The sequence below is a fragment of the Triturus cristatus genome, chromosome 1_1 (genome assembly GCF_964204655.1).
Source record: "Triturus cristatus chromosome 1_1, aTriCri1.1, whole genome shotgun sequence".
NCBI classification, from domain to species: domain Eukaryota; kingdom Metazoa; phylum Chordata; class Amphibia; order Caudata; family Salamandridae; genus Triturus; species Triturus cristatus.
Window position 1 is genome coordinate 711,595,789 of NC_140579.1, and position 275,723 is coordinate 711,871,511.

Here is a 275,723-nt window from a genome sequence, read left to right on the forward strand (position 1 = left end):
GCAGCTCTGCTGGCCTTGTTCTCTGGCTGTACAGCAGCTCTGCTGATCTGGTTCTCTGCCTCTATAGTGGCTCTGCTGACCTGGTTCTCTGGCTCTACAGCGGCTCTGCTGACCTTGTTCTCTGGCTGTACAGCGCCTCTGCTGGCCTGGTTCTCTGGCTCTACAGGGACTCTGCTGGCCTGGTTCTCTGGCTCTACAGGGACTCTGCTGGCCTAGTTCTCTGGCTCTAGAGCAGCTCTGCTGACCTGGTTCTCTGGCTCTACAACTGCTTTGCTGACCTGGTTCTCTGGCTCTACAATGGCTCTGCTGACCTGTTTCTCTGGCTCTAAAGCAGCTTTGCTGACCTGGTTCTTTGGCTCTAAAGCAGCTCTGCTGACCTGGTTCTTCGGCTCCACAGCAGCTCAGTTGACCTGGTTCTCTTGCTCTAGAGCATCTCTGCTGCCCTGGTTCTTAGGCTCTACAACGGCTCTGCAGACCTGTTTCTCTGGCTCTAAAGCAGCTTTGCTGACCTGGTTCTCTTGCTCTAGAGCAGCTCTGCTGCACTGCTTCTCTGGCTCTACAACTGCTTTGCTGACCTGGTTCTCTGGCTCTACAACGGCTCTGCAGACCTGTTTTTCTGGCTCTAAAGCAGCTTTGCTGACCTGGTTCTCTGGCTCTAAAGCAGCTCTGCTGACCTGTTTTCTCTGGCTCTACAGCAGCTCTGCTGACCTGGTTCTCTTGCTCTAGAGCAGCTCTGCTAACCTGGTTCTCAGGCTCTTGAGCAGCTCTGCTGACCTGGTTCTTTGGCTCTACGGCAGCTCTGCTGACCTAGTTCTTTGGCTCTACGGCAGCTCTACTGACCTGCTTCTCTGGCTCTACAACAGCTTTGCTGACCTGGTTCTCTGGCTCTACAGCAGCTCTGCTGACCTGGTTCTCTGCCTCTACAATGGCTCTGCTGGCCTGGTTCTGTGGCTCTAAAGCAGCTCTGCTGACCTAGTTCTCTGGCTCTACAACGGCTCCGTTGACCTGGTTCTCTGGCTCTAAAGCAGCTCTGCTGACCTGGTTCTAAGGCTCTAGAGCAGCCCTGCTGACCTGGTTCTAAAGCGCTAGAGCAGCCCTGCTGACCTGGTTCTCTCGCTTTGAAGCAGCTCTGCTGAACTTGTTCTCTGGCTCTAGAGCAGCTTTGCTGACCTGGTTCTAAGGCTGTACAACAGCTCTTCTGACCTGGTTCTTTGGCTGTAGAGCAGCTCTGCTGACCTTGTTCTCTCGCTGTACAGCAGCTCTGCTGACCTGGTTCTTTGGCTCTATAGCGGCTCTGCTGACCTGGTTCTCTGGCTCTACAGCGGCTCTGCTGACCTGGTTCTCTGGGTCTACAGCTGCTCTGCTGACCTGGTTCTCTGGGTCTACAACTCTGCTGACCTGGTTCTCTGGCTCTAGAGCAGCTCTGCTGACCTGGTTTTCTGGCTCTACAACGGCTCTTCTGACCTGGTTCTTTGGCTGTAGTGCATCTCTGCTGACCTTGTTCTCTCGCTGTACAGCAGCTCTGCTGACCTGGTTCTTTGGCTCTATAGGGGCTCTGCTGACCTTGTTCTCTGGCTCTACAGCAGCTCAGTTGACCTGGTTCTCTTGCTCTAGAGCAGCTCTGCTGACCTGGTTCTTAGGCTCTAGAGCAGCTCTGCTGACCTGGTTCTCTGGCTGTAGAGCAGCTTTGCTGACCTGGTTCTCAGGCTGTACAACGGCTCTGCTGACCTGGTTCTTTGGTTGTAGAGCAGCTCTGCTGACCTTGTTCTCTCGCTGTACAGTAGCTCTGCTGACCTGGTTCTCTAGCTCTATAGCGGCTCTGCTGACCTGGTTCTTTGGCTCTACAAGGGCTCTGCTGACCTCGTTCTCAGGCTCTAGAGCAGCTCTGCTGACCTGGTTCTTTGGCTCTACGGCATCTCTGCTGGCCTAGTTCTCAGGCTCTAGAGCAGCTCTGCTGACCTGGTTCTCTGACTCTACAGCAGCCCTGCTGACCTGGTTCTCTGGCTCTACCAAGGCTCTGCTGACCTGGTTCTCTGGCTCTAAAGCAGCTCTGCTGACCTAGTTCTCTGGCTCTACAGCGGCTTTGTTGACCTGGTTCTCTGGCTCTAAAGCAGCTCTGCTGACCTGGTTCTAAAGCTCTAGAGCAGCCCCGCTGACCTGGTTCTCTGGCTTTGAAGCAGCTCTGCTGACCTTGTTCTCTGGCTCTACAGCAGCTTTGAAGACCTGGTTCTCAGGCTGTACAACGGCTCTTCTGACCTGGTTTTTTGGCTGTAGAGCTGCTCTGCTGACCTTGTTCTCTAGCTGTACAGCAGCTCTGCTGACCTGGCTCTCTGGCTCTATAACGGCTCTGCTGACTTGGTTTTCTGGCTCTACAACGGCTCTGCTGACCTTGTTCTCAGGCTCTAGAGCAGCTCTGCTGACCTAGTTCTCTGGCTGTACAACGGCTTTGCTGACCTGGTTCTCTGGCTCTAAAGCAGCTCTTCTGACCTAGTTCTTTGGCTCTAGAGCAGCTCTGCTGACCTGGTTCTCTGGCTCTACAGCAGCTCTGCTGACCTGGTTCTCTGGCTCTACAATTGCTCTGCTGGCCTGGTTCTTTGGCTCTACGGCATCTCTGCTGGCATAGTTCTCAGGCTCTAGAGCAGCTCTGCTGACCTGGTTCTCTGACTCTACAGCAGCTCTGCTGACCTAGTTCTCTGGCTCTACAGCGGCTCTGTTGACCTGGTTCTCTGGCTCTAAAGCAGCTCTGCTGACCTGGTTCTAAAGCTCTAGAGCAGCCCCGCTGACCCGGTTCTCTGGCTTTGAAGCAGCTCTGCTGACCTTGTTCTCTGGCTCTACAGCAGCTTTGAAGACCTGGTTCTCAGGCTGTACAACGGCTCTTCTGATCTGGTTTTTTGGCTGTAGAGCAGCTCTGCTGACCTTGTTCTCTCGCTGTACAGCAGCTCTGCTGACCTGGCTCTCTGGCTCTAAAGCAGCTCTGCTGACCTGGTTCTCTGGCTCTAGAGCGGCTCTGTTGACCTGGGTCTCTGGCTCCACAGCAGCTCTGCTGACCTGGTTCTCTGGCTCTAGAGCAGCTCTGCTGACCTGGTTCTCTGGCTCTACAACAGCTCTGCTGACCTGGTTCTCTGGCTCTAGAGCAGCTCTGCTGACCTGGTTCTCTGGCTCTAAAGCAGCTCTGCTGACCTGGTTCTCTGGCTGTAGAGCAGCTTTGCTGACCTGGTTCTCTGGCTCTAAAGCAGCTCTGCTGACCTGATTTCTCTGGCTCTACAACAGCTCTGCTGACCTGGTTCTCAGGCTCTTGAGCAGCTCTGCTGACCTGGTTCTTTGGCTCTACGGCAGCTCTGCTGACCTAGTTCTCTGGCTCTAGAGCAGCTCTACTGACCTGCTTCTCTGGCTCTACAACAGGTTTGCTGACCTGGTTCTATGGCTCTACTGCAGCTCTGCTGACCTTGTTCTCTGGCTCTACAATGGCTCTGCTGGCCTGGTTCTGTGGCTCTAAAGCACCTCTGCTGACCTAGTTCTCTGGCTCTACAGCTCCTCTGTTGCCCTGGTTCTCTGGCTCTAAAGTAGCTCTGCTGACCTGGTTCTAAAGCTCTAGAGCAGCCCTTCTGACCTGGTTCTAAAGCGCTAGAGTAGCCCTGCTGATCTGGTACTCTGGCTTTGAAGCAGCTCTGCTGACCTTGTTCTCTGGCTCTAGAGCAGCTTTGCTGACCTTGTTCTCTGGCTCTACAACAGCCCTGCTGACCTGTTTCTCTGGCTCTAAAGCAGCTTTGCTGACCTGGTTCTCTGGCTCTAAAGCAGCTCTGCGGACCTGGTTTCTCTGGCTCTACAGCAGCTCTGCTGACCTGGTTCTCCTGCTCTAGAGCAGCTCTGCTGACCTGGTTCTCAGGCTCTTGAGCAGCTCTGCTGACCTGGTTCTTTGGCTCTACGGCAGCTCTGCTGACCTAGTTCTCTGGCTCTAGAGTAGCTCTACTGACCTGCTTCTCTGGCTCTACAACAGCTTTGCTGACCTGGTTCTCTGGCACTAAAGCAGCTCTGCTGACCTGGTTCTCTGGCTCTAGACCGGCTCTGCTGACCTGATTCTAGGGCTCTACAGCAGCACTGCTGACCTAGTTCTCTGGCTCTAGAGGATCTCTACTGACATGGTTCTCTGGCACTACAACGGCTTTGATGACCTGGTTCTCTGGCTCTAAAGCAGCTCTGCTGACTGGTTCTCTGGCTCTACAACGGCTCTGCTGACCTGTTTCTCTAGCTCTACAACGGCTCTGCTGACCTGGTTCTCTGGCTCTAAAGCAGCTCTGCTGACCTGGTTCTCTGGCTCTAAAGCAGCTTTGCTGATCTGATTCTCTGGCTCTACAACGGCTCACCTGGCCTGGTTCTGTGGCTCTAAAGCAGCTCCGCTGACCTGGTTCTCTGGCTCTACAGCGGCTCTGTTGACCTGGTTCTCTGGCTCTAAAGCAGCTCTGCTGACCTGGTTCTCTGGCTCTACAGCAGCTCTGCTGACCTGGTTCTCTGGCTCTAGAGCAGCTCTGCTGACCTGGTTTTCTGGCTCTACAACAACTCTGCTGACCTGGTTCTCTGGCTCTAAAGCAGCTCTGCTGACCTGGTTCTCTGGCTCTAGAGCAGCTTTGCTGACCTGGTTCTCAGGCTGTACAACTGCTCTGCTGACCTGGTTCTCTGGCTCTAGAGCGGCTCTGCTGTCTTGGTTCTCTGGCTCTACAGCAGCTCTGCTGACCTGATTCTCTGGCTCTAGAACAGCTCTGCTGACCTGGTTCTCTGGCTGTACAGCAGCTCTGCTGACCTGGTTCTCTGGCTGTACAGCGGCTCTGCTGACCTGGTTCTCTGGCTGTACAGCAGCTCTGCTGACCTGGTTCTCTGGGTCTACAGCAGCTCTGCTGACCTGGTTCTCAGGCTGTACAACGGATCTGCTGACCTGGTTCTCTGGCTCTAGAGCAGCTTTGCTGACCTCGTTCTCAGGCTGTACAACGGCTATGTTGACCTGGTTCTTTGGCTGCACAGCAGCTCTGCTGACCTTTTTCTCTGGCTGTACAGCAGCTCTGATGATCTGGTTCTCTGGCTCTACAAACGGCTCTGCTGACAAGGTTCTCAGGCTCTAGAGCAGCTCTGCTGACCTGGTTCTCTGGCTCTAAAGCAGCTCTGCTGACCTGGTTCTCTGGCTGTACAGCGGCTCTGCTGACCTGGTTCTCTGGCTGTACAGCAGCTCTGCTGACCTGGTTCTCTGGGTCTACAGCAGCTCTGCTGACCTGGTTCTCAGGCTGTACAACGGATCTGCTGACCTGGTTCTCTGGCTCTAGAGCAGCTTTGCTGACCTCGTTCTCAGGCTGTACAACGGCTATGTTGACCTGGTTCTTTGGCTGCACAGCAGCTCTGCTGACCTTTTTCTCTGGCTGTACAGCAGCTCTGATGATCTGGTTCTCTGGCTCTACAAACGGCTCTGCTGACAAGGTTCTCAGGCTCTAGAGCAGCTCTGCTGACCTGGTTCTCTGGCTCTAAAGCAGCTCTGCTGACCTGGTTCTCTGGCTGTACAGTGGCTCTGCAGACCTGGTTCTTTGGCTCTAGAGCAGCTCTGCTGACCTTGCTCTCTGGCTGTACAGCAGCTCTGCTGACCTGGTTCTCTGGCTCTATAGCGCTCTGCTGACCTGGTTCTCTGGCTGTACAGCGGCTCTGCTGACCTGGTTCTCTGGGTCTACAGCAGCTCTGCTGACCTGGTTCTCAGGCTGTACAACTGATCTGCTGACCTTGTTCTCTGGCTCTAGAGCAGGTTTGCTGACCTAGTTCTCTGGCTCTAGAGCAGCTTTGCTGACCTGGTTCTCTGACTCTAGAACAGTTCTGCTGACCTGGTTCTCTGGCTCTAGAGCTGCTCTGCTGACCTGGGTCTCTGGCTCTACAGCAGCTCTGCTGACCTGTTTCTTTGGCTGTAGAGCAGCTCTGCTGGCCTTGTTCTCTGGCTGTACAGCAGCTCTGCTGATCTGGTTCTCTGCCTCTATAGTGGCTCTGCTGACCTGGTTCTCTGGCTCTACAGCGGCTCTGCTGACCTTGTTCTCTGGCTGTACAGCGCCTCTGCTGGCCTGGTTCTCTGGCTCTACAGGGACTCTGCTGGCCTGGTTCTCTGGCTCTAAAGCAGCTCTGCTGACCTAGTTCTCTGGCTCTAGAGCAGCTCTGCTGACCTGGTTCTCTGGCTCTACAACTGCTTTGCTGACCTGGTTCTCTGGCTCTACAATGGCTCTGCTGACCTGTTTCTCTGGCTCTAAAGCAGCTTTGCTGACCTGGTTCTTTGGCTCTAAAGCAGCTCTGCTGACCTGGTTCTTCGGCTCCACAGCAGCTCAGTTGACCTGGTTCTCTTGCTCTAGAGCATCTCTGCTGCCCTGGTTCTTAGGCTCTACAACGGCTCTGCAGACCTGTTTCTCTGGCTCTAAAGCAGCTTTGCTGACCTGGTTCTCTTGCTCTAGAGCAGCTCTGCTGCACTGCTTCTCTGGCTCTACAACTGCTTTGCTGACCTGGTTCTCTGGCTCTACAACGGCTCTGCAGACCTGTTTTTCTGGCTCTAAAGCAGCTTTGCTGACCTGGTTCTCTGGCTCTAAAGCAGCTCTGCTGACCTGTTTTCTCTGGCTCTACAGCAGCTCTGCTGACCTGGTTCTCTTGCTCTAGAGCAGCTCTGCTAACCTGGTTCTCAGGCTCTTGAGCAGCTCTGCTGACCTGGTTCTTTGGCTCTACGGCAGCTCTGCTGACCTAGTTCTTTGGCTCTACGGCAGCTCTACTGACCTGCTTCTCTGGCTCTACAACAGCTTTGCTGACCTGGTTCTCTGGCTCTACAGCAGCTCTGCTGACCTGGTTCTCTGCCTCTACAATGGCTCTGCTGGCCTGGTTCTGTGGCTCTAAAGCAGCTCTGCTGACCTAGTTCTCTGGCTCTACAACGGCTCCGTTGACCTGGTTCTCTGGCTCTAAAGCAGCTCTGCTGACCTGGTTCTAAGGCTCTAGAGCAGCCCTGCTGACCTGGTTCTAAAGCGCTAGAGCAGCCCTGCTGACCTGGTTCTCTCGCTTTGAAGCAGCTCTGCTGAACTTGTTCTCTGGCTCTAGAGCAGCTTTGCTGACCTGGTTCTAAGGCTGTACAACAGCTCTTCTGACCTGGTTCTTTGGCTGTAGAGCAGCTCTGCTGACCTTGTTCTCTCGCTGTACAGCAGCTCTGCTGACCTGGTTCTTTGGCTCTATAGCGGCTCTGCTGACCTGGTTCTCTGGCTCTACAGCGGCTCTGCTGACCTGGTTCTCTGGGTCTACAGCTGCTCTGCTGACCTGGTTCTCTGGGTCTACAACTCTGCTGACCTGGTTCTCTGGCTCTAGAGCAGCTCTGCTGACCTGGTTTTCTGGCTCTACAACGGCTCTTCTGACCTGGTTCTTTGGCTGTAGTGCATCTCTGCTGACCTTGTTCTCTCGCTGTACAGCAGCTCTGCTGACCTGGTTCTTTGGCTCTATAGGGGCTCTGCTGACCTTGTTCTCTGGCTCTACAGCAGCTCAGTTGACCTGGTTCTCTTGCTCTAGAGCAGCTCTGCTGACCTGGTTCTTAGGCTCTAGAGCAGCTCTGCTGACCTGGTTCTCTGGCTGTAGAGCAGCTTTGCTGACCTGGTTCTCAGGCTGTACAACGGCTCTGCTGACCTGGTTCTTTGGTTGTAGAGCAGCTCTGCAGACCTTGTTCTCTCGCTGTACAGTAGCTCTGCTGACCTGGTTCTCTAGCTCTATAGCGGCTCTGCTGACCTGGTTCTTTGGCTCTACAAGGGCTCTGCTGACCTCGTTCTCAGGCTCTAGGGCAGCTCTGCTGACCTGGTTCTTTGGCTCTACGGCATCTCTGCTGGCCTAGTTCTCAGGCTCTAGAGCAGCTCTGCTGACCTGGTTCTCTGACTCTACAGCAGCCCTGCTGACCTGGTTCTCTGGCTCTACCAAGGCTCTGCTGACCTGGTTCTCTGGCTCTAAAGCAGCTCTGCTGACCTAGTTCTCTGGCTCTACAGCGGCTTTGTTGACCTGGTTCTCTGGCTCTAAAGCAGCTCTGCTGACCTGGTTCTAAAGCTCTAGAGCAGCCCCGCTGACCTGGTTCTCTGGCTTTGAAGCAGCTCTGCTGACCTTGTTCTCTGGCTCTACAGCAGCTTTGAAGACCTGGTTCTCAGGCTGTACAACGGCTCTTCTGACCTGGTTTTTTGGCTGTAGAGCTGCTCTGCTGACCTTGTTCTCTCGCTGTACAGCAGCTCTGCTGACCTGGCTCTCTGGCTCTAGAGCAGCTCTGCTGACCTGGTTCTCTGGCTCTAAAGCAGCTCTGCTGACCTGGTTCTCTGGCTGTAGAGCAGCTTTGCTGACCTGGTTCTCTGGCTCTAAAGCAGCTCTGCTGACCTGATTTCTCTGGCTCTACAACAGCTCTGCTGATGTGGTTCTCTTTCTCTAGAACAGCTCTGCTGACCTGGTTCTCAGGCTCTTGAGCAGCTCTGCTGACCTGGTTCTTTGGCTCTAGGGCAGCTCTGCTGACCTACTTCTCTGGCTCTAGAGCAGCTCTACTGACCTGCTTCTCTGGCTCTACAACAGGTTTGCTGACCTGGTTCTATGGCTCTACAGCAGCTCTGCTGACCTGGTTCTCTGGCTCTACAATGGCTCTGCTGGCCTGGTTCTGTGGCTCTAAAGCACCTCTGCTGACCTAGTTCTCTGGCTCTACAGCTGCCCTGTTGCCCTGGTTCTCTGGCTCTAAAGTAGCTCTGCTGACCTGGTTCTAAAGCTCTAGAGCAGCCCTGCTGACCTGGTTCTAAAGCGCTAGAGCAGCCCTGCTGACCTGGTACTCTGGCTTTGAAGCAGCTCTGCTGACCTTGTTCTCTGGCTCTACAACGGCCCTGCTGACCTGTTTCTCTGGCTCTAAAGTAGCTTTGCTGACCTGGTTCTCTGGCTCTAAAGCAGCTCTGCTGACCTGGTTTCTCTGGCTCTACAGCAGCTCTGCTGACCTGGTTCTTTTGCTCTAGAGCAGCTCTGCTGACCTGGTTCTCAAGCTCTTGAGCAGCTCTGCTGACCTGGTTCTTTGGCTCTACGGCAGCTCTACTGACCTGCTTCTCTGGCTCTACAACAGGTTTGCTGACCTGGTTCTATGGCTCTACAGCAGCTCTGCTGACCTGGTTCTCTGGCTCTACAATGGCTCTGCTGGCCTGGTTCTGTGGCTCTAAAGCACCTCTGCTGACCTAGTTCTCTGGCTCTACAGCTGCCCTGTTGCCCTGGTTCTCTGGCTCTAAAGTAGCTCTGCTGACCTGGTTCTAAAGCTCTAGAGCAGCCCTGCTGACCTGGTTCTAAAGCGCTAGAGCAGCCCTGCTGACCTGGTACTCTGGCTTTGAAGCAGCTCTGCTGACCTTGTTCTCTGGCTCTAGAGCAGCTTTGCTGACCTTGTTCTCTGGCTCTACAACGGCTCTGCTGACCTGTTTCTCTGGCTCTAAAGCAGCTTTGCTGACCTGGTTCTCTGGCTCTAAAGCAGCTCTGCTGACCTGGTTTCTCTGGCTCTACAGCAGCTCTGCTGACCTGGTTCTCTTGCTCTAGAGCAGCTCTGCTGACCTGGTTCTCAAGCTCTTGAGCAGCTCTGCTGACCTGGTTCTTTGGCTCTACGGCAGCTCTGCTGACCTAGTTCTCTGGCTCTAGAGTAGCTCTACTGACCTGCTTTTCTGGCTCTACAACAGCTTTGCTGACCTGGTTCTCTGGCTCTAAAGCAGCTCTGCTGACCTGGTTCTCTGGCTCTAGAGTGGCTCTGCTGACCAGATTCTAGGGCTCTACAGCAGCTCTGCTGACCTAGTTCTCTGGCTCTAGAGGATCTCTACTGACGTGGTTCTCTGGCTCTACAACGGCTTTGATGACCTGGTTCTCTGGCTCTAAAGCAGCTCTGCTGACTGCTTCTCTGGCTCTACAACGGCTCTGCTGACCTGTTTCTCTGGCTCTACAACGGCTCTGCTGACCTGGTTCTCTGGCTCTAAAGCAGCTCTGCTGACCTGGTTCTCTGGCTCTAAAGCAGCTTTGCTGACCTGGTTCTCTGGCCATACAACGGCTCACCTGGCCTGGTTCTGTGGCTCTAAAGAAGCTCCGCTGACCTGCTTCTCTGGCTCTACAGCGGCTCTGTTGACCTGGTTCTCTGGCTCTAAAGCAGCTCTGCTGACCTGGTTCTCTGGCTCTACAGCAGCTCTGCTGACCTGGTTCTCTGGCGCTAGAGCAGCTCTGCTGACCTGGTTTTCTGGCTCTACAACAGCTCTGATGAACTGGTTCTCTGGCTCTACAACAACTCTGCTGACCTGGTTCTCTGGCTCTAAAGCAGCTCTGCTGACCTGGTTCTCTGGCTCTAGAGCAGCTTTGCTGACCTGGTTCTCAGGCTGTACAACCGCTCTGCTGACCTGGTTCTCTGGCTCTAGAGCGGCTCTGCTGTCCTGGTTCTCTGGCTCTACAGCAGCTCTGCTGACCGGATTCTCTGGCTCTAGAACAGCTCTGCTGATCTGGTTCTCTGGCTGTACAGCGGCTCTGCTGACCTGGTTCTCTGGCTGTACAGCGGCTCTGCTGACCTGGTTCTCTGGCTGTACAGCGGCTCTGCTGACCTGGTTCTCTGGGTCTACAGCAGCTCTGCTGACCTGGTTCTCAGGCTGTACAACGGATCTGCTGACCTGGTTCTCTGGCTCTAGAGCAGCTTTGCTGACCTGGTTCTCAGGCTGTACAACGGCTCTGTTGACCTGGTTCTTTGGCTGTACAGCAGCTCTGCTGACCTTGTTCTCTGGCTGTACAGCAGCTCTGCTGATCTGGTTCTCTGGCTCTACAAACGGCTCTGCTGACAAGGTTCTCAGGCTCTAGAGCAGCTCTGCTGACCTGGTTCTCTGGCTCTAAAGCAGCTCTGCTGACCTGGTTCTCTGGCTCTATAGCGCTCTGCTGACCTGGTTCTCTGGCTGTACAGCGGCTCTGCTGACCTGGTTCTCTGGGTCTACAGCAGCTCTGCTGACCTGGTTCTCAGGCTGTACAACTGATCTGCTGACCTTGTTCTCTGGCTCTAGAGCAGCTTTGCTGACCTGGTTCTTAGGCTGCACAATGGTTCTGTTGACCTGGTTCTTTGGCTGTGAAGCAGCTTTGCTGACCTGGTTCTCTGACTCTAGAACAGTTCTGCTGACCTGGTTCTCTGGCTCTGGAGCGGTTCTGCTGACCTGGGTCTCTGGCTCTACAGAGGCTCTGCTGACCTGGTTCTTTGGCTGTAGAGCAGCTCTGCTGGCCTTGTTCTCTGGCTGTACAGCAGCTCTGCTGGCCTGGTTCTCTGCCTCTATAGTGGCTCTGCTGACCTGGTTCTCTGGCTCTACAGCGGCTCTGCTGACCTGGTTCTCTGGCTCTACAGCCGCTCTGCAGACCTGGCTCTCTGGCTCTACAGCGGCTCTGCTCACCTGGTTCTCTGGCTCTACAGCGACTCTGCTGGCCTGGTTCTCTGGCTCTACAGCGACTCTGCTGGCCTGGTTCTCTGGCTCTAAAGCAGCTCTGCTGACCTAGTTCTCTGGCTCTAGAGCAGCTCTGCTGACCTGGTTCTCTGGCTCTACAACTGCTTTGCTGACCTGGTTCTCTGGCTCTACAATGGCTCTGCTGACCTGTTTCTCTGGCTCTAAAGCAGCTTTGCTGACCTGGTTTTCTGGCTCTAAAGCAGCTCTGCTGACCTGGTTCTCTGGCTCTACAGCAGCTCAGTTGCCCTGGTTCTCTTGCTCTAGAGCATCTCTGCTGCCCTGGTTCTTAGGCTTTAGAGCAGCTCTGCTGACCTTGTTCTCTCGCTGTACAGTAGCTCTGCTGACCTGGTTCTCTGGCTCTATAGCGGCTCTGCTGACCTGGTTCTCTGGCTCTACTACCGCTCTGCTGACCTCGTTCTCAGGCTCTAGAGCAGCTCTGCTGACCTGGTTCGTTGGCTCTACGGCAGCTCTGCTGGCCTAGTTCTCAGGCACTAGAGCAGCTCTGCTGACCTGGTTCTCTGGCTCTACCATGGCTCTGCTGGCCTGGTTCTGTGGCTCTAAAGCAGCTCTGCTGACCTAGTTCTCTGGCTCTACAGCGGCTCTGTTGACCTGGTTCTCTGGCTCTAAAGAAGCTCTGCTGACCTGGTTCTAAAGCTCTAGAGCAGCCCTGCTGACCTGGTTCTCTGGCTTTGAAGCAGCTCTGCTGACCTTGTTCTCTGGCTCTAGAGCAGCTTTGATGACCTAGTTCTCAGGCTGTACAACGGCTCTTCTGACCTGGTTCTTTGGCTGTAGAGCAGCTCTGCTGACCTTGTTCTCTCGCTGTACAGCAGCTCTGCTGACCTGGTTCTCTGGCTCTAGAGCGGCTTTGCTGACCTGGTTCTCTGGCTCTACAACGGCTCTGCTGACCTTGTTCTCAGGCTCTAGAGCAGCTCTGCTGACCTGGTTCTCTGGCTGTACAGCAGCTTTGCTGACCTGGTTCTCTGGCTCTAAAGCAGCTCTGCTGACTGGTTCTCTGGCTCTACAACGGATCTGCTGACCTGTTTCTCTGGCTGTGAAGCAGCTCTGCTGACCTGGTTCTCTGGCTCTACAGCTGCTCTGTTGACCTGGTTCTCTGGCTCTAAAGCAGCTCTGCTGACCTGGTTCTCTGGCTCTAGAGCGGCTCTGCTGACCTGGGTCTCTGGCTCTACAGCAGCTCTGCAGACCTGGTTCACTGGCACTAGAGCGGCTTTGCTGACCTGGTTCTCAGGCTGTACAACGGCTCTGCTGACCTGGTTCTATGGCTGTAGAGCAGCTCTGCTGACCTTGTCCTCTGGCTGTACAGCAGCTCTGCTGACCTTGTTCTCTGGCTGCACAGCAGCTCTGCTGACCTGGTTCTCTGACTCTACAGCAGCTCTGCGGACCTGGTTCTCTGGCTCTACAGCGGCTCTGCTGACCTGGTTCTCTGGGTCTAAAGCAGTTCTGCTGACCTGGTTCTCTGGGTCTACAGCGGCTCTGCTGACCTGGTTCTCTGGCTCTACAGTGACTCTGCTGGCCTGGTACTCTGGCTCTAGAGCGACTCTGCTGGCCTGGTTCTCTGGCTCTAAAGCAGCTTTGCTGACCTAGCTCTCTGGCTCTCGAGCAGCTCTGCTGAACTGCTTCTCTGGCTCTACAACTGCTTTGCTGACCTGGTTCTCTGGCTCTACAACGGCTCTGCAGACCTGTTTCTCTGACTCTAAAGCAGCTTTGCTGACCTGGTTCTCTTGCTCTAAAGCAGCTCTGCTGACATGGTTTCTCTGGCTCTACAGCAGCTCTGCTGACCTGGTTCTCTTGCTCTAGAGCAGCTCTGCTGACCTGGTTCTCAGGCTCTTGAGCAGCTCTGCTGACCTGGTTCTTTGGCTCTACGGCAGCTCTGCTGACCTAGTTCTTTGGCTCTAGAGCAGCTCTGCTGACCTGGTTCTCTGGCTCTAAAGCAGCTTTGCTGACCTGGTTCTCTGGCTCTAAAGCAGCTCTGCTGACCTGGTTTCTCTGGCTCTACAGCAGCTCTGCTGACCTGGTTCTCTTGCTCTAGAGCAGCTCTGCTGACCTGGTTCTCAAGCTCTTGAGCAGCTCTGCTGACCTGGTTCTTTGGCTCTACGGCAGCTCTGCTGACCTAGTTCTCTGGCTCTAGAGTAGCTCTACTGACCTGCTTTTCTGGCTCTACAACAGCTTTGCTGACCTGGTTCTCTGGCTCTAAAGCAGCTCTGCTGACCTGGTTCTCTGGCTCTAGAGTGGCTCTGCTGACCAGATTCTAGGGCTCTACAGCAGCTCTGCTGACCTAGTTCTCTGGCTCTAGAGGATCTCTACTGACGTGGTTCTCTGGCTCTACAACGGCTTTGATGACCTGGTTCTCTGGCTCTAAAGCAGCTCTGCTGACTGCTTCTCTGGCTCTACAACGGCTCTGCTGACCTGTTTCTCTGGCTCTACAACGGCTCTGCTGACCTGGTTCTCTGGCTCTAAAGCAGCTCTGCTGACCTGGTTCTCTGGCTCTAAAGCAGCTTTGCTGACCTGGTTCTCTGGCCATACAACGGCTCACCTGGCCTGGTTCTGTGGCTCTAAAGAAGCTCCGCTGACCTGCTTCTCTGGCTCTACAGCGGCTCTGTTGACCTGGTTCTCTGGCTCTAAAGCAGCTCTGCTGACCTGGTTCTCTGGCTCTACAGCAGCTCTGCTGACCTGGTTCTCTGGTGCTAGAGCAGCTCTGCTGACCTGGTTTTCTGGCTCTACAACAGCTCTGATGAACTGGTTCTCTGGCTCTACAACAACTCTGCTGACCTGGTTCTCTGGCTCTAAAGCAGCTCTGCTGACCTGGTTCTCTGGCTCTAGAGCAGCTTTGCTGACCTGGTTCTCAGGCTGTACAACCGCTCTGCTGACCTGGTTCTCTGGCTCTAGAGCGGCTCTGCTGTCCTGGTTCTCTGGCTCTACAGCAGCTCTGCTGACCGGATTCTCTGGCTCTAGAACAGCTCTGCTGATCTGGTTCTCTGGCTGTACAGCGGCTCTGCTGACCTGGTTCTCTGGCTGTACAGCGGCTCTGCTGACCTGGTTCTCTGGCTGTACAGCGGCTCTGCTGACCTGGTTCTCTGGGTCTACAGCAGCTCTGCTGACCTGGTTCTCAGGCTGTACAACGGATCTGCTGACCTGGTTCTCTGGCTCTAGAGCAGCTTTGCTGACCTGGTTCTCAGGCTGTACAACGGCTCTGTTGACCTGGTTCTTTGGCTGTACAGCAGCTCTGCTGACCTTGTTCTCTGGCTGTACAGCAGCTCTGCTGATCTGGTTCTCTGGCTCTACAAACGGCTCTGCTGACAAGGTTCTCAGGCTCTAGAGCAGCTCTGCTGACCTGGTTCTCTGGCTCTAAAGCAGCTCTGCTGACCTGGTTCTCTGGCTGTACAGTGGCTCTGCAGACCTGGTTCTTTGGCTGTAGAGCAGCTCTGCTGACCTTGTTCTCCGGCTGTACAGCAGCTCTGCTGACCTGGTTCTCTGGCTCTATAGCGCTCTGCTGACCTGGTTCTCTGGCTGTACAGCGGCTCTGCTGACCTGGTTCTCTGGGTCTACAGCAGCTCTGCTGACCTGGTTCTCAGGCTGTACAACTGATCTGCTGACCTTGTTCTCTGGCTCTAGAGCAGCTTTGCTGACCTGGTTCTTAGGCTGCACAATGGTTCTGTTGACCTGGTTCTTTGGCTGTGAAGCAGCTTTGCTGACCTGGTTCTCTGACTCTAGAACAGTTCTGCTGACCTGGTTCTCTGGCTCTAGAGCGGTTCTGCTGACCTGGGTCTCTGGCTCTACAGAGGCTCTGCTGACCTGGTTCTTTGGCTGTAGAGCAGCTCTGCTGGCCTTGTTCTCTGGCTGTACAGCAGCTCTGCTGGCCTGGTTCTCTGCCTCTATAGTGGCTCTGCTGACCTGGTTCTCTGGCTCTACAGCGGCTCTGCTGACCTGGTTCTCTGGCTCTACAGCCGCTCTGCAGACCTGGCTCTCTGGCTCTACAGCGGCTCTGCTCACCTGGTTCTCTGGCTCTACAGCGACTCTGCTGGCCTGGTTCTCTGGCTCTACAGCGACTCTGCTGGCCTGGTTCTCTGGCTCTAAAGCAGCTCTGCTGACCTAGTTCTCTGGCTCTAGAGCAGCTCTGCTGACCTGGTTCTCTGGCTCTACAACTGCTTTGCTGACCTGGTTCTCTGGCTCTACAATGGCTCTGCTGACCTGTTTCTCTGGCTCTAAAGCAGCTTTGCTGACCTGGTTTTCTGGCTCTAAAGCAGCTCTGCTGACCTGGTTCTCTGGCTCTACAGCAGCTCAGTTGCCCTGGTTCTCTTGCTCTAGAGCATCTCTGCTGCCCTGGTTCTTAGGCTTTAGAGCAGCTCTGCTGACCTTGTTCTCTCGCTGTACAGTAGCTCTGCTGACCTGGTTCTCTGGCTCTATAGCGGCTCTGCTGACCTGGTTCTCTGGCTCTACTACGGCTCTGCTGACCTCGTTCTCAGGCTCTAGAGCAGCTCTGCTGACCTGGTTCGTTGGCTCTACGGCAGCTCTGCTGGCCTAGTTCTCAGGCACTAGAGCAGCTCTGCTGACCTGGTTCTCTGGCTCTACCATGGCTCTGCTGGCCTGGTTCTGTGGCTCTAAAGCAGCTCTGCTGACCTAGTTCTCTGGCTCTACAGCGGCTCTGTTGACCTGGTTCTCTGGCTCTAAAGAAGCTCTGCTGACCTGGTTCTAAAGCTCTAGAGCAGCCCTGCTGACCTGGTTCTCTGGCTTTGAAGCAGCTCTGCTGACCTTGTTCTCTGGCTCTAGAGCAGCTTTGATGACCTAGTTCTCAGGCTGTACAACGGCTCTTCTGACCTGGTTCTTTGGCTGTAGAGCAGCTCTGCTGACCTTGTTCTCTCGCTGTACAGCAGCTCTGCTGACCTGGTTCTCTGGCTCTAGAGCGGCTTTGCTGACCTGGTTCTCTGGCTCTACAACGGCTCTGCTGACCTTGTTCTCAGGCTCTAGAGCAGCTCTGCTGACCTGGTTCTCTGGCTGTACAGCAGCTTTGCTGACCTGGTTCTCTGGCTCTAAAGCAGCTCTGCTGACTGGTTCTCTGGCTCTACAACGGATCTGCTGACCTGTTTCTCTGGCTGTGAAGCAGCTCTGCTGACCTGGTTCTCTGGCTCTACAGCTGCTCTGTTGACCTGGTTCTCTGGCTCTAAAGCAGCTCTGCTGACCTGGTTCTCTGGCTCTAGAGCGGCTCTGCTGACCTGGGTCTCTGGCTCTACAGCAGCTCTGCAGACCTGGTTCTCTGGCACTAGAGCGGCTTTGCTGACCTGGTTCTCAGGCTGTACAACGGCTCTGCTGACCTGGTTCTATGGCTGTAGAGCAGCTCTGCTGACCTTGTCCTCTGGCTGTACAGCAGCTCTGCTGACCTTGTCCTCTGGCTGTACAGCAGCTCTGCTGACCTTGTTCTCTGGCTGCACAGCAGCTCTGCTGACCTGGTTCTCTGACTCTACAGCAGCTCTGCGGACCTGGTTCTCTGGCTCTACAGCGGCTCTGCTGACCTGGTTCTCTGGGTCTACAGCAGTTCTGCTGACCTGGTTCTCTGGGTCTACAGCGGCTCTGCTGACCTGGTTCTCTGGCTCTACAGTGACTCTGCTGGCCTGGTACTCTGGCTCTAGAGCGACTCTGCTGGCCTGGTTCTCTGGCTCTAAAGCAGCTTTGCTGACCTAGCTCTCTGGCTCTCGAGCAGCTCTGCTGAACTGCTTCTCTGGCTCTACAACTGCTTTGCTGACCTGGTTCTCTGGCTCTACAACGGCTCTGCAGACCTGTTTCTCTGACTCTAAAGCAGCTTTGCTGACCTGGTTCTCTTGCTCTAAAGCAGCTCTGCTGACATGGTTTCTCTGGCTCTACAGCAGCTCTGCTGACCTGGTTCTCTTGCTCTAGAGCAGCTCTGCTGACCTGGTTCTCAGGCTCTTGAGCAGCTCTGCTGACCTGGTTCTTTGGCTCTACGGCAGCTCTGCTGACCTAGTTCTTTGGCTCTAGAGCAGCTCTGCTGACCTGGTTCTCTGGCTCTACAGCAGCTCTGCTGACCTGGTTCTCTGGCTCTACAATTGCTCTGCTGGCCTGGTTCTGTGGCTCTAAAGCAGCTCTGCTGACCTAGTTCTCTGGCTCTACAGCTGTTCTGTTGACCTGGTTCTCTGGCTCTAAAGCAGCTCTGCTGACCTGGTTCTAAGGCTCTAGAGCAGCCTGCTGACCTGGTTCTAAAGCGCTAGAGCAGCCCTGCTGACCTGGTTCTCTCGCTTTGAAGCAGCTATGCTGAACTTGTTCTCTGGCTCTAAAGCAGCTTTGCTGACCTGGTTCTCAGGCTGTACAACGGCTCTTCTGGCCCTGTTCTTTGGCTGTAGAGCAGCTCTGCTGACCGTGTTCTCTCGCTGTACAGCAGCTCTGCTGACCTGGTTCTTTGGCTCTATAGCGGCTCTGCTGACCTGGTTCTCTGGCTCTACAGCAGCTCTGCTGACCTGGTTCTCTGGGTCTACAGCTTCTCTGCTGACCTGGTTCTCTGGGTCTACAACTCGGCTGACCTGGTTCTCTGGCTCTAGAGCAGCTCTGCTGACCTGGTTTTCTGGCTCTAAAGCAGCTCTGCTGACTGGTTCTCTGGCTCTACAACGGATCTGCTGACCTGTTTCTCTGGCTGTGAAGCAGCTCTGCTGACCTGGTTCTCTGGCTCTACAGCTGCTCTGTTGACCTGGTTCTCTGGCTCTAAAGCAGCTCTGCTGACCTGGTTCTCTGGCTCTAGAGCGGCTCTGCTGACCTGGGTCTCTGGCTCTACAGCAGCTCTGCAGACCTGGTTCTCTGGCACTAGAGCGGCTTTGCTGACCTGGTTCTCAGGCTGTACAACGGCTCTGCTGACCTGGTTCTATGGCTGTAGAGCAGCTCTGCTGACCTTGTCCTCTGGCTGTACAGCAGCTCTGCTGACCTTGTTCTCTGGCTGCACAGCAGCTCTGCTGACCTGGTTCTCTGACTCTACAGCAGCTCTGCGGACCTGGTTCTCTGGCTCTACAGCGGCTCTGCTGACCTGGTTCTCTGGGTCTACAGCAGTTCTGCTGACCTGGTTCTCTGGGTCTACAGCGGCTCTGCTGACCTGGTTCTCTGGCTCTACAGTGACTCTGCTGGCCTGGTACTCTGGCTCTAGAGCGACTCTGCTGGCCTGGTTCTCTGGCTCTAAAGCAGCTTTGCTGACCTAGCTCTCTGGCTCTCGAGCAGCTCTGCTGAACTGCTTCTCTGGCTCTACAACTGCTTTGCTGACCTGGTTCTCTGGCTCTACAACGGCTCTGCAGACCTGTTTCTCTGACTCTAAAGCAGCTTTGCTGACCTGGTTCTCTTGCTCTAAAGCAGCTCTGCTGACATGGTTTCTCTGGCTCTACAGCAGCTCTGCTGACCTGGTTCTCTTGCTCTAGAGCAGCTCTGCTGACCTGGTTCTCAGGCTCTTGAGCAGCTCTGCTGACCTGGTTCTTTGGCTCTACGGCAGCTCTGCTGACCTAGTTCTTTGGCTCTACGGCAGCTCTGCTGACCTGGTTCTCTGGCTCTACAGCAGCTCTGCTGACCTGGTTCTCTGGCTCTACAATTGCTCTGCTGGCCTGGTTCTGTGGCTCTAAAGCAGCTCTGCTGACCTAGTTCTCTGGCTCTACAGCTGTTCTGTTGACCTGGTTCTCTGGCTCTAAAGCAGCTCTGCTGACCTGGTTCTAAGGCTCTAGAGCAGCCTGCTGACCTGGTTCTAAAGCGCTAGAGCAGCCCTGCTGACCTGGTTCTCTCGCTTTGAAGCAGCTATGCTGAACTTGTTCTCTGGCTCTAAAGCAGCTTTGCTGACCTGGTTCTCAGGCTGTACAACGGCTCTTCTGGCCCTGTTCTTTGGCTGTAGAGCAGCTCTGCTGACCGTGTTCTCTCGCTGTACAGCAGCTCTGCTGACCTGGTTCTTTGGCTCTATAGCGGCTCTGCTGACCTGGTTCTCTGGCTCTACAGCAGCTCTGCTGACCTGGTTCTCTGGGTCTACAGCTTCTCTGCTGACCTGGTTCTCTGGGTCTACAACTCGGCTGACCTGGTTCTCTGGCTCTAGAGCAGCTCTGCTGACCTGGTTTTCTGGCTCTAAAACGGCTCTTCTGATCTGGTTCTTTGGCTGTAGAGCAGCTCTGCTGACCTTGTTCTCTCGCTGTACAGCAGCTCTGCTGACCTGGTTCTTTAGCTCTATAGCGGCTCTGCTGACCTGGTTCTCTGGCTCTACAGCAGCTCAGTTGACCTGGTTCTCTTGCTCTAGAGCAGCTCTGCTGACCTGGTTCTTAGGCTCTAGAGCAGCTCTGCTGACCTGGTTCTCTGGCTCTAGAGCAGCTCTGCTGACCTGGTTCTCTGGCTCTAAAGCATCTCTGCTGACCTGGTTCTTTTGTTGTAGAGCAGCTCTGCTGACCTTGTTCTCTCACTTTACAGTAGCTCTGCTGACCTGGTTCTCTGGCTCTATAGCGGCTCTGCTGACCTGGTTCTTTGGCTCTACAATGGCTCTGCTGACCTCGTTCTCAGGTTCTAGAGCAGCTCTGCTGACCTGGTTTTTTGGCTCTACGGCATCTCTGCTGGCCTAGTTCTCAGGCTCTAGAGCAGCTCTGCTGACCTGGTTCTCTGGCTCTACAGCAGCTCTGCTGACCTGGTTCTCTGGCTCTACCATGGCTCTGCTGGCCTGGTTCTCTGGCTCTAAAGCAGCTCTGCTGACCTAGTTCTCTGGCTCTACAGCGGCTCTGTTGACCTGGTTCTCTGGCTCTAAAGCAGCTCTGCTGACCTGGTTCTAAAGCTCTAGAGCAGCCCCGCTGACCTGGTTGTCTGGCTTTGAAGCAGCTCTGCTGACCTTGTTCTCTGGCTCTACAGCAGCTTTGAAGACCTGGTTCTCAGGCTGAACAACGGCTCTTCTGACCTGGTTCTTTGGCTGTAGAGCCGCTCTGCTGACCTTGTTCTCTCGCTGTACAGCAGCTCTGCTGACCTGGCTCTCTGGCTCTATAACGGCTCTGCTGACTTGGTTCTCTGGCTCTACAACGGCTCTGCTGACCTGGTTCTCTGGCTCTAGAGCAGCTCTGCTGACCTGGTTCTCTGGCTCTAAAGCAGCTCTGCTGACCTGGTTCTCTGGCTGTAGAGCAGCTTTGCTGACCTGGTTCTCCGGCTCTAAAGCAGCTCTGCTGACCTGATTTCTCTGGCTCTACAACAGCTCTGCTGATGTGGTTCTCTTGCTCTAGAGCAGCTCTGCTGACCTGGTTCTCAGGCTCTTGAACAGCTCTGCTGACCTGGTTCTTTGGCTCTACGGCAGCTCTGCTGACCTAGTTCTCTGGCTCTAGAGCAGCTCTACTGACCTGCTTCTCTGGCTCTACAACAGCTTTGCTGACCTGGTTCTATGGCTCTACAGCAGCTCTGCTGACCTGGTTCTCTGGCTCTACAATGGCTCTGCTGACCCAGTTCTCTGGCTCTACAGCTGCTCTGTTGCCCTGGTTCTCTGGCTCTAAAGTAGCTCTGCTGACCAGGTTCTAAAGCTCTAGAGCAGCCCTGCTGACCTGGTACTCTGGCTTTGAAGCAGCTCTGCTGACCTTGTTCTCTGGCTCTAGAGCTGCTTTGTTGACCTTGTTCTCTGGTTCTAAAGCAGCTCTGCTGTCCTGGTTTCTCTGGCTCTACAGCAGCTCTGCTGACCTTGTTCTCTCGCTGTACAGCAGCTCTGCTGACCTGGTTCTATGGCTCTATAGCGGCTCTGATGACCTGGTTCTCTGGCTCTACAACGGCTCTGCTGACCTTGTTCTCAGGCTCTAGAGCAGCTCTGCTGACCTGGTTCTCTGGCTCTAAAGCAGCTCTGCTGACCTGGTTCTCTGGCTGTAGAGCAGCTTTGCTGACCTGGTTCTCCGGCTCTAAAGCAGCTCTGCTGACCTGATTTCTCTGGCTCTACAACAGCTCTGCTGATGTGGTTCTCTTGCTCTAGAGCAGCTCTGCTGACCTGGTTCTCAGGCTCTTGAACAGCTCTGCTGACCTGGTTCTTTGCCTCTACGGCAGCTCTGCTGACCTAGTTCTCTGGCTCTAGAGGAGCTCTACTAACCTGCTTCTCTGGCTCTATGTTAGAAATGGCGATTTCTGGTTGGCTAGGGCTTGCGCCAAAGCCAGACAGAAACCACCACTCTAGTCAGGGCTGGGGAGTTACACGCCAAAGATAACCCCTGCTCACCCCCTTGGTAGCTTGGCACGAGCAGTCAGGCTTATCTCTGAGGCGATGTGTAAAGCGTTTGCGCGCGCACCCAGCAACAACACCCAAGGCCCACCACAAAGGAAACTCCACACAAGGTATTCTATAAAAATAACCTTTGTATTATACACAACACATTAGATAAAAATACACACTTTACAATGTGCCGACAGGCACGGGCAGAATTTACAAGGGATTATATATACAGGGGACAGGGCCACATGGACCACTGTCAGGAATTAGCACTTTGTAGGAATAGCACTTAGAACGTAGGAATAATATTTGAGAACATAGCACACAATCACTGTAGCACTAAAAATAGGACATGTAGCACACAACCAGTAACGACTGGTATCAGAACGTACCACCTACGCAACCCTAACCACCTTTAGGAATACCACGCAGGGAACTAGGACCTCACTAGTACCACCTGTACTAGGGGAAAAACAACCACCTAAGTATCACAATACCTGTAGGGGTCTAAGCACATAGACACAGGATGCATAAAATACATTCAGAGGTGTAGGGCAAAGCACATGACGCATAAACACATTCAGAGGTGCAGGAAAGGTACAAGGCGCAAAAACTCACATTAGCCACTATCTGTGGCAATCCCTGGGCCAACTGGCCCTGAAGGGGCAAGGACGCCCTGCGTCCAGCAAGACAGGGCGCGCCGGCGCAGGCTGCGCAAACCAGCGCGCACAAAGCACAACCTACACGTAGCAGTTGCCCACTAAGTGCTGGGCAACTGGAGAAAGGCTGGGGCCAACGTTGGAGCCTCCCAGGGCTCTGAAACAAATGAAATGACCCCTAGAGCCTCGCAGGCTCTAAATAACAATGTGCTCCTTCGTTGGAGCGGCCCACTGCCTTCCGGGGCCGCTCGTAACTGAAAAGGAATGCCCCCGTAAGGTGGAGCCTCGATGGGCTCAAAGAGAAATGCCCCCGTTCGTTGGAGCGCTCTGGGCGCTCTGAGCACAAGGATGCCCTGTACACGTGGGAGCCACGGGGCTCTGAACACAAGAGTGCCCCCAACGTTGCAGTTGCCCGCTACGGCGGCGCAACTGAAGGTCAGCAGAGTACGGAGGCGTTGGAGTCCCCTCCAGGACTCAGAACGAAGAGAACTGCCGAAACGTTGCAGCGGCCCGCGACTGCGGAGCCGCTGTGACGCCCCCCTCCTCTGGGACTTCTACAAAGCGGCGGTTGGGCGCTTAAGCCAATGGCAGCGTAGCCATTGTGTCGAGCCTCCCGGGTCAGAGGCGCTTCAGCCAATGGCAGTGCGGCCTTCGTGTCGAGCCTCCCGGGTCAGAGGCGCTTCAGCCAATGGCAGCGCGGCCCTCGTGTCGAGCCTCCAGGCTCAGGGGCGCTTCGTCCAATGGTAGCGCGACACTCTCCCGGAAGCCCCCGGCCGGCGGCGGTGATTCTCTCGGGGCACAGCGCTTCAGCAAACACAACAGCGGGGTGGGCTCCCGCTATTGCAGATCTCAGCAAAGCGACAACTAGGCGGGGTGGGCACCCGCCCTGTGGTTAGGACAAAAATACCGGCAAAGGTGCGGGGTGGGCACCCGCGATGTAAATAAGCGGACTTGCGGGGGAATCTCCACGCCGGGGATTCCCCTTTTCTAATGATCGCAGCTCCGAGCTGCCAGTTCAGCAATCCGAAGCGTTGCTCCTTTTGAATGGGGGATCGAGCGCTCACCAGGGCATAAGTCCCGCGCTCTGCCCAGAATTAAGTGAAGCTTTTCCTCCACTGCAGAGATAAAGCGCTCCCAGGCGCTGTAGAGCCCAGAAAGCGCTCCCAGGCGCTATAACAAGGGAAAGTCCAGCAAAGTCCTTAGTAAGGTGGGCAGGGGGCAAGCCTGGGCCAGGGGCCAGCTCACTGGGCCCTCCAGGCAGGAAGGCAGTCCAAAGTGGCGGTTCCTCCTGGCCTCCAGCAGCAGCAGCCCCCCTCAGGATCCTGGAAGAGAACCCTTTCTGTGGGGACACAGCCCCATTTTTATACAGTCAAACCCTTTGTTCTGGGTTCAGGGTGAGGGGGAAAACCAGTCGCAGCTGGTTGGGGAGCACCCTTCATGTGCTCAGCCCCTCACTCTATTCACTGGCAGGGCTAGGGTCGTCAGTCGCACCACAGGGGGCGGGGCCAGCATTGTGTGTGGAAAACCCTGTCCTATTCAGGACCCAGGTGTACTCCTCCCACCCATCTAGCTGCTGATCTCCCCATTCACCACTGGGTGACTCATCCTGACTCTGGGGAATCCCTAGCCCGTCACATGACATGACCAGCCAATCACGCGACAGACACACTGCACACAGAAGTGCCCACTTCTAGAAGTGGCACTTCCACACTAGGTACATGCACGCCGCACACATCATCGCGCAGCATTCACTCCCACGAGTCCGCACATACCAAACTCGGGCCTGCACACCCCACGCATCAGGAACTACTAGGGACACATACATTCCCCATGCATTCCTATGGGAGGGCAGGCCTATCTCACCACATGCACTCAGAGCACGCACGCACTTTACCCTGGGACACAGGGAAAGTGCGCAGAGACCAAACAATTACCACACCAAGTCACCAATAAAAAGCAAAAAAAGTTCAGGGGTGAACCTGCCAGAAGGGCCAAGTCAACACAACCCCCTTCCAGCCAAAACGCAGGGCAGACCAATCACCATCGTGATGGACTTCCCTGCTTGGGGCGATAGAACACGGACGCGGGCCCGCAACTGCAGGGACACCCTCCGGTTCTACGCCACGGTGAACCCATGGAATTCTTTCTAACACCACTGTCTGGACCAACTGGGCTACCCCACTGGTACTCCCAAGCTGTCCGCGGCCAAGACCAGGCCCTAGGCCACCCAGGTGCCACCGGTCTTTGCCTAACCATAGAGTGGGGGGTAGTAACCCCTGGCACATAGCGGCCATTCTCCACTCTACCCCTCATCAGGGCAGTTCTAAACTGCCACTGATCCTCCAGCCTAGGGTCTGTACCCTCAAGCTGACCAAAAGTCATGGGTGAGGCTCTCCTCCCCCTACCTCTTCTTCTGGGGTTCCGCCCTCTCTTCCTCTGAGAGGCGACCCCATAACGCAATTCACCTACCAGCTCAGGACCCCTCCCTGAGAACTGGTCTCCCAACCTAGGGTTTAACCCCTCAGGTTGCCCTGGGGTCAGAGGTGGGCTCTCCCACCCTCTGCACCCCCTTCCAGAGTCCTGCTCCCTACCAACTGGGGCGGTACCTCTGGAAGAAGAACCGGTCAGGACACTGGTTACAGTCGTCCTACCCTTCAGGTCAGGCTGATCCTGAACCTGGCCTCCCAACCTCGGGTCTAGAACCTTTGGTGGAATACTTGCCTGGCACTCCAGGACTTCGGGGGACTTACACACCATCCCCCCAAGAGGAACATATGCCTCATATGTTGCATGACAGTCTGCCTGGCGCAGATCTCCCGTCCCCTGTCCACCTGACAGTGCGCGAAGATCCCCCAGGACAGACGTGTGGTCACCATGGTCACCTCGAGGAGACTCAGCCCTCCCGGCTGGTCCCTGACCCACTGGCTCCTCCACCGGGGAACACCGCCCCATGCCACTCCTCTCGCTGGACTTCTGTACCCTCCCTACTGGAGCGGTACTGCCAGACATCAGAACCACTGGAGCTTTATTTACAGACGCTCCAGGTCCTCCATACACTAGGTGATCCTCCTCAAATGGACTAACAGGACAGCCTAGGTCCCAGACTTGGTGTTCCCTCATGAAACCATCCAAGTCATGAGGCAGGGTTTCGTGCGTCTGGGGACCCTCGGTCACCCACTTACTCCCGCTCCACTGAGCCAGGCCGTAAGCCCCTACACCCTCCTCGCTATCCGGGGACCTAGCTGGGCTACACTGAGCCTCCTCCACCACGCTGGGTTGGAGGATCTCTGAACCACTACTGTTGGAATCACTCTCCCATTCCTCATCAGAACTTGGGACCCCTTCCCATCGGTCTGCTCTTTTTGCAAGGTCCCAAGCATCCAAATCGTAATATCCCAACAGGTGTTGGCGCAACCCGGGGTAAAAACTACTGAGTAGCTGCTCTTTGATAACCAGAGCATACAGTCCTTCAAAATCCCGTTTCGTGTTTACTCTTACCCAATCATCCAGTGCATCCTCGCATTCACCCACAAACGTGTCCCAAGACTGGTGAGACAGCTTCCTACTGCCCCTGAATTTCAACCTATACTCCTCTTCTTGGGAAACAGGTACCAGACTGGGTAAACTGGGAATGGGACTTCCTGCACTGGACTTTATCTCGCTGTCACCACTGGACTCAACCCTCCCTGGGGAGCCCAGACAACTACAACTGCGCTCAGGGGACAACTTACCCTCCAGAGCTAATTTCTCTGTGGCAAAGGCCCGCTCAGCCTCCGCCATCTGTTTCTGAGCTAAGACCCTCTCGGTCTCCAGCTTGGCATGCTCTATCCTGAGCTTCTCCATGGCCAGCTGATGCTCCCTTTCTTCCCTCCTATCTACCCACTCCTCTGGGGACAGGGAAAGGGATGGGGTGCTGCTCCTGACACTGGACCCAGCAAGGGACTCCCTATCTATGGGGTCTCCACTATCTACTGGCGTCCCTGTCAGGCTACTTTCTTCCTCCTCTTCTAAATCTTCAGGGCTCCCTACAGACCCACCACCCTCCTGGTGTGAGGCCCGGGCCCTTATCCTACTGCGCTCAAGACCCCACTGACCCTTTTGCCATAGGATCAGGCTGCTTCTAAGTTCGGACTGAGAGTCTGACTCATCCACCCCTATGTCTCTCTCTTCACAGAACCTTACCAACTCCAACATACTGTACCCAAACAGATCACCGAAATCAAAGGCTGGCTCCATTTTGGCGGACGTTCTTGAGAAAAGATCACACAGGGAACCTAGGGGTCTGAGCCTAACAGGAGCACACAATTCACAAAAAGATTCAGCAAGCTCTCTAACCCAGAGAACTCACACTCACTTGCCTAGTGCCACACACCACTCATCCACACCCAACCCTCCCCTCGGACTGGTAAGGCAGTTTCTACCACCCCTGATTCCTCAACCTGACCACCACGTGACACAGGTACCAACTCTGGGCGCAGGGCGGGGGACAAATGTACTGGACACTATTACGCTGCCACCACTGGATCCCACCCTCTGGTGAATCCAGAAACAATGCACTAAGGGGGATGATCTACCCTCCCAAGCTAGGGACACCTAACTCACAGTGCACAAAACCACATTTCCAAAGAAATGACAATTAAAAACAAACTTAGAACAATAATCCCTATACCATGTGATTTATCTAAATGCAGAGTTTTGTAGTGCGGCCAGTTGCTGCTGCGGTACAGCGCAAACGCAAGTCCAAATCCCACCGCTGATCACCAATGTTAGAAATGGCGATTTCTGGTTGGCTAGGGCTTGCGCCAAAGCCAGACAGAAACCACCACTCTAGTCAGGGCTGGGGAGTTACACGCCAAAGATAACCCCTGCTCACCCCCTTGGTAGCTTGGCACGAGCAGTCAGGCTTATCTCTGAGGCGATGTGTAAAGCGTTTGCGCGCGCACCCAGCAACAACACCCAAGGCCCACTACAAAGGAAACTCCACACAAGGTATTCTATAAAAATAACCTTTGTATTATACACAACACATTAGATAAAAATACACACTTTACAATGTGCCGACAGGCACGGGCAGAATTTACAAGGGATTATATATACAGGGGACAGGGCCACATGGACCACTGTCAGGAATTAGCACTTTGTAGGAATAGCACTTAGAACGTAGGAATAATATTTGAGAACATAGCACACAATCACTGTAGCACTAAAAATAGGACATGTAGCACACAACCAGTAACTACTGGTATCAGAACGTACCACCTACGCAACCCTAACCACCTTTAGGAATACCACGCAGGGAACTAGGACCTCACTAGTACCACCTGTACTAGGGGAAAAACAACCACCTAAGTATCACAATACCTGTAGGGGTCTAAGCACATAGACACAGGATGCATAAAATACATTCAGAGGTGTAGGGCAAAGCACATGACGCATAAACACATTCAGAGGTGCAGGAAAGGTACAAGGCGCAAAAACTCACATTAGCCACTATCTGTGGCAATCCCTGGGCCAACTGGCCCTGAAGGGGCAAGGACGCCCTGCGTCCAGCAAGACAGGGCGCGCCTGCGCAGGCTGCGCAAACCAGCGCGCACAAAGCACAACCTACACGTAGCAGTTGCCCACTAAGTGCTGGGCAACTGGAGAAAGGCTGGGGCCAACGTTGGAGCCTCCCAGGGCTCTGAAACAAATGAAATGACCCCTAGAGCCTCGCAGGCTCTAAATAACAATGTGCTCCTTCGTTGGAGCGGCCCACTGCCTTCCGGGGCCGCTCGTAACTGAAAAGGAATGCCCCCGTAAGGTGGAGCCTCGATGGGCTCAAAGAGAAATGCCCCCGTTCGTTGGAGCGCTCTGGGCGCTCTGAGCACAAGGATGCCCTGTACACGTGGGAGCCACGGGGCTCTGAACACAAGAGTGCCCCCAACGTTGCAGTTGCCCGCTACGGCGGCGCAACTGAAGGTCAGCAGAGTACGGAGGCGTTGGAGTCCCCTCCGGGACTCAGAACGAAGAGAACTGCCGAAACGTTGCAGCGGCCCGCGACTGCGGAGCCGCTGTGACGCCCCCCTCCTCTGGGACTTCTACAAAGCGGCGGTTGGGCGCTTAAGCCAATGGCAGCGTAGCCATTGTGTCGAGCCTCCCGGGTCAGAGGCGCTTCAGCCAATGGCAGTGCGGCCTTCGTGTCGAGCCTCCCGGGTCAGAGGCGCTTCAGCCAATGGCAGCGCGGCCCTCGTGTCGAGCCTCCAGGCTCAGGGGCGCTTCGTCCAATGGTAGCGCGACACTCTCCCGGAAGCCCCCGGCCGGCGGCGGTGATTCTCTCGGGGCACAGCGCTTCAGCAAACACAACAGCGGGGTGGGCTCCCGCTATTGCAGATCTCAGCAAAGCGACAACTAGGCGGGGTGGGCACCCGCCCTGTGGTTAGGACAAAAATACCGGCAAAGGTGCGGGGTGGGCACCCGCGATGTAAATAAGCGGACTTGCGGGGGAATCTCCACGCCGGGGATTCCCCTTTTCTAATGATCGCAGCTCCGAGCTGCCAGTTCAGCAATCCGAAGCGTTGCTCCTTTTGAAGGGGGGATCGAGCGCTCACCAGGGCATAAGTCCCGCGCTCTGCCCAGAATTAAGTGAAGCTTTTCCTCCACTGCAGAGATAAAGCGCTCCCAGGCGCTGTAGAGCCCAGAAAGCGCTCCCAGGCGCTATAACAAGGGAAAGTCCAGCAAAGTCCTTAGTAAGGTGGGCAGGGGGCAAGGCTGGGCCAGGGGCCAGCTCACTGGGCCCTCCAGGCAGGAAGGCAGTCCAAAGTGGCGGTTCCTCCTGGCCTCCAGCAGCAGCAGCCCCCCTCAGGATCCTGGAAGAGAACCCTTTCTGTGGGGACACAGCCCCATTTTTATACAGTCAAACCCTTTGTTCTGGGTTCAGGGTGAGGGGGAAAACCAGTCGCAGCTGGTTGGGGAGCACCCTTCATGTGCTCAGCCCCTCACTCTATTCACTGGCAGGGCTAGGGTCGTCAGTCGCACCACAGGGGGCGGGGCCAGCATTGTGTGTGGAAAACCCTGTCCTATTCAGGACCCAGGTGTACTCCTCCCACCCATCTAGCTGCTGATCTCCCCATTCACCACTGGGTGACTCATCCTGACTCTGGGGAATCCCTAGCCCGTCACATGACATGACCAGCCAATCACGCGACAGACACACTGCACACAGAAGTGCCCACTTCTAGAAGTGGCACTTCCACACTAGGTACATGCACGCCGCACACATCATCGCGCAGCATTCACTCCCACGAGTCCGCACATACCAAACTCGGGCCTGCACACCCCACGCATCAGGAACTACTAGGGACACATACATTCCCCATGCATTCCTATGGGAGGGCAGCCTATCTCACCACATGCACTCAGAGCACGCACGCACTTTACCCTGGGACACAGGGAAAGTGCGCAGAGACCAAACAATTACCACACCAAGTCACCAATAAAAAGCCAAAAAGTCCAGGGGTGAACCTGCCAGAAGGGCCAAGTCCAACACTCTACAACAGCTTTGCTGACCTGGTTCTATGGCTCTACAGCAGCTCTGCTGACCCAGTTCTCTGGCTCTACAGCTGCTCTGTTGCCCTCGTTCTCTGGTTCTAAAGCAGCTCTGCTGTCCTGGTTTCTCTGGCTCTACAGTAGCTCTGCTGACCTTGTTCTCTCGCTGTACAGCAGCTCTGCTGACCTGGTTCTATGGCTCTATAGCGGCTCTGATGACCTGGTTCTCTGGCTCTACAACGGCTCTGCTGACCTTGTTCTCAGGCTCTAGAGCAGCTCTGCTGACCTGGTTCTCTGGCTGTACAGCAGCTTTGCTGACCTGGTTCTCTGGCTCTAAAGCAGATCTGCTGACTGGTTCTCTGGCTCTACAACGGATCTGCTGACCTGTTTCTCTGGCTGTGAAGCAGCTTTGCTGACCTGGTTCTCTGGCTCTACAACGGCTCTTCTGACCTGGTTCTCAGTCTCGAGAGCAGCTCTGCTGACCTGGTTCTCTGGCTCTACTGCTGCTCTGTTGACCTGGTTCTCTGGCTCTAAAGCAGCTCTGCTGACCTGGTTCTCTGGCTCTAGAGCGGCTCTGCTGATCTGGGTCTCTGGCTCTACAGCAGCTCTGCAGACCTGGTTCTCTGGCACTAGAGCGGATTTGCTGACCTGGTTCTCAGGCTGTACAACGGCTCTGCTGACCTGGTTCTATGGCTGTAGAGCAGCTCTGCTGACCTTGTCCTCTGGCTGTACAGCAGCTCTGCTGACCTTGTTCTCTGGCTGTACAGCAGCTCTGCTGACCTGGTTCTCTGACTCTACAGCGGCTCTACGGACCTGGTTCTCTGGCTCTACAGCGGCTCTGCTGACCTGGTTCTCTGGGTCTACAGCAGTTCTGCTGACCTGGTTCTCTGGGTCTAGAGCGGCTCTGCTGGCCTGGTTCTCTGGCTCTAGAGCGACTCTGCTGGCCTGGTTCTCTGGCTCTAAAGCAGCTCTGCTGACCTAGTTCTCTGGCTCTAGAGCAGCTCTGCTGAACTGCTTCTCTGGCTCTACAACTGCTTTGCTGACCTGGTTCTCTGGCTCTACAACGGCTCTGCAGACCTGTTTCTCTGGCTCTAAAGCAGCTTTGCTGACCTGGTTCTCTGGCTCTAAAGCAGCTCTGCTGACCTGGTTTCTCTGGCTCTACAGCAGCTCTGCTGACCTGGTTCTCTTGCTCTAGAGCAGCTCTGCTGACCTGGTTCTCAGGCTCTTGAGCAGCTCCGCTGACCTGGTTCTTTGGCTCTACGGCAGCTCTGCTGACCTAGTTCTTTGGCTCTAGAGCAGCTCTACTGACCTGCTTCTCTGGCTCTACAACAGCTTTGCTGACCTGGTTCTCTGGCTCTACAGCAGCTCTGCTGACCTGGTTCTCTGGCTCTACAATGGCTCTGCTGGCCTGGTTCTGTGGCTCTAAAGCAGCTCTGCTGACCTAGTTCTCTGGCTCTACAGCTGCTCTGTTGACCTGGTTCTCTGGCTCTAAAGCAGCTCTGCTGACCTGGTTCTAAGGCTCTAGAGCAGCTTTGCTGACCTGGTTCTAAGGCTGTACAACGGCTCTTCTGACCTGGTTCTTTGGCTGTGGAGCAGCTGTGCTGACCTTGTTCTCTCGCTGTACAGCAGCTCTGCTGACCTGGTTCTTTGGCTCTATAGCGGCTCTGCTGACCTGGTTCTCTGGCTCTACAGCGGCTCTGCTGACCTGGTTCTCTGGGTCTACAGCTGCTCTGCTGACCTGGTTCTCTGGGTCTACAACTCTGCTGACCTGGTTCTCTGGCTCTAGAGCAGATCTGCTGACCTGGTTTTCTGGCTCTACAACGGCTCTTCTGACCTGGTTCTTTGGCTGTAGAGCATCTCTGCTGACCTTGTTCTCTCGCTGTACAGCAGCTCTGCTGACCTGGTTCTTTGGCTCTATAGCGGCTCTGCTGACCTGGTTCTCTGGCTCTACAGCAGCTCAGTTGACCTGGTTCTCTTGCTCTAAAGCAGCTCTGCTGACCTGGTTCTTAGGCTCTAGAGCAGCTCTGCTGACCTGGTTCTCTGGCTGTAGAGCAGCTTTGCTGACCTGGTTCTCAGGCTGTACAACGGCTCTGCTGACCTGGTTCTTTGGTTGTAGAGCAGCTCTGCTGATCTTGTTCTCTCGATGTACAGTAGCTCTGCTGACCTGGTTCTCTGGCTCTATAGCGGCTCTGCTGACCTGGTTCTTTGGCTCTACAAGGGCTCTGCTGACCTCGTTCTCAGGCTCTAGAGCAGCTCTGCTGACCTGGTTCTTTGGCTCTACGGCATCTCTGCTGGCCTAGTTCTCTGGCTCTACCATGGCTCTGCTGGCCTGGTTCTCTGGCTCTAAAGCGACCTAGTTCTCTGGCTCTACAGCGGCTCTGTTGACCTGGTTCTCTGGCTCTAAAGCACCTCTGCTGACCTGGTTCTAAAGCTCTAGAGCAGCCCCGCTGACCTGGTTCTCTGGCTTTGAAGCAGCTCTGCTGACCTTGTTCTCTGGCTCTACAGCAGCTTTGAAGACCTGGTTCTCAGGCTGTACAACGGCTCTTCTGATCTGGTTTTTTGGCTGTAGAGCAGCTCTGCTGACCTTGTTCTCTCGCTGTACAGCAGCTCTGCTGACCTGGCTCTCTGGCTCTATAACGGCTCTGCTGACTTGGTTTTCTGGCTCTACAACGGCTCTGCTGACCTTGTTCTCAGGCTCTAGAGCAGCTCTGCTGACCTAGTTCTCTGGCTGTACAGTGGCTTTGCTGACCTGGTTCTCTGGCTCTAAAGCATCTCTGCTGACCTGGTTCTCTGGCTCTAGAGCGGCTCTGTTGACCTGGGTCTCTGGCTCCACAGCAGCTCTGCTGACCTGGTTCTCTGGCTCTAGAGCAGCTCTGCTGACCTGGTTCTCTGGCTCTACAACAGCTCTGCTGACCTGGTTCTCTGGCTCTAGAGCAGCTCTGCTGACCTGGTTCTCTGGCTGTAGAGCAGCTTTGCTGACCTGATTCTCTGGCTCTAAAGCAGCTCTGTTGACCTGATTTCTCTGGCTCTACAACAGCTCTGCTGATGTGGTTCTCTTGCTCTAGAACAGCTCTGCTGACCTGGTTCTCAGGCTCTTGAGCAGCTCTGCTGACCTGGTTCTTTGGCTCTACGGCAGCTCTGCTGACCTAGTTCTCTGGCTCTAGAGCAGCTCTACTGACCTGCTTCTCTGGCTCTACAACAGCTTTGCTGACCTGGTTCTATGGCTCTACAGCAGCTCTGCTGACCTGGTTCTCTGGCTCTACAATGGCTCTGCTGGCCTGGTTCTGTGGCTCTAAAGCACCTCTGCTGACCTAGTTCTCTGGCTCTACAGCTGCTCTGTTGCCCTGGTTCTCTGGCTCTAAAGTAGATCTGCTGACCTGGTTCTAAAGCTCTAGAGCAGCCCTGCTGACCTGGTTCTAAAGCGCTAGAGCAGCCCTGCTGATCTGGTACTCTGGCTTTGAAGCAGCTCTGCTGACCTTGTTCTCTGGCTCTAGAGCAGCTTTGCTGACCTTGTTCTCTGGCTCTACAAAGGTCCTGCTGACCTGTTTCTCTGGCTCTAAAGCAGCTTTGCTGACCTGGTTCTCTGGCTCTAAAGCAGCTCTGCTGACCTGGTTTCTCTGGCTCTACAGCAGCTCTGCTGACCTGGTTCTCCTGCTCTAGAGCAGTTCTGCTGACCTGGTTCTCAGGCTCTTGAGCAGCTCTGCTGACCTGGTTCTTTGGCTCTACGGCAGCTCCGCTGACCTGGTTCTCTGGCTCTAAAGCAGCTCTGCTGATCTGGTTCTCTGGCTCTAGACCGGCTCTGCTGACCTGATTCTAGGGCTCTACAGCAGCTCTGCTGACCTAGTTCTCTGGCTCTAGAGGATCTCTACTGACGTTGTTCTCTGGCACTACAACGGCTTTGATGACCTGGTTCTCTGGCTCTACAACGGCTCTGCTGACCTGTTTCTCTGGCTCTACAACAGCTCTGCTGACCTGGTTCTCTGGCTCTAAAGCAGCTCTGCTGACCTGGTTCTCTGGCTCTAAAGCAGCTTTGCTGATCTAATTCTCTGGCTCTACAACGGCTCACCTGGCCTGGTTCTGTGGCTCTAAAGCAGCTCCGCTGACCTGGTTCTCTGGCTCTACAGCGGCTCTGTTGACCTGGTTCTCTGGCTCTAAAGCAGCTCTGCTGACCTGGTTCTCTGGCTCTACAGCAGCTCTGCTGACCTGGTTCTCTGGCTCTAGAGCAGCTCTGCTGACCTGGTTCTCTGGCTCTACAACAACTCTGCTGACCTGGTTCTCTGGCTCTAAAGCAGCTCTGCTGACCTGGTTCTCTGGCTCTAGAGCAGCTTTGCTGACCTGGTTCTCAGGCTGTACAACCGCTCTGCTGACCTGGTTCTCTGGCTCTAGAGCGGCTCTGCTGTCCTGGTTCTCTGGCTCTACAGCAGCTCTGCTGACCTGATTCTCCGGCTCTAGAACAGCTCTGCTGACCTGGTTCTCTGGCTGTACAGCGGCTCTGCTGACCTGGTTCTCTGGCGGTACAGCGGCTCTGCTGACCTGGTTCTCTGGCTGTACAGCAGCTCTGCTGACCTGGTTCTCTGCGTCTACAGCAGCTCTGCTGACCTGGTTCTCAGGCTTTACAACGGATCTGCTGACCTGGTTCTCTGGCTCTAGAGCAGCTTTGCTGACCTGGTTCTCAGGCTGTACAACGGCTCTGTTGACCTGGTTCTTTGGCTGTACAGCAGCTCTGCTGACCTTGTTCTCTGGCTGTACAGCAGCTCTGCTGATCTGGTTCTCTGGCTCTACAAACGGCTCTGCTGACAAGGTTCTCAGGCTCTAGAGCAGCTCTGCTGACCTGGTTCTCTGGCTCTAAAGCAGCTCTGCTGACCTGGTTCTCTGGCTGTACAGTGGCTCTGCAGACCTGGTTCTTTGGCTGTAGAGCAGCTCTGCTGACCTTGCTCTCTGGCTGTACAGCAGCTCTGCTGACCTGGTTCTCTGGCTCTATAGCGCTCTGCTGACCTGGTTCTCTGGCTGTACAGCGGCTCTGCTGACCTGGTTCTCTGGGTCTACAGCAGCTCTGCTGACCTGGTTCTCAGGCTGTACAACTGATCTGCTGACCTTGTTCTCTGGCTCTAGAGCAGCTTTGCTGACCTAGTTCTCTGGCTCTAGAGCAGCTTTGCTGACCTGGTTCTCTGACTCTAGAACAGTTCTGCTGACCTGGTTCTCTGGCTCTAGAGCGGCTCTGCTGACCTGGGTCTCTGGCTCTACAGCAGCTCTGCTGACCTGGTTCTTTGGCTGTAGAGCAGCTCTGCTGGCCTGGTTCTCTGGCTCTACAGCGACTCTGCTGGCCTGGTTCTCTGGCTCTAAAGCAGCTCTGCTGACCTAGTTCTCTGGCTCTAGAGCAGCTCTGCTGACCTGGTTCTCTGGCTCTACAACTGCTTTGCTGACCTGGTTCTCTGGCTCTACAATGGCTCTGCTGACCTGTTTCTCTGGCTCTAAAGCAGCTTTGCTGACCTGGTTCTCTGGCTCTAAAGCAGCTCTGCTGACCTGGTTCTCTGGCTCCACAGCAGCTCAGTTGACCTGGTTCTCTTGCTCTAGAGCATCTCTGCTGCCCTGGTTCTTAGGCTCTAGAGCAGCTCTGCTGACCTGGTTCTCAGGCTGTACAACGGATCTGCTGACCTGGTTCTTTGGTTGTAGAGCAGCTCTGCTGACCTTGTTCTCTCGCTGTACAGTACTTCAGCTGACCTGGTTCTCTGGCTCTTTAGCGGCTCTGCTGACATGGTTCTCGGGCTCTACAACGGCTCTGCTGACCTTGTTCTCAGGCTCTACCATGGCTCTGCTGGCCTGGTTCGGTAGCTCTACGGCAGCTCTGCTAGCCTAGTTCTCAGGCTCTACAGCAGCTCTGCTGACCTGGTTCTCTGGCTCTACCATGGCTCTGCTGGCCTGGTTCTGTGGCTCTAAAGCAGCTCTGCTGACCTAGTTCTCTGGCTCTACAGCCGCTCTGTTGACCTGGTTCTCTGGCTCTAAAGCAGCTCTGCTGACCTGGTTCTAAAGCTCTAGAGCAGCCCCGCTGACCTGGTTCTCTGGCTTTGAAGCAGCTCTGCTGACCTTGTTCTCTGGCTCTTAAGCAGCTTTGATGACCTAGTTCTCAGGCTGTACAACGGCTCTTCTGACCTGGTTCTTTGGCTCTAGAGCAGCTCTGCTGACCTGGTTCTCTGGCTCTATAGCGGCTCTGCTGACCTGGTTCTCTGGCTCTACAACGGCTCTGCTGACCTTGTTCTCAGGCTCTAGAGCAGCTCTGCTGACCTGGTTCTCTGGCTGTACAGCAGCTTTGCTGACCTGGTTCTCTGGCTCTAAAGCAGCTCTGCTGACTGGTTCTCGGGCTCTACCACGGCTCTTCTGACCTGGTTCTCAGTCTCGAGAGCAGCTCTGCTGACCTGGTTCTCTGGCTCTACAACTGCTCTGTTGACCTGGTTCTCTGGCTCTAAAGCAGCTCTGCTGACCTGGTTCTCTGGCTCTAGAGCGGCTCTGCTGACCTGGGTCTCTGGCTCTACAGCAGCTCTGCAGACCTGGTTCTCTGGCACTAGAGCGGCTTTGCTGACCTGGTTCTCAGGCTGTACAACGGCTCTGCTGACCTGGTTCTATGGCTGTTAGCAGCTCTGCTGACCTTGTCCTCTGGCTGTACAGCAGCTCTGCTGACCTTGTTCTATGGCTGTACAACAGCTCTGCTGACCTGGTTCTCTGACTCTACAGCGGCTCTGCGGACCTGGATCTCTGGCTCTACAGCGGCTCTGCTGACCTGGTTCTCTGGGTCTACAGCAGTTCTGCTGACCTGGTTCTCTGGGTCTACAGCGGCTCTGCTGACCTGGTTCTCTGGCTCTACAGTGACTCTGCTGGCCTGGTTCTCTGGCTCTAGAGCGACTCTGCTGGCCTGGTTCTCTGGCTCTAAAGCAGCTCTGCTGACCTATTTCTCTGGCTCTAGAGCAGCTCTGCTGAACTGCTTCTCTGGCTCTACAACTGCTTTGCTGACCTGGTTCTCTGGCTCTACAACGGCTCTGCAGACCTGTTTCTCTGGCTCTAAAGCAGCTTTGCTGACCTGGCTCTCTGGCTCTAAAGCAGATCTGCTGACCTGGTTTCTATGGCTCTACAGCACCTCTGCTGACCTGGTTCTCTTGCTCTAGAGCAGCTCTGCTGACCTGGTTCTTTGGCTCTACAGTAGCTCTGCTGACCTAGTTCTCTGGCTCTAGAGCAGCTCTACTGACCTGCTTCTCTGGCTCTACAACAGCTTTGCTGACCTGGTTCTCTGGCTCTACAGAAGCTCTGCTGACCTGGTTCTCTGGTTCTATAATGGCTCTGCTGGCCTGGTTCTCTGGCTCTAAAGCAGCTCTGCTGACCTGGTTCTAAAGCTCCAGAGCAGCCCTGCTGACCTGGTTCTCTGGCTTTGAAGCAGCTCTGCTGACCTTGGTCTCTGGCTCTACAGCGGCTCTGCCGACCTGGTTCTCTGGGTCTACAGCAGCTCTGCTGACCTGGTTCTCTGACTCTACAGCGGCTCTGCTGACCTGGTTCTCTGGCTCTACAGCGGCTCTGCTGACCTGGTTCTCTGGGTCTACAGCAGCTCTGCTGAACTGGTTCTCTGGGTCTACAGCGGCTCTGCTGGTCTAGTTCTCTGGCTCTAGAGCACCTCTGCTGAACTGCTTCTCTGGCTCTACAACTGCTTTGCTGACCTGGTTCTCTGGCTCTACAACGGCTCTGCTGACCTGTTTCTCTGGCTCTGAAGCAGCTTTGCTGACCTGGTTCTCTGGCTCTAAAGCAGCTCTGCTGACCTGATTTCTCTGGCTCTACAACAGCTCTGCTGATGTGGTTCTCTTGCTCTAGAGCAGCTCTGCTGACATGGCTCTCAGGCTCTTGAGCAGCTCTGCTGACCTGGTTCTTTGGCTCTACGGCAGCTCTGCTGACCTAGTTCTCTGCCTCTAGAGCAGCTCTACTGACCTGCTTCTCTGGCTCTACAACAGCTTTGCTGACCTGGTTCTATGGCTCTACAGCAGCTCTGCTGACCTGGTTCTCTGGCTCTACAATGGCTCTGCTGGCCTGGTTCTGTGGCTCTAAAGCACCTCTGCTGACCTAGTTCTCTGGCTCTACAGCTGCTCTGTTGCCCTGGTTCTCTGGCTCTAAAGTAGCTCTGCTGACCTGGTTCTAAAGCTCTAGAGCAGCCCTGCTGACCTGGTTCTAAAGCGCTAGAGCAGCCCTGCTGACCTGGCACTCTGGCTTTGAAGCAGCTCTGCTGACCTTGTTCTCTGGCTCTAGAGCAGCTTTGCTGACCTTGTTCTCTGGCTCTACAACGGCTCTGCTGACCTGTTTCTCTGGCTCTAAAGCAGCTTTGCTGACTTGGTTCTCTGGCTCTAAAGCAGCTCTGCTGACCTGGTTTCTCTGGCTCTACAGCAGCTCTGCTGACCTGGTTCTCTTGCTCTAGAGCAGCTCTGCTGACCTGGTTCTCAGGCTCTTGAGCAGCTCTGCTGACCTGGTTCTTTGGCTCTACGGCAGCTCTGCTGACCTAGTTCTCTGGCTCTAGAGTATTTCTACTGACCTGCTTCACTGGCTCTAAAACAGCTTTGCTGACCTGGTTCTCTGGCTCTAAAGCAGCTCTGCTGACCTGGTTCTCTGGCTCTAGAGCGGCTCTGCTGACCTGATTCTAGGGCTCTACAGCAGCTCTGCTGACCTAGTTCTCTGGCTCTAGAGGATCTCTACTGACGTGGTTCTCTGGCTCTACAACGGCTTTGATGACCTGGTTCTCTGGCTCTAAAGCAGCTCTGCTGACTGCTTCTCTGGCTCTACAACGGCTCTGCTGACCTGTTTCTCTGGCTCTACAATGGCTCTGCTGACCTGGTTCTCTGGCTCTAAAGCAGCTCTGCTGACCTGGTTCTCTGGCTCTAAAGCAGCTTTGCTGACCTGGTTCTCTGGCCATACAACGGCTCACCTGGCCTGGTTCTGTGGCTCTAAAGCAGCTCCGCTGACCTGGTTCTCTGGCTCTACAGCGGCTCTGTTGACCTGGTTCTCTGGCTCTAAAGCAGCTCTGCTGACCTGGTTCTCTGGCTCTACAGCAGCTCTGCTGACCTGGTTCTCTGGCTCTAGAGCAGCTCTGCTGACCTGGTTCTCTGGCTCTACAACAGCTCTGATGAACTGGTTCTCTGGCTCTACAACAACTCTGCTGACCTGGTTCTCTGGCTCTAAAGCAGCTCTGCTGACCTGGTTCTCTGGCTCTAGAGCAGCTTTGCTGACCTGGTTCTCAGGCTGTACAACCGCTCTGCTGACCTGGTTCTCTGGCTCTAGAGCGGCTCTGCTGTCCTGGTTCTCTGGCTCTACAGCAGCTCTGCTGACCTGATTCTCTGGCTCTAGAACAGCTCTGCTGACCTGGTTCTCTGGCTGTACAGCGGCTCTGCTGACCTGGTTCTCTGGCTGTACAGCGGCTCTGCTGACCTGGTTCTCTGGCTGTACAGCGGCTCTGCTGACCTGGTTCTCCGGGTCTACAGCAGCTCTGCTGACCTGGTTCTCAGGCTGTACAACGGATCTGCTGACCTGGTTCTCTGGCTCTAGAGCAGCTTTGCTGACCTGGTTCTCAGGCAGTACAACGGCTCTGTTGACATGGTTCTTTTGCTGTACAGCAGCTCTGCTGACCTTGTTCTCTTGCTGTACAGCAGCTCTGCTGATCGGGTTCTCTGGCTCTACAAACGGCTCTGCTGACAAGGTTCTCAGGCTCTAGAGCAGCTCTGCTGACCTGGTTCTCTGGCTCTAAAGCAGCTCTGCTGACCTGGTTCTCTGGCTGTACAGTGGCTCTGCAGACCTGGTTCTTTGGCTGTAGAGCAGCTCTGCTGACCTTGTTCTCCGGCTGTACAGCAGCTCTGCTGACCTGGTTCTCTGGCTCTATAGCGCTCTGCTGACCTGGTTCTCTGGCTGTACAGCGGCTCTGCTGACCTGGTTCTCTAGGTCCACAGCAGCTCTGCTGACCTGGTTCTCAGGCTGTACAACTGATCTGCTGACCTTGTTCTCTGGCTCTAGAGCAGCTTTGCTGACCTGGTTCTCAGGCTGCACAATGGTTCTGTTGACCTGGTTCTTTGGCTGTGAAGCAGCTTTGCTGACCTGGTTCTCTGACTCTAGAACAGTTCTGCTGACCTGGTTCTCTGGCTCTAGAGCGGCTCAGCTGACCTGGGTCTCTGGCTCTACAGCAGCTCTGCTGACCTGGTTCTTTGACTGTAGAGCACCTCTGCTGGCCTTGTTCTCTGGCTGTACAGCAGCTCTGCTGGCCTGGTTCTCTGCCTCTATAGTGGCTCTGCTGACCTGGTTCTCTGGCTCTACAGCGACTCTGCTGGCCTGGTTCTCTGGCTCTGCAGCGACTCTGCTGGCCTGGTTCTCTGGCTCTGCAGCGTCTCTGCTGGCCTGGTTCTCTGGCTCTAAAGCAGCTCTGCTGACCTAGTTCTCTGGCTCTAGAGCAGCTCTGCTGACCTGGTTCTCTGGCTCTACAACTGCTTTGCTGACCTGGTTCTCTGGCTCTACAATGGTTCTGCTGACCTGTTTCTCTGGCTCTAAAGCAGCTTTGCTGACCTGGTTCTCTGGCTCTAAAGCAGCTCTGCTGACCTGGTTCTCTGGCTCCACAGCAGCTCAGTTGACCTGGTTCTTTTGCTCTAGAGCATCTCTGCTGCCCTGGTTCTTAGGCTCTAGAGCAGCTCTGCTGACCTGGTTCTCAGGCTGTACAACGGATCTGCTGACCTGGTTCTTTGGTTGTAGAGCAGCTCTGCTGACCTTGTTCTCTCGCTGTACAGTAGCTCAGCTGACCTGGTTCTCTGGCTCTATAGCGGCTCTGCTGACATGGTTCTCGGGCTCTACAACGGCTCTGCTGACCTCGTTCTCAGGCTCTACCATGGCTCTGCTGGCCTGGTTCGGTAGCTCTACGGCAGCTCTGCTGGCCTAGTTCTCAGGCTCTAGAGCAGCTCTGCTGACCTGGTTCTCTGGCTCTACAGCAGCTCTGCTGACCTGGTTCTCTGGCTCTACCATGGCTCTGCTGGCCTGGTTCTGTGGCTCTAAAGCAGCTCTGCTGACCTAGTTCTCTGGCTCTACAGCGGCTCTGTTGACCTGGTTCTCTGGCTCTAAATCAGCTCTGCTGACCTGGTTCTAAAGCTCTAGAGCAGCCCCGCTGACCTGGTTCTCTGGCTTTGAAGCAGCTCTGCTGACCTTGTTCTCTGGCTCTTAAGCAGCTTTGATGACCTAGTTCTCAGGCTGTACAACGGCTCTTCTGACCTGGTTCTTTGGCTCTAGAGCAGCTCTGCTGACCTGGTTCTCTGGCTCTATAGCGGCTCTGCTGACCTGGTTCTCTGGCTCTACAACGGCTCTGCTGACCTGGTTCTCAGGCTCTAGAGCAGCTCTGCTGACCTGGTTCTCTGCCTGTACAGCAGCTTTGCTGACCTGGTTCTCTGGCTCTAAAGCAGCTCTGCTGACTGGTTCTCTGGCTCTACCACGGCTCTTCTGACCTGGTTCTCAGTCTCGAGAGCAGCTCTGCTGACCTGGTTCTCTGGCTCTACAGCTGCACTGTTGACCTGGTCCTCTGGCTCTAAAGCAGCTCTGCTGACCTGGTTCTCTGGCTCTAGAGCGGCTCTGCTGACCTGGGTCTCTGGCTCTACAGCAGCTCTGCAGACCTGGTTCTCTGGCACTAGAGCGGCTTTGCTAACCTGGTTCTCAGGCTGTACAACGGCTCTGCTGACCTGGTTCTATGGCTGTAGAGCAGCTCTGCTGACCTTGTCATCTGGCTGTACAGCAGCTCTGCTGACCTTGTTCTCTGGCTGTACAACAGCTCTGCTGACCTGGTTCTCTGACTCTACAGCGGCTCTGCGGACCTGGATCTCTGGCTCTACAGCGGCTCTGCTGACCTGGTTCTCTGGGTCTACAGCAGTTCTGCTGACCTGGTTCTCTGGGTCTACAGCGGCTCTGCTGACCTGGTTCTCTGGCTCTACAGTGACTCTGCTGGCCTGGTTCTCTGGCTCTAGAGCGACTCTGCTGACCTGGTTCTCTGGCTCTACAGCAGCTCTGCTGACCTGGTTCTCTGGCTCTACAGCAGCTCTGCTGACCTGGTTCTCTGGCTCTACCATGGCTCTGCTGGCCTGGTTCTGTGGCTCTAAAGCAGCTCTGCTGACCTAGTTCTCTGGCTCTACAGCGGCTCTGTTGACCTGGTTCTCTGGCTCTAAAGCAGCTCTGCTGACCTGGTTCTAAAGCTCTAGAGCAGCCCCGCTGACCTGGTTCTCTGGCTTTGAAGCAGCTCTGCTGACCTTGTTCTCTGGCTCTTAAGCAGCTTTGATGACCTCGTTCTCAGGCTGTACAACGGCTCTTCTGACCTGGTTCTTTGGCTCTAGAGCTGCTCTGCTGACCTGGTTCTCTGGCTCTATAGCGGCTCTGCTGACCTGGTTCTCTGGCTCTACAACGGCTCTGCTGACCTTGTTCTCAGGCTCTAGAGCAGCTCTGCTGACCTGGTTCTCGGCCTGTACAGCAGCTTTGCTGACCTGGTTCTCTGGCTCTAAAGCAGCTCTGCTGACTGGTTCTCTGGCTCTACCACGGCTCTTCTGACCTGGTTCTCAGTCTCGAGAGCAGCTCTGCTGACCTGGTTCTCTGGCTCTACAGCTGCTCTGTTTACCTGGTTCTCTGGCTCTAAAGCAGCTCTGCTGACCTGGTTCTCTGGCTCTAGAGCGGCTCTGCTGACCTGGGTCTCTGGCTCTACAGCAGCTCTGCAGACCTGGTTCTCTGGCACTAGAGCAGCTTTGCTGACCTGGTTCTCAGGCTGTACAACGGCTCTGCTGACCTGGTTCTATGGCTGTAGAGCAGCTCTGCTGACCTTGTCCTCTGGCTGTACAGCAGCTCTGCTGACCTTGTTCTCTGGCTGTACAACAGCTCTGCTGACCTGGTTCTCTGACTCTACAGCGGCTCTGCGGACCTGGATCTCTGGCTCTACAGCGGCTCTGCTGACCTGGTTCTCTGGGTCTACAGCAGTTCTGCTGACCTGGTTCTCTGAGTCTACAGCGGCTCTGCTGACCTGGTTCTCTGGCTCTACAGTGACTCTGCTGGCCTGGTTCTCTGGCTCTAGAGCGACTCTGCTGGCCTGGTTCTCTGGCTCTAAAGCAGCTCTGCTGACCTAGTTCTCTGGCTCTAGAGCAGCTCTGCTGAACTGCTTCTCTGGCTCTACAACTGCTTTGCTGACCTGGTTCTCTGGCTCTACAACGGCTCTGCAGACCTGTTTCTCTGGCTCTAAAGCAGCTTTGCTGACCTGGCTCTCTGGCTCTAAAGCAGATCTGCTGACCTGGTTTCTATGGCTCTACAGCACCTCTGCTGACCTGGTTCTCTTGCTCTAGAGCAGCTCTGCTGACCTGGTTCTTTGGCTCTACAGTAGCTCTGCTGACCTAGTTCTCTGGCTCTAGAGCAGCTCTACTGACCTGCTTCTCTGGCTCTACAACAGCTTTGCTGACCTGGTTCTCTGGCTCTACAGAAGCTCTGCTGACCTGGTTCTCTGGTTCTATAATGGCTCTGCTGGCCTGGTTCTCTGGCTCTAAAGCAGCTCTGCTGACCTGGTTCTAAAGCTCTAGAGCAGCCCTGCTGACCTGGTTCTCTGGCTTTGAAGCAGCTCTGCTGACCTTGGTCTCTGGCTCTACAGCGGCTCTGCCGACCTGGTTCTCTGGGTCTACAGCAGCTCTGCTGACCTGGTTCTCTGACTCTACAGCGGCTCTGCTGATCTGGTTCTCTGGCTCTACAACGGCTCTGCTGACCTGTTTCTCTGGCTCTAAAGCAGCTTTGCTGACCTGGTTCTCTGGCTCTAAAGCTGCTCTGCTGACCTGGTTCTCTGGCTTTGAAGCAGCTCTGCTGACCTTGTTCTCTGGCTCTTAAGCAGCTTTGATGACCTAGTTCTCAGGCTGTACAACGGCTCTTCTGACCTGGTTCTTTGGCTCTAGAGCAGCTCTGCTGACCTGGTTCTCTGGCTCTATAGCGGCTCTGCTGACCTGGTTGTCTGGCTCTACAACGGCTCTGCTGACCTTGTTCTCAGGCTCTAGAGCAGCTCTGCTGACCTGGTTCTCTGCCTGTACAGCAGCTTTGCTGACCTGGTTCTCTGGCTCTAAAGCAGCTCTGCTGACTGGTTCTCTGGCTCTACCACGGCTCTTCTGACCTGGTTCTCAGTCTCGAGAGCAGCTCTGCTGACCTGGTTCTCTGGCTCTACAGCTGCTCTGTTGACCTGGTCCTCTGGCTCTAAAGCAGCTCTGCTGACCTGGTTCTCTGGCTCTAGAGCGGCTCTGCTGACCTGGGTCTCTGGCTCTACAGCAGCTCTGCAGACCTGGTTCTCTGGCACTAGAGCGGCTTTGCTGACCTGGTTCTCAGGCTGTACAACGGCTCTGCTGACCTGGTTCTATGGCTGTAGAGCAGCTCTGCTGACCTTGTCCTCTGGCTGTACAGCAGCTCTGCTGACCTTGTTCTCTGGCTGTATAACAGCTCTGCTGACCTGGTTCTCTGACTCTACAGCGGCTCTGCGGACCTGGATCTCTGGCTCTACAGCGGCTCGGCTGACCTGGTTCTCTGGGTCTACAGCAGTTCTGCTGACCTGGTTCTCTGGGTCTACAGCGGCTCTGCTGACCTGGTTCTCTGGCTCTACAGTGACTCTGCTGGCCTGGTTCTCTGGCTCTAGAGTGACTCTGCTGACCTGGTTTTCTGGCTCTACAGCAGCTCTGCTGACCTGGTTCTCTGGCTCTACAATGGCTCTGCTGGCATGGTTCTGTGGCTCTAAAGCAGCTCTGCTGACCTAGTTCTTTGGCTCTACAGCGGCTCTGTTGACCTGGTTCTCTGGCTCTAAAGCAGCTCTGCTGACCTGGTTCTAAAGCTCTAGAGCAGCCCCGCTGACCTGGTTCTCTGGCTTTGAAGCAGCTCTGCTGACCTTGTTCTCTGGCTCTTAAGCAGCTTTGATGACCTCGTTCTCAGGCTGTACAACGGCTCTTCTGACCTGGTTCTTTGGCTCTAGAGCAGCTCTGCTGACCTGGTTCTCTGGCTCTATAGCGGCTCTGCTGACCTGGTTCTCTGGCTCTACAACGGCTCTGCTGACCTTGTTCTCAGGCTCTAGAGCAGCTCTGCTGACCTGGTTCTCTGCCTGTACAGCAGCTTTGCTGACCTGGTTCTCTGGCTCTAAAGCAGCTCTGCTGACTGGTTCTATGGCTCTACCACGGCTCTTCTGACCTGGTTCTCAGTCTCGAGAGCAGCTCTGCTGACCTGGTTCTCTGGCTCTACAGCTGTTCTGTTTACCTGGTTCTCTGGCTCTAAAGCAGCTCTGCTGACCTGGTTCTCTGGCTCTAGAGCGGCTCTGCTGACCTGGGTCTCTGGCTCTACAGCAGCTCTGCAGACCTGGTTCTCTGGCACTAGAGCGGCTTTGCTGACCTGGTTCTCAGGCTGTACAACGGCTCTGCTGACCTGGTTCTATGGCTGTAGAGCAGCTCTGCTGACCTTGTCCTCTGGCTGTACAGCAGCTCTGATGACCTTGTTCTCTGGCTGTACAACAGCTCTGCTGACCTGGTTCTCTGACTCTACAGTGGCTCTGCGGACCTGGATCTCTGGCTCTACAGCGGCTCTGCTGACCTGGTTCTCTGGGTCTACAGCAGTTCTGCTGACCTGGTTCTCTGGGTCCACAGCGGCTCTGCTGACCTGGTTCTCTGGCTCTACAGTGACTCTGCTGGTCTGGTTCTCTGGCTCTAGAGCGACTCTGCTGGCCTGGTTCTCTGGCTCTAAAGCAGCTCTTGTTAGAAATGGGATTTCTGGTTGGCTAAGGCTTGCGCCAAAGTCAGGCAGAAACCACCACTCTAGTCAGGGCAAGGAAGTTACACGCCAAAGATAACCCCTGCTCACCCCCTTGGTAGCTTGGCACGAGCAGACAGGCTTATCCCTGAGGCGATGTGTAAAGCGTTTGCGCGCGCACCCAGCAACAACACCCAAGGCCCACCACAAAGGAAACTCCACACAAGGTATTCTATAAAAATAGCCTTTGTATTATACACAACACATTAGATAAAAACACACACTCTACAATGTGCCAACAGGCACGGGCAGAATTTACAAGGGATTATATATACAGGGGACAGGGCCACCTCGACCGCTGTCCGGAATTAGCACTCTTAGAACATAGGAATAATATTTTAGAACATAGCACATACAATTACTGTAGCACTAAAAATAGAACATATAGCACACAACCAGTACCTACTGGCGCAATAATGACCTCAGCGTCATCACACTAGCATCAGGTAAGTACCACCTACGCAACCCTAACCACCTTTAGAAAAATATTGCGCAGGGAATCAGGACCTCACTAGCACCACCTGTGTTAGGGAGAAAACAACCACCTAAGTATCACAATACCTGTAGGGGTAAACGCACATTACACATGATGCATCACATTCAGAGGTGTAGGGAAGGAAAACACATGATGCCTAAAATACATTCAGCGGTGTAAGGACAAGGCACATGACGCATAAAAACACATTCAGAGGGGCAGGTAGGAACAACTGCGCAAAAACTCACATTAGCCACCACCTGTGGCAGTCCCTAGACCAACTGGCCTCTCATGGGCTCAAGCGCCCGTTGTCCACAGAGTCAGGGCAAGATTGCGCAGGATGCACAGTCTAGAACGTAAAGCAACAGGGCACAACCTAAACGTTGCAGCTGCCCACTAAGTGCTGGGCAGCTGGGAAAAAGAACCTGGCACCGGTGTGCCTCTTGAGCCCTCTCTGGGCTCTGGACGATCAAGCAATGCCCCCGTTAGAGCCTCACAGGCTCAATAAACAAATGTGCCCCTCTGAATAACGTCGGAGCGGCCCACTGCCTTCCGGGGCCGCTCTGGTCATGGACGAAATGCCCCCGTAGGTTTAGAGCCTCCCTGGGCTCTTCTAAAACCAAGGAGTGCCTCGTTGGAGCCTCTCGGGGCTCGGGAGCACTGCTTTCCTCGGAGTCCCACTCGGGGGACTCTCTAAAGACACCGCTGCTCCCCTGAGCCTTGCAGGCTCTGAAATAGCTGGGGGGGGGGGCGCGTTGGAGCCTCGCAGGCTCCTTGAATCGGGTGGGCCCCGCTCGTGGGAGCGCTCGAGCCAAGCACCCCAAGCTCCCGCTGGTCAGAGCCTTTGCCGGCTCGTGACCGGAACACTCCTCCCCCTCACTCACCGGGTTGATCCAGACCGGCGAGGATCCTCCTCGGACTCGATCCGACGCTCGGCCCAGTGCGGGGTAGGCTCCCACCTGGGTCGCGGGGGTGCTGCTTCTTTTCCGGGCTGGCCCAGCGCGGGGTAGGCTCCCGCCTGGGTCTCGAGGGGGATTGGGATACCAGACCAGCCACGGGTCTTGGAAGGAGGCGGGGTAGGCTCCCGCCCTCCTACTTCCGGTTGTCCCGGAGTCCCGCCTGCAGCCTGCCTGACTTCCTCTGGGAGCCCGGCTGCGGCGGTGATTTTCAATCTTGGCAATGAGAGGGGTAGGCTCCCTCGTAGATGCGGTATACGGCGGGGTGGGCACCCGCCGTAAGAATAAGCAACTTAGCGGCGTGGGCACCCGCGAGCACACCACAATGCGGGGTGGGCTCCTGCTCGATCAAATAATTAAATAAGCGGGGTCAACGCCGGGTGGGCACCGGCTGGCATCAATAAAGCGCTCCTGAGCGCTAGAGGCAAATCCAAGCGCGTTGGGGGAAAGAAAAGCGCTTCCAGGCGCTTAGGGGACCCAAACAAAGCGCTCCCAGCGCTATGAAGCCAAGAAAAGCGCTCCCAGCGCTATGAGGGAAAGGAAAGCACTTCCTGGTGCTTTAGGATAAAAAGAACCACAAAGTCCAGCAAAGTTCTTCCCTGCACGCAGCAGGGCAGGGGTGGGGGCAAGGCTGGACCCAGAGCCAGCTCACTGGGCCTCCAGGCAGGGAGGTAGTCCAAGTGGCGGTCCTCTGGTCCAGCAGCAGCAGCAGCCCCCCCTCAGGTAGGATCCTGGCAGAGAACAGTTTCTGTGGGGACACAGCCCCATTTTTATACAGGCAAACCCTTTGTTCTGGGTTCAGGGTGAGGGGGAAAACCAGTCGCAGCTGGTTGGGGAGCACCCTTGATGTGCTCAGCCCCTCACTCTATTCACTGGCAGGGCTAGGGTCGTCAGTCGCACCACAGGGGGCGGGGCCAGCATTGTGTGTGGAAAACCCTGTCCTATTCAGGACCCAGGTGTACTCCTCCCACCCATCTAGCTGCTGATCTCCCCATTCACCACTGGGTGACTCATCCTGACTCCGGGGAATCCCTAGCCCGTCACATGACACGACCAGCCAATCACGCGACAGACACACTGCACACAGAAGTGCCCACTTCTAGAAGTGGCACTTCCACACTAGGTACATGCACGCCACACACATCATCGCGCAGCATTCACTCCCACGAGTCCGCACATACCAAACTCGGGCCTGCACACCCCACGCATCAGGAACTACTAGGGACACATACACTCCCCATGCATTCCTATGGGAGGGCAGGCCTATCTCACCACATGCACTCAGAGCACGCACGCACTTTACCCTGGGACACAGGGAAAGTGCGCAGAGACCAAACAATTACCACACCAAGTCACCAATAAAAAGCCAAAAAGTCCAGGGGTGAACCTGCCAGAAGGGCCAAGTCCAACAGCTCTGCTGACCTAGTTCTCTGGCTCTAGAGCAGCTCTGCTGAACTGCTTCTCTGGCTCTACAACTGCTTTGCTGACCTGGTTCTCTGGCTCTACAACGGCTCTGCAGACCTGTTTCTCTGGCTCTAAAGCAGCTTTGCTGACCTGGCTCTCTGGCTCTAAAGCAGATCTGCTGACCTGGTTTCTATGGCTCTACAGCACCTCTGCTGACCTGGTTCTCTTGCTCTAGAGCAGCTCTGCTGACCTGGTTCTTTGGCTCTACAGTAGCTCTGCTGACCTAGTTCTCTGGCTCTAGAGCAGCTCTACTGACCTGCTTCTCTGGCTCTACAACAGCTTTGCTGACCTGGTTCTCTGGCTCTACAGAAGCTCTGCTGACCTGGTTCTCTGGTTCTATAATGGCTCTGCTGGCCTGGTTCTCTGGCTCTAAAGCAGCTCTGCTGACCTGGTTCTAAAGCTCTAGAGCAGCCCTGCTGACCTGGTTCTCTGGCTTTGAAGCAGCTCTGCTGACCTTGGTCTCTGGCTCTACAGCGGCTCTGCCGACCTGGTTCTCTGGGTCTACAGCAGCTCTGCTGACCTGGTTCTCTGACTCTACAGCGGCTCTGCTGACCTGGTTCTCTGGCTCTACAGCGGCTCTGCTGACCTGGTTCTCTGGGTCTACAGCAGCTCTGCTGAACTGGTTCTCTGGGTCTACAGCGGCTCTGCTGGTCTAGTTCTCTGGCTCTAGAGCACCTCTGCTGAACTGCTTCTCTGGCTCTACAACTGCTTTGCTGACCTGGTTCTCTGGCTCTACAATGGCTCTGCTGACCTGTTTCTCTGGCTCTAAAGCAGCTTTGCTGACCTGGTTCTCTGGCTCTAAAGCAGCTCTGCTGACCTGGTTCTCTGGCTTTGAAGCAGCTCTGCTGACCTTGTTCTCTGGCTCTTAAGCAGCTTTGATGACCTAGTTCTCAGGCTGTACAACGGCTCTTCTGACCTGGTTCTTTGGCTCTAGAGCAGCTCTGCTGACCTGGTTCTCTGGCTCTATAGTGGCTCTGCTGACCTGGTTGTCTGGCTCTACAACGGCTCTGCTGACCTTGTTCTCAGGCTCTAGAGCAGCTCTGCTGACCTGGTTCTCTGCCTGTACAGCAGCTTTGCTGACCTGGTTCTCTGGCTCTAAAGCAGCTCTGCTGACTGGTTCTCTGGCTCTACCACGGCTCTTCTGACCTGGTTCTCAGTCTCGAGAGCAGCTCTGCTGACCTGGTTCTCTGGCTCTACAGCTGCTCTGTTGACCTGGTCCTCTGGCTCTAAAGCAGCTCTGCTGACCTGGTTCTCTGGCTCTAGAGCGGCTCTGCTGACCTGGGTCTCTGGCTCTACAGCAGCTCTGCAGACCTGGTTCTCTGGCACTAGAGCGGCTTTGCTGACCTGGTTCTCAGGCTGTACAACGGCTCTGCTGACCTGGTTCTATGGCTGTAGAGCAGCTCTGCTGACCTTGTCCTCTGGCTGTACAGCAGCTCTGCTGACCTTGTTCTCTGGCTGTACAACAGCTCTGCTGACCTGGTTCTCTGACTCTACAGCGGCTCTGCGGACCTGGATCTCTGGCTCTACAGCGGCTCTGCTGACCTGGTTTTCTGGGTCTACAGCAGTTCTGCTGACCTGGTTCTCTGGGTCTACAGCGGCTCTGCTGACCTGGTTCTCTGGCTCTACAGTGACTCTGCTGGCCTGGTTCTCTGGCTCTAGAGCGACTCTGCTGACCTGGTTCTCTGGCTCTACAGCAGCTCTGCTGACCTGGTTCTCTGGCTCTACCATGGCTCTGCTGGCCTGGTTCTGTGGCTCTAAAGCAGCTCTGCTGACCTAGTTCTCTGGCTCTACAGCGGCTCTGTTGACCTGGTTCTCTGGCTCTAAAGCAGCTCTGCTGACCTGGTTCTAAAGCTCTAGAGCAGCCCCGCTGACCTGGTTCTCTGGCTTTGAAGCAGCTCTGCTGACCTTGTTCTCTGGCTCTTAAGCAGCTTTGATGACCTCGTTCTCAGGCTGTACAACGGCTCTTCTGACCTGGTTCTTTGGCTCTAGAGCAGCTCTGCTGACCTGGTTCTCTGGCTCTATAGCGGCTCTGCTGACCTGGTTCTCTGGCTCTACAACGGCTCTGCTGACCTTGTTCTCAGGCTCTAGAGCAGCTCTGCTGACCTGGTTCTCTGCCTGTACAGCAGCTTTGCTGACCTGGTTCTCTGGCTCTAAAGCAGCTCTGCTGACTGGTTCTCTGGCTCTACCATGGCTCTTCTGACCTGGTTCTCAGTCTCGAGAGCAGCTCTGCTGACCTGGTTCTCTGGCTCTACAGCTGCTCTGTTTACCTGGTTCTCTGGCTCTAAAGCAGATCTGCTGACCTGGTTCTCTGGCTCTAGAGCGGCTCTGCTGACCTGGGTCTCTGGATCTACAGCAGCTCTGCAGACCTGGTTCTCTGGCACTAGAGCGGCTTTGCTGACCTGGTTCTCAGGCTGTACAACGGCTCTGCTGACCTGGATCTATGGCTGTAGAGCAGCTCTGCTGACCTTGTCCTCTGGCTGTACAGCAGCTCTGCTGACCTTGTTCTCTGGCTGTACAACAGCTCTGCTGACCTGGTTCTCTGACTCTACAGCGGCTCTGCGGACCTGGATCTCTGGCTCTACAGCGGCTCTGCTGACCTGGTTCTCTGGGTCTACAGCAGTTCTGCTGACCTGGTTCTCTGGGTCTACAGCGGCTCTGCTGACCTGGTTCTCTGGCTCTACAGTGACTCTGCTGGCCTGGTTCTCTGGCTCTAGAGCGACTCTGCTGGCCTGGTTCTCTGGCTCTAAAGCAGCTCTGCTGACCTAGTTCTCTGGCTCTAGAGCAGCTCTGCTGAAGTGCTTCTCTGGCTCTACAACTGCTTTGCTGACCTGGTTCTCTGGCTCTACAACGGCTCTGCAGACCTGTTTCTCTGGCTCTAAAGCAGCTTTGCTGACCTGGCTCTCTGGCTCTAAAGCAGATCTGCTGACCTCGTTTCTATGGCTCTACAGCACCTCTGCTGACCTGGTTCGCTTGCTCTAGAGCAGCTCTGCTGACCTGGTTCTTTGGCTCTACAGTAGCTCTGCTGACCTAGTTCTCTGGCTCTAGAGCAGCTCTACTGACCTGCTTCTCTGGCTCTACAACAGCTTTGCTGACCTGGTTCTCTGGCTCTACAGAAGCTCTGCTGACCTGGTTCTCTGGTTCTATAATGGCTCTGCTGGCCTGGTTCTCTGGCTCTAAAGCAGCTCTGCTGACCTGGTTCTAAAGCTCTAGAGCAGCCCTGCTGACCTGGTTCTCTGGCTTTGAAGCAGCTCTGCTGACCTTGGTCTCTGGCTCTACAGCGGCTCTGCCGACCTGGTTCTCTGGGTCTACAGCAGCTCTGCTGACCTGGTTCTCTGACTCTACAGCGGCTCTGCTGACCTGGTTCTCTGGCTCTACAGCGGCTCTGCTGACCTGGTTCTCTGGGTCTACAGCAGCTCTGCTGAACTGGTTCTCTGGGTCTACAGCGGCTCTGCTGGTCTAGTTCTCTGGCTCTAGAGCACCTCTGCTGAACTGCTTCTCTGGCTCTACAACTGCTTTGCTGACCTGGTTCTCTGGCTCTACAACGGCTCTGCTGACCTGTTTCTCTGGCTCTAAAGCAGCTTTGCTGACCTGGTTCTCTGGCTCTAAAGCAGCTCTGCTGACCTGATTTCTCTGGCTATACAACAGCTCTGCTGATGTGGTTCTCTTGCTCTAGAGCAGCTCTGCTGACCTGGCTCTCAGGCTCTTGAGCAGCTCTGCTGACCTGGTTCTTTGGCTCTACGGCAGCTCTGCTGACCTAGTTCTCTGGCTCTAGAGCAGCTCTACTGACCTGCTTCTCTGGCTCTACAACAGCTTTGCTGACCTGGTTCTATGGCTCTACAGCAGCTCTGCTGACCTGGTTCTCTGGCTCTACAATGGCTCTGCTGGCCTGGTTCTGTGGCTCTAAAGCACCTCTGCTGACCTAGTTCTCTGGCTCTACAGCTGCTCTGTTGCCCTGGTTCTCTGGCTCTAAAGTAGCCCTGCTGACCTGGTTCTAAAGCTCTAGAGCAGCCCTGCTGACCTGGTTCTAAAGCGCTAGAGCAGCCCTGCTGACCTGGTACTCTGGCTTTGAAGCAGCTCTGCTGACCTTGTTCTCTGGCTCTAGAGCAGCTTTGCTGAACTTTTTCTCTGGCTCTACAACGGCTCTGCTGACCTGTTTCTCTGGCTCTAAAAGCAGCTTTGCTGACCTGGTTCTCTGGCTCTAAAGCAGCTCTGCTGACCTGGTTTCTCTGGCTCTACAGCAGCTCTGCTGACCTGGTTCTCTTGCTCTAGAGCAGCTCTGCTGACCTGGTTCTCAGGCTCTTGAGCAGCTCTGCTGACCTGGTTCTTTGGCTCTACGGCAGCTCTGCTGACCTAGTTCTCTGGCTCTAGAGTAGCTCTACTGACCTGCTTCACTGGCTCTAAAACAGCTTTGCTGACCTGGTTCTCTGGCTCTAAAGCAGGTCTTCTGACCTGCTTCTCTGGCTCTAGAGCGGCTCTGCTGACCTGATTCTAGGGCTCTACAGCAGCTCTGCTGACCTAGTTCTCTGGCTCTAAAGGATCTCTACTGACGTGGTTCTCTGGCTCTACAACGGCTTTGATGACCTGGTTCTCTGGCTCTAAAGCAGCTCTGCTGACTGCTTCTCTGGCTCTACAACGGCTCTGCTGACCTGTTTCTCTGGCTCTACAACGGCTCTGCTGACCTGGTTCTCTGGCTCTAAAGCAGCTCTGCTGACCTGGTTCTCTGGCTCTAAAGCAGCTTTGCTGACCTGGTTCTCTGGCCATACAACGGCTCACCTGGCCTGGTTCTGTGGCTCTAAAGCAGCTCCGCTGACCTGGTTCTCTGGCTCTACAGTGGCTTTGTTGACCTGGTTCTCTGGCTCTAAAGCAGCTCTGCTGACCTGGTTCTCTGGCTCTACAGCAGCTCTGCTGACCTGGTTCTCTGGCTCTAGAGCAGCTCTGCCGACCTGGTTTTCTGGCTCTACAACAGCTCTGATGAACTGGTTCTCTGGCTCTACAACAACTCTGCTGACCTGGTTCTCTGGCTCTAAAGCAGCTCTGCTGACCTGGTTCTCTGGCTCTAGAGCAGCTTTGCTGACCTGGTTCTCAGGCTGTACAACCGCTCTGCTGACCTGGTTCTCTGGCTCTAGAGCGGCTCTGCTGTCCTGGTTCTCTGGCTCTACAGCAGCTCTGCTGACCTGATTCTCTGGCTCTAGAACAGCTCTGCTGACTTGGTTCTCTGGCTGTACAGCGGCTCTGCTGACCTGGTTCTCTGGCTGTACAGCGGCTCTGCTGACCTGGTTCTCTGGCTGTACAGCGGCTCTGCTGACCTGGTTCTCTGGGTCTACAGCAGCTCTGCTGACCTGGTTCTCAGGCTGTACAACGGATCTGCTGACCTGGTTCTCTGGCTCTAGAGCAGCTTTGCTGACCTGGTTCTCAGGCAGTACAACGGCTCTGTTGACCTGGTTCTTTTGCTGTACAGCAGCTCTGCTGACCTTATTCTCTTGCTGTACAGCAGCTCTGCTGATCTGGTTCTCTGGCTCAACAAACGGCTCGGCTGAGAAGGTTCTCAGGCTCTAGAGCAGCTCTGCTGACCTGGTTCTCTGGCTCTAAAGCAGCTCTGCTGACCTGGTTCTCTGGCTGTACAGTGGCTCTGCAGACCTGGTTCTTTGGCTGTAGAGCAGCTCTGCTGACCTTGTTCTCCGGCTGTACAGCAGCTCTGCTGACCTGGTTCTCTGGCTCTATAGCGCTCTGCTGACCTGGTTCTCTGGCTGTACAGCGGCTCTGCTGACCTGGTTCTCTGGGTCTACAGCAGCTCTGCTGACCTGGTTCTCTGGCTCTAAAGCAGCTTTGCTGACCTGGTTCTCTGGCCATACAACGGCTCACCTGGCCTGGTTCTGTGGCTCTAAAGCAGCTCCGCTGACCTGGTTCTCTGGCTCTAGAGCAGCTTTGCTGACCTGGTTCTCTGGCCATACAACGGCTCACCTGGCCTGGTTCTGTGGCTCTAAAGCAGCTCCGCTGACCTGGTTCTCTGGCTCTACAGCGGCTCTGTTGACCTGGTTATCTGGCTCTAAAGCAGCTCATAGACCTGGTTCTCTGGCTCTACAGCAGCTCTGCTGACCTGGTTCTCTGGCTCTAGAGCAGCTCTGCTGACCTGGTTTTCTGGCTCTACAACAGCTCTGATGAACTGGTTCTCTGGCTCTACAACAACTCTGCTGACCTGGTTCTCTGGCTCTAAAGCAGCTCTGCTGACCTGGTTCTCTGGCTCTAGAGCAGCTTTGCTGACCTGGTTCTCAGGCTGTACAACCGCTCTGCTGACCTGGTTCTCTGGCTCTAGAGCGGCTCTGCTGTCCTGGTTCTCTGGCTCTACAGCAGCTCTGCTGACCTGATTCTCTGGCTCTAGAACAGCTCTGCTGACCTGGTTCTCTGGCTGTACAGCGGCTCTGCTGACCTGGTTCTCTGGCTGTACAGCGGCTCTGCTGACCTGGTTCTCTGGCTGTACAGCGGCTCTGCTGACCTGGTTCTCTGGGTCTACAGCAGCTCTGCTGACCTGGTTCTCAGGCTGTACAACGGATCTGCTGACCTGGTTCTCTGGCTCTAGAGCAGCTTTGCTGACCTGGTTCTCAGGCAGTACAACGGCTCTGTTGACCTGGTTCTTTTGCTGTACAGCAGCTCTGCTGACCTTGTTCTCTTGCTGTACAGCAGCTCTGCTGATCTGGTTCTCTGGCTCAACAAACGGCTCGGCTGACAAGGTTCTCAGGCTCTAGAGCAGCTCTGCTGACCTGGTTCTCTGGCTCTAAAGCAGCTCTGCTGACCTGGTTCTCTGGCTGTACAGTGGCTCTGCAGACCTGGTTCTTTGGCTGTAGAGCAGCTCTGCTGACCTTGTTCTCTGGCTCTACAGCGACTCTGCTGGCCTGGTTCTCTGGCTCTGCAGCGTCTCTGCTGGCCTGGTTCTCTGGCTCTAAAGCAGCTCTGCTGACCTGGGTCTCTGGCTCTACAGCAGCTCTGCAGACCTGGTTCTCTGGCACTAGAGCGGCTTTGCTGACCTGGTTCTCAGGCTGTACAACGGCTCTGCTGACCTGGTTCTATGGCTGTAGAGCAGCTCTGCTGACCTTGTCCTCTGGCTGTACAGCAGCTCTGCTGACCTTGTTCTCTGGCTGCACAGCAGCTCTGCTGACCTGGTTCTCTGACTCTACAGCAGCTCTGCGGACCTGGTTCTCTGGCTCTACAGCGGCTCTGCTGACCTGGTTCTCTGGGTCTACAGCAGTTTTGCTGACCTGGTTCTCTGGGTCTACAGCGGCTCTGCTGACCTGGTTCTCTGGGTCTACAGCAGTTCTGCTGACCTGGTTCTCTGGGTCTACAGCGGCTCTGCTGACCTGGTTCTCTGGCTCTACAGTGACTCTGCAGACCTGGTTCTCTGGCACTAGAGTGGCTCTGCTGTCCTGGTTCTCTGGCTTTACAGCAGCTCTGCTGACCTGGTTCTCTGGCTCTAGAGCAGCTCTGCTGACCTGGTTCTCAGGCTCTTGAGCAGCTCTGCTGACCTGGTTCTTTGGCTCTACGGCAGCTCTGCTGACCTAGTTCTTTGACTCTAGAGCAGCTCTACTGACCTGCTTCTCTGGCTCTACAACAGCTTTGCTGACCTGGTTCTCTGGCTCTACAGCAGCTCTGCTGACCTGGTTCTCTGGCTCTACAATGGGTCTGCTGGCCTGGTTCTGTGGCTCTAAAGCAGCTCTGCTGACCTAGTTCTCTGGCTCTACAGCTGTTCTGTTGACCTGGTTCTCTGGCTCTAAAGCAGCTCTGCTGACCTGGTTCTAAGGCTCTAGAGCAGCCCTGCTGACCTGGTTCTCTGGCTCTAAAGCAGCTCTGCTGACCTGGTTCTCTGGCTCTATAGCGCTCTGCTGACCTGGTTCTCTGGCTGTACAGCGGCTCTGCTGACCTGGTTCTCTGGCTGTACAGCGGCTCTGCTGACCTGGTTCTCTGGGTCTATAGCAGCTCTGCTGACCTGGTTCTCAGGCTGTACAACTGATCTGCTGACCTTGTTCTCTGGCTCTAGAGCAGCTTTGCTGACCTGGTTCTCAGGCTGCACAATGGTTCTGTTGACCTGGTTCTTTGGCTGTGAAGCAGCTTTGCTGACCTGGTTCTCTGACTCTAGAACAGTTCTGCTGACCTGGTTCTCTGGCTCTAGAGCGGCTCAGCTGACCTGGGTCTCTGGCTCTACAGCAGTTCTGCTGACCTGGTTCTTTGGCTGTAGAGCACCTCTGCTGGCCTTGTTCTCTGGCTGTACAGCAGCTCTGCTGGCCTGGTTCTCTGCCTCTATAGTGGCTCTGCTGACCTGGTTCTCTGGCTCTACAGCGGCTCTGCTGACCTGGTTCTCTGGCTCTACAGCCGCTCTGCAGACCTGGCTCTCTGGCTCTACAGCGGCTCTGCTGACCTGGTTCTCTGGCTCTACAGTGCTCTGCTGACCTGGTTCTCTGGCTGTACAGCGGCTCTGCTGACCTGGTTCTTTGGCTGTAGAGCAGCTCTGCTGACCTTGTTCTCTCGCTGTACAGCAGCTCTGCTGACCTGGTTCTCTGGCTCTAGAGCGGCTCTGCTGACCTGGTTCTCTGGCTCTACAACGGCTCTGCTAACCTTGTTCTCAGGCTCTAGAGCAGCTCTGCTGACCTGGTTCTCTGGCTGTACAACGGATCTGCTGACCTGTTTCTCTGGCTGTGAAGCAGCTTTGCTGACCTGGTTCTCTGGCTCTACAACGGCTCTTCTGACCTGGTTCTCAGTCTCGAGAGCAGCTCTGCTGACCTGGTTCTCTGGCTCTACAGTTGCTCTGTTGACCTGGTTCTCTGGCTCTAAAGCAGCTCTGCTGACCTGGTTCTCTAGAGCGGCTCTGCTGACCTGGGTCTCTGGCTCTACAGCAGCTCTGCAGACCTGGTTCTCTGGCACTAGAGCGGCTTTGCTGACCTGGTTCTCAGGCTGTACAACGGCTCTGCTGACCTGGTTCTATGGCTGTAGAGCAGCTCTGCTGACCTTGTCCTCTGGCTGTACAGCAGCTCTGCTGACCTTGTTCTCTGGCTGTACAGCAGCTCTGCTGACCTGGTTCTCTGACTCTACAGCAGCTCTGCGGACCTGGTTCTCTGGCTCTACAGCGGCTCTGCTGACCTGGTTCTCTGGGTCTACAGCAGTTCTGCTGACCTGGTTCTCTGGGTCTACAGCGGCTCTGCTGACCTGGTTCTCTGGGTCTACAGCAGTTCTGCTGACCTGGTTCTCTGGGTCTACAGCGGCTCTGCTGACCTGGTTCTCTGGCTCTACAGTGACTCTGCAGACCTGGTTCTCTGGCACTAGAGTGGCTCTGCTGTCCTGGTTCTCTGGCTTTACAGCAGCTCTGCTGACCTGGTTCTCTGGCTCTAGAGCAGCTCTTCTGACCTGGTTCTCAGGCTCTTGAGCAGCTCTGCTGACCTGGTTCTTTGGCTCTACGGCAGCTCTGCTGACCTAGTTCTTTGACTCTAGAGCAGCTCTACTGACCTGCTTCTCTGGCTCTACAACAGCTTTGCTGACCTGGTTCTCTGGCTCTACAGCAGCTCTGCTGACCTGGTTCTCTGGCTCTACAATGGGTCTGCTGGCCTGGTTCTGTGGCTCTAAAGCAGCTCTGCTGACCTAGTTCTCTGGCTCTACAGCTGTTCTGTTGACCTGGTTCTCTGGCTCTAAAGCAGCTCTGCTGACCTGGTTCTAAGGCTCTAGAGCAGCCCCGCTGACCTGGTTCTCTGGCTCTAAAGCAGCTCTGCTGACCTGGTTCTCTGGCTCTATAGCGCTCTGCTGACCTGGTTCTCTGGCTGTACAGCGGCTCTGCTGACCTGGTTCTCTGGCTGTACAGCGGCTCTGCTGACCTGGTTCTCTGGGTCTACAGCAGCTCTGCTGACCTGGTTCTCAGGCTGTACAACTGATCTGCTGACCTTGTTCTCTGGCTCTAGAGCAGCTTTGCTGACCTGGTTCTCAGGCTGCACAATGGTTCTGTTGACCTGGTTCTTTGGCTGTGAAGCAGCTTTGCTGACCTGGTTCTCTGACTCTAGAACAGTTCTGCTGACCTGGTTCTCTGGCTCTAGAGCGGCTCAGCTGACCTGGGTCTCTGGCTCTACAGCAGCTCTGCTGACCTGGTTCTTTGACTGTAGAGCACCTCTGCTGGCCTTGTTCTCTGGCTGTACAGCAGCTCTGCTGGCCTGGTTCTCTGCCTCTATAGTGGCTCTGCTGACCTGGTTCTCTGGCTCTACAGCGGCTCTGCTGACCTGGTTCTCTGGCTCTACAGCCGCTCTGCAGACCTGGCTCTCTGGCTCTACAGCGGCTCTGCTGACCTGGTTCTCTGGCTCTACAGTGCTCTGCTGACCTGGTTCTCTGGCTGTACAGCGGCTCTGCTGACCTGGTTCTCTGGGTCTACAGCAGCTCTGCTGACCTGGTTCTCAGGCTGTACAACTGATCTGCTGACCTTGTTCTCTGGCTCTAGAGCAGCTTTGCTGACCTGGTTCTCAGGCTGCACAATGGTTCTGTTGACCTGGTTCTTTGGCTGTGAAGCAGCTTTGCTGACCTGGTTCTCTGACTCTAGAACAGTTCTGCTGACCTGGTTCTCTGGCTCTAGAGCTGCTCAGCTGACCTGGATCTCTGGCTCTACAGCAGCTCTGCTGACCTGGTTTTTTGGCTGTAGAGCACCTCTGCTGGCCTTGTTCTCTGGCTGTACAGCAGCTCTGCTGGCCTGGTTCTCTGCCTCTATAGTGGCTCTGCTGACCTGGTTCTCTGGCTCTACAGCGGCTCTGCTGACCTGGTTCTCTGGCTCTACAGCCGCTCTGCAGACCTGGCTCTCTGGCTCTACAGCGGCTCTGCTGACCTGGTTCTCTGGCTCTACAGCGACTCTGCTGGCCTGGTTCTCTGGCTCTACAGCGACTCTGCTGGCCTGGTTCTCTGGCTCTAAAGCAGCTCTGCTGACCTAGTTCTCTGGCTCTAGAGCAGCTCTGCTGACCTGGTTCTCTGGCTCTACAACTGCTTTGCTGACCTGGTTCTCTGGCTCTACAATGGCTCTGCTGACCTGTTTCTCTGGCTCTAAAGCAGCTTTGCTGACCTGGTTTTCTGGCTCTAAAGCAGCTCTGCTGACCTGGTTCTCTGGCTCTACAGCAGCTCAGTTGACCTGGTTCTCTTGCTCTAGAGCATCTCTGCTTCCCTGGTTCTTAGGCTCTAGAGCAGCTCTGCTGACCTGGTTCTCAGGCTGTACAACGGATCTGCTGACCTGGTTCTTTGGTTGTAGAGCAGCTCTGCTGTTGGACTTGGCCCTTCTGGCCGGTTCACCCCGAAACTTTTTGCTTAATATTGTGAATTGGTTTAGTGATTTTATTGACTTCTGCGCTCTTTACCGCTGTGTTCCAGGGTAAAGTGCGTGCGTGTTGTGAGGTTGGCCTGCCCTCCCGTAGGAATGCATGGGGGAATGTATGTGTCCTGGTAGTTCCTGATGCGTGGGGTGTGCAGGCCCGTGTTTGGTATGTGCGGACTCGTGTGAGTGAATGCTGCGCGTTGATGTGTGCGGCGTGCATGTACCTAGTGTGGAAGTGCCACTTCTAGAAGTGGGCACTTCAGTGTGCAGTATGAAATGTGTGGCTTGTCTGGCGATTGGCTGGTGAGGTCATGTGACGGACTAGGGAAATCCCCAGAGTCAGGAGGAGTCACCCAGTGGTAAATGGGGAGTTAGCATGTTGATGGCTGGGGAGGAGTGTACCTGGGTCCTGAATAGGACAGGGCTTTCCCCACACAATGCTGGCGCCGGCCCCTGTGGTGCGTCTAATGATCCTAGCCCTGCCAGTGAATAGGGAGAGGGGCTGAACAAAACAAAGTGCTCAGGAACCTGTTGGAACTGGTTCGCCCCTTCCCGGCACCTTAGACAAAGCCTTGTACTGTATAAAAAGGGGCTGTGTCCCCTTACAGGGTGTTCTCTTGCAGGATCCACTTGAGGGGGGCCTGCTGCTGCTGGGCGCCAGGAGAGACCGCCACTGGGGACTGCCTCCCTGCTGGAGGGCCCTGTGAGCTGGCTCTGGGCCCAGCCTTTGCCCCCCTGCTCTTTAAGGACTCTCTGCTGGACCTTCTTGACCTGCAGCGCCTGGGAGCGCTTTTATGGGCTCTAGAGCGCTGGGAGCGCTGTTTTGCTGTGTAGCGCTGTGAGCGCTTTCATCCTGATAGCGGGTGCCCACCCCGCTCCTTTAATTATTTAATTTGCGGGTGCCCACCCCGCTTATTTGGTTATACTGACGGCGGGTGCCCACCCCGCCGTATATCATCTCTACCGAGGGAGCCTACCCCTCTGTGGGCCGCCGTTTGGAAATCACCGCCGCGGCCGAGGAACAAGGAAGTCAGGCAGCGCTGACCGGGACACCCAGAACAGGAAGTAGGAGGGCGGGAGCCTACCCCGCCTCCTTCCAGAGACTTGCGCTGATCTGGAAGCCCCGGAGCCGGCAGGAGCCTACCCTGCACCCCGGGGCCCTGAGGAGAAGTGACGCCGCGAGTGAAGTGCCCCCATCGAGAGGAGGACCGGGAGCCCACCCCGCCTCCGTGTGCTGTCTGCCTCTGAGCCGGTGAGTACGGCTCAGCTGGGGTGGCTGGGGGTGTGGTGGGACGCATCGTCCGGGGCCGTCCTCGTGTGGACATCGAGCACTGCGGGCGCAGTGCTCCTTCATCCCTCCCGCTGCCCCGCCTGACAGGGGGCAGCGGCAACGCTTGAGGGACCGAGTTGCTGAGCGCATGGCGCTCCAACGGGCCAACAGTGTGTCCTGAGCCCCGTGTGGCTCCAACGAAGGGGAGCATTATTGTTTAGAGCCTAGAGAGGCTCCCAGGGCAGCAGATTGGCTTCAAGGGGCACAGTGGTGCCCACGCTCCTTGTTCACAGTTGCCCAGCACTTAGTGGGCAACTGCTACGTTTAGGTTGTGACCCCCTGAGTTTGGGACTGTGACTCCTGCGCAGTCTTGCCCCTGACTTTGCGGAACACAGGGCGTCCTAGCCCCTACCAGGCCAGTTGGCCCAGGGACGGCCACAGGTGGTGGCGCATGTGAAGTTTGGCGCTGTTGTTCCTACCTGCACCTCTGAATGTGTGTTGATGCATCATGTGCCTTGTTCTTACACCGCTGAATGTATTTTGTGCATCATGTGTTTTCCTTCCCTACACCTCTGAATGTGTTGCGATGCATCATGTGTTATGTGCTTGAACCCCTACAGGTATTGTGATACTTAGGTGGTTGCTTTTCTCCCTAGTACAGGTGGTGCTAGTGAGGTCCTAGTTCCCTGCGTGATATTTTCCTAAGGTGGTTAGGGTTGCGTAGGTGAGACTTACCTGTTACCAGTGGTTACTGGTTGTGTGCTACATTTTCCATTTAGTGCTACAGTGATTGTAGGCGCTATGTTCTAAAGTATCATTCCTAAAGTATTATTTCTACAAAAAGTGCTTATTCCTGACAGTGGTCCAGGTGGCCCTGTCTTGTACATATCCCTTGTAAATTCTGCCCGTGCCTGTTGGCACATTGTAAAGTGTGTGTTTTTATCTAATGTGTTGTGTATAATACAAAGGCTATTTTTATAGAATACCTTGTGTGGAGTTTCCTTTGTGGTGGGCCTTGGGTGTTGTTGCTGGGTGCGCGCGCAAACGCTTTACACATCGCCTCAGGGATAAGCCTGACTGCTCGTGCCAAGCTACCAAGGGGGTGAGCAGGGGTTATCTTTGGCGTGTAACTTCCTTGCCCTGACTAGAGTGGTGGTTTCTGCCTGACTTTGGCGCAAGCCTTAGCCAACCAGAAATCGCCAGGTCTAACATTGGTGATCAGCGGTGGGATTTGGACTTGCGTTTGCGCTGTACCGCAGCAGCGACTGGCTACACCACAAAACTCTGCATTAGATAACCACATTTTAGGGATTATTGTTTTGAAGTTCCTTTATTTCTTCTCCTGAAGGTATCATTGTGTAATTGTGTCCAGTACATTTGTCCCCCGCCCTGCGCCCAGAATTGGTACCTGTGTCACGTGGTGGTCAGGTTGAGGGATCAGGGGTGGTAGAAACTGCCTTACCAGTCCGAGGGGAGGGTTGTGTGTGGATGGTGTGTGTGGCACTAGACAGTGAGTGTGAGTTCTCCAGGATAGAGAGCTCACTGAAACCTTTTGTGAATTGTGTACTCCTGTGTAGCTCCGACCCCCAGGTTCCTTGTGTTAAACTCTTCTCAGGAACGTCCGCCAAAATGGAGCCTGCTTTTAACTTCTGTAGTCTGTTTAGGTACAGTAGGTTGGAGCTGGTAAGGTTCTGTGAGGAGAGGGACATAGAGGTGGGTGAGTTAGATACCCAGTCCAAACTGAGGGACAACCTGATCCTTTGGCAAAAGGAGGAGTGGGAGCGAGAGCGCAGCGAGGAAGATAGGGCCCGGGCCGCACGCCGAGAGGGTGGTGGGTCTGAGGGGAGCCCTGAGGAATCTGAAGAGGAGGAGGATTACCTGACAGGGACGCCAGTAGAGAGTGAAGACCCCATAGATAGGGAGTCCCTTGCTGGGTCCAGTGTCAGGAGCAGCACCCCATCCCTTTCCCTGTCCCCAGAGGAGTGGAGAGATAGGAGGGAAGAGAGGGAGCATCAGCTGGCCATGGAGAAGCTCCGGTTAGAGCATGCCCGGGGGATGGCGCAGCTGACTATAGAAGAGAAAAAGCTGGAGACCGAGAGGGTCTTACCGCAGGAGAGGATGGCGGAGGCTGAGAGGGCCTTCGCCAGGGAGAGATTAGCTCTGGAGGGTAAGTTGTCCCCAGAGCGCAGTGGTAGTTTTCTGGGCTCCCCAGGGAGGGTTGAGTCCAGTGGTGGCAGCAATAGAGAGACCAGTGCAGAGAGTCCCATTCCCAGTTCCCCCAGTCTGGTACCTGTTTCCCAAGAGGAGGAATGTAGGTTGAAATTCAGGGGCAGGAAGAAGCTGCCTCACCAGTCTTGGGAGAAGTTTGTGGAGGAATGCGATGATGCACTGTTTGATTGGGTAAGGGTTAACACGAAGGAGGATTTTGACGAACTGTATGACCTGGTCATCAGAGAGCAGCTATCCAGTAGTTTTTATCCCGAGTTGTGCCAACACCTGTTAGCATGGGGGTGCACTGATCCATGGAAACTGGCAAAGGAAGCAGACCGATGGGAAGGGGCCCCAAGTTATGATGAGGAATGGGATAGTTCTTCCCACACTAGTGACTCAAGTAGCTCCCAGTCCAGTGTGGTGGAAGAGGCTCAGTGTAGCCCAGCTAGGTCCCAGGATAGCGAGGAAGGTGTAGGGGCTTACGGCCTGGCTCAGTGGAGCGGGAGTAAGTGGGTGACCGAGGGTCCCCAGACGTACGAAACCCTGCCTCAGGACTTGGGTGGTTTCATGAGAGAACACCAAGTTGGGGACCTAGGCTGTCCTGTTAGCCCATTTGAGGAGGATCACCTAGTGAGTAGAGGACCTGGAGCGCCTGTAAGCAGGGCTCCTGTGGTTCTAGAGTCTGGCAGTACCGCTCCGGTAGGGAGGGTACAGGAGTCCAGCGTGAGGAGTGGTTGGGGGATGAGTTTCCCAGTGGATACACCAGTGGACCAGGGACTAGCCAGTTGGGCTAGATCTTCTTGGGGGGACCCGGGTGGCGCCACTTCTGTTCTGGGGGATCTTCGCGCACTGTCAGGTGGACAGGGGACGGGAGATCTGCGCCAGACAGACAGTCACACGACACATGGGTCATGTGTCAACCTCAGGGGGATGGTGTGTAAGTCCCCAGAAGTCCTGGAGTGCCAGGCAAGTATTCCACCGAAGGTTTTAGACCAGAGGTTGGGAGGCCAGGTTCAGGAGCAGCCTGACCTGAAGGGTGGGACTACTGTAACAAGTGTCCTGACGGGTTCTTCTTCCAGAGTTACCGCCCCAGTTGGTAGGGAGCAGGACTCTGGAAGGGGGTGCAGAGGGTGGGAGAGCCCACCTCTGACCCCGGTGCAACCTGAGGGGTTAAACCCTAGGTTGAGAGACCAGTTCTCAGGGAGGGGTCCTGAGCTGGTTGGTGAGTTATGTTACGAGGGTGCCTCTCAGAGGAGGAGAGGACGGAACCCTAGAAGAAGAGGTAGGGGGAGGAGAGCCTCTCCCATGACGTTTGGTCAGCTTGAGGGTACAGACCCTAGGCTGGAAGATCAGTGGCAGTTTAGAACTGCCCTGATGAGGGGTAGAGTGGAGAATGGCTGCTATGTGCCAGGGGTTACTACCCCCCACTCTGTGGTTAGGCAAGGACCAGTGGCACCTGGGTGGCCTAGGGCCTGGTCTTGGCCGCGGACAGCTTGGGAGTACCAGTGGGGTAGCCCAGTTGGTCCGGAGAGTGGTTTGAGAAGAAACCCCATGGGTTCACCGTGGCGTAGAACAGGAGGGTGTCCCGGCAGTTGCGGGCCCACGTCCGTGTTCTATCGCCCCAAGCAGGGAAGTCCATCACGGTGGTGATTGGTCTACCCTGCGTTTTGGCTGGAAGGGGGTTGTGTTGGACTTGGCCCTTCTGGCCGGTTCACCCCGAAACTTTTTGCTTAATATTGCGACTTGGTTTAGTGATTTTATTGACTTCTGCGCACTTTACCGCTGTGTCCCAGGGTAAAGTGCGTGCGTGTTGTGAGGTTGGCCTGGCCTCCCATAGGAATGCATGGGGGAATGTATGTGTCCTGGTAGTTCCTGATGCGTGGGGTGTGCAGGCCCGTGTTTGGTATGTGCGGACTCGTGTGAGTGAATGCTGCGCGTTGATGTGTGCGGCATGCATGTACCTAGTGTGGAAGTGCCACTTCTAGAAGTGGGCACTTCAGTGTGCAGTATGAAATGTGTGGCTTGTCTGGCGATTGGCTGGTGAGGTCATGTGACGGACTAGGGAAATCCCCAGAGTCAGGAGGAGTCACCCAGTGGTGAATGGGGAGTTAGCATGTTGATGGCTGGGGAGGAGTGTACCTGGGTCCTGAATAGGACAGGGCTTTCCCCACACAATGCTGGCGCCGGCCCCTGTGGTGCGTCTAATGACCCTAGCCCTGCCAGTGAATAGGGAGAGGGGCTGAGCAAAACAAAGTGCTCAGGAACCTGTTGGAACTGGTTCGCCCCTTCCCTGCACCTTAGACAAAGCCTTGTACTGTATAAAAAGGGGCTGTGTCCCCTTACAGGGTGTTCTCTTGCAGGATCCACTTGAGGGGGGCCTGCTGCTGCTGGGCGCCAGGAGAGACCGCCACTGGGGACTGCCTCCCTGCTGGAGGGCCCTGTGAGCTGGCTCTGGGCCCAGCCTTTGCCCCCCTGCTCTTTAAGGACTCTCTGCTGGACCTTCTTGACCTGCAGCGCCTGGGAGCGCTTTTATGGGCTCTAGAGCGCTGGGAGCGCTGTTTTGCTGTGTAGCGCTGTGAGCGCTTTCATCCTGATAGCGGGTGCCCACCCCGCTCCTTTAATTATTTAATTTGCGGGTGCCCACCCCGCTTATTTGGTTATACTGACGGTGGGTGCCCACCCCGCCGTATATCATCTCTACCGAGGGAGCCTACCCCTCTGTGGGCCGCCGTTTGGAAATCACCGCCGCGGCCGAGGAACAAGGAAGCCAGGCAGCGCTGACCGGGACACCCAGAACAGGAAGTAGGAGGGCGGGAGCCTACCCCGCCTCCTTCCAGAGACTTGCGCTGATCTGGAAGCCCCGGAGCCGGCAGGAGCCTACCCTGCGCCCCGGGGCCCTGAGGAGAAGTGACGCCGCGAATGAAGTGCCCCCATCGAGAGGAGGACCGGGAGCCCACCCCGCCTCCGTGTGCTGTCTGCCTCTGAGCCGGTGAGTACGGCTCAGCTGGGGTGGCTGGGGGTGTGGTGGGACGCATCGTCCGGGGCCGTCCTCGTGTGGACATCGAGCACTGCGGGCGCAGTGCTCCTTCATTCCTCCCGCTGCCCCGCCTGACAGGGGGCAGCGGCAACGCTTGAGGGACCGAGTTGCTGAGCGCGTGGCGCTCCAACGGGCCAACAGTGTGTCCTGAGCCCCGTGTGGCCCCAACGAAGGGGAGCATTATTGTTTAGAGCCTAGAGAGGCTCCCAGGGCAGCAGATTGGCTTCAAGGGGCACAGTGGTGCCCACGCTCCTTGTTCACAGTTGCCCAGCACTTAGTGGGCAACTGCTACGTTTAGGTTGTGACCCCCTGAGTTTGGGACTGTGCCTCCTGCGCAGTCTTGCCCCTGACTTTGCGGAACACAGGGCGTCCTAGCCCCTACCAGGCCAGTTGGCCCAGGGACGGCCACAGGTGGTGGAGCATGTGAAGTTTGGCGCTGTTGTTCCTAACTGCACCTCTGAATGTGTGTTGATGCATCATGTGCCTTGTTCTTACACCGCTGAATGTATTTTGTGCATCATGTGTTTTCCTTCCCTACACCTCTGAATGTGTTGCGATGCATCATGTGTTATGTGCTTGAACCCCTACAGGTATTGTGATACTTAGGTGGTTGCTTTTCTCCCTAGTACAGGTGGTGCTAGTGAGGTCCTAGTTCCCTGCGTGATATTTTCCTAAGGTGGTTAGGGTTGCGTAGGTGAGACTTACCTGTTACCAGTGGTTACTGGTTGTGTGCTACATTTTCCATTTAGTGCTACAGTGATTGTAGGCGCTATGTTCTAAAGTATCATTCCTAAAGTATTATTTCTACAAAAAGTGCTTATTCCTGACAGTGGTCCAGGTGGCCCTGTCTTGTACATATCCCTTGTAAATTCTGCCCGTGCCTGTTGGCACATTGTAAAGTGTGTGTTTTTATCTAATGTGTTGTGTATAATACAAAGGCTATTTTTATAGAATACCTTGTGTGGAGTTTCCTTTGTGGTGGGCCTTGGGTGTTGTTGCTGGGTGCGCGCGCAAACGCTTTACACATCGCCTCAGGGATAAGCCTGTCTGCTCGTGCCAAGCTACCAAGGGGGTGAGCAGGGGTTATCTTTGGCGTGTAACTTCCTTGACCTGACTAGAGTGGTGGTTTCTGCCTGACTTTGGCGCAAGCCTTAGCCAACCAGAAATCGCCAGGTCTAACATCTGCTGACCTTGTTCTCTCGCTGTACAGTAGCTCTGCTGACCTGGTTCTCTGGCTCTATAGCGGCTCTGCTGACCTGGTTCTCTGGCTCTACAACGGCTCTGCTGACCTCGTTCTCAGGCTCTAGAGCAGCTCTGCTGACCTGGTTCGTTGGCTCTATGGCAGCTCTGCTGGCCTAGTTCTCAGGCACTAGAGCAGCTCTGCTGACCTGGTTCTCTGGCTCTACAGCAGCTCTGCTGACCTGGTTCTCTGGCTCTACCATGGCTCTGCTGGCCTGGTTCTGTGGCTCTAAAGCAGCTCTGCTGACCTAGTTCTCTGGCTCTACAGCGGCTCTGTTGACCTGGTTCTCTGGCTCTAAAGCAGCTCTGCTAACCTGGTTCTAAATCTCTAGAGCAGCCCCGCTGACCTGGTTCTCTGGCTTTGAAGCAGCTCTGCTGACCTTGTTCTCTGGCTCTAGAGCAGCTTTGATGACCTAGTTCTCAGGCTGTACAACGGCTCTTCTGACCTGGTTCTTTGGCTGTAGAGCAGCTCTGCTGACCTTGTTCTCTCGCTGTACAGCAGCTCTGCTGACCTGGTTCCCTGGCTCTAGAGCGGCTCTGCTGACCTGGTTCTCTGGCTCTACAACGGCTCTGCTGACCTTGTTCTCAGGCTCTAGAGCAGCTCTGCTGACCTGGTTCTCTGGCTGTACAACGGATCTGCTGACCTGTTTCTCTGGCTGTGAAGCAGCTTTGCTGACCTGGTTCTCTGGCTCTACAACGGCTCTTCTGACCTGGTTCTCAGTCTCGAGAGCAGCTCTGCTGACCTGGTTCTCTGGCTCTACAGTTGCTCTGTTGACCTGGTTCTCTGGCTCTAAAGCAGCTCTGCTGACCTGGTTCTCTAGAGCGGCTCTGCTGACCTGTGTCTCTGGCTCTACAGCAGCTCTGCAGACCTGGTCCTCTGGCACTAGAGCGGCTTTGCTGACCTGGTTCTCAGGCTGTACAACGGCTCTGCTGACCTGGTTCTATGGCTGTAGAGCAGCTCTGCTGACCTTGTCCTCTGGCTGTACAGCAGCTCTGCTGACCTTGTTATCTGGCTGTACAGCAGCTCTGCTGACCTGTGTCTCTGGCTCTACAGCAGCTCTGCAGACCTGGTCCTCTGGCACTAGAGCGGCTTTGCTGACCTGGTTCTCAGGCTGTACAACGGCTCTGCTGACCTGGTTCTATGGCTGTAGAGCAGCTCTGCTGACCTTGTCCTCTGGCTGTACAGCAGCTCTGCTGACCTTGTTATCTGGCTGTACAGCAGCTCTGCTGACCTGGTTCTCTGACTCTACAGCGGCTCTGCTGACCTGGTTCTCTGGGTCTACAGCAGTTCTGCTGACCTGGTTCTCTGGGTCTACAGCGGCTCTGCTGACCTGGTTCTCTGGCTCTACAGTGACTCTGCTGGCCTGGTTCTCTGGCTCTAGAGCGACTCTGCTGGCCTGGTTCTCTGGCTCTAAAGCATGTCTGCTGACCTAGTTCTCTGGCTCTAGAGCAGCTCCGCTGAACTGCTTCTCTGGCTCTACAACTGCTTTGCTGACCTGGTTCTCTGGCTCTACATCGGCTCTGCAGACCTGTTTCTCTGGCTCTAAAGCAGCTTTGCTGACCTGGTTCTCTGGCTCTAAAGCAGCTCTGCTGACCTGTTTTCTCTGGCTCTACAGCAGCTCTGCTGACCTGGTTCTCTTGCTCTAGAGCAGCTCTGCTGACCTGGTTCTCAGGCTCTTGAGCAGCTCTGCTGACCTGGTTCTTTGGCTCTACGGCAGCTCTGCTGACCTAGTTCTTTGGCTCTAGAGAAGCTCTACTGACCTGCTTCTCTGGCTCTACAACAGCTTTGCTGACCTGGTTCTCTGGCTCTACAGCAGCTCTGCTGACCTGGTTCTCTGGCTCTACAATGGCTCTGCTTGCCTGGTTCTGTGGCTCTAAAGCAGCTCTGCTGACCTAGTTCTCTGGCTCTACTACTGTTCTGTTGACCTGGTTCTCTGGCTCTAAAGCAGCTCTGCTGACCTGGTTCTGAGGCTCTAGAGCAGCCCTGCTGACCTGGTTCTAAAGCGCTAGAGCAGCCCTGCTGACCTGGTTCTCTCGCTTTGAAGCAGCTCTGCTGAACTTGTTCTCTGGCTCTAGGGCAGCTTTGCTGACCTGGTTCTCAGGCTGTACAACGGCTCTTCTGGCCTGGTTCTTTGGCTGTAGAGCAGCTCTGCTGACCTTGTTCTCTCGCTGTACAGCAGCTCTGCTGAACTGGTTCTTTGGCTCTATAGCGGCTCTGCTGACCTGGTTCTCTGGCTCTACAGCGGCTCTGCTGACCTGGTTCTCTGGGTCTACAGCTGCTCTGCTGACCTGGTTCTCTGGGTCTACAAATCTGCTGACCTGGTTCTCTGGCTCTAGAGCAGCTCTGCTGACCTGGTTTTCTGGCTCTACAACGGCTCTTCTGACCTGGTTCTTTGGCTGTAGAGCAGCTCTGCTGACCTTGTTCTCTCGCTGTACAGCAGCTCTGCTGACCTGGTTCTTTGGTTCTATAGCGGCTCTGCTGACCTGGTTCTCTGGCTCTACAGCAGCTCAGTTGACCTGGTTCTCTTGCTCTAGAGCAGCTCTGCTGACCTGGTTCTTAGGCTCTAGAGCAGCTCTGCTGACCTGGTTCTCTGGCTCTAGAGCAGCTCTGCTGACCTGGTTCTCTGGCTCTATAGCGGCTCTGCTGACCTGGTTTTTTGGCTCTACAACGGCTCTGCTGACCTCGTTCTCAGGTTCTAGAGCAGCTCTGCTGACCTGGTTCTTTGGCTCTACGGCATCTCTGCTGGCCTAGTTCTCAGGCTCTAGAGCAGCTCTGCTGACCTAGTTCTCTGGCTCTACAGCAGCTCTGCTGACCTGGTTCTCTGGCTCTACCATGGCTCTGCTGGCCTGGTTCTCTGGCTCTAAAGCAGCTCTGCTGACCTAGTTCTCTGGCTCTACAGCGGCTCTGTTGACCTGGTTCTCTGGCTCTAAAGCAGCTCTGCTGACCTGGTTCTAAAGCTCTAGAGCAGCCCCGATGACCTGGTTCTCTGGCTTTGAAGCAGCTCTGCTGACCTTGTTCTCTGGCTCTACAGCAGCTTTGAAGACCTAGTTCTCAGGCTGAACAACGGCTCTTCTGACCTGGTTCTTTGGCTGTAGAGCCGCTCTGCTGACCTTGTTCTCTCGCTGTACAGCAGCTCTGCTGACCTGGCTCTCTGGCTCTATAACGGCTCTGCTGAATTGGTTCTCTGGCTCTACAACGGCTCTGCTGACCTTGTTCTCAGGCTCTAGAGCAGCTCTGCTGACCTGGTTCTCTGGCTGTACAGAGGCTTTGCTGACCTGGTTCTCTGTCTCTAAAGCAGCTCTGCTGACCTGGTTCTCTGGCTCTAGAGCGGCTCTGTTGACCTGGGTCTCTGGCTCCACAGCAGCTCTGCAGACCTGGTTCTCTGGCACTAGAGTGGCTCTGCTGTCCTGGTTCTCTGGCTTTACAGCAGCTCTGCTGACCTGGTTCTCTGGCTCTAGAGCAGCTCTGCTAACCTGGTTCTCTGGCTCTACAACAGCTCTGCTGACCTGGTTCTCTGGCTCTAGAGCAGCTCTGCTGGCCTGGTTCTCTGGCTCTAAAGCAGCTCTGCTGACCTGGTTCTCTGGCTGTAGAGCAGCTTTGCTGACCTGGTTCTCCGGCTCTAAAGCAGCTCTGCTGACCTGATTTCTCTGGCTCTACAACAGCTCTGCTGATGTGGTTCTCTTGCTCTAGAGCAGCTCTGCTGACCTGGTTCTCAGGCCCTTGAACAGCTCTGCAGACCTGGTTCTTTGGCTCTACGGCAGCTCTGCTGACCTAGTTCTCTGGCTCTAGAGCAGCTCTACTGACCTGCTTCTCTGGCTCTACAACAGCTTTGCTGACCTGGTTCTATGGCTCTACAGCAGCTCTGCTGACCTGGTTCTCTGGCTCTGCAATGGCTCTGCTGGCCTGGTTCTGTGGCTCTAAAGCACCTCTGCTGACCCAGTTCTCTGGCTCTACAGCTGCTCTGTTGCCCTGGTTCTCTGGCTCTAAAGTAGCTCTGCTGACCAGGTTCTAAAGCTCTAGAGCAGCCCTGCTGACCTGGTTCTAAAGTGCTAGAGCAGCCCTGCTGACCTGGTACTCTGGCTTTGAAGCAGCTCTGCTGACCTTGTTCTCTGGCTCTAGAGCAGCTTTGTTGACCTTGTTCTCTGGCTCTACAACGGCTCTGCTGACCTGTTTCTCTGGCTCTAAAGCAGCTTTGCTGACCTGTTTCTCTGGCTCTAAAGCAGCTCTGCTGTCCTGGTTTCTCTGGCTCTACAGCAGCTCTGCTGACCTGGTTCTCTTGCTCTATAGCAGCTCTGCTGACCTGGTTCTCAGGCTCTTGAGCCGCTCTGCTGACCTGGTTCTTTGGCTCTACGGCAGCTCTGCTGACCTAGTTCTCTGGCTCTAGAGTAGCTCTACTGACCTGCTTCTCTAGCTCTACAACAGCTTTGCTGACCTGGTTCTCTGGCTCTAAAGCAGCTCTGCTGACCTGGTTCTCTGGCTCTAGAGCGGCTCTGCTGACCTGATTCTAGGGCTCTACAGCAGATCTGCTGACCTAGTTCTCTGGCTCTAGAGGATCTCTACTGACGTGGTTCTCTGGCTCTACAACGGCTTTGATGACCTGGTTCTCTGGCTCTAAAGCAGCTCTGCTGACTGGTTCTCTCGCTCTACAACGGCTCTGCTGACCTATTTCTCTGGCTCTACAACGGCTCTGCTGACCTGGTTCTCTGGCTCTAAAGCAGCTCTGCTGACCTGGTTCTCTGGCTCTAAAGCAGCTTTGCTGACCTGGTTCTCTGGCTCTACAACGCCTCACCTGGCCTGGTTCTGTGGCTCTAAAGCAGCTCCGCTGACCTGGTTCTCTGGCTCTACAGCGGCTCTGTTGACCTGGTTCTCTGGCTCTAAAGCAGCTCTGCTGACCTGGTTCTCTGGCTCTACAGCAGCTCTGCTGACCTGGTTCTCTGGCTCTAGAGCAGCTCTGCTGACCTGGTTTTCTGGCTCTACAACAGCTCGGATTAACTGGTTCTCAGGCTCTACAACAACTCTGCTGACCTGGTTCTCTGGCTCTAAAGCAGCTCTGCTGACCTGGTTCTCTGGCTCTAGAGCGGCTCTGCTGTCCTGGTTCTCTGGCTCTACAGCAGCTCTGCTGACCTGGTTCTAAGGCTCTAGAGCAGCCCTGCTGACCTGGTTCTAAAGCGCTAGAGCAGCCCTGCTGACCTGGTTCTCTCGCTATGAAGCAGCTCTGCTGAACTTGTTCTCTGGCTCTAGAGCAGCTTTGCTGACCTGGTTCTCAGGCTGTACAACGGCTCTTCTGACCTGGTTCTTTGGCTGTAGAGCAGCTCTTCTGACCTGGTTCTCTGGCTCTACAACTGCTTTGCTGACCTGGTTCTCTGGCTCTACAATGGCTCTGCTGTCCTGTTTCTCTGGCTCTAAAGCAGCTTTGCTGACCTGGTTTTCTGGCTCTAAAGCAGCTCTGCTGACCTGGTTCTCTGGCTCTACAGCAGCTCAGTTGACCTGGTTCTCTTGCTCTAGAGCATCTCTGCTTCCCTGGTTCTTAGGCTCTAGAGCAGCTTTGCTGACCTGGTTCTCAGGCTGTACAACGGATCTGCTGACCTGGTTCTTTGGTTGTAGAGCAGCTCTGCTGACCTTGTTCTCTCGCTGTACAGTAGCTCTGCTGACCTGGTTCTCTGGCTCTATAGCGGCTCTGCTGACCTGGTTCTCTGGCTCTACAACGGCTCTGCTGACCTCGTTCTCAGGCTCTAGAGCAGCTCTGCTGACCTGGTTCATTGGCTCTACGGCAGCTCTGCTGGCCTAGTTCTCAGGCACTAGAGCAGCTCTGCTGACCTGGTTCTCTGGCTCTACAGCAGCTCTGCTGACCTGGTTCTCTGGCTCTACCATGGCTCTGCTGGCCTGGTTCTGTGGCTCTAAAGCAGCTCTGCTGACCTAGTTCTCTGGCTCTACAGCGGCTCTGTTGACCTGGTTCTCTGGCTCTAAAGCAGCTCTGCTGACCTGGTTCTAAATCTCTAGAGCAGCCCCGCTGACCTGGTTCTCTGGCTTTGAAGCAGCTCTGCTGGCCTTGTTCTCTGGCTCTAGAGCAGCTTTGATGACCTAGTTCTCAGGCTGTACAACGTCTCTTCTGACCTGGTTCTTTGGCTGTAGAGCAGCTCTGCTGACCTTGTTCTCTGGCTCTAGAGCGGCTCTGCTGACCTGGTTCTCTGGCGCTACAACGGCTCTGCTGACCTCGTTCTCAGGCTCTAGAGCAGCTCTGCTGACCTGGTTCATTGGCTCTACGGCAGCTCTGCTGGCTTAGTTCTCAGACAATAGAGCAGCTCTGCTGACCTGGTTCTCTGGCTCTACAGCAGCTCTGCTGCCCTGGTTCTCTGGCTCTACCATGGCTCTGCTGGCCTGGTTCTGTGGCTCTAAAGCAGCTCTGCTGACCTAGTTCTCTGGCTCTACAGCGGCTCTGTTGACCTGGTTCTCTGGCTCTAAAGCAGCTCTGATGACCTGGTTCTAAATCTCTAGAGCAGCCCCGCTGACCTGGTTCTCTGGCTTTGAAGCAGCTCTGCTGGCCATGTTCTCTGGCTCTAGAGCTGCTTTGATGACCTAGTTCTCAGGCTGTACAACGGCTCTTCTGACCTGGTTCTTTGGCTGTAGAGCAGCTCTGCTGACCTGGTTCTCTGGCTCTAGAGCGGCTCTGCTGACCTGGTTCTCTGGCTCTACAACGGCTCTGCTGACCTTGTTTTCAGGCTCTAGAGCAGCTCTGCTGACCTGGTTCTCTGGCTGTACAACAGATCTGCTGACCTGTTTCTCTGGCCGTGAAGCAGCTTTGCTGATCTGGTTCTCTTGCTCTACAACGGCTCTTCTGACCTGGTTCTCAGTCTCGAGAGCAGCTCTGCTGACCTGGTTCTCTGGCTCTACAGTTGCTCTGTTGACCTGGTTCTCTGGCTCTAAAGTAGCTCTGCTGACCTGGTTCTCTGGCTCTAGAGCGGCTCTGCTGACCTGGGTCTCTGGCTCTACAGCAGCTCTGCAGACCTGGTTCTCTGGCACTAGAGCGGCTTTGCTGACCTGGTTCTCAGGCTGTACAACGGCTCTGCTGACCTGGTTCTATGGCTGTAGAGCAGCTCTGCTGACCTTGTCCTCTGGCTGTACAGCAGCTCTGCTGACCTTGTTCTCTGGCTGTACAGCAGCTCTGCTGACCTGGTTCTCTGACTCTACAGCAGCTCTGCGGACCTGGTTCTCTGGCTCTACAGCGGCTCTGCTGACCTGGTTCTCTGGGTCTACAGCAGTTCTGCTGACCTGGTTCTCTGGGTCTACAGCGGCTCTGCTGACCTGGTTCTCTGGCTCTACAGTGACTCTGCTGGCCTGGTTCTCTGGCTCTAGAGCGACTCTGCTGGCCTGGTTCTCTGGCTCTAAAGCAGCTCTGCTGACCTAGTTCTCTGGCTCTAGAGCAGCTCTACTGAACTGCTTCTCTGGCTCTACAACTGCTTTGCTGACCTGGTTCTCTGGCTCTACATCGGCTCTGCAGACCTGTTTCTCTGGCTCTAAAGCAGCTTTGCTGACCTGGTTCTCTGGCTCTAAAGCAGCTCTGCTGACCTGGTTTCTCTGGCTCTACAGCAGCTCTGCTGACCTGGTTCTCTTGCTCTAGAGCAGCTCTGCTGACCTGGTTCTCAGGCTCTTGAGCAGCTCTGCTGACCTGGTTCTTTGGCTCTACGGCAGCTCTGCTGCCCTAGTTCTTTGGCTCTAGAGAAGCTCTACTGACCTGCTTCTCTGGCTCTACAACAGCTTTGCTGACCTGGTTCTCTGGCTCTACAGCAGCTCTGCTGACCTGGTTCTCTGGCTCTACAATGGCTCTGCTGGCCTGGTTCTGTGGCTCTAAAGCAGCTCTGCTGACCTAGTTCTCTGGCTCTACAGCTGTTCTGTTGACCTGGTTCTCTGGCTCTAAAGCAGCTCTGCTGACCTGGTTCTAAGGCTCTAGAGCAGCCCTGCTGACCTGGTTCTAAAGTGCTAGAGCAGCCCTGCTGACCTGGTTCTCTCGCTTTGAAGCAGCTCTGCTGAACTTGTTCTCTGGCTCTAGGGCAGCTTTGCTGACCTGGTTCTCAGGCTGTACAACGGCTCTTCTGGCCTGGTTCTTTGGCTGTAGAGCAGCTCTGCTGACCTTGTTCTCTCGCTGTACAGCAGCTCTGCTGACCTGGTTCTTTGGCTCTATAGCGGCTCTGCTGACCTGGTTCTCTTGCTCTACAGCGGCTCTGCTGACCTGGTTCTCTGAGTCTACAGCTGCTCTGCTGACCTGGTTCTCTGGGTCTACAAATCTGCTGACCTGGTTCTCTGGCTCTAGAGCAGCTCTGCTGACCTGGTTTTCTGGCTCTACAACGGCTCTTCTGACCTGGTTCTTTGGCTGTAGAGCAGCTCTGCTGACATTGTTCTCTCGCTGTACAGCAGCTCTGCTGACCTGGTTCTTTGGCTCTATAGCGGCTCTGCTGACCTGGTTCTCTGGCTCTACAGCAGCTCAGTTGACCTGGTTCTCTTGCTCTAGAGCAGCTCTGCTGACCTGGTTCTTAGGCTCTAGAGCAGCTCTGCTGACCTGGTTCTCTGGCTCTAGAGCAGCTCTGCTGACCTGGTTCTCTGGCTCTAGAGCAGCTCTGCTGACCTGGTTCTCTTGCTCTAAAGCATCTCTGCTGACCTGGTTCTTTGGTTGTAGAGCAGCTCTGCTGACCTTGTACTCTCGCTTTACAGTAGCTCTGCTGACTTGGTTCTCTGGCTCTATAGCGGCTCTGCTGACCTGGTTCTTTGGCTCTACAACGGCTGTGCTGACCTCGTTCTCAGGTTCTAGAGCAGCTCTGCTGACCTGGTTCTTTGGCTCTACGGCATCTCTGCTGGCCTAGTTCTCAGGCTCTAGAGCAGCTCTGCTGACCTGGTTCTCTGGCTCTACAGCAGCTCTGCTGACCTGGTTCTCTGGCTCTACCATGGCTCTGCTGGCCTGGTTCTCTGGCTCTAAAGCAGCTCTGCTGACCTAGTTCTCTGGCTCTACAGCGGCTCTGTTGACCTGGTTCTCTGGCTCTAAAGCAGCTCTGCTGACCTGGTTCTAAAGCTCTAGAGCAGCCCCTCTGACCTGGTTCTCTGGCTTTGAAGCAGCTCTGCTGACCTTGTTCTCTGGCTCTACAGCAGCTTTGAAGACCTGGTTCTCAGGCTGAACAACGGCTCTTCTGACCTGGTTCTTTGGCTGTAGAGCCGCTCTGCTGACCTTGATCTCTCGCTGTACAGCAGCTCTGCTGACCTGGCTCTCTGGCTCTATAACAGCTCTGCTGAATTGGTTCTCTGGCTCTACAACGGCTCTGCTGACCTTGTTCTCAGGCTCTAGAGCAGCTCTGCTGACCTGGTTCTCTGGCTCTAGAGTGGCTCTGTTGACCTGGGTCTCTGGCTCCACAGCAGCCCAGCAGACCTGGTTCTCTGGCACTAGAGTGGCTCTGCTGTCCTGGTTCTCTGGCTTTACAGCAGCTCTGCTGACCTGGTTCTCTGGCTCTAGAGCAGCTCTGCTGACCTGGTTCTCTGGCTCTACAACAGCTCTGCTGACCTGGTTCTCTGGCTCTAGAGCAGCTCTGCTGACCTGGTTCTCTGGCTCTAAAGCAGCTCTGCTGACCTGGTTCTCTGGCTGTAGAGCAGCTTTGCTGACCTGGTTCTCCGGCTCTAAAGCAGCTCTGCTGACCTGATTTCTCTGGCTCTACAACAGGTCTGCTGATGTGGTTCTCTTGCTCTAGAGCAGCTCTGCTGACCTGGTTCTCAGGCTCTTGAACAGCTCTGCAGACCTGGTTCTTTGGCTCTACGGCAGCTCTGCTGACCTAGTTCTCTGGCTCTAGAGCAGCTCTACTGACCTGGTTCTCTGGCTCTACAATGGCTCTGCTGGCCTGGTTCTGTGGCTCTAAAGCACCTCTGCTGACCCAGTTCTCTGGCTCTACAGCTGCTCTGTTGCCCTTGTTCTCTGGCTCTAAAGTAGCTCTGCTGACCAGGTTCTAAAGCTCTAGAGCAGCCCTGCTGACCTGGTTCTAAAGTGCTAGAGCAGCCCTGCTGACCTGGTACTCTGGCTTTGAAGCAGCTCTGCTCTAGAGCAGCTTTGATGACCTTGTTCTCTGGCTCTACAACGGCTCTGCTGACCTGTTTCTCTGGCTCTAAAGCAGCTCTGCTGACTGGTTCTCTCGCTCTACAACGGCTCTGCTGACCTATTTCTCTGGCTCTACAACGGCTCTGCTGACCTGGTTCTCTGGCTCTAAAGCAGATCTGCTGACCTGGTTCTCTGGCTCTAAAGCAGCTTTGCTGACCTGGTTCTCTGGCTCTACAACGGCTCACCTGGCCTGGTTCTGTGGCTCTAAAGCAGCTCCGCTGACCTGGTTCTCTGGCTCTACAGCGGCTCTGTTGGCCTGGTTCTCTGGCTCTAAAGCAGCTCTGCTGACCTGGTTCTCTGGCTCTACATCGGCTCTGCAGATCTGTTTCTCTGGCTCTAAAGCAGCTTTGCTGACCTGGTTCTCTGGCTCTAAAGCAGCTCTGCTGACCTGGTTTCTCTGGCTCTACAGCAGCTCTGCTGACCTGGTTCTCTTGCTCTAGAGCAGCTCTGCTGACCTGGTTCTCAGGCTCTTGAGCAGCTCTGCTGACCTGGTTCTTTGGCTCTACGGCAGCTCTGCTGCCCTAGTTCTTTGGCTCTAGAGAAGCTCTACTGACCTGCTTCTCTGGCTCTACAACAGCTTTGCTGACCTGGTTCTCTGGCTCTACAGCAGCTCTGCTGACCTGGTTCTCTGGCTCTACAATGGCTCTGCTGGCCTGGTTCTGTGGCTCTAAAGCAGCTCTGCTGACCTAGTTCTCTGGCTCTACAGCTGTTCTGTTGACCTGGTTCTCTGGCTCTAAAGCAGCTCTGCTGACCTGGTTCTAAGGCTCTAGATCAGCCCTGCTGACCTGGTTCTAAAGTGCTAGAGCAGCCCTGCTGACCTGGTTCTCTCGCTTTGAAGCTGAAGCAGCTCTGCTGAACTTGTTCTCTGGCTCTAGGGCAGCTTTGCTGACCTGGTTCTCAGGCTGTACAACGGCTCTTCTGGCCTGGTTCTTTGGCTGTAGAGCAGCTCTGCTTACCTTGTTCTCTCGCTGTACAGCAGCTCTGCTGACCTGGTTCTTTGGCTCTATAGCGGCTCTGCTGACCTGGTTCTCTGGCTCTACAGCGGCTCTGCTGACCTGGTTCTCTGAGTCTACAGCTGCTCTGCCGACCTGGTTCTCTGGGTCTACAAATCTGCTGACCTGGTTCTCTGGCTCTAGAGCAGCTCTGCTGACCTGGTTTTCTGGCTCTACAACGGCTCTTCTGACCTGGTTCTTTGGCTGTAGAGCAGCTCTGCTGACATTGTTCTCTCGCTGTACAGCAGCTCTGCTGACCTGGTTCTTTGGCTCTATAGCGGCTCTGCTGACCTGGTTCTCTGGCTCTACAGCAGCTCAGTTGACCTGGTTCTCTTGCTCTAGAGCAGCTCTGCTGACCTGGTTCTTAGGCTCTAGAGCAGCTCTGCTGACCTGGTTCTCTGGCTCTAGAGCAGCTCTGCTGACCTGGTTCTCTTGCTCTAGAGCAGCTCTGCTGACCTGGTTCTCTTGCTCTAAAGCATCTCTGCTGACCTGGTTCTTTGGTTGTAGAGCAGCTCTGCTGACCTTGTACTCTCGCTTTACAGTAGCTCTGCTGACTTGGTTCTCTGGCTCTATAGTGGCTCTGCTGACCAGGTTCTTTGGCTCTACAACGGCTCTGCTGACCTCGTTCTCAGGTTCTAGAGCAGCTTTGCTGACCTGGTTCTCTGGCTCTACAACGGCTCACCTGGCCTGGTTCTGTGGCTCTAAAGCAGCTCCGCTGACCTGGTTCTCTGGCTCTACAGCGGCTCTGTTGGCATGGTTCTCTGGCTCTACAACTGCTTTGCTGACCTGGTTCTCTGGCTCTACATCGGCTCTGCAGACCTGTTTCTCTGGCTCTAAAGCAGCTTTGCTGACCTGGTTCTCTGGCTCTAAAGCAGCTCTGCTGACCTGGTTTCTCTGGCTCTACAGCAGCTCTGCTGACCTGGTTCTCTTGCTCTAGAGCAGCTCTGCTGACCTGGTTCTCAGGCTCTTGAGCAGCTCTGCTGACCTGGTTCTTTGGCTCTACGGCAGCTCTGCTGCCCTAGTTCTTTGGCTCTAGAGAAGCTCTACTGACCTGCTTCTCTGGCTCTACAACAGCTTTGCTGACCTGGTTCTCTGGCTCTACAGCAGCTCTGCTGACCTGGTTCTCTGGCTCTACAATGGCTCTGCTGGCCTGGTTCTGTGGCTCTAAAGCAGCTCTGCTGACCTAGTTCTCTGGCTCTACAGCTGTTCTGTTGACCTGGTTCTCTGGCTCTAAAGCAGCTCTGCTGACCTGGTTCTAAGGCTCTAGAGCAGCCCTGCTGACCTGGTTCTAAAGTGCTAGAGCAGCCCTGCTGACCTGGTTCTCTCGCTTTGAAGCAGCTCTGCTGAACTTGTTCTCTGGCTCTAGGGCAGCTTTGCTGACCTGGTTCTCAGGCTGTACAACGGCTCTTCTGGCCTGGTTCTTTGGCTGTAGAGCAGCTCTGCTGACCTTGTTCTCTCGCTGTACAGCAGCTCTGCTGACCTGGTTCTTTGGCTCTATAGCGGCTCTGCTGACCTGGTTCTCTGGCTCTACAGCGGCTCTGCTGACCTGGTTCTCTGAGTCTACAGCTGCTCTGCTGACCTGGTTCTCTGGGTCTACAAATCTGCTGACCTGGTTCTCTGGCTCTAGAGCAGCTCTGCTGACCTGGTTTTCTGGCTCTACAACGGCTCTTCTGACCTGGTTCTTTGGCTGTAGAGCAGCTCTGCTGACATTGTTCTCTCGCTGTACAGCAGCTCTGCTGACCTGGTTCTTTGGCTCTATAGCGGCTCTGCTGACCTGGTTCTCTGGCTCTACAGCAGCTCAGTTGACCTGGTTCTCTTGCTCTAGAGCAGCTCTGCTGACCTGGTTCTTAGGCTCTAGAGCAGCTCTGCTGACCTGGTTCTCTGGCTCTAGAGCAGCTCTGCTGACCTGGTTCTCTGGCTCTAGAGCAGCTCTGCTGACCTGGTTCTCTTGCTCTAAAGCATCTCTGCTGACCTGGTTCTTTGGTTGTAGAGCAGCTCTGCTGACCTTGTACTCTCGCTTTACAGTAGCTCTGCTGACTTGGTTCTCTGGCTCTATAGCGGCTCTGCTGACCTGGTTCTTTGGCTCTACAACGGCTGTGCTGACCTCGTTCTCAGGTTCTAGAGCAGCTCTGCTGACCTGGTTCTTTGGCTCTACGGCATCTCTGCTGGCCTAGTTCTCAGGCTCTAGAGCAGCTCTGCTGACCTGGTTCTCTGGCTCTACAGCAGCTCTGCTGACCTGGTTCTCTGGCTCTACCATGGCTCTGCTGGCCTGGTTCTCTGGCTCTAAAGCAGCTCTGCTGACCTAGTTCTCTGGCTCTACAGCGGCTCTGCTGACCTGGCTCTCTGGCTCTATAACAGCTCTGCTGAATTGGTTCTCTGGCTCTACAACGGCTCTGCTGACCTTGTTCTCAGGCTCTAGAGCAGCTCTGCTGACCTGGTTCTCTGGCTGTACAGAGGCTTTGCTGACCTGGTTCTCTGGCTCTAAAGCAGCTCTGCTGACCTGGTTCTCTGGCTCTAGAGCGGCTCTGTTGACCTGGGTCTCTGGCTCCACAGCAGCTCTGCAGACCTGGTTCTCTGGCACTAGAGTGGCTCTGCTGTCCTGGTTCTCTGGCTTTACAGCAGCTCTGCTGACCTGGTTCTCTGGCTCTAGAGCAGCTCTGCTGACCTGGTTCTCTGGCTCTACAACAGCTCTGCTGACCTGGTTCTCTGGCTCTAGAGCAGCGCTGCTGACCTGGTTCTCTGGCTCTAAAGCAGCTCTGCTGACCTGGTTCTCTGGCTGTAGAGCAGCTTTGCTGACCTGGTTCTCCGGCTCTAAAGCAGCTCTGCTGACCTGATTTCTCTGGCTCTACAACAGCTCTGCTGATGTGGTTCTCTTGCTCTAGAGCAGCTCTGCTGACCTGGTTCTCATGCTCTTGAACAGCTCTGCAGACCTGGTTCTTTGGCTCTACGGCAGCTCTGCTGACCTAGTTCTCTGGCTCTAAAGCACCTCTGCTGACCCAGTTCTCTGGCTCTACAGCTGCTCTGTTGCCCTGGTTCTCTGGCTCTAAAGTAGCTCTGCTGACCAGGTTCTAAAGCTCTAGAGCAGCCCTGCTGACCTGGTTCTAAAGTGCTAGAGCAGCCCTGCTGACGTGGTACTCTGGCTTTGAAGCAGCTCTGCTCTAGAGCAGCTTTGATGACCTTGTTCTCTGGCTCTACAACGGCTCTGCTGACCTGTTTCTCTGGCTCTAAAGCAGCTTTGCTGACCTGTTTCTCTGGCTCTAAAGCAGCTCTGCTGTCCTGGTTTCTCTGGCTCTACAGCAGCTCTGCTGACCTGGTTCTCTTGCTCTATAGCAGCTCTGCTGACCTGGTTCTCAGGCTCTTGAGCAGCTCTGCTGACCTGGTTCTTTGGCTCTACGGCAGCTCTGCTGACCTAGTTCTCTGGCTCTAGAGTAGCTCTACTGACCTGCTTCTCTGGCTCTACAACAGCTTTGCTGACCTGGTTCTCTGGCTCTAAAGCAGCTCTGCTGACCTGGTTCTCTGGCTCTAGAGCGGCTCTGCTGACCTGATTCTAGGGCTCTACAGCAGCTCTGCTGACCTAGTTCTCTGGCTCTAGAGGATCTCTACTGACGTGGTTCTCTGGCTCTACAACGGCTTTGATGACCTGGTTCTCTGGCTCTAAAGCAGCTCTGCTGACTGGTTCTCTCGCTCTACAACGGCTCTGCTGACCTATTTCTCTGGCTCTACAACGGCTCTGCTGACCTGGTTCTCTGGCTCTAAAGCAGCTCTGCTGACCTGGTTCTCTGGCTCTAAAGCAGCTTTGCTGACCTGGTTCTCTGGCTCTACAACGGCTCACCTGGCCTGGTTCTGTGGCTCTAAAGCAGCTCCGCTGACCTGGTTCTCTGGCTCTACAGCAGCTCAGTTGACCTGGTTCTCTTGCTCTAGAGCAGCTCTGCTGACCTGGTTCTTAGGCTCTAGAGCAGCTCTGCTGACCTGGTTCTCTGGCTCTAGAGCAGCTCTGCTGACCTGGTTATCTGGCTCTAGAGCAGCTCTGCTGACCTGGTTCTCTTGCTCTAAAGCATCTCTGCTGACCTGGTTCTTTGGTTGTAGAGCAGCTCTGCTGACCTTGTGCTCTCGCTTTACAGTAGCTCTTCTGACTTGGTTCTCTGGCTCTATAGCGGCTCTGCTGACCTGGTTCTTTGGCTCTACAACGGCTCTGCTGACCTCGTTCTCAGGTTCTAGAGCAGCTCTGCTGACCTGGTTCTCTGGCTCTACGGCATCTCTGCTGGCCTAGTTCTCAGGCTCTAGAGCAGCTCTGCTGACCTGGTTCTCTGGCTCTACAGCAGCTCTGCTGACCTGGTTCTCTGGCTCTACCATGGCTCTGCTGGCCTGGTTCTCTGGCTCTAAAGCAGCTCTGCTGACCTAGTTCTCTGGCTCTACAGCGGCTCTGTTGACCTGGTTCTCTGGCTCTAAAGCAGCTCTGCTGACCTGGTTCTAAAGCTCTAGAGCAGCCCCTCTGACCTGGTTCTCTGGCTTTGAAGCAGCTCTGCTGACCTTGTTCTCTGGCTCTACAGCAGCTTTGAAGACCTGGTTCTCAGGCTGAACAACGGCTCTTCTGACCTGGTTCTTTGGCTGTAGAGCCGCTCTGCTGACCTTGATCTCTCGCTGTACAGCAGCTCTGCTGACCTGGCTCTCTGGCTCTATAACGGCTCTGCTGAATTGGTTCTCTGGCTCTACAACGGCTCTGCTGACCTTGTTCTCAGGCTTTAGAGCAGCTCTGCTGACCTGGTTCTCTGGCTGTACAGAGGCTTTGCTGACCTGGTTCTCTGGCTCTAAAGCAGCTCTGCTGACCTGGTTCTCTGGCTCTAGAGCGGCTCTGTTGACCTGGGTCTCTGGCTCCACAGCAGCTCTGCAGACCTGGTTCTCTGGCACTAGAGTGGCTCTGCTGTCCTGGTTCTCTGGCTTTACAGCAGCTCTGCTGACCTGGTTCTCTGGCTCTAGAGCAGCTCTGCTGACCTGGTTCTCTGGCTCTACAACAGCTCTGCTGACCTGGTTCTCTGGCTCTAGAGCAGCTCTGCTGACCTGGTTCTCTGGCTCTAAAGCAGCTTTGCTGACCTGGTTCTCTGGCTGTAGAGCAGCTTTGCTGACCTGGTTCTCCGGCTCTAAAGCAGCTCTGCTGACCTGATTTCTCTGGCTCTACAACAGCTCTGCTGATGTGGTTCTCTTGCTCTAGAGCAGCTCTGCTGACCTGGTTCTCAGGCTCTTGAACAGCTCTGCAGACCTGGTTCTTTGGCTCTACGGCAGCTCTGCTGACCTAGTTCTCTGGCTCTAGAGCAGCTCTACTGACCTGGTTCTCTGGCTCTACAATGGCTCTGCTGGCCTGGTTCTGTGGCTCTAAAGCACCTCTGCTGACCCAGTTCTCTGGCTCTACAGCTGCTCTGTTGCCCTGGTTCTCTGGCTCTAAAGTAGCTCTGCTGACCAGGTTCTAAAGCTCTAGAGCAGCCCTGCTGACCTGGTTCTAAAGTGCTAGAGCAGCCCTGCTGACGTGGTACTCTGGCTTTGAAGCAGCTCTGCTCTAGAGCAGCTTTGATGACCTTGTTCTCTGGCTCTACAACGGCTCTGCTGACCTGTTTCTCTGGCTCTAAAGCAGCTTTGCTGACCTGTTTCTCTGGCTCTAAAGCAGCTCTGCTGTCCTGGTTTCTCTGGCTCTACAGCAGCTCTGCTGACCTGGTTCTCTTTCTCTATAGCAGCTCTGCTGACCTGGTTCTCAGGCTCTTGAGCAGCTCTGCTGACCTGGTTCTTTGGCTCTACGGCAGCTCTGCTGACCTAGTTCTCTGGCTCTAGAGTAGCTCTACTGACCTGCTTCTCTGGCTCTACAACAGCTTTGCTGACCTGGTTCTCTGGCTCTAAAGCAGCTCTGCTGACCTGGTTCTCTGGCTCTAGAGCGGCTCTGCTGACCTGATTCTAGGGCTCTACAGCAGCTCTGCTGACCTAGATCTCTGGCTCTAGAGGATCTCTACTGACGTGGTTCTCTGGCTCTACAACGGCTTTGATGACCTGGTTCTCTGGCTCTAAAGCAGCTCTGCTGACTGGTTCTCTCGCTCTACAACGGCTCTGCTGACCTATTTCTCTGGCTCTACAACGGCTCTGCTGACCTGGTTCTCTGGCTCTAAAGCAGCTCTGCTGACCTGGTTCTCTGGCTCTAAAGCAGCTTTGCTGACCTGGTTCTCTGGCTCTACAACGGCTCACCTGGCCTGGTTCTGTGGCTCTAAAGCAGCTCCGCTGACCTGGTTCTCTGGCTCTACAGCAGCTCAGTTGACCTGGTTCTCTTGCTCTAGAGCAGCTCTGCTGACCTGGTTCTTAGGCTCTAGAGCAGCTCTGCTGACCTGGTTCTCTGGCTCTAGAGCAGCTCTGCTGACCTGGTTCTCTGGCTCTAGAGTAGCTCTGCTGACCTGGTTCTCTGGCTCTACAACGGCTCTGCTGACCTGGTTCTCTGGCTCTAAAGCAGATCTGCTGACCTGGTTCTCTGGCTCTAAAGCAGCTTTGCTGACCTGGTTCTCTGGCTCTACAACGGCTCACCTGGCCTGGTTCTGTGGCTCTAAAGCAGCTCCGCTGACCTGGTTCTCTGGCTCTACAGCGGCTCTGTTGGCCTGGTTCTCTGGCTCTAAAGCAGCTCTGCTGACCTGGTTCTCTGGCTCTACATCGGCTCTGCAGACCTGTTTCTCTGGCTCTAAAGCAGCTTTGCTGACCTGGTTCTCTGGCTCTAAAGCAGCTCTGCTGACCTGGTTTCTCTGGCTCTACAGCAGCTCTGCTGACCTGGTTCTCTTGCTCTAGAGCAGCTCTGCTGACCTGGTTCTCAGGCTCTTGAGCAGCTCTGCTGACCTGGTTCTTTGGCTCTACGGCAGCTCTGCTGCCCTAGTTCTTTGGCTCTAGAGAAGCTCTACTGACCTGCTTCTCTGGCTCTACAACAGCTTTGCTGACCTGGTTCTCTGGCTCTACAGCAGCTCTGCTGACCTGGTTCTCTGGCTCTACAATGGCTCTGCTGGCCTGGTTCTGTGGCTCTACAGCAGCTCTGCTGACCTAGTTCTCTGGCTCTACAGCTGTTCTGTTGACCTGGTTCTCTGGCTCTAAAGCAGCTCTGCTGACCTGGTTCTAAGGCTCTAGAGCAGCCCTGCTGACCTGGTTCTAAAGTGCTAGAGCAGCCCTGCTGACCTGGTTCTCTCGCTTTGAAGCAGCTCTGCTGAACTTGTTCTCTGGCTCTAGGGCAGCTTTGCTGACCTGGTTCTCAGGCTGTACAACGGCTCTTCTGGCCTGGTTCTTTGGCTGTAGAGCAGCTCTGCTGACCTTGTTCTCTCGCTGTACAGCAGCTCTGCTGACCTGGTTCTTTGGCTCTATAGCGGCTCTGCTGACCTGGTTCTCTGGCTCTACAGCGGCTCTGCTGACCTGGTTCTCTGAGTCTACAGCTGCTCTGCTGACCTGGTTCTCTGGGTCTACAAATCTGCTGACCTGGTTCTCTGGCTCTAGAGCAGCTCTGCTGACCTGGTTTTCTGGCTCTACAACGGCTCTTCTGACCTGGTTCTTTGGCTGTAGAGCAGCTCTGCTGACATTGTTCTCTCGCTGTACAGCAGCTCTGCTGACCTGGTTCTTTGGCTCTATAGCGGCTCTGCTGACCTGGTTCTCTGGCTCTACAGCAGCTCAGTTGACCTGGTTCTCTTGCTCTAGAGCAGCTCTGCTGACCTGGTTCTTAGGCTCTAGAGCAGCTCTGCTGACCTGGTTCTCTGGCTCTAGAGCAGCTCTGCTGACCTGGTTCTCTGGCTCTAGAGCAGCTCTGCTGACCTGGTTCTCTTGCTCTAAAGCATCTCTGCTGACCTGGTTCTTTGGTTGTAGAGCAGCTCTGCTGACCTTGTACTCTCGCTTTACAGTAGCTCTGCTGACTTGGTTCTCTGGCTCTATAGCGGCTCTGCTGACCTGGTTCTTTGGCTCTACAACGGCTCTGCTGACCTCGTTCTCAGGTTCTAGAGCAGCTCTGCTGACCTGGTTCTTTGGCTCTACGGCATCTCTGCTGGCCTAGTTCTCAGGCTCTAGAGCAGCTCTGCTGACCTGGTTCTCTGGCTCTACAGCAGCTCTGCTGACCTGGTTCTCTGGCTCTACCATGGCTCTGCTGGCCTGGTTCTCTGGCTCTAAAGCAGCTCTGCTGACCTAGTTCTCTGGCTCTACAGCGGCTCTGTTGACCTGGTTCTCTGGCTCTAAAGCAGCTCTGCTGACCTGGTTCTAAAGCTCTAGAGCAGCCCCTCTGACCTGGTTCTCTGGCTTTGAAGCAGCTCTGCTGACCTTGTTCTCTGGCTCTACAGCAGCTTTGAAGACCTGGTTCTCAGGCTGAACAACGGCTGTTCTGACCTGGTTCTTTGGCTGTAGAGCCGCTCTGCTGACCTTGATCTCTCGCTGTACAGCAGCTCTGCTGACCTGGCTCTCTGGCTCTATAACAGCTCTGCTGAATTGGTTCTCTGGCTCTACAACGGCTCTGCTGACCTTGTTCTCAGGCTCTAGAGCAGCTCTGCTGACCTGGTTCTCTGGGCGTACAGAGGCTTTGCTGACCTGGTTCTCTGGCTCTAAGCAGCTCTGCTGACCTGGTTCTCTGGCTCTAGAGCGGCTCTGTTGACCTGGGTCTCTGGCTCCACAGCAGCTCTGCAGACCTGGTTCTCTGGCACTAGAGTGGCTCTGCTGTCCTGGTTCTCTGGCTTTACAGCAGCTCTGCTGACCTGGTTCTCTGGCTCTAGAGCAGCTCTGCTGACCTGGTTCTCTGGCTCTAAAGCAGCTTTGCTGACCTGGTTCTCTGGCTCTACAACGGCTCACCTGGCCTGGTTCTGTGGCTCTAAAGCAGCTCCGCTGACCTGGTTCTCTGGCTCTACAGCGGCTCTGTTGGCCTGGTTCTCTGGCTCTACAACTGCTTTGCTGACCTGGTTCTCTGGCTCTACATCGGCTCTGCAGACCTGTTTCTCTGGCTCTAAAGCAGCTTTGCTGACCTGGTTCTCTGGCTCTAAAGCAGCTCTGCTGACCTGGTTTCTCTGGCTCTACAGCAGCTCTGCTGACCTGGTTCTCTTGCTCTAGAGCAGCTCTGCTGACCTGGTTCTCAGGCTCTTGAGCAGCTCTGCTGACCTGGTTCTTTGGCTCTACGGCAGCTCTGCTGCCCTAGTTCTTTGGCTCTAGAGAAGCTCTACTGACCTGCTTCTCTGGCTCTACAACAGCTTTGCTGACCTGGTTCTCTGGCTCTACACCAGCTCTGCTGACCTGGTTCTCTGGCTCTACAATGGCTCTGCTGGCCTGGTTCTGTGGCTCTAAAGCAGCTCTGCTGACCTAGTTCTCTGGCTCTACAGCTGTTCTGTTGACCTGGTTCTCTGGCTCTAAAGCAGCTCTGCTGACCTGGTTCTAAGGCTCTAGAGCAGCCCTGCTGACCTGGTTCTAAAGTGCTAGAGCAGCCCTGCTGACCTGGTTCTCTCGCTTTGAAGCAGCTCTGCTGAACTTGTTCTCTGGCTCTAGGGCAGCTTTGCTGACCTGGTTCTCAGGCTGTACAACGGCTCTTCTGGCCTGGTTCTTTGGCTGTAGAGCAGCTCTGCTGACCTTGTTCTCTTGCTGTACAGCAGCTCTGCTGACCTGGTTCTTTGGCTCTATAGCGGCTCTGCTGACCTGGTTCTCTGGCTCTACAGCGGCTCTGCTGACCTGGTTCTCTGAGTCTACAGCTGCTCTGCTGACCTGGTTCTCTGGGTCTACAAATCTGCTGACCTGGTTCTCTGGCTCTAGAGCAGCTCTGCTGACCTGGTTTTCTGGCTCTACAACGGCTCTTCTGACCTGGTTCTTTGGCTGTAGAGCAGCTCTGCTGACATTGTTCTCTCGCTGTACAGCAGCTCTGCTGACCTGGTTCTTTGGCTCTATAGCGGCTCTGCTGACCTGGTTCTCTGGCTCTACAGCAGCTCAGTTGACCTGGTTCTCTTGCTCTAGAGCAGCTCTGCTGACCTGGTTCTTAGGCTCTAGAGCAGCTCTGCTGACCTGGTTCTCTGGCTCTAGAGCAGCTCTGCTGACCTGGTTCTCTGGCTCTAGAGCAGCTCTGCTGACCTGGTTCTCTTGCTCTAAAGCATCTCTGCTGACCTGGTTCTTTGGTTGTAGAGCAGCTCTGCTGACCTTGTACTCTCGCTTTACAGTAGCTCTGCTGACTTGGTTCTCTGGCTCTATAGCGGCTCTGCTGACCTGGTTCTTTGGCTCTACAACGGCTCTGCTGACCTCGTTCTCAGGTTCTAGAGCAGCTCTGCTGACCTGGTTCTTTGGCTCTACGGCATCTCTGCTGGCCTAGTTCTCAGGCTCTAGAGCAGCTCTGCTGACCTGGTTCTCTGGCTCTACAGCAGCTCTGCTGACCTGGTTCTCTGGCTCTACCATGGCTCTGCTGGCCTGGTTCTCTGGCTCTAAAGCAGCTCTGCTGACCTAGTTCTCTGGCTCTACAGCGGCTCTGTTGACCTGGTTCTCTGGCTCTAAAGCAGCTCTGCTGACCTGGTTCTAAAGCTCTAGAGCAGCCCCTCTGACCTGGTTCTCTGGCTTTGAAGCAGCTCTGCTGACCTTGTTCTCTGGCTCTACAGCAGCTTTGAAGACCTGGTTCTCAGGCTGTACAACGGCTCTTCTGACCTGGTTCTTTGGCTGTAGAGCCGCTCTGCTGACCTTGATCTCTCGCTGTACAGAAGCTCTGCTGACCTGGCTCTCTGGCTCTATAACAGCTCTGCTGAATTGGTTCTCTGGCTCTACAACGGCTCTGCTGACCTTGTTCTCAGGCTCTTGAGCAGCTCTGCTGACCTGGTTCTCTGGCTGTACAGAGGCTTTGCTGACCTGGTTCTCTGGCTCTAAAGCAGCTCTGCTGACCTGGTTCTCTGGCTCTAGAGCGGCTCTGTTGACCTGGGTCTCTGGCTCCACAGCAGCTCTGCAGACCTGGTTCTCTGGCACTAGAGTGGCTCTGCTGTCCTGGTTCTCTGGCTTTACAGCAGCTCTGTTGACCTGGTTCTCTGGCTCTACAACAGCTCTGCTGACCTGGTTCTCTCGCTCTAGAGCAGCTCTGCTGACCTGGTTCTCTGGCTCTAAAGCAGCTCTGCTGACCTGGTTCTCCGGCTCTAAAGCAGCTCTGCTGACCTGATTTCTCTGGCTCTACAACAGCTCTGCTGATGTGGTTCTCTTGCTCTAGAGCAGCTCTGCTGACCTGGTTCTCAGGCTCTACGGCAGCTCTGCTGACCTAGTTCTCTGGCTCTAGAGCAGCTCTACTGACCTGGTTCTCTGGCTCTACAATGGCTCTGCTGGCCTGGTTCTGTGGCTCTAAAGCACCTCTGCTGACCCAGTTCTCTGGCTCTACAGCTGCTCTGTTGCCCTGGTTCTCTGGCTCTAAAGTAGCTCTGCTGACCAGGTTCTAAAGCTCTAGAGCAGCCCTGCTGACCTGGTTCTAAAGTGCTAGAGCAGCCCTGCTGACGTGGTACTCTGGCTTTGAAGCAGCTCTGCTCTAGAGCAGCTTTGATGACCTTGTTCTCTGGCTCTACAACGGCTCTGCTGACCTGTTTCTCTGGCTCTAAAGCAGCTTTGCTGACCTGTTTCTCTGGCTCTAAAGCAGCTCTGCTGTCCTGGTTTCTCTGGCTCTACAGCAGCTCTGCTGACCTGGTTCTCTTGCTCTATAGCAGCTCTGCTGACCTGGTTCTCAGGCTCTTGAGCAGCTCTGCTGACCTGGTTCTTTGGCTCTACGGCAGCTCTGCTGACCTAGTTCTCTGGCTCTAGAGTAGCTCTACTGACCTGCTTCTCTGGCTCTACAACAGCTTTGCTGACCTGGTTCTCTGGCTCTAAAGCAGCTCTGCTGACCTGGTTCTCTGGCTCTAGAGCGGCTCTGCTGACCTGATTCTAGGGCTCTACAGCAGCTCTGCTGACCTAGTTCTCTGGCTCTAGAGGATCTCTACTGACGTGGTTCTCTGGCTCTACAACGGCTTTGATGACCTGGTTCTCTGGCTCTAAAGCAGCTCTGCTGACTGGTTCTCTCGCTCTACAACGGCTCTGCTGACCTATTTCTCTGGCTCTACAACGGCTCTGCTGACCTGGTTCTCTGGCTCTAAAGCAGCTCTGCTGACCTGGTTCTCTGGCTCTAAAGCAGCTTTGCTGACCTGGTTCTCTGGCTCTACAACGGCTCACCTGGCCTGGTTCTGTGGCTCTAAAGCAGCTCCGCTGACCTGGTTCTCTGGCTCTACAGCAGCTCAGTTGACCTGGTTCTCTTGCTCTAGAGCAGCTCTGCTGACCTGGTTCTTAGGCTCTAGAGCAGCTCTGCTGACCTGGTTCTCTGGCTCTAGAGCAGCTCTGCTGACCTGGTTCTCTGGCTCTAGAGCAGCTCTGCTGACCTGGTTCTCTTGCTCTAAAGCATCTCTGCTGACCTGGTTCTTTGGTTGTAGAGCAGCTCTGCTGACCTTGTGCTCTCGCTTTACAGTAGCTCTTCTGACTTGGTTCTCTGGCTCTATAGCGGCTCTGCTGACCTGGTTCTTTGGCTCTACAACGGCTCTGCTGACCTCGTTCTCAGGTTCTAGAGCAGCTCTGCTGACCTGGTTCTCTGGCTCTACGGCATCTCTGCTGGCCTAGTTCTCAGGCTCTAGAGCAGCTCTGCTGACCTGGTTCTCTGGCTCTACAGCAGCTCTGCTGACCTGGTTCTCTGGCTCTACCATGGCTCTGCTGGCCTGGTTCTCTGTCTCTAAAGCAGCTCTGCTGACCTAGTTCTCTGGCTCTACAGCAGCTCTGTTGACCTGGTTCTCTGGCTCTAAAGCAGCTCTGCTGACCTGGTTCTAAAGCTCTAGAGCAGCCCCTCTGACCTGGTTCTCTGGCTTTGAAGCAGCTCTGCTGACTTTGTTCTCTGGCTCTACAGCAGCTTTGAAGACCTGGTTCTCAGGCTGAACAACGGCTCTTCTGACCTGGTTCTTTGGCTGTAGAGCCGCTCTGCTGACCTTGATCTCTCGCTGTACAGCAGCTCTGCTGACCTGGCTCTCTGGCTCTATAACGGCTCTGCTGAATTGGTTCTCTGGCTCTACAACGGCTCTGCTGACCTTGTTCTCAGGCTCTAGAGCAGCTCTGCTGACCTGGTTCTCTGGCTGTACAGAGGCTTTGCTGACCTGGTTCTCTGGCTCTAAAGCAGCTCTGCTGACCTGGTTCTCTGGCTCTAGAGCGGCTCTGTTGACCTGGGTCTCTGGCTCCACAGCAGCTCTGCAGACCTGGTTCTCTGGCACTAGAGTGGCTCTGCTGTCCTGGTTCTCTGGCTTTACAGCAGCTCTGCTGACCTGGTTCTCTGGCTCTAGAGCAGCTCTGCTGACCTGGTTCTCTGGCTCTACAACAGCTCTGCTGACCTGGTTCTCTGGCTCTAGAGCAGCTCTGCTGACCTGGTTCTCTGGCTCTAAAGCAGCTCTGCTGACCTGGTTCTCTGGCTGTAGAGCAGCTTTGCTGACCTGGTTCTCCGGCTCTAAAGCAGCTCTGCTGACCTGATTTCTCTGGCTCTACAACAGCTCTGCTGATGTGGTTCTCTTGCTCTAGAGCAGCTCTGCTGACCTGGTTCTCAGGCTCTTGAACAGCTCTGCAGACCTGGTTCTTTGGCTCTACTGCAGCTCTGCTGACCTAGTTCTCTGGCTCTAGAGCAGCTCTACTGACCTGGTTCTCTGGCTCTACAATGGCTCTGCTGGCCTGGTTCTGTGGCTCTAAAGCACCTCTGCTGACCCAGTTCTCTGGCTCTACAGCTGCTCTGTTGCCCTGGTTCTCTGGCTCTAAAGTAGCTCTGCTGACCAGGTTCTAAAGCTCTAGAGCAGCCCTGCTGACCTGGTTCTAAAGTGCTAGAGCAGCCCTGCTGACCTGGTACTCTGGCTTTGAAGCAGCTCTGCTCTAGAGCAGCTTTGATGACCTTGTTCTCTGGCTCTACAACGGCTCTGCTGACCTGTTTCTCTGGCTCTAAAGCAGCTTTGCTGACCTGTTTCTCTGGCTCTAAAGCAGCTCTGCTGTCCTGGTTTCTCTGGCTTTACAGCAGCTCTGCTGACCTGGTTCTCTTGCTCTATAGCAGCTCTGCTGACCTGGTTCTCAGGCTCTTGAGCAGCTCTGCTGACCTGGTTCTTTGGCTCTACGGCAGCTCTGCTGACCTAGTTCTCTGGCTCTAGAGTAGCTCTACTGACCTGCTTCTCTGGCTCTACAACAGCTCTGCTGACCTGGTTCTCTGGCTCTAAAGCAGCTCTGCTGACCTGGTTCTCTGGCTCTAGAGCAGCTCTGCTGACCTGATTCTAGGGCTCTACAGCAGCTCTGCTGACCTAGTTCTCTGGCTCTAGAGGATCTCTACTGACGTGGTTCTCTGGCTCTACAACGGCTTTGATGACCTGGTTCTCTGGCTCTAAAGCAGCTCTGCTGACTGGTTCTCTCGCTCTACAACGGCTCTGCTGACCTATTTCTCTGGCTCTACAACGGCTCTGCTGACCTGGTTCTCTGGCTCTAAAGCAGATCTGCTGACCTGGTTCTCTGGCTCTAAAGCAGCTTTGCTGACCTGGTTCTCTGGCTCTACAACGGCTCACCTGGCCTGGTTCTGTGGCTCTAAAGCAGCTCCGCTGACCTGGTTCTCTGGCTCTACAGCGGCTCTGTTGGCCTGGTTCTCTGGCTCTAAAGCAGCTCTGCTGACTTGGTTCTCTGGCTCTACAGCAGCTCTGCTGACCTGGTTCTCTGGCTCTAGAGCGGCTCTGCTGACCTGGTTTTCTGGCTCTACAACAGCTCTGATGAACTGGTTCTCAGGCTCTACAACAACTCTGCTGACCTGGTTCTCTGGCTCTAGAGCGGCTCTGCTGTCCTGGTTCTCTGGCTCTAGAGCGGCTCTGCTGTCCTGGTTCTCTGGCTCTACAGCAGCTCTGCTGACCTGGTTCTAAGGCTCTAGAGCAGCCCTGCTGACCTGGTTCTAAAGCGCTAGAGCAGCCCTGCTGACCTGGTTCTCTCGCTTTGAAGCAGCTCTGCTGAACTTGTTCTCTGGCTCTAGAGCAGCTTTGCTGACCTGGTTCTCAGGCTGTACAACGGCTCTTCTGACCTGGTTCTTTGGCTGTAGAGCAGCTCTGCTGACCTTGTTCTCTCGCTGTACAGCAGCTCTGCTGACCTGGTTCTTTGGCTCTATAGCGGCTCTGCTGACGTGGTTCTCTGGCTCTAGAGCAGCTCTGCTGACCTGGTTTTCTGGCTCTACAACGGCTCTTCTGACCTGGTTCTTTGGCTGTAGAGCAGCTCTGCTGACCTTGTTCTCTCGCTGTACAGCAGCTCTGCTGACCTGGTTCTTTGGCTCTATAGCGGCTCTGCTGACCTGGTTCTCTGGATCTACAGCAGCTCAGTTGACCTGGTTCTCTTGCTCTAGAGCAGCTCTGCTGACCTGGTTCTTAGGCTCTAGAGCAGCTCTGCTGACCTGGTTCTCTGGCTGTAGAGCAGCTTTGCTGACCTGGTTCTCAGGCTGTACAACGGCTCTGCTGACCTGGTTCTTTGGTTGTAGAGCAGCTCTGCTGACCTTGTTCTCTCGCTGTACAGTAGCTCTGCTGACCTGGTTCTCTGGCTCTATAGCGGCTCTGCTGACCTCGTTCTCAGGCTCTAGAGCAGCTCTGCTGACCTGGTTCTTTGGCTCTACGGCATCTCTGCTGGCCTAGTTCTCAGGCTCTAGAGCAGCTCTGCTGACCTGGTTCTCTGGCTCTACAGCAGCTCTGCTGACCTGGTTCTCTGGCTCTACCATGGCTCTGCTGGCCTGGTTCTCTGGCTCTAAAGCAGCTCTGTTGACCTAGTTCTCTGGCTCTACAGCGGCTCTGTTGCCCTGGTTCTCTGGCTCTAAAGTAGCTCTGCTGACCTGGTTCTAAAGCTCTAGAGCAGCCCTGCTGACCTGGTTCTAAAGCGCTAGAGCAGCTCTGCTGACCTGGTTCTCTGGCTCTAAAGCAGCTCTGCTGACCTGGTTCTCTGGCTGTAGAGCAGCTTTGCTGACCTGGTTCTCCGGCTCTAAAGCAGCTCTGCTGACCTGATTTCTCTGGCTCTACAACAGCTCTGCTGATGTGGTTCTCTTGCTCTAGAGCAGCTCTGCTGACCTGGTTCTCAGGCTCTTGAACAGCTCTGCAGACCTGGTTCTTTGGCTCTACTGCAGCTCTGCTGACCTAGTTCTCTGGCTCTAGAGCAGCTCTACTGACCTGGTTCTCTGGCTCTACAATGGCTCTGCTGGCCTGGTTCTGTGGCTCTAAAGCACCTCTGCTGACCCAGTTCTCTGGCTCTACAGCTGCTCTGTTGCCCTGGTTCTCTGGCTCTAAAGTAGCTCTGCTGACCAGGTTCTAAAGCTCTAGAGCAGCCCTGCTGACCTGGTTCTAAAGTGCTAGAGCAGCCCTGCTGACCTGGTACTCTGGCTTTGAAGCAGCTCTGCTCTAGAGCAGCTTTGATGACCTTGTTCTCTGGCTCTACAACGGCTCTGCTGACCTGTTTCTCTGGCTCTAAAGCAGCTTTGCTGACCTGTTTCTCTGGCTCTAAAGCAGCTCTGCTGTCCTGGTTTCTCTGGCTTTACAGCAGCTCTGCTGACCTGGTTCTCTTGCTCTATAGCAGCTCTGCTGACCTGGTTCTCAGGCTCTTGAGCAGCTCTGCTGACCTGGTTCTTTGGCTCTACGGCAGCTCTGCTGACCTAGTTCTCTGGCTCTAGAGTAGCTCTACTGACCTGCTTCTCTGGCTCTACAACAGCTCTGCTGACCTGGTTCTCTGGCTCTAAAGCAGCTCTGCTGACCTGGTTCTCTGGCTCTAGAGCAGCTCTGCTGACCTGATTCTAGGGCTCTACAGCAGCTCTGCTGACCTAGTTCTCTGGCTCTAGAGGATCTCTACTGACGTGGTTCTCTGGCTCTACAACGGCTTTGATGACCTGGTTCTCTGGCTCTAAAGCAGCTCTGCTGACTGGTTCTCTCGCTCTACAACGGCTCTGCTGACCTATTTCTCTGGCTCTACAACGGCTCTGCTGACCTGGTTCTCTGGCTCTAAAGCAGATCTGCTGACCTGGTTCTCTGGCTCTAAAGCAGCTTTGCTGACCTGGTTCTCTGGCTCTACAACGGCTCACCTGGCCTGGTTCTGTGGCTCTAAAGCAGCTCCGCTGACCTGGTTCTCTGGCTCTACAGCGGCTCTGTTGGCCTGGTTCTCTGGCTCTAAAGCAGCTCTGCTGACTTGGTTCTCTGGCTCTACAGCAGCTCTGCTGACCTGGTTCTCTGGCTCTAGAGCGGCTCTGCTGACCTGGTTTTCTGGCTCTACAACAGCTCTGATGAACTGGTTCTCAGGCTCTACAACAACTCTGCTGACCTGGTTCTCTGGCTCTAGAGCGGCTCTGCTGTCCTGGTTCTCTGGCTCTAGAGCGGCTCTGCTGTCCTGGTTCTCTGGCTCTACAGCAGCTCTGCTGACCTGGTTCTAAGGCTCTAGAGCAGCCCTGCTGACCTGGTTCTAAAGCGCTAGAGCAGCCCTGCTGACCTGGTTCTCTCGCTTTGAAGCAGCTCTGCTGAACTTGTTCTCTGGCTCTAGAGCAGCTTTGCTGACCTGGTTCTCAGGCTGTACAACGGCTCTTCTGACCTGGTTCTTTGGCTGTAGAGCAGCTCTGCTGACCTTGTTCTCTCGCTGTACAGCAGCTCTGCTGACCTGGTTCTTTGGCTCTATAGCGGCTCTGCTGACGTGGTTCTCTGGCTCTAGAGCAGCTCTGCTGACCTGGTTTTCTGGCTCTACAACGGCTCTTCTGACCTGGTTCTTTGGCTGTAGAGCAGCTCTGCTGACCTTGTTCTCTCGCTGTACAGCAGCTCTGCTGACCTGGTTCTTTGGCTCTATAGCGGCTCTGCTGACCTGGTTCTCTGGATCTACAGCAGCTCAGTTGACCTGGTTCTCTTGCTCTAGAGCAGCTCTGCTGACCTGGTTCTTAGGCTCTAGAGCAGCTCTGCTGACCTGGTTCTCTGGCTGTAGAGCAGCTTTGCTGACCTGGTTCTCAGGCTGTACAACGGCTCTGCTGACCTGGTTCTTTGGTTGTAGAGCAGCTCTGCTGACCTTGTTCTCTCGCTGTACAGTAGCTCTGCTGACCTGGTTCTCTGGCTCTATAGCGGCTCTGCTGACCTCGTTCTCAGGCTCTAGAGCAGCTCTGCTGACCTGGTTCTTTGGCTCTACGGCATCTCTGCTGGCCTAGTTCTCAGGCTCTAGAGCAGCTCTGCTGACCTGGTTCTCTGGCTCTACAGCAGCTCTGCTGACCTGGTTCTCTGGCTCTACCATGGCTCTGCTGGCCTGGTTCTCTGGCTCTAAAGCAGCTCTGTTGACCTAGTTCTCTGGCTCTACAGCGGCTCTGTTGACCTGGTTCTCTGGCTCTAAAGCAGCTCTGCTGACCTGGTTCTAAAGCTCTAGAGAAGCCCCGCTGACCTGGTTCTCTGGCTTTGAAGCAGCTCTGCTGACCTTGTTCTCTGGCTCTACAGCAGCTTTGAAGACCTGGTTCTCAGGCTGTACAACGGCTCTTCTGAACTGGTTCTTTGGCTGTAGAGCAGCTCTGCTGACCTTGTTCTCTCACTGTACAGCAGCTCTGCTGACCTGGCTCTCTGGCTCTATAACGGCTCTGCTGACTTGGTTCTCTGGCTCTACAACGTCTCTGCTGACCTTGTTCTCAGGCTCTAGAGCAGCTCTGCTGACCTGGTTCTCTGGCTGTACAGAGGCTTTGCTGACCTGGTTCTCTGGCTCTAAAGCAGCTCTGCTGACCTGGTTCTCTGGCTCTAGAGCGGCTCTGTTGACCTGGGTCTCTGGCTCCACAGCAGCTCTGCAGACCTGGTTCTCTGGCACTAGAGCGGCTCTGCTGTCCTGGTTCTCTGGCTTTACAGCAGCTCTGCTGACCTGGTTCTCTGGCTCTAGAGCAGCTCTGCTGACCTGGTTCTCTGGCTCTACAACAGCTCTGCTGACCTGGCTCTCTGGCTCTAGAGCAGCTCTGCTGACCTGGTTCTCTGGCTCTAAAGCAGCTCTGCTGCCCTGGTTCTCTGGCTGTAGAGCAGCTTTGCTGACCTGGTTCTCTGGCTCTAAAGCAGCTCTGCTGACCTGATTTCTCTGGCTCTACAACAGCTCTGCTGATGTGGTTCTCTTGCTCTAGAGCAGCTCTGCTGACCTGGTTCTCAGGCTCTTGAGCAGCTCTGCTGACCTGGTTCTTTGGCTCTACGGCAGCTCTGCTGACCTAGTTCTCTGGCTCTAGAACAGCTCTGCTGACCTGGTTCTCTGGCTCTACAATGGCTCTGCTGGCCTGGTTCTGTGGCTCTACAGCTGCTCTGTTGCCCTGGTTCTCTGGCTCTAAAGTAGCTCTGCTGACCTGGTTCTAAAATTCTAGAGCAGCCCTGCTGACCTGGTTCTAAAGCGCTAGAGCAGCCCTGCTGACCTGGTACTCTGGCTTTGAAGCAGCTCTGCTGACCATGTTCTCTGGCTCTAGAGCAGCTTTGCTGACCTTGTTCTCGGGCTCTACAATGGCTCTGCTGACCTGTTTCTCTGGCTCTAAAGCAGCTTTGCTGACCTGTTTCTCTGGCTTATAAAGCAGCTCTGCTGACCTGGTTCTTTGGCTTGGAAGCAGCTCTGCTGACCTGGTTCTCTGGCTCTAGAGCAGCTTTGCTGACCTGGTTCTCAGGCTGTACAACGGCTCTGCTGACCTGGTTCTTTGGCTGTAAAGCAGCTCTGCTGACCTTGTTCTCTGGCTGTACAGCAGCCCTGCTGACCTGGTTCTAAAGCGCTAGAGCAGCCCTGCTGACCTGGTTCTCTCGCTTTGAAGCAGCTCTGCTGAACTTGTTCTCTGGCTCTAGAGCAGCTTTGCTGACCTGGTTCTCAGGCTGTACAACGGCTCTTCTGACCTGGTTCTTTGGCTGTAGAGCAGCTCTGCTGACCTTGTTCTCTGGCTGTACAGCAGCTCTGCTGACCTGGTTCTTTGGCTCTATAGCGGCTCCGCTGACCTGGTTCTCTGGCTCTACAGCGGCTCTGCTGACCTGGTTCTCTGGGTCTACAGCTGCTCTGCTGACCTGGTTCTCTGGGTCTACAACTCTGCTGACCTGGTTCTCTGGCTCTAGAGCAGCTCTGCTGACCTGGTTTTCTGGCTCTACAACGGCTCTTCTGACCTGGTTCTTTGGCTGTAGAGCAGCTCTGCTGACCTTGTTCATTCGCTGTACAGCAGCTCTGCTGACCCGGTTCTTTGGCTCTATAGCGGCTCTGCTGACCTGGTTCTCTGGCTCTACAGCAGCTCAGTTTACCTGGTTCTCTTGCTCTAGAGCAGCTCTGCTGACCTGGTTCTTAGGCTCTAGAGCAGCTCTGCTGACCTGGTTCTCTGGCTGTAGAGCAGCTTTGCTGACCTGGTTCTCAGGCTGTACAACGGCTCTGCTGACCTGGTTCTTTGGTTGTAGAGCAGCTCTGCTGACCTTGTTCTCTCGCTGTACAGTAGCTCTGCTGACCTGGTTCTCTGGCTCTATAGCGGCTCTGCTGACCTGGTTCTTTGGCTCTACAACGGCTCTGCTGACCTCGTTCTCAGGCTCTAGAGCAGCTCTGCTGACCTGGTTCTTTGGCTCTACGGCATCTCTGCTGGCCTAGTTCTCAGGCTCTAGAGCAGCTCTGCTGACCTGGTTCTCTGGCTCTACAGCAGCTCTGCTGACCTGGTTCTCTGGCTCTACCATGGCTCTGCTGGCCTGGTTCTCTGGCTCTAAAGCAGCTCTGCTGACCTAGTTCTCTGGCTCTACAGCGGCTCTGTTGACCTGGTTCTCTGGCTCTAAAGCAGCTCTGCTGACCTGGTTCTCTGGCTCTACAACAGCTCTGCTGACCTGGTTCTCTGGCTCTAGAGCAGCTCTGCTGACCTGGTTCTCTGGCTCTACAGCAGCTCTGCTGACCTGGTTCTCTGGCTGTAGAGCAGCTTTGCTGACCTGGTTCTCTGGCTCTAAAGCAGCTCTGCTGACCTAGTTCTCTGGCTCTACAGCGGCTCTGTTGACCTGGTTCTCTGGCTCTAAAGCAGCTCTGCTGACCTGGTTCTCTGGCTCTACAACAGCTCTGCTGACCTGGTTCTCTGGCTCTAGAGCAGCTCTGCTGACCTGGTTCTCTGGCTCTAAAGCAGCTCTGCTGACCTGGTTCTCTGGCTGTAGAGTAGCTTTGCTGACCTGGTTCTCTGGCTCTAAAGCAGCTCTGCTGACCTGGTTCTAAAGCTCTAGAGAAGCCCCGCTGACCTGGTTCTCTGGCTTTGAAGCAGCTCTGCTGACCTTGTTCTCTGGCTCTACAGCAGCTTTGAAGACCTTGTTCTCAGGCTGTACAACGGCTCTTCTGACCTGGTTCTTTGGCTGTAGAGCAGCTCTGCTGACCTTGTTCTCTCGCTGTACAGCAGCTCTACTGACCTGGCTCTCTGGCTCTACAACGGCTCTGCTGACCTTGTTCTCAGGCTCTAGAGCAGCTCTGCTGACCTGGTTCTCTGGCTGTACAGAGGCTTTGCTCACCTGGTTCTCTGGCTCTAAAGCAGCTCTGCTGACCTGGTTCTCTGGCTCTAGAGCGGCTCTGTTGACCTGGGTCTCTGGCTCCACAGCAGCTCTGCAGACCTGGTTCTCTGGCACTAGAGCGGCTCTGCTGTCCTGGTTCTCTGGCTTTACAGCAGCTCTGCTGACCTGGTTCTCTGGCTCTAGAGCAGCTCTGCTGACCTGGTTCTCTGGCTCTAAAGCAGCTCTGCTGACCTGGTTTCTCTGGCTCTACAGCAGCTCTGCTGACCTGGTTCTCTTGCTCTATAGCAGCTCTACTGGCCTGGTTCTCAGGCTCTTGAGCAGCTCTGCTGACCTGGTTCTTTGGCTCTACGGCAGCTCTGCTGACCTAGTTCTCTGGCTCTAGAGTAGCTCTACTGACCTGCTTCTCTGGCTCTACAACAGCTTTGCTGACCTGGTTCTCTGGCTCTAAAGCAGCTCTGCTCACCTGGTTCTCTGGCTCTAGAGCGGCTCTGCTGACCTGATTCTAGGGCTCTACAGCAGCTCTGCTGACCTAGTTCTCTGGCTCTAGAGGATCTCTACTGACGTGGTTCTCTGGCTCTACAACGGCTTTGATGACCTGGTTCTCTGGCTCTAAAGCAGCTCTGCTGACTGGTTCTCTGGCTCTACAACAACTCTGCTGACCTGTTTCTCTGGCTCTACAACGGCTCTGCTGACCTGGTTCTCTGGCTCTAAAGCAGCTCTGCTGACCTGGTTCTCTGGCTCTAAAGCAGCTTTGCTGACCTGGTTCTCTGGCTCTACAACGGCTCACCTGCCTGGTTCTGTGGCTCTAAAGCAGCTCCGCTGACCTGGTTCTCTGGCTCTACAGTGGCTCTGTTGACCTGGTTCTCTGGCTCTAAAGCAGCTCTGCTGACCTGGTTCTCTGGCTCTACAGCAGCTCTGCTGACCTGGTTCTCTGGCTCTAGAGCAGCTCTGCTGACCTGGTTTTCTGGCTCTACAACAGCTCTGATGAACTGGCTCTCTGGCTCTACAACAACTCTGCTGACCTGGTTCTTTGGCTCTACAACGGCTCTGCTGACCTCGTTCTCAGGCTCTAGAGCAGCTCTGCTGACCTGGTTCTTTGGCTCTACGGCATCTCTGCTGGCCTAGTTCTCAGGCTCTAGAGCAGCTCTGCTGACCTGGTTCTCTGGCTCTACAGCAGCTCTGCTGACCTGGTTCTCTGGCTCTACCATGGCTCTGCTGGCCTGGTTCTCTGGCTCTAAAGCAGCTCTGCTGACCTAGTTCTCTGGCTCTACAGTGGCTCTGTTGACCTCGTTCTCAGGCTCTAGAGCAGCTCTGCTGACCTGGTTCTTTGGCTCTACGGCATCTCTGCTGGCCTAGTTCTCAGGCTCTAGAGCAGCTCTGCTGACCTGGTTCTCTGGCTCTACAGCAGCTCTGCTGACCTGGTTCTCTGTCTCTACCATGGCTCTGCTGGCCTGTTTCTCTGGCTCTAAAGCAGCTCTGCTGACCTGGTTCTTTGGCTTGGAAGCAGCTCTGCTGACCTGGTTCTCTGGCTCTAGAGCAGCTTTGCTGACCTGGTTCTCAGGCTGTACAACGGCTCTGCTGACCTGGTTCTTTGGCTGTAAAGCAGCTCTGCTGACCTTGTTCTCTGGCTGTACAGCAGCCCTGCTGACCTGGTTCTAAAGCGCTAGAGCAGCCCTGCTGACCTGGTTCTCTCGCTTTGAAGCAGCTCTGCTGAACTTGTTCTCTGGCTCTAGAGCAGCTTTGCTGACCTGGTTCTCAGGCTGTACAACGGCTCTTCTGACCTGGTTCTTTGGCTGTAGAGCAGCTCTGCTGACCTTGTTCTCTGGCTGTACAGCAGCTCTGCTGACCTGGTTCTTTGGCTCTATAGCGGCTCCGCTGACCTGGTTCTCTGGCTCTACAACGGCTCTGCTGACCTGGTTCTCTGGGTCTACAGCTGCTCTGCTGACCTGGTTCTCTGGGTCTACAACTCTGCTGACCTGGTTCTCTGGCTCTAGAGCAGCTCTGCTGACCTGGTTTTCTGGCTCTACAACGGCTCTTCTGACCTGGTTCTTTGGCTGTAGAGCAGCTCTGCTGACCTTGTTCTTTCGCTGTACAGCAGCTCTGCTGACCCGGTTCTTTGGCTCTATAGCGGCTCTGCTGACCTGGTTCTCTGGCTCTACAGCAGCTCAGTTTACCTGGTTCTCTTGCTCTAGAGCAGCTCTGCTGACCTGGTTCTTAGGCTCTAGAGCAGCTCTGCTGACCTGGTTCTCTGGCTGTAGAGCAGCTTTGCTGACCTGGTTCTCAGGCTGTACAACGGCTCTGCTGACCTGGTTCTTTGGTTGTAGAGCAGCTCTGCTGACCTTGTTCTCTCGCTGTACAGTAGCTCTGCTGACCTGGTTCTCTGGCTCTATAGCGGCTCTGCTGACCTGGTTCTTTGGCTCTACAACGGCTCTGCTGACCTCGTTCTCAGGCTCTAGAGCAGCTCTGCTGACCTGGTTCTTTGGCTCTACGGCATCTCTGCTGGCCTAGTTCTCAGGCTCTAGAGCAGCTCTGCTGACCTGGTTCTCTGGCTCTACAGCAGCTCTGCTGACCTGGTTCTCTGGCTCTACCATGGCTCTGCTGGCCTGGTTCTCTGGCTCTAAAGCAGCTCTGCTGACCTAGTTCTCTGGCTCTACAGCGGCTCTGTTGACCTGGTTCTCTGGCTCTAAAGCAGCTCTGCTGACCTGGTTCTCTGGCTCTACAACAGCTCTGCTGACCTGGTTCTCTGGCTCTAGAGCAGCTCTGCTGACCTGGTTCTCTGGCTCTACAGCAGCTCTGCTGACCTGGTTCTCTGGCTGTAGAGCAGCTTTGCTGACCTGGTTCTCTGGCTCTAAAGCAGCTCTGCTGACCTAGTTCTCTGGCTCTACAGCGGCTCTGTTGACCTGGTTCTCTGGCTCTAAAGCAGCTCTGCTGACCTGGTTCTCTGGCTCTACAACAGCTCTGCTGACCTGGTTCTCTGGCTCTAGAGCAGCTCTGCTGACCTGGTTCTCTGGCTCTAAAGCAGCTCTGCTGACCTGGTTCTCTGGCTGTAGAGTAGCTTTGCTGACCTGGTTCTCTGGCTCTAAAGCAGCTCTGCTGACCTGGTTCTAAAGCTCTAGAGAAGCCCCGCTGACCTGGTTCTCTGGCTTTGAAGCAGCTCTGCTGACCTTGTTCTCTGGCTCTACAGCAGCTTTGAAGACCTTGTTCTCAGGCTGTACAACGGCTCTTCTGACCTGGTTCTTTGGCTGTAGAGCAGCTCTGCTGACCTTGTTCTCTCGCTGTACAGCAGCTCTACTGACCTGGCTCTCTGGCTCTACAACGGCTCTGCTGACCTTGTTCTCAGGCTCTAGAGCAGCTCTGCTGACCTGGTTCTCTGGCTGTACAGAGGCTTTGCTCACCTGGTTCTCTGGCTCTAAAGCAGCTCTGCTGACCTGGTTCTCTGGCTCTAGAGCGGCTCTGTTGACCTGGGTCTCTGGCTCCACAGCAGCTCTGCAGACCTGGTTCTCTGGCACTAGAGCGGCTCTGCTGTCCTGGTTCTCTGGCTTTACAGCAGCTCTGCTGACCTGGTTCTCTGGCTCTAGAGCAGCTCTGCTGACCTGGTTCTCTGGCTCTAAAGCAGCTCTGCTGACCTGGTTTCTCTGGCTCTACAGCAGCTCTGCTGACCTGGTTCTCTTGCTCTATAGCAGCTCTACTGGCCTGGTTCTCAGGCTCTTGAGCAGCTCTGCTGACCTGGTTCTTTGGCTCTACGGCAGCTCTGCTGACCTAGTTCTCTGGCTCTAGAGTAGCTCTACTGACCTGCTTCTCTGGCTCTACAACAGCTTTGCTGACCTGGTTCTCTGGCTCTAAAGCAGCTCTGCTCACCTGGTTCTCTGGCTCTAGAGCGGCTCTGCTGACCTGATTCTAGGGCTCTACAGCAGCTCTGCTGACCTAGTTCTCTGGCTCTAGAGGATCTCTACTGACGTGGTTCTCTGGCTCTACAACGGCTTTGATGACCTGGTTCTCTGGCTCTAAAGCAGCTCTGCTGACTGGTTCTCTGGCTCTACAACAACTCTGCTGACCTGTGTCTCTGGCTCTACAACGGCTCTGCTGACCTGGTTCTCTGGCTCTAAAGCAGCTCTGCTGACCTGGTTCTCTGGCTCTAAAGCAGCTTTGCTGACCTGGTTCTCTGGCTCTACAACGGCTCACCTGCCTGGTTCTGTGGCTCTAAAGCAGCTCCGCTGACCTGGTTCTCTGGCTCTACAGCGGCTCTGTTGACCTGGTTCTCTGGCTCTAAAGCAGCTCTGCTGACCTGGTTCTCTGGCTCTACAGCAGCTCTGCTGACCTGGTTCTCTGGCTCTAGAGCAGCTCTGCTGACCTGGTTTTCTGGCTCTACAACAGCTCTGATGAACTGGCTCTCTGGCTCTACAACAACTCTGCTGACCTGGTTCTTTGGCTCTACAACGGCTCTGCTGACCTCGTTCTCAGGCTCTAGAGCAGCTCTGCTGACCTGGTTCTTTGGCTCTACGGCATCTCTGCTGGCCTAGTTCTCAGGCTCTAGAGCAGCTCTGCTGACCTGGTTCTCTGGCTCTACAGCAGCTCTGCTGACCTGGTTCTCTGGCTCTACCATGGCTCTGCTGGCCTGGTTCTCTGGCTCTAAAGCAGCTCTGCTGACCTAGTTCTCTGGCTCTACAGCGGCTCTGTTGACCTCGTTCTCAGGCTCTAGAGCAGCTCTGCTGACCTGGTTCTTTGGCTCTACGGCATCTCTGCTGGCCTAGTTCTCAGGCTCTAGAGCAGCTCTGCTGACCTGGTTCTCTGGCTCTACAGCAGCTCTGCTGACCTGGTTCTCTGGCTCTACCATGGCTCTGCTGGCCTGGTTCTCTGGCTCTAAAGCAGCTCTGCTGACCTGGTTCTAAAGCTCTATAGAAGCCCCGCTGACCTGGTTCTCTGGCTTTGAAGCAGCTCTGCTGACCTTGTTCTCTGGCTCTACAGCAGCTTTGAAGACCTTGTTCTCAGGCTGTACAACGGCTCTTCTGACCTGGTTCTTTGGCTGTAGAGCAGCTCTGCTGACCTTGTTCTCTCGCTGTACAGCAGCTCTACTGACCTGGCTCTCTGGCTCTATAACGGCTCTGCTGACTTGGTTCTCTGGCTTTACAACGGCTCTGCTGACCTTGTTCTCAGGCTCTAGAGCAGCTCTGCTGACCTGGTTCTCTGGCTGTACAGAGGCTTTGCTCACCTGGTTCTCTGGCTCTAAAGCAGCTCTGCTGACCTGGTTCTCTGGCTCTAGAGCGGCTCTGTTGACCTGGGTCTCTGGCTCCACAGCAGCTCTGCAGACCTGGTTCTCTGGCACTAGAGCGGCTCTGCTGTCCTGGTTCTCTGGCTTTACAGCAGCTCTGCTGACCTGGTTCTCTGGCTCTAGAGCAGCTCTGCTGACCTGGTTCTCTGGCTCTAAAGCAGCTCTGCTGACCTGGTTTCTCTGGCTCTACAGCAGCTCTGCTGACCTGGTTCTCTTGCTCTATAGCAGCTCTACTGACCTGGTTCTCAGGCTCTTGAGCAGCTCTGCTGACCTGGTTCTTTGGCTCTACGGCAGCTCTGCTGACCTAGTTCTCTGGCTCTAGAGTAGCTCTACTGACCTGCTTCTCTGGCTCTACAACAGCTTTGCTGACCTGGTTCTCTGGCTCTAAAGCAGCTCTGCTCACCTGGTTCTCTGGCTCTAGAGCGGCTCTGCTGACCTGATTCTAGGGCTCTACAGCAGCTCTGCTGACCTAGTTCTCTGGCTCTAGAGGATCTCTACTGACGTGGTTCTCTGGCTCTACAACCGCTTTGATGACCTGGTTCTCTGGCTCTAAAGCAGCTCTGCTGACTGGTTCTCTGGCTCTACAACAACTCTGCTGACCTGTTTCTCTGGCTCTACAACGGCTCTGCTGACCTGGTTCTCTGGCTCTAAAGCAGCTCTGCTGACCTGGTTCTCTGGCTCTAAAGCAGCTTTGCTGACCTGGTTCTCTGGCTCTACAACGGCTCACCTGCCTGGTTCTGTGGCTCTAAAGCAGCTCCGCTGACCTGGTTCTCTGGCTCTACAGCGGCTCTGTTGACCTGGTTCTCTGGCTCTAAAGCAGCTCTGCTGACCTGGTTCTCTGGCTCTACAGCAGCTCTGCTGACCTGGTTCTCTGGCTCTAGAGCAGCTCTGCTGACCTGGTTTTCTGGCTCTACAACAGCTCTGATGAACTGGCTCTCTGGCTCTACAACTCTGCTGACCTGGTTCTCTGGCTCTAAAACAGCTCTGCTGACCTGGTTCTCTGGCTCTACAGCGGCTCTGTTGACCTGGTTCTCTGGCTCTAAAGCAGCTCTGCTGACCTGGTTCTCTGGCTCTACAGCAGCTCTGCTGACCTGGTTCTCTGGCTCTAAAGCAGCTTTGCTGACCTGGTTCTCTGGCTCTACAACGGCTCACCTGCCTGGTTCTGTGGCTCTAAAGCAGCTCCGCTGACCTGGTTCTCTGGCTCTACAGCGGCTCTGTTGACCTGGTTCTCTGGCTCTAAAGCAGCTCTGCTGACCTGGTTCTCTGGCTCTACAGCAGCTCTGCTGACCTGGTTCTCTGGCTCTAGAGCAGCTTTGCTGACCTGGTTCTCAGGCTGTACAACTGCTCTGCTGACCTGGTTCTCAGGCTGTACAACCGCTCTGCTGACCTGGTTCTAAGGCTCTAGAGCAGCCCTGCTGACCTGGTTCTAAAGCGCTAGAGCAGCCCTGCTGACCTCTCGCTTTGAAGCAGCTCTGCTGAACTTGTTCTCTGGCTCTAGAGCAGCTTTGCTGACCTGGTTCTCAGGCTGTACAACGGCTCTTCTGACCTGGTTCTTTGGCTGTAGAGCAGCTCTGCTGACCTTGTTCTCTGGCTGTACAGCAGCTCTGCTGACCTGGTTCTTTGGCTCTATAGCGGCTCTGCTGACCTGGTTCTCTGGCTCTACAGCGGCTCTGCTGACCTGGTTCTCTGGGTCTACAGCTGCTCTGCTGACATGGTTCTCTGGGTCTACAACTCTGCTGACCTGGTTCTCTGGCTCTAGAGCAGCTCTGCTGACCTGGTTTTCTGGCTCTACAACGGCTCTTCTGACCTGGTTCTTTGGCTGTAGAGCAGCTCTGCTGACCTTGTTCTCTCGCTGTACAGCAGCTCTGCTGACCTGGTTCTTTGGCTCTATAGCGCTCTGCTGACCTAGTTCTCTGGCTCTACAGCAGCTCAGTTGACCTGGTTCTCTTGCTCTAGAGCAGCTCTGCTGACCTGGTTCTTAGGCTCTAGAGCAGCTCTGCTGACCTGGTTCTCTGGCTGTGGAGCAGCTTTGCTGACCTGGTTCTCAGGCTGTACAACGGCTCTGCTGACCTGGTTCTTTGGTTGTAGAGCAGCTCTGCTGACCTTGTTCTCTCGCTGTACAGTAGCTCTGCTGACCTGGTTCTCTGGCTCTATAGCGGCTCTGCTGACCTGGTTCTTTGGCTCTACAACGGCTCTGCTGACCTCGTTCTCAGGCTCTAGAGCAGCTCTGCTGACCTGGTTCTTTGGCTCTACGGCATCTCTGCTGGCCTAGTTCTCAGGCTCTAGAGCAGCTCTGCTGACCTGGTTCTCTGGCTCTACAGCAGCTCTGCTGACTTGGTTCTCTGGCTCTACCATGGCTCTGCTGGCCCGGTTCTCTGGCTCTAAAGCAGCTCTGCTGACCTAGTTCTCTGGCTCTACAGCGGCTCTGTTGACCTGGTTCTTTGGCTCTAAAGCAGCTCTGCTGACCTGGTTCTCTGGCTCTACAACAGCTCTGCTGACCTGGTTCTCTGGCTCTAGAGCAACTCTGCTGACCTGGTTCACTGGCTCTAAAGCAGCTCTGCTGACCTGGTTCTCTGGCTGTAGAGCAGCTTTGCTGACCTGGTTCTCTGGCTCTAAAGCAGCTCTGCTGACCTGGTTCTAAAGCTCTAGAGAAGCCCCGCTGACCTGGTTCTCTGGCTTTGAAGCAGCTCTGCTGACCTTGTTCTCTGGCTTTGAAGCAGCTCTGCTGACCTTGTTCTCTGGCTCTACAGCAGCTTTGAAGACCTGGTTCTCAGGCTGTATAACGGCTTTTCTGACCTGGTTCTTTGGCTGTAGAGCAGCTCTGCTGACCTTGTTCTCTCGCTGTACAGCAGATCTACTGACTTCGCTCTCTGGCTCTATAACGGCTCTGCTGACTTGGTTCTCTGGCTCTACAACGGCTCTGCTGACCTTGTTTTCAGGCTCTAGAGCAGCTCTGCTGACCTGGTTCTCTGGCTGTACAGAGGCTTTGCTGACCTGGTTCTCTGGCTCTAAAGCAGCTTTGCTGACCTGGTTCTCTGGCTCTACAACGGCTCACCTGCCTGGTTCTGTGGCTCTAAAGCAGCTCTGCTGACCTAGTTCTCTGGCTCTACAGCAGCTCTGCTGACCTGGTTCTCTGGCTCTAGAGCAGCTCTGCTGACCTGGTTTTCTGGCTCTACAACAGCTCTGATGAACTGGTTCTCAGGCTCTACAACAACTCTGCTGACCTGGTTCTCTGGCTCTAAAGCAGCTCTGCTGACCTGGTTCTCTGGCTCTAGAGCGGCTCTGCTGTCCTGGTTCTCTGGCTCTACAGCAGCTCTGCTGACCTGGTTCTAAGGCTCTAGAGCAGCCCTGCTGACCTGGTTCTACAGCCCTAGAGCAGCCCTGCTGACCTGGTTCTCTCGCTTTGAAGCAGCTCTGCTGAACTTGTTCTCTGGCTCTAGAGCAGCTTTGCTGACCTGGTTCTCAGGCTGTACAACGGCTCTTCTGACCTGGTTCTTTGGCTGTAGAGCAGCTCTGCTGACCTTGTTCTCTCGCTGTACAGCAGCTCTGCTGACCTGGTTCTTTGGCTCTATAGCGGCTCTGCTGACCTGGTTCTCTGGCTGTAGAGCAGCTCTGCTGACCTTGTTCTCTCGCTGTACAGCAGCTCTGCTGACCTGGTTCTTTGGCTCTATAGCGGCTCTGCTGACCTGGTTCTCTGGCTCTACAGCGGCTCTGCTGACCTGGTTCTCTGGGTCTACAGCTGCTCTGCTGACCTGGTTCTCTGGGTCTACAACTCTGCTGACGTGGTTCTCTGGCTCTAGAGCAGCTCTGCTGACCTGGTTTTCTGGCTCTACAACGGCTCTTCTGACCTGGTTCTTTGGCTGTAGAGCAGCTCTGCTGACCTTGTTCTCTCGCTGTACAGCAGCTCTGCTGACCTGGTTCTTTGGCTCTATAGCGGCTCTGCTGACCTGGTTCTCTGGCTCTACAGCAGCTCAGTTGACCTGGTTCTCTTGCTCTAGAGCAGCTCTGCTGACCTGGTTCTTAGGCTCTAGAGCAGCTCTGCTGACCTGGTTCTCTGGCTGTAGAGCAGCTTTGCTGACCTGGTTCTCAGGCTGTACAACGGCTCTGCTGACCTGGTTCTTTGGTTGTAGAGCAGCTCTGCTGACCTTGTTCTCTCGCTGTACAGTAGCTCTGCTGACCTGGTTCTCTGGCTCTATAGCGGCTCTGCTGACCTGGTTCTTTGGCTCTACAACGGCTCTGCTGACCTCGTTCTCAGGCTCTAGAGCAGCTCTGCTGACCTGGTTCTTTGGCTCTACGGCATCTCTGCTGGCCTAGTTCTCAGGCTCTAGAGCAGCTCTGCTGACCTTGTTCTCTGGCTCTACAGCAGCTCTGCTGACCTGGTTCTCTGGCTCTACCATGGCTCTGCTGGCCAGGTTCTCTGGCTCTAAAGCAGCTCTGCTGACCTAGTTCTCTGGCTCTACAGCGGCTCTGTTGACCTGGTTCTCTGGCTCTAAAGCAGCTCTGCTGACCTGGTTCTAAAGCTCTAGAGAAGCCCCGCTTACCTGGTTCTCTGGCTTTGAAGCAGCTCTGCTGACCTTGTTCTCTGGCTCTACAGCAGCTTTGAAGACCTGGTTCTCAGGCTGTACAACGGCTCTTCTGACCTGGTTCTTTGGCTGTAGAGCAGCTCTGCTGACCTTGTTCTCTCGCTGTACAGCAGCTCTGCTGACCTGGCTCTCTGGCTCTATAACGGCTCTGCTGACTTGGTTCTCTGGCTCTACAATGGCTCTGCTGACCTTGTTCTCAGGCTCTAGAGCAGCTCTGCTGACCTGGTTCTCTGGCTGTACAGAGGCTTTGCTCACCTGGTTCTCTGGCTCTAAAGCAGCTCTGCTGACCTGGTTCTCTGGCTCTAGAGCGGCTCTGTTGACCTGGGTCTCTGGCTCCACAGCAGCTCTGCAGACCTGGTTCTCTGGCACTAGAGCGGCTCTGCTGTCCTGGTTCTCTGGCTTTACAGCAGCTCTGCTGACCTGGTTCTCTGGCTCTAGAGCAGCTCTGCTGACCTGGTTCTCTGGCTCTAAAGCAGCTCTGCTGACCTGGTTTCTCTGGCTCTACAGCAGCTCTGCTGACCTGGTTCTCTTGCTCTATAGCAGCTCTACTGACCTGGTTCTCAGGCTCTTGAGCAGCTCTGCTGACCTGGTTCTTTGGCTCTACGGCAGCTCTGCTGACCTAGTTCTCTGGCTCTAGAGTAGCTCTACTGACCTGCTTCTCTGGCTCTACAACAGCTTTGCTGACCTGGTTCTCTGGCTCTAAAGCAGCTCTGCTCACCTGGTTCTCTGGCTCTAGAGCGGCTCTGCTGACCTGATTCTAGGGCTCTACAGCAGCTCTGCTGACCTAGTTCTCTGGCTCAAGAGGATCTCTACTGACGTGGTTCTCTGGCTCTACAACGGCTTTGATGACCTGGTTCTCTGGCTCTAAAGCAGCTCTGCTGACTGGTTCTCTGGCTCTACAACAGCTCTGCTGACTGGTTCTCTGGCTCTACAACAACTCTGCTGACCTGTTTCTCTGGCTCTACAACGGCTCTGCTGACCTGGTTCTCTGGCTCTAAAGCAGCTCTGCTGACCTGGTTCTCTGGCTCTAAAGCAGCTTTGCTGACCTGGTTTTCTGGCTCTACAACGGCTCACCTGCCTGGTTCTGTGGCTCTAAAGCAGCTCCGCTGACCTGGTTCTCTGGCTCTACAGCGGCTCTGTTGACCTGGTTCTCTGGCTCTAAAGCAGCTCTGCTGACCTGGTTCTCTGGCTCTACAGCAGCTCTGCTGACCTGGTTCTCTGGCTCCAGAGCAGCTCTGCTGACCTGGTTTTCTGGCTCTACAACAGCTCTGATGAACTGGCTCTCTGGCTCTACAACAACTCTGCTGACCTGGTTCTTTGGCTCTACAACGGCTCTGCTGACCTCGTTCTCAGGCTCTAGAGCAGCTCTGCTGACCTGGTTCTTTGGCTCTACGGCATCTCTGCTGGCCTAGTTCTCAGGCTCTAGAGCAGCTCTGCTGACCTGGTTCTCTGGCTCTACAGCAGCTCTGCTGACCTGGTTCTCTGACTCTACCATGGCTCTGCTGGCCTGGTTCTCTGGCTCTAAAGCAGCTCTGCTGACCTAGTTCTCTGGCTCTACAGCGGCTCTGTTGACCTCCTTCTCAGGCTCTAGAGCAGCTCTGCTGACCTGGTTCTTTGGCTCTACGGCATCTCTGCTGGCCTAGTTCTCAGGCTCTAGAGCAGCTCTGCGGACCTGGTTCTCTGGCTCTACAGCAGCTCTGCTGACCTGGTTCTCTGGCTCTACCATGGCTCTGCTGGCCTGGTTCTCTGGCTCTAAAGCAGCTCTGCTGACCTGGTTCTAAAGCTCTAGAGAAGCCCCGCTGACCTGGTTCTCTGGCTTTGAAGCAGCTCTGCTGACCTTGTTCTCTGGCTCTACAGCAGCTTTGAAGACCTTGTTCTCAGGCTGTACAACGGCTCTTCTGACCTGGTTCTTTGGCTGTAGAGCAGCTCTGCTGACCTTGTTCTCTCGCTGTACAGCAGCTCTACTGACCTGGCTCTCTGGCTCTATAACGGCTCTGCTGACTTGGTTCTCTGGCTCTACAACGGCTCTGCTGACCTTGTTCTCAGGCTCTAGAGCAGCTCTGCTGACCTGGTTCTCTGGCTGTACAGAGGCTTTGCTCACCTGGTTCTCTGGCTCTAAAGCAGCTCTGCTGACCTGGTTCTCTGGCTCTAGAGCGGCTCTGTTGACCTGGGTCTCTGGCTCCACAGCAGCTCTGCAGACCTGGTTCTCTGGCACTAGAGCGGCTCTGCTGTCCTGGTTCTCTGGCTTTACAGCAGCTCTGCTGACCTGGTTCTCTGGCTCTAGAGCAGCTCTGCTGACCTGGTTCTCTGGCTCTAAAGCAGCTCTGCTGACCTGGTTTCTCTGGCTCTACAGCAGCTCTGCTGACCTGGTTCTCTTGCTCTATAGCAGCTCTACTGACCTGGTTCTCAGGCTCTTGAGCAGCTCTGCTGACCTGGTTCTTTGGCTCTACGGCAGCTCTGCTGACCTAGTTCTCTGGCTCTAGAGTAGCTCTACTGACCTGCTTCTCTGGCTCTACAACAGCTTTGCTGACCTGGTTCTCTGGCTCTAAAGCAGCTCTGCTCACCTGGTTCTCTGGCTCTAGAGCGGCTCTGCTGACCTGATTCTAGGGCTCTACAGCAGCTCTGCTGACCTAGTTCTCTGGCTCTAGAGGATCTCTACTGACGTGGTTCTCTGGCTCTACAACCGCTTTGATGACCTGGTTCTCTGGCTCTAAAGCAGCTCTGCTGACTGGTTCTCTGGCTCTACAACAACTCTGCTGACCTGTTTCTCTGGCTCTACAACGGCTCTGCTGACCTGGTTCTCTGGCTCTAAAGCAGCTCTGCTGACCTGGTTCTCTGGCTCTAAAGCAGCTTTGCTGACCTGGTTCTCTGGCTCTACAACGGCTCACCTGCCTGGTTCTGTGGCTCTAAAGCAGCTCCGCTGACCTGGTTCTCTGGCTCTACAGCGGCTCTGTTGACCTGGTTCTCTGGCTCTAAAGCAGCTCTGCTGACCTGGTTCTCTGACTCTACAGCAGCTCTGCTGACCTGGTTCTCTGGCTCTAGAGCAGCTCTGCTGACCTGGTTTTCTGGCTCTACAACAGCTCTGATGAACTGGCTCTCTGGCTCTACAACAACTCTGCTGACCTGGTTCTCTGGCTCTAAAACAGCTCTGCTGACCTGGTTCTCTGGCTCTAGAGCAGCTTTGCTGACCTGGTTCTCAGGCTGTACAACTGCTCTGCTGACCTGGTTCTCAGGCTGTACAACCGCTCTGCTGACCTGGTTCTAAGGCTCTAGAGCAGCCCTGCTGACCTGGTTCTAAGGCTCTAGAGCAGCCCTGCTGACCTGGTTCTAAAGCGCTAGAGCAGCCCTGCTGACCTCTCGCTTTGAAGCAGCTCTGCTGAACTTGTTCTCTGGCTCTAGAGCAGCTTTGCTGACCTGGTTCTCAGGCTGTACAACGGCTCTTCTGACCTGGTTCTTTGGCTGTAGAGCAGCTGTGCTGACCTTGTTCTCTGGCTGTACAGCAGCTCTGCTGACCTGGTTCTTTGGCTCTATAGCGGCTCTGCTGACCTGGTTCTCTGGCTCTACAGCGGCTCTGCTGACCTGGTTCTCTGGGTCTACAGCTGCTCTGCTGACCTGGTTCTCTGGGTCTACAACTCTGCTGACCTGGTTCTCTGGCTCTAGAGCAGCTCTGCTGACCTGGTTTTCTGGCTCTACAACGGCTCTTCTGACCTGGTTCTTTGGCTGTAGAGCAGCTCTGCTGACCTTGTTCTCTCGCTGTACAGCAGCTCTGCTGACCTGGTTCTTTGGCTCTATAGCGCTCTGCTGACCTAGTTCTCTGGCTCTACAGCAGCTCAGTTGACCTGGTTCTCTTGCTCTAGAGCAGCTCTGCTGACCTGGTTCTTAGGCTCTAGAGCAGCTCTGCTGACCTGGTTCTCTGGCTGTGGAGCAGCTTTGCTGACCTGGTTCTCAGGCTGTACAACGGCTCTGCTGACCTGGTTCTTTGGTTGTAGAGCAGCTCTGCTGACCTTGTTCTCTCGCTGTACAGTAGCTCTGCTGACCTGGTTCTCTGGCTCTATAGCGGCTCTGCTGACCTGGTTCTTTGGCTCTACAACGGCTCTGCTGACCTCGTTCTCAGGCTCTAGAGCAGCTCTGCTGACCTGGTTCTTTGGCTCTACGGCATCTCTGCTGGCCTAGTTCTCAGGCTCTAGAGCAGCTCTGCTGACCTGGTTCTCTGGCTCTACAGCAGCTCTGCTGACTTGGTTCTCTGGCTCTACCATGGCTCTGCTGGCCCGGTTCTCTGGCTCTAAAGCAGCTCTGCTGACCTAGTTCTCTGGCTCTACAGCGGCTCTGTTGACCTGGTTCTTTGGCTCTAAAGCAGCTCTGCTGACCTGGTTCTCTGGCTCTACAACAGCTCTGCTGACCTGGTTCTCTGGCTCTAGAGCAACTCTGCTGACCTGGTTCACTGGCTCTAAAGCAGCTCTGCTGACCTGGTTCTCTGGCTGTAGAGCAGCTTTGCTGACCTGGTTCTCTGGCTCTAAAGCAGCTCTGCTGACCTGGTTCTAAAGCTCTAGAGAAGCCCCGCTGACCTGGTTCTCTGGCTTTGAAGCAGCTCTGCTGACCTTGTTCTCTGGCTTTGAAGCAGCTCTGCTGACCTTGTTCTCTGGCTCTACAGCAGCTTTGAAGACCTGGTTCTCAGGCTGTACAACGGCTTTTCTGACCTGGTTCTTTGGCTGTAGAGCAGCTCTGCTGACCTTGTTCTCTCGCTGTACAGCAGCTCTACTGACTTCGCTCTCTGGCTCTATAACGGCTCTGCTGACTTGGTTCTCTGGCTCTACAACGGCTCTGCTGACCTTGTTTTCAGGCTCTAGAGCAGCTCTGCTGACCTGGTTCTCTGGCTGTACAGAGGCTTTGCTGACCTGGTTCTCTGGCTCTAAAGCAGCTTTGCTGACCTGGTTCTCTGGCTCTACAACGGCTCACCTGCCTGGTTCTGTGGCTCTAAAGCAGCTCTGCTGACCTGGTTCTCTGGCTCTACAGCAGCTCTGCTGACCTGGTTCTCTGGCTCTAGAGCAGCTCTGCTGACCTGGTTTTCTGGCTCTACAACAGCTCTGATGAACTGGTTCTCAGGCTCTACAACAACTCTGCTGACCTGGTTCTCTGGTTCTAAAGCAGCTCTGCTGACCTGGTTCTCTGGCTCTAGAGCGGCTCTGCTGTCTTGGTTCTCTGGCTCTACAGCAGCTCTGCTGACCTGGTTCTAAGGCTCTAGAGCAGCCCTGCTGACCTGGTTCTACAGCCCTAGAGCAGCCCTGCTGACCTGTGTTGGACTTGGCCCTTCTGGCAGGTTCACCCCTGGACTTTTTGGCTTTTTATTGGTGACTTGGTGTGGTAATTTTTTTGGTTTTTGCGCACTTTCCCTGTGTCCCAGGGTAAAGTGCGTGCGTGCTCTGAGTGCATGTGGTGAGATAGGCCTGCCCTCCCATAGGAATGCATGGGGAATGTATGTGTCCCTATTAGTTCCTGATGCGTGGGGTGTGCAGGCCCGAGTTTGGTATGTGCGGACTCGTGGGAGTGAATGCTGCACGATGATGTGTGCGGCGTGCATGTACCTAGTGTGGAAGCGCCACTTCTAGAAGTGGGCACTTCTGTGTGCAGTGTGTCTGTCGCGTGATTGGCTGGTCATGTCAGGTGATGGGCTAGGGATTCCCCAGAGTCAGGATGAGTCACCCAGTGGTGAATGGGGAGATCAGCAGCTAGATGGGTGGGAGGAGTACACCTGGGTCCTGAATAGGACAGGGTTTTCCACACACAATGCTGGCCCCGCCCCCTGTGGTGCGACTGACGACCCTAGCCCTGCCAGTGAATAGAGTGAGGGGCTGAGCACATCAAGGGTGCTCCCCAACCAGCTGCGACTGGTTTTCCCCCTCACCCTGAACCCAGAACAAAGGGTTTGCCTGTATAAAAATGGGGCTGTGTCCCCACAGAAACTGTTCTCTGCCAGGATCTTACCTGAGGGGGGCTGCTACTGCTGCTGGACCAGAGGACCGCCACTTGGACTACCTCCCTGCCTGGAGGCCCAGTGAGCTGGCTCTGGGTCCAGCCTTGCCCCCCACCCCTGCCCTGCTGCCTGCAGGGAAGAACTTTGCTGGACTTTGTGGTGCTTGTTAGGCCTAAGCGCTTGGAAGCGCTTTTATTCTCCTTTAGCGCTTGGAAGCGCTTTTATTTGTCCTAGCGCCAGGAGCGCTTTATTGCTGCAAGCCGGTGCCCACCCGGCATTTCCCCCGTGCGGTGCCAATCCTGAAATCCCCTGGCAGGTGCCCACCCTGCCAGGGACCTTGCCGTGCTCGTTGGCGGGTGCCCACCCCGCTTATTTGTTTATTTTACGGCGGGTGCCCACCCCGCCGTACATCCACTGTAACGAGGGAGCCTACCCCTCTTATTGCCGAGAGAAGATCACCGCCGCAGCCCGGAGTCCCGGCCGCGTCATCCCCCTGCCGCGCTGGGATTGGTCCAGCGGGAGGGGGTGTGGCCCACGTGATCAGGGCCTCGACGACGAAGCCGCGTCCAAAGCCGGGAAGCGGAAGAAGCTGGTGTCTCCCACCGGGGCTCCCGAGAGCGAGGGAGAGCCCCGGGTGACCAGCGGAACTCCGGTGAGTGGGGCTCTGGCCTGGAGGGTGCAGGGAGCAGCCGGGTTGGCTGCAGAGCGCGAGTACGCTCCGATGGGGCCAGCATCATTTGTGTAGAGCGCTGGTGTGCTCCACCGGTCCGCAGTATTCTCGAGCGGCCCCACTTGGCAGCGGGCCGCTCCAACGAGGCTCGCCTCTCCGTGGTGGAGGGGGCAGCGACTTGGGGGCAATTTGGTTAAAGAGCCTGTGAGGCTCCACCACGCAGGCCACATTGTTTAAAGAGTCCTAGAGGGCTCCATCGTACGGGGGCATTCTGTGCTAATTAGAGCGGCCCCGGAAGGCAGCGGGCCGCTCCAACAACGGGGGCAGTATTTTGTAGAGTCCAGAGGGACTCCCACGAACCACATTGTGTCTAGAGCCCCGTGGCTCCAACGTGGTGGCAGTGTCCACGAGCCCTGTGAGGCTCCCACGAGGCGCATTTCTTGATCATAGCCTGCGAGGCTCAGGGGGCCACAAGGGTTTTCTTAGAGCCCCGAGGGGCCCCACGTGACTGTGATTTGTGTAGGAGGGCACAGTGGTGCCCACGCTCGTTCCTCCAGCTGCCCAGCACTTAGTGGGCAGCTGCAACGTTTAGGTTGTGGCCTCTGCGTTTTGGTTTACGCTTTGCCCTGACTGCGTGCGCAGTCTTGCCCTGACTTTTCTGGACGCAGGGCGTCCTTGCCCCGACAAGGCCAGTTGGCCTAGGGACTGCCACAGGTAGTGGCTAATGTGAGTTTTGGCGCCATTGTACCTGTTCTGCACCTCTGAATGTGTTTTTGCGTCATGTGCTTTGCTTTACACCTCTGAATGTTATGCATCATGTGTTTAGGTGCTTAGACCCCTACAGGTATTGTGATACTTAGGTGGTTGTTTTCTCCCTAGTACAGGTGGTGCTAGTGAGGTCCTGATTCCCTGCGCAATACTGTCCTAAGGTGGTTAGGGTTGCGTAGGTGGTACTTACCTGATACCAGTAGTGACTGGTTGTGTGCTAGGTGTAATTTTGTGCAACAGTAATTTTATTTCCTATGTTCCAAGTGCTATGTTCTAAGAGTGCTAAGTCCGGACAGCGGTCCATGTGGCCCTGTCCCCTGTATATATAATCCCTTGTAAATTCTGCCCGTGCCTGTTGGCACATTGTAGAGTGTGTGTTTTTATCTAATGTGTTGTGTATAATACAAAGGCTATTTTTATAGAATACCTTGTGTGGAGTTTCCTTTGTGGTGGGCCTTGGGTGTTGTTGCTGGGTGCGCGCGCAAACGCTTTACACATCGCCTCAGGGATAAGCCTAACTGCTCGTGCCAAGCTACCAAGGGGGTGAGCAGGGGTTATCTTTGGCGTGTAACTCCCCAGCCCTGACTAGAGTGGTGGTTTCTGCCTGACTTTGGCGCAAGCCTTAGCCAACCAGGAATCGCCATTTCTAACATTGGTGATCAGCGGTGGGATTTGGACTTGCGTTTGCGCTGTACCGCAGCAGCAACTGGCCGCACTACAAAACTCTGCATTTAGATAAATCACATGGTATAGGGATTATTGTTTTAAAATTGTTTTTAATTGTCATTTCTTTGGAAATGTGTTTCTTGTGCACTGTGAGTTAGGTGTCCCTAGCTCGGGAGGGTAGATCATCCCCCTTAGTGCATTGTGTTTCTGGATTCACCAGAGGGTGGGATCCAGTGGTGGCAGCGTAATAGTGTCCTGTACATTTGTCCCCCGCCCTGCGCCCAGAGTTGGTACCTGTGTCACGTGGTGGTCAGGTTGAGGAATCAGGGGTGGTAGAAACTGCCTTACCAGTCCGAGGGGAGGGTTGTGTGTGTGGATGAATGGTGTGTGGCACTAGGCAAGTGAGTGTGAGTTCTCTGGGTTAGAGAGCTTGCTGAATCTTTTTGTGAATTGTGTGCTCCTGTGTGAAACTCAGACCCCTAGGTTCCCTGTATAATTGTTACCATAACGTCCGCCAGAATGGAGCCTGCTTGTGATCCCTATGAGCTAGCTTGGCGCCAGAGGCAGGAGTTAGAAAGGTACTGTACAGAGGAAGAGTCAGAAGAGGAGGTAGAGGATGACAATACCTGGACGCCAGTAGAGAGTGAGGACCCCATAGGTAGGGCGTCCCTTGCTGGGTCCAGCGTAGGAGGCAGCGCCTCATCCCTTTCCCTGTCCCCAGAGGAGTGGGAAGATAGGAGGAAAGAAAGGGAGCACCAGCTGGCGTTAGAGAAGCTCAGGTTAGAGCATGCTCAGGCTATGGCGCAGCTGGAGGCCAGGAAGCAACAGCGAGAGACTGAGTGGGTCTTGGCGCGGGAGAGGGTAGAGGAGGCTGAGAGGGCCTCCACCAGAGGCAAAGTAGCTCTGGAGGGTAGACTATCCCCTGCGCGCAGTTTTAATTTTCTGGGCTCCCCAGGGAGGGTTGAATCCAGTGGTAGTAGCGATGTAGATTCCAGTGTAGGAAATCCCAGTCCCAGTTCCCCCAGTCTGGTACCTGTTCCCCAGGAGGAGGAGTTAAGGTTGAAATTCAGGGGCAGTAGGAAACTGTCTCACCAGACTTGGGAGGAGTTTGTGGATGGATGTGAGGATGCAATGTTTGATTGGATTTCCACAGCAAGTGATTTTGATATACTGTGTAATCTGGTTCTCAAAGAACACCTGCTCAGTTGTTGTGTGCCGGGGCTGCGCCAACACCTGTTGGGGTGTGGATTGTCTGAGCCATTTGACCTGGCGGAGGAAGCAGAGCGCTGGGAAAGGGCTAGAGGTTCTCTAGAGTCATTAGGGAGTGACTCCAAAAGTAGTGGGTCAGGTATCTTCCAGCCCAGCGTGGTGGAAGAGGCTCAGTGTAGCCCAGCTAGGTCCCAGGATAGCGAGGAGGGTGTAGGGGCTCACTGCCTGGCTCAGTGGAGCAGGAGTGAGAGGGTGACCGAGGGTCCCCGGACGTACGATAACCCTGCCTCAGGACTTGGATGGTTCCATGAGGGAACACCAAGTTGGGGACCTAGGCTGTCCTGTTAGCCCATTTGAGGGAGATCTCCTGGTGAGTAGAGGACCTGGAGCACCTGTAACCAGGGCTCCTGTGGTTCTAGAGTCTGGCAGTACCGCTCCGGTAGGGAGGGTACAGGAGTCCAGTGTGAGGAGTGATTGGGGGATGAGTTTCCCAGTGGAAGAGCCTGTGGGTCAGGGACTACCCAGTTGGGCTAGGATCCCGTGTAGTGACCAGGGTGGCACCACTTCTGTTCTGGGGGATCTCCGCGCACTGTCAGGTGGACAAGGGACGGGAGATCAGCGCCAGACAGACAGTCGCTTGACGTATGTGTCCTTTGATAGCCTCAGGGGGATGGAGTGGAAATCCCCAGAAGTCCTGGAGTGCCAGGCAATTATTCCACCAAAGGTTCTAGGCCGGAGGTTGGGAGGCCAGGTTCAGGATCAGCCTGACCTGAAGGGTGGGACGTCTGTAATCAGCGTCCCGACCAGTTCTTCTTCCAGAGGTACCGCCCCAGTTGGTAGGGAGCAGGGTTCTGGAAGGGGGTGCAGAGGGTGGGAGAGCCCACCTCTGCCCCCGGTACAACCTGAGGGGTTAAACCCTGGGTTGGAATGGCGTTCTAGGTGTACCCCTCGCCAGAGGAGGAGGAACCCTAGGAGAAGAGGTAAGGGGAGGAGAGCCTTCCCTGAGACTCCTGGTCCGCCTGAGGGTGTAGACCCTAGGCTGGAGAACCAGTGGCAGTCTAGCCCTGTCTTTCAGAGAGGAAGAGTGGAGAATGGCCGCTATGTGCCAGGGGTTACTACCCCCCACTCTGTGGTTAGGCAAAGACCAGTGGCACCTGGGTGGCCTAGGGCCTGGTCTTGGCCGCGGACAGCTTGGGAGTACCAGTGGGGTAGCCCAGTTGGTCCAGACAGTGGTGTTAAAAAGAATTCCATGGGTTCACCGTGGCGTAGAACCGGAGGGTGTCCATGCAGTTGCGGGCCCGCGTCCGTGTTCTATCGCCCCAAGCAGGGAAGTCCATCACGGTGGTGATTGGTCTGCCCTGCGTTTTGGCTGGAAGGGGGTTGTGTTGGACTTGGCCCTTCTGGCAGGTTCACCCCTGGACTTTTTGGCTTTTTATTGGTGACTTGGTGTGGTAATTTTTTTGGTTTTTGCGCACTTTCCCTGTGTCCCAGGGTAAAGTGCGTGCGTGCTCTGAGTGCATGTGGTGAGATAGGCCTGCCCTCCCATAGGAATGCATGGGGAATGTATGTGTCCCTATTAGTTCCTGATGCATGGGGTGTGCAGGCCCGAGTTTGGTATGTGCGGACTCGTGGGAGTGAATGCTGCGCGATGATGTGTGCGGCGTGCATGTACCTAGTGTGGAAGCGCCACTTCTAGAAGTGGGCACTTCTGTGTGCAGTGTGTCTGTCGCGTGATTGGCTGGTCATGTCAGGTGATGGGCTAGGGATTCCCCAGAGTCAGGATGAGTCACCCAGTGGTGAATGGGGAGATCAGCAGCTAGATGGGTGGGAGGAGTACACCTGGGTCCTGAATAGGACAGGGTTTTCCACACACAATGCTGGCCCCGCCCCCTGTGGTGCGACTGACGACCCTAGCCCTGCCAGTGAATAGAGTGAGGGGCTGAGCACATCAAGGGTGCTCCCCAACCAGCTGCGACTGGTTTTCCCCCTCACCCTGAACCCAGAACAAAGGGTTTGCCTGTATAAAAATGGGGCTGTGTCCCCACAGAAACTGTTCTCTGCCAGGATCTTACCTGAGGGGGGCTGCTGCTGCTGCTGGACCAGAGGACCGCCACTTGGACTACCTCCCTGCCTGGAGGCCCAGTGAGCTGGCTCTGGGTCCAGCCTTGCCCCCCACCCCTGCCCTGCTGCCTGCAGGGAAGAACTTTGCTGGACTTTGTGGTGCTTGTTAGGCCTAAGCGCTTGGAAGCGCTTTTATTCTCCTTTAGCGCTTGGAAGCGCTTTTATTTGTCCTAGCGCCAGGAGCGCTTTATTGCTGCAAGCCGGTGCCCACCCGGCATTTCCCCCGTGCGGTGCCAATCCTGAAATCCCCTGGCAGGTGCCCACCCTGCCAGGGACCTTGCCGTGCTCGTTGGCGGGTGCCCACCCCGCTTATTTGTTTATTTTACGGCGGGTGCCCACCCCGCCGTACATCCACTGTAACGAGGGAGCCTACCCCTCTTATTGCCGAGAGAAGATCACCGCCGCAGCCCGGAGTCCCGGCCGCGTCATCCCCCTGCCGCGCTGGGATTGGTCCAGCGGGAGGGGGTGTGGCCCACGTGATCGGGGCCTCGACGACGAAGCCGCGTCCAAAGCCGGGAAGCGGAAGAAGCTGGTGTCTCCCACCGGGGCTCCCGAGAGCGAGGGAGAGCCCCGGGTGACCAGCGGAACTCCGGTGAGTGGGGCTCTGGCCTGGAGGGTGCAGGGAGCAGCCGGGTTGGCTGCAGAGCGCGAGTACGCTCCGATGGGGCCAGCATCATTTGTGTAGAGCGCTGGTGTGCTCCACCGGTCCGCAGTATTCTCGAGCGGCCCCACTTGGCAGCGGGCCGCTCCAACGAGGCTCGCCTCTCCGTGGTGGAGGGGGCAGCGACTTGGGGGCAATTTGGTTAAAGAGCCTGTGAGGCTCCACCACGCAGGCCACAGTGTTTAAAGAGTCCTAGAGGGCTCCATCGTACGGGGGCATTCTGTGCTAATTAGAGCGGCCCCGGAAGGCAGCGGGCCGCTCCAACAACGGGGGCAGTATTTTGTAGAGTCCAGAGGGACTCCCACGAACCACATTGTGTCTAGAGCCCCGTGGCTCCAACGTGGTGGCAGTGTCCACGAGCCCTGTGAGGCTCCCACGAGGCGCGTTTCTTGATCATAGCCTGCGAGGCTCAGGGGGCCACAAGGGTTTTCTTAGAGCCCCGAGGGGCCCCACGTGACTGTGATTTGTGTAGGAGGGCACAGTGGTGCCCACGCTCATTCCTCCAGCTGCCCAGCACTTAGTGGGCAGCTGCAACGTTTAGGTTGTGGCCTCTGCGTTTTGGTTTACGCTTTGCCCTGACTGCGTGCGCAGTCTTGCCCTGACTTTTCTGGACGCAGGGCGTCCTTGCCCCGACAAGGCCAGTTGGCCTAGGGACTGCCACAGGTAGTGGCTAATGTGAGTTTTGGCGCCATTGTACCTGTTCTGCACCTCTGAATGTGTTTTTGCGTCATGTGCTTTGCTTTACACCTCTGAATGTTATGCATCATGTGTTTAGGTGCTTAGACCCCTACAGGTATTGTGATACTTAGGTGGTTGTTTTCTCCCTAGTACAGGTGGTGCTAGTGAGGTCCTGATTCCCTGCGCAATACTGTCCTAAGGTGGTTAGGGTTGCGTAGGTGGTACTTACCTGATACCAGTAGTGACTGGTTGTGTGCTAGGTGTAATTTTGTGCAACAGTAATTTTATTTTCTATGTTCCAAGTGCTATGTTCTAAGAGTGCTAAGTCCGGACAGCGGTCCATGTGGCCCTGTCCCCTGTACATATAATCCCTTGTAAATTCTGCCCGTGCCTGTTGGCACATTGTAGAGTGTGTGTTTTTATCTAATGTGTTGTGTATAATACAAAGGCTATTTTTATAGAATACCTTGTGTGGAGTTTCCTTTGTGGTGGGCCTTGGGTGTTGTTGCTGGGTGCGCGCGCAAACGCTTTACACATCGCCTCAGGGATAAGCCTAACTGCTCGTGCCAAGCTACCAAGGGGGTGAGCAGGGGTTATCTTTGGCGTGTAACTCCCCAGCCCTGACTAGAGTGGTGGTTTCTGCCTGACTTTGGCGCAAGCCTTAGCCAACCAGGAATCGCCATTTCTAACAACCTGGTTCTCTCGCTTTGAAGCAGCTCTGCTGAACTTGTTCTCTGGCTCTAGAGCAGCTTTGCTGACCTGGTTCTCAGGCTGTACAACGGCTCTTCTGACCTGGTTCTTTGGCTGTAGAGCAGCTCTGCTGACCTTGTTCTCTCGCTGTACAGCAGCTCTGCTGACCTGGTTCTTTGGCTCTATAGCGGCTCTGCTGACCTGGTTCTCTGGCTGTAGAGCAGCTCTGCTGACCATGTTCTCTCGCTGTACAGCAGCTCTGCTGACCTGGTTCTTTGGCTCTATAGCGGCTCTGCTGACCTGGTTCTCTGGCTCTACAGCGGCTCTGCTGACCTGGTTCTCTGGGTCTACAGCTGCTCTGCTGACCTGGTTCTCTGGGTCTACAACTCTGCTGACGTGGTTCTCTGGCTCTAGAGCAGCTCTGCTGACCTGGTTTTCTGGCTCTACAACGGCTCTTCTGACCTGGTTCTTTGGCTGTAGAGCAGCTCTGCTGACCTTGTTCTCTCGCTGTACAGCAGCTCTGCTGACCTGGTTCTTTGGCTCTATAGCGGCTCTGCTGACCTGGTTCTCTGGCTCTACAGCAGCTCAGTTGACCTGGTTCTCTTGCTCTAGAGCAGCTCTGCTGACCTGGTTCTTAGGCTCTAGAGCAGCTCTGCTGACCTGGTTCTCTGGCTGTAGAGCAGCTTTGCTGACCTGGTTCTCAGGCTGTACAACGGCTCTGCTGACCTGGTTCTTTGGTTGTAGAGCAGCTCTGTTGACCTTGTTCTCTCGCTGTACAGTAGCTCTGCTGACCTGGTTCTCTGGCTCTATAGCGGCTCTGCTGACCTGGTTCTTTGGCTCTACAACGGCTCTGCTGACCTCGTTCTCAGGCTCTAGAGCAGCTCTGCTGACCTGGTTCTTTGGCTCTACGGCATCTCTGCTGGCCTAGTTCTCAGGCTCTAGAGCAGCTCTGCTGACCTTGTTCTCTGGCTCTACAGCAGCTCTGCTGACCTGGTTCTCTGGCTCTACCATGGCTCTGCTGGCCGGGTTCTCTGGCTCTAAAGCAGCTCTGCTGACCTAGTTCTCTGGCTCTACAGCGGCTCTGTTGACCTGGTTCTCTGGCTCTATAGCAGCTCTGCTGACCTGGTTCTAAAGCTCTAGAGAAGCCCCGCTGACCTGGTTCTCTGGCTTTGAAGCAGCTCTGCTGACCTTGTTCTCTGGCTCTACAGCAGCTTTGAAAACCTGGTTCTCAGGCTGTACAACGGCTCTTCTGACCTGGTTCTTTGGCTGTAGAGCAGCTCTGCTGACCTTGTTCTCTCGCTGTACAGCAGCTCTGCTGACCTGGCTCTCTGGCTCTATAACGGCTCTGCTGACTTGGTTCTCTGGCTCTACAATGGCTCTGCTGACCTTGTTCTCAGGCTCTAGAGCAGCTCTGCTGACCTGGTTCTCTGGCTGTACAGAGGCTTTGCTCACCTGGTTCTCTGGCTCTAAAGCAGCTCTGCTGACCTGGTTCTCTGGCTCTAGAGCGGCTCTGTTGACCTGGGTCTCTGGCTCCACAGCAGCTCTGCAGACCTGGTTCTCTGGCACTAGAGCGGCTCTTCTGTCCTGGTTCTCTGGCTTTACAGCAGCTCTGCTGACCTGGTTCTCTGGCTCTAGAGCAGCTCTGCTGACCTGGTTCTCTGGCTCTAAAGCAGCTCTGCTGACCTGGTTTCTCTGGCTCTACAGCAGCTCTGCTGACCTGGTTCTCTTGCTCTATAGCAGCTCTACTGACCTGGTTCTCAGGCTCTTGAGCAGCTCTGCTGACCTGGTTCTTTGGCTCTACGGCAGCTCTGCTGACCTAGTTCTCTGGCTCTAGAGTAGCTCTACTGACCTGCTTCTCTGGCTCTACAACAGCTTTGCTGACCTGGTTCTCTGGCTCTAAAGCAGCTCTGCTCACCTGGTTCTCTGGCTCTAGAGCGGCTCTGCTGACCTGATTCTAGGGCTCTACAGCAGCTCTGCTGACCTAGTTCTCTGGCTCAAGAGGATCTCTACTGACGTGGTTCTCTGGCTCTACAAAGGCTTTGATGACCTGGTTCTCTGGCTCTAAAGCAGCTCTGCTGACTGGTTCTCTGGCTCTACAACAACTCTGCTGACCTGTTTCTCTGGCTCTACAACGGCTCTGCTGACCTGGTTCTCTGGCTCTAAAGCAGCTCTGCTGACCCGGTTCTCTGGCTCTAAAGCAGCTTTGCTGACCTGGTTCTCTGGCTCTACAACGGCTCACCTGCCTGGTTCTGTGGCTCTAAAGCAGCTCCGCTGACCTGGTTCTCTGGCTCTACAGCGGCTCTGTTGACCTGGTTCTCTGGCTCTAAAGCAGCTCTGCTGACCTGGTTCTCTGGCTCTACAGCAGCTCTGCTGACCTGGTTCTCTGGCTCTAGAGCAGCTCTGCTGACCTGGTTTTCTGGCTCTACAACAGCTCTGATGAACTGGCTCTCTGGCTCTACAACAACTCTGCTGACCTGGTTCTCTGGCTCTAAAGCAGCTCTGCTGACCTGGTTCTCTGGCTCTAGAGCAGCTTTGCTGACCTGGTTCTCAGGCTGTACAACTGCTCTGCTGACCTGGTTCTCAGGCTGTACAACCGCTCTGCTGACCTGGTTCTAAGGCTCTAGAGCAGCCCTGCTGACCTGGTTCTAAGGCTCTAGAGCAGCCCTGCTGACCTGGTTCTAAAGCGCTAGAGCAGCCCTGCTGACCTCTCGCTTTGAAGCAACTCTGCTGAACTTGTTCTCTGGCTCTAGAGCAGCTTTGCTGACCTGGTTCTCAGGCTGTACAACGGCTCTTCTGACCTGGTTCTTTCGCTGTAGAGCAGCTCTGCTGACCTTGTTCTCTGGCTGTACAGCAGCTCTGCTGACCTGGTTCTTTGGCTCTATAGCGGCTCTGCTGACCTGGTTCTCTGGCTCTACAGCGGCTCTGCTGACCTGGTTCTCTGGGTCTACAGCTGCTCTGCTGACCAGGTTCTCTGGGTCTACAACTCTGCTGACCTGGTTCTCTGGCTCTAGAGCAGCTCTGCTGACCTGGTTTTCTGGCTCTACAACGGCTCTTCTGACCTGGTTCTTTGGCTGTAGAGCAGCTCTGCTGACCTTGTTCTCTCGCTGTACAGCAGCTCTGCTGACCTGGTTCTTTGGCTCTATAGCGGCTCTGCTGACCTGGTTCTCTGGCTCTACATCAGCTCAGTTGACCTGGTTCTCTTGCTCTAGAGCAGCTCTGCTGACCTGGTTCTTAGGCTCTAGAGCAGCTCTGCTGACCTGGTTCTCTAGCTGTGGAGCAGCTTTGCTGACCTGGTTCTCAGGCTGTACAACGGCTCTGCTGACCTGGTTCTTTGGTTGTAGAGCAGCTCTGCTGACCTTGTGCTCTCGCTGTACAGTAGCTCTGCTGACCTGTTTCTCTGGCTCTACAACAGCTCTGCTGACCTGGTTCTCTGGCTCTAGAGCAACTCTGCTGACCTGGTTCACTGGCTCTAAAGCAGCTCTGCTGACCTGGTTCTCTGGCTGTAGAGCAGCTTTGCTGACCTGGTTCTCTGGCTCTAAAGCAGCTCTGCTGACCTGGTTCTAAAGCTCTAGAGAAGCCCCGCTGACCTGGTTCTCTGGCTTTGGAGCAGCTCTGCTGACCTTGTTCTCTGGCTCTACAGCAGCTTTGAAGACCTGGTTCTCAGGCTGTACAACGGCTCTTCTGACCTGGTTCTTTGGCTGTAGAGCAGCTCTGCTGACCTTGTTCTCTCGCTGTACAGCAGCTCTACTGACCTCGCTCTCTGACTCTATGACGGCTCTGCTGACTTGGTTCTCTGGCTCTACAACGGCTCTGCTGACCTTGTTTTCAGGCTCTAGAGCAGCTCTGCTGACCTGGTTCTCTGGCTGTACAGAGGCTTTGCTGACCTGGTTCTCTGGCTCTAAAGCAGCTTTGCTGACCTGGTTCTCTGGCTCTACAACGGCTCACCTGCCTGGTTCTGTGGCTCTAAAGCAGCTCTGCTGACCTGGTTCTCTTGCTCTACAGCAGCTCTGCTGACCTGGTTCTCTGGCTCTAGAGCAGCTCTGCTGACCTGGTTTTCTGGCTCTACAACAGCTCTGATGAACTGGTTCTCAGGCTCTACAACAACTCTGCTGACCTGGTTCTCTGGCTCTAGAGCGGCTCTGCTGTCCTGGTTCTCTGGCTCTAGAGCGGCTCTGCTGTCCTGGTTCTCTGGCTCTACAGCAGCTCTGCTGACCTGATTCTAAGGCTCTAGAGCAGCCCTGCTGACCTGGTTCTACAGCCCTAGAGCAGCCCTGCTGACCTGGTTCTCTCGCTTTGAAGCAGCTCTGCTGAACTTGTTCTCTGGCTCTAGAGCAGCTTTGCTGACCTGGTTCTCAGGCTGTACAACGGCTCTTCTGACCTGGTTCTTTGGCTGTAGAGCAGCTCTGCTGACCTTGTTCTCTCGCTGTACAGCAGCTCTGCTGACCTGGCTCTTTGGCTCTCTAGCGGCTCTGCTGACCTGGTTCTCTGGCTGTAGAGCAGCTCTGCTGACCTTGTTCTCTCGCTGTACAGCAGCTCTGCTGACCTGGTTCTTTGGCTCTATAGCGGCTCTGCTGACCTGGTTCTCTGGCTCTACAGCGGCTCTGCTGACCTGGTTTTCTGGGTCTACAGCTGCTCTGCTGACCTGGTTCTCTGGGTCTACAACTCTGCTGACGTGGTTCTCTGGCTCTAGAGCAGCTCTGCTGACCTGGTTTTCTGGCTCTACAACGGCTCTTCTGACCTGGTTCTTTGGCTGTAGAGCAGCTCTGCTGACCTTGTTCTCTCGCTGTACAGCAGCTCTGCTGACCTGGTTCTTTGGCTCTATAGCGGCTCTGCTGACCTGGTTCTCTGGCTCTACAGCAGCTCAGTTGACCTGGTTCTCTTGCTCTAGAGCAGCTCTGCTGACATGGTTCTTAGGCTCTAGAGCAGCTCTGCTGACCTGGTTCTCTGGCTGTAGAGCAGCTTTGCTGACCTGGTTCTCAGGCTGTACAACGGCTCTGCTGACCTGGTTCTTTGGTTGTAGAGCAGCTCTGCTGACCTTGTTCTCTCGCTGTACAGTAGCTCTGCTGACCTGGTTCTCTGGCTCTATAGCGGCTCTGCTGACCTGGTTCTTTGGCTCTACAACGGCTCTGCTGACCTCGTTCTCAGGCTCTAGAGCAGCTCTGCTGACCTGGTTCTTTGGCTCTACGGCATCTCTGCTGGCCTAGTTCTCAGGCTCTAGAGCAGCTCTGCTGACCTTGTTCTCTGGCTCTACAGCAGCTCTGCAGACCTGGTTCTCTGGCTCTACCATGGCTCTGCTGGCCTGGTTCTCTGGCTCTAAAGCAGCTCTGCTGACCTAGTTCTCTGGCTCTACAGCGGCTCTGTTGACCTGGTTCTCTGGCTCTAAAGCAGCTCTGCTGACCTGGTTCTAAAGCTCTAGAGAAGCCCCGCTGACCTGGTTCTCTGGCTTTGAAGCAGCTCTGCTGACCTTGTTCTCTGGCTCTACAGCAGCTTTGAAGACCTGGTTCTCAGGCTGTACAACGGCTCTTCTGACCTGAGAGTTCATAAGAAAAAGAGGGAAGGTGCACTTCATCGGTAGTTGTAGGAAACAGACACTTGTAGTTCAGAAGTCTTTTTTTTCGTTTTCTTTTTATTCGAAGATGATTGACACAGAAACGGCACACAGCCAACGCGTTTCGTTCCCTTGTGCCTTGGGAACTTCGTCAGGGCTGTAATAATCATGAAACCACCCATGAATACACAATAATAACACAAAAAAATATAACACAAAATACATATTACATGGGAGGACATTATATGTGCAAAGAGAGAAACCAAACATATACATAATAACGAATATGTCACAAACAATCAAAAGAATAATCATTTGAACAAAAATAACAATAATAACCACAAATACATATGTAAATGACCCAAAATCAATGATGATCAAAATCTGGCATTGTAGCCATCACATAAGATATCTTAAAAAAAGGGCAAAGACATTTCCTTTTTGAGAGATTAGAAGATATGATAAAAGAAAAATGAGGGAAAAGCAACATAGAAACAACAGAAGACGAAAGAAGGAAACAAGATCTTAATTATATGGAGAGTGATAATAACGGTCAGTACAAGTAGCTAAAAACCCCAAAAAAGAAGAGGCGGGGGGGGGGAAGGGGAAAAAGGAGGTGCTCACCAATATAATTTCAAAAGATATTTGTGGGGAGAACCCCTCAAGCCATGTGATGTAGATCCTTATATTCCAAAGGGTTCTTAGGTACAACCAAAACCCGCAATTGAGACCTGTGGACATGAAGCATAAAGAAGCTGCTGTCCAGTAGTGTAACATAAGACAGCTTAAAACAACATCACCATAGGACAATACACATCAATGTTTCACATTCTCTAATGATGAGAAAACTAGTGTCAGCCACACGTCTCACCTTAGTAGGTGTAAAAGAAACATCCAATGTAAGGACACTTCGATTATTAGGTAGTCCTGAGTATGTGGGAATTATCCCAAGAATTATCTGTTGATAGGAAAGAAAGGGGCAGCGTAGTGAGCAGATTAATTATAATAAAAACAATCATAAAGAAACGTGCGCCCTCAATGGTAAAAAGTAATGTCTATTTTAGAGCCACATATCGCTAGCGTGCTCTATAGTTGGATGTCCCAATCTATATCTAATCCGAACCAAATATTGTTGTCCAGATATAGGTGTAAATGGCCTCGAAATTATAAATTCCTCACATCTACCCCAAATTATCAACAACGTCTATTGACGAAACAGCGCTATGAAAGGACGAAATATACAAGCCCTCTGCTACCACACTGACAAATAATAACAGTGGTCACCTGAAATCGTTATCACAATACGATACGCAAACCACTATTGAAAAAAGCGATAAGAGGGAGCGGGGGGGGGGGAAAGGGGGGGGGGGGTGGAAGCCTAAGTTAGAGTCCAGGTCATCGCGACATAAAAGAGGGGGGGGGAAATCACCTTTTTGCCAAAACGGACAATAGCGATCAAACGTACACGCGTCCTTCTGCTAAGTAACAACAATTTACTTCCGGATTAAAGCCCGTCATTGACGGTACATATTAACACTATGCGACAGCATTCTATGCCAGCCAGACGTCGCTTACCCGTATATAGACAAGTGTCACTGTCACTGCTTTCCGTGTTGAATGTCGGCAAACGGAGGCAGGGAAGCATACTGGCCTTTAAGCAGCGCGCCGAACAATCACATGACCGCATCCGCGTTGCCAACGAGAAAAATAGAGCAATAGAAAAAGGACCATAGCTGCGAAAGAATTACACAAATAGTCGGCCATATTGGAGTATCCAATATGCCGAAAAAGATGATACCAGTTCACTACAAGTGCGTTATTTATATAGAGTAATCTAACGGTCCTAATACTTAAAGAGCCATGTTTTAAAATCAAATCCACATCACCATATACGTAAATGAAGATACTGTATTCAGTTAGATAAGCAGAAGGCGGAACACAAAAAAAAACAACATTTACTGGCAAGCCATTTCTTTAGAATTGTAGCCATATCAAAGGATCAGACTGCCATAATGAACACGAAAAAGCAACATTTACTGTCAAAACATTTCCTTAGAATTGCAGCCATATTCAAGGGTCAGACTGCCATAATGGACACATGAAAATAAAGGTATTGATGCAGTAACCCGAAGCCCACGATTATAATGGGCATCAAGAATCTAAGAAATTGTGCATAGGTGCCACCCCAAACTTAATCCATAGCGTTAGGATTGTCAAAATTCCAAAATTTCAAAGACTAAATATATCTAGAATTTTTTTTTTTTATTGTCAAAATTGAGTTACCACATAAAAAGGACGTTATTACTATGTTGACCCAATTTAAAACTGGATTTATCTTCCAACCTCGCGAGTATATGTATGTATTTTATTAAAAGCTAAATATCGATGGCATGTATTAAAATGTCAGATAAACACTATTAGATAAGATCTTATATGTTGAGAAGAATATAGAGAATAGAGAGGAGAAATTGTGAATAGTGATCAGCATACGGACCCATTAGATAAGACAATCATTATGTTGGATGCATGTCATTTTGTAATGAAGGACAGTACATGCATTACATATACCCCATACAGAACAATAACTCAAATTTTCACCATCATACTTATCTATCCAAGAAAATAATGAAGCTCTCTATCGGTGTTATGACCCATTGTTGTAGCCCGCAGACGACAAATCCACCTGGCCTCCTTTTGTCTAACCTGCTGTTCACGGTCACCGCCCCTGGCATTGATGGGCACGTGATCTATCCCGTAGAACCAGAAGGACGTGTCATCTCGATGCATTTGTTTATAATGTTCACTTACAGGGTAACGTGTATCACCGTTAATAATGGCCCTACGATGTTCTTGTATTCGGACCTTGAGGCAGCGTACAGTGCTCCCTACATAGATGGCATTACAGCTACAACCCAATACATAGATCACGTGTGTCGTATTGCAGTTGATAAAATGTGCAATTGTGTGACTTTTAGGTGAGTTGTGTGTAAAGGTAGTTGTTCTATTTCTACCTAGCGGACATACATTGCAGGAACCACAGGTAAAGAAACCTTTCGGTTTGGGAGGTAGCCACGTAGTTGGTGCATTTGTCACATAACTGGAACATAATATGTCCCGTAGAGATCGCCCCTTGCGATATGTAATGGCTGGTCTGGTGGGCAGACATTCGCTAAGGCTAGGGGTATCTTTTATTAACCCCCAATGTTTTTTGAGGATCTTATAGACCCTGCCGCTGTTGTTATTGTACTGGGTGATAAACCGGACTGTTGTATCTCGGGTGGCTTTGGGTTTATCTCGAAGTGTATCTTCCCTCTTGAGTTTCTGTGCTTTATCCATGACTTTATCAAGTAGTCTCCTATCATACCCTCTTTTAAGGAATCTTTTCTTTGATTCAAAAATCTTCTCAAGGTATAGATTGTCCTCACTACAATTCCTCCTTAAGCGTGTCATTTCTCCGAAAGGTATGTTATTAATTACTGTGCGTGAATGCGCACTCTCTGCGTGAAGAATCGAATTGCAGGCTGTTTCTTTTCTATAGAGAGAGCTTTGTATGGTGCCATCTTTGATGTAAAATTCAATATCAAGGAAGTTTATTTTGTCTTTATTGTGTGTCATGGTGAGCTTTACATTAAAAGGGTTAGCATTCAAGTATGTATGGTATTCCTCAAGTGATTCCACAGGTCCTGACCATAAGATGATGATGTCGTCAATATACCTCCCCCAGAACACGATGTATTCCGTCCAGGGGGAGGTATGGCTGTGCCAGGCATACTCCCTCTCGAACCACCCCATGAAGAGGCAGGCGTAAGAGGGAGCAAATTTAGAACCCATGGCGGTCCCGAGTATCTGCTGGTACCATGTGGTGTCATGCAAGAAAAAATTATTGTTCAAAATGATGTTGATCATCTCTAACGTCATCTCATTATATTCATAGAGGCCAGCAGGTTCCCTATCCAAGAAAGAACGTACAGCAGGAATTCCAAATTTTTGGTGAATACACGTATACAAGCTCTCTACGTCCATTGTGTCATCCGACCACTGAAAGTTGTCAAATTTGATCAGAATGTCCTTGCTGTCCCTAATGTATGATGGAAGATCCAGGACATATTTTTGAAGTCTAGAATCAACAAATTCCGACAATTTTTCTGTTGGTGAGTCATTCCCTGAGATAATAGGGCGGCCAGGAGGGAAAAGACCGCCCTTATGTATCTTAGGTAAGATGTAGATACATGGGTATCTCGGTTTGTTCACTCTCAAATATCTGTACTCATCTTCAGACAACAAGCCAATATCCTTCCACTCGCTTAATTTCATATTGATCATAATGGTTAAATTCTTGGTGGGACTGGTTGAAACCCGCTGGTAGCAGCGTGTATCGCCTAGCTGTCTAGTGATTTCAGTCATGTAATCACAATGGTTCATGACCACAACATTACCGCCCTTATCAGCCTCTTTTATAACAATGGTGTTATCCGATTTAAGTCTATCAAGTGCTTTCCGTTCATTGGCGGTAATATTGTGTCTGACACGTGCTATTGACCTACTAGGCACTTCCAAATTGTACAGGTCTTCACTCATTTTATTATAGAACACGTCTATATTCGGATGGTAATTGAAAGCGGGTATAAATTTGGATCTGGATTTGAGCCCACTATCCATATTACAATCTTGTTCAATATCAAAATGATTTAGTAGAGTGGTCATGTCATGATTCTCGTCCTCGTCCAGGCTAAGCAACAATTGTACATTTCGAATATCTCCCACCGTTTGTGTATAATTTCTAGAAGGAATCGGGGGGATTAGGCTTCTGGGTGTTTGTTGTGAAAAGAAATCCTTCAATTTCAAAGCTCTTATAAATTTAAACAGATCGATATGTACATCAGTAAAATCGCCCCCCTGGGTGGGACAAAAGCTCAAGCCTTTACTCAAAACCATCATTTCATCTTTGTCAAGAATTTTATTAGTCAAATTAACAACTTTCAGGTCACAAGTGCTATCAGCAACATTAGGTACACACATATTAGCAGATAGGTTATCATTGGTAATTATTGTTTCGATTTCTTGTTCAGACCTCGACCTATTCCTGTACCTGCCTTTGGACCTCCTGCCACCCCTCCTTGTTTTGTTTGGTCTTTTTTCTGTTGTATTCGGCTGCTGATTCGGAGTTTTGCGAGCTCCTTCTGGAAAGAAGAAGCTCCCTCCTCTAAAGGGGTCTCATGTGATACATTAGAGACTGAACTACCTACTGATGAGGCGACACTGCTGTTAGAACGGGCGTCATCACTCTCTTCCCTTTCCTCTCTAGTTCTCTTTCTTTCTTCTCCTGCTTGGATATTGTCAAATTTTTTCGCGAACGTATATACACGCCCGTCACGATAATCTCTATCGTCCCTTTTGATTTTTGTCAATTTTTTATCTTTCAAGTATTTCTGATGTTCTTCCATTACCTTTTTAAGTATGTTAAAATTCTTTTCAATCAAATCTTTTTGTTCTATATCATTGATTTCCTTCTCAAGGACCTCTATTTCTCCCTGCAGCTTTTCACCCTTCTCCTTAGCATGGCGGATTAAGATTTGCATCATCACTTGTGATGCACTTCCCAGGTTACCCTCCCACTCATTCAAAAGATCCTCGCTTAAATCTTCAAAAGTGGGAAAGATTAAAATTCTTAAACCTCTGGGTATTTTTTTATTTGCCAGGTATTGTTGTAATGTTACCCCATCCCACCAGCGGGAAAGCTCCTGTTTTTTTAAACGCTCTAGCCTGAGAAATAGTGTTTTTAAACTAGCTTTACTAGTTGCACCATGTTCGGTAGGTTCAGTCTGGGTGTTTGTACCAAAAAGATTCTGGGCCATTTCTTCTCTGCCGTCATTAAATTTCGACGTTTTGATAAAAAGTGTTTTAAGCAGAACAAGTGCAAGACAGTCTATAATCCCGGAGGAATCATATAATGTAATGACAAAGCACCCAACAGCAGATCAAGGTCAAGCACTTAAGTTCAATTATTTATGCAAATTTAGAGTGAGTGCAACGTCTTCCAGCATCTGCTGTTGAAAGATGCTATTTAAACACGAGAGTTCATAAGAAAAAGAGGGAAGGTGCACTTCATCGGTAGTTGTAGGAAACAGACACTTGTAGTTCAGAAGTCTTTTTTTTCGTTTTCTTTTTATTCGAAGATGATTGACACAGAAACGGCACACAGCCAACGCGTTTCGTTCCCTTGTGCCTTGGGAACTTCGTCAGGGCTGTAATAATCATGAAACCACCCATAAATACACAATAATAACACAAAAAAATATAACACAAAATACATATTACATGGGAGGACATTATATGTGCAAAGAGAGAAACCAAACATATACATAATAACGAATATGTCACAAACAATCAAAAGAATAATCATTTGAACAAAAATAACAATAATAACCACAAATACATATGTAAATGACCCAAAATCAATACAAACGACATCAAATGAACTAACAACACGAACAGATAAGACAAAATTTGATTACCATACAAATATAAATATGTGTATAAAAATGCAATAATAGATACACCCACAGTCATATTCCTTTTGATGATCAAAATCTGGCATTGTAGCCATCACATAAGATATCTTAAAAAAAGGGCAAAGACATTTCCTTTTTGAGAGATTAGAAGATATGATAAAAGAAAAATGAGGGAAAAGCAACATAGAAACAACAGAAGACGAAAGAAGGAAACAAGATCTTAATTATATGGAGAGTGATAATAACGGTCAGTACAAGTAGCTAAAAACCCCAAAAAAGAAGAGGCGGGGGGGGGGGGAGGGGAAAAAGGAGGTGCTCACCAATATAATTTCAAAAGATATTTGTGGGGAGAACCCCTCAAGCCATGTGATGTAGATCCTTATATTCCAAAGGGTTCTTAGGTACAACCAAAACCCGCAATTGAGACCTGTGGACATGAAGCATAAAGAAGCTGCTGTCCAGTAGTGTAACATAAGACAGCTTAAAACAACATCACCATAGGACAATACACATCAATGTTTCACATTCTCTAATGATGAGAAAACTAGTGTCAGCCACACGTCTCACCTTAGTAGGTGTAAAAGAAACATCCAGGCTCTTCTGACCTGGTTCTTTGGCTGTAGAGCAGCTCTGCTGACCTTGTTCTCTCGCTGTACAGCAGCTCTGCTGACCTGGCTCTCTGGCTGTATAACGGCTCTGCTGACTTGGTTCTCTGGCTCTACAATGGCTCTGCTGACCTTGTTCTCAGGCTCTAGAGCAGCTCTGCTGACCTGGTTCTCTGGCTGTACAGAGGCTTTGCTGACCTGGTTCTCTGGCTCTAAAGCAGCTCTGCTGACCTGGTTCTCTGGCTCTAGAGCGGCTCTGTTGACCTGGGTCTCTGGCTCCACAGCAGCTCTGCAGACCTGGTTCTCTGGCACTAGAGCGGCTCTGGTGTCCTGGTTCTCTGGCTTTACAGCAGCTCTGCTGACCTGGTTCTCTGGCTCTAGAGCAGCTCTGCTGACCTGGTTCTCTGGCTCTACAACAGCTCTGCTGACCTGGTTCTCTGGCTCTAGAGCAGCTCTACTGACCTGGTTCTCTGGCTCTAAAGCAGCTCTGCTGACCTGGTTCTCTGGCTGTAAAGCAGCTCTGCTGACCTGATTTCTCTGGCTCTACAACAGCTCTGCTGATGTGGTTCTCTTGCTCTAGAGCAGCTCTGCTGACCTGGTTCTCAGGCTCTTGAGCAGCTCTGCTGACCTGGTTCTTTGGCTCTACGGCAGCTCTGCTGACCTAGTTCTCTGGCTCTAGAACAGCTCTGCAGACCTGGTTCTCTGGCTCTACAATGGCTCTGCTGGCCTGGTTCTGTGGCTCTAAAGCAGCTCTGCTGACCTGGTTCTCAGGCTCTTGAGCAGCTCTGCTGACCTGGTTCTTTGGCTCTACGGCAGCTCTGCTGACCTAGTTCTCTGGCTCTAGAACAGCTCTGCTGACCTGGTTCTCTGGCTCTACAATGGCTCTGCTGGCCTGGTTCTGTGGCTCTAAAGCACCTCTGCTGACCTAGTTCTCTGGCTCTACAGCTGCTCTGTTGCCCTGGTTCTCTGGCTCTAAAGTAGCTCTGCTGACCGGGTTCTAAAGCTCTAGAGCAGCCCTGCTGACCTGGTTCTAAAGCGCTAGAGCAGCCCTGCTGACCTGGTACTCTGGCTTTGAAGCAGCTCTGCTGACCTTGTTCTCTGGCTCTAGAGCAGCTCTGCTGACCTGGCTCTCTGGCTCTATAACGGCTCTGCTGACTTGGTTCTCTGGCTCTACAATGGCTCTGCTGACCTTGTTCTCAGGCTCTAGAGCAGCTCTGCTGACCTGGTTCTCTGGCTGTACAGAGGCTTTGCTGACCTGGTTCTCTGGCTCTAAAGCAGCTCTGCTGACCTGGTTCTCTGGCTCTAGAGCGGCTCTGTTGACCTGGGTCTCTGGCTCCACAGCAGCTCTGCAGACCTGGTTCTCTGGCACTAGAGCGGCTCTTCTGACCTGGTTCTCTGGCTCTAAAGCAGCTTTGCTGACCTGTTTCTCTGGCTCTAAAGCAGCTCTGCTGACCTGGTTTCTCTGGCTCTACAGCAGCTCTGCTGACCTGGTTCTCTTGCTCTATAGCAGCTCTACTGACCTGGTTCTCAGGCTCTTGAGCAGCTCTGCTGACCTGGTTCTTTGGCTCTACGGCAGCTCTACTGACCTAGTTCTCTGGCTCTAGAGTAGCTCTACTGACCTGCTTCTCTGGCTCTACAACAGCTTTGCTGACCTGGTTCTCTGGCTCTAAAGCAGCTCTGCTCACCTGGTTCTCTGGCTCTAGAGCAGCTCTGCTGACCTGATTGTAGGGCTCTACAGCAGCTCTGCTGACCTAGTTCTCTGGCTCTAGAGGATCTCTACTGACGTGGTTCTCTGGCTCTACAACGGCTTTGATGACCTGGTTCTCTGGCTCTAAAGCAGCTCTGCTGACTGGTTCTCTGGCTCTACAACAACTCTGCTGACCTGTTTCTCTGGCTCTACAACGGCTCTGCTGACCTGGTTCTCTGGCTCTAAAGCAGCTCTGCTGACCTGGCTCTCTGGCTCTAAAGCAGCTTTGCTGACCTGGTTCTCTGGCTCTACAACGGATCACCTTGCCTGGTTCTGTGGCTCTAAAGCAGCTCCGCTGACCTGATTCTCTGGCTCTACAGCGGCTCTGTTGACCTGGTTCTTTGGCTCTAAAGCAGCTCTGCTGACCTGGTTCTCTGGCTCTACAGCAGCTCTGCTGACCTGGTTCTCTGGCTCTACAGCAGCTCTGCTGACCTGGTTCTCTGGCTCTAGAGCAGCTCTGCTGACCTGGTTTTCTGGCTCTACAACAGCTCTGATGAACTGGTTCTCTGGCTCTACAACAACTCTGCTGACCTGGTTCTCTGGCTCTAAAGCAGCTCTGCTGACCTGGTTCTCTGGCTCTAGAGCAGCTTTGCTGACCTGGTTCTCAGGCTGTACAACTGCTCTGCTGACCTGGTTCTCAGGCTGTATTACCGCTCTGCTGACCTGGTTCTAAGGCTCTAGAGCAGCCCTGCTGACCTGGTTCTAAGGCTCTAGATCAGCCCTGCTGACCTGGTTCTAAAGCGCTAGAGCAGCCCTGCTGACCTGGTTCTCTCACTTTGAAGCAGCTCTGCTGAACTTGTTCTCTGGCTCTAGAGCAGCTTTGCTGACCTGGTTCTCAAGCTGTACAACGACTCTTCTGACCTGGTTCTTTGGCTGTAGAGCAGCTCTGCTGACCTTGTTCTCTGGCTGTACAGCAGCTCTGCTGACCTGGTTCTTTGGCTCTATAGCGGCTCTGCTGACCTGGTTCTCTGGCTCTACAGCGGCTCTGCTGACCTTGTTCTCAGGCTCTAGAGCAGCTCTGCTGACCTGGTTCTCTGGCTGTACAGAGGCTTTGCTGACCTAGTTCTCTGGCTCTAAAGCAGCTCTGCTGACCTGGTTCTCTGGCTCTAGAGCGGCTCTGTTGACCTGGGTCTCTGGCTCCACAGCAGCTCTGCAGACCTGGTTCTCTGGCACTAGAGCGGCTCTGCTGACCTGGTTCTCTGGCTCTAAAGCAGCTTTGCTGACCTGTTTCTCTGGCTCTAAAGCAGCTCTGCTGACCTGGTTTCTCTGGCTCTACAGCAGCTCTGCTGACCTGGTTCTCTTGCTCTATAGCAGCTCTACTGACCTGGTTCTCAGGCTCTTGAGCAGCTCTGCTGACCTGGTTCTTTGGCTCTACGGCAGCTCTACTGACCTAGTTCTCTGGCTCTAGAGTAGCTCTACTGACCTGCTTCTCTGGCTCTACAACAGCTTTGCTGACCTGGTTCTCTGGCTCTAAAGCAGCTCTGCTCACCTGGTTCTCTGGCTCTAGAGCAGCTCTGCTGACCTGATTGTAGGGCTCTACAGCAGCTCTGCTGACCTAGTTCTCTGGCTCTAGAGGATCTCTACTGATGTGGTTCTCTGGCTCTACAACGGCTTTGATGACCTGGTTCTCTGGCTCTAAAGCAGCTCTGCTGACTGGTTCTCTGGCTCTACAACAACTCTGCTGACCTGTTTCTCTGGCTCTACAACGGCTCTGCTGACCTGGTTCTCTGGCTCTAAAGCAGCTCTGCTGACCTGGTTCTCTGGCTCTAAAGCAGCTTTGCTGACCTGGTTCTCTGGCTCTACAACGGATCACCTTGCCTGGTTCTGTGGCTCTAAAGCAGCTCCGCTGACCCGGTTCTCTGGCTCTACAGCGGCTCTGTTGACCTGGTTCTCTGGCTCTAAAGCAGCTCTGCTGACCTGGTTCTCTGGCTCTACAGCAGCTCTGCTGACCTGGTTCTCTGGCTCTACAGCAGCTCTGCTGACCTGGTTCTCTGGCTCTAGAGCAGCTCTGCTGACCTGGTTTTCTGGCTCTACAACAGCTCTGATGAACTGGTTCTCTGGCTCTACAACACCTCTGCTGACCTGGTTCTCTGGCTCTAAAGCAGCTCTGCTGACCTGGTTCTCTGGTTCCAGAGCAGCTTTGCTGACCTGGTTCTCAGGCTGTACAACTGCTCTGCTGACCTGGTTCTCAGGCTGTACAACCGCTCTGCTGACCTGGTTCTAAGGCTCTAGAGCAGCCCTGCTGACCTGGTTCTAAGGCTCTAGAGCAGCCCTGCTGACCAGGTTCTAAAGCGCTAGAGCAGCCCTGCTGACCTGGTTCTCTCGCTTTGAAGCAGCTCTGCTGAACTTGTTCTCTGGCTCTAGAGCAGCTTTGCTGACCTGGTTCTCAAGCTGTACAACGGCTCTTCTGACCTGGTTCTTTGGCTGTAGAGCAGCTCTGCTGACCTTGTTCTCTGGCTGTACAGCAGCTCTGCTGACCTGGTTCTTTGGCTCTATAGCGGCTCTGCTGACCTGGTTCTCTGGCTCTACAGCGGCTCTGCTGACCTGGTTCTCTGGGTCTACAGCTGCTCTGCTGACCTGGTTCTCTGGGTCTACAACTCCGCTGACCTGGTTCTCTGGCTCTAGAGCAGCTCTGCTGACCTGGTTTTCTGGCTCTACAACGGCTCTTCTGACCTGGTTCTTTGGCTGTAGAGCAGCTCTGCTGACCTTGTTCTCTCGCTGTACAGCAGCTCTGCTGACCTGGTTCTTTGGCTCTATAGCGGCTCTGCTGACCTGGTTCTCTGGCTCTACAGCAGCTCAGTTGACCTGGTTCTCTTGCTCTAGAGCAGCTCTGCTGACCTGGTTCTTAGGCTCTAGAGCAGCTCTGCTGACCTTGTTCTCTCGCTGTACAGTAGCTCTGCTGACCTGGTTCTCTGGCTCTATAGCGGCTCTGCTGACCTGGTTCTTTGGCTCTACAACGGCTCTGCCGACCTCGTTCTCAGGCTCTAGAGCAGCTCTGCTGACCTGGTTCTTTGGCTCTACGGCATCTCTGCTGGCCTAGTTCTCAGGCTCTAGAGCAGCTCTGCTGACCTGGTTCTCTGGCTCTACAGCAGCTCTGCTGACCTGGTTCTCTGGCTCTACCATGGCTCTGCTGGCCTGGTTCTCTGGCTCTAAAGCAGCTCTGCTGACCTAGTTCTCTGGCTCTACAGTGGCTCTGTTGACCTGGTTCTCTGGCTCTAAAGCAGCTCTGCTGACCTGGTTCTCTGGCTCTACAACAGCTCTGCTGACCTGGTTCTCTGGCTCTAGAGCAGCTCTGCTGACCTGGTTCTCTGGCTCTAAAGCAGCTCTGCTGACCTGGTTCTCTGGCTGTAGAGCAGCTTTGCTGACCTGGTTCTCTGGCTCTAAAGCAGCTCTGCTGACCTGGTTCTAAAGCTCTAGAGAAGCCCCGCTGACCTGGTTCTCTGGCTTTGAAGCAGCTCTGCTGACCTTGTTCTCTGGCTCTACAGCAGCTTTGAAGACCTGGTTCTCAGGCTGTACAACGGCTCTTCTGACCTGGTTCTTTGGCTGTAGAGCAGGTCTGCTGACCTTGTTCTCTCGCTGTACAGCAGCTCTACTGACCTGGCTCTCTGGCTCTATAACGGCTCTGCTGACTTGGTTCTCTGGCTCTACAACGGCTCTGCTGACCTTGTTCTCAGGCTCTAGAGCAGCTCTGCTGACCTGGTTCTCTGGCTGTACAGAGGCTTTGCTGACCTGGTTCTCTGGCTCTAAAGCAGCTCTGCTGACCTGGTTCTCTGGCTCTAGAGCGGCTCTGTTGACCTGGGTCTCTGGCTCCACAGCAGCTCTGCAGACCTGGTTCTCTGGCACTAGAGCGGTTCTGCTGTCCTGGTTCTCTGGCTTTACAGCAGCTCTGCTGACCTGGATCTCTGGCTCTAAAGCAGCTCTGCTGACCTGGTTCTCTGGCTCTAAAGCAGCTCTGCTGACCTGGTTTCTCTGGCTCTACAGCAGCTCTGCTGACCTGGTTCTCTTGCTCTATAGCACCTCTACTGACCTGGTTCTCAGGCTCTTGAGCAGCTCTGCTGACCTGGTTCTTTGGCTCTACGGCAGCTCTGCTGACCTAGTTCTCTGGCTCTAGAGTAGCTCTACTGACCTGCTTCTCTGGCTCTACAACAGCTTTGCTGACCTGGTTCTCTGGCTCTGAAGCAGCTCTGCTCACCTGGTTCTCTGGCTCTAGAGCGGCTCTGCTGACCTGATTATAGGGCTCTACAGCAGCTCTGCTGACCTAGTTCTCTGGCTCTAGAGGATCTCTACTGACGTGGTTCTCTGGCTCTACAACGGCTTTGATGACCTGGTTCTCTGGCTCTAAAGCAGCTCTGCTGACTGGTTCTCTGGCTCTACAACAACTCTGCTGACCTGTTTCTCTGGCTCTACAACGGCTCTGCTGACCTGGTTCTCTGGCTTTAAAGCAGCTCTGCTGACCTGGTTCTCTGGCTCTAAACCAGCTTTGCTGACCTGGTTCTCTGGCTCTACAATGGCTCAACTGCCTGGTTCTGTGGCTCTAAAGCAGCTCCGCTGACCTGGTTCTCTGGCTCTACAGCGGCTCTGTTGACCTGGTTCTCTGGCTCTAAAGCAGCTCTGCTGACCTGGTTCTCTGGCTCTACAGCAGCTCTGCTGACCTGGTTCTCTGGCTCTAGAGCAGCTCTGCTGACCTGGTTTTCTGGCTCTACAACAGCTCTGATGAACTGGTTCTCTGGCTCTACAACAACTCTGCTGACCTGGTTCTCTGGCTCTAAAGCAGCTCTGCTGACCTGGTTCTCTGGCTCTAGAGCAGCTTTGCTGACCTGGTTCTCAGGCTGTACAACTGCTCTGCTGACCTGGTTCTCAGGCTGTACAACCACTCTGCTGACCTGGTTCTAAGGCTCTAGAGCAGCCCTGCTGACCTGGTTCTAAGGCTCTAGAGCAGCCCTGCTGACCTGGTTCTAATGCGCTAGAGCAGCCCTGCTGACCTGGTTCTCTCGCTTTGAAGCAGCTCTGCTGAACTTGTTCTCTGGCTCTAGAGCAGCTTTGCTGACCTGGTTCTCAGGCTGTACAACGGCTCTTCTGACCTGGTTCTTTGGCTGTAGAGCAGCTCTGCTGACCTTGCTCTCTGGCTGTACAGCAGCTCTGCTGACCTGGTTCTTTGGCTCTATAGCGGCTCTGCTGACCTGGTTCTCTGGCTCTACAGCGGCTCTGCTGACCTGGTTCTCTGGGTCTACAGCTGCTCTGCTGACCTGGTTCTCTGGGTCTACAACTCTGCTGACCTGGTTCTCTGGCTCTAGAGCAGCTCTGCTGACCTGGTTTTCTGGCTCTACAACGGCTCTTCTGACCTGGTTCTTTGGCTGTAGAGCAGCTCTGCTGACCTTGTTCTCTCGCTGTACAGCAGCTCTGCTGACCTGGTTCTTTGGCTCTATAGCGGCTCTGCTGACCTGGTTCTCTGGCTCTACAGCAGCTCAGTTGACCTGGTTCTCTTGCTCTAGAGCAGCTCTGCTGACCTGGTTCTTAGGCTCTAGAGCAGCTCTGCTGACCTGGTTCTCTGGCTGTAGAGCAGCTTTGCTGACCTGGTTCTCAGGCTGTAAAACGGCTCTGCTGACCTGGTTCTTTGGTTGTAGAGCAGCTCTGCTCACCTTGTTCTCTCGCTGTACAGTAGCTCTGCTGACCTGGTTCTCTGGCTCTATAGCGGCTCTGCTGACCTGGTTCTTTGGCTCTACAACGGCTCTGCTGACCTCGTTCTCAGGCTCTAGAGCAGCTCTGCTGACCTGGCTCTTTGGCTCTACGGCATCTCTGCTGGCCTAGTTCTCAGGCTCTAGAGCAGCTCTGCTGACCTGGTTCTCTGGCTCTACAGCAGCTCTGCTGACCTGGTTCTCTGGCTCTACCATGGCTCTGCTGGCCTGGTTCTCTGGCTCTAAAGCAGCTCTGCTGACCTAGTTCTCTGGCTCTACAGCGGCTCTGTTGACCTGGTTCTCTGGCTCTAAAGCAGCTCTGCTGACCTGGTTCTCTGGCTCTACAACAGCTCTGCTGACCTGGTTCTCTGGCTCTAGAGCAGCTCTGCTGACCTGGTTCTCTGGCTCTAAAGCAGCTCTGCTGAACTGGTTCTAAAGCTCTAGAGAAGCCCCGCCGACCTGGTTCTCTGGCTTTGAAGCAGCTCTGCTGACCTTGTTCTCTGGCTCTACAGCAGCTTTGAAGACCTGGTTCTCAGGCTGTACAACGGCTCTTCTGACCTGGTTCTTTGGCTGTAGAGCAGCTCTGCTGACCTTGTTCTCTCGCTGTACAGCAGCTCTACTGACCTCGCTCTCTGGCTCTATAACGGCTCTGCTGACTTGGTTCTCTGGCTCTACAACGGCTCTGCTGACCTTGTTCTCAGGCTCTAGAGCAGCTCTGCTGACCTGGTTCTCTGGCTGTACAGAGGCTTTGCTGACCTGGTTCTCTGGCTCTAAAGCAGCTCTGCTGACCTGGTTCTCTGGCTCTAGAGCGGCTCTGTTGACCTGGGTCTCTGGCTCCACAGCAGCTCTGCAGACCTCGTTCTCTGGCACTAGAGCGGCTCTGCTGTCCTGGTTCTCTGGCTTTACAGCAGCTCTGCTGACCTGGTTCTCTGGCTCTAGAGCAGCTCTGCTGACCTGGTTCTCTGGCTCTACAACAGCTCTGCTGACCTGGTTCTCTGGCTCTAGAGCAGCTCTGCTGACCTGGTTCTCTGGCTGTAGAGCAGCTTTGCTGACCTGGTTCTCTGGCTCTAAAGCAGCTCTGCTGACCTGATTTCTCTGGCTCTAAAACAGCTCTGCTGATGTGGTTCTCTTGCTCTAGAGCAGCTCTGCTGACCTGGTTCTCAGGCTCTTGAGCAGCTCTGCTGACCTGGTTCTTTGGCTCTACGGCAGCTCTGCTGACCTAGTTCTCTGGCTCTAGAACAACTCTACTGACCTGCTTCTCTGGTTCTACAACAGCTTTGCTGACCTGGTTCTATGGCTCTACAGCAGCTCTGCTGACCTGGTTCTCTGGCTCTACAATGGCTCTGCTGGCCTGGTTCTGTGGCTCTAAAGCACCTCTGCTGACCTAGTTCTCTGGCTCTACAGCTGCTCTGTTGCCCTGGTTCTCTGGCTCTAAAGTAGCTCTGCTGACCTGGTTCTAAAGATCTAGAGCAGCCCTGCTGACCTGGTTCTAAAGCGCTAGAGCAGCCCTGCTGACCTTGTTCTCTGGCTCTAGAGCAGCTTTGCTGACCTTGTTCTCGGGCTCTACAATGGCTCTGCTGACCTGTTTCTCTGGCTCTAAAGCAGCTTTGCTGACCTGTTTCTCTGGCTCTAAAGCAGCTCTGCTGACCTGGTTTCTCTGGCTCTACAGCAGCTCTGCTGACCTGGTTCTCTTGCTCTATAGCAGCTCTACTGACCTGGTTCTCAGGCTCTTGAGCAGCTCTGCTGACCTGGTTCTTTGGCTCTACGGCAGCTCTGCTGACCTAGTTCTCTGGCTCTAGAGTAGCTCTACTGACCTGCTTCTCTGGCTCTACAACAGCTTTGCTGACCTGGTTCTCTGGCTCTAAAGCAGCTCTGCTGACCTGGTTCTCTGGCTCTAGAGCGGCTCTGCTGACCTGTTTCTAGGGCTCTACAGCAGCTCTGCTGACCTAGTTCTCTGGCTCTAGAGGATCTCTACTGACGTGGTTCTCTGGCTCTACAGCGGCTTTGATGACCTGGTTCTCTGGCTCTAAAGCAGCTCTGCTGACTGGTTCTCTGGCTCTACAACGGCTCTGCTGACCTGTTTCTCTGGCTCTACAATGGCTCTGCTGACCTGGTTCTCAGGCTCTAAAGCAGCTCTGCTGACCTGGTTCTCTGGCTCTAAAGCAGCTTTGCTGACTTGGTTCTCTGGCTCTACAACGGCTCACCTGGCCTGGTTCTGTGGCTCTAAAGCAGCTCTGCTGACCTGGTTCTCTGGCTCTAGAGCAGCTCTGCTGACCTGGTTCTCTGGCTCTACAACAGCTCTGATGAACCGGTTCTCTGGCTCTACAACAACTCTGCTGACCTGGTTCTCTGGCTCTAAAGCAGCTCTGCTGACCTGGTTCTCTGGCTCTAGAGCAGCTTTGCTGACCTGGTTCTCAGGCTGTACAACTGCTCTGCTGACCTGGTTCTCAGGCTGTACAACCGCTCTGCTGACCTGGTTCTAAGGCTCTAGAGCAGCCCTGCTGACCTGGTTCTAAGGCTCTAGAGCAGCCCTGCTGACCTGGTTCTAAAGCGTTAGAGCAGCCCTGCTGACCTGGTTCTCTCGCTTTGAAGCAGCTCTGCTGAACTTGTTCTCTGGCTCTAGAGCAGCTTTGCTGACCTGGTCCTCAGGCTGTACAACGGCTCTTCTGACCTGGTTCTTTGGCTGTAGAGCAGCTCTGCTGACCTTGTTCTCTGGCTGTACAGCAGCTCTGCTGACCTGGTTTTTTGGCTCTATAGCGGCTCTGCTGACCTGGTTCTCTGGCTCTACAGCGGCTCTGCTGACCTGGTTCTCTGGGTCTACAGCTGCTCTGCTGACCTGGTTCTCTGGGTCTACAACTCTGCTGACCTGGTTCTCTGGCTCTAGAGCAGCTCTGCTGACCTGGTTTTCTGGCTCTACAACGGCTTTTCAGACCTGGTTCTCTGGCTCTAAAGCAGCTCTGCTGACCTGGTTCTCTGGCTCTAGAGCAGCTCAGTTGACCTGGTTCTCTTGCTCTAGAGCAGCTCTGCTGACCTGGTTCTTAGGCTCTAGAGCAGCTCTGCTGACCTGGTTCTTTGGCTGTAGAGCAGCTCTGCTGACCTTGTTCTCTCGCTGTACAGTAGCTCTGCTGACCTGGTTCTCTGGCTCTATAGCGGCTCTGCTGACCTGGTTCTTTGGCTCTACAACGGCTCTGCTGACCTCGTTCTCAGGCTCTAGAGCAGTTCTGCTGACCTGCTTCTTTGGCTCTACGGCATCTCTGCTGGCCTAGTTCTCAGGCTCTAGAGCAGCTCTGCTGACCTGGTTCTCTGGCTCTACAGCAGCTCTGCTGACCTGGTTCTCTGGCTCTACCATGGCTCTGCTGGCCTGGTTCTCTGGCTCTAAAGCAGCTCTGCTGACCTAGTTCTCTGGCTCTACAGCGGCTCTGTTGACCTGGTTCTCTGGCTCTAAAGCAGCTCTGCTGACCTGGTTCTAAAGCTCTAGAGAAGCCCCGCTGACCTGGTTCTCTGGCTTTGAAGCAGCTCTGCTGACCTTGTTCTCTGGCTCTACAGCAGATTTGAAGACCTGGTTCTCAGGCTGTACAACGGCTCTTCTGACCTGGTTCTTTGGCTGTAGAGCAGCTCTGCTGACCTTGTTCTCTCGCTGTACAGCAGCTCTGCTGACCTGGCTCTCTGTCTCTATAACGGCTCTGCTGACTTGGTTCTCTGGCTGTACAGAGGCTTTGCTGACCTGGTTCTCTGGCTCTAAAGCAGCTCTGCTGACCTGGTTCTCTGGCTCTAGAGCGGCTCTGTTGACCTGGGTCTCTGGCTCCACAGCAGCTCTGCAGACCTGGTTCTCTGGCACTAGAGTGGTTCTGCTGTCCTGGTTCTCTGGCTTTACAGCAGCTCTGCTGACCTGGTTCTCTGGCTCTAGAGCAGCTCTGCTGACCTGGTTCTCTGGCTCTACAACAACTCTGCTGACCTGCTTCTCTGGCTCTAGAGCAGCTCTGCTGACCTGGTTCTCTGGCTCTAAAGCAGCTCTGCTGACCTGGTTCTCTGGCTGTAGAGCAGCTTTGCTGACCTGGTCCTCAGGCTGTACAACGGCTCTTCTGACCTGGTTCTTTGGCTGTAGAGCAGCTCTGCTGACCTTGTTCTCTGGCTGTACAGCAGCTCTGCTGACCTGGTTTTTTGGCTCTATAGCGGCTCTGCTGACCTGGTTCTCTGGGTCTACAGCTGCTCTGCTGACCTGGTTCTCTGGGTCTACAACTCTGCTGACCTGGTTCTCTGGCTCTAGAGCAGCTCTGCTGACCTGGTTTTCTGGCTCTACAACGGCTCTTCAGACCTGGTTCTCTGGCTCTAAAGCAGCTCTGCTGACCTGGTTCTCTGGCTCTAGAGCAGCTTTGCTGACCTGGTTCTCAGGCTGTACAACTGCTCTGCTGACCTGGTTCTCAGGCTGTACAACCGCTCTGCTGACCTGGTTCTAAGGCTCTAGAGCAGCCCTGCTGACCTGGTTCTAAGGCTCTAGAGCGGCTCTGTTGACCTGGGTCTCTGGCTCCACAGCAGCTCTGCAGACCTGGTTCTCTGGCACTAGAGTGGTTCTGCTGTCCTGGTTCTCTGGCTTTACAGCAGCTCTGCTGACCTGGTTCTCTGGCTCTAGAGCAGCTCTGCTGACCTGGTTCTCTGGCTCTACAACAACTCTGCTGACCTGCTTCTCTGGCTCTAGAGCAGCTCTGCTGACCTGGTTCTCTGGCTCTAAAGCAGCTCTGCTGACCTGGTTCTCTGGCTGTAGAGCAGCTTTGCTGACCTGGTCCTCAGGCTGTACAACGGCTCTTCTGACCTGGTTCTTTGGCTGTAGAGCATCTCTGCTGACCTTGTTCTCTGGCTGTACAGCAGCTCTGCTGACCTGGTTTTTTGGCTCTATAGCGGCTCTGCTGACCTGGTTCTCTGGGTCTACAGCTGCTCTGCTGACCTGGTTCTCTGGGTCTACAACTCTGCTGACCTGGTTCTCTGGGTCTACAGCTGCTCTGCTGACCTGGTTCTCTGGGTCTACAACTCTGCTGACCTGGTTCTCTGGCTCTAGAGCAGCTCTGCTGACCTGGTTTTCTGGCTCTACAACGGCTCTTCAGACCTGGTTCTCTGGCTCTAAAGCAGCTCTGCTGACCTGGTTCTCTGGCTCTAGAGCAGCTTTGCTGACCTGGTTCTCAGGCTGTACAACTGCTCTGCTGACCTGGTTCTCAGGCTGTACAACCGCTCTGCTGACCTGGTTCTAAGGCTCTAGAGCAGCCCTGCTGACCTGGTTCTAAGGCTCTAGAGCAGCCCTGCTGACCTGGTTCTAAAGCGCTAGAGCAGCCCTGCTGACCTGGTTCTCTCGCTTTGAAGCAGCTCTGCTGAACTTGTTTTCTGGCTCTAGAGCAGCTTTGCTGACCTGGTTCTCAGGCTGTACAACAGCTCTTCTGACCTGGTTCTTTGGCTGTAGAGCAGCTCTGCTGACCTTGTTCTCTGACTGTACAGCAGCTCTGCTGACCTGGTTCTTTGGCTCTATAGCGGCTCTGCTGACCTGGTTCTCTGGCTCTACAGCGGCTCTGCTGACCTTGTTCTCTGGGTCTACAGCGGCTCTGCTGACCTGGTTCTCTGGGTCTACAACTCTGCTGACCTGGTTCTCTGGCTCTAGAGCAGCTCTGCTGACCTGGTTTTCTGGCTCTACAACGGCTCTTCTGACCTGGTTCTTTGGCTGTAGAGCAGCTCTGCTGACCTTGTTCTCTCGCTGTACAGCAGCTCTGCTGACCTGGTTCTTTGGCTCTATAGCGGCTCTGCTGACCTGGTTCTCTGGCTCTACAGCAGCTCAGTTGACCTGGTTCTCTCGCTCTAGAGCAGCTCTGCTGACCTGGTTCTTAGGCTCTAGAGCAGCTCTGCTGACCTGGTTCTCTGGCTGTAGAGCAGCTTTGCTGACCTGGTTCTCAGGCTGTACAACGGCTCTGCTGACCTGGTTCTTTGGTTGTAGAGCAGCTCTGCTGACCTTGTTCTCTCGCTGTACAGTAGCTCTGCTGACCTGGTTCTCTGGCTCTATAGCGGCTCTGCTGACCTGGTTCTTTGGCTCTACAACGGCTCTGCTGACCTCGTTCTCAGGCTCTAGAGCAGTTATGCTGACCTGCTTCTTTGGCTCTACGGCATCTCTGCTGGCCTAGTTCTCAGGCTCTAGAGCAGCTCTGCTGACCTGGTTCTCTGGCTCTACAGCAGCTCTGCTGACCTGGTTCTCTGGCTCTACCATGGCTCTGCTGGCCTGGTTCTCTGGCTCTAAAGCAGCTCTGCTGACCTAGTTCTCTGGCTCTACAGCGGCTCTGTTGACCTGGTTCTCTGGCTCTAAAGCAGCTCTGCTGACCTGGTTCTAAAGCTCTAGAGAAGCCCCGCTGACCTGGTTCTCTGGCTTTGAAGCAGCTCTGCTGACCTTGTTCTCTGGCTCTACAGCAGATTTGAAGACCTGGTTCTCAGGCTGTACAACGGCTCTTCTGACCTGGTTCTTTGGCTGTAGAGCAGCTCTGCTGACCTTGTTCTCTCGCTGTACAGCAGCTCTGCTGACCTGGCTCTCTTCTCTATAACGGCTCTGCTGACTTGGTTCTCTGGCTGTACAGAGGCTTTGCTGACCTGGTTCTCTGGCTCTAAAGCAGCTCTGCTGACCTGGTTCTCTGGCTCTAGAGCGGCTCTGTTGACCTGGGTCTCTGGCTCCACAGCAGCTCTGCAGACCTGGTTCTCTGGCACTAGAGTGGTTCTGCTGTCCTGGTTCTCTGGCTTTACAGCAGCTCTGCTGACCTGGTTCTCTGGCTCTAGAGCAGCTCTGCTGACCTGGTTCTCTGGCTCTACAACAACTCTGCTGACCTGCTTCTCTGGCTCTAGAGCAGCTCTGCTGACCTGGTTCTCTGGCTCTAAAGCAGCTCTGCTGACCTGGTTCTCTGGCTGTAGAGCAGCTTTGCTGACCTGGTTCTCTGGCTCTAAAGCACCTCTGCTGACCTGATTTCTCTGGCTCTACAACAGCTCTGCTGGTGTGGTTCTCTTGCTCTAGAGCAGCTCTGCTGACCTGGTTCTCAGGCTCTTGAGCAGCTCTGCTGACCTGGTTCTCTGGCTCTACAACAGCTCTGCTGACCTGGTTCTCTGGCTCTAGAGCAGCTCTGCTGACCTGGTTCTCTGGCTCTAAAGCAGCTCTGCTGACCTGGTTCTCTGGCTGTAGAGCAGCTTTGCTGACCTGGTTCTCTGGCTCTAAAGCAGCTCTGCTGACCTGGTTCTAAAGCTCTAGAGAAGCCCCGCTGACCTGGTTCTCTGGCTTTGAAGCAGCTCTGCTGACCTTGTTCTCTGGCTCTACAGCAGCTTTGAAGACCTGGTTCTCAGGCTGTACAACGGCTCTTCTGACCTGGTTCTTTGGCTGTAGAGCAGGTCTGCTGACCTTGTTCTCTCGCTGTACAGCAGCTCTACTGACCTGGCTCTCTGGCTCTATAACGGCTCTGCTGACTTGGTTCTCTGGCTCTACAACGGCTCTGCTGACCTTGTTCTCAGGCTCTAGAGCAGCTCTGCTGACCTGGTTCTCTGGCTGTACAGAGGCTTTGCTGACCTGGTTCTCTGGCTCTAAAGCAGCTCTGCTGACCTGGTTCTCTGGCTCTAGAGCGGCTCTGTTGACCTGGGTCTCTGGCTCCACAGCAGCTCTGCAGACCTGGTTCTCTGGCACTAGAGCGGTTCTGCTGTCCTGGTTCTCTGGCTTTACAGCAGCTCTGCTGACCTGGATCTCTGGCTCTAAAGCAGCTCTGCTGACCTGGTTCTCTGGCTCTACAGCAGATTTGAAGACCTGGTTCTCAGGCTGTACAACGGCTCTTCTGACCTGGTTCTTTGGCTGTAGAGCAGCTCTGCTGACCTTGTTCTCTCGCTGTACAGCAGCTCTGCTGACCTGGCTCTCTTCTCTATAACGGCTCTGCTGACTTGGTTCTCTGGCTGTACAGAGGCTTTGCTGACCTGGTTCTCTGGCTCTAAAGCAGCTCTGCTGACCTGGTTCTCTGGCTCTAGAGCGGCTCTGTTGACCTGGGTCTCTGGCTCCACAGCAGCTCTGCAGACCTGGTTCTCTGGCACTAGAGTGGTTCTGCTGTCCTGGTTCTCTGGCTTTACAGCAGCTCTGCTGACCTGGTTCTCTGGCTCTAGAGCAGCTCTGCTGACCTGGTTCTCTGGCTCTACAACAACTCTGCTGACCTGCTTCTCTGGCTCTAGAGCAGCTCTGCTGACCTGGTTCTCTGGCTCTAAAGCAGCTCTGCTGACCTGGTTCTCTGGCTGTAGAGCAGCTTTGCTGACCTGGTTCTCTGGCTCTAAAGCACCTCTGCTGACCTGATTTCTCTGGCTCTACAACAGCTCTGCTGGTGTGGTTCTCTTGCTCTAGAGCAGCTCTGCTGACCTGGTTCTCAGGCTCTTGAGCAGCTCTGCTGACCTGGTTCTCTGGCTCTACAACAGCTCTGCTGACCTGGTTCTCTGGCTCTAGAGCAGCTCTGCTGACCTGGTTCTCTGGCTCTAAAGCAGCTCTGCTGACCTGGTTCTCTGGCTGTAGAGCAGCTTTGCTGACCTGGTTCTCTGGCTCTAAAGCAGCTCTGCTGACCTGGTTCTAAAGCTCTAGAGAAGCCCCGCTGACCTGGTTCTCTGGCTTTGAAGCAGCTCTGCTGACCTTGTTCTCTGGCTCTACAGCAGCTTTGAAGACCTGGTTCTCAGGCTGTACAACGGCTCTTCTGACCTGGTTCTTTGGCTGTAGAGCAGGTCTGCTGACCTTGTTCTCTCGCTGTACAGCAGCTCTACTGACCTGGCTCTCTGGCTCTATAACGGCTCTGCTGACTTGGTTCTCTGGCTCTACAACGGCTCTGCTGACCTTGTTCTCAGGCTCTAGAGCAGCTCTGCTGACCTGGTTCTCTGGCTGTACAGAGGCTTTGCTGACCTGGTTCTCTGGCTCTAAAGCAGCTCTGCTGACCTGGTTCTCTGGCTCTAGAGCGGCTCTGTTGACCTGGGTCTCTGGCTCCACAGCAGCTCTGCAGACCTGGTTCTCTGGCACTAGAGCGGTTCTGCTGTCCTGGTTCTCTGGCTTTACAGCAGCTCTGCTGACCTGGATCTCTGGCTCTAAAGCAGCTCTGCTGACCTGGTTCTCTGGCTCTAAAGCAGCTCTGCTGACCTGGTTTCTCTGGCTCTACAGCAGCTCTGCTGACCTGGTTCTCTTGCTCTATAGCACCTCTACTGACCTGGTTCTCAGGCTCTTGAGCAGCTCTGCTGACCTGGTTCTTTGGCTCTACGGCAGCTCTGCTGACCTAGTTCTCTGGCTCTAGAGTAGCTCTACTGACCTGCTTCTCTGGCTCTACAACAGCTTTGCTGACCTGGTTCTCTGGCTCTAAAGCAGCTCTGCTCACCTGGTTCTCTGGCTCTAGAGCGGCTCTGCTGACCTGATTATAGGGCTCTACAGCAGCTCTGCTGACCTAGTTCTCTGGCTCTAGAGGATCTCTACTGACGTGGTTCTCTGGCTCTACAACGGCTTTGATGACCTGGTTCTCTGGCTCTAAAGCAGCTCTGCTGACTGGTTCTCTGGCTCTACAACAACTCTGCTGACCTGCTTCTCTGGCTCTACAACGGCTCTGCTGACCTGGTTCTCTGGCTTTAAAGCAGCTCTGCTGACCTGGTTCTCTGGCTCTAAACCAGCTTTGCTGACCTGGTTCTCTGGCTCTACAATGGCTCAACTGCCTGGTTCTGTGGCTCTAAAGCAGCTCCGCTGACCTGGTTCTCTGGCTCTACAGCGGCTCTGTTGACCTGGTTCTCTGGCTCTAAAGCAGCTCTGCTGACCTGGTTCTCTGGCTCTACAGCAGCTCTGCTGACCTGGTTCTCTGGCTCTAGAGCAGCTCTGCTGACCTGGTTTTCTGGCTCTACAACAGCTCTGATGAACTGGTTCTCTGGCTCTACAACAACTCTGCTGACCTGGTTCTCTGGCTCTAAAGCAGCTCTGCTGACCTGGTTCTCTGGCTCTAGAGCAGCTTTGCTGACCTGGTTCTCAGGCTGTACAACTGCTCTGCTGACCTGGTTCTCAGGCTGTACAACCGCTCTGCTGACCTGGTTCTAAGGCTCTAGAGCAGCTTTGCTGACCTGGTTCTCAGGCTGTACAACGGCTCTTCTGACCTGGTTCTTTGGCTGTAGAGCAGCTCTGCTGACCTTGCTCTCTGGCTGTACAGCAGCTCTGCTGACCTGGTTCTTTGGCTCTATAGCGGCTCTGCTGACCTGGTTCTCTGGCTCTACAGCGGCTCTGCTGACCTGGTTCTCTGGGTCTACAGCTGCTCTGCTGACCTGGTTCTCTGGGTCTACAACTCTGCTGACCTGGTTCTCTGGCTCTAGAGCGGCTCTGCTGACCTGGTTTTCTGGCTCTACAACGGCTTTTCAGACCTGGTTCTCTGGCTCTAAAGCAGCTCTGCTGACCTGGTTCTCTGGCTCTAGAGCAGCTCAGTTGACCTGGTTCTCTTGCTCTAGAGCAGCTCTGCTGACCTGGTTCTTAGGCTCTAGAGCAGCTCTGCTGACCTGGTTCTCTGGCTGTAGAGCAGCTTTGCTGACCTGGTTCTCAGGCTGTACAACGGCTCTGCTGACCTGGTTCTTTGGTTGTAGAGCAGCTCTGCTGACCTTGTTCTCTCGCTGTACAGTAGCTCTGCTGACCTGGTTCTCTGGCTCTATAGCGGCTCTGCTGACCTGGTTCTTTGGCTCTACAATGGCTCTGCTGACCTCGTTCTCAGGCTCTAGAGCAGTTCTGCTGACCTGCTTCTTTGGCTCTACGGCATCTCTGCTGGCCTAGTTCTCAGGCTCTAGAGCAGCTCTGCTGACCTGGTTCTCTGGCTCTACAGCAGCTCTGCTGACCTGGTTCTCTGGCTCTACCATGGCTCTGCTGGCCTGGTTCTCTGGCTCTAAAGCAGCTCTGCTGACCTAGTTCTCTGGCTCTACAGCGGCTCTGTTGACCTGGTTCTCTGGCTCTAAAGCAGCTCTGCTGACCTGGTTCTAAAGCTCTAGAGAAGCCCCGCTGACCTGGTTCTCTGGCTTTGAAGCAGCTCTGCTGACCTTGTTCTCTGGCTCTACAGCAGATTTGAAGACCTGGTTCTCAGGCTGTACAACGGCTCTTCTGACCTGGTTCTTTGGCTGTAGAGCAGCTCTGCTGACCTTGTTCTCTCGCTGTACAGCAGCTCTGCTGACCTGGCTCTCTGTCTCTATAACGGCTCTGCTGACTTGGTTCTCTGGCTGTACAGAGGCTTTGCTGACCTGGTTCTCTGGCTCTAAAGCAGCTCTGCTGACCTGGTTCTCTGGCTCTAGAGCGGCTCTGTTGACCTGGGTCTCCGGCTCCACAGCAGCTCTGCAGACCTGGTTCTCTGGCACTAGAGTGGTTCTGCTGTCCTGGTTCTCTGGCTTTACAGCAGCTCTGCTGACCTGGTTCTCTGGCTCTAGAGCAGCTCTGCTGACCTGGTTCTCTGGCTCTACAACAACTCTGCTGACCTGCTTCTCTGGCTCTAGAGCAGCTCTGCTGACCTGGTTCTCTGGCTCTAAAGCAGCTCTGCTGACCTGGTTCTCTGGCTGTAGAGCAGCTTTGCTGACCTGGTCCTCAGGCTGTACAACGGCTCTTCTGACCTGGTTCTTTGGCTGTAGAGCAGCTCTGCTGACCTTGTTCTCTGGCTGTACAGCAGCTCTGCTGACCTGGTTTTTTGGCTCTATAGCGGCTCTGCTGACCTGGTTCTCTGGCTCTACAGCGGCTCTGCTGACCTGGTTCTCTGGGTCTACAGCTGCTCTGCTGACCTGGTTCTCTGGGTCTACAACTCTGCTGACCTGGTTCTCTGGCTCTAGAGCAGCTCTGCTGACCTGGTTTTCTGGCTCTACAACGGCTCTTCAGACCTGGTTCTCTGGCTCTAGAGCAGCTCTGCTGACCTGGTTTTCTGGCTCTACAACAGCTCTGATGAACTGGTTCTCTGGCTCTACAACAACTCTGCTGACCTGGTTCTCTGGCTCTAAAGCAGCTCTGCTGACCTGGTTCTCTGGCTCTAGAGCAGCTTTGCTGACCTGGTTCTCAGGCTGTACAACTGCTCTGCTGACCTGGTTCTCAGGCTGTACAACCGCTCTGCTGACCTGGTTCTAAGGCTCTAGAGCAGCTTTGCTGACCTGGTTCTCAGGCTGTACAACGGCTCTTCTGACCTGGTTCTTTGGCTGTAGAGCAGCTCTGCTGACCTTGCTCTCTGGCTGTACAGCAGCTCTGCTGACCTGGTTCTTTGGCTCTATAGCGGCTCTGCTGACCTGGTTCTCTGGCTCTACAGCGGCTCTGCTGACCTGGTTCTCTGGGTCTACAGCTGCTCTGCTGACCTGGTTCTCTGGGTCTACAACTCTGCTGAACTTGTTCTCTGGCTCTAGAGCAGCTTTGCTGACCTGGTCCTCAGGCTGTACAACGGCTCTTCTGACCTGGTTCTTTGGCTGTAGAGCAGCTCTGCTGACCTTGTTCTCTGGCTGTACAGCAGCTCTGCTGACCTGGTTTTTTGGCTCTATAGCGGCTCTGCTGACCTGGTTCTCTGGCTCTACAGCGGCTCTGCTGACCTGGTTCTCTGGGTCTACAGCTGCTCTGCTGACCTGGTTCTCTGGGTCTACAACTCTGCTGACCTGGTTCTCTGGCTCTAGAGCGGCTCTGCTGACCTGGTTTTCTGGCTCTACAACGGCTTTTCAGACCTGGTTCTCTGGCTCTAAAGCAGCTCTGCTGACCTGGTTCTCTGGCTCTAGAGCAGCTCAGTTGACCTGGTTCTCTTGCTCTAGAGCAGCTCTGCTGACCTGGTTCTTAGGCTCTAGAGCAGCTCTGCTGACCTGGTTCTCTGGCTGTAGAGCAGCTTTGCTGACCTGGTTCTCAGGCTGTACAACGGCTCTGCTGACCTGGTTCTCTGGCTCTATAGCGGCTCTGCTGACCTGGTTCTTTGGCTCTACAACGGCTCTGCTGACCTCGTTCTCAGGCTCTAGAGCAGTTCTGCTGACCTGCTTCTTTGGCTCTACGGCATCTCTGCTGGCCTAGTTCTCAGGCTCTAGAGCAGCTCTGCTGACCTGGTTCTCTGGCTCTACAGCAGCTCTGCTGACCTGGTTCTCTGGCTCTACCATGGCTCTGCTGGCCTGGTTCTCTGGCTCTAAAGCAGCTCTGCTGACCTAGTTCTCTGGCTCTACAGCGGCTCTGTTGACCTGGTTCTCTGGCTCTAAAGCAGCTCTGCTGACCTGGTTCTAAAGCTCTAGAAAAGCCCCGCTGACCTGGTTCTCTGGCTTTGAAGCAGCTCTGCTGACCTTGTTCTCTGGCTCTACAGCAGATTTGAAGACCTGGTTCTCAGGCTGTACAACGGCTCTTCTGACCTGGTTCTTTGGCTGTAGAGCAGCTCTGCTGACCTTGTTCTCTCGCTGTACAGCAGCTCTGCTGACCTGGCTCTCTGTCTCTATAACGGCTCTGCTGACTTGGTTCTCTGGCTGTACAGAGGCTTTGCTGACCTGGTTCTCTGGCTCTAAAGCAGCTCTGCTGACCTGGTTCTCTGGCTCTAGAGCGGCTCTGTTGACCTGGGTCTCCGGCTCCACAGCAGCTCTGCAGACCTGGTTCTCTGGCACTAGAGTGGTTCTCCTGTCCTGGTTCTCTGGCTTTACAGCAGCTCTGCTGACCTGGTTCTCTGGCTCTAGAGCAGCTCTGCTGACCTGGTTCTCTGGCTCTACAACAACTCTGCTGACCTGCTTCTCTGGCTCTAGAGCAGCTCTGCTGACCTGGTTCTCTGGCTCTAAAGCAGCTCTGCTGACCTGGTTCTCTGGCTGTAGAGCAGCTTTGCTGACCTGGTCCTCAGGCTGTACAACGGCTCTTCTGACCTGGTTCTTTGGCTGTAGAGCAGCTCTGCTGACCTTGTTCTCTGGCTGTACAGCAGCTCTGCTGACCTGGTTTTTTGGCTCTATAGCGGCTCTGCTGACCTGGTTCTCTGGCTCTACAGCGGCTCTGCTGACCTGGTTCTCTGGGTCTACAGCTGCTCTGCTGACCTGGTTCTCTGGGTCTACAACTCTGCTGACCTGGTTCTCTGGCTCTAGAGCAGCTCTGCTGACCTGGTTTTCTGGCTCTACAACGGCTCTTCAGACCTGGTTCTCTGGCTCTAAAGCAGCTCTGCTGACCTGGTTCTCTGGCTCTAGAGCAGCTTTGCTGACCTGGTTCTCAGGCTGTACAACTGCTCTGCTGACCTGGTTCTCAGGCTGTACAACCGCTCTGCTGACCTGGTTCTAAGGCTCTAGAGCAGCCCTGCTGACCTGGTTCTAAGGCTCTAGAGCAGCCCTGCTGACCTGGTTCTAAAGCGCTAGAGCAGCCCTGCTGACCTGGTTCTCTCGCTTTGAAGCAGCTCTGCTGAACTTGTTTTCTGGCTCTAGAGCAGCTTTGCTGACCTGGTTCTCAGGCTGTACAACGGCTCTTCTGACCTGGTTCTTTGGCTGTAGAGCAGCTCTGCTGACCTTGTTCTCTGACTGTACAGCAGCTCTGCTGACCTGGTTCTTTGGCTCTATAGCGGCTCTGCTGACCTGGTTCTCTGGCTCTACAGCGGCTCTGCTGACCTTGTTCTCTGGGTCTACAGCGGCTCTGCTGACCTGGTTCTCTGGGTCTACAACTCTGCTGACCTGGTTCTCTGGCTCTAGAGCAGCTCTGCTGACCTGGTTTTCTGGCTCTACAACGGCTCTTCTGACCTGGTTCTTTGGCTGTAGAGCAGCTCTGCTGACCTTGTTCTCTCGCTGTACAGCAGCTCTGCTGACCTGGTTCTTTGGCTCTATAGCGGCTCTGCTGACCTGGTTCTCTGGCTCAACAGCAGCTCAGTTGACCTGGTTCTCTCGCTCTAGAGCAGCTCTGCTGACCTGGTTCTTAGGCTCTAGAGCAGCTCTGCTGACCTGGTTCTCTGGCTGTAGAGCAGCTTTGCTGACCTGGTTCTCAGGCTGTACAACGGCTCTGCTGACCTGGTTCTTTGGTTGTAGAGCAGCTCTGCTGACCTTGTTCTCTCGCTGTACAGTAGCTCTGCTGACCTGGTTCTCTGGCTCTATAGCGGCTCTGCTGACCTGGTTCTTTGGCTCTACAACGGCTCTGCTGACCTCGTTCTCAGGCTCTAGAGCAGTTATGCTGACCTGCTTCTTTGGCTCTACGGCATCTCTGCTGGCCTAGTTCTCAGGCTCTAGAGCAGCTCTGCTGACCTGGTTCTCTGGCTCTACAGCAGCTCTGCTGACCTGGTTCTCTGGCTCTACCATGGCTCTGCTGGCCTGGTTCTCTGGCTCTAAAGCAGCTCTGCTGACCTAGTTCTCTGGCTCTACAGCGGCTCTGTTGACCTGGTTCTCTGGCTCTAAAGCAGCTCTGCTGACCTGGTTCTAAAGCTCTAGAGAAGCCCCGCTGACCTGGTTCTCTGGCTTTGAAGCAGCTCTGCTGACCTTGTTCTCTGGCTCTACAGCAGATTTGAAGACCTGGTTCTCAGGCTGTACAACGGCTCTTCTGACCTGGTTCTTTGGCTGTAGAGCAGCTTTGCTGACCTTGTTCCCTCGCTGTACAGCAGCTCTGCTGACCTGGCTCTCTGTCTCTATAACGGCTCTGCTGACTTGGTTCTCTGGCTGTACAGAGGCTTTGCTGACCTGGTTCTCTGGCTCTAAAGCAGCTCTGCTGACCTGGTTCTCTGGCTCTAGAGCGGCTCTGTTGACCTGGGTCTCTGGCTCCACAGCAGCTCTGCAGACCTGGTTCTCTGGCACTAGAGTGGTTCTGCTGTCCTGGTTCTCTGGCTTTACAGCAGCTCTGCTGACCTGGTTCTCTGGCTCTAGAGCAGCTCTGCTGACCTGGTTCTCTGGCTCTACAACAACTCTGCTGACCTGCTTCTCTGGCTCTAGAGCAGCTCTGCTGACCTGGTTCTCTGGCTCTAAAGCAGCTCTGCTGACCTGGTTCTCTGGCTGTAGAGCAGCTTTGCTGACCTGGTTCTCTGGCTCTAAAGCACCTCTGCTGACCTGATTTCTCTGGCTCTACAACAGCTCTGCTGGTGTGGTTCTCTTGCTCTAGAGCAGCTCTGCTGACCTGGTTCTCAGGCTCTTGAGCAGCTCTGCTGACCTGGTTCTCTGGCTCTACAACAGCTCTGCTGACCTGGTTCTCTGGCTCTAGAGCAGCTCTGCTGACCTGGTTCTCTGGCTCTAAAGCAGCTCTGCTGACCTGGTTCTCTGGCTGTAGAGCAGCTTTGCTGACCTGGTTCTCTGGCTCTAAAGCAGCTCTGCTGTCCTGGTTCTAAAGCTCTAGAGAAGCCCCGCTGACCTGGTTCTCTGGCTTTGAAGCAGCTCTGCTGACCTTGTTCTCTGGCTCTACAGCAGCTTTGAAGACCTGGTTCTCAGGCTGTACAACGGCTCTTCTGACCTGGTTCTTTGGCTGTAGAGCAGGTCTGCTGACCTTGTTCTCTCGCTGTACAGCAGCTCTACTGACCTGGCTCTCTGGCTCTATAACGGCTCTGCTGACTTGGTTCTCTGGCTCTACAACGGCTCTGCTGACCTTGTTCTCAGGCTCTAGAGCAGCTCTGCTGACCTGGTTCTCTGGCTGTACAGAGGCTTTGCTGACCTGGTTCTCTGGCTCTAAAGCAGCTCTGCTGACCTGGTTCTCTGGCTCTAGAGCGGCTCTGTTGACCTGGGTCTCTGGCTCCACAGCAGCTCTGCAGACCTGGTTCTCTGGCACTAGAGCGGTTCTGCTGTCCTGGTTCTCTGGCTTTACAGCAGCTCTGCTGACCTGGATCTCTGGCTCTAAAGCAGCTCTGCTGACCTGGTTCTCTGGCTCTAAAGCAGCTCTGCTGACCTGGTTTCTCTGGCTCTACAGCAGCTCTGCTGACCTGGTTCTCTTGCTCTATAGCACCTCTACTGACCTGGTTCTCAGGCTCTTGAGCAGCTCTGCTGACCTGGTTCTTTGGCTCTACGGCAGCTCTGCTGACCTAGTTCTCTGGCTCTAGAGTAGCTCTACTGACCTGCTTCTCTGGCTCTACAACAGCTTTGCTGACCTGGTTCTCTGGCTCTAAAGCAGCTCTGCTCACCTGGTTCTCTGGCTCTAGAGCGGCTCTGCTGACCTGATTATAGGGCTCTACAGCAGCTCTGCTGACCTAGTTCTCTGGCTCTAGAGGATCTCTATTGACGTGGTTCTCTGGCTCTACAACGGCTTTGATGACCTGGTTCTCTGGCTCTAAAGCAGCTCTGCTGACTGGTTCTCTGGCTCTACAACAACTCTGCTGACCTGCTTCTCTGGCTCTACAACGGCTCTGCTGACCTGGTTCTCTGGCTTTAAAGCAGCTCTGCTGACCTGGTTCTCTGGCTCTAAACCAGCTTTGCTGACCTGGTTCTCTGGCTCTACAATGGCTCAACTGCCTGGTTCTGTGGCTCTAAAGCAGCTCCGCTGACCTGGTTCTCTGGCTTTACAGCGGCTCTGTTGACCTGGTTCTCTGGCTCTAAAGCAGCTCTGCTGACCTGGTTCTCTGGCTCTACAGCAGCTCTGCTGACCTGGTTCTCTGGCTCTAGAGCAGCTCTGCTGACCTGGTTCTCAGGCTGTACAACTGCTCTGCTGACCTGGTTCTCAGGCTGTACAACCGCTCTGCTGACCTGGTTCTAAGGCTCTAGAGCAGCTTTGCTGACCTGGTTCTCAGGCTGTACAACGGCTCTTCTGACCTGGTTCTTTGGCTGTAGAGCAGCTCTGCTGACCTTGCTCTCTGGCTGTACAGCAGCTCTGCTGACCTGGTTCTTTGGCTCTATAGCGGCTCTGCTGACCTGGTTCTCTGGCTCTACAGCGGCTCTGCTGACCTGGTTCTCTGGGTCTACAGCTGCTCTGCTGACCTGGTTCTCTGGGTCTACAACTCTGCTGACCTGGTTCTCTGGCTCTAGAGCAGCTCTGCTGACCTGGTTTTCTGGCTCTACAACGGCTCTTCTGACCTGGTTCTTTGGCTGTAGAGCAGCTCTGCTGACCTTGTTCTCTCGCTGTACAGCAGCTCTGCTGACCTGGTTCTTTGGCTCTATAGCGGCTCTGCTGACCTGGTTCTCTGGCTCTACAGCAGCTCAGTTGACCTGGTTCTCTTGCTCTAGAGCAGCTCTGCTGACCTGGTTCTTAGGCTCTAGAGCAGCTCTGCTGACCTGGTTCTCTGGCTGTAGAGCAGCTTTGCTGACCTGGTTCTCAGGCTGTACAACGGCTCTGCTGACCTGGTTCTTTGGTTGTAGAGCAGCTCTGCTCACCTTGTTCTCTCGCTGTACAGTAGCTCTGCTGACCTGGTTCTCTGGCTCTATAGCGGCACTGCTGACCTGGTTCTTTGGCTCTACAACGGCTCTGCTGACCTCGTTCTCAGGCTCTAGAGCAGCTCTGCTGACCTGGCTCTTTGGCTCTACGGCATCTCTGCTGGCCTAGTTCTCAGGCTCTAGAGCAGCTCCGCTGACCTGGTTCTCTGGCTCTACAGCAGCTCTGCTGACCTGGTTCTCTGGCTCTACCATGGCTCTGCTGGCCTGGTTCTCTGGCTCTAAAGCAGCTCTGCTGACCTAGTTCTCTGGCTCTACAGCGGCTCTGTTGACCTGGTTCTCTGGCTCTAAAGCAGCTCTGCTGACCTGGTTCTCTGGCTCTACAACAGCTCTGCTGACCTGGTTCTCTGGCTCTAGAGCAGCTCTGCTGACCTGGTTCTCTGGCTCTAAAGCAGCTCTGCTGAACTGGTTCTCTGGCTGTAGAGCAGCTTTGCTGACCTGGTTCTCTGGCTCTAAAGCAGCTCTGCTGACCTGGTTCTAAAGCTCTAGAGAAGCCCCGCTGACCTGGTTCTCTGGCTTTGAAGCAGCTCTGCTGACCTTGTTCTCTGGCTCTACAGCAGCTTTGAAGACCTGGTTCTCAGGCTGTACAACGGCTCTTCTGACCTGGTTCTTTGGCTGTAGAGCAGCTCTGCTGACCTTGTTCTCTCGCTGTACAGCAGCTCTACTGACCTCGCTCTCTGGCTCTATAACGGCTCTGCTGACTTGGTTCTCTGGCTCTACAACGGCTCTGCTGACCTTGTTCTCAGGCTCTAGAGCAGCTCTGCTGACCTGGTTCTCTGGCTGTACAGAGGCTTTGCTGACCTGGTTCTCTGGCTCTAAAGCAGCTCTGCTGACCTGGTTCTCTGGCTCTAGAGCGGCTCTGTTGATCTGGGTCTCTGGCTCCACAGCAGCTCTGCAGACCTGGTTCTCTGGCACTAGAGCGGCTCTGCTGTCCTGGTTCTCTGGCTTTACAGCAGCTCTGCTGACCTGGTTCTCTGGCTCTAGAGCAGCTCTGCTGACCTGGTTCTCTGGCTCTACAACAGCTCTGCTGACCTGGTTCTCTGGCTCTAGAGCAGCTCTGCTGACCTGGTTCTCTGGCTGTAGAGCAGCTTTGCTGACCTGGTTCTCTGGCTCTAAAGCAGCTCTGCTGACCTGATTTCTCTGGCTCTACAACAGCTCTGCTGATGTGGTTCTCTTGCTCTAGAGCAGCTCTGCTGACCTGGTTCTCAGGCTCTTGAGCAGCTCTGCTGACCTGGTTCTTTGGCTCTACGGCAGCTCTGCTGACCTAGTTCTCTGGCTCTAGAACAGCTCTACTGACCTGCTTCTCTGGTTCTACAACAGCTTTGCTGACCTGGTTCTATGGCTCTACAGCAGCTCTGCTGACCTGGTTCTCTGGCTCTACAATGGCTCTGCTGGCCTGGTTCTGTGGCTCTAAAGCACCTCTGCTGACCTAGTTCTCTGGCTCTACAGCTGCTCTGTTGCCCTGGTTCTCTGGCTCTAAAGTAGCTCTGCTGACCTGGTTCTAAAGCTCTAGAGCAGCCCTGCTGACCTGGTTCTAAAGCGCTAGAGCAGCCCTGCTGACCTGGTACTCTGGCTTTGAAGCAGCTCTGCTGACCTTGTTCTCTGGCTCTAGAGCAGCTTTGCTGACCTTGTTCTCGGGCTCTACAATGGCTCTGCTGACCTGTTTCTCTAGCTCTAAAGCAGCTTTGCTGACCTGTTTCTCTGGCTCTAAAGCAGCTCTGCTGACCTGGTTTCTCTGGCTCTACAGCAGCTCTGCTGACCTGATTCTCTTGCTCTATAGCAGCTCTACTGACCTGGTTCTCAGGCTCTTGAGCAGCTCTGCTGACCTGGTTCTTTGGCTCTACGGCAGCGCTGCTGACCTAGTTCTCTGGCTCTAGAGTAGCTCTACTGACCTGCTTCTCTGGCTCTACAACAGCTTTGCTGACCTGGTTCTCTGGCTCTAAAGCAGCTCTGCTGACCTGGTTCTCTGGCTCTAGAGCGGCTCTGCTGACTTGTTTCTAGGGCTCTACAGCAGCTCTGCTGACCTAGTTCTCTGGCTCTAGAGGATCTCTACTGACGTGGTTCTCTGGCTCTACAACGGCTTTGATGACCTGGTTCTCTGGCTCTAAAGCAGCTCTGCTGACTGGTTCTCTGGCTCTACAACGGCTCTGCTGACCTGTTTCTCTGGCTCTACAATGGCTCTGCTGACCTGGTTCTCTGGCTCTAAAGCAGCTCTGCTGACCTGGTTCTCTGGCTCTAAAGCAGCTTTGCTGACCTGGTTCTCTGGCTCTACAACGGCTAACCTGGCCTGGTTCTGTGGCTCTAAAGCAGCTCTGCTGACCTGGTTCTCTGGCTCTAGAGCAGCTCTGCTGACCTGGTTCTCTGGCTCTACAACAGCTCTGATGAACCGGTTCTCTGGCTCTACAACAACTCTGCTGACCTGGTTCTCTGGCTCTAAAGCAGCTCTGCTGACCTGGTTCTCTGGCTCTAGAGCAGCTTTGCTGACCTGGTTCTCAGGCTGTACAACTGCTCTGCTGACCTGGTTCTCAGGCTGTACAACCGCTCTGCTGACCTGGTTCTAAGGCTCTAGAGCAGCCCTGCTGACCTGGTTCTAAGGCTCTAGAGCAGCCCTGCTGACCTGGTTCTAAAGCGTTAGAGCAGCCCTGCTGACCTGGTTCTCTCGCTTTGAAGCAGCTCTGCTGAACTTGTTCTCTGGCTCTAGAGCAGCTTTGCTGACCTGGTCCTCAGGCTGTACAACGGCTCTTCTGACCTGGTTCTTTGGCTGTAGAGCAGCTCTGCTGACCTTGTTCTCTGGCTGTACAGCAGCTCTGCTGACCTGGTTTTTTGGCTCTATAGCGGCTCTGCTGACCTGGTTCTCTGGCTCTACAGCGGCTCTGCTGACCTGGTTCTCTGGGTCTACAGCTGCTCTGCTGACCTGGTTCTCTGGGTCTACAACTCTGCTGACCTGGTTCTCTGGCTTTAGAGCAGCTCTGCTGACCTGGTTTTCTGGCTCTACAACGGCTCTTCAGACCTGGTTCTCTGGCTCTAAAGCAGCTCTGCTGACCTGGTTCTCTGGCTCTAGAGCAGCTTTGCTGACCTGGTTCTCAGGCTGTACAACTGCTCTGCTGACCTGGTTCTCAGGCTGTACAACCGCTCTGCTGACCTGGTTCTAAGGCTCTAGAGCAGCCCTGCTGACCTGGTTCTAAGGCTCTAGAGCAGCCCTGCTGACCTGGTTCTAAAGCGCTAGAGCAGCCCTGCTGACCTGGTTCTCTCGCTTTGAAGGAGCTCTGCTGAACTTGTTCTCTGGCTCTAGAGCAGCTTTGCTGACCTGGTTCTCAGGCTGTACAACGGCTCTTCTGACCTCGTTCTTTGGCTGTAGAGCTGCTCTGCTGACCTTGTTCTCTGACTGTACAGCAGCTCTGCTGACCTGGTTCTTTGGCTCTATAGCGGCTCTGCTGACCTGGTTCTCTGGCTCTACAGCGGCTCTGCTGACCTTGTTCTCTGGGTCTACAGCGGCTCTGCTGACCTGGTTCTCTGGGTCTACAACTCTGCTGACCTGGTTCTCTGGCTCTAGAGCAGCTCTGCTGACCTGGTTTTCTGGCTCTACAACGGCTCTTCTGACCTGGTTCTTTGGCTGTAGAGCAGCTCTGCTGACCTTGTTCTCTCGCTGTACAGCAGCTCTGCTGACCTGGTTCTTTGGCTCTATAGCGGCTCTGCTGACCTGGTTCTCTGGCTCTACAGCAGCTCAGTTGACCTGGTTCTCTTGCTCTAGAGCAGCTCTGCTGACCTGGTTCTTAGGCTCTAGAGCAGCTCTGCTGACCTGGTTCTCTGGCTGTAGAGCAGCTTTGCTGACCTGGTTCTCAGGCTGTACAACGGCTCTGCTGACCTGGTTCTTTGGTTGTAGAGCAGCTCTGCTGACCTTGTTCTCTCGCTGTACAGTAGCTCTGCTGACCTGGTTCTCTGGCTCTATAGCGGCTCTGCTGACCTGGTTCTTTGGCTCTACAATGGCTCTGCTGACCTCGTTCTCAGGCTCTAGAGCAGTTCTGCTGACCTGCTTCTTTGGCTCTACGGCATCTCTGCTGGCCTAGTTCTCAGGCTCTAGAGCAGCTCTGCTGACCTGGTTCTCTGGCTCTACAGCAGCTCTGCTGACCTGGTTCTCTGGCTCTACCATGGCTCTGCTGGCCTGGTTCTCTGGCTCTAAAGCAGCTCTGCTGACCTAGTTCTCTGGCTCTACAGCGGCTCTGTTGACCTGGTTCTCTGGCTCTAAAGCAGCTCTGCTGACCTGGTTCTAAAGCTCTAGAGAAGCCCCGCTGACCTGGTTCTCTGGCTTTGAAGCAGCTCTGCTGACCTTTTTCTCTGGCTCTACAGCAGATTTGAAGACCTGGTTCTCAGGCTGTACAACGGCTCTTCTGACCTGGTTCTTTGGCTGTAGAGCAGCTCTGCTGACCTTGTTCTCTCGCTGTACAGCAGCTCTGCTGACCTGGCTCTCTGTCTCTATAACGGCTCTGCTGACTTGGTTCTCTGGCTGTACAGAGGCTTTGCTGACCTGGTTCTCTGGCTGTAGAGCAGCTTTGCTGACCTGGTTCTCAGGCTGTACAACGGCTCTGCTGACCTGGTTCTTTGGTTGTAGAGCAGCTCTGCTGACCTTGTTATCTCGCTGTACAGTAGCTCTGCTGACCTGGTTCTCTGGCTCTATAGCGGCTCTGCTGACCTGGTTCTTTGGCTCTACAATGGCTCTGCTGACCTCGTTCTCAGGCTCTAGAGCAGTTCTGCTGACCTGCTTCTTTGGCTCTACGGCATCTCTGCTGGCCTAGTTCTCAGGCTCTAGAGCAGCTCTGCTGACCTGGTTCTCTGGCTCTACAGCAGCTCTGCTGACCTGGTTCTCTGGCTCTACCATGGCTCTGCTGGCCTGGTTCTCTGGCTCTAAAGCAGCTCTGCTGACCTAGTTCTCTGGCTCTACAGCGGCTCTGTTGACCTGGTTCTCTGGCTCTAAAGCAGCTCTGCTGACCTGGTTCTAAAGCTCTAGAGAAGCCCCGCTGACCTGGTTCTCTGGCTTTGAAGCAGCTCTGCTGACCTTTTTCTCTGGCTCTACAGCAGATTTGAAGACCTGGTTCTCAGGCTGTACAACGGCTCTTCTGACCTGGTTCTTTGGCTGTAGAGCAGCTCTGCTGACCTTGTTCTCTCGCTGTACAGCAGCTCTGCTGACCTGGCTCTCTGGGTCTACAGCTGCTCTGCTGACCTGGTTCTCTGGGTCTACAACTCTGCTGACCTGGTTCTCTGGCTCTAGAGCAGCTCTGCTGACCTGGTTTTCTGGCTCTACAACGGCTCTTCAGACCTGGTTCTCTGGCTCTAAAGCAGCTCTGCTGACCTGGTTCTCTGGCTCTAGAGCAGCTTTGCTGACCTGGTTCTCAGGCTGTACAACTGCTCTGCTGACCTGGTTCTCAGGCTGTACAACCGCTCTGCTGACCTGGTTCTAAGGCTCTAGAGCAGCCCTGCTGACCTGGTTCTAAGGCTCTAGAGCAGCCCTGCTGACCTGGTTCTAAAGCGCTAGAGCAGCCCTGCTGACCTGGTTCTCTCGCTTTGAAGCAGCTCTGCTGAACTTGTTCTCTGGCTCTAGAGCAGCTTTGCTGACCTGGTTCTCAGGCTGTACAACGGCTCTTCTGACCTGGTTCTTTGGCTGTAGAGCAGCTCTGCTGACCTTGTTCTCTGACTGTACAGCAGCTCTGCTGACCTGGTTCTTTGGCTCTATAGCGGCTCTGCTGACCTGGTTCTCTGGCTCTACAGCGGCTCTGCTGACCTTGTTCTCTGGGTCTACAGCGGCTCTGCTGACCTGGTTCTCTGGGTCTACAACTCTGCTGACCTGGTTCTCTGGCTCTAGAGCAGCTCTGCTGACCTGGTTTTCTGGCTCTACAACGGCTCTTCTGACCTGGTTCTTTGGCTGTAGAGCAGCTCTGCTGACCTTGTTCTCTCGCTGTACAGCAGCTCTGCTGACCTGGTTCTTTGGCTCTATAGCGGCTCTGCTGACCTGGTTCTCTGGCTCTACAGCAGCTCAGTTGACCTGGTTCTCTGGCTCTAGAGCGGCTCTGTTGACCTGGGTCTCTGGCTCCACAGCAGCTCTGCAGACCTGGTTCTCTGGCACTAGAGTGGTTCTGCTGTCCTGGTTCTCTGGCTTTACAGCAGCTCTGCTGACCTGGTTCTCTGGCTCTAGAGCAGCTCTGCTGACCTGGTTCTCTGGCTCTACAACAACTCTGCTGACCTGCTTCTCTGGCTCTAGAGCAGCTCTGCTGACCTGGTTCTCTGCCTCTAAAGCAGCTCTGCTGACCTGGTTCTCTGGCTGTAGAGCAGCTTTGCTGACCTGGTTCTCTGGCTCTAAAGCAGCTCTGCTGACCTGATTTCTCTGGCTCTACAACAGCTCTGCTGGTGTGGTTCTCTTGCTCTAGAGCAGCTCTGCTGACCTGGTTCTCAGGCTCTTGAGCAGCTCTGCTGACCTGGTTCTTTGGCTCTACGGCAGCTCTGCTGACCTAGTTCTCTGGCTCTAGAACAGCTCTACTGACCTGCTTCTCTGGCTCTACAACAGCTTTGCTGACCTGGTTCTATGGCTCTACAGCAGCTCTGCTGACCTGGTTCTCTGGCTCTACAATGGCTCTGCTGGCCTGGTTCTGTGGCTCTAAAGCATCTCTGCTGACCTAGTTCTCTGGCTCTACAGCTGCTATGTTGCCCTGGTTCTCTTGCTCTAAAGTAGCTCTGCTGACCTGGTTCTAAAGCTCTAGAGCAGCCCTGCTGACCTGGTTCTAAAGCGCTAGAGCAGCCCTGCTGACCTGGTACTCTGGCTTTGAAGCAGCTCTGCTGACCTTGTTCTCTGGCTCTAGAGCAGCTTTGCTGACCTTGTTCTCGGGCTCTACAATGGCTCTGCTGACCTGGTTCTCTGGATCTATAGCGGCTCTGCTGACCTGGTTCTTTGGCTCTACAACGGCTCTGCTGACCTCGTTCTCAGGCTCTAGAGCAGCTCTGCTGACCTGGTTCTTTGGCTCTACGGCATCTCTGCTGGCCTAGTTCTCAGGCTCTAGAGCAGCTCTGCTGACCTGGTTCTCTGGCTCTACAGCAGCTCTGCTGACCTGGTTCTCTGGCTCTACCATGCCTCTGCTGGCCTGGTTCTCTGGCTCTAAAGCAGCTCTGCTGACCTAGTTCTCTGGCTCTACAGCGGCTCTGTTGACCTAGTTCTCTGGCTCTAAAGCAGCTCTGCTGACCTGGTTCTAAAGCTCTAGAGAAGCCCCGCTGACCTAGTTCTCTGGCTTTGAAGCAGCTCTGCTGACCTTGTTCTCTGACTCTACAGCAGCTTTGAAGACCTGGTTCTCAGGCTGTACAACGGCTCTTCTGAGCTGGTTCTTTGGCTGTAGAGCAGCTCTGCTGACCTTGTTTTCTCGCTGTACAGCAGCTCTGCTGACCTGGCTCTCTGTCTCTATAACGGCTCTGCTGACTTGGTTCTCTGGCTCTACAACGGCTCTGCTGACCTTGTTCTCAGGCTCTAGAGCAGCTCTGCTGACCTGGTTCTCTGGCTGTACAGAGGCTTTGCTGACCTGGTTCTCTGGCTCTAAAGCAGCTCTGCTGAACTGGTTCTCTGGCTCTAGAGCGGCTCAGTTGACCTGGGTCTCTGGCTCCACAGCAGCTCTGCAGACCTGGTTCTCTGACACTAGAGCGGCTCTGCTGTCCTGGTTCTCTGGCTTTACAGCAGCTCTGCTGATCTGGTTCTCTGGCTCTAGAGTAGCTCTGCTGACCTGGTTCTCTGGCTCTACAACAGCTCTGCTGACCTGCTTCTCTGGCTCTAGAGCAGCTCTGCTGACCTGGTTCTCTGGCTCTAAAGCAGCTCTGCTGACCTGGTTCTCTGGCTGCAGAGCAGCTCTGCTGACCTGGTTCTCTGGCTCTAAAGCAGCTCTGCTGACCTGATTTCTCTGGCTCTACAACAGCTCTGCTGATGTGGTTCTCTTGCTCTAGAGCAGCTCTGCTGACCTGGTTCTCAGGCTCTTGAGCAGCTCTGCTGACCTGGTTCTTTGGCTCTACGGCAGCTCTGCTGACCTAGTTCTCTGGCTCTAGAACAGCTCTACTGACCTGCTTCTCTGGCTCTACAACAGCTTTGCTGACCTGGTTCTATGGCTCTACAGCAGCACTGCTGACCTGGTTCTCTGGCTCTACAATGGCTCTGCTGGCCTGGTTCTGTGGCTCTAAAGCACCTCTGCTGACCTAGTTCTCTGGCTCTACAGCTGCTCTGTTGCCCTGGTTCTCTGGCTCTAAAGTAGCTCTGCTGACCTGGTTCTAAAGCTCTAGAGCAGCCCTGCTGACCTGGTTCTAAAGTGCTAGAGCAGCCCTGCTGACCTGGTACTCTGGCTTTGAAGCAGCTCTGCTGACCTTGTTCTCTGGCTCTAGAGCAGCTTTGCTGACCTTGTTCTCGGGCTCTACAATGGCTCTGCTGACCTGTTTCTCTGGCTCTAAAGCAGCTTTGCTGACCTGTTTCTCTGGCTCTAAAGCAGCTCTGCTGACCTGGTTTCTCTCGCTCTACAGCAGCTCTGCTGACCTGGTTCTCTTGCTCTATAGCAGCTCTACTGACCTGGTTCTCAGGCTCTTGAGCAGCTCTGCTGACCTGGTTCTTTGGCTCTACGGCAGCTCTGCTGACCTAGTTCTCTGGCTCTAGAGTAGCTCTACTGACCTGCTTCTCTGGCTCTACAACAGCTTTGCTGACCTGGTTCTCTGGCTCTAAAGCAGCTCTGCTGACCTGGTTCTCTGGCTCTAGAGCGGCTCTGCTGACCTGATTATAGGGCTCTACAGCAGCTCTGCTGACCTAGTTCTCTGGCTCTAGAGGATCTCTACTGACGTGGTTCTCTGGCTCTACAACGGCTTTGATGACCTGGTTCTCTGGCTCTAAAGCAGCTCTGCTGACTGGTTCTCTGGCTCTACAACGGCTCTGCTGACCTGTTTCTCTGGCTCTACAACGGCTCTGCTGACCTGGTTCTCTGGCTCTAAAGCAGCTCTGCTGACCTGGTTCTCTGGCTCTAAATCAGCTTTGCTGACCTGGTTCTCTGGCTCTACAACGGCTCACCTGGCCTGGTTCTCTGGCTCTAAAGCAGCTCCGCTGACCTGGTTCTCTGGCTCTACAGCGGCTCTGTTGACCTGGTTCTCTGGCTCTAAAGCAGCTCTGCTGACCTGGTTCTCTGGCTCTACAGCAGCTCTGCTGACCTGGTTCTCTGGCTCTAGAGCAGCTCTGCTGACCTGGTTTTCTGGCTCTACAACAGCTCTGATGAACTGGTTCTCTGGCTCTACAACAACTCTGCTGACCTGGTTCTCTGGCTCTAAAGCAGCTCTGCTGACCTGGTTCTCTGGCTCTAGAGCAGCTTTGCTGACCTGGTTCTCAGGCTGTACAACCGCTCTGCTGACCTGGTTCTCTGGCTCTAGAGCGGCTCTGCTGTCCTGGTTCTCTGGCTCTACAGCGGCTCTACTGACCTGGTTGTAGGGCTCTAGAGCAGCCCTGCTGACCTGGTTCTAAAGCGCTAGAGCAGCCCTGCTGACCTGGTTCTCTCGCTTTGAAGCAGCTCTGCTGAACTTGTTTTCTGGCTCTAGAGCAGCTTTGCTGACCTGGTTCTCAGGCTGTACAACGGCTCTTCTGACCTGGTTCTTTGGCTGTAGAGCAGCTCTGCTGACCTTCTTCTCTCGCTGTACAGCAGCTCTGCTGACCTGGTTCTTTGGCTCTACGGCATCTCTGCTGGCCTTGTTCTCAGGCTCTAGAGCAGCTCTGCTGACCTGGTTCTCTGGCTCTACAGCAGCTCTGCTGACCTGGTTCTCTGGCTCTACCATGCCTCTGCTGGCCTGGTTCTCTGGCTCTAAAGCAGCTCTGCTGACCTAGTTCTCTGGCTCTACAGCGGCTCTGTTGACCTAGTTCTCTGGCTCTAAAGCAGCTCTGCTGACCTGGTTCTAAAGCTCTAGAGAAGCCCCGCTGACCTAGTTCTACGGCTTTGAAGCAGCTCTGCTGACCTTGTTCTCTGGCTCTACAGCAGCTTTGAAGACCTGGTTCTCAGGCTGTACAACGGCTCTTCTCAGCTGGTTCTTTGGCTGTAGAGCAGCTCTGCTGACCTTGTTTTCTCGCTGTACAGCAGCTCTGCTGACCTGGCTCTCTGTCTCTATAACTGCTCTGCTGACTTGGTTCTCTGGCTCTACAACGGCTCTGCTGACCTTGTTCTCAGGCTCTAGAGCAGCTCTGCTGACCTGGTTCTCTGGCTGTACAGAGGCTTTGCTGACCTGGTTCTCTGGCTCTAAAGCAGCTCTGCTGAACTGGTTCTCTGGCTCTAGAGCGGCTCAGTTGACCTGGGTCTCTGGCTCCACAGCAGCTCTGCAGACCTGGTTCTCTGGCACTAGAGCGGCTCTGCTGTCCTGGTTCTCTGGCTTTACAGCAGCTCTGCTGACCTGGTTCTCTGGCTCTAGAGCAGCTCTGCTGACCTGGTTCTCTGGCTCTACAACAGCTCTGCTGACCTGCTTCTCTGGCTCTAGAGCAGCTCTGCTGACCTGGTTCTCTGGCTCTAAAGCAGCTCTGCTGACCTGGTTCTCTGGCTGTAGAGCAGCTTTGCTGACCTGGTTCTCTGGCTCTAAAGCAGCTCTGCTGACCTGATTTCTTTAGCTCTACGGCAGCTCTGCTGACCTAGTTCTCTGGCTCTAGAACAGCTCTACTGACCTGCTTCTCTGGCTCTACAACAGCTTTGCTGACCTGGTTCTATGGCTCTACAGCAGCTCTGCTGACCTGGTTCTCTGGCTCTACAATGGCTCTGCTGGCCTGGTTCTGTGGCTCTAAAGCACCTCTGCTGACCTAGTTCTCTGGCTCTACAGCTGCTCTGTTGCCCTGGTTCTCTGGCTCTAAAGTAGCTCTGCTGACCTGGTTCTAAAGCTCTAGAGCAGCCCTGCTGACCTGGTTCTAAAGCGCTAGAGCAGCCCTGCTGACCTGGTACTCTGGCTTTGAAGCAGCTCTGCTGACCTTGTTCTCTGGCTCTAGAGCAGCTTTGCTGACCTTGTTCTCGGGCTCTACAATGGCTCTGCTGACCTGTTTCTCTGGCTCTAAAGCAGCTTTGCTGACCTGTTTCTCTGGCTCTAAAGCAGCTCTGCTGACCTGGTTTCTCTGGCTCTACAGCAGCTCTGCTGACCTGGTTCTCTTGCTCTATAGCAGCTCTACTGACCTGGTTCTCAGGCTCTTGAGCAGCTCTGCTGACCTGGTTCTTTGGCTCTACGGCAGCTCTGCTGACCTAGTTCTCTGGCTCTAGAGCAGCTCTGCTGACCTGGTTCTCTGGCTGTAGAGCAGCTTTGCTGACCTGGTTCTCAGGCTGTACAACGGCTCTGCTGACCTGGTTCTTTGGTTGTAGAGCAGCTCTGCTGACCTTGTTCTCTCGCTGTACAGTAGCTCTGCTGACCTGGTTCTCTGGCTCTATAGCGGCTCTGCTGACCTGGTTCTTTGGCTCTACAACGGCTCTGCTGACCTCGTTCTCAGGCTCTAGAGCAGTTCTGCTGACCTGCTTCTTTGGCTCTACGGCATCTCTGCTGGCCTAGTTCTCAGGCTCTAGAGCAGCTCTGCTGACCTGGTTCTCTGGCTTTACAGCAGCTCTGCTGACCTGGTTCTCTGGCTCTACCATGGCTCTGCTGGCCTGGTTCTCTGGCTCTACAGCAGCTCTGCTGACCTAGTTCTCTGGCTCTACAGCGGCTCTGTTGACCTGGTTCTCTGGCTCTAAAGCAGCTCTGCTGACCTGGTTCTAAAGCTCTAGAGAAGCCCCGCTGACCTGGTTCTCTGGCTTTGAAGCAGCTCTGCTGACCTTGTTCTCTGGCTCTACAGCAGATTTGAAGACCTGGTTCTCAGGCTGTACAACGGCTCTTCTGACCTGGTTCTTTGGCTGTAGAGCAGCTCTGCTGACCTTGTTCTCTCGCTGTACAGCAGCTCTGCTGACCTGGCTCTCTGTCTCTATAACGGCTCTGCTGACTTGGTTCTCTGGCTGTACAGAGGCTTTGCTGACCTAGTTCTCTGGCTCTGAAGCAGCTCTGCTGACCTGGTTCTCTGGCTCTAGAGCGGCTCTGTTTACCTGGGTCTCTGGCTCCACAGCAGCTCTGCAGACCTGGTTCTCTGGCACTAGAGTGGTTCTGCTGTCCTGGTTCTCTGGCTTTACAGCAGCTCTGCTGACCTGGTTCTCTGGCTCTAGAGCAGCTCTGCTGACCTGGTTCTCTGGCTCTACAACAACTCTGCTGACCTGCTTCTCTGGCTCTAGAGCAGCTCTGCTGACCTGGTTCTCTGGCTCTAAAGCAGCTCTGCTGACCTGGTTCTCTGGCTGTAGAGCAGCTTTGCTGACCTGGTTCTCTGGCTCTAAAGCAGCTCTGCTGACCTGATTTCTCTGGCTCTACAACAGCTCTGCTGGTGTGGTTCTCTTGCTCTAGAGCAGCTCTGCTGACCTGGTTCTCAGGCTCTTGAGCAGCTCTGCTGACCTGGTTCTTTGGCTCTACGGCAGCTCTGCTGACCTAGTTCTCTGGCTCTAGAACAGCTCTACTGACCTGCTTCTCTGGCTCTACAACAGCTTTGCTGACCTGGTTCTATGGCTCTACAGCAGCTCTGCTGACCTGGTTCTCTGGCTCTACAATGGCTCTGCTGGCCTGGTTCTGTGGCTCTAAAGCATCTCTGCTGACCTAGTTCTCTGGCTCTACAGCTGCTATGTTGCCCTGGTTCTCTTGCTCTAAAGTAGCTCTGCTGACCTGGTTCTAAAGCTCTAGAGCAGCCCTGCTGACCTGGTTCTAAAGCGCTAGAGCAGCCCTGCTGACCTGGTACTCTGGCTTTGAAGCAGCTCTGCTGACCTTGTTCTCTGGCTCTAGAGCAGCTTTGCTGACCTTGTTCTCGGGCTCTACAATGGCTCTGCTGACCTGGTTCTCTGGATCTATAGCGGCTCTGCTGACCTGGTTCTTTGGCTCTACAACGGCTCTGCTGACCTCGTTCTCAGGCTCTAGAGCAGCTCTGCTGACCTGGTTCTTTGGCTCTACGGCATCTCTGCTGGCCTAGTTCTCAGGCTCTAGAGCAGCTCTGCTGACCTGGTTCTCTGGCTCTACAGCAGCTCTGCTGACCTGGTTCTCTGGCTCTATCATGCCTCTGCTGGCCTGGTTCTCTGGCTCTAAAGCAGCTCTGCTGACCTAGTTCTCTGGCTCTACAGCGGCTCTGTTGACCTAGTTCTCTGGCTCTAAAGCAGCTCTGCTGACCTGGTTCTAAAGCTCTAGAGAAGCCCCGCTGACCTAGTTCTCTGGCTTTGAAGCAGCTCTGCTGACCTTGTTCTCTGGCACTACAGCAGCTTTGAAGACCTGGTTCTCAGGCTGTACAACGGCTCTTCTGAGCTGGTTCTTTGGCTGTAGAGCAGCTCTGCTGACCTTGTTTTCTCGCTGTACAGCAGCTCTGCTGACCTGGCTCTCTGTCTCTATAACGGCTCTGCTGACTTGGTTCTCTGGCTCTACAACGGCTCTGCTGACCTTGTTCTCAGGCTCTAGAGCAGCTCTGCTGACCTGGTTCTCTGGCTGTACAGAGGCTTTGCTGACCTGGTTCTCTGGCTCTAAAGCAGCTCTGCTGAACTGGTTCTCTGGCTCTAGAGCGGCTCAGTTGACCTGGGTCTCTGGCTCCACAGCAGCTCTGCAGACCTGGTTCTCTGGCACTAGAGCGGCTCTGCTGTCCTGGTTCTCTGGCTTTACAGCAGCTCTGCTGATCTGGTTCTCTGGCTCTAGAGCAGCTCTGCTGACCTGGTTCTCTGGCTCTACAACAGCTCTGCTGACCTGCTTCTCTGGCTCTAGAGCAGCTCTGCTGACCTGGTTCTCTGGCTCTAAAGCAGCTCTGCTGACCTGGTTCTCTGGCTGTAGAGCAGCTTTGCTGACCTGGTTCTCTGGCTCTAAAGCAGCTCTGCTGACCTGATTTCTCTGGCTCTACAACAGCTCTGCTGATGTGGTTCTCTTGCTCTAGAGCAGCTCTGCTGACCTGGTTCTCAGGCTCTTGAGCAGCTCTGCTGACCTGGTTCTTTGGCTCTACAGCAGCTCTGCTGACCTAGTTCTCTGGCTCTAGAACAGCTCTACTGACCTGCTTCTCTGGCTCTACAACAGCTTTGCTGACCTGGTTCTATGGCTCTACAGCAGCACTGCTGACCTGGTTCTCTGGCTCTACAATGGCTCTGCTGGCCTGGTTCTGTGGCTCTAAAGCACCTCTGCTGACCTAGTTCTCTGGCTCTACAGCTGCTCTGTTGCCCTGGTTCTCTGGCTCTAAAGTAGCTCTGCTGACCTGGTTCTAAAGCTCTAGAGCAGCCCTGCTGACCTGGTTCTAAAGCGCTAGAGCAGCCCTGCTGACCTGGTACTCTGGCTTTGAAGCAGCTCTGCTGACCTTGTTCTCTGGCTCTAGAGCAGCTTTGCTGACCTTGTTCTCGGGCTCTACAATGGCTCTGCTGACCTGTTTCTCTGGCTCTAAAGCAGCTTTGCTGACCTGTTTCTCTGGCTCTAAAGCAGCTTTGCTGACCTGGTTTCTCTGGCTCTACAGCAGCTCTGCTGACCTGGTTCTCTTGCTCTATAGCAGCTCTACTGACCTGGTTCTCAGGCTCTTGAGCAGCTCTGCTGACCTGGTTCTTTGGCTCTACGGCAGCTCTGCTGACCTAGTTCTCTGGCTCTAGAGTAGCTCTACTGACCTGCTTCTCTGGCTCTACAACAGCTTTGCTGACCTGGTTCTCTGGCTCTAAAGCAGCTCTGCTGACCTGGTTCTCTGGCTCTAGAGCGGCTCTGCTGACCTGATTATAGGGCTCTACAGCAGCTCTGCTGACCTAGTTCTCTGGCTCTAGAGGATCTCTACTGACGTGGTTCTCTGGCTCTACAACGGCTTTGATGACCTGGTTCTCTGGCTCTAAAGCAGCTCTGCTGACTGGTTCTCTGGCTCTACAACGGCTCTGCTGACCTGTTTCTCTGGCTCTACAACGGCTCTGCTGACCTGGTTCTCTGGCTCTAAAGCAGCTCTGCTGACCTGGTTCTCTGGCTCTAAATCAGCTTTGCTGACCTGGTTCTCTGGCTCTACAACGGCTCACCTGGCCTGGTTCTCTGGCTCTAAAGCAGCTCCGCTGACCTGGTTCTCTGGCTCTACAGCGGCTCTGTTGACCTGGTTCTCTGGCTCTAAAGCAGCTCTGCTGACCTGGTTCTCTGGCTCTACAGCAGCTCTGCTGACCTGGTTCTCTGGCTCTAGAGCAGCTCTGCTGACCTGGTTTTCCGGCTCTACAACAGCTCTGATGAACTGGTTCTCTGGCTCTACAACAACTCTGCTGACCTGGTTCTCTGGCTCTAAAGCAGCTCTGCTGACCTGGTTCTCTGGCTCTAGAGCAGCTTTGCTGACCTGGTTCTCAGGCTGTACAACCGCTCTGCTGACCTGGTTCTCTGGCTCTAGAGCGGCTCTGCTGTCCTGGTTCTCTGTCTCTACAGCAGCTCTACTGACCTGGTTCTAAGGCTCTAGAGCAGCCCTGCTGACCTGGTTCTAAAGCGCTAGAGCAGCCCTGCTGACCTGGTTCTCTCGCTTTGAAGCAGCTCTGCTGAACTTGTTTTCTGGCTCTAGAGCAGCTTTGCTGACCTGGTTCTCAGGCTGTACAACGGCTCTTCTGACCTGGTTCTTTGGCTGTAGAGCAGCTCTGCTGACCTTCTTCTCTCGCTGTACAGCAGCTCTGCTGACCTGGTTCTTTGGCTCTACGGCATCTCTGCTGGCCTAGTTCTCAGGCTCTAGAGCAGCTCTGCTGACCTGGTTCTCTGGCTCTACAGCAGCTCTGCTGACCTGGTTCTCTGGCTCTACCATGCCTCTGCTGGCCTGGTTCTCTGGCTCTAAAGCAGCTCTGCTGACCTAGTTCTCTGGCTCTACAGCGGCTCTGTTGACCTAGTTCTCTGGCTCTAAAGCAGCTCTGCTGACCTGGTTCTAAAGCTCTAGAGAAGCCCCGCTGACCTAGTTCTCTGGCTTTGAAGCAGCTCTGCTGACCTTGTTCTCTGGCTCTACAGCAGCTTTGAAGACCTGGTTCTCAGGCTGTACAACGGCTCTTCTGAGCTGGTTCTTTGGCTGTAGAGCAGCTCTGCTGACCTTGTTTTCTCGCTGTACAGCAGCTCTGCTGACCTGGCTCTCTGTCTCTATAACGGCTCTGCTGACTTGGTTCTCTGGCTCTACAACGGCTCTGCTGACCTTGTTCTCAGGCTCTAGAGCAGCTCTGCTGACCTGGTTCTCTGGCTGTACAGAGGCTTTGCTGACCTGGTTCTCTGGCTCTAAAGCAGCTCTGCTGAACTGGTTCTCTGGCTCTAGAGCGGCTCAGTTGACCTGGGTCTCTGGCTCCACAGCAGCTCTGCAGACCTGGTTCTCTGGCACTAGAGCGGCTCTGCTGTCCTGGTTCTCTGGCTTTACAGCAGCTCTGCTGACCTGGTTCTCTGGCTCTAGAGCAGCTCTGCTGACCTGGTTCTCTGGCTCTACAACAGCTCTGCTGACCTGCTTCTCTGGCTCTAGAGCAGCTCTGCTGACCTGGTTCTCTGGCTCTAAAGCAGCTCTGCTGACCTGGTTCTCTGGCTGTAGAGCAGCTTTGCTGACCTGGTTCTCTGGCTCTAAAGCAGCTCTGCTGACCTGATTTCTTTAGCTCTACGGCAGCTCTGCTGACCTAGTTCTCTGGCTCTAGAACAGCTCTACTGACCTGCTTCTCTGGCTCTACAACAGCTTTGCTGACCTGGTTCTATGGCTCTACAGCAGCTCTGCTGACCTGGTTCTCTGGCTCTACAATGGCTCTGCTGGCCTGGTTCTGTGGCTCTAAAGCACCTCTGCTGACCTAGTTCTCTGGCTCTACAGCTGCTCTGTTGCCCTGGTTCTCTGGCTCTAAAGTAGCTCTGCTGACCTGGTTCTAAAGCTCTAGAGCAGCCCTGCTGACCTGGTTCTAAAGCGCTAGAGCAGCCCTGCTGACCTGGTACTCTGGCTTTGAAGCAGCTCTGCTGACCTTGTTCTCTGGCTCTAGAGCAGCTTTGCTGACCTTGTTCTCGGGCTCTACAATGGCTCTGCTGACCTGTTTCTCTGGCTCTAAAGCAGCTTTGCTGACCTGTTTCTCTGGCTCTAAAGCAGCTCTGCTGACCTGGTTTCTCTGGCTCTACAGCAGCTCTGCTGACCTGGTTCTCTTGCTCTTTAGCAGCTCTACTGACCTGGTTCTCAGGCTCTTGAGCAGCTCTGCTGACCTGGTTTTTTGGCTCTACGGCAGCTCTGCTGACCTAGTTCTCTGGCTCTAGAGCAGCTCTGCTGACCTGGTTCTCTGGCTGTAGAGCAGCTTTGCTGACCTGGTTCTCAGGCTGTACAACGGCTCTGCTGACCTGGTTCTTTGGTTGTAGAGCAGCTCTGCTGACCTTGTTCTCTCGCTGTACAGTAGCTCTGCTGACCTGGTTCTCTGGCTCTATAGCGGCTCTGCTGACCTGGTTCTTTGGCTCTACAACGGCTCTGCTGACCTCGTTCTCAGGCTCTAGAGCAGTTCTGCTGACCTGCTTCTTTGGCTCTACGGCATCTCTGCTGGCCTAGTTCTCAGGCTCTAGAGCAGCTCTGCTGACCTGGTTCTCTGGCTCTACAGCAGCTCTGCTGACCTGGTTCTCTGGCTCTACCATGGCTCTGCTGGCCTGGTTCTCTGGCTCTATAGCAGCTCTGTTGACCTGGTTCTCTGGCTCTAAAGCAGCTCTGCTGACCTGGTTCTAAAGCTCTAGAGAAGCCCCGCTGACCTGGTTCTCTGGCTTTGAAGCAGCTCTGCTGACCTTGTTCTCTGGCTCTACAGCAGATTTGAAGACCTGGTTCTCAGGCTGTACAACGGCTCTTCTGACCTGGTTCTTTGGCTGTAGAGCAGCTCTGCTGACCTTGTTCTCTCGCTGTACAGCAGCTCTGCTGACCTGGCTCTCTGTCTCTATAACGGCTCTGCTGACTTGGTTCTCTGGCTGTACAGAGGCTTTGCTGACCTGGTTCTCTGGCTCTAAAGCAGCTCTGCTGACCTGGTTCTCTGGCTCTAGAGCGGCTCTGTTTACCTGGGTCTCTGGCTCCACAGCAGCTCTGCAGACCTGGTTCTCTGGCACTAGAGTGGTTCTGCTGTCCTGGTTCTCTGGCTTTACAGCAGCTCTGCTGACCTGGTTCTCTGGCTCTAGAGCAGCTCTGCTGACCTGGTTCTCTGGCTCTACAACAACTCTGCTGACCTGCTTCTCTGGCTCTAGAGCAGCTCTGCTGACCTGGTTCTCTGGCTCTAAAGCAGCTCTGCTGACCTGGTTCTCTGGCTGTAGAGCAGCTTTGCTGACCTGGTTCTCTGGCTCTAAAGCAGCTCTGCTGACCTGATTTCTCTGGCTCTACAACCGCTCTGCTGGTGTGGTTCTCTTGCTCTAGAGCAGCTCTGCTGACCTGGTTCTCAGGCTCTTGAGCAGCTCTGCTGACCTGGTTCTTTGGCTCTACGGCAGCTCTGCTGACCTAGTTCTCTGGCTCTAGAACAGCTCTACTGACCTGCTTCTCTGGCTCTACAACAGCTTTGCTGACCTGGTTCTATGGCTCTACAGCAGCTCTGCTGACCTGGTTCTCTGGCTCTACAATGGCTCTGCTGGCCTGGTTCTGTGGCTCTAAAGCATCTCTGCTGACCTAGTTCTCTGGCTCTACAGCTGCTATGTTGCCCTGGTTCTCTTGCTCTAAAGTAGCTCTGCTGACCTGGTTCTAAAGCTCTAGAGCAGCCCTGCTGACCTGGTTCTAAAGCGCTAGAGCAGCCCTGCTGACCTGGTACTCTGGCTTTGAAGCAGCTCTGCTGACCTTGTTCTCTGGCTCTAGAGCAGCTTTGCTGACCGTGTTCTCGGGCTCTACAATGGCTCTGCTGACCTGGTTCTCTGGATCTATAGCGGCTCTGCTGACCTGGTTCTTTGGCTCTACAACGGCTCTGCTGACCTCGTTCTCAGGCTCTAGAGCAGCTCTGCTGACCTGGTTCTTTGGCTCTACGGCATCTCTGCTGGCCTAGTTCTCAGGCTCTAGAGCAGCTCTGCTGACCTGGTTCTCTGGCTCTACAGCAGCTCTGCTGACCTGGTTCTCTGGCTCTATCATGCCTCTGCTGGCCTGGTTCTCTGGCTCTAAAGCAGCTCTGCTGACCTAGTTCTCTGGCTCTACAGCAGCTCTGTTGACCTAGTTCTCTGGCTCTAAAGCAGCTCTGCTGACCTGGTTCTAAAGCTCTAGAGAAGCCCCGCTGACCTAGTTCTCTGGCTTTGAAGCAGCTCTGCTGACCTTGTTCTCTGGCTCTACAGCAGCTTTGAAGACCTGGTTCTCAGGCTGTACAACGGCTCTTCTGAGCTGGTTCTTTGGCTGTAGAGCAGCTCTGCTGACCTTGTTTTCTCGCTGTACAGCAGCTCTGCTGACCTGGCTCTCTTTCTCTATAACGGCTCTGCTGACTTGGTTCTCTGGCTCTACAACGGCTCTGCTGACCTTGTTCTCAGGCTCTAGAGCAGCTCTGCTGACCTGGTTCTCTGGCTGTACAGAGGCTTTGCTGACCTGGTTCTCTGGCTCTAAAGCAGCTCTGCTGAACTGGTTCTCTGGCTCTAGAGCGGCTCAGTTGACCTGGGTCTCTGGCTCCACAGCAGCTCTGCAGACCTGGTTCTCTGGCACTAGAGCGGCTCTGCTGTCCTGGTTCTCTGGCTTTACAGCAGCTCTGCTGATCTGGTTCTCTGGCTCTAGAGCAGCTCTGCTGACCTGGTTCTCTGGCTCTACAACAGCTCTGCTGACCTGCTTCTCTGGCTCTAGAGCAGCTCTGCTGACCTGGTTCTCTGGCTCTAAAGCAGCTTTGCTGACCTGGTTCTCTGGCTGTAGAGCAGCTTTGCTGACCTGGTTCTCTGGCTCTAAAGCAGCTCTGCTGACCTGATTTCTCTGGCTCTACAACAGCTCTGCTGATGTGGTTCTCTTGCTCTAGAGCAGCTCTGCTGACCTGGTTCTCAGGCTCTTGAGCAGCTCTGCTGACCTGGTTCTTTGACTCTACGGCAGCTCTGCTGACCTAGTTCTCTGGCTCTAGAACAGCTCTACTGACCTGCTTCTCTGGCTCTACAACAGCTTTGCTGACCTGGTTCTATGGCTCTACAGCAGCACTGCTGACCTGGTTCTCTGGCTCTACAATGGCTCTGCTGGCCTGGTTCTGTGGCTCTAAAGCACCTCTGCTGACCTAGTTCTCTGGCTCTACAGCTGCTCTGTTGCCCTGGTTCTCTGGCTCTAAAGTAGCTCTGCTGACCTGGTTCTAAAGCTCTAGAGCAGCCCTGCTGACCTGGTTCTAAAGCGCTAGAGCAGCCCTGCTGACCTGGTACTCTGGCTTTGAAGCAGCTCTGCTGACCTTGTTCTCTGGCTCTAGAGCAGCTTTGCTGACCTTGTTCTCGGGCTCTACAATGGCTCTGCTGACCTGTTTCTCTGGCTCTAAAGCAGCTTTGCTGACCTGTTTCTCTGGCTCTAAAGCAGCTTTGCTGACCTGGTTTCTCTGGCTCTACAGCAGCTCTGCTGACCTGGTTCTCTTGCTCTATAGCAGCTCTACTGACCTGGTTCTCAGGCTCTTGAGCAGCTCTGCTGACCTGGTTCTTTGGCTCTACGGCAGCTCTGCTGACCTAGTTCTCTGGCTCTAGAGTAGCTCTACTGACCTGCTTCTCTGGCTCTACAACAGCTTTGCTGACCTGGTTCTCTGGCTCTAAAGCAGCTCTGCTGACCTGGTTCTCTGGCTCTAGAGCGGCTCTGCTGACCTGATTATAGGGCTCTACAGCAGCTCTGCTGACCTAGTTCTCTGGCTCTAGAGGATCTCTACTGACGTGGTTCTCTGGCTCTACAACGGCTTTGATGACCTGGTTCTCTGGCTCTAAAGCAGCTCTGCTGACTGGTTCTCTGGCTCTACAACGGCTCTGCTGACCTGTTTCTCTGGCTCTACAACGGCTCTGCTGACCTGGTTCTCTGTCTCTAAAGCAGCTCTGCTGACCTGGTTCTCTGGCTCTAAATCAGCTTTGCTGACCTGGTTCTCTGGCTCTACAACGGCTCACCTGGCCTGGTTCTCTGGCTCTAAAGCAGCTCCGCTGACCTGGTTCTCTGGCTCTACAGCGGCTCTGTTGACCTGGTTCTCTGGCTCTAAAGCAGCTCTGCTGACCTGGTTCTCTGGCTCTACAGCAGCTCTGCTGACCTGGTTCTCTGGCTCTAGAGCAGCTCTGCTGACCTGGTTTTCCGGCTCTACAACAGCTCTGATGAACTGGTTCTCTGGCTCTACAACAACTCTGCTGACCTGGTTCTCTGGCTCTAAAGCAGCTCTGCTGACCTGGTTCTCTGGCTCTAGAGCAGCTTTGCTGACCTGGTTCTCAGGCTGTACAACCGCTCTGCTGACCTGGTTCTCTGGCTCTAGAGCGGCTCTGCTGTCCTGGTTCTCTGTCTCTACAGCAGCTCTACTGACCTGGTTCTAAGGCTCTAGAGCAGCCCTGCTGACCTGGTTCTAAAGCGCTAGAGCAGCCCTGCTGACCTGGTTCTCTCGCTTTGAAGCAGCTCTGCTGAACTTGTTTTCTGGCTCTAGAGCAGCTTTGCTGACCTGGTTCTCAGGCTGTACAACGGCTCTTCTGACCTGGTTCTTTGGCTGTAGAGCAGCTCTGCTGACCTTCTTCTCTCGCTGTACAGCAGCTCTGCTGACCTGGTTCTTTGGCTCTACGGCATCTCTGCTGGCCTAGTTCTCAGGCTCTAGAGCAGCTCTGCTGACCTGGTTCTCTGGCTCTACAGCAGCTCTGCTGACCTGGTTCTCTGGCTCTACCATGCCTCTGCTGGCCTGGTTCTCTGGCTCTAAAGCAGCTCTGCTGACCTAGTTCTCTGGCTCTACAGCGGCTCTGTTGACCTAGTTCTCTGGCTCTAAAGCAGCTCTGCTGACCTGGTTCTAAAGCTCTAGAGAAGCCCCGCTGACCTAGTTCTCTGGCTTTGAAGCAGCTCTGCTGACCTTGTTCTCTGGCTCTACAGCAGCTTTGAAGACCTGGTTCTCAGGCTGTACAACGGCTCTTCTGAGCTGGTTCTTTGGCTGTAGAGCAGCTCTGCTGACCTTGTTTTCTCGCTGTACAGCAGCTCTGCTGACCTGGCTCTCTGTCTCTATAACGGCTCTGCTGACTTGGTTCTCTGGCTCTACAACGGCTCTGCTGACCTTGTTCTCAGGCTCTAGAGCAGCTCTGCTGACCTGGTTCTCTGGCTGTACAGAGGCTTTGCTGACCTGGTTCTCTGGCTCTAAAGCAGCTCTGCTGAACTGGTTCTCTGGCTCTAGAGCGGCTCAGTTGACCTGGGTCTCTGGCTCCACAGCAGCTCTGCAGACCTGGTTCTCTGGCACTAGAGCGGCTCTGCTGTCCTGGTTCTCTGGCTTTACAGCAGCTCTGCTGACCTGGTTCTCTGGCTCTAGAGCAGCTCTGCTGACCTGGTTCTCTGGCTCTACAACAGCTCTGCTGACCTGGTTCTCTGGCTGTAGAGCAGCTTTGCTGACCTGGTTCTCTGGCTCTAAAGCAGCTCTGCTGACCTGATTTCTTTGGCTCTACGGCAGCTCTGCTGACCTAGTTCTCTGGCTCTAGGACAGCTCTACTGACCTGCTTCTCTGGCTCTACAACAGCTTTGCTGACCTGGTTCTATGGCTCTACAGCAGCTCTGCTGACCTGGTTCTCTGGCTCTACAATGGCTCTGCTGGCCTGGTTCTGTGGCTCTAAAGCACCTCTGCTGACCTAGTTCTCTGGCTCTACAGCTGCTCTGTTGCCCTGGTTCTCTGGCTCTAAAGTAGCTCTGCTGACCTGGTTCTAAAGCTCTAGAGCAGCCCTGCTGACCTGGTTCTAAAGCGCTAGAGCAGCCCTGCTGACCTGGTACTCTGGCTTTGAAGCAGCTCTGCTGACCTTGTTCTCTGGCTCTAGAGCAGCTTTGCTGACCTTGTTCTCGGGCTCTACAATGGCTCTGCTGACCTGTTTCTCTGGCTCTAAAGCAGCTTTGCTGACCTGTTTCTCTGGCTCTAAAGCAGCTCTGCTGACCTGGTTTCTCTGGCTCTACAGCAGCTCTGCTGACCTGGTTCTCTGGCTCTAAAGCAGCTTTGCTGACCTGGTTCTCAGGCTCTTGAGCAGCTCTGCTGACCTGGTTCTTAGGCTCTACGGCAGCTCTGCTGACCTGGTTCTCTGGCTCTAGAGTAGCTCTACTGACCTGCTTCTCTGGCTCTACAACAGCTTTGCTGACCTGGTTCTCTAGCTCTAAAGCAGCTCTGCTGACCTGGTTCTCTGGCTCTAGAGCGGCTCTGCTGACCTGATTCTAGGGCTCTACAGCAGCTCTGCTGTCCTAGTTCTCTGGCTCTAGAGTATCTCTACTGACGTGGTTCTCTGGCTCTACAACAACTTTGATGACCTGGTTCTCTGGCTCTAAAGCAACTCTGCTGACAGGTTCTCTGGCTCTACAACGGCTCTGCTGACCTGTTTCTCTGGCTCTACAACGGCTCTGCTGACCTGGTTCTCTGGCTCTAAAGCAGCTCCGCTGACCTGGTTCTCTGGCTCTACAGCGGCTCTGTTGACCTGGTTCTCTGGCTCTAAAGCAGCTCTGATGACCTGGTTTTCTGGCTCTACAACAGCTCTGATGAACTGGTTCTCTGGCTCTACAACAACTCTGCTGACCTGGTTCTCTGGCTCTAAAGCAGCTCTGCTGACCTGGTTCTCTGGCTCTAGAGCAGCTTTGCTGACCTGGTTCTCTGGCTGTACAGTGGCTCTGCTGACCTGGTTCTCTGGGTCTACAGCAGCTCTGCTGACCTGGTTCTCAGGCTGTACAACGGATCTGCTGACCTGGTTCTCTGGCTCTAGAGCAGCTTTGCTGACCTGGTTCTCAGGCTGTACAACGGCTCTGTTGACCTGGTTCTTTGGCTGTACAGCAGCTCTGCTGACCTTGTTCTCTGGCTGTACAGCAGCTCTGCTGATCTGGTTCTCTAGCTCTACAAACGGCTCTGCTGACAAGGTTCTCAGGCTCTAGAGCAGCTCTGCTGACCTGGTTCTCTGGCCCTAAAGCAGCTCTGCTGACCTGGTTCTCTGGCTGTACAGTGGCTCTGCAGACCTGGTTCTTTGGCTGTAGAGCAGCTCTGCTGACCTTGTTCTCTGGCTGTACAGCAGTTCTGCTGACCTGGTTCTCTGGCTTTATAGCGCTCTGCTGACCTGGTTCTCTGGCTGTACAGCGGCTCTGCTGAACTGGTTCTCTGGGTCTACAGCAGCTCTGCTGACCTGGTTCTCAGGCTGTACAACTGATCTGCTGACCTTGTTCTCTGGCTCTAGAGCAGCTTTGCTGACCTGGTTCTCAGGCTGCACAATGGTTCTGTTGACCTGGTTCTTTGGCTGTGAAGCAGCTTTGCTGACCTGGTTCTCTGACTCTAGAACAGTTCTGCTGACCTGGTTCTCTGGCTCTAGAGCGGCTCTGCTGACCTGGGTCTCTGGCTCTACAGCAGCTCTGCTGACCTGGTTCTTTGGCTGTAGAGCAGCTCTGCTGGCCTTGTTCTCTGGCTGTACAGCAGCTCTGCTGACTTGGTTCTCTGCCTCTATAGTGGCTCTGCTGACCTGGTTCTCTGGCTCTACAGCGGCTCTGCTGACCTGGTTCTCTGGCTCTACAGCCGCTCTGCAGACCTGGTTCTCTGGCTCTACAGCGGCTCTGCTGACCTGGTTCTCTGGCTCTACAGCGACTCTGCTGGCCTGGTTCTCTGGCTCTACAGCGACTCTGCTGGCCTGGTTCTCTGGCTCTAAAGCAGCTCTGCTGACCTAGTTCTCTGGCTCTAGAGCAGCTCTGCTGACCTGGTTCTCTGGCTCTACAACTGCTTTGCTGACCTGGTTCTCTGGCTCAACAATGGCTCTGCTGACCTGTTTCTCTGGCTCTAAAGCAGCTTTGCTGACCTGGTTCTCTGGCTCTAAAGCAGCTCTGCTGACCTGGTTCTCTGGCTCTACAGCAGCTCAGCTGACCTGGTTCTCTTGCTCTAGAGCATCTCTGCTGCCCTGGTTCTTAGGCTCTAGAGCAGCTCTGCTGACCTGGTTCTAAGGCTGTACAACGGATCTGCTGACCTGGTTCTTTGGTTGTAGAGCAGCTCTGCTGACCGTGTTCTCTCGCTGTACAGTAGCTCTGCTGACCTGGTTCTCTGGCTCTATAGCGGCTCTGCTGACCTGGTTCTCTGGCTCTACAACGGCTCTGCTGACCTCGTTCTCAGGCTCTAGAGCAGCTCTGCTGACCTGGTTCGTTGGCTCTACGGCAGCTCTGCTGGCCTAGTTCTCAGGCTCTACAGCAGCTCTGCTGACCTGATTCTCTGGCTCTAGAACAGCTCTGCTGACCTGGTTCTCAGGCTGTACAGCGGCTCTGCTGACCTGTTTCTCTGGCTCTAAAGCAGCTTTGCTGACCTGTTTCTCTGGCTCTAAAGCAGCTCTGCTGACCTGGTTTCTCTGGCTCTACAGCAGCTCTGCTGACCTGGTTCTCTTGCTCTAGAGCAGCTCTGCTGACCTGGTTCTCAGGCTCTTGAGCAGCTCTGCTGACCTGGTTCTTAGGCTCTACGGCAGCTCTACTGACCTAGTTCTCTGGCTCTACTGACCTGCTTCTCTGGCTCTACAACAGCTTTGCTGACCTGGTTCTCTGGCTCTAAAGCAGCTCTGCTGACCTGGTTCTCTGGCTCTAGAGCGGCTCTGCTGACCTGATTCTAGGGCTCTACAGCAGCTCTGCTGTCCTAGTTCTCTGGCTCTAGAGTATCTCTACTGACGTGGTTCTCTGGCTCTACAACAACTTTGATGACCTGGTTCTCTGGCTCTAAAGCAGCTCTGCTGACCTGGTTCTCAGGTTGTACAACGGCTCTGTTGACCTGGTTCTTTGGCTGTACAGCAGCTCTGCTGACCTTGTTCTCTGGCTGTACAGCAGCTCTGCTGATCTGGTTCTCTAGCTCTACAAACGGCTCTGCTGACAAGGTTCTCAGGCTCTAGAGCAGCTCTGCTGACCTGGTTCTCTGGCCCTAAAGCAGCTCTGCTGACCTGGTTCTCTGGCTGTACAGTGGCTCTGCAGACCTGGTTCTTTGGCTGTAGAGCAGCTCTGCTGACCTTGTTCTCTGGCTGTACAGCAGTTCTGCTGACCTGGTTCTCTGGCTTTATAGCGCTCTGCTGACCTGGTTCTCTGGCTGTACAGCGGCTCTGCTGAACTGGTTCTCTGGGTCTACAGCAGCTCTGCTGACCTGGTTCTCAGGCTGTACAACTGATCTGCTGACCTTGTTCTCTGGCTCTAGAGCAGCTTTGCTGACCTGGTTCTCAGGCTGCACAATGGTTCTGTTGACCTGGTTCTTTGGCTGTGAAGCAGCTTTGCTGACCTGGTTCTCTGACTCTAGAACAGTTCTGCTGACCTGGTTCTCTGGCTCTAGAGCGGCTCTGCTGACCTGGGTCTCTGGCTCTACAGCAGCTCTGCTGACCTGGTTCTTTGGCTGTAGAGCAGCTCTGCTGGCCTTGTTCTCTGGCTGTACAGCAGCTCTGCTGACATGGTTCTCTGCCTCTATAGTGGCTCTGCTGACCTGGTTCTCTGGCTCTACAGCGGCTCTGCTGACCTGGTTCTCTGGCTCTACAGCCGCTCTGCAGACCTGGTTCTCTGGCTCTACAGCGGCTCTGCTGACCTGGTTCTCTGGCTCTACAGCGACTCTGCTGGCCTGGTTCTCTGGCTCTACAGCGACTCTGCTGGCCTGGTTCTCTGGCTCTAAAGCAGCTCTGCTGACCTAGTTCTCTGGCTCTAGAGCAGCTCTGCTGACCTGGTTCTCTGGCTCTACAACTGCTTTGCTGACCTGGTTCTCTGGCTCAACAATGGCTCTGCTGACCTGTTTCTCTGGCTCTAAAGCAGCTTTGCTGACCTGGTTCTCTGGCTCTAAAGCAGCTCTGCTGACCTGGTTCTCTGGCTCTACAGCAGCTCAGCTGACCTGGTTCTCTGGCTCTAAAGCAGCTCTGCTGACCTGGTTCTCTGGCTCTAGAGCAGCTCTGCTGACCTGGTTCTAAGGCTGTACAACGGATCTGCTGACCTGGTTCTTTGGTTGTAGAGCAGCTCTGCTGACCGTGTTCTCTCGCTGTACAGTAGCTCTGCTGACCTGGTTTTCTGGCTCTATAGCGGCTCTGCTGACCTGGTTCTCTGGCTCTACAACGGCTCTGCTGACCTCGTTCTCAGGCTCTAGAGCAGCTCTGCTGACCTGGTTCGTTGGCTCTACGGCAGCTCTGCTGGCCTAGTTCTCAGGCTCTACAGCAGCTCTGCTGACCTGATTCTCTGGCTCTAGAACAGCTCTGCTGACCTGGTTCTCAGGCTGTACAGCGGCTCTGCTGACCTGTTTTTCTGGCTCTAAAGCAGCTTTGCTGACCTGTTTCTCTGGCTCTAAAGCAGCTCTGCTGACCTGGTTTCTCTGGCTCTACAGCAGCTCTGCTGACCTGGTTCTCTTGCTCTAGAGCAGCTCTGCTGACCTGGTTCTCAGGCTCTTGAGCAGCTCTGCTGACCTGGTTCTTAGGCTCTACGGCAGCTCTGCTGACCTAGTTCTCTGGCTCTAGAGTAGCTCTACTGACCTGCTTCTCTGGCTCTACAACAGCTTTGCTGACCTGGTTCTCTGGCTCTAAAGCAGCTCTGCTGACCTGGTTCTCTGGCTCTAGAGCGGCTCTGCTGACCTGATTCTAGGGCTCTACAGCAGCTCTGCTGTCCTAGTTCTCTGGCTCTAGAGTATCTCTACTGACGTGGTTCTCTGGCTCTACAACAACTTTGATGACCTGGTTCTCTGGCTCTAAAGCAGCTCTGCTGACTGGTTCTTTGGCTCTACAACGGCTCTGCTGACCTGTTTCTCTGGCTCTACAACGGCTCTGCTGACCTGGTTCTCTGGCTCTAAAGCAGCTCTGCTGACCTGGTTCTCTGGCTCTAAAGCAGCTTTGCTGACCTGGTTCTCTGGCTCTACAACGGCTCACCTGGCCTAGTTCTGTGGCTCTAAAGCAGCTCCGCTGACCTGGTTCTCTGGCTTTACAGCGGCTCTGTTGACCTGGTTCTCTGGCTCTAAAGCAACTCTGCTGACCTGGTTCTCTGGCTCTACAGCAGATCTGCTGACCTGGTTCCCTGGCTCTAGAGCAGCTCTGCTGACCCGGTTTTCTGGCTCTACAACAGCTCTGATGAACCGGTTCTCAGGCTCTACAACAACTCTGCTGACCTGGTTCTCTGGCTCTAAAGCAGCTCTGCTGACCTGGTTCTCTGGCTCTAGAGCAGCTTTGCTGACCTGGTTCTCTGGCTGTACAGCGTCTCTGCTGACCTGGTTCTCTGGGTCTACAGCAGCTCTGCTGACCTGGTTCTCAGGCTGTACAACGGATCTGCTGACCTGGTTCTCTGGCTCTAGAGCAGCTTTGCTGACCTGGTTCTCAGGCTGTACAACGGCTCTGTTGACCTGGTTCTTTGGCTGTACAGCAGCTCTGCTGACCTTGTTCTCTGGCTGTACAGCAGCTCTGCTGATCTGGTTCTCTAGCTCTACAAACGGCTCTGCTGACAAGGTTCTCAGGCTCTAGAGCAGCTCTGCTGACCTGGTTCTCTGGCTCTAAAGCAGCTCTGCTGACCTGGTTCTCTGGCTGTACAGTGGCTCTGCAGACCTGGTTCTTTGGCTGTAGAGCAGCTCTGCTGACCTTGTTCTCTGGCTGTACAGCAGCTCTGCTGACCTGGTTCTCTGGCTTTATAGCGCTCTGCTGACCTGGTTCTCTGGCTGTACAGCGGCTCTGCTGACCTGGTTCTCTGGGTCTACAGCAGCTCTGCTGACCTGGTTCTCAGGCTGTACAACTGATCTGCTGTCCTTGTTCTCTGGCTCTAGAGCAGCTTTGCTGACCTGGTTCTCAGGCTGCACAATAGTTCTGTTGACCTGGTTCTTTGGCTGTGAAGCAGCTTTGCTGACCTGGTTCTCCGACTCTAGAACAGTTCTGCTGACCTGGTTCTCTGGCTCTAGAGAGGCTCTGCTGACCTGGGTCTCTGGCTCTAAAGCAGCTCTGCTGACCTGGTTCTTTGGCTGTAGAGCAGCTCTGCTGGCCTTGTTCTCTGGCTGTACAGCAGCTCTGCTGACCTGGTTCTCTGCCTCTATAGTGGCTCTGCTGACCTGGTTCTCTGGCTCCACAGCGGCTCTGCTGACCTGGTTCTCTGGCTCTACAGCCGCTCTGCAGACCTGGTTCTCTGGCTCTACAACGGCTCTGCTGACCTGGTTCTCTGGCTCTACAGCGACTCTGCTGGCCTGGTTCTCTGGCTCTACAGCGACTCGGCTGGCCTGGTTCTCTGGCTCTAAAGCAGCTCTGCTGACCTAGTTCTCTGGCTCTAGAGCAGCTCTGCTGACCTGGTTCTCTGGCTCTACAACTGCTTTGCTGACCTGGTTCTCTGGCTCTACAATGGCTCTGCTGACCTGTTTCTCTGGCTCTAAAGCAGCTTTGCTGACCTGGTTCTCTGGCTCTAAAGCAGCTCTGCTGACCTGGTTCTCTGGCTCTACAGCAGCTCAGTTGACCTGGATCTCTTGCTCTAGAGCATCTCTGCTGCCCTGGTTCTTAGGCTCTAGAGCAGCTCTGCTGACCTGGTTCTCAGGCTGTACAATGGATCTGCTGACCTGGTTCTTTGGTTGTAGAGCAGCTCTGCTGACCTTGTTCTCTCGCTGTACAGTAGCTCTGCTGACCTGGTTCTCTGGCTCTATAGCGGCTCTGCTGACCTGGTTCTCTGGCTCTACAACGGCTCTGCTGACCTCGTTCTCAGGCTCTAGAGCAGCTCTGCTGACGTGGTTCTCTGGCTCTACAGCAGCTCTGCTGACCTGGTAATCTTGCTCTACCATGGCTCTGCTGGCCTGGTTCTGTGGCTCTAAAGCAGCTCTGCTGACCTAGTTCTCTGGCTCTACAGCGGCTCTGTTGACCTGGTTCTCTGGCTCTAAAGCAGCTCTGCTGACCTGGTTCTAAAGCTCTAGAGCAGCCCCGCTGACCTGGTTCTCTGGCTTTGAAGCAGCTCTGCTGACCTTGTTCTCTGGCTCTAGAGCAGCTTTGATGACCTAGTTCTCAGGCTGTACAACGGCTCTTCTGACCTGGTTCTTTGGCTGTAGAGCAGCTCTGCTGACCTTGTTCTCTCGCTGTACAGCAGCTCTGCTTACCTGGTTCTCTTGCTCTATAGCGGCTCTGCTGACCTGGTTCTCTGGCTCAACAACGGCTCTGCTGACCTTGTTCTCAGGCTCTAGAGCAGCTCTGCTGACCTGCTTCTCTGGCTGTACAGCAGCTTTGCTGACCTGGTTCTCTGGCTCTAAAGCAGCTCTGCTGACTGGTTCTCTGGCTCTACAACGGATCTGCTGACCTGTTTCTCTGGCTGTACAGCAGCTTTGCTGACCTGGTTCTCTGGCTCTAAAGCAGCTCTGCTGACTGGTTCTCTGGCTCTACAACGGATCTGGTGACCCGTTTCTCTGGCTGTGAAGCAGCTTTGCAGACCTGGTTCTCTGGCTCTACAACAGCTCTTCTGACCTGGTTCTCAGTCTCGAGAGCAGCTCTGCTGACCTGGATCTCTGGCTCTACAGCTGCTCTGTTGACCTGGTTCTCTGGCTGTACAGCAGCTCTGCTGACCTGGTTCTCTGGCTCTAGAGCGGCTCTGCTGACCTGGGTCTCTGGCTCTACAGCAGCTCTGCAGACCTGGTTCTCTGGCACTAGAGCGGCTTTGCTGACCTGGTTCTCAGGCTGTACATCGGCTCTGCTGACCTGGTTCTATGGCTGTAGAGCAGCTCTGCTGACCTTGTCCTCTGGCTGTACAGCAGCTCTGCTGACCTTGTTCTCTGGCTGTACAGCAGCTCTGCTGACCTGGTTCTCTGACTCTACAGCGGCTCTGCGGACCTGGTTCTCTGGCTCTACAGCGGCTCTGCTGACCTCGTTCTCTGGGTCTACAGCAGTTCTGCTGACCTGGTTCTCTGGGTCTATAGCGGCTCTTCAGACCTGCTTCTCTGGCTCTACAGTGACTCTGCTGGCCTGGTTCTCTGTCTCTAGAGCGACTCTGCTGGCCTGGTTCTCTGGCTCTAAAGCAGCTCTGCTGACCTAGTTCTCTGGCTCTACAACGGCTCTGCTGACCTGGTTCTCTTGCTCTAGAGCAGCTCTGCTGACCTGGTTCTCAGGCTCTTCAGCAGCTCTGCTGACCTGGTTCTTTGGCTCTACGGCAGCTCTGCTGACCTATTTCTTTGGCTCTAGAGCAGCTCTACTGGCCTGCTTCTCTGGCTCTACAACAGCTTTGCTGACCTGGTTCTATGGCTCTACAGCAACTCTGCTGAACTGGTTCTCTGGCTCTACAATGGCTCTGCTGGCCTGGTTCTTTGGCTCTAAAGCAGCTCTGCTGACCTAGTTCTCTGGCTCTACAGCTGCTCTGTTGACCTAATTCTCTGGCTCTAAAGCAGCTCTGCTGACCTGGTTCTAAGGCTCTAGAGCAGCCCTGCTGACCTGGTTCTAAAGCGCTAGAGCAGCCCTGCTGACCTGGTTCTCTCGCTTTGAAGCAGCTCTGCTGAACTTGTTCTCTGGCTCTAGAGCAGCTTTGCTGACCTGGTTCTCAGGCTGTACAACGGCTCTTCTGACCTGGTTCTTTGGCTGTAGAGGAGCTCTGCTGACCTTGTTCTCTCGCTGTACAGCAGCTCTGCTGACCTGGTTTTTTGGCTCTATAGCCGGTCTGCTGACCTGGTTCTCTGGCTCTACAGCGGCTCTTCTGACCTGGTTCTCTGGGTCTACAGCTGCTCTGCTGACCTGGTTCTCTGGGTCTACAACTCTGCTGACCTGGTTCTCTGGCTCTAGAGCAGCTCTGCTGACCTGGTTTTCTGGCTCTACAACGGCTCTTCTGACCTGGTTCTTTGGCTGTAGAGCAGCTCTGCTGGCCTTGTTCTCTCGCTGTACAGCAGCTCTGCTGACCTGGTTCTTTGGCTCTATAGCGGTTTTGCTGACCTGGTTCTCTGGCTCTACAGCAGCTCAGTTGACCTGGTTCTTTTGCTCTAGAGCAGCTCTGCTGACCTGGTTCTTAGGCTCTAGAGCAGCTCTGCTGACCTGGTTCTCTGGCTGTAGAGCAGCTTTGCTGACCTGGTTCTCAGGCTGTACAACGGCTCTGCTGACCTGGTTCTTTGGTTGTAGAGCAGCTCTGCTGACTTTGTTCTCTCGCTGTACAGTAGCTCTGCTGACCTGGTTCTCTGGCTCTATAGCGGCTCTGCTGACCTGGTTCTTTGGCTCTACAACGGCTCTGCTGACCTCGTTCTCAGGCTCTAGAGCAGCTCTGCTGACCTGGTTCTTTGGCTCTACGGCATCTCTGCTGGCCTGGTTCTCTGGCTCTAAAGCAGCTCTGCTGACCTATGTTCTCTGGCTCTACAGCGGCTCTGTTGACCTGGTTCTCTGGCTCTAAAGCAGCTCTGCTGACCTGGTTCTAAAGCTCTAGAGCAGCCCCGCTGACTTGGTTCTCTGGCTTTGAAGCAGCTCTGCTGACCTTGTTCTCTGGCTCTACAGCAGCTTTGAAGACCTGGTTCTCAGGCTGTACAACGGCTCTTCTGACCTGGTTCTTTGGCTGTAGAGCAGCTCTGCTGACCTTGTTCTCTCGCTGTACAGTAGCTCTGCTGACCTTGTTCTCTGGCTCTACAGCCGCTCTGCAGACCTGGTTCTCTGGCTCTACAGCAGCTCTGCTGACCTGGTTCTCTGGCTCTACAGCGACTCTGCTGGCCTGGTTCTCTGGCTCTACAGCGACTCTGCTGGCCTGGTTCTCTGGCTCTAAAGCAGCTCTGCTGACCTAGTTCTCTGGCTCTAGAGCAGCTCTGCTGACCTGGTTCTCTGGCTCTACAACTGCTTTGCTGACCTGGTTCTCTGGCTCTACAATGGCTCTGCTGACCTGTTTCTCTGGCTCTAAAGCAGCTTTGCTGACCTGGTTCTCTGGCTCTAAAGCAGCTCTGCTGACCTGGTTCTCTGGCTCTACAGCAGCTCAGTTGACCTGGATCTCTTGCTCTAGAGCATCTCTGCTGCCCTGGTTCTTAGGCTCTAGAGCATCTCTGCTGACCTGGTTCTCAGGCTGTACAATGGATCTAGTGACCTGGTTCTTTGGTTGTAGAGCAGCTCTGCTGACCTTGTTCTCTCGCTGTACAGTAGCTCTGCTGACCTGGTTCTCTGGCTCTATAGCGGCTCTGCTGACCAGGTTCTCTGGCTCTACAACGGCTCTGCTGACCTCGTTCTCTGGCTCTACGGCAGCTCTGCTGGCCTAGTTCTCAGGCTCTAGAGCAGCTCTGCTGACCTGGTTCTCTGGCTCTACAGCAGCTCTGCTGACCTGGTAATCTGGCTCTACCATGGCTCTGCTGGCCTGGTTCTGTGGCTCTAAAGCAGCTCTGCTGACCTAGTTCTCTGGCTCTACAGCGGCTCTGTTGACCTGGTTCTCTGGCTCTAAAGCAGCTCTGCTGACCTGGTTCTAAAGCTCTAGAGCAGCCCCGCTGACCTGGTTCTCTGGCTTTGAAGCAGCTCTGCTGACCTTGTTCTCTGGCTCTAGAGCAGCTTTGATGACCTAGTTCTCAGGCTGTACAACGGCTCTTCTGACCTGGTTCTTTGGCTGTAGAGCAGCTCTGCTGACCTTGTTCTCTCGCTGTATAGCAGCTCTGCTTACCTGGTTCTCTGGCTCTATAGCGGCTCTGCTGACCTGGTTCTCTGGCTCTACAACGGCTCTGCTGACCTTGTTCTCAGGCTCTAGAGCAGCTCTGCTGACCTGGTTCTCTGGCTGTACAGCAGCTTTGCTGACCTGGTTCTCTGGCTCTAAAGCAGCTCTGCTGACTGGTTCTCTGGCTCTACAACGGATCTGCTGACCTGTTTCTCTGGCTGTGAAGCAGCTTTGCAGACCTGGTTCTCTGGCACTAGAGCGGCATTGCTGACCTGGTTCTCAGGCTGTACAACGGCTCTGCTGACCTGGTTCTCTGGCTGTGCAGCAGCTTTGCTGACCTGGTTCTCTGGCTCTAAAGCAGCTCTGCTGACTGGTTCTCTGGCTCTACAACGGATTTGCTGACCTGTTTCTCTGGCTGTGAAGCAGCTTTGCAGACCTGGTTCTCTGGCTCTACAACAGCTCTTCTGACCTGGTTCTCAGTCTCGAGAGCAGCTCTGCTGACCTGGATCTCTGGCTCTACAGCTGCTCTGTTGACCTGGTTCTCTGGCTCTAAAGCAGCTCTGCTGACCTGGTTCTCTGGCTCTAGAGCGGCTCTGCCGACCTGGGTCTCTGGCTGTACAGCAGCTCTGCAGACCTGGTTCTCTGGCACTAGAGCGGCTTTGCTGACCTGGTTCTCAGGCTGTACAACGGCTCTGCTGACCTGGGTCTATGGCTGTAGAGCAGCTCTGCTGACCTTGTCCTCTGGCTGTACAGCAGCTCTGCTGACCTTGTTCTCTGGCTGTACAGCAGCTCTGCTGACCTGGTTCTCTGACTCTACAGCGGCTCTGCGGACCTGGTTCTCTGGCTCTACAGCGGCTCTGCTGACCTCGTTCTCTGGGTCTACAGCAGTTCTGCTGACCTGGTTCTCTGGGTCTACAGCGGCTCTTCTGACCTGGTTCTCTGGCTCTACAGTGACTCTGCTGGCCTGGTTCTCTGGCTCTAGAGCGACTCTGCTGGCCTGGTTCTCTGGCTCTAAAGCAGCTCTGCTGACCTAGTTCTCTGGCTCTAGAGCAGCTCTGTTGAACTGCTTCTCTGGCTCTACAACTACTTTGCTGACCTGGTTCTCTGGCTCTAAAGCAGCTCTGCTGACCTGGTTTCTCTGGCTCTACAGCAGCTCTGCTGACCTGGTTCTCTTGCTCTAGAGCCGCTCTGCTGACCTGGTTCTCAGGCTCTTCAGCAGCTCTGCTGACCTGGTTCTTTGGCTCTACGGCAGCTCTGCTGACCTATTTCGTTGGCTCTAGAGCAGCTCTACTGACCTGCTTCTCTGGCTCTACAACAGCTTTGCTGACCTGGTTCTCTGGCTCTACAGCAGCTCTGCTGAACTGGTTCTCTGGCTCTACAATGGCTCTGCTGGCCTGGTTCTTTGGCTCTAAAGCAGCTCTGCTGACCTAGTTCTCTGGCTCTACAGCTGCTCTGTTGACCTGGTTCTCTGGCTCTAAAGCAGCTCTGCTGACCTGGTTCTAAGGCTCTAGAGCAGCCCTGCTGACCTGGTTCTAAAGTGCTAGAGCAGCCCTGCTGACCTGTTTCTCTCGCTTTGAAGCAGCTCTGCTGAACTTGTTCTATGACTCTAGAGCAGCTTTGCTGACCTGGTTCTCAGGCTGTACAACGGCTCTTCTGACCTGGTTCTTCGGCTGTAGAGGAGCTCTGCTGACCTTGTTCTCTCGCTGTACAGCAGCTCTGCTGACCTGTTTTTTTGGCTCTATAGCGGGTCTGCTGACCTGGTTCTCTGGCTCTACAGCAGCTCTTCTGACCTGGTTCTCTGGGTCTACAGCTGCTCTGCTGACCTGGTTCTCTGGGTCTACAACTCTGCTGACCTGGTTCTCTGGCTCTAGAGCAGCTCTGCTGACCTGGTTTTCTGGCTCTACAACGGCTCTTCTGACCTGGTTCTTTGGCTGTAGAGCAGCTCTGCTGACCTTGTTCTCTCGCTGTACAGCAGCTCTGCTGACCTGGTTCTTTGGCTCTATAGCGGCTCTGCTGACCTGGTTCTCTGGCTCTACAGCAGCTCAGTTGACCTGGTTCTTTTGCTCTAGAGCAGCTCTGCTGACCTGGTTCTTAGGCTCTAGAGCAGTTCTGCTGACCTGGTTCTCTGGCTGTAGAGCAGCTTTGCTGACCTGGTTCTCAGGCTGTACAACGGCTCTGCTGACCTGGTTCTTTGGTTGTAGAGCAGCTCTGCTGACCTTGTTCTCTCGCTGTACAGTAGCTCTGCTGACCTGGTTCTCTGGCTCTATAGCGGCTCTGCTGACCTGGTTCTTTGGCTCTACAACGGCTCTGCTGACCTCGTTCTCAGGCTCTAGAGCAGCTCTGCTGACCTGGTTCTTTGGCTCTACGGCATCTCTGCTGGCCTGGTTCTCTGGCTCTAAAGCAGCTCTGCTGACCTAGTTCTCTGGCTCTACAGTGGCTCTGTTGACCTGGTTCTCTGGATCTAAAGCAGCTCTGCTGACCTGGTTCTAAAGCTCTAGAGCAGCCCCGCTGACTTCGTTCTCTGGCTTTGAAGCAGCTCTGCTGACCTTGTTCTCTGGCTCTACAGCAGCTTTGAAGACCTGGTTCTCAGGCTGTACAACGGCTCTTCTGACCTGGTTCTTTGGCTGTAGAGCAGCTCTGCTGACCTTGTTCTCTCGCTGTACAGCAGCTCTGCTGACCTGGCTCTCTGGCTCTATAATGGCTCTGCTGACTTGGTTCTCTGGCTCTACAACGGCTCTGCTGACCTTGTTCTCAGGCTCTAGAGCAGCTCTGCTGACCTGGTTCTCTGGCTGTACAGCGGCTTTTCTGACATGGTTCTATGGCTCTAAAGCAGCTCTGCTGACCTGGTTCTCTGGCTCTAGAGAGGCTCTGTTGACCTGGGTCTCTGGCTCCACAGCAGCTCTTCAGACCTGGTTCTCTGGCACTAGAGCGGCTCTGCTGTCCTGGTTCTCAGGCTTTACAGCAGCTCTGCTGACCTGGTTCTCTGGCTCTAGAGCAGCTCTGCTGACCTGGTTCTCTGGCTCTAAAGCAGCTCTGCTGACCTGGTTCTCTGGCTGTAGAGCAGCTTTGCTGACCTGCTTCTCTGGCTCTACAACAGCTTTGCTGACCTGGTTCTCTGGCTCTACAGCAGCTCTGCTGAACTGGTTCTCTGGCTCTACAATGGCTCTGCTGGCCTGGTTCTTTGGCTCTAAAGCAGCTCTGCTGACCTAGTTCTCTGGCTCTACAGCTGCTCTGTTGACCTGGTTCTCTGGCTCTAAAGCAGCTCTGCTGACCTGGTTCTTTGGCTCTATAGCGGCTCTGCTGACCTGGTTCTCTGGCTCTACAGCAGCTCAGTTGACCTGGTTCTTTTGCTCTAGAGCAGCTCTGCTGACCTGGTTCTTAGGCTCTAGAGCAGCTCTGCTGACCTGGTTCTCTGGCTGTAGAGCAGCTCTGCTGACCTGGTTCTCTGGCTCTATAGCGGCTCTGCTGACCTGGTTCTTTGGCTCTACAACGGCTCTGCTGACCTCGTTCTCAGGCTGTAGAGCAGCTCTGCTGACCTTGTTCTCTCGCTGTACAGTAGCTCTGCTGACCTTGTTCTCTGGCTCTACAGCCGCTCTGCAGACCTGGTTCTCTGGCTCTACAGCAGCTCTGCTGACCTGGTTCTCTGGCTCTACAGCGACTCTGATGGCCTGGTTCTCTGGCTCTACAGCGAATCTGCTGGCCTGGTTCTCTGGCTCTAAAGCAGCTCTGCTGACCTAGTTCTCTGGCTCTAGAGCAGCTCTGCTGACCTGGTTCCCTGGCTCTACAACTGCTTTGCTGACCTGGTTCTCTGGCTCTACAATGGCTCTGCTGACCGGTTTCTCTGGCTCTAAAGCAGCTTTGCTGACCTGGTTCTCTGGCTCTAAAGCAGCTCTGCTGACCTGGTTCTCTGGCTCTACAGCAGCTCAGTTGACCTGGATCTCTTGCTCTAGAGCATCTCTGCTGCCCTGGTTCTTAGGCTCTAGAGCAGCTCTGCTGACCTGGTTCTCAGGCTGTACAACGGATCTGCTGACCTGGTTCTTTGGTTGTAGAGCAGCTCTGCTGACCTTGTTCTCTCGCTGTACAGTAGCTCTGCTGACCTGGTTCTCTGGCTCTATAGCGGCTCTGCTGACCAGGTTCTCTGGCTCTACAACGGCTCTGCTGACCTCGTTCTCAGGCTCTAGAGCAGCTCTGCTGACCTGGTTCGTTGGCTCTACGGCAGATCTGCAGGCCTAGTTCTCAGGCTCTAGAGCAGCTCTGCTGACCTGGTTCTCTGGCTCTACAGCAGCTCTGCTGACCTGGTAATCTGGCTCTACCATGGCTCTGCTGGCCTGGTTCTGTGGCTCTAAAGCAGCTCTGCTGACCTAGTTCTCTGGCTCTACAGCGGCTCTGTTGACCTGGTTCTCTGGCTCTAAAGCAGCTCTGCTGACCTGGTTCTAAAGCTCTAGAGCAGCCCCGCTGACCTGGTTCTCTGGCTTTGAAGCAGCTCTGCTGACCTTGTTCTCTGGCTCTAGAGCAGCTTTGATGACCTAGTTCTCAGGCTGTACAACGGCTCTTCTGACCTGGTTCTTTGGCTGTAGAGCAGCTCTGCTGACCTTGTTTTCTCGCTGTACAGCAGCTCTGCTTACCTGGTTCTCTGGCTCTATAGCGGCTCTGCTGACCTGGTTCTCTGGCTCTACAACGGCTCTGCTGACCTTGTTCTCAGGCTCTAGAGCAGCTCTGCTGACCTGGTTCTCTGGCTCTAAAGCAGCTCTGCTGACTGGTTCTCTGGCTCTGCAACGGATCTGCTGACCTGTTTCTCTGGCTGTGAAGCAGCTTTGCAGACCTGGTTCTCTGGCACTAGAGCGGCATTGCTGACCTGGTTCTCAGGCTGTACAACGGCTCTGCTGACCTGGTTCTCTGGCTGTACAGCAGCTTTGCTGACCTGGTTCTCTGGCTCTAAAGCAGCTCTGCTGACTGGTTCTCTGGCTCTACAACGGATCTGCTGACCTGTTTCTCTGGCTGTGATGCAGCTTTGCAGACCTGGTTCTCTGGCTCTACAACAGCTCTTCTGACCTGGTTCTCAGTCTCGAGAGCAGCTCTGCTGACCTGGATCTCTGGCTCTACAGCTGCTCTGTTGACCTGGTTCTCTGGCTCTAAAGCAGCTCTGCTGACCTGGTTCTCTGGCTCTAGAGCGGCTCTGCTGACCTGGGTCTCTGGCTGTACAGCAGCTCTGCAGACCTGGTTCTCTGGCACTAGAGCGGCTTTGCTGACCTGGTTCTCAGGCTGTACAACGGTTCTGCTGACCTGGGTCTATGGCTGTAGAGCAGCTCTGCTGACCTTGTCCTCTGGCTGTACAGCAGCTCTGCTGACCTTGTTCTCTGGCTGTACAGCAGCTCTACTGACCTGGTTCTCTGACTCTACAGCGGCTCTGCGGACCTGGTTCTCTGGCTCTACAGCGGCTCTGCTGACCTCGTTCTCTGGGTCTACAGCAGTTCTGCTGACCTGGTTCTCTGGGTCTACAGCGGCTCTTGTGACCTGGTTCTCTGGCTCTACAGTGACTCTGCTGGCCTGGTTCTCTGGCTCTAGAGCGACTCTGCTGGCCTGGTTCTCTGGCTCTAAAGCAGCTCTGCTGACCTAGTTCTCTGGCTCTAGAGCAGCTCTGCTGAACTGCTTCTCTGGCTCTACAACTACTCTGCTGACCTGGTTCTCTGGGTCTACAGCGGCTCTTCTGACCTGGTTCTCTGGCTCTACAGTGACTCTGCTGGCCTGGTTCTCTGGCTCTAAAGCAGCTCTGCTGACCTGGTTTCTGTGGCTCTACAGCAGCTCTGCTGACCTGGTTCTCTTGCTCTAGAGCAGCTCTGCTGACCTGGTTCTCAGGCTCTTCAGCAGCTCTGCTGACCTGGTTCTTTGGCTCTACGGCAGCTCTGCTGACCTATTTTGTTGGCTCTAGAGCAGCTCTACTGACCTGCTTCTCTGGCTCTACAACAGCTTTGCTGACCTGGTTCTCTGGCTCTACAGCAGCTCTGCTGAACTGGTTCTCTGGCTCTACAATGGCTCTGCTGGCCTGGTTCTTTGGCTCTAAAGCAGCTCTGCTGACCTAGTTCTCTGGCTCTACAGCTGCTCTGTTGACCTGGTTCTCTGGCTCTAAAGCAGCTCTGCTGACCTGGGTCTAAGGCTCTAGAGCAGCCCTGCTGACCTGGTTCTAAAGCGCTAGAGCAGCCCTGCTGACCTGGTTCTCTCGCTTTGAAGCAGCTCTGCTGAACTTGTTCTCTGACTCTAGAGCAGCTTTGCTGACCTGGTTCTCAGGCTGTACAACGGCTCTTCTGACCTGGTTCTTCGGCTGTAGAGGAGCTCTGCTGACCTTGTTCTCTCGCTGTACAGCAGCTCTGCTGACCTGTTTTTTTGGCTCTATAGCGGGTCTGCTGACCTGGTTCTCTGGCTCTACAGCGGCTCTTCTGACCTGGTTCTCTGGGTCTACAGCTGCTCTGCTGACCTGGTTCTCTGGGTCTACAACTCTGCTGACCTGGTTCTCTGGCTCTAGAGCAGCTCTGCTGACCTGGTTTTCTGGCTCTACAACGGCTCTTCTGACCTGGTTCTTTGGCTGTAGAGCAGCTCTGCTGACCTTGTTCTCTCGCTGTACAGCAGCTCTGCTGACCTGGTTCTTTGGCTCTATAGCGGCTCTGCTGACCTGGTTCTCTGGCTCTACAGCAGCTCAGTTGACCTGGTTCTTTTGCTCTAGAGCAGCTCTGCTGACCTGGTTCTTAGGCTCTAGAGCAGCTCTGCTGACCTGGTTCTCTGGCTGTAGAGCAGCTTTGCTGACCTGGTTCTCAGGCTGTACAACGGCTCTGCTGACCTGGTTCTTTGGTTGTAGAGCAGCTCTGCTGACCTTGTTCTCTCACTGTACAGTAGCTCTGCTGACCTGGTTCTCTGGCTCTATAGCGGCTCTGCTGACCTGGTTCTTTGGCTCTACAACGGCTCTGCTGACCTCGTTCTCAGGCTCTAGAGGAGCTCTGCTGACCTGGTTCTTTGGCTCTACGGCATCTCTGCTGGCCTGGTTCTCTGGCTCTAAAGCAGCTCTGCTGACCTAGTTCTCTGGCTCTACAGCGGCTCTGTTGACCTGGTTCTCTGGCTCTAAAGCAGCTCTGCTGACCTGGTTCTAAAGCTCTAGAGCAGCCCCGCTGACTTGGTTCTCTGGCTTTGAAACAGCTCTGCTGACCTTGTTCTCTGGCTCTACAGCAGCTTTGAAGACCTGGTTCTCAGGCTGTACAACGGCTCTTCTGACCTGGTTCTTTGGCTGTAGAGCAGCTCTGCTGACCTTGTTCTCTCGCTGTACAGTAGCTCTGCTGACCTGGTTCTCTGGCTCTATAGCGGCTCTGCTGACCTGGTTCTTTGGCTCTACAACGGCTCTGCTGACCTCGTTCTCAGGCTCTAGAGCAGCTCTGCTGACCTGGTTCTTTGGCTCTACGGCATCTCTGCTGGCCTGGTTCTCTGGCTCTAAAGCAGCTCTGCTGACCTAGTTCTCTGGCTCTACAGTGGCTCTGTTGACCTGGTTCTCTGGATCTAAAGCAGCTCTGCTGACCTGGTTCTAAAGCTCTAGAGCAGCCCCGCTGACTTCGTTCTCTGGCTTTGAAGCAGCTCTGCTGACCTTGTTCTCTGGCTCTACAGCAGCTTTGAAGACCTGGTTCTCAGGCTGTACAACGGTTCTTCTGACCTGGTTCTTTGGCTGTAGAGCAGCTCTGCTGACCTTGTTCTCTCGCTGTACAGCAGCTCTGCTGACCTGGCTCTCTGGCTCTATAATGGCTCTGCTGACTTGGTTCTCTGGCTCTACAACGGCTCTGCTGACCTTGTTCTCAGGCTCTAGAGCAGCTCTGCTGACCTGGTTCTCTGGCTGTACAGCGGCTTTTCTGACATGGTTCTATGGCTCTAAAGCAGCTCTGCTGACCTGGTTCTCTGGCTCTAGAGAGGCTCTGTTGACCTGGGTCTCTGGCTCCACAGCAGCTCTTCAGACCTGGTTCTCTGGCACTAGAGCGGCTCTGCTGTCCTGGTTCTCAGGCTTTACAGCAGCTCTGCTGACCTGGTTCTCTGGCTCTAGAGCAGCTCTGCTGACCTGGTTCTCTGGCTCTAAAGCAGCTCTGCTGACCTGGTTCTCTGGCTGTAGAGCAGCTTTGCTGACCTGCTTCTCTGGCTCTACAACAGCTTTGCTGACCTGGTTCTCTGGCTCTACAGCAGCTCTGCTGAACTGGTTCTCTGGCTCTACAATGGCTCTGCTGGCCTGGTTCTTTGGCTCTAAAGCAGCTCTGCTGACCTAGTTCTCTGGCTCTACAGCTGCTCTGTTGACCTGGTTCTCTGGCTCTAAAGCAGCTCTGCTGACCTGGTTCTTTGGCTCTATAGCGGCTCTGCTGACCTGGTTCTCTGGCTCTACAGCAGCTCAGTTGACCTGGTTCTTTTGCTCTAGAGCAGCTCTGCTGACCTGGTTCTTAGGCTCTAGAGCAGCTCTGCTGACCTGGTTCTCTGGCTGTAGAGCAGCTCTGCTGACCTGGTTCTCTGGCTCTATAGCGGCTCTGCTGACCTGGTTCTTTGGCTCTACAACGGCTCTGCTGACCTCGTTCTCAGGCTGTAGAGCAGCTCTGCTGACCTTGTTCTCTCGCTGTACAGTAGCTCTGCTGACCTTGTTCTCTGGCTCTACAGCCGCTCTGCAGACCTGGTTCTCTGGCTCTACAGCAGCTCTGCTGACCTGGTTCTCTGGCTCTACAGCGACTCTGATGGCCTGGTTCTCTGGCTCTACAGCGACTCTGCTGGCCTGGTTCTCTGGCTCTAAAGCAGCTCTGCTGACCTAGTTCTCTGGCTCTAGAGCAGCTCTGCTGACCTGGTTCCCTGGCTCTACAACTGCTTTGCTGACCTGGTTCTCTGGCTCTACAATGGCTCTGCTGACCGGTTTCTCTGGCTCTAAAGCAGCTTTGCTGACCTGGTTCTCTGGCTCTAAAGCAGCTCTGCTGACCTGGTTCTCTGGCTCTACAGCAGCTCAGTTGACCTGGATCTCTTGCTCTAGAGCATCTCTGCTGCCCTGGTTCTTAGGCTCTAGAGCAGCTCTGCTGACCTGGTTCTCAGGCTGTACAACGGATCTGCTGACCTGGTTCTTTGGTTGTAGAGCAGCTCTGCTGACCTTGTTCTCTCGCTGTACAGTAGCTCTGCTGACCTGGTTCTCTGGCTCTATAGCGGCTCTGCTGACCAGGTTCTCTGGCTCTACAACGGCTCTGCTGACCTCGTTCTCAGGCTCTAGAGCAGCTCTGCTGACCTGGTTCGTTGGCTCTACGGCAGATCTGCAGGCCTAGTTCTCAGGCTCTAGAGCAGCTCTGCTGACCTGGTTCTCTGGCTCTACAGCAGCTCTGCTGACCTGGTAATCTGGCTCTACCATGGCTCTGCTGGCCTGGTTCTGTGGCTCTAAAGCAGCTCTGCTGACCTAGTTCTCTGGCTCTACAGCGGCTCTGTTGACCTGGTTCTCTGGCTCTAAAGCAGCTCTGCTGACCTGGTTCTAAAGCTCTAGAGCAGCCCCGCTGACCTGGTTCTCTGGCTTTGAAGCAGCTCTGCTGACCTTGTTCTCTGGCTCTAGAGCAGCTTTGATGACCTAGTTCTCAGGCTGTACAACGGCTCTTCTGACCTGGTTCTTTGGCTGTAGAGCAGCTCTGCTGACCTTGTTTTCTCGCTGTACAGCAGCTCTGCTTACCTGGTTCTCTGGCTCTATAGCGGCTCTGCTGACCTGGTTCTCTGGCTCTACAACGGCTCTGCTGACCTTGTTCTCAGGCTCTAGAGCAGCTCTGCTGACCTGGTTCTCTGGCTCTAAAGCAGCTCTGCTGACTGGTTCTCTGGCTCTGCAACGGATCTGCTGACCTGTTTCTCTGGCTGTGAAGCAGCTTTGCAGACCTGGTTCTCTGGCACTAGAGCGGCATTGCTGACCTGGTTCTCAGGCTGTACAACGGCTCTGCTGACCTGGTTCTCTGGCTGTACAGCAGCTTTGCTGACCTGGTTCTCTGGCTCTAAAGCAGCTCTGCTGACTGGTTCTCTGGCTCTACAACGGATCTGCTGACCTGTTTCTCTGGCTGTGATGCAGCTTTGCAGACCTGGTTCTCTGGCTCTACAACAGCTCTTCTGACCTGGTTCTCAGTCTCGAGAGCAGCTCTGCTGACCTGGATCTCTGGCTCTACAGCTGCTCTGTTGACCTGGTTCTCTGGCTCTAAAGCAGCTCTGCTGACCTGGTTCTCTGGCTCTAGAGCGGCTCTGCTGACCTGGGTCTCTGGCTGTACAGCAGCTCTGCAGACCTGGTTCTCTGGCACTAGAGCGGCTTTGCTGACCTGGTTCTCAGGCTGTACAACGGTTCTGCTGACCTGGGTCTATGGCTGTAGAGCAGCTCTGCTGACCTTGTCCTCTGGCTGTACAGCAGCTCTGCTGACCTTGTTCTCTGGCTGTACAGCAGCTCTACTGACCTGCTTCTCTGACTCTACAGCGGCTCTGCGGACCTGGTTCTCTGGCTCTACAGCGGCTCTGCTGACCTCGTTCTCTGGGTCTACAGCAGTTCTGCTGACCTGGTTCTCTGGGTCTACAGCGGCTCTTGTGACCTGGTTCTCTGGCTCTACAGTGACTCTGCTGGCCTGGTTCTCTGGCTCTAGAGCGACTCTGCTGGCCTGGTTCTCTGGCTCTAAAGCAGCTCTGCTGACCTAGTTCTCTGGCTCTAGAGCAGCTCTGCTGAACTGCTTCTCTGGCTCTACAACTACTCTGCTGACCTGGTTCTCTGGGTCTACAGCGGCTCTTCTGACCTGGTTCTCTGGCTCTACAGTGACTCTGCTGGCCTGGTTCTCTGGCTCTAAAGCAGCTCTGCTGACCTGGTTTCTGTGGCTCTACAGCAGCTCTGCTGACCTGGTTCTCTTGCTCTAGAGCAGCTCTGCTGACCTGGTTCTCAGGCTCTTCAGCAGCTCTGCTGACCTGGTTCTTTGGCTCTACGGCAGCTCTGCTGACCTATTTTGTTGGCTCTAGAGCAGCTCTACTGACCTGCTTCTCTGGCTCTACAACAGCTTTGCTGACCTGGTTCTCTGGCTCTACAGCAGCTCTGCTGAACTGGTTCTCTGGCTCTACAATGGCTCTGCTGGCCTGGTTCTTTGGCTCTAAAGCAGCTCTGCTGACCTAGTTCTCTGGCTCTACAGCTGCTCTGTTGACCTGGTTCTCTGGCTCTAAAGCAGCTCTGCTGACCTGGGTCTAAGGCTCTAGAGCAGCCCTGCTGACCTGGTTCTAAAGCGCTAGAGCAGCCCTGCTGACCTGGTTCTCTCGCTTTGAAGCAGCTCTGCTGAACTTGTTCTCTGACTCTAGAGCAGCTTTGCTGACCTGGTTCTCAGGCTGTACAACGGCTCTTCTGACCTGGTTCTTCGGCTGTAGAGGAGCTCTGCTGACCTTGTTCTCTCGCTGTACAGCAGCTCTGCTGACCTGTTTTTTTGGCTCTATAGCGGGTCTGCTGACCTGGTTCTCTGGCTCTACAGCGGCTCTTCTGACCTGGTTCTCTGGGTCTACAGCTGCTCTGCTGACCTGGTTCTCTGGGTCTACAACTCTGCTGACCTGGTTCTCTGGCTCTAGAGCAGCTCTGCTGACCTGGTTTTCTGGCTCTACAACGGCTCTTCTGACCTGGTTCTTTGGCTGTAGAGCAGCTCTGCTGACCTTGTTCTCTCGCTGTACAGCAGCTCTGCTGACCTGGTTCTTTGGCTCTATAGCGGCTCTGCTGACCTGGTTCTCTGGCTCTACAGCAGCTCAGTTGACCTGGTTCTTTTGCTCTAGAGCAGCTCTGCTGACCTGGTTCTTAGGCTCTAGAGCAGCTCTGCTGACCTGGTTCTCTGGCTGTAGAGCAGCTCTGCTGACCTGGTTCTCTGGCTGTAGAGCAGCTTTGCTGACCTGGTTCTCAGGCTGTACAACGGCTCTGCTGACCTGGTTCTTTGGTTGTAGAGCAGCTCTGCTGACCTTGTTCTCTCACTGTACAGTAGCTCTGCTGACCTGGTTCTCTGGCTCTATAGCGGCTCTGCTGACCTGGTTCTTTGGCTCTACAACGGCTCTGCTGACCTCGTTCTCAGGCTCTAGAGGAGCTCTGCTGACCTGGTTCTTTGGCTCTACGGCATCTCTGCTGGCCTGGTTCTCTGGCTCTAAAGCAGCTCTGCTGACCTAGTTCTCTGGCTCTACAGCGGCTCTGTTGACCTGGTTCTCTGGCTCTAAAGCAGCTCTGCTGACCTGGTTCTAAAGCTCTAGAGCAGCCCCGCTGACTTGGTTCTCTGGCTTTGAAACAGCTCTGCTGACCTTGTTCTCTGGCTCTACAGCAGCTTTGAAGACCTGGTTCTCAGGCTGTACAACGGCTCTTCTGACCTGGTTCTTTGGCTGTAGAGCAGCTCTGCTGACCTTGTTCTCTCGCTGTACAGCAGCTCTGCTGACCTGGCTCTCTGGCTCTATAACAGCTCTGCTGACTTGGTTCTCTGGCTCTACAACGGCTCTGCTGACCTTGTTCTCAGGCTCTAGAGCAGCTCTGCTGACCTGGTTCTCTGGCTGTACAGCGGCTTTGCTGACATGGTTCTCTGGCTCTAAAGCAGCTCTGCTGACCTGGTTCTCTGGCTCTAGAGAGGCTCTGTTGACCTGGGTCTCTGGCTCCACAGCAGCTCTTCAGACCTGGTTCTCTAGCACTAGAGCGGCTCTGCTGTCCTGGTTCTCTGGCTTTACAGCAGCTCTGCTGACCTGGTTCTCTGGCTCTAGAGCAGCTCTGCTGACCTGTTTCTCTGGCTCTAAAGCAGCTCTGCTGACCTGGTTCTCTGGCTGTAGAGCAGCTTTGCTGACCTGGTTCTCAAGCTGTACAACGGCTCTGCTGACCTGGTTCTATGGCTGTAGAGCAGCTCTGCTGACCTTGTCCTCTGGCTGTACAGCAGCTCTGCTGACCTTGTTCTCTGGCTGTACAGCAGCTCTGCTGACCTGGTTCTCTGACTCTACAGCGGCTCTGCTGACCTGGTTCTCTGGCTCTACAGCGGCTCTGCTGACCTGGTTCTCTGGGTCTACAGCAGCTCTGCTGACCTGGTTCTCTGGGTCAACAGCGGCTCTGCTGACCTGGTTCTCTGGGTCTACAGTGACTCTGCTGGCCTGGTTCTCTGGCTCTAGAGCGACTCTGCTGGCCTGGTTCTCTAGCTCTAAAGCAGCTCTGCTGACCTAGTTCTCTGGCTCTAGAGCAGCTCTGATAAACTGCTTCTCTGGCTCTACAACTGCCTTGCTGACCTGGTTCTCTGGCTCTACAGCTGCTCTGTTGATCTGGTTCTCTGGCTCTAAAGCAGCTCTGCTGACCTGGTTCTAAAGCTCTAGAGCAGCCCTGCTGACCTGGTTCTAAAGTGCTAGAGCAGCCCTACGGACCTGGTTCTCTGGCTTTGAAGCAGCTCTGCTGACCGTGTTCTCTGGCTCTAGAGCAGCTTTGCTGACCTGGTTCTCTGGCTCTACAATAGCTCTGCTGACCTGGTTTCTCTGGCTCTACAGCAGATCTGCTGACCTGGTTCTCTTGCTCTAGAGCAGCTCTGCTGACCTGGTTCTCAGCCTCTTGAGCAGCTCTGCTGACCTGGTTCTTTGGCTCTACAGCAGCTCTGCTGACCTAGTTCTCTGGCTCTAGAGCAGCTCTACTGACCTGCTTCTCTGGCTCTACAACAGCTTTGCTGACCTGGTTCTCTGGCTGTACAGCAGCTCTGCTGACCTGGTTCTCTGGCTCTACAATGGCTCTTCTGGCCTGGTCTGTGGCTCTAAAGCAGCTCTGCTGACCTAGTTTTCTGGCTCTACAGCTGCTTTGTTGACCTGGTTCTCTGGCTCTAAAGCAGCTCTGCTGACCTGGTTCTAAAGCTCTAGAGCAGCCCTGCTGACCTGGTTCTAAAGCGCTAGAGCAGCCCTGCTGACCTGGTTCTCTGGCTTTGAAGCAGCTCTGCTGACCTTGTTCTCTGGCTCTAGAGCAGCTTTGCTGACCTGGTTCTCAGGCTGTACAACGGCTCTTCTGACTTGGTTCTTTGGCTGTAGAGCAGCTCTGCTGACCTTGTTCTCTGGCTGTACAGCAGCTCTGCTGACCTGGTTCTCTGACTCTACAGCGGCTCTGCTGACCTGGTTTTCTGGCTCTACAGCGGCTCTGCTGACCTGGTTCTCTGGGTCTACAGCAGCTCTGCTGACCTGGTTCTCTGGGTCTACAGCGGCTCTGCTGACCTGGTTCTCTGGCTCTACAGTGACTCTGCTGACCTGGTTCTCTGGCTCTAAAGCAGCTCTGCTGACCTGGTTCTCTGGCTGTAGAGCAGCTTTGCTGACCTGGTTCTCAAGCTGTACAACGGCTCTGCTGACCTGGTTCTATGGCTGTAGAGCAGCTCTGCTGACCTTGTCCTCTGGCTGTACAGCAGCTCTGCTGACCTTGTTCTCTGGCTGTACAGCAGCTCTGCTGACCTGGTTCTCTGACTCTACAGCGGCTCTGCTGACCTGGTTCTCTGGCTCTACAGCGGCTCTGCTGACCTGGTTCTCTGGGTCTACAGCAGCTCTGCTGACCTGGTTCTCTGGGTCAACAGCGGCTCTGCTGACCTGGTTCTCTGGGTCTACAGTGACTCTGCTGGCCTGGTTCTCTGGCTCTAGAGCGACTCTGCTGGCCTGGTTCTCTAGCTCTAAAGCAGCTCTGCTGACCTAGTTCTCTGGCTCTAGAGCAGCTCTGATAAACTGCTTCTCTGGCTCTACAACTGCCTTGCTGACCTGGTTCTCTGGCTCTACAGCTGCTCTGTTGATCTGGTTCTCTGGCTCTAAAGCAGCTCTGCTGACCTGGTTCTAAAGCTCTAGAGCAGCCCTGCTAACCTGGTTCTAAAGTGCTAGAGCAGCCCTACGGACCTGGTTCTCTGGCTTTGAAGCAGCTCTGCTGACCTTGTTCTCTGGCTCTAGAGCAGCTTTGCTGACCTGGTTCTCTGGCTCTACAACAGCTCTGCTGACCTGGTTTCTCTGGCTCTACAGCAGATCTGCTGACCTGGTTCTCTTGCTCTAGAGCAGCTCTGCTGACCTGGTTCTCAGCCTCTTGAGCAGCTCTGCTGACCTGGTTCTTTGGCTCTACAGCAGCTCTGCTGACCTAGTTCTCTGGCTCTAGAGCAGCTCTACTGACCTGCTTCTCTGGCTCTACAACAGCTTTGCTGACCTGGTTCTCTGGCTGTACAGCAGCTCTGCTGACCTGGTTCTCTGGCTCTACAATGGCTCTTCTGGCCTGGTCTGTGGCTCTAAAGCAGCTCTGCTGACCTAGTTTTCTGGCTCTACAGCTGCTTTGTTGACCTGGTTCTCTGGCTCTAAAGCAGCTCTGCTGACCTGGTTCTAAAGCTCTAGAGCAGCCCTGCTGACCTGGTTCTAAAGCGCTAGAGCAGCCCTGCTGACCTGGTTCTCTGGCTTTGAAGCAGCTCTGCTGACCTTGTTCTCTGGCTCTAGAGCAGCTTTGCTGACCTGGTTCTCAGGCTGTACAACGGCTCTTCTGACCTGGTTCTTTGGCTGTAGAGCAGCTCTGCTGACCTTGTTCTCTGGCTGTACAGCAGCTCTGCTGACCTGGTTCTCTGACTCTACAGCGGCTCTGCTGACCTGGTTTTCTGGCTCTACAGCGGCTCTGCTGACCTGGTTCTCTGGGTCTACAGCAGCTCTGCTGACCTGGTTCTCTGGGTCTACAGCGGCTCTGCTGACCTGGTTCTCTGGCTCTACAGCGACTCTGCTGACCTGGTTCTCTGGCTCTAAAGCAGCTCTGCTGACCTAGTTCTCTGGCTCTAGAGCAGCTCTGCTGAACTGCTTCTCTGGCTCTACAACTGCTTTGCTAACCTGGTTCTCTGGTTCTACAACGTCTCTGCTGACCTGTTTCTCTGGCTCTAAAGCAGCTTTGCTGACCTGGTTCTCTGGCTCTAAAGCAGCTCTGCTGACCTGATTTCTCTGGCCCTACAACAGCTCTGCTGACCTGGTTCTCTTGCTCTAGAGCAGCTTTGCTGACCTGGTTCTCTGGCTCTACAACGGCTCTGCTGACCTGTTTCTCTGGCTCTAAAGCAGCTTTGCTGACCTGGTTCTCTGGCTCTAAAGCAGCTCTGCTGACCTGGTTTCTCTGGCTCTACAGCAGCTCTGCTGACCTGGTTCTCTTGCTCTAGAGCAGCTCTGCTGACCTGGTTCTCACGCTCTTGAGCAGCTCTGCTGACCTGGTTCTTTGGCTCTACGGCAGCTCTGCTGACCTGCTTCTCTGGCTCTACAACAGCTTTGCTGACCTGGTTCTCTGGCTCTACAGCAGCTCTGCTGACCTGGTTCTCTGGCTCTACAATGGCTCTGCTGGCCTGGTCTGTGGCTCTAAAGCAGCTCTGCTGACCTAGTTCTCTGGCTCTACAGCTGCTTTGTTGACGTGGTTCTCTGGCTCTAAAGCAGCTCTGCTGACCTGGTTCTAAAGCTCTAGAGCAGCCCTGCTGACCTGGTTCTCTGGCTGTGAGGCAGCTCTGCTGACCTTGGTCTGTGGCTCTACAGCGGCTCTGCCGACCTGGTTCTCTGGGTCTACAGCAGCTCTGCTGACCTGGTTCTCTGACTCTACAGCGGCTCTGCTGACCTGGTTCTCTGGCTCTACAGCGGCTCTGCTGACCTGGTTCTCTGGCTCTACAGCGGCTCTGCTGACCTGGTTCTTTGGCTCTACGGCAGCTCTGCTGACCTAGTTCTCTGGCTCTAGAGCAGCTCTACTGACCTGCTTCTCTGGCTCTACAACAGCTTTGCTGACCTGGTTCTCTGGCTGTACAGCAGCTCTGCTGACCTGGTTCTCTGGCTCTACAATGGCTCTGCTGGCCTGGTCTGTGGCTCTAAAGCAGCTCTGCTGACCTAGTTCTCTGGCTCTACAGCTGCTTTGTTGACCTGGTTCTCTGGCTCTAAAGCAGCTCTGCTGACCTGGTTCTAAAGCTCTAGAGCAGCCCTGCTGACCTGGTTCTAAAGCGCTAGAGCAGCCCTGCTGACCTGGCTCTCTGGCTTTGAAGCAGCTCTGCTGACCTTGTTCTCTGGCTCTAGAGCAGCTTTGCTGACCTGGTTCTCAGGCTGTACAACGGCTCTTCTGACCTGGTTCTTTGGCTGTACAGCAGCTCTGCTGACCTGGTTCTCTGACTCTACAGCGGCTCTGCTGACCTGGTTCTCAGGCTCTACAGCGGCTCTGCTGACCTGGTTCTCTGGGTCTACAGCAGCTCTGCTGACCTGGTTCTCTAGATCTACAGCGGCTCTGCTGACCTGGTTCTCTGGCTCTACAGTGACTCTGCTGGCCTGGTTCTCTGGCTCTAAAGCAGCTCTGCTGACCTAGTTCTCTGGCTCTAGAGCAGCTCTGCTGAACTGCTTCTCTGGCTCTACAACTGCTTTGCTAACCTGGTTCTCTGGTTCTACAACGTCTCTGCTGACCTGTTTCTCTGGCTCTAAAGCAGCTTTGCTGACCTGGTTCTCAGGCTGCACAACGGCTCTGCTGACCTGGTTCTATGGCTGTAGAGCAGCTCTGCTGACCTTGTTCTCTGGCTGTACAGCAGCTCTGCTGACCTGGTTCTCTGACTCTACAGCGCCTCTGCTGACCTGGTTCTCTGGCTCTACAGCGGCTCTGCTAACCTGGTTCTCTGGGTCTACAGCAGCTCTGCTGACCAGGGTCTCTGGGTCAACAGCGGCTCTGCTGACCTGGTTCTCTGGCTCTACAGTGACTCTGCTGGCCTGGTTCTCTGGCTCTGGAGCGACTCTGCTGGCCTGGATCTCTGGCTCTAAAGCAGCTCTGCTGACCTAGTTCTCTGGCTCTAGAGCAGCTCTGCTAAACTGCTTCTCTGGCTCTACAACAGCTTTGCTGACCTGGTTCTCTGGCTGTACAGCAGCTCTGCTGACCTGGTTCTCTGGCTCTACAATGGCTCTTCTGGCCTGGTCTGTGGCTCTAAAGCAGCTCTGCTGACCTAGTTTTCTGGCTCTACAGCTGCTTTGTTGACCTGGTTCTCTGGCTCTAAAGCAGCTCTGCTGACCTGGTTCTAAAGCTCTAGAGCAGCCCTGCTGACCTGGTTCTAAAGCGCTAGAGCAGCCCTGCTGACCTGGTTCTCTGGCTTTGAAGCAGCTCTGCTGACCTTGTTCTCTGGCTCTAGAGCAGCTTTGCTGACCTGGTTCTCAGGCTGTACAACGGCTCTTCTGACCTGGTTCTTTGGCTGTAGAGCAGCTCTGCTGACCTTGTTCTCTGGCTGTACAGCAGCTCTGCTGACCTGGTTCTCTGACTCTACAGCGGCTCTGCTGACCTGGTTTTCTGGCTCTACAGCGGCTCTGCTGACCTGGTTCTCTGGGTCTACAGCAGCTCTGCTGACCTGGTTCTCTGGGTCTACAGCGGCTCTGCTGACCTGGTTCTCTGGCTCTACAGCGACTCTGCTGACCTGGTTCTCTGGCTCTAAAGCAGCTCTGCTGACCTAGTTCTCTGGCTCTAGAGCAGCTCTGCTGAACTGCTTCTCTGGCTCTACAACTGCTTTGCTAACCTGGTTCTCTGGTTCTACAACGTCTCTGCTGACCTGTTTCTCTGGCTCTAAAGCAGCTTTGCTGACCTGGTTCTCTGGCTCTAAAGCAGCTCTGCTGACCTGATTTCTCTGGCCCTACAACAGCTCTGCTGACCTGGTTCTCTTGCTCTAGAGCAGCTTTGCTGACCTGGTTCTCTGGCTCTACAACGGCTCTGCTGACCTGTTTCTCTGGCTCTAAAGCAGCTTTGCTGACCTGGTTCTCTGGCTCTAAAGCAGCTCTGCTGACCTGGTTTCTCTGGCTCTACAGCAGCTCTGCTGACCTGGTTCTCTTGCTCTAGAGCAGCTCTGCTGACCTGGTTCTCACGCTCTTGAGCAGCTCTGCTGACCTGGTTCTTTGGCTCTACGGCAGCTCTGCTGACCTGCTTCTCTGGCTCTACAACAGCTTTGCTGACCTGGTTCTCTGGCTCTACAGCAGCTCTGCTGACCTGGTTCTCTGGCTCTACAATGGCTCTGCTGGCCTGGTCTGTGGCTCTAAAGCAGCTCTGCTGACCTAGTTCTCTGGCTCTACAGCTGCTTTGTTGACGTGGTTCTCTGGCTCTAAAGCAGCTCTGCTGACCTGGTTCTAAAGCTCTAGAGCAGCCCTGCTGACCTGGTTCTCTGGCTGTGAGGCAGCTCTGCTGACCTTGGTCTGTGGCTCTACAGCGGCTCTGCCGACCTGGTTCTCTGGGTCTACAGCAGCTCTGCTGACCTGGTTCTCTGACTCTACAGCGGCTCTGCTGACCTGGTTCTCTGGCTCTACAGCGGCTCTGCTGACCTGGTTCTCTGGCTCTACAGCGGCTCTGCTGACCTGGTTCTTTGGCTCTACGGCAGCTCTGCTGACCTAGTTCTCTGGCTCTAGAGCAGCTCTACTGACCTGCTTCTCTGGCTCTACAACAGCTTTGCTGACCTGGTTCTCTGGCTGTACAGCAGCTCTGCTGACCTGGTTCTCTGGCTCTACAATGGCTCTGCTGGCCTGGTCTGTGGCTCTAAAGCAGCTCTGCTGACCTAGTTCTCTGGCTCTACAGCTGCTTTGTTGACCTGGTTCTCTGGCTCTAAAGCAGCTCTGCTGACCTGGTTCTAAAGCTCTAGAGCAGCCCTGCTGACCTGGTTCTAAAGCGCTAGAGCAGCCCTGCTGACCTGGCTCTCTGGCTTTGAAGCAGCTCTGCTGACCTTGTTCTCTGGCTCTAGAGCAGCTTTGCTGACCTGGTTCTCAGGCTGTACAACGGCTCTTCTGACCTGGTTCTTTGGCTGTACAGCAGCTCTGCTGACCTGGTTCTCTGACTCTACAGCGGCTCTGCTGACCTGGTTCTCAGGCTCTACAGCGGCTCTGCTGACCTGGTTCTCTGGGTCTACAGCAGCTCTGCTGACCTGGTTCTCTAGATCTACAGCGGCTCTGCTGACCTGGTTCTCTGGCTCTACAGTGACTCTGCTGGCCTGGTTCTCTGGCTCTAAAGCAGCTCTGCTGACCTAGTTCTCTGGCTCTAGAGCAGCTCTGCTGAACTGCTTCTCTGGCTCTACAACTGCTTTGCTAACCTGGTTCTCTGGTTCTACAACGTCTCTGCTGACCTGTTTCTCTGGCTCTAAAGCAGCTTTGCTGACCTGGTTCTCAGGCTGCACAACGGCTCTGCTGACCTGGTTCTATGGCTGTAGAGCAGCTCTGCTGACCTTGTTCTCTGGCTGTACAGCAGCTCTGCTGACCTGGTTCTCTGACTCTACAGCGCCTCTGCTGACCTGGTTCTCTGGCTCTACAGCGGCTCTGCTAACCTGGTTCTCTGGGTCTACAGCAGCTCTGCTGACCAGGGTCTCTGGGTCAACAGCGGCTCTGCTGACCTGGTTCTCTGGCTCTACAGTGACTCTGCTGGCCTGGTTCTCTGGCTCTGGAGCGACTCTGCTGGCCTGGATCTCTGGCTCTAAAGCAGCTCTGCTGACCTAGTTCTCTGGCTCTAGAGCAGCTCTGCTAAACTGCTTCTCTGGCTCTACAACTGCCTTGCTGACCTGGTTCTCTGGCTCTACAGCTGCTCTGTTGATCTGGTTCTCTGGCTCTAAAGCAGCTCTGCTGACCTGGTTCTAAAGCTCTAGAGCAGCCCTGCTGACCTGGTTCTAAAGCGCTAGAGCAGCCCTGCGGACCTGGTTCTCTGGCTTTGAAGCAGCTCTGCTGACCTTGTTCTCTGGCTCTAGAGCAGCTTTGCTGACCTGGTTCTCTGGCTCTACAACGGCTCTGCTGACCTGTTTCTCTGGCTCTAAAGCAGCTTTGCTGACCTGGTTCTCTGGCTCTACAACGGCTCTGCTGACCTGTTTCTCTGGCTCTAAAGCAGCTTTGCTGACCTGGTTCTCTGGCTCTAAAGCAGCTCTGCTGTCCTGGTTCTCTTGCTCTAGAGCAGCTCTGCTGACCTGGTTCTCACGCTCTTGAGCAGCTCTGCTGACCTGGTTCTTTGGCTCTACGGCAGCTCTGCTGACCTAGTTCTCTGGCTCTAGAGCAGCTCTACTGACCTGCTTCTCTGGCTCTACAACAGCTTTGCTGACCTGGTTCTCTGGCTCTACAGCAGCTCTGCTGACCTGGTTCTCTGGCTCTACAATGGCTCTGCTGGCCTGGTCTGTGGCTCTAAAGCAGCTCTGCTGACCTAGTTCTCTGGCTCTACAGCTGCTTTGTTGACGTGGTTCTCTGGCTCTAAAGCAGCTCTGCTGACCTGGTTCTAAAGCTCTAGAGCAGCCCTGCTGACCTGGTTCTCTGGCTTTGAAGCAGCTCTGCTGACATTGGTCCCTGGCTCTACAGCGGCTCTGCCGACCTGGTTCTCTGGGTCTACAGCAGCTCTGCTGACCTGGTTCTCTGACTCTACAGCGGCCCTGCTGACCTGGTTCTCTGGCTCTACAGCGGCTCTGATGACCTGGTTCTCTGGGTCTACAGCAGCTCTGCTGACCTGGTTCTCTGGGTCTACAGCGGCTCTGCTGACCTAGTTCTCTGGCTCTAGAGCAGCTCTGCTGAACTGTTTCTTTGGCTCTACAACTGCTTTGCTGACCTGGTTCTCTGGCTCTACAACGGCTCTGCTCACCTGTTTCTCTGGCTCTAAAGCAGCTTTGCTGACCTGGTTCTCTGGCTCCAAAGCAGCTCTGCTGACCTGATTTCTCTGGCTCTACAACAGCTCTGCTGACCTGGTTCTCTGGCTCTAGAGCAGCTCTGCTGACCTAGTTCTCTGGCTCTACAACAGCTCTGCTGACCTGGTTCTCTGGCTCTAGAGCAGCTCTGCTGACCTGGTTCTCTGGCTCTAAACCATCTCTGCTGACCTGGTTCTCTGGCTATAGAGCAGCTTTGCTGACCTGGTTCTCAGGCTGCACAACGGCTCTGCTGACCTGGTTCTATGGCTGTAGAGCAGCTCTGCTGACCTTGTCCTATGGCTGTACAGTAGCTCTGCTGACCTTGTTCTCTGGCTTTACAGCAGCTCTGCTGACCTGGTTCTCTGACTCTACAGCGGCTCTGCTGACCTGGTTCTCTGGCTCTACAGCGGCTCTGCTGACCTGGTTCTCTGGGTCTACAGCAGCTCTGCTGACCAGGGTCTCTGGGTCAACAGCGGCTCTGCTGACCTGGTTCTCTGGCTCTACAGTGACTCTGCTGGCCTGGTTCTCTGGCTCTAGAGCGACTCTGCTGGCCTGGTTCTCTGGCTCTAAAGCAGCTCTGCTGACCTAGTTCTCTGGCTCTAGAGCAGCTCTGCTAAACTGCTTCTCTGGCTCTACAACTGCCTTGCTGACCTGGTTCTCTGGCTCTACAGCTGCTCTGTTGATCTGGTTCTCTGGCTCTAAAGCAGCTCTGCTGACCTGGTTCTAAAGTTCTAGAGCAGCCCTGCTGACCTGGTTCTAAAGCGCTAGAGCAGCCCTGCGGACCTGGTTCTCTGGCTTTGAAGCAGCTCTGCTGACCTTGTTCTCTGGCTCTAGAGCAGCTTTGCTGACCTGGTTCTCTGGCTCTACAACGGCTCTGCTGACCTGTTTCTCTGGCTCTAAAGCAGCTTTGCTGACCTGGTTCTCTGGCTCTAAAGCAGCTCTGCTGACCTGGTTCTCTTGCTCTAGAGCAGCTCTGCTGGCCTGGTTCTCACGCTCTTGAGCAGCTCTGCTGACCTGGTTCTTTGGCTCTACGGCAGCTCTGCTGACCTAGTTCTCTGGCTCTAGAGCAGCTCTACTGACCTGCTTCTCTGGCTCTACAACAGCTTTGCTGACCTGGTTCTCTGGCTCTACAGCAGCTCTGCTGGCCTGGTTCTCTGGCTCTACAATGGCTCTGCTGGCCTGGTCTGTGGCTCTAAAGCAGCTCTGCTGACCTAGTTCTCTAGCTCTACAGCTGATTTGTTGACGTGGTTCTCTGGCTCTAAAGCAGCTCTGCTGAGCTGGTTCTAAAGCTCTAGAGCAGCCCTGCTGACCTGGTTCTCTGGCTTTGAAGCAGCTCTGCTGACCTTGGTCCCTGGCTCTACAGCGGCTCTGCCGACCTGGTTCTCTGGGTCTACAGCAGCTCTGCTGACCTGGTTCTCTAGGTCTACAGCGGCTCTGCTGACCTGGTTCTCTGGCTCTACAGTGACTCTGCTGGCCTGGTTCTCTGGCTCTAAAGCAGCTCTGCTGACCTAGTTCTCTGGCTCTAGAGCAGCTCTGCTGAACTGCTTCTCTGGCTCTACAACTGCTTTGCTAACCTGGTTCTCTGGTTCTACAACGTCTCTGCTGACCTGTTTCTCTGGCTCTAAAGCAGCTTTGCTGACCTGGTTCTCTGGCTCTAAAGCAGCTCTGCTGACCTAATTTCTCTGGCCCTACAACAGCTCTGCTGACCTGGTTCTCTTGCTCTAGAGCAGCTCTGCTGACCTGGTTCTCAGGCTCTTGAGCAGCTCTGCTGACCTGGTTCTTTGGCTCTATGGCAGCTCTGCTGACCTAGTTCTCTGGCTCTAGAGCAGCTCTACTGACCTTGTCCTCTGGCTGTACAGCAGCTCTGCTGACCTTGTTCTCTGGCTGTACAGCAGCTCTGCTGACCTGGTTCTCTGACTCTACAGCGGCTCTGCTGACCTGGTTCTCTGGCTCTACAGCGGCTCTGCTGACCTGGTTCTCTGGGTCTACAGCAGCTCTGCTGACCTGGTTCTCTGGGTCAACAGCGGCTCTGCTGACCTGGTTCTCTGGCTCTACAGTGACTCTGCTGGCCTGGTTCTCTGGCTCTAGAGCGACTCTGCTGGCCTGATTCTCTGGCTCTAAAGCAGCTCTGCTGACCTAGTTCTCTGGCTCTAGAGCAGCTCTGCTAAACTGCTTCTCTGGCTCTACAACTGCCTTGCTGACCTGGTTCTCTGGCTCTACAGCTGCTTTGTTGATCTGGTTCTCTGGCTCTAAAGCAGCTCTGCTGACCTGGTTCTAAAGCTCTAGAGCAGCCCTGCTGACCTGGTTCTAAAGCGCTAGAGCAGCCCTGCGGACCTGGTTCTCTGGCTTTGAAGCAGCTCTGCTGACCTTGTTCTCTGGCTCTAGAGCAGCTTTGCTGACCTGGTTCTCTGGCTCTACAACGGCTCTGCTGACATGTTTCTCTGGCTCTAAAGCAGCTTTGCTGACCTGGTTCTCTGGCTCTAAAGCAGCTCTGCTGACCTGGTTTCTCTGGCTCTACAGCAGCTCTGCTGACCTGGTTCTCTTGCTCTAGAGCAGCTCTGCTGACCTGGTTCTCACGCTCTTGAGCAGCTCTGCTGACCTGGTTCTTTGGCTCTACGGCAGCTCTGCTGACCTAGTTCTCTGGCTCTAGAGCAGCTCTACTGACCTGCTTCTCGGGCTCTACAACAGCTTTGCTGACCTGGTTCTCTGGCTCTACAGCAGCTCTGCTGACCTGGTTCTCTGGCTCTACAATGGCTCTGCTGGCCTGGTCTGTGGCTCTAAAGCAGCTCTGCTGACCTAGTTCTCTGGCTCTACAGCTGCTTTGTTGACGTGGTTCTCTGGCTCTAAAGCAGCTCTGCTGACCTGGTTCTAAAGCTCTAGAGCAGCCCTGCTGACCTGGTTCTCTGGCTTTGAAGCAGCTCTGCTGACCTTGGTCTCTGGCTCTACAGCGGCTCTGCCGACCTGGTTCTCTGGGTCTACAGCAGCTCTGCTGACCTGGTTCTCTGACTCTACAGCGGCTCTGCTGACCTGGTTCTCTGGCTCTACAGCGGCTCTGCTGACCTGGTTCTCAGCCTCTTGAGCAGCTCTGCTGACCTGGTTCTTTGGCTCTACGGCAGCTCTGCTGACCTAGTTCTCTGGCTCTAGAGCAGCTCTACTGACCTGCATCTCTGGCTCTACAACAGCTTTGCTGACCTGGTTCTCTGGCTGTACAGCAGCTCTGCTGACCTGGTTCTCTGGCTCTACAATGGCTCTGATGGCCTGGTCTGTGGCTCTAAAGCAGCTCTGCTGAACTAGTTCTCTGGCTCTACAGCTGCTTTGTTGACCTGGTTCTCTGGCTCTAAAGCAGCTCTGCTGACCTGGTTCTAAAGCTCTAGAGCAGCCCTGCTGACCTGGTTCTAAAGCGCTAGAGCAGCCCTGCTGACCTGGTTCTCTGGCTTTGAAGCAGCTCAGCTGACCTTGTTCTCTGGCTCTAGAGCAGCTTTGCTGACCTGGTTCTCAGGCTTTAAAGCAGAATCTGCTGACCTGGTTCTAAAGCTCTAGAGCAGCCCTGCTGACCTGGTTCTAAAGCGCTAGAGCAGCTCTGCTGACCTTGTTCTCTGGCTGTACAGCAGCTCTGCTGACCTGGTTCTCTGACTCTACAGCGGCTCTGCTGACCTGGTTCTCTGGCTTTAAAGCAGAATCTGCTGACCTGGTTCTAAAGCTCTAGAGCAGCCCTGCTGACCTGGTTCTAAAGCGCTAGAGCAGCCCTGCTGACCTGGTTCTCTGGCTTTGAAGCAGCTCTGCTGACCTTGTTCTCTGGCTCTAGAGCAGCTTTGCTGACCTGGTTCTCAGGCTGTACAACGGCTCTTCTGACCTGGTTCTTTGGCTGTAGAGCAGCTCTGCTGACCTTGTTCTCTGGCTGTACAGCAGCTCTGCTGACCTGGTTCTCTGACTCTACAGCGGCTCTGCTGACCTGGTTCTCTGGCTCTACAGCGGCTCTGCTGACCTGGTTCTCTGGGTCTACAGCAGCTCTGCTGACCTGGTTCTCTAGGTCTACAGCGGCTCTGCTGACCTGGTTCTCTGGCTCTACAGTGACTCTGCTGGCCTGGTTCTCTGGCTCTAAAGCAGCTCTGTTGACCTAGTTCTCTGGCTCTAGAGCAGCTCTGCTGAACTGCTTCTCTGGCTCTACAACTGCTTTGCTAACCTGGTTCTCTGGTTCTACAACGTCTCTGCTGACCTGTTTCTCTGGCTCTAAAGCAGCTTTGCTGACCTGGTTCTCTGGCTCTAAAGCAGCTCTGCTGACCTAATTTCTCTGGCCCTACAACAGCTCTGCTGACCTGGTTCTCTTGCGCTAGAGCAGCTCTGCTGACCTAGTTCTCAGGCTCTTGAGCAGCTCTGCTGACCTGGTTCTTTGGCTCTACGGCAGCTCTGCTGACCTAGTTCTCTGGCTCTAGAGCAGCTCTACTGACCTGGTTCTCAGGCTCTTGAGCAGCTCTGCTGACCTGTCTCTTTGGCTCTACGGCAGCTCTGCTGACCTAGTTCTCTGGCTCTAGAGCAGCTCTACTGACCTTGTTCTCAGGCTCTAGAGCAGCTCTGCTGACCTGGTTCTCTGGCTGTACAGCGGCTTTGCTGACCTAGTTCTCTGGCTCTGAAGCAGCTCTGCTGACCTGGTTCTCTGGCTCTAGAGCGGCTCTGCTGACCTGGTTCTCTGGCTCCACAGCAGCTCTGCAGACCTGGTTCTCTGGCACTAGAGCGGCTCTGCTGTCCTGGTTCTCTGGTTTTACAGCAGCTCTGCTGACCTGGTTCTCTGGCTCTACAACAGCTCTGCTGACCTGGTTCTCTGGCTCTACAATGGCTCTGCTGGCCTGGTCTGTGGCTCTAAAGCAGCTCTGCTGACCTAGTTCTCTGGCTCTACAGCTGCTTTGTTGACGTGGTTCTCTGGCTCTAAAGCAGCTCTGCTGACCTGGTTCTAAAGCTCTAGAGCAGCCCTGCTGACCTGGTTCTCTGGCTTTGAAGCAGCTCTGCTGACCTTGGTCTCTGGCTCTACAGCGGCTCTGCCGACCTGGTTCTCTGGGTCTACAGCAGCTCTGCTGACCTGGTTCTCTGACTCTACAGCGGCTCTGCTGACCTGGTTCTCTGGCTCTACAGCGGCTCTGCTGACCTGGTTCTCAGCCTCTTGAGCAGCTCTGCTGACCTGGTTCTTTGGCTCTACGGCAGCTCTGCTGACCTAGTTCTCTGGCTCTAGAGCAGCTCTACTGACCTGCATCTCTGGCTCTACAACAGCTTTGCTGACCTGGTTCTCTGGCTGTACAGCAGCTCTGCTGACCTGGTTCTCTGGCTCTACAATGGCTCTGATGGCCTGGTCTGTGGCTCTAAAGCAGCTCTGCTGAACTAGTTCTCTGGCTCTACAGCTGCTTTGTTGACCTGGTTCTCTGGCTCTAAAGCAGCTCTGCTGACGTGGTTCTAAAGCTCTAGAGCAGCCCTGCTGACCTGGTTCTAAAGCGCTAGAGCAGCCCTGCTGACCTGGTTCTCTGGCTTTGAAGCAGCTCAGCTGACCTTGTTCTCTGGCTCTAGAGCAGCTTTGCTGACCTGGTTCTCAGGCTTTAAAGCAGAATCTGCTGACCTGGTTCTGAAGCTCTAGAGCAGCCCTGCTGACCTGGTTCTAAAGCGCTAGAGCAGCTCTGCTGACCTTGTTCTCTGGCTGTACAGCAGCTCTGCTGACCTGGTTCTCTGACTCTACAGCGGCTCTGCTGACCTGGTTCTCTGGCTTTAAAGCAGAATCTGCTGACCTGGTTCTAAAGCTCTAGAGCAGCCCTGCTGACCTGGTTCTAAAGCGCTAGAGCAGCCCTGCTGACCTGGTTCTCTGGCTTTGAAGCAGCTCTGCTGACCTTGTTCTCTGGCTCTAGAGCAGCTTTGCTGACCTGGTTCTCAGGCTGTACAACGGCTCTTCTGACCTGGTTCTTTGGCTGTAGAGCAGCTCTGCTGACCTTGTTCTCTGGCTGTACAGCAGCTCTGCTGACCTGGTTCTCTGACTCTACAGCGGCTCTGATGACCTGGTTCTCTGGCTCTACAGCGGCTCTGCTGACCTGGTTCTCTGGGTCTACAGCAGCTCTGCTGACCTGGTTCTCTAGGTCTACAGCGGCTCTGCTGACCTGGTTCTCTGGCTCTACAGTGACTCTGCTGGCCTGGTTCTCTGGCTCTAAAGCAGCTCTGTTGACCTAGTTCTCTGGCTCTAGAGCAGCTCTGCTGAACTGCTTCTCTGGCTCTACAACTGCTTTGCTAACCTGGTTCTCTGGTTCTACAACGTCTCTGCTGACCTGTTTCTCTGGCTCTAAAGCAGCTTTGCTGACCTGGTTCTCTGGCTCTAAAGCAGCTCTGCTGACCTAATTTCTCTGGCCCTACAACAGCTCTGCTGACCTGGTTCTCTTGCGCTAGAGCAGCTCTGCTGACCTGGTTCTCAGGCTCTTGAGCAGCTCTGCTGACCTGGTTCTTTGGCTCTACGGCAGCTCTGCTGACCTAGTTCTCTGGCTCTAGAGCAGCTCTACTGACCTGGTTCTCCGGCTCTTGAGCAGCTCTGCTGACCTGTCTCTTTGGCTCTACGGTAGCTCTGCTGACCTAGTTCTCTGGCTCTAGAGCAGCTCTACTGACCTTGTTCTCAGGCTCTAGAGCAGCTCTGCTGACCTGGTTCTCTGGCTGTACAGCGGCTTTGCTGACCTAGTTCTCTGGCTCTGAAGCAGCTCTGCTGACCTGGTTCTCTGGCTCTAGAGCGGCTCTGCTGACCTGGTTCTCTGGCTCCACAGCAGCTCTGCAGACCTGGTTCTCTGGCACTAGAGCGGCTCTGCTGTCCTGGTTCTCTGGTTTTACAGCAGCTCTGCTGACCTAGTTCTCTGGCTCTAGAGCAGCTCTGCTGACCTGGTTCTCTGGCTCTACAACAGCTCTGCTGACCTGGTTCTCTGGCTCGAGAGAAGCTCTGCTGACCTGGTTCTCTGGCTCTAAACCATCTCTGCTGACCTGGTTCTCTGGCTGTAGAGCAGCTTTGCTGACCTGGTTCTCAGGCTGCACAACGGCTCTGCTGACCTGGTTCTATGGCTGTAGAGCAGCTCTGCTGACCTTGTCCTCTGGCTGTACAGCAGCTCTGCTGACCTTGTTCTCTGGCTGTACAGCAGCTCTGCTGACCTGGTTCTCTGACTCTACAGTGGCTCTGCTGACCTGGTTCTCTGGCTCTACAGCGGCTCTGCTGACCTGGTTCTCTGGGTCTAAAGCAGCTCTGCTGACCTGGTTCTCTGGGTCAACAGCGGCTCTGCTGACCTGGTTCTCTGGCTCTACAGTGACTCTGCTGGCCTGGTTCTCTGGCTCTAGAGCGACTCTGCTGGCCTGATTCTCTGGCTCTAAAGCAGCTCTGCGGACCTAGTTCTCTGGCTCTAGAGCAGCTCTGCTAAACTGCTTCTCTGGCTCTACAACTGCCTTGCTGACCTGGTTCTCTGGCTCTACAGCTGCTTTGTTGATCTGGTTCTCTGGCTCTAAAGCAGCTCTGCTGACCTGGTTCTAAAGCTCTGGAGCAGCCCTGCTGACCTGGTTCTAAAGCGCTAGAGCAGCCCTGCGGACCTGGTTCTCTGGCTTTGAAGCAGCTCTGCTGACCTTGTTCTCTGGCTCTAGAGCAGCTTTGCTGACCTGGTTCTCTGGCTCTACAACGGCTCTGCTGACCTGTTTCTCTGGCTCTAAAGCAGCTTTGCTGACCTGGTTCTCTGGCTCTAAAGCAGCTCTGCTGACCTGGTTTCTATGGCTCTAGAGCAGCTCTGCTGACCTGGTTCTCTTGCTCTAGAGCAGCTCTGCTGACCTGGTTCTCACGCTCTTGAGCAGCTCTGCTGACCTGGTTCTTTGGCTCTACGGCAGCTCTGCTGACCTAGTTCTCTGGCTCTAGAGCAGCTCTACTGACCTGCTTCTCTGGCTCTACAACAGCTTTGGTGACCTGGTTCTCTGGCTCTACAGCAGCTCTGCTGACCTGGTTCTCTGGCTCTACAATGGCTCTGCTGGCCTGGTCTGTGGCTCTAAAGCAGCTCTGCTGACCTAGTTCTCTGGCTCTACAGCTGCTTTGTTGACGTGGTTCTCTGGCTCTAAAGCAGCTCTGCTGACCTGGTTCTAAAGCTCTAGAGCAGCCCTACTGACCTGGTTCTCTGGCTTTGAAGCAGCTCTGCTGACCTTGGTCTCTGGCTCTACAGCGGCTCTGCCGACCTGGTTCTCTGGGTCTACAGCAGCTCTGCTGACCTGGTTCTCTGACTCTACAGCGGCTCTGCTGACCTGGTTCTCTGGCTCTACAGCGGCTCTGCTGACCTGGTTCTCAGCCTCTTGAGCAGCTCTGCTGACCTGGTTCTTTGGCTCTACGGCAGCTCTGCTGACCTAGTTCTCTGGCTCTAGAGCAGCTCTACTGACCTGCTTCTCTGGCTCTACAACAGCTTTGCTGACCTGGTTCTCTGGCTGTACAGCAGCTCTGCTGACCTGGTTCTCTGGCTCTACATTGCTCTGCTGGCCTGGTCTGTGGCTCTAAAGCATCTCTGCTGACCTAGTTCTCTGGCTCTACAGCTGCTTTGTTGACCTGGTTCTCTGGCTCTAAAGCAGCTCTGCTGACCTGGTTCTAAAGCTGTAGAGCAGCCCTGCTGACCTGGTTCAAAAGCGCTAGAGCAGCCCTGCTGACCTGGTTCTCTGGCTTTGAAGCAGCTCTGCTGACCTTGTTCTCTGGCTCTAGAGCAGCTTTGCTGACCTGGTTCTCAGGCTGTACAACGGCTCTTCTGACCTGGTTCTTTGGCTGTAGAGCAGCTCTGCTGACCTTGTTCTCTGGCTGTACAGCAGCTCTGCTGACCTGGTTCTCTGACTCTACAGCGGCTCTGCTGACCTGGTTCTCAGGCTCTACAGCGGCTCTGCTGACCTGGTTCTCTGGGTCTACAGCAGCTCTGCTGACCTGGTTCTCTGGGTCTACAGCGGCTCTGCTGACCTGGTTCTCTGGCTCTACAGTGACTCTGCTGGCCTGGTTCTCTGGCTCTAAAGCAGCTCTGCTGACCTAGTTCTCTGGCTCTAGAGCAGCTCTGCTGAACTGCTTCTCTGGCTCTACAACTGCTTTGCTAAACTGGTTCTCTGGTTCTACAACGTCTCTGCTGTCCTGTTTCTCTGGCTCTAAAGCAGCTTTGCTGACCTGGTTCTCTGGCTCTAAAGCGGCTCTGCTGGCCTGATTTCTCTGGCCCTACAACAGCTCTGCTGACCTGGTTCTCTTGCTCTAGAGCAGCTCTGCTGACCTGGTTCTCAGGCTCTTGAGCAGCTCTGCTGACCTGGTTCTTTGGCTCTACGGCAGCTCTGCTGACCTAGTTCTCTGGCTCTAGAGCAGCTCTACTGACCTTGTTCTCAGGCTGTAGAGCAGCTCTGCTGACCTTGTTCTCTGGCTGTACAGCAGCTCTGCTGACCTGGTTCTCTGACTCTACAGCGGCTCTGCTGACCTGGTTCTCTGGCTCTACAGTGGCTCTGCTGACCTGGTTCTCTGGGTCTACAGCAGCTCTGCTGACCTGGTTCTCTGGGTCTACAGCGGCTCTGCTGACCTGGTTCTCTGGCTCTACAGTGACTCTACTGGCCTGGTTCTCTGGCTCTAAAGCAGCTCTGCTGACCTAGTTCTCTGGCTCTAGAGCAGCTCTGCTGACCGGGTTCTCAGGCTCTACGGCAGCTCTGCTGACCTAGTTCTCTGGCTCTAGAGCAGCTCTACTGACCTTGTTCTCAGGCTCTAGAGCAGCTCAGCTGACCTGGTTCTCTGGCTGTACAGCGGCTTTGCTGACCTAGTTCTCTGGCTCTGAAGCAGCTCTGCTGACCTGGTTCTCTGGCTCTAGAGCGGCTCTGCTGACCTGGTTCTCTGGCTCCACAGCAGCTCTGCAGACCTGGTTCTCTGGCACTAGAGCGGCTCTGCTGTCCTGGTTCTCTGGTTTTACAGCAGCTCTGCTGACCTGGTTCTCTGGCTCTAGAGCAGCTCTGCTGACCTGGTTCTCTGGCTCTACAACAGCTCTGCTGACCTGGTTCTCTGGCTCTAGAGTAGATCTGCTGACCTGGTTCTCTGGCTCTAAACCATCTCTGCTGACCTGGTTCTCTGGCTGTAGAGCAGCTTTGCTGACCTGGTTCTCAGGCTGCACAACGGCCCTGCTGACCTGGTTCTATGGCTGTAGAGCAGCTCTGCTGACCTTGTCCTCTGGCTGTACAGCAGCTCTGCTGACCTTGTTCTCTAGCTGTACAGCAGCTCTGCTGACCTGGTTCTCTGACTCTACAGCGGCTCTGCTGACCTGGTTCTCTGGCTCTACAGCGGCTCTGCTGACCTGGTTCTCTGGGTCTACAGCAGCTCTGCTGACCTGGTTCTCTGGGTCAACAGCGGCTCTGCTGAACTGGTTCTCTGGCTCTACAGTGACTCTGCTGGCCTGGTTCTCTGGCTCTAGAGCGACTCTGCTGGCCTGGTTCTCTGGCTATAAAGCAGCTCTGCTGACCTAGTTCTCTGGCTCTACAACTGCCTTGCTGACCTGGTTCTCTGGCTCTACAGCTGCTCTGTTGATCTGGTTCTCTGGCTCTAAAGCAGCTCTGCTGACCTGGTTCTAAAGCTCTAGAGTAGCCCTGCTGACCTGGTTCTAAAGCGCTAGAGCAGCCCTGCGGACCTGGTTCTCTGGCTTTGAAGCAGCTCTGCTGACCTTGTTCTCTGGCTCTAGAGCAGCTTTGCTGACCTGGTTCTCTGGCTCTACAACGGCTCGCTGACCTGTTTCTCTGGCTCTAAAGCAGCTTTGCTGACCTGGTTCTCTGGCTCTAAAGCAGCTCTGCTGACCTGGTTCTCTTGCTCTAGAGCAGCTCTGCTGACCTGGTTCTCACGCTCTTGAGCAGCTCTGCTGACCTGGTTCTTTGGCTCTACGGCAGCTCTGCTGACCTAGTTCTCTGGCTCTAGAGCAGCTCTACTGACCTGCTTCTCTGGCTCTACAACAGCTTTGCTGACCTGGTTCTCTGGCTCTACAGCAGCTCTGCTGACCTGGTTATCTGGCTCTACAATGGCTCTGCTGGCCTGGTCTGTGGCTCTAAAGCAGCTCTGCTGACCTGGTTCTAAAACTCTAGAGCAGCCCTGCTGACCTGGTTCTCTGGCTCTACAACTGCTTTGCTGACCTGGTTCTCTGGCTCTACAACGGCTCTGCTGACCTGTTTCTCTTGCTCTAAAGCAGCTTTGCTGACCTAGTTCTCTGGCTCTAAAGCAGCTCTGCTGACCTGATTTCTCTGGCTCTACAACAGCTCTGCTGATGTGGTTCTCTTGTCTAGAGCAGCTCTGCTGACCTGGTTCTCAGGCTCTTGAGCAGCTCTGCTGACCTGGCTCTATGGCTCTACCGCAGCTCTGCTGACCTAGGACTCTGGCTCTAGAGCAGCTCTACTGACCTGCTTCTCTGGCTCTACAACAGCTTTGCTGACCTGGTTCTATGGCTCTACAGCAGCTCTGCTGACCTGGTTCTCTGGCTCTACAATGGCTCTGCTGGCCTGGTTCTGTGGCTCTAAAGCACCTCTGCTGACCTAGTTCTCTGGCTCTACAGCTGCTCTGTTGCCCTGGTTCTCTGGCTCTAAAGTAGCTCTGCTGACCTGGTTCTAAAGCTCTAGAGCAGCCCTGCTGACCTGGTTCTAAAGCGCTAGAGCAGCCCTGCTGACCTGGTACTCTGGCTTTGAAGCAGCTCTGCTGACCTTGTTCTCTGGCTCTAGAGCAGCTTTGCTGACCTTGTTCTCTGGCTCTACAAAGGCTCTGCTGACCTGTTTCTCTGGCTCTAAAGCAGCTTTGCTGACCTGGTTCTCTGGCTCTAAAACAGCTCTGCTGAGCTGGTTTCTCTGGCTCTACAGCAGCTCTGCTGACCTGGTTCTCTTGCTCTAGAGCAGCTGTGCTGACCTGGTTCTCAGGCTAATGAGCGGCTCTGCTGACCTGGTTCTTTGGCTCTACGGCAGCTCTGCTGACCTAGTTCTCTGGCTCTAGAGTAGCTCTACTGACCTGCTTCTCTGGCTCTACAACAGCTTTGCTGATCTGGTTCTCTGGCTCTAAAGCAGCTCTGCTGACCTGGTTCTCTGGCTCTAGAGCGGCTCTGCTGACCTGATTCTAGGGCTCTACAGCAGCTCTGCTGACCTAGTTCTCTGGCTCTAGAGGATCTCTACTGACGTGGTTCTCTGGCTCTACAACAGCTTTGATGGCCTGGTTCTCTGGCTCTAAAGCAGCTCTGCTGACTGGTTCTCTGGCTCTACAACGGCTCTGCTGACCTGTTTCTCTGGCTCTACAACGGCTCTGCTGACCTGGTTCTCTGGCTCTAAAGCAGCTCTGCTGACCTGGTTCTCTGGCTCTACAGCAGCTCTGCTGACCTGGTTCTCTGGCTCTACAATGGCTCTGCTGGCCTGGTCTGTGGCTCTAAAGCAGCTCTGCTGACCTAGTTCTCTGGCTCTACAGCGGCTCTGCCGACTTGGTTCTCTGGGTCTACAGCAGCTCTGCTGACCTGGTTCTCTGACTCTACAGCGGCTTTGCTGACCTGGTTCTCTGGCTCTACAGCAGCTCTGCTGACCTGGTTATCTGGCTCTACAATGGCTCTGCTGGCCTAGTCTGTGGCTCTAAAGCAGCTCTGCTGACCTAGTTCTCTGGCTCTACAGCTGCTTTGTTGACGTGGTTCTCTGGCTCTAAAGCAGCTCTGCTGACCTGGTTCTAAAGCTCTAGAGCAGCCCTGCTGACCTGGTTCTCTGGATTTGAAGCAGCTCTGCTGACCTTGGTCCCTGGCTCTACAGCGGCTCTGCCGACCTGGTTCTCTGGGTCTACAGCAGCTCTGCTGACCTGGTTCTCTGACTCTACAGCGGCTCTGCTGACCTGGTTCTCTGGCTCTACAGCGGCTCTGCTGACCTGGTTCTCTGGGTCTACAGCAGCTCTGCTGACCTGGTTCTCTGGGTCTACAGCGGCTCTGCTGACCTAGGTCTCTGGCTCTAGAGCAGCTCTGCTGAACTGCTTCTCTGGCTCTACAACTGCTTTGCTGACCTGGTTCTCTGGCTCTACAACGGCTCTGCTGACCTGTTTCTCTTGCTCTAAAGCAGCTTTGCTGACCTGGTTCTCTGGCTCTAAAGCAGCTCTGCTGACCTGATTTCTCTGGCTCTACAACAGCTCTGCTGATGTGGTTCTCTTGCTCTAGAGCAGCTCTGCTGACCTGGTTCTCAGGCTCTTGAGCAGCTCTGCTGACCTGGTTCTATGGCTCTACCGCAGCTCTGCTGACCTAGGACTCTGGCTCTAGAGCAGCTCTACTGACCTGCTTCTCTGGCTCTACAACAGCTTTGCTGACCTGGTTCTATGGCTCTACAGCAGCTCTGCTGACCTGGTTCTCTGGCTCTACAATGGCTCTGCTGGCCTGGTTCTGTGGCTCTAAAGCACCTCTGCTGACCTAGTTCTCTGGCTCTACAGCTGCTCTGTTGCCCTGGTTCTCTGGCTCTAAAGTAGCTCTGCTGACCTGGTTCTAAAGCTCTAGAGCAGCCCTGCTGACCTGGTTCTAAAGCGCTAGAGCAGCCCTGCTGACCTGGTACTCTGGCTCTAGAGCAGCTTTGCTGACCTTGTTCTCTGGCTCTACAAAGGCTCTGCTGACCTGTTTCTCTGGCTCTAAAGCAGCTTTGCTGACCTGGTTCTCTGGCTCTAAAGCAGCTCTGCTGAGCTGGTTTCTCTGGCTCTACAGCAGCTCTGCTGACCTGGTTCTCTTGCTCTAGAGCAGCAGTGCTGACCTGGTTCTCAGGCTATTGAGCGGCTCTGCTGACCTGGTTCTTTGGCTCTACGGCAGCTCTGCTGACCTAGTTCTCTGGCTCTAGAGTAGCTCTACTGACCTGCTTCTCTGGCTCTACAACAGCTTTGCTGATCTGGTTCTCTGGCTCTAAAGCAGCTCTGCTGACCTGGTTCTCTGGCTCTAGAGCGGCTCTGCTGACCTGATTCTAGGGCTCTACAGCAGCTCTGCTGACCTAGTTCTCTGGCTATAGAGGATCTCTACTGACGTGGTTCTCTGGCTCTACAACGGCTTTGATGGCCTGGTTCTCTGGCTCTAAAGCAGCTCTGCTGACTGGTTCTCTGGCTCTACAACGGCTCTGCTGACCTGTTTCTCTGGCTCTACAACGGCTCTGCTGACCTGGTTCTCTGGCTCTAAAGCAGCTCTGCTGACCTGGTTCTCTGGCTCTACAGCAGCTCTGCTGACCTGGTTCTCTGGCTCTACAATGGCTCTGCTGGCCTGGTCTGTGGCTCTAAAGCAGCTCTGCTGACCTAGTTCTCTGGCTCTACAGCGGCTCTGCCGACTTGGTTCTCTGGGTCTACAGCAGCTCTGCTGACCTGGTTCTCTGACTCTACAGCGGTTCTGCTGACCTGGTTCTCTGGCTCTACAGCGGCTCTGCTGACCTGGTTCACAGGCTCTTGAGCAGCTCTGCTGACCTGGTTCTTTGGCTCTACAGCAGCTCTGCTGACCTAGTTCTCTGGCTCTAGAGCAGCTCTACTGACCTGGTTCTCAGGCTCTTGAGCAGCTCTGCTGACCTGTCTCTTTGGCTCTACGGCAGCTCTGCTGACCTAGTTCTCTGGCTCTAGAGCAGCTCTACTTACCTTGTTCTCAGGCTCTAGAGCAGCTCTGCTGACCTGGTTCTCTGGCTGTACAGCGGCTTTGCTGACCTAGTTCTCTGGCTCTGAAGCAGCTCTGCTGACCTGGTTCTCTGGCTCTAGAGCGGCTCTGCTGACCTGGTTCTCTGGCTCCACAGCAGCTCTGCAGACCTGGTTCTCTGGCACTAGAGCGGCTCTGCTGTCCTGGTTCTCTGGTTTTACAGCAGCTCTGCTGACCTGGTTCTCTGGCTCTAGAGCAGCTCTGCTGACCTGGTTCTCTGGCTCTACAACAGCTCTGCTGACCTGGTTCTCTGGCTCGAGAGCAGCTCTGCTGACCTGGTTCTCTGGCTCTAAACCATCTCTGCTGACCTGGTTCTCTGGCTGTAGAGCAGCTTTGCTGACATGGTTCTCAGGCTGCACAACGGCTCTGCTGACCTGGTTCTATGGCTGTAGAGCAGCTCTGCTGACCTTGTCCTCTGGCTGTACAGCAGCTCTGCTGACCTTGTTCTCTGGCTGTACAGCAGCTCTGCTGACCTGGTTCTCTGACTCTACAGTGGCTCTGCTGACCTGGTTCTCTGGCTCTACAGCGGCTCTGCTGACCTGGTTCTCTGGGTCTAAAGCAGCTCTGCTGACCTGGTTATCTGGGTCAACAGCAGCTCTGCTGACCTGGTTCTCTGGCTCTACAGTGACTCTGCTGGCCTGGTTCTCTGGCTCTAGAGCGACTCTGCTGGCCTGATTCTCTGGCTCTAAAGCAGCTCTGCGGACCTAGTTCTCTGGCTCTAGAGCAGCTCTGCTAAACTGCTTCTCTGGCTCTACAACTGCCTTGCTGACCTGGTTCTCTGGCTCTACAGCTGCTTTGTTGATCTGGTTCTCTGGCTCTAAAGCAGCTCTGCTGACCTGGTTCTAAAGCTCTAGAGCAGCTCTGCTGACCTGGTTCTCACGCTCTTGAGCAGCTCTGCTGACCTGGTTCTTTGGCTCTACGGCAGCTCTGCTGACCTAGTTCTCTGGCTCTAGAGCAGCTCTACTGACCTGTTTCTCTGGCTCTACAACAGCTTTGCTGACCTGGTTCTTTGGCTCTACAGCAGCTCTGCTGACCTGGTTCTCTGGCTCTACAAAGGCTCTGCTGGCCTGGTCTGTGGCTCTAAAGCAGCTCTGCTGACCTAGTTCTCTGGATCTACAGCTGCTTTGTTGACGTGGTTCTCTGGCTCTAAAGCAGCTCTGCTGACCTGGTTCTAAAGCTCTAGAGCAGCCCTGCTGACCTGGTTCTCTGGCTTTGAAGCAGCTCTGCTGACCTTGGTCTCTGGCTCTACAGCGGCTCTGCCGACCTGGTTCTCTGGGTCTACAGCAGCTCTGCTGACCTGGTTTTCTGACTCTACAGCGGCTCTGCTGACCTGGTTCTCTGGCTCTACAGCGGCTCTGCTGACCTGGTTCTCAGCCTCTTGAGCAGCTCTGCTGACCTGGTTCTTTGGCTCTACGGCAGCTCTGCTGACCTAGTTCTCTGGCTCTAGAGCAGCTCTACTGACCTGCTTCTCTGGCTCTACAACAGCTTTGCTGACCTGGTTCTCTGGCTGTACAGCAGCTCTGCTGACCTGGTTCTCTGGCTCTACAATGGCTCTGCTGGCCTGGTCTGTGGCTCTAAAGCATCTCTGCTGACCTAGTTCTCTGGCTCTACAGCTGCTTTGTTGACCTGGTTCTCTGGCTCTAGAGCAGCCCTGCTGACCTGGTTCTAAAGCGCTAGAGCAGCCCTGCTGACCTGGTTCTCTGGCTTTGAAGCAGCTCTGCTGACCTTGTTCTCTGGCTCTAGAGCAGCTTTGCTGACCTGGTTCTCAGGCTGTACAACGGCTCTTCTGACCTGGTTCTTTGGCTGTAGAGCAGCTCTGCTGACCTTGTTCTCTGGCTGTACAGCAGCTCTGCTGACCTGGTTCTCTGACTCTACAGCGGCTCTGCTGACCTGGTTCTCTGGGTCTACAGCAGTTCTGCTGACCTGGTTCTCTGGGTCTACAGCGGCTCTGCTGACCTGGTTCTCTGGCTCTACAGTGACTCTGCTGGCCTGGTTCTCTGGCTCTAAAGCAGCTCTGCTGACCTAGTTCTCTGGCTCTAGAGCAGCTCTGCTGAACTGCTTCTCTGGCTCTACAACTGCTTTGCTAACCTGGTTTTCTGGTTCTACAACGTCTCTGCTGACCTGTTTCTCTGGCTCTAAAGCAGCTTTGCTGACCTGGTTCTCTGGCTCTAAAGCGGCTCTGCTGACCTGATTTCTCTGGCCCTACAACAGCTCTGCTGACCTGGTTCTCTTGCTCTAGAGCAGCTCTGCTGACCTGGTTCTCAGGCTCTTGAGCAGCTCTGCTGACCTGGTTCTTTGGCTCTACGGCAGCTCTGCTGACCTAGTTCTCTGGCTCTAGAGCAGCTCTACTGACCTTGTTCTCAGGCTGTAGAGCAGCTCTGCTGACCTGGTTCTCTGACTCTACAGCGGCTCTGCTGACCTGGTTCTCTGGCTCTACAGTGGCTCTGCTGACCTGGTTCTCTGGGTCTACAGCAGCTCTGCTGACCTGGTTCTCTGGGTCTACAGCGGGTCTGCTGACCTGGTTCTCTGGCTCTACAGTGACTCTACTGGCCTGGTTGTCTGGCTCTAAAGCAGCTCTGCTGACCTAGTTCTCTGGCTCTAGAGCAGCTCTGCTGACCTGGTTCTCAGGCTCTTGAGCAGCTCTGCTGACCTGGTTCTTTGGCTCTACGGCAGCTCTGCTTACCTAGTTCTCAGGCTCTAGAGCAGCTCAGCTGACCTGGTTCTCTGGCTGTACAGCGGCTTTGCTGACCTAGTTCTCTGGCTCTGAAGCAGCTCTGCTGACCTGGTTCTCTGGCTCTAGAGCGGCTCTGCTGACCTGGTTCTCTGGCTCCACAGCAGCTCTGCAGACCTGGTTCTCTGGCACTAGAGCGGCTCTGCTGTCCTGGTTCTCTGGTTTTACAGCAGCTCTGCTGACCTGGTTCTCTGGCTCTAGAGCAGCTCTGCTGACCTGGTTCTCTGGCTCTACAACAGCTCTGCTGACCTGGTTCTCTGGCTCTAGAGCAGCTCTGCTGACCTGGTTCTCTGGCTCTAAACCATCTCTGCTGACCTGGTTCTCTGGCTGTAGAGCAGCTTTGCTGACCTGGTTCTCAGGCTGCACAACGGCTCTGCTGACCTGGTTCTATGGCTGTAGAGCAGCTCTGCTGACCTTGTCCTCTGGCTGTACAGCAGCTCTGCTGACCTTGTTCTCTAGCTGTACAGCAGCTCTGCTGACCTGGTTCTCTGACTCTACAGCGGCTCTGCTGACCTGGTTCTCTGGATCTACAGCGGCTCTGCTGACCTGGTTCTCTGGGTCTACAGCAGCTCTGCTGACCTGGATCTCTGGGTCAACAGCGGCTCTGCTGACCTGGTTCTCTGGCTCTACAGTGACTCTGCTGGCCTGGTTCTCTGGCTCTAGAGCGACTCTGCTGGCCTGGTTCTCTGGCTATAAAGCAGCTCTGCTGACCTAGTTCTCTGGCTCTAGAGCAGCTCTGCTAAGCTGCTTCTCTGGCTCTACAACTGCCTTGCTGACCTGGTTCTCTGGCTCTACAGCTGCTCTGTTGATCTGGTTCTCTGGCTCTAAAGCAGCTCTGCTGACCTGCTTCTAAAGCTCTAGAGCAGCCCTGCTGACCTGGTTCTCTTGCTCTAGAGCAGCTCTGCTGACCTGGTTCTCACGCTCTTGAGCAGCTCTGCTGACCTGGTTCTTTGGCTCTACGGCAGCTCTGCTGACCTAGTTCTCTGGCTCTAGAGCAGGTCTACTGACCTGCTTCTCTGGCTCTACAACAGCTTTGCTGACCTGGTTCTCTGGCTCTACAGCAGCTCTGCTGACCTGGTTCTCTGGCTCTACAATGGCTCTGCTGGCCTGGTCTGTGGCTCTAAAGCAGCTCTGCTGACCTAGTTCTCTGGCTCTACAGCTGCTTTGTTGACGTGGTTCTCTGGCTCTAAAGCAGCTCTGCTGACCTGGTTCTAAAGCTCTAGAGCAGCCCTGCTGACCTGGTTCTCTGGCTTTAAAGCAGCTCTGCTGACCTTGGTCCCTGGCTCTACAGCGGCTCTGCCGACCTGGTTCTCTGGGTCTACAGCAGCTCTGCTGACCTGGTTCTCTGACTCTACAGCGGCTCTGCTGACCTGGTTCTCTGGCTCTACAGCGGCTCTGCTGACCTGGTTCTCTGGGTCTACAGCAGCTCTGCTGACCTGGTTCTCTGGGTCTACAGCGGCTCTGCTGACCTAGGTCTCTGGCTCTAGAGCAGCTCTGCTGAACTGCTTCTCTGGCTCTACAACTGCTTTGCTGACCTGGTTCTCTGGCTCTACAACGGCTCTGCTGACCTGTTTCTCTTGCTCTAAAGCAGCTTTGCTGACCTGGTTCTCTGGCTCTAAAGCAGCTCTGCTGACCTGATTTCTCTGGCTCTACAACAGCTCTGCTGATGTGGTTCTCTTGCTCTAGAGCAGCTCTGCTGACCTGGTTCTCAGGCTCTTGAGCAGCTCTGCTGACCTGGTTCTATGGCTCTACCGCAGCTCTGCTGACCTAGGACTCTGGCTCTAGAGCAGCTCTACTGACCTGCTTCTCTGGCTCTACAACAGCTTTGCTGACCTGGTTCTATGGCTCTACAGCAGCTCTGCTGACCTGGTTCTGTGGCTCTACAATGGCTCTGCTGGCCTGGTTCTGTGGCTCTAAAGCACCTCTGCTGACCTAGTTCTCTGGCTCTACAGCTGCTCTGTTGCCCTGGTTCTCTGGCTCTAAAGTAGCTCTGCTGACCTGGTTCTAAAGCTCTAGAGCAGCCCTGCTGACCTGGTTCTAAAGCGCTAGAGCAGCCCTGCTGACCTGGTACTCTGGCTTTGAAGCAGCTCTGCTGACCTTGTTCTCTGGCTCTAGAGCAGCTTTGCTGACCTTGTTCTCTGGCTCTACAAAGGCTCTGCTGACCTGTTTCTCTGGCTCTAAAGCAGCTTTGCTGACCTGGTTCTCTGGCTCTAAAGCAGCTCTGCTGAGCTGGTTTCTCTGGCTCTACAGCAGCTCTGCTGACCTGGTTCTCTTGCTCTAGAGCAGCTGTGCTGACCTGGTTCTCAGGCTATTGAGCGGCTCTGCTGACCTGGTTCTTTGGCTCTACGGCAGCTCTGCTGACCTAGTTCTCTGGCTCTAGAGTAGCTCTACTGACCTGCTTCTCTGGCTCTACAACAGCTTTGCTGATCTGGTTCTCTGGCTCTAAAGCAGCTCTGCTGACCTGGTTCTCTGGATCTAGAGCGGCTCTGCTGACCTGATTCTAGGGCTCTACAGCAGCTCTGCTGACCTAGTTCTCTGGCTCTAGAGGATCTCTACTGACGTGGTTCTCTGGCTCTACAACGGCTTTGATGGCCTGGTTCTCTGGCTCTAAAGCAGCTCTGCTGACTGGTTCTCTGGCTCTACAACGGCTCTGCTGACCTGTTTCTCTGGCTCTACAACGGCTCTGCTGACCTGGTTCTCTGGCTCTAAAGCAGCTCTGCTGACCTGGTTCTCTGGCTCTACAATGGCTCTGCTGGCCTGGTCTGTGGCTCTAAAGCAGCTCTGCTGACCTAGTTCTCTGGCTCTACAGCGGCTCTGCCGACTTGGTTCTCTGGGTCTACAGCAGCTCTGCTGACCTGGTTCTCTGACTCTACAGCGGCTCTGCTGACCTGGTTCTCTGGCTCTACAGCGGCTCTGCTGACCTGGTTCTCAGCCTCTTGAGCAGCTCTGCTGACCTGGTTCTTTGGCTCTACGGCAGCTCTGCTGACCTAGTTCTCTGGCTCTAGAGCAGCTCTACTGACCTGCTTCTCTGGCTCTACAACAGCTTTGCTGACCTGGTTCTCTGGCTGTACAGCGGCTCTGCTGACCTGGTTCTCTGGATCTACAGCGGCTCTGCTGACCTAGTTCTCTGGGTCTACAGCAGCTCTGCTGACCTGGTTCTCTGGGTCAACAGCGGCTCTGCTGACCTGGTTCTCTGGCTCTACAGTGACTCTGCTGGCCTGGTTCTCTGGCTCTAGAGCGACTCTGCTGGCCTGGTTCTCTGGCTATAAAGCAGCTCTGCTGACCTAGTTCTCTGGCTCTAGAGCAGCTCTGCTAAACTGCTTCTCTGGCTCTACAACTGCCTTGCTGACCTGGTTCTCTGGCTCTACAGCTGCTCTGTTGATCTGGTTCTCTGGCTCTAAAGCAGCTCTGCTGACCTGCTTCTAAAGCTCTAGAGCAGCCCTGCTGACCTGGTTCTCTTGCTCTAGAGCAGCTCTGCTGACCTGGTTCTCACGCTCTTGAGCAGCTCTGCTGACCTGGTTCTTTGGCTCTACGGCAGCTCTGCTGACCTAGTTCTCTGGCTCTAGAGCAGCTCTACTGACCTGCTTCTCTGGCTCTACAACAGCTTTGCTGACCTGGTTCTCTGGCTCTACAGCAGCTCTGCTGACCTGGTTCTCTGGCTCTACAATGGCTCTGCTGGCCTGGTCTGTGGCTCTAAAGCAGCTCTGCTGACCTAGTTCTCTGGCTCTACAGCTGCTTTGTTGACGTGGTTCTCTGGCTCTAAAGCAGCTCTGCTGACCTGGTTCTAAAGCTCTAGAGCAGCCCTGCTGACCTGGTTCTCTGGCTTTGAAGCAGCTCTGCTGACCTTGGTCCCTGGCTCTACAGCGGCTCTGCCGACCTGGTTCTCTAGGTCTACAGCAGCTCTGCTGACCTGGTTCTCTGACTTTACAGCGGCTCTGCTGACCTGGTTCTCTGGCTCTACAGCGGCTCTGCTGACCTGGTTCTCTGGGTCTACAGCAGCTCTGCTGACCTGGTTCTCTGGGTCTACAGCGGCTCTGCTGACCTAGGTCTCTGGCTCTAGAGCAGCTCTGCTGAACTGCTTCTCTGGCTCTACAACTGCTTTGCTGACCTGGTTCTCTGGCTCTACAACGGCTCTGCTGACCTGTTTCTCTTGCTCTAAAGCAGCTTTGCTGACCTGGTTCTCTGGCTCTAAAGCAGCTCTGCTGACCTGATTTCTCTGGCTCTACAACAGCTCTGCTGATGTGGTTCTCTTGCTCTAGAGCAGCTCTGCTGACCTGGTTCTCAGGCTCTTGAGCAGCTCTGCTGACCTGGTTCTATGGCTCTACCGCAGCTCTGCTGACCTAGGACTCTGGCTCTAGAGCAGCTCTACTGACCTGCTTCTCTGGCTCTACAACAGCTTTGCTGACCTGGTTCTATGGCTCTACAGCAGCTCTGCTGACCTGGTTCTCTGGCTCTACAATGGCTCTGCTGGCCTTGTTCTGTGGCTCTAAAGCACCTCTGCTGACCTAGTTCTCTGGCTCTACAGCTGCTCTGTTGCCCTGGTTCTCTGGCTCTAAAGTAGCTCTGCTGACCTGGTTCTAAAGCTCTAGAGCAGCCCTGCTGACCTGGTTCTAAAGCGCTAGAGCAGCCCTGCTGACCTGGTACTCTGGCTTTGAAGCAGCTCTGCTGACCTTGTTCTCTGGCTCTAGAGCAGCTTTGCTGACCTTGTTCTCTGGCTCTACAAAGGCTCTGCTGACCTGTTTCTCTGGCTCTAAAGCAGCTTTGCTGACTTGGTTCTCTGGCTCTAAAGCAGCTCTGCTGAGCTGGTTTCTCTGGCTCTACAGCAGCTCTGCTGACCTGGTTCTCTTGCTCTAGAGCAGCTGTGCTGACCTGGTTCTCAGGCTATTGAGCGGCTCTGCTGACCTGGTTCTTTGGCTCTACGGCAGCTCTGCTGACCTAGTTCTCTGGCTCTAGAGTAGCTCTACTGACCTGCTTCTCTGGCTCTACAACAGCTTTGCTGATCTGGTTCTCTGGCTCTAAAGCAGCTCTGCTGACCTGGTTCTCTGGATCTAGAGCGGCTCTGCTGACCTGATTCTAGGGCTCTACAGCAGCTCTGCTGACCTAGTTCTCTGGCTCTAGAGGATCTCTACTGACGTGGTTCTCTGGCTCTACAACGGCTTTGATGGCCTGGTTCTCTGGCTCTAAAGCAGCTCTGCTGACTGGTTCTCTGGCTCTACAACGGCTCTGCTGACCTGTTTCTCTGGCTCTACAACGGCTCTGCTGACCTGGTTCTCTGGCTCTAAAGCAGCTCTGCTGACCTGGTTCTCTGGCTCTACAATGGCTCTGCTGGCCTGGTCTGTGGCTCTAAAGCAGCTCTGCTGACCTAGTTCTCTGGCTCTACAGCGGCTCTGCCGACTTGGTTCTCTGGGTCTACAGCAGCTCTGCTGACCTGGTTCTCTGACTCTACAGCGGCTCTGCTGACCTGGTTCTCTGGCTCTACAGCGGCTCTGCTGACCTGGTTCTCAGCCTCTTGAGCAGCTCTGCTGACCTGGTTCTTTGGCTCTACGGCAGCTCTGCTGACCTAGTTCTCTGGCTCTAGAGCAGCTCTACTGACCTGCTTCTCTGGCTCTACAACAGCTTTGCTGACCTGGTTCTCTGGCTGTACAGCAGCTCTGCTGACCTGGTTCTCTGGCTCTACAATGGCTCTGCTGGCCTGGTCTGTGGCTCTAAAGCAGCTCTGCTGACCTAGTTCTCTGGCTCTACAGCTGCTTTGTTGACCTGGTTCTCTGGCTCTAAAGCAGCTCTGCTGACCTGGTTCTAAAGCTCTAGAGCAGCCCTGCTGACCTGGTTCTAAAGCGCTAGAGCAGCCCTGCTGACCTGGTTCTCTGGCTTTGAAGCAGTTCTGCTGACCTTGTTCTCTGGCTCTAGAGCAGCTTTGCTGACCTGGTTCTCAGGCTGTACAACGGCTCTTCAGACCTGGTTCTTTGGCTGTAGAGCAGCTCTGCTGACCTTGTTCTCTGGCTGTACAGCAGCTCTGCTGACCTGGTTCTCTGACTCTACAGCGGCTCTGCTGACCTGGTTCTCTGGCTCTACAGCGGCTCTGCTGACCTGGTTCTCTGGGTCTACAGCAGCTCTGCTGACCTGGTTCTCTAGGTCTACAGCAGCTCTGCTGACCTGGTTCTCTGGCTCTACAATGACTCTGCTGGCCTGGTTCTCTGGCTCTAAAGCAGCTCTGCTGACCTAGTTCTCTGGCTCTAGAGCAGCTCTGCTGAACTGCTTTTCTGGCTCTACAACTGCTTTGCTAACCTGGTTCTCTGGTTCTACAACGTCTCTGCTGACCTGTTTCTCTGGCTCTAAAGCAGCTTTGCTGACCTGGTTCTTTGGCTCTAAAGCAGCTCTGCTGACCTAATTTCTCTGGCCCTACAACAGCTCTGCTGACCTGGTTCTCTTGCTCTAGAGCAGCTCTGCTGACCAGGTTCTCAGGCTCTTGAGCAGCTCTGCTGACCTGGTTCTTTGGCTCTACGGCAGCTCTGCTGACCTAGTTCTCTGGTTCTAGAGCAGCTCTACTGACCTTGTTCTCAGGCTGTAGAGCAGCTCTGCTGACCTTGTTCTCTGGCTGTACAGCAGCTCTGCTGATCTGGTTCTCTGACTCTACAGCGGTTCTGCTGACCTGGTTCTCTGGCTCTACAGCGGCTCTGCTGACCTGGTTCTCTGGGTCTACAGCAGCTCTGCTGACCTGGTTCTCTGGGTCTACAGCGGCTCTGCTGACCTGGTTCTCTGGCTCTACAGTGACTCTACTGGCCTGGTTCTCTGGCTCTAGAGCAGCTCTGCTGACCTAGTTCTCTGGCTCTAGAGCAGCTCTGCTGAACTGCTTCTCTGGCTCTACAACTGCTTTGCTGACCTGGTTCTCTGGTTCTACAACGGCTCTGCTGACCTGTTTCTCTGGCTCTAAAGCAGCTTTGCTGACCTGGTTCTCTGGCTCTAAAGCAGCTCTGCTGACCTGATTTCTCTGGCCCTACAACAGCTCTGATGACCTGGTTCTCTTGCTCTAGAGCAGCTCTGCTGACCTGGTTCTCAGGCTCTTGAGCAGCTCTGCTGACCTGGTTCTTTGGCTCTACGGCAGCTCTGCTGACCTAGTTCTCTGGCTCTAGAGCAGCTCTACTGACCTTGTTCTCAGGCTCTAGAGCAGCTCTGCTGACCTGGTTCTCTGGCTGTACAGCGGCTTTGCTGACCTAGTTCTCTGGCTCTGAAGCAGCTCTGCTGACCTGGTTCTCTGGCTCTAGAGCGGCTCTGCTGACCTGGTTCTCTGGCTCCACAGCAGCTCTGCAGACCTGGTTCTCTGGCACTAGAGCGGCTCTGCTGTCCTGGTTCTCTAGTTTTACAGCAGCTCTGCTGACCTGGTTCTCTGGCTCTAGAGCAGCTCTGCTGACCTGGTTCTCTGGCTCTACAACAGCTCTGCTGACCTCGTTCTCTGGCTCGAGAGCAGCTCTGCTGACCTGGTTCTCTGGCTCTAAACCATCTCTGCTGACCTGGTTCTCTGGCTGTAGAGCAGCTTTGCTGACCTGGTTCTCAGGCTGCACAACGGCTCTGCTGACCTGGTTCTATGGCTGTAGAGCTGCTCTGCTGACCTTGTCCTCTGGCTGTACAGCAGCTCTGCTGACCTTGTTCTCTGGCTGTACAGCAGCTCTGCTGACCTGGTTCTCTGACTCTACAGAGGCTCTGCTGACCTGGTTCTCTGGCTCTACAGCGGCTCTGCTGACCTGGTTCTCTGGGTCTACAGCAGCTCTGCTGACCTGGTTCTCTGGGTCAACAGCGGCTCTGCTGACCTGGTTCTCTGGCTCTACAGTGACTCTGCTAGCCTGGTTCTCTGGCTCTAGAGCGACTCTGCTGGCCTGATTCTCTGGCTCTAAAGCAGCTCTGCTGACCTAGTTCTCTGGCTCTAGAGCAGCTCTGCTAAACTGCTTCTCTGGCTCTACAACTGCCTTGCTGACCTGGTTCGCGGGCTCTACAGCTGCTCTGTTGATCTGGTTCTCTGGCTCTAAGGCAACTCTGCTGACCTGGTTCTAAAGCTCTAGAGCAGCCCTGCTGACCTGGTTCTAAAGCGCTAGAGCAGCCCTGCGGACCTGGTTCTCTGGCTTTGAAGCAGCTCTGATGACCTTGTTCTCTGGCTCTAGAGCAGCTTTGCTGACCTGGTTCTCTGGCTCTACAACGGCTCTGCTGACCTGTTTCTCTGGCTCTAAAGCAGCTTTGCTGACCTGGTTCTCTGGCTCTAAAGCAGCTCTGCTGACCTGGTTTCTCTGGCTCTACAGCAGCTCTGCTGACCTGGTTCTCTTGCTCTAGAGCAGCTCTGCTGACCTGGTTCTCACGCTCTTGAGCAGCTCTGCTGACCTGGTTCTTTGGCTCTACGGCAGCTCTGCTGACCTAGTTCTCTGGCTCTAGAGCAGCTCTACTGACCTGCTTCTCTGGCTCTACAACAGCTTTGCTGACCTGGTTCTCTGGCTCTACAGCAGCTCTGCTGACCTGGTTCTCTGGCTCTACAATGGCTCTGCTGGCCTGGTCTGTGGCTCTAAAGCAGCTCTGCTGACCTAGTTCTCTGGCTCTACAGCTGCTTTTTTGACGTGGTTCTCTGGCTCTAAAGCAGCTCTGCTGACCTGGTTCTAAAGCTCTAGAGCAACCCTGCTGACCTGGTTCTCTGGCTTTGAAGCAGCTCTGCTGACCTTGGTCCCTGGCTCTACAGCGGCTCTGCCGACCTGGTTCTCTGGGTCTACAGCTGCTCTGCTGACCTGGTTCTCTGACTCTACAGCGGCTCTGCTGACCTGGTTCTCTGGCTCTACAGCGGCTCTGCTGACCTGGTTCTCTGGGTCTACAGCGGCTCTGCTGACCTAGTTCTCTGGCTCTAGAGCAGCTCTGCTGAACTGCTTCTCTGGCTCTACAACTGCTTTGCTGACCTGGTTCTCTGGCTCTACAACGGCTCTGCTGACCTGTTTCTCTGGCTCTAAAGCAGCTTTGCTGACCTGGTTCTCTGGCTCTAAAGCAGCTCTGCTGACCTGATTTCTCTGGCTCTACAACAGCTCTGCTGATGTGGTTCTCTTGCTCTAGAGCAGCTCTGCTGACCTGGTTCTCAGGCTCTTGAGCAGCTCTGCTGACCTGGTTCTTTGGCTCTACGGCAGCTCTGCTGACCTAGGACTCTGGCTCTAGAGCAGCTCTACTGACCTGCTTCTCTGGCTCTAAAACAGCTTTGCTAACCTGGTTCTACGGCTCTACAGCAGCTCTGCTGACCTGGTTCTCTGGCTCTACAATGGCTCTGCTGGCCTGGTTCTGTGGCTCTAAAGCACCTCTGCTGACCTAGTTCTCTGGCTCTACAGCTGCTCTGTTGCCCTGTGTTAGAAATGGGATTTCTGGTTGGCTAGGGCTTGCGCCAAAGCCAGGCAGAAACCACCACTCTAGTCAGGGCAAGGAAGGTACACGCCAAAGATAACCCCTGCTCACCCCCTTGGTAGCTTGGCACGAGCAGACAGGCTTATCCCTGAGGCGATGTGTAAAGCGTTTGCGCGCGCACCCAGCAACAACACCCAAGGCTCACCACAAAGGAAACTCCACACAAGGTATTCTATAAAAATAGCCTTTGTATTATACACAACACATCAGATAAAAACACACACTTTACAATGTGCCAACAGGCACGGGCAGAATTTACAAGGGATTATATGTACAGGGGACAGGGCCACATGGACCACTGTCAGGAATTAGCACTTTTTAGAAATAGGAATAATACTTTAGACCATAGCACTTACAATCACTGTAGCACTAAAATAGAACATGTAGCACCCAACCAGTAACTACTGGTGTCAGGTAAGCACCACCTACGCAACCCTAACCACCTTAGGACAATATTGCGCAGGGAATCAGGACCTCACTAGCACCACCTGTACTAGGGAGAAAACAACCACCTAAGTATCACAATACCTGTAGGGGTAAACGCACTTTACACATGATGCATCACATTCAGAGGTGTAGAACAAGGGAAACACATGATGCATAAAATACATTCAGCGGTGTAAAGCAAAGCACATGACGCATAAACACATTCAGAGGTGCAGGAAAGGAGACAATAACGCCAAACTCGCATTAGCCACCACTGTGGCAGTCCCTAGGCCAACTGGCCTTGTCGGGGCAAGGACGCCCTGTGTCCAGAAAAGTCAGGGCACGGCTGCGCAAGCTGCGCAAGCCAAAACACAGAGGCCACAACCTAAACGTTGCAGCTGCCCACTAAGTGCTGGGCAGCTGGGAAAAAGTACCTGGCACCGGCGTGCCTCTTGAGCCCTCTCAGGGCTCTGGACGATAAAGCAATGCCCCCGTTAGAGCCTCACAGGCTCAATAAACAAATGTGCCCCTCTAAATAACGTCGGAGCGGCCCACTGCCTTCCGGGGCCGCTCTGGTCAAGGACGAAATGCCCCCGTCGTTGGAGCCCTCGCAGGCTCTTTACACAAGTTGGGGGCGACGTTGGAGCGGCCCGCTGCCTTTCGGGGCCGCTCTTATATGCACCCGAATGCCCCCGTAGGTTTAGAGCCTCCCTGGGCTCTTCTAGAAACAAGGAGTGCCTCGTTGGAGCCCCTTGGGGCTCGGAACCACTGTCCCCTTCGCTGGAGTCCCTCGGGACTCGGGGGAATCTTGACGGACGCTGATGCCCCCCCTGAGCCTTGCCGGCTCTGAAATAGCTGGGGGGGGGGTCGCGTTGGAGCGCACACGCGCTCAGCAACCACCTAGGCTGCCTTGCACACCCTCCCGGCCAGAGCCCCACTTACCGGGAAGGAGGCGCCGGTCTCTGGTCGCGGCGGGAGGCTCTCTGCTCCCTGCCGGCGGTGCTGCTCCAGTCCTCTTCTCGGGCAAGGGCACCGGGGCGCAGGGTCGGCGCCCCCCTGCTCCCGGGGCCCAGAAAACAGCCGCAAGTCCTTCGGAAGGAGGCGGGGTAGGCTCCCGCCCTCCTACTTCCGGTTGTCCCGGAGTCCCGCCTGCAGCCTGCCTGACTTCCTGTGAGCCCGGCCGCGGCGGTGATTTCAAAACTCGGCAATAAGAGGGGTAGGCTCCCTCGTTACAGTGGATGTACGGCGGGGTGGGCACCCGCCGTGAAATAAACAAATAAGCGGGGTGGGCACCCGCCAACGAGCACGGCAAGGTCCCTGGCAGGGTGGGCACCTGCCAGGGGATTTCAGGATTGGCACCGCAAGGGGGAAATGCCGGGTGGGCACCGGCTTGCAGCAATAAAGCGCTCCTAGCGCTAGGACAAATAAAAGCGCTTCCAGGCACTTAGGGATGCAAATAAAGCGCTCCCAGCGCTTTAAGAAGGATAACAACAAAGTCCAGCAAAGTTCTCCCCTGCACACAGCAAGGCAGGGGTGGGGGGCAAGGCTGGACCCAGAGCCAGCTCACTGGGCCTCCAGGCAGGGAGGTAGTCCAAGTGGCGGTCCTCTGGTCCAGCGGCAGCAGCAGCAGCCCCCCTCAGGTAAGATCCTGGCAGAGAACAGTTTCTGTGGGGACACAGCCCCATTTTTATACAGTAAAACCCTTTGTTCTGGGTTCAGGGTGAGGGGGAAAACCAGTCGCAGCTGGTTGGGGAGCACCCTTGATGTGCTCAGCCCCTCACTCTATTCATTGGCAGGGCTAGGGTCGTCAGTCGCACCACAGGGGGCGGAGCCAGCATTGTGTGGGGAAAACCCTGCCCTATTCAGGACCCAGGTGTACTCCTCCCACCCATCTAGCTGCTGATCTCCCCATTCACCACTGGGTGACTCATCCTGACTCTGGGGAATCCCTAGCCCGTCACATGACCTCAACCAGCCAATCATGCGACAAGGCACACATTTTACACTGCACACCGAAGTGCCCACTTCTAGAAGTGGCACTTCCATACTAGGTACATGTACGCCGCACACATCATCTCGCAGCATTCAATCACAAGAGTCCGCACATACCAAACTCGGGCCTGCGCACCCCACGCATCAGGAACTACTAGGGACACATACATTCCCCATGCATTCCTATGGGAGGGCAGGCCTATCTCACCACATGCACTCAGAGCGCGCACGCACTTTACCCTGGGACACAGGGAAAGTGCGCAGAAACCAAAAATCACCACACCAAGTCACCAATAAAAAGCAAAAAGTTCAGGGGTGAACCTGCCAGAAGGGCCAAGTCCAACACCCTGGTTCTCTGGCTCTAAAGTAGCTCTGCTGACCTGGTTCTAAAGCTCTAGAGCAGCCCTGCTGACCTGGTTCTAAAGCGCTAGAGCAGCCCTGCTGACCTGGTACTCTGGATTTGAAGCAGCTCTGCTGACCTTGTTCTCTGGCTCTAGAGCAGCTTTGCTGACCCTGTTCTCTGGCTCTACAAAGGCTCTGCTGACCTGTTTCTCTGGCTCTAAAGCAGCTTTGCTGACCTGGTTCTCTGGCTCTAAAGCAGCTCTGCTGACCTGGTTTCTCTGGCTCTAAAGCAGCTCTGCTGACCTGGTTCTCTTGCTCTAGAGCAGCTGTGGTGACCTGGTTCTCAGGCTCTTGAGCAGCTCTGCTGACCTGGTTCTTTGGCTCTACGGCAGCTCTGCTGACCTAGTTCTCTGGCTCTAGAGTAGCTCTACTGACCTGCTTCTCTGGCTCTACAACAGCTTTGCTGATCTGGTTCTCTGGCTCTAAGGCAGCTCTGCTGACCTGGTTCTCTGGCTCTAGAGCGGCTCTGCTGACCTGATTCTAGGGCTCTACAGCAGCTCTGCTGACCTAGTTCTCTGGCTCTAGAGGATCTCTACTGACGTGGTTCTCTGGCTCTACAACGGCTTTGATGACCTGGTTCTCTGGCTCTAAAGCAGCTCTGCTGACTGGTTCTCTGGCTCTACAACGGCTCTGCTGACCTGTTTCTCTAGCTCTACAACGGCTCTGCTGACCTGGTTCTCTGGCTCTAAAGCAGCTCTGCTGACCTGGTTCTCTGGCTCTAAAGCAGCTTTGCTGACCTGGTTCTCTGGCTCTACAACAGCTCACTTGGCCTGGTTCTTTGGCTCTAAAGCAGCTCCACTGACCTGGTTCTCTGGCTCTACAGCGGCTCTGTTGACCTGGTTCTCTGGCTCTAAAGCAGCTCTGCTGACCTGGTTCTCTGGCTCTACAGCAGCTCTGCTGACCTGGTACTCTGGCTCTAGAGCAGCTCTGCTGACCTGGTTTTCTGGCTCTACAACAGCTCTGATGAACTGGTTCTCTGGCTCTACAACAACTCTGCTGACCTGGTTCTCTGGCTCTAAAGCAGCTCTGCTGACCTGGTTCTCTGGCTCTAGAGCAGCTTTGTTGACCTGGTTCTCAGGCTGTACAACCGCTCTGCTGACCTGGTTCTCTGGCTCTAGAGCGGCTCTGCTGTCCTGGTTCTCTGGCTCTACAGCAGCTCTGCTGACCTGATTCTCTGGCTCTAGAACAGCTCTGCTGACCTGGTTCTCTGGCTGTACAGCGGCTCTGCTGACCTGGTTCTCTGGCTGTACAGCGGCTCTGCTGACCGGGTTCTCTGGCTGTACAGCTGCTCTGCTGACCTGGTTCCTTGGGTCTACAGCAGCTCTGCTGACCTGGTTCTCAGGCTGTACAACGGATCTGCTGACCTGGTTCTCTGGCTCTAGAGCAGCTTTGCTGACCTGGTTCTCAGGCTGTACAACGGCTCTGTTGACCTGGTTCTTTGGCTGTACAGCAGCTCTGCTGACCTTGTTCTCTGGCTGTACAGCAGCTCTGCTGATCTGGTTCTCTGGCTCTACAAACGGCTCTGCTGACAAGGTTCTCAGGCTCTAGAGCAGCTCTGCTGACCTGGTTCTCTGGCTCTAAAGCAGCTCTGCTGACCTGGTTCTCTGGCTGTACAGTGGCTCTGCAGACCTGGTTCTTTGGCTGTAGAGCAGCTCTGCTGACCTTGTTCTCTGGCTGTACAGCAGCTCTGCTGACCTGGTTCTCTGGCTCTATAGCGCTCTGCTGACCTGGATCTCTGGCTGTACAGCGGCTCTGCTGACCTGGTTCTCTGGGTCTACAGCAGCTCTGCTGACCTGGTTCTCAGGCTGTACAACTGATCTGCTGACCTTGTTCTCTGGCTCTAGAGCAGCTTTGCTGACCTGGTTCTCAGGCTGCATAATGGTTCTGTTGACCTGGTTCTTTGGCTGTGAAGCAGCTTTGCTGACCTGGTTGTCTCACTCTAGAACAGTTCTGCTGACCTGGTTCTCTGGCTCTAGAGCGGCTCTGCTGACCTGGTTCTCTGGCTCCACAGCAGCTCTGCAGACCTGGTTCTCTGGCACTAGAGCGGCTCTGCTGTCCTGGTTCTCTGGTTTTACAGCAGCTCTGCTGACCTGGTTCTCTGGCTCTAGAGCAGCTCTGCTGACCTGGTTCTCTGGCTCTACAACAGCTCTGCTGACCTGGTTCTCTGGCTCTAAACCATCTCTGCTGACCTGGTTCTCTGGCTGTAGAGCAGCTTTGCTGACCTGGTTCTCAGGCTGCACAACGGCTCTGCTGACCTGGTTCTATGGCAGTAGAGCAGCTCTGCTGACCTGGTTCTCTGACTCTAAAGCGGCTCTGCTGACCTGGTTCTCTGGCTCTACAGCGGCTTTGCTGACCTGGTTCTCTGGGTCTACAGCAGCTCTGCTGACCTGGTTGTCTGGGTCTACAGCGGCTCTGCTGACCTAGTTCTCTGGCTCTAGAGCAGCTCTGCTGAACTGCTTCTCTGGCTCTACAACTGCTTTGCTGACCTGGTTCTCTGGCTCTACAACGGCTCTGCTGACCTGTTTCTCTGGCTCTAAAGCAGCTTTGCTGACCTGGTTCTCTGGCTCTAAAGCAGCTCTGCTGACCTGATTTCTCTGGCTCTACAACAGCTCTGCTGATGTGGTTCTCTTGCTCTAGAGCAGCTCTGCTGACCTGGTTCTCAGGCTCTTGAGCAGCTCTGCTGACCTGGTTCTTTGGCTCTACGGCAGCTCTGCTGACCTAGGAATCTGGCTCTAGAGCAGCTCTACTGACCTGCTTCTCTGGCTCTACAACAGCTTTGCTGACCTGGTTCTACGGCTCTACAGCAGCTCTGCTGACCTGGTTCTCTGGCTCTACAATGGCTCTGCTGGCCTGGTTCTGTGGCTCTAAAGCACCTCTGCTGACCTAGTTCTCTGGCTCTACAGCTGCTCTGTTGCCCTGTGTTAGAAATGGGATTTCTGGTTGGCTAGGGCTTGCGCCAAAGCCAGGCAGAAACCACCACTCTAGTCAGGGCAAGGAAGGTACACGCCAAAGATAACCCCTGCTCACCCCTTTGGTAGCTTGGCACGAGCAGACAGGCTTATCCCTGAGGCGATGTGTAAAGCGTTTGCGCGCGCACCCAGCAACAACACCCAAGGCCCACCACAAAGGAAACTCCACACAAGGTATTCTATAAAAATAGCCTTTGTATTATACACAACACATCAGATAAAAACACACACTTTACAATGTGCCAACAGGCACGGGCAGAATTTACAAGGGATTATATGTACAGGGGACAGGGCCACATGGACCACTGTCAGGAATTAGCACTTTTTAGAAATAGGAATAATACTTTAGACCATAGCACTTACAATCACTGTAGCACTAAAATAGAACATGTAGCACCCAACCAGTAACTACTGGTGTCAGGTAAGCACCACCTACGCAACCCTAACCACCTTAGGACAATATTGCGCAGGGAATCAGGACCTCACTAGCACCACCTGTACTAGGGAGAAAACAACCACCTAAGTATCACAATACCTGTAGGGGTAAACGCACTTTACACATGATGCATCACATTCAGAGGTGTAGAACAAGGGAAACACGTGATGCATAAAATACATTCAGCGGTGTAAAGCAAAGCACATGACGCATAAACACATTCAGAGGTGCAGGAAAGGAGACAATAACGCCAAACTCGCATTAGCCACCACTGTGGCAGTCCCTAGGCCAACTGGCCTTGTCGGGGCAAGGACGCCCTGTGTCCAGAAAAGTCAGGGCACGGCTGCGCAAGCTGCGCAAGCCAAAACACAGAGGCCACAACCTAAACGTTGCAGCTGCCCACTAAGTGCTGGGCAGCTGGGAAAAAGAACCTGGCACCGGCGTGCCTCTTGAGCCCTCTCAGGGCTCTGGACGATAAAGCAATGCCCCCGTTAGAGCCTCACAGGCTCAATAAACAAATGTGCCCCTCTAAATAACGTCGGAGCGGCCCACTGCCTTCCGGGGCCGCTCTGGTCAAGGACGAAATGCCCCCGTCGTTGGAGCCCTCGCAGGCTCTTTACACAAGTTGGTGGCGACGTTGGAGCGGCCCGCTGCCTTTCGGGGCCGCTCTTATATGCACCCGAATGCCCCCGTAGGTTTAGAGCCTCCCTGGGCTCTTCTAGAAACAAGGAGTGCCTCGTTGGAGCCCCTTGGGGCTCGGAACCACTGTCCCCTTCGCTGGAGTCCCTCGGGACTCGGGGGAATCTTGACGGACGCTGATGCCCCCCCTGAGCCTTTCCGGCTCTGAAATAGCTGGGGGGGGGGTCGCGTTGGAGCGCACACGCGCTCAGCAACCACCTAGGCTGCCTTGCACACCCTCCCGGCCAGAGCCCCACTTACCGGGAAGGAGGCGCCGGTCTCTGGTCGCGGCGGGAGGCTCTCTGCTCCCTGCCGGCGGTGCTGCTCCAGTCCTCTTCTCGGGCAAGGGCACCGGGGTGCAGGGTCGGCGCCCGCCTGCTCCCGGGGCCCAGAAAACAGCCGCGAGTCCTTCGGAAGGAGGCGGGGTAGGCTCCCGCCCTCCTACTTCCGGTTGTCCCGGAGTCCCGCCTGCAGCCTGCCTGACTTCCTGTGAGCCCGGCCGCGGCGGTGATTTCAAAACTCGGCAATAAGAGGGGTAGGCTCCCTCGTTACAGTGGATGTACGGCGGGGTGGGCACCCGCCGTGAAATAAACAAATAAGCGGGGTGGGCACCAGCCAACGAGCACGGCAAGGTCCCTGGCAGGGTGGGCACCTGCCAGGGGATTTCAGGATTGGCACCGCAAGGGGGAAATGCCGGGTGGGCACCGGCTTGCAGCAATAAAGCGCTCCTAGCGCTAGGACAAATAAAAGCGCTTCCAGGCACTTAGGGATGCAAATAAAGCGCTCCCAGCGCTTTAAGAAGGATAACAACAAAGTCCAGCAAAGTTCTCCCCTGCACACAGCAAGGCAGGGGTGGGGGGCAAGGCTGGACCCAGAGCCAGCTCACTGGGCCTCCAGGCAGGGAGGTAGTCCAAGTGGCGGTCCTCTGGTCCAGCGGCAGCAGCAGCAGCCCCCCTCAGGTAAGATCCTGGCAGAGAACAGTTTCTGTGGGGACACAGCCCCATTTTTATACAGTAAAACCCTTTGTTCTGGGTTCAGGGTGAGGGGGAAAACCAGTCGCAGCTGGTTGGGGAGCACCCTTGATGTGCTCAGCCCCTCACTCTATTCATTGGCAGGGCTAGGGTCGTCAGTCGCACCACAGGGGGCGGAGCCAGCATTGTGTGGGGAAAACCCTGCCCTATTCAGGACCCAGGTGTACTCCTCCCACCCATCTAGCTGCTGATCTCCCCATTCACCACTGGGTGACTCATCCTGACTCTGGGGAATCCCTAGCCCGTCACATGACCTCAACCAGCCAATCAGGCGACAAGGCACACATTTTACACTGCACACCGAAGTGCCCACTTCTAGAAGTGGCACTTCCATACTAGGTACATGTACGCCGCACACATCATCGCGCAGCATTCAATCACACGAGTCCGCACATACCAAACTCGGGCCTGCGCACCCCACGCATCAGGAACTACTAGGGACACATACATTCCCCATACATTCCTATGGGAGGGCAGGCCTATCTCACCACATGCACTCAGAGCGCGCACGCACTTTACCCTGGGACACAGGGAAAGTGCGCAGAAACCAAAAATCACCACACCAAGTCACCAATAAAAAGCAAAAAGTTCAGGGGTGAACCTGCCAGAAGGGCCAAGTCCAACACCCTGGTTCTCTGGCTCTAAAGTAGCTCTGCTGACCTGGTTCTAAAGCTCTAGAGCAGCCCTGCTGACCTGGTTCTAAAGCGCTAGAGCAGCCCTGCTGACCTGGTACTCTGGCTTTGAAGCAGCTCTGCTGACCTTGTTCTCTGGCTCTAGAGCAGCTTTGCTGACCTTGTTCTCTGGCTCTACAAAGGCTCTGCTGACCTGTTTCTCTGGCTCTAAAGCAGCTTTGCTGACCTGGTTCTCTGGCTCTAAAGCAGCTCTGCTGACCTGGTTTCTCTGGCTCTACAGCAGCTCTGCTGACCTGGTTCTCTTGCTCTAGAGCAGCTGTGCTGACCTGGTTCTCAGGCTCTTGAGCAGCTCTGCTGACCTGGTTCTTTGGCTCTACGGCAGCTCTGCTGACCTAGTTCTCTGGCTCTAGAGTAGCTCTACTGACCTGCTTCTCTGGCTCTACACCAGCTTTGCTGATCTGGTTCTCTGGCTCTAAGGCAGCTCTGCTGACCTGGTTCTCTGGCTCTAGAGCGGCTCTGCTGACCTGATTCTAGGGCTCTACAGCAGCTCTGCTGACCTAGTTCTCTGGCTCTAGAGGATCTCTACTGACCTGGTTCTCTGGCTCTACAACGGATTTGATGACCTGGTTCTCTGGCTCTAAAGCAGCTCTGCTGACTGGTTCTCTGGCTCTACAACGGCTCTGCTGACCTGTTTCTCTAGCTCTACAACGGCTCTGCTGACCTGGTTCTCTGGCTCTAAAGCAGCTCTGCTGACCTGGTTCTCTGGCTCTAAAGCAGCTTTGCTGACCTGGTTCTCTGGCTCTACAACAGCTCACTTGGCCTGGTTCATTGGCTCTAAAGCAGCTCCACTGACCTGGTTCTCTGGCTCTACAGCGGCTCTGTTGACCTGGTTCTCTGGCTCTAAAGCAGCTCTGCTGACCTGGTTCTCTGGCTCTACAGCAGCTCTGCTGACCTGGTTCTCTGGCTCTAGAGCAGCTCTGCTGACCTGGTTTTCTGGCTCTACAACAGCTCTGATGAACTGGCTCTCTGGCTCTACAACAACTCTGCTGACCTGGTTCTCTGGCTCTAAAGCAGCTCTGCTGACCTGGTTCTCTGGCTCTAGAGCAGCTTTGTTGACCTGGTTCTCAGGCTGTACAACCGCTCTGCTGACCTGGTTCTCTGGCTCTAGAGCGGCTCTGCTGTCCTGGTTCTCTGGCTCTACAGCAGCTCTGCTGACCTGATTCTCTGGCTCTAGAACAGCTCTGCTGACCTGGTTCTCTGGCTGTACAGCGGCTCTGCTGACCTGGTTCTCTGGCTGTACAGCGGCTCTGCTGACCTGCTTCTCTGGCTGTACAGCGGCTCTGCTGACCTGGTTCCTTGGGTCTACAGCAGCTCTGCTGACCTGGTTCTCAGGCTGTACAACGGATCTGCTGACCTGGTTCTCTGGCTCTAGAGCAGCTTTGCTGACCTGGTTCTCAGGCTGTACAACGGCTCTGTTGACCTGGTTCTTTGGCTGTACAGCAGCTCTGCTGACCTTGTTCTCTGGCTGTACAGCAGCTCTGCTGATCTGGTTCTCTGGCTCTACAAACGGCTCTGCTGACAAGGTTCTCAGGCTCTAGAGCAGCTCTGCTGACCTGGTTCTCTGGCTCTAAAGCAGCTCTGCTGACCTGGTTCTCTGGCTGTACAGTGGCTCTGCAGACCTGGTTCTTTGGCTGTAGAGCAGCTCTGCTGACCTTGTTCTCTGGCTGTACAGCAGCTCTGCTGACCTGGTTCTCTGGCTCTATAGCGCTCTGCTGACCTGGATCTCTGGCTGTACAGCGGCTCTGCTGACCTGGTTCTCTGGGTCTACAGCAGCTCTGCTGACCTGGTTCTCAGGCTGTACAACTGATCTGCTGACCTTGTTCTCTGGCTCTAGAGCAGCTTTGCTGACCTGGTTCTCAGGCTGCACAATGGTTCTGTTGACCTGGTTCTTTGGCTGTGAAGCAGCTTTGCTGACCTGGTTGTCTGACTCTAGAACAGTTCTGCTGACCTGGTTCTCTGGCTCTAGAGCGGCTCTGCTGACGTGGTTCTCTGGCTCCACAGCAGCTCTGCAGACCTGGTTCTCTGGCACTAGAGCGGCTCTGCTGTCCTGGTTCTCTGGTTTTACAGCAGCTCTGCTGACCTGGTTCTCTGGCTCTAGAGCAGCTCTGCTGACCTGGTTCTCTGGCTCTACAACAGCTCTGCTGACCTGGTTCTCTGGCTCTAGAGCAGTTCTGCTGACCTGGTCCTCTGGCTCTAAACCATCTCTGCTGACCTGGTTCTCTGGCTGTAGAGCAGCTTTGCTGACCTGGTTCTCAGGCTGCACAACGGCTCTGCTGACCTGGTTCTATGGCAGTAGAGCAGCTCTGCTGACCTGGTTCTCTGACTCTAAAGCGGCTCTGCTGACCTGGTTCTCTGGCTCTACAGCGGCTTTGCTGACCTGGTTCTCTGGGTCTACAGCAGCTCTGCTGACCTGGTTCTCTGGGTCAACAGCAGCTCTGCTGACCTGGTTCTCTGGCTCTACAGTGACTCTGCTGGCCTGGTTCTCTGGCTCTAGAGCGACTCTGCTGGCCTGGTTTTCTGGCTCAAAAGCAGCTCTGCTGACCTAGTTCTCTGGCTCTAGAGCAGCTCTGCTAAACTGCTTCTCTGGCTCTACAACTGCCTTGGTGACCTGGTTCTCTGGCTCTACAGCTGCTCTGTTGATCTGGTTCTCTGGCTCTAAAGCAGCTCTGCTGACCTGGTTCTAAAGCTCTAGAGCAGCCCTGCTGACCTGGTTCTAAAGCGCTAGAGCAGCCGTGCGGACCTGGTTTTCTGGCTTTGAAGCAGCTCTGCTGACCTTGTTCTCTGGCTCTAGAGCAGCTTTGCTGACCTGGTTCTCTGGCTCTACAACGGCTCTGCTGACCTGTTTCTCTGGCTCTAAAGCAGCTTTGCTGACCTGGTTCTCTGGCTCTAAAGCAGCTCTGCTAAACTGCTTCTCTGGCTCTACAACTGCCTTGCTGACCTGGTTCTCTGGCTCTACAGCTGCTCTGTTGATCTGGTTCTCTGGCTCTAAAGCAGCTCTGCTGACCTGGTTCTAAAGCTCTAGAGCAGCCCTGCTGACCTGGTTCTAAAGCGCTAGAGCAGCCCTGCGGACCTGGTTCTCTGGCTTTGAAGCAGCTCTGCTGACCTTGTTCTCTGGCTCTAGAGCAGCTTTGCTGACCTGGTTCTCTGGCTCTACAACGGCTCTGCTGACCTGTTTCTCTGGCTCTAAAGCAGCTTTGCTGACCTGGTTCTCTGGCTCTAAAGCAGCTCTGATGACCTGGTTTCTCTGGCTCTACAGCAGCTCTGCTGACCTGGTTCTCTTGCTCTTGAGCAGCTCTGCTGACCTGGTTCTTTGGCTCTACGGCAGCTCTGCTGACCTAGTTCTCTGGCTCTAGAGCAGCTCTACTTACCTGCTTCTCTGGCTCTACAACAGCTTTGCTGACCTGGTTCTCTGGCTCTACAGCAGCTCTGCTGACCTGGTTCTCTGGCATTACAATGGCTCTGCTGGCCTGGTCTGTGGCTCTAAAGCAGCTCTGCTGACCTAGTTCTCTAGCTCTACAGCTGATTTGTTGACGTGGTTCTCTGGCTCTAAAGCAGCTCTGCTGACCTGGTTCTAAAGCTCTAGAGCAGCTCTGCTGACCTGGTTCTCTGACTCTAAAGCGGCTCTGCTGACCTGGTTCTCTGGCTCTACAGCGGCTTTGCTGACCTGGTTCTCTGGGTCTACAGCAGCTCTGCTGGCCTGGTTCTCTGGGTCAACAGCAGCTCTGCTGACCTGGTTCTCTGGCTCTACAGTGACTCTGCTGGCCTGGTTCTCTGGCTCTAGAGCGACTCTGCTGGCCTGGTTTTCTGGCTCAAAAGCAGCTCTGCTGACCTAGTTCTCTGGCTCTAGAGCAGCTCTGCTAAACTGCTTCTCTGGCTCTACAACTGCCTTGGTGACCTGGTTCTCTGGCTCTACAGCTGCTCTGTTGATCTGGTTCTCTGGCTCTAAAGCAGCTCTGCTGACCTGGTTCTAAAGCTCTAGAGCAGCCCTGCTGACCTGGTTCTAAAGCGCTAGAGCAGCCGTGCGGACCTGGTTTTCTGGCTTTGAAGCAGCTCTGCTGACCTTGTTCTCTGGCTCTAGAGCAGCTTTGCTGACCTGGTTCTCTGGCTCTACAACGGCTCTGCTGACCTGTTTCTCTGGCTCTAAAGCAGCTTTGCTGACCTGGTTCTCTGGCTCTAAAGCAGCTCTGCTAAACTGCTTCTCTGGCTCTACAACTGCCTTGCTGACCTGGTTCTCTGGCTCTACAGCTGCTCTGTTGATCTGGTTCTCTGGCTCTAAAGCAGCTCTGCTGACCTGGTTCTAAAGCTCTAGAGCAGCCCTGCTGACCTGGTTCTAAAGCGCTAGAGCAGCCCTGCGGACCTGGTTCTCTGGCTTTGAAGCAGCTCTGCTGACCTTGTTCTCTGGCTCTAGAGCAGCTTTGCTGACCTGGTTCTCTGGCTCTACAACGGCTCTGCTGACCTGTTTCTCTGGCTCTAAAGCAGCTTTGCTGACCTGGTTCTCTGGCTCTAAAGCAGCTCTGATGACCTGGTTTCTCTGGCTCTACAGCAGCTCTGCTGACCTGGTTCTCTTGCTCTTGAGCAGCTCTGCTGACCTGGTTCTTTGGCTCTACGGCAGCTCTGCTGACCTAGTTCTCTGGCTCTAGAGCAGCTCTACTTACCTGCTTCTCTGGCTCTACAACAGCTTTGCTGACCTGGTTCTCTGGCTCTACAGCAGCTCTGCTGACCTGGTTCTCTGGCTCTACAATGGCTCTGCTGGCCTGGTCTGTGGCTCTAAAGCAGCTCTGCTGACCTAGTTCTCTAGCTCTACAGCTGATTTGTTGACGTGGTTCTCTGGCTCTAAAGCAGCTCTGCTGACCTGGTTCTCTGGCTCTACAGCGGCTCTGCTGACCTGGTTCTCTGGGTCTACAGCAGCTCTGCTGACCTGGTTCTCTGGGTCTACAGCGGCTCTGCTGACCTAGTTCTCTGGCTCTAGACCATCTCTGCTGACCTGGTTCTCTGGCTGTAGAGCAGCTTTGCTGACCTGGTTCTCAGGCTGCACAACGGCTCTGCTGACCTGGTTCTATGGCTGTAGAGCAGCTCTGCTGACCTTGTCCTCTGGCTGTACAGCAGCTCTGCTGACCTTGTTCTCTGGCTGTACAGCAGCTCTGCTGACCTGGTTCTCTGACTCTACAGCGGCTCTGCTGACCTGCTTCTCTGGCTCTACAGCGGCTTTGCTGACCTGGTTCTCTGGGTCTACAGCAGCTCTGCTGACCTGGTTCTCTAGATCTACAGCGGCTCTGCTGACCTGGTTCTCTGGCTCTACAGTGACTCTGCTGGCCTGGTTCTCTGGCTCTAAAGCAGCTCTGCTGACCTAGTTCTCTGGCTCTAGAGCAGCTCTGCTGAACTGCTTCTCTGGCTCTATAACTGCTTTGCTAACCTGGTTCTCTGGTTCTACAACGTCTCTGCTGACCTGTTTCTCTGGCTCTAAAGCAGCTTTGCTGACCTGGTTCTCTGGCTCTAAAGCAGCTCTGCTGACCTGATTTCTCTGGCCCTACAACAGCTCTGCTGACCTGGTTCTCTTGCTCTAGAGCAGCTCTGCTGACCTGGTTCTCAGGCTCTTGAGCAGCTCTGCTGACCTGGTTCTTTGGCTCTACGGCAGCTCTGCTGACCTAGTTCTCTGGCTCTAGAGCAGCTCTACTGACCTTGTTCTCAGGCTGTAGAGCAGCTCTGCTGACCTTGTTCTCTGGCTGTACAGCAGCTCTGCTGATCTGGTTCTCTGACTCTACAGCGGCTCTGCTGACCTGGTTCTCTGGCTCTACAGCGGTTCTGCTGACCTGGTTCTCTGGGTCTACAGCAGCTTTGCTGACCTGGTTCTCTGGCTCTACAACGGCTCTGTTGAAATGTTTCTCTGGCTCTAAAGCAGCTTTGCTGACCTGGTTCTCTGGCTCTAAAGCAGCTCTGCTAAACTGCTTCTCTGGCTCTACAACTGCCTTGCTGACCTGGTTCTCTGGCTCTACAGCAGCTCTGCTGACCTGGTTCTAAAGCTCTAGAGCAGCCCTGCTGACCTGGTTCTAAAGCGCTAGAGCAGCCCTGCGGACCTGGTTCTCTGGCTTTGAAGCAGCTCTGCTGACCTTGTTCTCTGGCTCTAGAGCAGCTTTGCTGACCTGGTTCTCTGGCTCTACAACGGCTCTGCTGACCTGTTTCTCTGGCTCTAAAGCAGCTTTGCTGACCTGGTTCTCTGGCTCTAAAGCAGCTCTGATGACCTGGTTTCTCTGGCTCTACAGCAGCTCTGCTGACCTGGTTCTCTTGCTCTAGAGCAGCTCTGCTGACCTGGTTCTCACGCTCTTGAGCAGCTCTGCTGACCTGGTTCTTTGGCTCTACGGCAGCTCTGCTGACCTAGTTCTCTGGCTCTAGAGCAGCTCTACTGACCTGCTTCTCTGGCTCTACAACAGCTTTGCTGACCTGGTTCTCTGGCTCTACAGCAGCTCTGCTGACCTGGTTCTCTGGCTCTACAATGGCTCTGCTGGCCTGGTCTGTGGCTCTATGGCAGCTCTGCTGACCTAGTTCTCTAGCTCTACAGCTGATTTGTTGACGTGGTTCTCTGGCTCTAAAGCAGCTCTGCTGACCTGGTTCTAAAGCTCTAGAGCAGCCCTGCTGACCTGGTTCTCTGGCTTTGAAGCAGCTCTGCTGACCTTGGTCCCTGGCTCTACAGCGGCTCTGCTGACCTGGTTCTCTGGGTCTACAGCAGCTCTGCTGACCTGGTTCTCTGACTCTACAGCGGCTCTGCTGACCTGGTTCTCTGGCTCTACAGCGGCTCTGCTGACCTGGTTCTCTGGGTCTACAGCAGCTCTGCTGACCTGGTTCTCTGGGTCTACAGCGGCTCTGCTGACCTAGTTCTCTGGCTCTAGACCATCTCTGCTGACCTGGTTCTCAGGCTGCACAACGGCTCTGCTGACCTGGTTCTATGGCTGTAGAGCAGCTTTGCTGACCTGGTTCTCAGGCTGCACAACGGCTCTGCTGACCTGGTTCTATGGCAGTAGAGCAGCTCTGCTGACCTGGTTCTCTGACTCTAAAGCGGCTCTGCTGACCTGGTTCTCTGGCTCTACAGCGGCTTTGCTGACCTGGTTCTCTGGGTCTACAGCAGCTCTGCTGACCTGGTTCTCTGGGTCAACAGCAGCTCTGCTGACCTGGTTCTCTGGCTCTACAGTGACTCTGCTGGCCTGGTTCTCTGGCTCTAGAGCGACTCTGCTGGCCTGGTTTTCTGGCTCAAAAGCAGCTCTGCTGACCTAGTTCTCTGGCTCTAGAGCAGCTCTGCTAAACTGCTTCTCTGGCTCTACAACTGCCTTGGTGACCTGGTTCTCTGGCTCTACAGCTGCTCTGTTGATCTGGTTCTCTGGCTCTAAAGCAGCTCTGATGACCTGGTTTCTCTGGCTCTACAGCAGCTCTGCTGACCTGGTTCTCTTGCTCTAGAGCAGCTCTGCTGACCTGGTTCTCACGCTCTTGAGCAGCTCTGCTGACCTGGTTCTTTGGCTCTACGGCAGCTCTGCTGACCTAGTTCTCTGGCTCTAGAGCAGCTCTACTGACCTGCTTCTCTGGCTCTACAACAGCTTTGCTGACCTGGTTCTCTGGCTCTACAGCAGCTCTGCTGACCTGGTTCTCTGGCTCTACAATGGCTCTGCTGGCCTGGTCTGTGGCTCTAAAGCAGCTCTGCTGACCTAGTTCTCTAGCTCTACAGCTGATTTGTTGACGTGGTTCTCTGGCTCTAAAGCAGCTCTGCTGAGCTGGTTCTAAAGCTCTAGAGCAGCCCTGCTGACCTGGTTCTCTGGCTTTGAAGCAGCTCTGCTGACCTTGGTCCCTGGCTCTACAGCGGCTCTGCCGACCTGGTTCTCTGGGTCTACAGCAGCTCTGCTGACCTGGTTCTCTGACTCTACAGCGGCTCTGCTGACCTGGTTCTCTGGCTCTACAGCGGCTCTGCTGACCTGGTTCTCTGGGTCTACAGCAGCTCTGCTGACCTGGTTCTCTGGGTCTACAGCGGCTCTGCTGACCTAGTTCTCTGGCTCTAGACCATCTCTGCTGACCTGGTTCTCTGGCTGTAGAGCAGCTTTGCTGACCTGGTTCTCAGGCTGCACAACGGCTCTGCTGACCTGGTTCTATGGCTGTAGAGCAGCTCTGCTGACCTTGTCCTCTGGCTGTACAGCAGCTCTGCTGACCTTGTTCTCTGGCTGTACAGCAGCTCTGCTGACCTGGTTCTCTGACTCTACAGCGGCTCTGCTGACCTGCTTCTCTGGCTCTACAGCGGCTTTGCTGACCTGGTTCTCTGGGTCTACAGCAGCTCTGCTGACCTGGTTTTCTAGGTCTACAGCGGCTCTGCTGACCTGGTTCTCTGGCTCTACAGTGACTCTGCTGGCCTGGTTCTCTGGCTCTAAAGCAGCTCTGCTGACCTAGTTCTCTGGCTCTAGAGCAGCTCTGCTGAACTGCTTCTCTGGCTCTACAACTGCTTTGCTAACCTGGTTCTCTGGTTCTACAACGTCTCTGCTGACCTGTTTCTCTGGCTCTAAAGCAGCTTTGCTGACCTGGTTCTCTGGCTCTAAAGCAGCTCTGCTGACCTGATTTCTCTGGCCCTACAACAGCTCTGCTGACCTGGTTCTCTTGCTCTAGAGCAGCTCTGCTGACCTGGTTTTTTGGCTCTACGGCAGCTCTGCTGACCTAGTTCTCTGGCTCTAGAGCAGCTCTACTGACCTTGTTCTCAGGCTGTAGAGCAGCTCTGCTGACCTTGTTCTCTGGCTGTACAGCAGCTCTGCTGATCTGGTTCTCTGACTCTACAGCGGCTCTGCTGACCTGGTTCTCTGGCTCTACAGCAGCTCTGCTGACCTGGTTCTCTAGGTCTACAGCGGCTCTGCTGACCTGGTTCTCTGGCTCTACAGTGACTCTGCTGGCCTGGTTCTCTGGCTCTAAAGCAGCTCTGCTGACCTAGTTCTCTGGCTCTAGAGCAGCTCTGCTGAACTGCTTCTCTGGCTCTACAACTGCCTTGCTGACCTGGTTCTCTGGCTCTACAGCTGCTCTGTTGATCTGGTTCTCTGGCTCTAAAGCAGCTCTGCTGACCTGGTTCTAAAGCTCTAGAGCAGCCCTGCTGACCTGGTTCTAAAGCGCTAGAGCAGCCCTGCGGACCTGGTACTCTGGCTTTGGAGCAGCTCTGCTGACCTTGTTCTCTTGCTCTAGAGCAGCTTTGCTGACCTGGTTCTCTGGCTCTACAACGGCTCTGCTGACCTGTTTCTCTGGCTCTAAAGCAGCTTTGCTGACCTGGTTCTCTGGCTCTAAAGCAGCTCTGATGACCTGGTTTCTCTGGCTCTACAGCAGCTCTGCTGACCTGGTTCTCTTGCTCTTGAGCAGCTCTGCTGACCTGGTTCTTTGGCTCTATGGCAGCACTGCTGACCTAGTACTCTGGCTCAAGAGCAGCTCTACTTACCTGCTTCTCTGGCTCTACAACAGCTTTGCTGACCTGGTTCTCTGGCTCTACAGCAGCTCTGCTGACCTGGTTCTCTGGCTCTACAATGGCTCTGCTGGCCTGGTCTGTGGCTCTAAAGCAGCTCTGCTGACCTAGTTCTCTAGCTCTACAGCTGATTTGTTGACGTGGTTCTCTGGCTCTAAAGCAGCTCTGCTGACCTGGTTCTAAAGCTCTAGAGCAGCCCTGCTGACCTGGTTCTCTGGCTTTGAAGCAGCTCTGCTGACCTTGGTCCCTGGCTCTACAGCGGCTCTGCCGACCTGGTTCTCTGGGTCTACAGCAGCTCTGCTGACCTGGTTCTCTGACTCTACAGCGGCTCTGCTGACCTGGTTCTCTGGCTCTACAGCGGCTCTGCTGACCTGGTTCTCTGGGTCTACAGCAGCTCTGCTGACCTGGTTCTCTGGGTCTACAGCGGCTCTGCTGACCTAGTTCTCTGGCTCTAGACCATCTCTGCTGACCTGGTTCTCTGGCTGTAGAGCAGCTTTGCTGACCTGGTTCTCAGGCTGCACAACGGCTCTGCTGACCTGGTTCTATGGCTGTAGAGCAGCTCTGCTGACCTTGTCCTCTGGCTGTACAGCAGCTCTGCTGACCTTGTTCTCTGGCTGTACAGCAGCTCTGCTGACCTGGTTCTCTGACTCTACAGCGGCTCTGCTGACCTGCTTCTCTGGCTCTACAGCGGCTTTGCTGACCTGGTTCTCTGGCTCTAAAGCAGCTCTGCTGACCTGATTTCTCTGGCCCTACAACAGCTCTGCTGACCTGGTTCTCTTGCTCTAGAGCAGCTCTGCTGACCTGGTTCTCAGGCTCTTGAGCAGCTCTGCTGACCTGGTTCTTTGGCTCTACGGCAGCTCTGCTGACCTAGTTCTCTGGCTCTAGAGCAGCTCTACTGACCTTGTTCTCAGGCTGTAGAGCAGCTCTGCTGACCTTGTTCTCTGGCTGTACAGCAGCTCTGCTGATCTGGTTCTCTGACTCTACAGCGGCTCTGCTGACCTGGTTCTCTGGCTCTACAGCGGTTCTGCTGACCTGGTTCTCTGGGTCTACAGCAGCTCTGCTGACCTGGTTCTCTGGGTCTACAGCGGCTCTGCTGACCTGGTTCTCTGGCTCTACAGTGACTCTACTGGCCTGGTTCTCTGTCACTAAAGCAGCTCTGCTGACCTAGTTCTCTGGCTCTAGAGCAGCTCTGCTGAACTGCTTCTCTGGCTCTACAACTGCTTTGCTGACCTGGTTCTCTGGTTCTACAATGGCTCTGCTGACCAGTTTCTCATGCTCTAAAGCAGCTTTGCTGACCTGGTTCTCTGGCTCTAAAGCAGCTCTGCTGACCTGATTTCTCTGGCCCTACAACAGCTCTGCTGACCTGGTTCTCTTGCTCTAGAGCAGCTCTGCTGACCTGGTTCTCAGGCTCTTGAGCAGCTCTGCTGACCTGGTTCTTTGGCTCTACGGCAGCTCTGCTGACCTAGTTCTCTGGCTCTGAAGCAGCTCTGCTGACCTGGTTCTCTGTCTCTAGAGCGGCTCTGCTGACCTGGTTCTCTGGCTCCACAGCAGCTCTGCAGACCTGGTTCTCTGACACTAGAGCGGCTCTGCTGTCCTGGTTCTCTGGTTTTACAGCAGCTCTGCTGACCTGGTTCTCTGGCTCTAGAGCTGCTCTGCTGACCTGGTTCTCTGGCTCTACAACAGCTCTGCTGACCTGGTTCTCTGGCTCTAGAGCAGCTCTGCTGACCTGGTTCTCTGGATCTAAACCATCTCTGCTGACCTGGTTCTCTGGCTGTAGAGCAGCTTTGCTGACCTGGTTCTCAGGCTGCACAACGGCTCTGATGACCTGGTTCTATGGCTGTAGAGCAGCTCTGCTGACCTTGTCCTCTGGCTGTACAGCAGCTCTGCTGATGTTGTTCTCTGGCTGTACAGCAGCTCTGCTGACCTGGTTCTCTGACTCTACAGCGGCTCTGCTGACCTGGTTCTCTGGCTCTACAGCGGCTCTGCTGACCTGGTTCTCTGGCTCTACAGCGGCTCTGCTGACCTGGTTCTCTGGGTCTACAGCAGCTCTGCTGACCTGGTTCTCTGGGTCAACAGCGGCTCTGCTGACCTGGTTCTCTGGCTCTACAGTGACTCTGCTGGCCTGGTTCTCTGGCTCTAGAGCGACTCTGCTGGCCTGGTTCTCTGGCTCTAAAGCAGCTCTGCTAAACTGCTTCTCTGGCTCTACAACTGCCTTGCTGACCTGGTTCTCTGGCTCTACAGCTGCTCTGTTGATCTGGTTCTCTGGCTCTAAAGCAGCTCTGCTGACCTGGTTCTAAAGCTCTAGAGCAGCCCTGCTGACCTGGTTCTAAAGCGCTAGAGCAGCCCTGCGGACCTAGTTCTCTGGCTTTGAAGCAGCTCTGCTGACCTTGTTCTCTGGCTCTAGAGCAGCTTTGCTGACCTGGTTCTCTGGCTGTAGAGCAGCTTTGCTGACCTGGTTCTCAGGCTGCACAACGGGTCTGCTGACCTGGTTCTATGGCTGTAGAGCAGCTCTGCTGACCTTGTCCTCTGGCTGTACAGCAGCTCTGCTGACCTTGTTCTCTGGCTGTACAGCAGCTCTGCTGACCTGGTTCTCTGACTCTACAGCGGCTCTGCTGACCTGCTTCTCTGGCTCTACAGCGGCTTTGCTGACCTGGTTCTCTGGGTCTACAGCAGCTCTGCTGACCTGGTTATCTAGGTCTACAGCGGCTCTGCTGACCTGGTTCTCTGGCTCTACAGTGACTCTGCTGGCCTGGTTCTCTGGCTCTAAAGCAGCTCTGCTGAACTAGTTCTCTGGCTCTAGAGCAGCTCTGCTGAACTGCTTCTCTGGCTCTACAACTGCTTTGCTAACCTGGTTCTCTGGTTCTACAACGTCTCTGCTGACCTGTTTCTCTGGCTCTAAAGCAGCTTTGCTGACCTGGTTCTCTGGCTCTAAAGCAGCTCTGCTGACCTGATTTCTCTGGCCCTACAACAGCTCTGCTGACCTGGTTCTCTTGCTCTAGAGCAGCTCTGCTGACCTGGTTCTCAGGCTCTTGAGCAGCTCTGCTGACCTGGTTCTTTGGCTCTACGGCAGCTCTGCTGACCTAGTTCTCTGGCTCTAGAGCAGCTCTACTGACCTTGCTCTCAGGCTGTAGAGCAGCTCTGCTGACCTTGTTCTCTGGCTGTACAGCAGCTCTGCTGATCTGGTTCTCTGACTCTACAGCGGCTCTGCTGACCTGGTTCTCTGGCTCTACAATGGCTCTGCTGGCCTGGTCTGTGGCTCTAAAGCAGCTCTGCTGACCTAGTTCTCTAGCTCTACAGCTGATTTGTTGACGTGGTTCTCTGGCTCTAAAGCAGCTCTGCTGACCTGGTTCTAAAGCTCTAGAGCAGCCCTGCTGACCTGGTTCTCTGGCTTTGAAGCAGCTCTGCTGACCTTGGTCCCTGGCTCTACAGCGGCTCTGCCGACCTGGTTCTCTGGGTCTACAGCAGCTCTGCTGACCTGGTTCTCTGACTCTACAGCGGCTCTGCTGACCTGGTTCTCTGGCTCTACAGCGGCTCTGCTGACCTGGTTCTCTGGGTCTACAGCAGCTCTGCTGACCTGGTTCTCTGGGTCTACAGCGGCTCTGCTGACCTAGTTCTCTGGCTCTAGACCATCTCTGCTGACCTGGTTCTCTGGCTGTAGAGCAGCTTTGCTGACCTGGTTCTCAGGCTGCACAACGGCTCTGCTGACCTGGTTCTATGGCTGTACAGCAGCTCTGCTGACCTGGTTCTCTGACTCTACAGCGGCTCTGCTGACCTGCTTCTCTGGCTCTACAGCGGCTTTGCTGACCTGGTTCTCTGGCTCTAAAGCAGCTCTGCTGACCTGATTTCTCTGGCCCTACAACAGCTCTGCTGACCTGGTTCTCTTGCTCTAGAGCAGCTCTGCTGACCTGGTTCTCAGGCTCTTGAGCAGCTCTGCTGACCTGGTTCTTTGGCTCTACGGCAGCTCTGCTGACCTAGTTCTCTGGCTCTAGAGCAGCTCTACTGACCTTGTTCTCAGGCTGTAGAGCAGCTCTGCTGACCTTGTTCTCTGGCTGTACAGCAGCTCTGCTGATCTGGTTCTCTGACTCTACAGCGGCTCTGCTGACCTGGTTCTCTGGCTCTACAGCGGTTCTGCTGACCTGGTTCTCTGGGTCTACAGCAGCTCTGCTGACCTGGTTCTCTGGGTCTACAGCGGCTCTGCTGACCTGGTTCTCTGGCTCTACAGTGACTCTACTGGCCTGGTTCTCTGTCACTAAAGCAGCTCTGCTGACCTAGTTCTCTGGCTCTAGAGCAGCTCTGCTGAACTGCTTCTCTGGCTCTACAACTGCTTTGCTGACCTGGTTCTCTGGTTCTACAATGGCTCTGCTGACCAGTTTCTCATGCTCTAAAGCAGCTTTGCTGACCTGGTTCTCTGGCTCTAAAGCAGCTCTGCTGACCTGATTTCTCTGGCCCTACAACAGCTCTGCTGACCTGGTTCTCTTGCTCTAGAGCAGCTCTGCTGACCTGGTTCTCAGGCTCTTGAGCAGCTCTGCTGACCTGGTTCTTTGGCTCTACGGCAGCTCTGCTGATCTAGTTCTCTGGCTCTGAAGCAGCTCTGCTGACCTGGTTCTCTGTCTCTAGAGCGGCTCTGCTGACCTGGTTCTCTGGCTCCACAGCAGCTCTGCAGACCTGGTTCTCTGACACTAGAGCGGCTCTGCTGTCCTGGTTCTCTGGTTTTACAGCAGCTCTGCTGACCTGGTTCTCTGGCTCTAGAGCTGCTCTGCTGACCTGGTTCTCTGGGTCTACAGCAGCTCTGCTGACCTGGTTCTCTAGGTCTACAGCGGCTCTGCTGACCTGGTTCTCTGGCTCTACAGTGACTCTGCTGGCCTGGTTCTCTGGCTCTAAAGCAGCTCTGCTGACCTAGTTCTCTGGCTCTAGAGCAGCTCTGCTGAACTGCTTCTCTGGCTCTACAACTGCTTTGCTAACCTGGTTCTCTGGTTCTACAACGTCTCTGCTGACCTGTTTCTCTGGCTCTAAAGCAGCTTTGCTGACCTGGTTCTCTGGCTCTAAAGCAGCTCTGCTGACCTGATTTCTCTGGCCCTACAACAGCTCTGCTGACCTGGTTCTCTTGCTCTAGAGCAGCTCTGCTGACCTGGTTCTCAGGCTCTTGAGCAGCTCTGCTGACCTGGTTCTTTGGCTCTACGGCAGCTCTGCTGACCTAGTTCTCTGGCTCTAGAGCAGCTCTACTGACCTTGCTCTCAGGCTGTAGAGCAGCTCTGCTGACCTTGTTCTCTGGCTGTACAGCAGCTCTGCTGATCTGGTTCTCTGACTCTACAGCGGCTCTGCTGACCTGGTTCTCTGGCTCTACAATGGCTCTGCTGGCCTGGTCTGTGGCTCTAAAGCAGCTCTGCTGACCTAGTTCTCTAGCTCTACAGCTGATTTGTTGACGTGCTTCTCTGGCTCTAAAGCAGCTCTGCTGACCTGGTTCTAAAGCTCTAGAGCAGCCCTGCTGACCTGGTTCTCTGGCTTTGAAGCAGCTCTGCTGACCTTGGTCCCTGGCTCTACAGCGGCTCTGCCGACCTGGTTCTCTGGGTCTACAGCAGCTCTGCTGACCTGGTTCTCTGACTCTACAGCGGCTCTGCTGACCTGGTTCTCTGGCTCTACAGCGGCTCTGCTGACCTGGTTCTCTGGGTCTACAGCAGCTCTGCTGACCTGGTTCTCTGGGTCTACAGCGGCTCTGCTGACCTAGTTCTCTGGCTCTAGACCATCTCTGCTGACCTGGTTCTCTGGCTGTAGAGCAGCTTTGCTGACCTGGTTCTCAGGCTGCACAACGGCTCTGCTGACCTGGTTCTATGGCTGTAGAGCAGCTCTGCTGACCTTGTCCTCTGGCTGTACAGCAGCTCTGCTGACCTTGTTCTCTGGCTGTACAGCAGCTCTGCTGACCTGGTTCTCTGACTCTACAGCGGCTCTGCTGACCTGCTTCTCTGGCTCTACAGCGGCTTTGCTGACCTGGTTCTCTGGCTCTAAAGCAGCTCTGCTGACCTGATTTCTCTGGCCCTACAACAGCTCTGCTGACCTGGTTCTCTTGCTCTAGAGCAGCTCTGCTGACCTGGTTCTCAGGCTCTTGAGCAGCTCTGCTGACCTGGTTCTTTGGCTCTACGGCAGCTCTGCTGACCTAGTTCTCTGGCTCTAGAGCAGCTCTACTGACCTTGTTCTCAGGCTGTAGAGCAGCTCTGCTGACCTTGTTCTCTGGCTGTACAGCAGCTCTGCTGATCTGGTTCTCTGACTCTACAGCGGCTCTGCTGACCTGGTTCTCTGGCTCTACAGCGGTTCTGCTGACCTGGTTCTCTGGGTCTACAGCAGCTCTGCTGACCTGGTTCTCTGGGTCTACAGCGGCTCTGCTGACCTGGTTCTCTGGCTCTACAGTGACTCTACTGGCCTGGTTCTCTGTCACTAAAGCAGCTCTGCTGACCTAGTTCTCTGGCTCTAGAGCAGCTCTGCTGAACTGCTTCTCTGGCTCTACAACTGCTTTGCTGACCTGGTTCTCTGGTTCTACAATGGCTCTGCTGACCAGTTTCTCATGCTCTAAAGCAGCTTTGCTGACCTGGTTCTCTGGCTCTAAAGCAGCTCTGCTGACCTGATTTCTCTGGCCCTACAACAGCTCTGCTGACCTGGTTCTCTTGCTCTAGAGCAGCTCTGCTGACCTGGTTCTCAGGCTCTTGAGCAGCTCTGCTGACCTGGTTCTTTGGCTCTACGGCAGCTCGGCTGACCTAGTTCTCTGGCTCTGAAGCAGCTCTGCTGACCTGGTTCTCTGTCTCTAGAGCGGCTCTGCTGACCTGGTTCTCTGGCTCCACAGCAGCTCTGCAGACCTGGTTCTCTGACACTAGAGCGGCTCTGCTGTCCTGGTTCTCTGGTTTTACAGCAGCTCTGCTGACCTGGTTCTCTGGCTCTAGAGCTGCTCTGCTGACCTGGTTCTCTGGCTCTACAACAGCTCTGCTGACCTGGTTCTCTGGCTCTAGAGCAGCTCTGCTGACCTGGTTCTCTGGATCTAAACCATCTCTGCTGACCTGGTTCTCTGGCTGTAGAGCAGCTTTGCTGACCTGGTTCTCAGGCTGCACAACGGCTCTGCTGACCTGGTTCTATGGCTGTAGAGCAGCTCTGCTGACCTTGTCCTCTGGCTGTACAGCAGCTCTGCTGATCTTGTTCTCTGGCTGTACAGCAGCTCTGCTGACCTGGTTCTCTGACTCTACAGCGGCTCTGCTGACCTGGTTCTCTGGCTCTACAGCGGCTCTGCTGACCTGGTTCTCTGGGTCTACAGCAGCTCTGCTGACCTGGTTCTCTGGGTCAACAGCGGCTCTGCTGACCTGGTTCTCTGGCTCTACAGTGACTCTGCTGGCCTGGTTCTCTGGCTCTAGAGCGACTCTGCTGGCCTGGTTCTCTGGCTCTAAAGCAGCTCTGCTGACCTAGTTCTCTGGCTCTAGAGCAGCTCTGCTAAACTGCTTCTCTGGCTCTACAACTGCCTTGCTGACCTGGTTCTCTGGCTCTACAGCTGCTCTGTTGATCTGGTTCTCTGGCTCTAAAGCAGCTCTGCTGACCTGGTTCTAAAGCTCTAGAGCAGCCCTGCTGACCTGGTTCTAAAGCGCTAGAGCAGCCCTGCGGACCTGGTTCTCTGGCTTTGAAGCAGCTCTGCTGACCTTGTTCTCTGGCTCTAGAGCAGCTTTGCTGACCTGGTTCTCTGGCTGTAGAGCAGCTTTGCTGACCTGGTTCTCAGGCTGCACAACGGGTCTGCTGACCTGGTTCTATGGCTGTAGAGCAGCTCTGCTGACCTTGTCCTCTGGCTGTACAGCAGCTCTGCTGACCTTGTTCTCTGGCTGTACAGCAGCTCTGCTGACCTGGTTCTCTGACTCTACAGCGGCTCTGCTGACCTGCTTCTCTGGCTCTACAGCGGCTTTGCTGACCTGGTTCTCTGGGTCTACAGCAGCTCTGCTGACCTGGTTCTCTAGGTCTACAGCGGCTCTGCTGACCTGGTTCTCTGGCTCTACAGTGACTCTGCTGGCCTGGTTCTCTGGCTCTAAAGCAGCTCTGCTGACCTAGTTCTCTGGCTCTAGAGCAGCTCTGCTGAACTGCTTCTCTGGCTCTACAACTGCTTTGCTAACCTGGTTCTCTGGTTCTACAACGTCTCTGCTGACCTGTTTCTCTGGCTCTAAAGCAGCTTTGCTGACCTGGTTCTCTGGCTCTAAAGCAGCTCTGCTGACCTGATTTCTCTGGCCCTACAACAGCTCTGCTGACCTGGTTCTCTTGCTCTAGAGCAGCTCTGCTGACCTGGTTCTCAGGCTCTTGAGCAGCTCTGCTGACCTGGTTCTTTGGCTCTACGGCAGCTCTGCTGACCTAGTTCTCTGGCTCTAGAGCAGCTCTACCGACCTTGCTCTCAGGCTGTAGAGCAGCTCTGCTGACCTTGTTCTCTGGCTGTACAGCAGCTCTGCTGATCTGGTTCTCTGGCTCTACAATGGCTCTGCTGGCCTGGTCTGTGGCTCTAAAGCAGCTCTGCTGACCTAGTTCTCTAGCTCTACAGCTGATTTGTTGACGTGGTTCTCTGGCTCTAAAGCAGCTCTGCTGACCTGGTTCTAAAGCTCTAGAGCAGCCCTGCTGACCTGGTTCTCTGGCTTTGAAGCAGCTCTGCTGACCTTGGTCCCTGGCTCTACAGCGGCTCTGCCGACCTGGTTCTCTGGGTCTACAGCAGCTCTGCTGACCTGGTTCTCTGACTCTACAGCGGCTCTGCTGACCTGGTTCTCTGGCTCTACAGCGGCTCTGCTGACCTGGTTCTCTGGGTCTACAGCAGCTCTGCTGACCTGGTTCTCTGGGTCTACAGCGGCTCTGCTGACCTAGTTCTCTGGCTCTAGACCATCTCTGCTGACCTGGTTCTCTGGCTGTAGAGCAGCTTTGCTGACCTGGTTCTCAGGCTGCACAACGGCTCTGCTGACCTGGTTCTATGGCTGTAGAGCAGCTCTGCTGACCTTGTCCTCTGGCTGTACAGCAGCTCTGCTGACCTTGTTCTCTGGCTGTACAGCAGCTCTGCTGACCTGGTTCTCTGACTCTACAGCGGCTCTGCTGACCTGCTTCTCTGGCTCTACAGCGGCTTTGCTGACCTGGTTCTCTGGGTCTACAGCAGCTCTGCTGACCTGGTTCTCTAGGTCTACAGCGGCTCTGCTGACCTGGTTCTCTGGCTCTACAGTGACTCTGCTGGCCTGGTTCTCTGGCTCTAAAGCAGCTCTGCTGACCTAGTTCTCTGGCTCTAGAGCAGCTCTGCTGAACTGCTTCTCTGGCTCTACAACTGCTTTGCTAACCTGGTTCTCTGGTTCTACAACGTCTCTGCTGACCTGTTTCTCTGGCTCTAAAGCAGCTTTGCTGACCTGGTTCTCTGGCTCTAAAGCAGCTCTGCTGACCTGATTTCTCTGGCCCTACAACAGCTCTGCTGACCTGGTTCTCTTGCTCTAGAGCAGCTCTGCTGACCTGGTTTTTTGGCTCTACGGCAGCTCTGCTGACCTAGTTCTCTGGCTCTAGAGCAGCTCTACTGACCTTGTTCTCAGGCTGTAGAGCAGCTCTGCTGACCTTGTTCTCTGGCTGTACAGCAGCTCTGCTGATCTGGTTCTCTGACTCTACAGCGGCTCTGCTGACCTGGTTCTCTGGCTCTACAGCGGTTCTGCTGACCTGGTTCTCTGGGTCTACAGCAGCTTTGCTGACCTGGTTCTCTGGCTCTACAACGGCTCTGTTGACCTGTTTCTCTGGCTCTAAAGCAGCTTTGCTGACCTGGTTCTCTGGCTCTAAAGCAGCTCTGCTAAACTGCTTCTCTGGCTCTACAACTGCCTTGCTGACCTGGTTCTCTGGCTCTACAGCAGCTCTGCTGACCTGGTTCTAAAGCTCTAGAGCAGCCCTGCTGACCTGGTTCTAAAGCGCTAGAGCAGCCCTGCGGACCTGGTTCTCTGGCTTTGAAGCAGCTCTGCTGACCTTGTTCTCTGGCTCTAGAGCAGCTTTGCTGACCTGGTTCTCTGGCTCTACAACGGCTCTGCTGACCTGTTTCTCTGGCTCTAAAAGCAGCTTTGCTGACCTGGTTCTCTGGCTCTAAAGCAGCTCTGATGACCTGGTTTCTCTGGCTCTACAGCAGCTCTGCTGACCTGGTTCTCTTGCTCTAGAGCAGCTCTGCTGACCTGGTTCTCCCGCTCTTGAGCAGCTCTGCTGACCTGGTTCTTTGGCTCTACGGCAGCTCTGCTGACCTAGTTCTCTGGCTCTAGAGCAGCTCTACTGACCTGCTTCTCTGGCTCTACAACAGCTTTGCTGACCTGGTTCTCTGGCTCTACAGCAGCTCTGCTGACCTGGTTCTCTGGCTCTACAATGGCTCTGCTGGCCTGGTCTGTGGCTCTAAAGCAGCTCTGCTGACCTAGTTCTCTAGCTCTACAGCTGATTTGTTGACGTGGTTCTCTGGCTCTAAAGCAGCTCTGCTGACCTGGTTCTAAAGCTCTAGAGCAGCCCTGCTGACCTGGTTCTCTGGCTTTGAAGCAGCTCTGCTGACCTTGGTCCCTGGCTCTACAGCGGCTCTGCCGACCTGGTTCTCTGGGTCTACAGCAGCTCTGCTGACCTGGTTCTCTGACTCTACAGCGGCTCTGCTGACCTGGTTCTCTGGCTCTACAGCGGCTCTGCTGACCTGGTTCTCTGGGTCTACAGCAGCTCTGCTGACCTGGTTCTCTGGGTCTACAGCGGCTCTGCTGACCTAGTTCTCTGGCTCTAGACCATCTCTGCTGACCTGGTTCTCAGGCTGCACAACGGCTCTGCTGACCTGGTTCTATGGCTGTAGAGCAGCTCTGCTGACCTTGTCCTCTGGCTGTACAGCAGCTCTGCTGACCTTGTTCTCTGGCTGTACAGCAGCTCTGCTGACCTGGTTCTCTGGGTCTACAGCAGCTCTGCTGACCTGGTTCTCTAGGTCTACAGCGGCTCTGCTGACCTGGTTCTCTGGCTCTACAGTGACTCTGCTGGCCTGGTTCTCTGGCTCTAAAGCAGCTCTGCTGACCTAGTTCTCTGGCTCTAGAGCAGCTCTGCTGAACTGCTTCTCTGGCTCTACAACTGCCTTGCTGACCTGGTTCTCTGGCTCTACAGCTGCTCTGTTGATCTGGTTCTCTGGCTCTAAAGCAGCTCTGCTGACCTGGTTCTAAAGCTCTAGAGCAGCCCTGCTGACCTGGTTCTAAAGCGCTAGAGCAGCTTGCGGACCTGGTTCTCTGGCTTTGAAGCAGCTCTGCTGACCTTGTTCTCTGGCTCTAGAGCAGCTTTGCTGACCTGGTTCTCTGGCTCTACAACGGCTCTGCTGACCTGTTTCTCTGGCTCTAAAGCAGCTTTGCTGACCTGGTTCTCTGGCTCTAAAGCAGCTCTGATGACCTGGTTTCTCTGGCTCTACAGCAGCTCTGCTGACCTGGTTCTCTTGCTCTTGAGCAGCTCTGCTGACCTGGTTCTTTGGCTCTATGGCAGCACTGCTGACCTAGTTCTCTGGCTCAAGAGCAGCTCTACTTACCTGCTTCTCTGGCTCTACAACAGCTTTGCTGACCTGGTTCTCTGGCTCTACAGCAGCTCTGCTGACCTGGTTCTCTGGCTCTACAATGGCTCTGCTGGCCTGGTCTGTGGCTCTAAAGCAGCTCTGCTGACCTAGTTCTCTAGCTCTACAGCTGATTTGTTGACGTGGTTCTCTGGCTCTAAAGCAGCTCTGCTGACCTGGTTCTAAAGCTCTAGAGCAGCCCTGCTGACCTGGTTCTCTGGCTTTGAAGCAGCTCTGCTGACCTTGGTCCCTGGCTCTACAGCGGCTCTGCCGACCTGGTTCTCTGGGTCTACAGCAGCTCTGCTGACCTGGTTCTCTGACTCTACAGCGGCTCTGCTGACCTGGTTCTCTGGGTCTACAGCAGCTCTACTGACCTGGTTCTCTGGGTCTACAGCGGCTCTGCTGACCTAGTTCTCTGGCTCTAGACCATCTCTGCTGACCTGGTTCTCTGGCTGTAGAGCAGCTTTGCTGACCTGGTTCTCAGGCTGCACAACGGCTCTGCTGACCTGGTTCTATGGCTGTAGAGCAGCTCTGCTGACCTTGTCCTCTGGTTGTACAGCAGCTCTGCTGACCTTGTTCTCTGGCTGTACAGCAGCTCTGCTGACCTGGTTCTCTGACTCTACAGCGGCTCTGCTGACCTGCTTCTCTGGCTCTACAGCGGCTTTGCTGACCTGGTTCTCTGGCTCTAAAGCAGCTCTGCTGACCTGATTTCTCTGGCCCTACAACAGCTCTGCTGACCTGGTTCTCTTGCTCTAGAGCAGCTCTGCTGACCTGGTTCTCAGGCTCTTGAGCAGCTCTGCTGACCTGGTTCTTTGGCTCTACGGCAGCTCTGCTGACCTAGTTCTCTGGCTCTAGAGCAGCTCTACTGACCTTGTTCTCAGGCTGTAGAGCAGCTCTGCTGACCTTGTTCTCTGGCTGTACAGCAGCTCTGCTGATCTGGTTCTCTGACTCTACAGCGGCTCTGCTGACCTGGTTCTCTGGCTCTACAGCGGTTCTGCTGACCTGGTTCTCTGGGTCTACAGCAGCTCTGCTGACCTGGTTCTCTGGGTCTACAGCGGCTCTGCTGACCTGGTTCTCTGGCTCTACAGTGACTCTACTGGCCTGGTTCTCTGTCACTAAAGCAGCTCTGCTGACCTAGTTCTCTGGCTCTAGAGCAGCTCTGCTGAACTGCTTCTCTGGCTCTACAACTGCTTTGCTGACCTGGTTCTCTGGTTCTACAATGGCTCTGCTGACCAGTTTCTCATGCTCTAAAGCAGCTTTGCTGACCTGGTTCTCTGGCTCTAAAGCAGCTCTGCTGACCTGATTTCTCTGGCCCTACAACAGCTCTGCTGACCTGGTTCTCTTGCTCTAGAGCAGCTCTGCTGACCTGGTTCTCAGGCTCTTGAGCAGCTCTGCTGACCTGGTTCTTTGGCTCTACGGCAGCTCTGCTGACCTAGTTCTCTGGCTCTAGAGCAGCTCTACTGACCTTGTTCTCAGGCTCTAGAGCAGCTCTGCTGACCTGGTTCTCTGGCTGTACAGCGGCTTTGCTGACCTAGTTCTCTGGCTCTGAAGCAGCTCTGCTGACCTGGTTCTCTGTCTCTAGAGCGGCTCTGCTGACCTGGTTCTCTGGCTCCACAGCAGCTCTGCAGACCTGGTTCTCTGACACTAGAGCGGCTCTGCTGTCCTGGTTCTCTGGTTTTACAGCAGCTCTGCTGACCTGGTTCTCTGGCTCTAGAGCTGCTCTGCTGACCTGGTTCTCTGGCTCTACAACAGCTCTGCTGACCTGGTTCTCTGGCTCTAGAGCAGCTCTGCTGACCTGGTTCTCTGGATCTAAACCATCTCTGCTGACCTGGTTCTCTGGCTGTAGAGCAGCTTTGCTGACCTGGTTCTCAGGCTGCACAACGGCTCTGCTGACCTGGTTCTATGGCTGTAGAGCAGCTCTGCTGACCTTGTCCTCTGGCTGTACAGCAGCTCTGCTGATCTTGTTCTCTGGCTGTACAGCAGCTCTGCTGACCTGGTTCTCTGACTCTACAGCGGCTCTGCTGACCTGGTTCTCTGGCTCTACAGCGGCTCTGCT